Source organism: Suncus etruscus, chromosome 8 (genome assembly GCF_024139225.1).
Source record: "Suncus etruscus isolate mSunEtr1 chromosome 8, mSunEtr1.pri.cur, whole genome shotgun sequence".
Taxonomy (NCBI): Eukaryota; Metazoa; Chordata; class Mammalia; order Eulipotyphla; family Soricidae; genus Suncus; species Suncus etruscus.
Window position 1 is genome coordinate 2,360,736 of NC_064855.1, and position 280,976 is coordinate 2,641,711.

The 280,976-nt window shown below is 52.7% G+C and overlaps 10 protein-coding genes and 1 non-coding gene across 15 annotated transcripts; 4 read left to right on the forward strand and 7 right to left on the reverse strand.

Moving 5' to 3' along the window:
- Window positions 1–2,526: 2,526 nt before the first annotated feature.
- OBSCN (obscurin, cytoskeletal calmodulin and titin-interacting RhoGEF) lies at window positions 2,527–118,631 on the reverse strand. The gene is made up of 115 exons (XM_049779012.1): window positions 117,587–118,631; window positions 116,296–116,565; window positions 115,017–115,277; window positions 113,890–114,198; window positions 113,256–113,522; window positions 112,694–112,966; window positions 112,101–112,376; window positions 110,764–111,039; window positions 93,403–93,678; window positions 91,784–92,059; window positions 88,911–89,186; window positions 86,746–87,021; window positions 86,052–86,327; window positions 79,672–79,947; window positions 74,834–75,109; window positions 72,692–72,967; window positions 67,165–67,440; window positions 64,696–64,736; window positions 63,766–64,033; window positions 63,071–63,346; window positions 61,880–62,158; window positions 61,526–61,792; window positions 61,168–61,437; window positions 60,575–60,841; window positions 60,172–60,438; window positions 59,922–60,034; window positions 59,677–59,830; window positions 59,386–59,547; window positions 59,138–59,242; window positions 58,305–58,571; window positions 57,705–57,974; window positions 57,338–57,604; window positions 56,992–57,258; window positions 56,645–56,911; window positions 55,628–55,900; window positions 54,951–55,217; window positions 54,590–54,856; window positions 52,728–53,000; window positions 52,206–52,472; window positions 51,491–51,757; window positions 51,144–51,407; window positions 49,696–49,959; window positions 48,941–49,204; window positions 48,375–48,638; window positions 47,809–48,072; window positions 47,243–47,506; window positions 44,182–44,445; window positions 43,625–43,888; window positions 43,064–43,327; window positions 42,512–42,775; window positions 41,959–42,222; window positions 41,343–41,612; window positions 40,908–41,174; window positions 40,531–40,803; window positions 39,882–40,154; window positions 39,139–39,335; window positions 38,975–39,050; window positions 33,965–34,237; window positions 33,613–33,888; window positions 32,661–32,948; window positions 32,109–32,372; window positions 31,154–31,518; window positions 29,780–30,656; window positions 28,854–29,132; window positions 25,693–25,771; window positions 25,481–25,605; window positions 25,203–25,400; window positions 24,944–24,976; window positions 24,717–24,815; window positions 24,408–24,626; window positions 24,244–24,316; window positions 23,738–23,805; window positions 22,467–22,586; window positions 22,235–22,374; window positions 21,809–22,009; window positions 21,640–21,722; window positions 21,288–21,461; window positions 20,894–21,050; window positions 20,595–20,708; window positions 20,363–20,527; window positions 20,120–20,278; window positions 19,863–20,040; window positions 19,560–19,673; window positions 18,122–18,289; window positions 17,924–18,026; window positions 17,652–17,781; window positions 17,168–17,261; window positions 15,650–15,692; window positions 13,306–14,348; window positions 11,167–11,355; window positions 10,775–10,868; window positions 10,558–10,682; window positions 10,035–10,147; window positions 9,769–9,937; window positions 9,607–9,688; window positions 9,319–9,519; window positions 9,017–9,077; window positions 8,622–8,699; window positions 8,351–8,523; window positions 8,238–8,264; window positions 7,791–7,943; window positions 7,660–7,705; window positions 7,495–7,572; window positions 5,704–7,396; window positions 5,306–5,386; window positions 4,975–5,085; window positions 4,735–4,902; window positions 4,362–4,484; window positions 4,107–4,277; window positions 3,875–3,956; window positions 3,551–3,790; window positions 3,250–3,473; window positions 3,085–3,160; window positions 2,832–2,981; window positions 2,527–2,744 (listed from the first exon to the last, which is right to left on the reverse strand). Exons 1-115 carry the CDS (start codon window positions 118,629–118,631, stop codon window positions 2,570–2,572), a joined length of 26,727 nt encoding a protein of 8,908 aa, XP_049634969.1. The 3' UTR covers window positions 2,527–2,569.
- A 10,184-nt stretch (window positions 118,632–128,815) lies between these two features.
- IBA57 (iron-sulfur cluster assembly factor IBA57) lies at window positions 128,816–132,202 on the reverse strand. Its single transcript, XM_049778044.1, has 3 exons — window positions 131,865–132,202; window positions 130,103–130,443; window positions 128,816–129,832 (listed from the first exon to the last, which is right to left on the reverse strand). Exons 1-3 carry the CDS (start codon window positions 132,200–132,202, stop codon window positions 129,441–129,443), a joined length of 1,071 nt encoding a protein of 356 aa, XP_049634001.1. The 3' UTR covers window positions 128,816–129,440.
- A 1,483-nt stretch (window positions 132,203–133,685) lies between these two features.
- Window positions 133,686–137,620, reverse strand: GJC2 (gap junction protein gamma 2). Of its 2 annotated transcripts, none has more exons than XM_049778037.1 (2): window positions 137,571–137,620; window positions 133,686–135,119 (listed from the first exon to the last, which is right to left on the reverse strand). In XM_049778037.1, exon 2 carries the CDS (start codon window positions 135,100–135,102, stop codon window positions 133,861–133,863), a length of 1,242 nt encoding a protein of 413 aa, XP_049633994.1. In that variant the 5' UTR covers window positions 135,103–135,119; window positions 137,571–137,620; the 3' UTR covers window positions 133,686–133,860. The 2 variants fall into 2 exon arrangements, with proteins under 2 accessions (XP_049633994.1, XP_049633995.1); XM_049778038.1 differs by lacking the exon at window positions 137,571–137,620 and adding an exon at window positions 136,066–136,122.
- Window positions 137,621–138,161: 541 nt separating this feature from the next.
- GUK1 (guanylate kinase 1) lies at window positions 138,162–145,564 on the reverse strand. 4 transcript variants are annotated; one of them, XM_049778072.1, is made up of 8 exons: window positions 145,476–145,564; window positions 139,942–140,055; window positions 139,792–139,833; window positions 139,410–139,506; window positions 138,897–139,035; window positions 138,648–138,732; window positions 138,440–138,525; window positions 138,162–138,340 (listed from the first exon to the last, which is right to left on the reverse strand). In XM_049778072.1, the coding sequence occupies exons 1-8, from the start codon at window positions 145,534–145,536 to the stop codon at window positions 138,305–138,307; spliced, it is 660 nt and encodes a 219-aa protein (XP_049634029.1). In that variant the 5' UTR covers window positions 145,537–145,564; the 3' UTR covers window positions 138,162–138,304. The 4 variants fall into 4 exon arrangements, 3 of the variants coding, with proteins under 3 accessions (XP_049634029.1, XP_049634030.1, XP_049634031.1); XR_007498241.1 differs by having other exon boundaries at window positions 138,200–138,340; window positions 138,648–138,726; window positions 138,878–139,035; XM_049778073.1 differs by lacking the exon at window positions 138,440–138,525.
- Window positions 145,565–146,013: 449 nt separating this feature from the next.
- MRPL55 (mitochondrial ribosomal protein L55) lies at window positions 146,014–148,318 on the forward strand. The gene is made up of 3 exons (XM_049778081.1): window positions 146,014–146,039; window positions 147,385–147,571; window positions 148,134–148,318. The coding sequence occupies exons 1-3, from the start codon at window positions 146,014–146,016 to the stop codon at window positions 148,284–148,286; spliced, it is 366 nt and encodes a 121-aa protein (XP_049634038.1). The 3' UTR covers window positions 148,287–148,318.
- Window positions 148,319–149,221: 903 nt separating this feature from the next.
- C8H1orf35 (chromosome 8 C1orf35 homolog) lies at window positions 149,222–150,628 on the forward strand. The gene is made up of 6 exons (XM_049778069.1): window positions 149,222–149,516; window positions 149,607–149,686; window positions 149,804–149,876; window positions 149,979–150,055; window positions 150,339–150,467; window positions 150,562–150,628. Exons 1-6 carry the CDS (start codon window positions 149,226–149,228, stop codon window positions 150,626–150,628), a joined length of 717 nt encoding a protein of 238 aa, XP_049634026.1. The 5' UTR covers window positions 149,222–149,225.
- Window positions 150,629–152,869: 2,241 nt separating this feature from the next.
- Window positions 152,870–154,951, reverse strand: ARF1 (ADP ribosylation factor 1). The gene is made up of 4 exons (XM_049778078.1): window positions 154,767–154,951; window positions 154,576–154,686; window positions 154,369–154,493; window positions 152,870–154,160 (listed from the first exon to the last, which is right to left on the reverse strand). Exons 1-4 carry the CDS (start codon window positions 154,912–154,914, stop codon window positions 153,999–154,001), a joined length of 546 nt encoding a protein of 181 aa, XP_049634035.1. The 5' UTR covers window positions 154,915–154,951; the 3' UTR covers window positions 152,870–153,998.
- A 17,074-nt stretch (window positions 154,952–172,025) lies between these two features.
- LOC126017232 (small nucleolar RNA SNORA8) lies at window positions 172,026–172,161 on the forward strand. Its single transcript, XR_007498866.1, has one exon. It is a non-coding gene; the product is annotated as a small nucleolar RNA SNORA8 (small nucleolar RNA).
- A 10,052-nt stretch (window positions 172,162–182,213) lies between these two features.
- On the reverse strand, window positions 182,214–202,366 carry WNT3A (Wnt family member 3A). Its single transcript, XM_049778047.1, has 4 exons — window positions 202,226–202,366; window positions 190,436–190,677; window positions 184,353–184,618; window positions 182,214–182,693 (listed from the first exon to the last, which is right to left on the reverse strand). The coding sequence occupies exons 1-4, from the start codon at window positions 202,294–202,296 to the stop codon at window positions 182,214–182,216; spliced, it is 1,059 nt and encodes a 352-aa protein (XP_049634004.1). The 5' UTR covers window positions 202,297–202,366.
- Window positions 202,367–214,419: 12,053 nt separating this feature from the next.
- WNT9A (Wnt family member 9A) lies at window positions 214,420–233,563 on the forward strand. The gene is made up of 4 exons (XM_049778088.1): window positions 214,420–214,536; window positions 229,414–229,670; window positions 230,509–230,771; window positions 232,546–233,563. The coding sequence occupies exons 1-4, from the start codon at window positions 214,439–214,441 to the stop codon at window positions 233,026–233,028; spliced, it is 1,101 nt and encodes a 366-aa protein (XP_049634045.1). The 5' UTR covers window positions 214,420–214,438; the 3' UTR covers window positions 233,029–233,563.
- Window positions 233,564–262,109: 28,546 nt separating this feature from the next.
- PRSS38 (serine protease 38) lies at window positions 262,110–269,414 on the reverse strand (the record flags this gene model as incomplete). Its single annotated transcript, XM_049779013.1, has 6 exons — window positions 269,264–269,414; window positions 268,046–268,208; window positions 267,250–267,521; window positions 264,711–264,853; window positions 264,212–264,439; window positions 262,110–262,133 (listed from the first exon to the last, which is right to left on the reverse strand). Coding segments are annotated over exons 1-6 (981 nt in total), but the record flags the coding sequence as incomplete, so codon positions are not given.
- Between the last annotated feature and the right edge of the window lie 11,562 nt (window positions 269,415–280,976).

The following is a 280,976-nucleotide window of genomic DNA, read 5'->3' on the forward strand; positions in this document are numbered from 1 at the left end:
ATTTTGAACTGGTGAAGGATGCTATACATTCTGTAACTGAAACTCAATCATGAACCATTTTGTGATCATAGTGCTTAAATAATTATTAAAAACATGAGTTGATGTATCCACTGACTCAAAAATGGCATGTTGCTGTATTTATTAAATGGGTTATTTTATAAGTCCCCCAAACTTTAAAGAAGGCTCATTTTTCTTTGAATAATATATTTAAGCACCATGATTACAAACAAGTTTGTGGTTGGGTTTCAGTCATAAAAAGAACATCACCCTTCACCAGTGCACCATTCCCATCAGCAATGGCCCACATATGCCTCCCTTCCCCACCCCCTGCCTGTTTTCAAGACAAGCATTCTACTTCTCTCACTTATTGTCACAACAGTTGTTAGTGTAGTTATTACTGTAAATGCACTCGCCATCATCTCACAGGCCTCATCTCTATTGTCTCTGGGTATTATTATAATGTCTTTTTCTTTTTTTTTTTGTTTGTTTTGGGGCCACACCTGGTGATGCTCAGGGGTTACTCCTGGCTATGCACTCAGAAATCACTCCTGGATTGGGGGACTATATGGAACACCAGGGTCCGTCCTGGGTCAGCCACATGCAAGGCAAACGCCCTACAGCTGTGCTATTGCTCCGGCCCCAATAATGTCTTTGTTTTTAAAACCCATACATGAGTGAGACTATTCTGTATCTATCTCTCTCCCTCTTTCACTCAGCATACTAGTTTCCATGTCCATCCACGTATAAGAAAATATCATGACTTCATCTCTCCAGATGGCTGCATAATATTCCATTGTGTATATGTACCACAGTTTATTTCGCCATTTATCTGTTGAAGGGCATTCTTGGTTGTTTCCAGATTCTGGCTACTGTAACCAGTGCTGTGATGAATATAGGTGTGAGGAAGGGATATTTGTATTCCATTTTGGTTTTCCTAGGGTATATCCCTAGGAGAGGTATAGCTGGATCATATGGGAGCTCAATTTCCATTTTTTGAGGAATCTCCATATTGTTTTCCATAAAGGCTGGACTAGACGGCATTCCTACCAGCAGTGAATGAGAATTCCTTTCTCCCCACATCCCCACCATCACTTATTCTTATTTTTTCAATATTTATTTATTTATATTTTATTTATTATTTATTTATATTCAATAATTGTTATTGACTATTCTTGTTCTTTGTGATGTTTGCCAGTCTCTGTGGTGTGAGATAGTACCTCAGATGTTTTGATTTGCATCTCCTTGATGATTAGTGATGTGGGAAGCTCCATTTTATAATAGAAAAACATGTTTGTTCAAAATTTAGACACATAGTAAAAAGAAAATAGAAATAGAATTTCTAGAGAGATAGTACTATAGGTAAGGTGCTTGCACAATCCCCAGCATCCCATGAATTCCCCCAATACCCTGAGTAGTGGTCCCTGATTGCAGAGCCAGAAATAACCTAGGTGGGGCCCAAAAACAAGAAAAAAAAAATCCACTGAATTTCACCACTAATATCAGCACTGATAGCATTTAGTATATTATTCCTTCCTAGATTGAGGATACATTTTTATAAAAACAAGACACATGTATATGCTTATAGGTAGGATTTTCTTAGCAGTACACTATAATATGTTGAAATGGTTCAACAATTCTGTTCTATATAAACAAGTGCTAGGTCAGACTTAGTCAAATTCCTCTTTGGAGCCTATATATGGGCCTCTTTGAAGACCCAGACCCTCCTACCTGCAGCCTGGTTTGTTTTTAGCTTTTCTGTAACATTCACAGCACTGAGATTACTGACTTCTGAGTGGATTTTTATACTGATGGATTCTAATATGCTATGTGAATTATATCCACAAGGGGGAAGCATGCTACTGTGAGAAGGCAAATTGAGTCAAAACAACCCGCTTTTGACAGACTCTCCACCTTACAAGGCAATGTTTGTACTGTCCCCTTCTTGAGTACGAGTGGAGTAAATGACAACAGCCCCACCCAGTTTATGGTCATCTGCCCTTTGCTGCACCTCCAGAGGGCAGGGTAGAATAGTCCATCTGTACTCTGCTATCCTGCCCACTGCACCAAGTCTCTGAGATGTGTGAGAAGAAACAGGAGTCCCTGATCCATAGTGGAGGAAGAGGCTTTACTAGATAGGAGGACAGATTTGCACTCTGATACCTGAATGCCTAAATGCCTATAAAAGCAAAGTGATTCCAGGAATGTGGGGTGTCCTTTGCACCCACCTATGAGACAGACACTGCCCATCCAGGGTTTTAGCAGGAAAGAGAAACCAGCCTGGTCCCAAATTTTTCAGTATACTCTAAGGGCTTCCTACACACTATGGGTTCCCCAGAGAACTTTTTTACAAAGAAAATTGATTGCCAGAGAATTGAAGAACTTGGCAGTTTGGTTCTGACAGTGGAACCCACACTAAGTGTATCTGACTGGCAGAAAGAACAGAGAGCGAGCCCCAAAACAGAGCCTTAAAGGTGAGAAACATGCGGACCCCTCCTTCCCAATCCCCAGTAAGCACCTCAGAAACACTTCATTGGAGTCTGCTTTATTGGTGTGTGGGTACTGGGCTGGGCTAGTGTAGGCCCAGGTTATACTTCTTGTACAACAGCGCTCGCCTTTTCTCACGCTCCCTCACGAAGGCTCGAAGTTTTAAAGTGGGGAAAGCCACAGCTGTGGGCTGAGACGTGGCAGGACCCTCCTCAGTTAGCCATGGGCACTGCAAACAGCTAGATGCGCAGGGCCGGCCCCTAGAGGAAGAAAATTGAGGAGAGGTCTCAGCTGTGCTGCGAGCAGGAGAGGGAAGCTGTGTGAGAAGAGGCAGAGAAGAGGCTCACCAGGGCTGTGCGCAGAGTGTGCTACGGAGGAAGGCCACAGCTCCCCCCGACAGTCCAGCATAACAGTGGCTCAGGCGAAGGAGGCCTTTGCGCAGGCCTTTCTGAATGTCCCGCGGACCCTCGCTGCTCACTGGGTACTCGGCACTCAACCTGCGTGATAGGAGTCCAGAGCAAGTCACAGAGCAAGTCCCTGTGAGCTAGGGAATGGGAGCTGGGGTCCCCTGTCCCTCACGACATCATCAAGAGGACTCACATGATGAAGGCTGTCACTCCAATGGCCCAGATATCAGTCTGCGGAACGGCACCCTGGCCCTCCAGGAGCTCCGGAGCTGGGGACAGCATAGTTGAAAGTTGAGTATTTGTGGGGCAAGGGGGAGCTCCCTGCACCCTAGGTCAGGCCTATGCCCGAACTGCATACCCATGGTCTCCACGTAGTCCTTGAAGTTCTCCAAGGGCAGGACCCGTTCCTGGGTGAGGCTCTGGGCACTGCCCAGGTCGACCACCTTGAGCAGGTTGTACTCAGTGATGATCATGTTCTCAGACCTGAGGTCCAGGTGCAGGATATGCTGGGTGTGCAGGTACTGGGCTGCACTCAGCATCTGCCACAGGAAGTCCTTCACCTCAGATTCAGAGTACGAGTCCCTGGGGACAAAGGTAGGTTAGAGCTCCAGATGAGGTGTCGCACTTGGCCCCACAGAGCACGGCCCAGAACCTCCTACCTCTGGGCTAGGCAGGGGAGCAGCTCAGGCCCAGAGCATAGCTCCAAGACGAGCACCAGGTGGCGGGGACTGAGGTAGGCCGCCTGCAGCTGGGCCAGGTGCAGGTGGCGCAGGCTTTTCAGGGCATGGTATTCGCCCAGCACTGCTGCCCGCTCCGTGGGCTGGTAGGGGACAATCTTGGCGGCCAGCGCCCTCCCACTGGCCTTCTCCCGGCACTGCTTCACCACGCTGAAGCGACCCCTGAGGAGAGAGGGAGATGGCTGGGCTCAGGGCTCAGCATGACCAGCTTGAAGCCAGGGCAGAGGATCAGGCGAGGGGCAGCACCTTCGGATCTGCGTCTGGAAGGTGAAGGTCCTTGTGCTGGGGAGCAGCTGGGCTGGCCGTGCAGGTCCAGTCTCCCTGGAAGCTGTGCAGAGGGAAACCAGTGATGGAATATACCCTGTCAGGCAGCCTGACCAGCAGCCTCTGTAGCATCTCCTCATTTCATAGGCCACTGGCCCCACAAACCCTCTGGGATGTGATGCTCGAGGTTAAGAGTTAGGGAGCGATCACTCACCCAGATGGCAGGGGCCCCCCAGCAGGACCTGTTCTGAGGGACTGCTGTAGGGGCCTATGCCCGCCTTGCTGACACAGGCCGTCCGGAAGGTGTACGTGCCACCCTGCGGGAGCTTGCCGGTGAGGTAGCAACAGTCAAAGATGTCTGAGGCCAGAGTGTTCCAGGTACCACCTGTCCCAGGTAAATGATTCAGGCCCTGTGCTGCGCAGGGTCCCTGCAGTCCCTCCCTGGGACAAGAGCACAGGAGCAGCTCACCTTCCACGCTGCACTGGACGGTGTAGGTCACAGGCCCGCAGCTCTCCACAGGTTTCCACACCAGGAGCACCCCGTCGGCGTACACCTCCCCGATGTCAGGGCGCGGGGAGGACAAGGGGCGCTCTGGGGGCCCACAGTACTCCTCATCTGACGCCACATCCCAGGGCCACCCTGCCCAACCTCCCTTGACTATGATCACGGAGCCCTGCTCCAGCTCTGACTACTGGGCAGACCCAGTGTCCCCGTCCCTCCCCAACAGACATCTCGGTGGCTAGACTGTGGCCCCTCTTGGCTCCCATAGTATGGAAATCCCAGTGTCTGCTGGCAAACCAAGGGCAAAGTGGCCTCTGGGCCCCACCCTAAGGCCTCATACCTGCCTTCCGCAGGACAGCAGTGGTGGACACAGAGCCCAGCGCATTGCTCACAGTGCAGGTGTATGTACCAAGGTCCTCAGCGCTCACCACAAGGATGGTGAGAAGCTGGAAGTGCTTGAGCGTGGAAGAAATGAGCAGGCGACTACTGCCTTCCAGAGGCACCCCATCTGCAGTGGGACACAACCTGTCTCCCTTCATGTTCTGTCACAGCTACCCCTGTCCCCAGCCCAGCCTCTCACCTTTACTCCAGGTGGCCTGTGCAGCAGGCTGCGCCAACACCTGGCAGGCAAGTGTCACCGATTGGCCCAGGACCACAGTGTCGTCCACAAGTTCTCTAAGGAACAACGGTGCTGGAAATCCCAGACAGGAAAACTGTGCCTTTCCAGGGGACCCGGCTGCGGAGCACAGCCTGACTCCTGACCCCACCAACCTACAGCTACCACGGCAGTGCCACCTCCAGGAAAGCCACGAGGACCCCCAGGCCTTGGCGTTCTAGGCTCACTCCAGGGGTGACAGCTTGTCACTCCACCAGCCAGGGTGCCCAGGGAACCCTGCAGTCTGTGCACGTACCTTGGTCTCTGCTCTTCGGAGATGACAGCCTCAGGGACCCCAGCCCTGGCTTCTTCCTGGGGGGTCCCTCCTTGTCTGGCCCTGCAGGGAACACAAGGCTGTAGGGTGGCCTGGGAGTGGCAGGAAGAGTCCAGGGACCCAGGGCCATTGCCTAATGTCCATGTATAGGACAACTCAGGCAGTAGAGCTCGCCTTATGTGGACCCCGAGACAAAGAGCAGCTCTCTAGAGTTCAAGTGCCAGCAGGCCTGGCTGTGAGAAGAGTAGGAAGGTGACCTTGGGCCTGTCTGTGTGTACGAGCGCGCACGCATGTGCGCGGCGTGCATGCGTGCGGGGACAGAGGGCTTGACAAGTGTCTGGGCTAGGGTTCAGAGCGTGTGCCATGGGGCGGGGCCTCACCTTGGAGCCTGCCCTTCAAGAGGCGGGAGATATGGGCAACCGAGGCCCTCACCCGGCGCCGCAGGCCGGGCTCCACTGGCTCCTCTGGCAGCCCATGCAGAAGCCCGTGAGATGGGGCCGACCACTTGCGCTTCCTGCTGGTGGCCTCCCCAAGCAGGGCCTGCATGTCCTCTGCCTCCTCTGAGATCTCCAGATCTTCTGGGCCCGGCCAGGACCACGGGGTGCCCAGGCTCTCAGCCTCAGAGTCGGGGGAGGGTGGCTCCTGTTCTGCAGGCTTGGGCACCCTCCTGAAGAACATGAACTCCAGAGGCAGGTACTTGATGTCGTACAAGTCGGACAGATTGAGGTAGGCAGGATCCACCTCTGAGATGTCCAGGGACAAAGTGTCAGCCAGCTCCGAGTCCCCAGACAGGTCCCGGATCTGCACCAGTGACACTGGGGGGCCCTGGCCACAATCTTCCCACGAGCTCAGCTCCGGACAGGCCCTGGGGGAGTCACTACCGCTCTCAGGCAGGGTCTCTGGGAGACTTGGGGCTCCTGCCTCCTCCTGCTCCTCGGAGGATTGGGAGACAGCCCAGGCCATCCTGGCCCACAGGGGACCCTGTCCTAGCATGCCCCCTGCATCCCCCCCAAAAGCAAAGGTGCCATAGCCCGCCACCCCCGCATAACCTCCACGGCTGCTCATGGAGAACTTGCGGGTTGTCACTTCCTGAGGCCGAGGTGGGCAGAGCACAGCCTCCTCCTGGGCCAGGTCCTCGTCTAGGGACGAGCCAGGCTCTGTGCCCAAAGGGGTGCCCTCTTGCCCTATAGCTAACCCTGACTGAGGGCTGGCTGCACTCAGGGAAGAAGCACCCCTGAGATCCCTGGAGAGAAGGTGGCTGGAGGGTGCCAGGTGGGTTTCTGGGCACGACCCTGGAGGGACAGAGCCAGGAAGCAAAGGGGCGACTGCAGGGGGGTCACAGCCCAAGCCTGGCTGGGAGAGACCCCCACAGCTGTCCTGGGGTGACCCTTGTTGCTGAGAGCAGCCCACAGGGCGCCCAGTGAGTGGAGGTAGGGCAGAGGCAGTACCACCAAGTGCAAGCTCCCCTGGCCAACTGTCCCTCTGCTGGCCTGAGAGGGCTGAGGGTGGACAGTGCCCCTCGCTAGCCTCGGTGCAGACACTCTGGCCAATGGTCTCTGAGGAGGGGGCTTGGTCCTCCCCCGCAGCCTCCTCCAGCATGCGGTGCTCCAGCAGGGGCTCCCGCAGGCCAGGGAGGGTGCTTGCAAAGTAACCACCCTTAAGCAGGTGGCTGCGCCGAGCTGGGTGCCGACGGCTGCTGGGGGTCGGGCCCTCCCCAGCCTGCTGGTAGAACAGGCTACGGATTATGCTCTGCCGGGGCACCTTGTCCTGGGGCACAGTCAGCTGGGGGCCTGTGGGTAGGCCTGCCTCAGCCTCTTCTGGCAGGCTGGCTGATGGCCGCAGGAAGCCACGGGGGTGCAGCAGAGGGGAGTGGGTCACAGGGGAAGGGGGCAATGACTTGGCCCGAACAAAGGGCGTGAGCTCAGTATCAGAGGACGACGAGGAGCTGGAGGAGGCACTGGTGTCCCTTCGCAGGTGCCGGGCTACCCCGAGGGATGGGCTGTCTGGTGGGCCCTTGAGCAGCTCAGGGATGGAGCGCATGACCAGGATAGACTTATAGCTCATCAGGGAGCGCTGCGGGGGGAGGACAAGCCATCAGAGTCCTTCCCTTATCCTCTGCTCCTCCAGGTGAAGTGTGTCAGTCACAGCTTTCCCTGAAATGGACAACTCACCTGCCAGCGGCTGCGAGCCAAAAGAAACTTGAGCTGTTTGGTGTTGATGAAGTGAGCTTCCTCGGCAGGCACAGATTTCTGGGGACACAAGTTAGAGCCATATCATTGGAGGAACCCTACGGTCCATGGCCCAACTCCTCCTGGGAACCAGGCTCAGCTACTCACCTGGAACCAGGGATGGGCCAGGCAGGTGGCGGCGCTAGGCCTGGCCCTAGAGGAGGGGTGGAAAGATGTAGTCAGACAAGCAGAGGCTCTCTGGAGCTGCTGACCAGGATGCGGGGCAGAGCCATACTCACTGTGGTGCACGCTGCAAGGTGGCCTGGATGAAGTCCCGGGCTTCCGGGCTGAGGTGGGCGGCCATGGGAGTGGCCCAAGACACCCGGCCCTCCAGCACATTCAGGAGGGTGGCACGGTCACTCTCGCCCGCAAAAGGAGAAGAGCAGGTCAAACTAAAAGCAGAAAGGGAATGGGTCATCACTAGCTCTTGGGTCCCCCTACGCTGGGAGGACTGAATATACTGCTCAGATGGGGGAGGTGAGAGCCAGTTCATCAGACAGCACGACTATCACAGGGACTTCTGGACAAGGCAACCCACACGTAGGGACAGCCCTGGAAGGGGCGGCACCAGCTTCTTATCGGCGTTGGCTGGGAGCCTGCTCCCAGGATAGCTGCCCTTCAGCTCCCAGGCTGGGCTGGGCAGCCAGGGTAACTGGTGCTTGTGATGGAAGGAGGCAGCAGCTCACCTCAGGTAGGAGATGACTCCCATGGGCCTGCAGAGAAAACCGCACACGTGAGTCATCCCCTACAAGCCTGGTCCCAGGCAGGTGAGCTGGTGCCCTGGGCCCTGGCCGCATACCAGATATCAGAGGCCTCGCTCACTGGGGTCTGCTCAATGATCTCGGGGGCCACGAACTCAGGGCAGCCAAACTGGCTATACTGTGGCTCTGTGGGGCAGACACGCTGGGCGAAGCCGAAGTCACAGATTTTAATGTCTTCCCGAGCAGGATGCACCATGAGGATGTTGGGGGGCTGTCAGGCAGAGTCGGGGTGCATATCAGGTCAGGAAGGGCCATTGGGCTTGGGGCAGGGACACAGACTAAAATGGGGGTCTAGAGGCTCCAGAATACCTTAATGTCCAGGTGGAGGACGCCGTGGCTATGCAGGTAATGCAGCCCCTCGGCCAGCTGCTGAATGTAGACCTTTACCTGCAGCAAACGCAGGTGCTCAAGTGAGCACCAACTCCCTGACCACCCCCAATACCAGGAACTTCAAAGCTAGGGATTCGTGTGGGCCCTGGAAGAGGCCCACTTTGGGGGCACGCAGCAGGCTGCACAAAGCAGGAGGCCTGGCCATTGGTCCTGTGTGGTCTGGGAGTGAGCAATGAGGGTTCAGATATGGACAGCTCACTAGAAGTTAGATGTATCTAGAGGGCAGAGCAGAGGGTGGAGCAGGGGATGAACTGGGACGCAGAGTAGGGATGTGCCAGCAGTGGGATTGGGTGGACAGCGGGGCACTAAGTCACCTCCGCTTCTGTCACCACGCTCTTCTTGAATAGACGGTCCAGCAGCTCCTCTGACGAGCACCTGTGTCTGTCAAGGAAAGCCTGGGGTCTGGAACCCACCCTGTCCACACACCAGCCCTTCCCCCCAACAGGCTGGCAGTAGCTATGAAGCAGTGCCAGGGAGGCTAGAGACTGTGTCTGAGACCCTTAGCCAGACCCAGTGCTGCCCACCACTGGAACCAGACACCAAGGCTTAGGTGCTGGGTCAGGAAGAGACACACTGGCAGGTCTGAATGCTGGGACTGGAGTCAGGGGAAGGATACAGCTCCAGGACAAGGATCAGGGTCTTTCGGGTCTCAAACTGATCCAGCAAGCCCGTGATAAGTGGGTGACTGAGTGTGGCCAGGATGTCACGCTCTCTATAAGCCTGTGCCCGTGTCTTGCTGCGCAGAGGGATGAACTTGGCTGCACAAGACATCTGATTCCCTTTGTGCTGCACTCGCTTCACAAAGCCGAACACACCCCTGGGAGGAGGGTAGACAGGTGGTAAGGGGGGCTCTGGGTGAGCACGGGGGTCAAAGGGAGGCAGAAAGGCATCCCAGGCTCCACACCTTCCAATCTCTTCCTTGACCTCATAGAAGGACTGCAGTTTCCTCCGGAAGCTTCGCTGTTCTGAGTACTGCTCAGCCTCCCCTAGGGTAAGGCAGTGGGGATCAGCCCAAGGTGAGGTAGAGATGATGGACACAGGTCCCCCATCTGAGACCCCAACTTACCTCCTAGCACCAGCAGCTCTGCCTTGCACAACACCTGGCCGCCAGTGTTGTGGGCCAGGCAGGTGTAGACCCCAGCATCATGCAAGGCTACATCCCTCAGCTCGAGGGAGTAGGTGGTCCCCTGCTGCTGTGGAATCATCCGGGGGTCCTGTGCCAGCTGGACACCATCCTGGAGGCACATGGCACAGGCAGCCCTTCAACAAAGGCTGGCAACCCTGATTGGGAGTCTGTGCAGTCCTCTCCACCCCACCCTGGCCTGTCCCCACCTTGTACCAAGTCACTGTGGGCTGCGGGTGGCCCTCTATGACTGCCTGGAAGCAGGCAGTGCCGCCCTTCTCTGCTTGCACATCCTCGATGGTGACCTGCATGGACGGAGGCTCTGTGGATGGACAGGGTCTGTGGGTATGCGCAGGCTACACCCTTGATAGCACCTAACCTACAGTCACTACAGTGTGCTGCAGAGACAGCAAGGCCCCGAGATGCACACTGCCTTGCCTGCTAGACAGACATACAAGTACACACACAAGCAGACAGACATACGTGCACACACACACAAACATACTCAGACAGACCCTGATATATACGGACACATAGATACTGAGACATGCATACAGAGACACCGACATCCACAGATGCATAAACAAACGCAGACACACATAAAGGCACACACGCACAGACACTAATATATGCAGACACACAGACACATACACACACACACACACACAAGTACCCCCCCTTTTAGCCCATGCCTGACACTGAGGCAGTTCAGGGTAGGAAGAGGCTACCTACTTGTGGTCCCCACATCACCAGCCTGGAACACAACTGTCCTGTGTGTGGTCTCTGTGATCACATGGCTATGGATATTCCAGAGAGGTTCTGCGGCACCCGCTGCAGGCCAAGCTGCACCCTCCACCCTGGGAGCAGAGAACCAGTCAGCACTTGCTGCACCCCTCATTTCGGAGGCTCCCGCCCTCCCTACCAATGTCCCAGAAGGTAAGGAAGTTACCGGATAGGCACGATCCGTTCCTGAGTTTCCGTGCCCAAGTCGGGCTGTGGGCCCATGGTGGGAACGGGCTGTGGCCCCTTCAGGGAGGGCTCAGCTGGTGAGGCAAGGAGCTTTGTAAGGCAGAGCTTCTGGAGAGCCTCTGAAGTATCCCACAGGCAAGGCCCCAACAGCAGAGGCTCCTCTATGTCTCTCTCCATTCCCCAGCGAGTGCAATCCCCCACCCCAGACCTGCTGTGACTATGGGAGAGCACCAAGTAGGTCCCGAGCCCATCTGCCTCATGAGGAGACTGAGGCTGAGCCAGGGCATCCCAGCTCTGCCAGGCCCCTCCTGGCACAAGCACCCGAGGAACTGGGGTTTAGGCAAGTCTGCAAACTTGCTGGGTAGGTCTTACCAGACATTGCAGCTGCTGCCATGCCCTGGGGCTGACCATCTGCTGTCTGTTGTTCAGGTGGTCCCCCAGAGCTAAGACTGGGACTCCCCACAGAGGATCTGGGAGCCTCAGGACCTCCCACTGCCCTTGGGACAGCTCCAGTCTCTTGGTCCATTGGCTCCACCATTGCCAGGAGGGGCCCAGCAGGATCTGTGGGAGGGGCAGGTCAGTAGAGTGAGCATAACCTGGGCCAGGAGGGGGGTCCCAGGAAGCTGCATGGCTGAGCCAGCTCGGGCCCCACCCACCAGCCCACATGTCTCCCAACCCACCTCCCACCCACTTGCTCAGTCCAGGAAGCCTCAGGAGAAAACTGGGGTTAACCCAGGACAACATGGGCACCTTTGGGGGCTCCCGGCCAAGCCTCCTCCACCCTCTTCATCTACCTTCCAGTGTTGACCTGGACCATTAAAACTTGGGCAGAAACTCAAACTTTATTTTAGAAACTTGGATTTGAAACCAAGAAAAATGCAGGTCTCAACCTTAGAGATAGCCTTTAAGCCCACTCCAGTGCCAGGAAAACAAAGTAAGAATGAGTAATTGGGTCTGATACAGTTCAAAATGTCTATATAGCAAAAGAGACTCACAAATCGGCACCAAGAAAGGACTGCCAGGGGCCAGAGAGACAGCATGGAGGTAGGGTGTTTGCCTTGCATGCAGAAGGACGGTGGTTAGAATCCCATATGGTCCCCTGAGCCTGCCAGGAGCGATTTCTGAGTAACCTCTGAGTGCTGACAGGTGTGACCCCCAAAAAAAAGAGAGGGAGGGAGGGAGGAAAGGAAGGAAAGAAGGGAGGGAGGGAGGAAGGAAGAAAGGAAGGAAGGAAGGAAGGAAGGAAGGAAGGAAGGAAGGAAGGAAGGAAGGAAGGAAGGAAGGGAGGGAGGGAGGGAGGGAGGGAGGGAGGGAGGGAGGGAGGGAGGGAGGGAGGGAGGTCTGCCAGTGAGTCCTGGCTGACACTGCTGGAGGGAGCGTTTGGAAATATCATCTCTCCTCTCTTCACAGGGCTCTGTGCAGTACTGACCTAGTTAGGTGGGAGAGTTTGCATTGCAACAGATTTTTAAGTAGGATTTTAAAAAATCTGTTACTAAGATCAAAAGTAAACTTCTCAGTAAGGCTGGAGCAATAGCACAGCATAGAGGGTCAACCCAGGTTTGATCCCCAGCACCCCATATGGTTGCTCAAACCTACCAGGAGAATTCCTGATTGCAGAGCCAGGAGTAACCCCTGAGCACCACCACCACCAAAAACCAATAGAGGCAAAACAGGGGTGGAAGGGATCTCATCCCAAGGAAAACCATAATTCTTCTGACTTTGGATACAGAGAAACTAAGCCACAAACTCAAGAACAACATAGTCTGCAGAAACTGCCACATATGTAAAAAAAAAAAAAAAACTAAGTCTGTCATGGGTACTCTCACTGACCACGTAAGCAGTGCCCCTGAAGAAGAAAGAGGAGGTTGGGAGGGTGGCGCCTCAGGTCTGAGTCAGCGTACATGGTTCTGGGAGTCCTGAAGACGAAGCCCTTCCAGTTGGCAGCTTTCTCTTAACTGGCCTTACCTGGCTCCAGACGCCACACGTGGCCCGTCTTGTTCCTGGAGCAGCCCAAACTCCTCCCCTCCCCACCTCTGCCCTGGCAAGGACTGGCCACTGGGAAGGCCTGTTTTTCCCCGACAAGCACGTAATGACTAACATCACCTGCCCTGGTCTACCCACACACAGCACCTCTTGACGCTGACTGCAGAGACCCATAGGCCGCTGCTGCTACCTGTCCGGGTGGCAGAAAGAAGAGCAGAGGCAGCAGACGAAGATGACAGAGCTTATTTATTGTCAGGCTAGTGACCAGTAATGTCCGTGCACAGACCCTTATCTGGCCTGCAGACACCCAGGCGGGCACTGAGGCAAAGAATCTGTTCTTGGGGATGGTCAGGGAGGGGGCGCTGTACAATGGGGCTGGAGTGGGGGGAACGGGATATGGTCACAAGCAGAGCAGCACTGTCCTCAGCTGAGGCTAGTCCCACAGCGTAGGAAGTGTCCAGGATAAAGGCTGGTTTCCTACGGGGAAAAGCTCATGGTCAGTGCTGGCTCCTGGGAAAAGGTGGGTTCAGTCCTGGGGTGGGCCTGCTGCCCCCTTTCCGCTGGGCCAGATGTGTAGGGTGACTGTCTCCCCCACAGTCCCAAAGCTTCGAGTCTGCGTAGACACCTCCGTTTTGAAACTGCTCTGGCCACTGTCGGCAGAGCGTTGTACCTGGGTGCAGAAGGAAGACTTCCAGGGCGAGGCGGCCCCAGCCTGGGCCTCCTGGGTGTACAAGGAAGTGCTCACTGGGCCCAAGACCTGGGACTCCCACGGGGATGCCTCCTGAGGTCTGCCGACATAGCTGAAGAAGCTTCGGGGGCTTGTGGGACGTCCCACATTGAGCACGACGGGCTGCCCCACCGTGGGCTCCCCAATCTCCCTCTGGAGTACTGACACTTCGCAGGGTGGCTCATCTGAGGGACTGGGCACAAAGCGGCTGCAACCAAAGGTCTCCCCAGCCTGTGGCACGTAGTCGTCCAGGTCCGCCAACGTCAGCACTCGGCCCTGGTATGTGAGGATCTTCGGGTCATGGCCCTGAAGAGCATCACCTTCTGGGGGCTCTTCGTGTAACTCCACCAGAGGATCCATCTTCTCTTCAGCCATCTGGAAAGGGGGCAGCTTGAGGGGCCCCTCTGGCCTGGAGTTCACGTGGAGGATACCAGGGCCACCCTGGCTTTGGGGCAGCTGGGCCAGCAGTGTGTTGTTGGAGTTGTTGGCATTGAGGTCCCCTTCTGGGTTTTCACCAGGCAGCACAAGGAGCAGCCCAGAGGTACCCCCAGCCTTCTTCACCCGAACCTCCACAGTCTCTTCCACTTCTACCCACTTGGGCTGGGGCCTTGCGCCCCCAAGCCGGGCTGGTGTGCGGGTGTCAGCCTCTGTCACGTACAACGTGGGCACAGGGGACCTCCAGCTGGATTCTGCTTCAGGCTTGGGGGACTGGCCAGCCCCCACGTCAGGCGTGGCTGCTGTGGACACGCTGGTGGAGCGCCGGGAAGGTGACCGGGATGGAGACTTGCTGGGAGAGCGGCGGCGGCCCCGGGGACTCTTCACCACGGTGGTGATGGTCTCCTCTCTGCAGGAAGAGCCCGAGAGATGGGCGCCACCTGGACGTGCGCCTGAGCCAGCAGTGCATGCGGGGTGGGGTTGGAGGGCAGGTTAGTGTGTAAGTAGGCAGCCACTGAGAAGACAGGGGTGCCAGGCTTGTTTAGTGTGCCAGAAGTACACAGGAAAGAGGGCACAGCACAGAGACATCTCCATCTGTCCCAGCACCAGACCTGGATAATCCTGACCCTGAGGTCCAGTATCACGTACCAAGACTGAAACTCTAGGGTCCTGGAGCTGGTCATACTCCAATAAGAGTATGGTTTCAAACTCTAAAAGCTCAGCTTGCAAGAACAACTACCGATTCATTCCCTCCCTTCTCTATACCACAAATTAAGTATTTGACCCTTAAATGCCTAATTACGACCAGAACAAAAGGGAGCACCAGGCCTCCCCACAACTGCCTCCTCTAGTCAACTGCTGCCACTTGTAAAACTGCTTGTAAAATTTCAGCTCCTTCCCTTGTAAAATTGGGAATCATGACTTCACAAACACCACAGGCTTCCTATGTACTGACTTCAGCAAACTTCCTGAAGACCATCACCTGCCCTTCTACACTCCTTCACAATTTCTAGAAGCTCCAAAAACCCCATAGGCCACAGTACTGGATTTTAGGAAAGGAAGACAGTGGAACCTAGCTGGCCTTGCCTCTCAGGGTGGGAGATATGGCCACTTGGCCTGAAGAAAACTAGTGAGCCCTCAGCAGGTTTCCTATTGTTGGGAGCACCGTGGGGCATTCAGCTTTGGGGGGGGGGGGTGTGAATAATTATAGACCTAATGAATCTCCTTGTCCCTCTGGGTTTGAATCCATTCCTGCATGCTCACTGTATCATCTTCCTTCTCCATTTCAAAGGACTCACCTGGGGACCCCTAAGCCAGCCTTCTCCCCTCCTGGTTTTATTTGTCCTGCATATGCCTCTTACTGGAAGTCCTCTAATGCACCAATCTAGCCGGAACCTTCCTTTTACAGGTACACCCAGCTATGAGACCCTCATCTCCAAACAACCTCAGGCATCACCCGCCTCAGAGGTGCAGGGCATAGTTCTCACTCTGTGAGAGCTCTAGCCACTTGGCTGAGCACAGAACAGCCAGCTCTGGGAGATGCCCAGAGCCCAACTCCTGCAGGAGCAAGCGGCCTCTGAGTCTCAGGAGCCCATCCAAACATGTGGTCAGTCGAGCAGTGAGGCTGGGTGAGCGCTGGCAGGCAGCAAGCAGGGGAGCGAGCATGCGGGCGCACAGCAGTCAGAGGGGGAGGTCCACGCCTGCACTTACATGATGACGGTTTTCTTGGGGACTCTAGTCTCCTGCTCAGTGACTACAAAGAAAACAGTTGGACGCGAGGGTTATGACCAGTCACTTGGGCAGCCCCCAGGGATGGCCTTCAGCACCAGTGGCTCTCCCACAGAAACGCCCACAGGAGTGCAAGGCATCTTTCCACAGTAGAGTGGGGTGCATATGAAGCTTGTGCCACTGAGGAGGCACTGGAGGACACAGGGGATGGCAACAGTGAGGTCGCCTTCCCAAGGGCACTCCCTGGCCCTGCAAGCTCAGCTGTATCTAGCTTTCCTCCTGGAGGCCAGCAGATAAGAGTCTGTGGTGCTCACTTTGCAGGTGGGGGTCTAGATCCCTAAAGTAGTCCCCCACCATCTCCAGCTGGCTTATCTCTGGTTTGGGGTGTAGGTGGCCCCAGCCTTGCCTTGGTAAACAATGGGCAGTCACAACTCCAAGACCCCTCTCTAAGCCCCGCAAAATATCTCTGCTAGCTTGGGGACTTTGCTACAGACCCTTCATACAACCATGATGGCTATAAACTGTACCAGTTGCCCTCCACGGATGGATGGGGGTTCAGCTGAATGACAGGGCAGTGGGGTCCTGCCTGAAGAACCTGAAAAAATGTTTGGGCCATACTGGGTACAATGTTTCCACTACTTGCAAGCCAGGGTGAGGTTGGAAAACCCAGAATCCTCTTTTGTTCTCCCTGAACAGGTCTTTCCACCACTGCACCTAGTGGCACCAGGTTGACAGGAAGCCAAGCAAAGCGGGATCCTGGCTGGCGCAGCTGGATAGCAAAGAGAGTAGGCCCACCACATGGACCAAGGCCTTCTCAGGTTAAGGGTGAATGAAGCAGGGCTGAGGATTAGGAAGCAGCGAGGCGGCGCACACTTCCAATTCCTGGGTGACCACTCCTCCAGCCCGAAGCTGAGGACGTCATGATGACAGAATAAATGTCTCTGCAGATGTGCTTGTCACCAATCAGGTAAGAGAGCTGGACGCAGACCCATGGTTCCCCAGTGTGAGACCCACAAGAAAGAGGGACAGGTCGATATAGCTCATCACACAGTGGGGGGTCTACTCGTGTCCCATGTATGTGACTGTCATGGGGCCCAGATAGACATGAAACTTAACACAGGTCACTCTGTGGCTGGCAGGACAGTCTAGCTGCTGGAAGAGCCAGCACCAACACACAGCCTTTCTGTGCAGTGCTCTGGATGAACCCCTCAGTTCATCTGACTCTCTCCTTCCCATCCTGCTGGAGACCTACAGCCAGGGTGTGTACCATCTGCGGATGCTGTCCTGCCTCACGAGTTCATCACAGGTCCCAAGGGGAGGTCTGAATCAGGCCAGGGAGTCCAAGTTTTGACCACTCATACTAAAACCTCTTTGGCAAGCCTTCCTGATCATCTCTGTAGCCCCAGACTGTGGAGACCCTCCCCACCTGGCCGCCCTTCCCTTCAATGGTTTCTACCTGTGAGTTAGAGCTAGCTCTGCAATGGCCGGACGCATACTGACCTTCCACCGCAGCTATCTGCTCCCGGGCCCTCGGTGCTAGGCTCTGCAGAAATAGCTCTGCACCACCTCGCGTTGATCCGAGACGGTTCACCAACTGTGGAGCAAAGGGTGCCCAGCTCAGAACTCATGGCATACCGAAACTGGCTCTTCAAGTCACTTACAGGAAGCCTAAGCTTGGCCACTAGAGAAATGGTTCCCATCCCCACCTCGTCTCAGGGAACCAGCACGGTCTGGAGCCTCCTGAGACATAGGGGCATTCTATATGCATGCTCCAGCATGGCAGTAGCTGAAGGGCCCTGCTCCTGAAATGCAGCTTCCTTATACAGCTGAGTCTGCCAACTTTCCAGATCAGTGACCAGTGACCGGGCTGGAGGTCTGAGTCATAGTGACTGAGCTATGCTGTGTGAGTGTCCCTTCCAAGTCAGCAATGCCCCTTCCAGGTTACTCGCCTCTGGGCCCCAGAGTAAACGGAGCCGGCCCTCACCTCGCACTCATAGTGGCCCAGGTCCTGCGTGCCAGCTGCCCGAATCTCTAGCACCAGTGTGCCACTGCGGGGTTCACTCAGCATCTGGTACTTGCTGCTGGGGGTCAGCAGGGCCCCATCTTTGTACCACCTGAAATCAACCCAGGCGAGTAAGACTGTCCTCTCTCATACTGCTACCAACAGCCAACATCATGAGATCATAGTGTGGAGCCCCTGGGCCTGTGATGTGCCAGAGAATCCCCTTGCTTTCCTCATGGGCCCAAGCCACTCACCTGATCTGAGGGTGTGGGGTACCTTCAAAGGAGCAGGTCACCTGAGCATCCTCCCCTTCCACAAAGGGCATGGCTCGAACCTTGTTCACAAAGCGTGGAGGCACTGCAGGGCACGAACGAGCTGAGCGTCATAGCCACTCTCCCCAGTAGACCCTCACACCTGGCCCGAGCACCGCACCTGACTCCCTCTCAGCACACCTTGCACCACGATCTTTCCCAGGCTGCTGGCATTGCCTGCAGCACTGGCTGCAAAGCACATGTACTGGCCAGAGTCGGAGCCTGTCAGGTTGTCCAGGATGAGAGCGCAGGAGCCATCAGGGTCTTCTATGAGGATATGGTGAGGGTCCACTTCTACTGCCTTCCCATCTGGAAGGGACGGGAGGATCAAAGGGGGACATCCTGGGACCCTGCTCACAGCAAGTTCACAAATAAAGCCTCTGACAGTCACTCTTCTTAGCACTCACTCGCTCCTGATTCATCCAGGAGTGGGCATAAGCACAGGTATGGGAGTGGACGTGGTTACAACACTATGCCTCCACCCCCATGGGAACTTCTGGCTCTCAAGCAGCTGGTCTCATGACATCTGTTCCACTGAGCAGTCTGATGAGCCACTTACACACAGGCTGCCTACAGCACGTGGCTGGCAGGGCAATCAAGTGCCCCTTTTCTACTCTGGAGCCAGAGTACCCTGGAGCAGATTTATCTCTGACCTCTGGGTATGCCCATGTGGTCACACAGTCCAGCAAACAAGGAGCTACCTGAGGTCATCCATTTGCCAACAGTATTGGCATTAAACACTGTGCTTGCACAGGGACCTTCCTCTGGTGGGCACACACTCCTCATACTGTGAGCCAGAGGAGGTGGCCACTGCCTCAGGGTCTCTTACATGGCCAGAAGAGCCTTGTGTTCCAACAGCCCTGGCTGGATATCTCCCAGCTACCAAAGCAACACAGGACCACCCATGACTGTTCTGTGAACTCGTGGTACCTAGTGGTCTTGGCAAGACCCAATGCATAGTCAACAGATGCAAAATGCTGTTGCAGGGAGATGCTGGTAGGTCATAGCCAGAAACCAGCTGCCCACCTGATGACTGGCCTTCCTGCTCGCTTGTTCTAGTTCCTGCAGGGTCTGTACCCTGGTAAATCAAAGAATATGGCTGCCCAGAGACTGCTTCACTAAAATCAGGGTTAGCTCAGAGGTGTAACGGGGACTCAGTCACCTGGGGCCTCAGACCATCCCTGAGATGGGATGCTGAGTTTCAGGGAAAGGTCTTTGAAGAAAGGTCAGCCATACCTATCTGGGTAACCCTAACTAAAGGCCTGAGTGCCTGTCACACACAGTGCAAGCCCTGATTCTATCCCACCATTTCCATTTGCTGCAATAAACTGGAACCCTGCCTGGACCTGCCCTGAAACCAGATAGAAGTGGTCAAGCTCAGTGTCTCGTGCTTGGTGGCAGAAGAGACTCAGGGGAAAGGAGAATGGAGGAGGCCTAGACTATATAATTCCGGAATGGGATGGGACGAGGAAAGGGGTGGCACAAACCCAACACGGCTCCCTGCCCTGTCTGCTGCTCCCTGGAGCTCTGGTCTGCAAAGTCAACACTCCCTGACCCCCACCCCACACCAAGGCCCTACCTTTATACCAACTGACAACAGGCGTGGGTGTGCCTGTCACACGGCAGGCCAATTTGACTGTCTCTCCTAGTTCGGCGGTACAATCAGCCAGCTCCTCCTCGAAATCTGGAGGGCCTAAGGAAACACAGTGGATACCCATCCTTGGCACTCCCCCTCTAGATTCACTGCAGGCTGAACAGGCAGCAAGGCAAAGGGGCTTGGGGTAGAGGGCCTGCTTTGGGGGGGGGGGGGGCGAAAGGCCAGAACCAGCCAGGGCTAGCAGCCCTGCGCCCACACGGCACTCCTCCTCATGCAGGTACTCACGCCAAACAGGTAGGGCGAGACGCTGCTGGATGCCCCGGATCTCCTTGACCCAGGAGTTCTTAGTGGTGGCTGTTCGTGCCTGCAGCAGGAATTTGCGCACAGAGTCCTCACGTTCGTGCCACACCTCGAAGGCACGGTCGTCCCCCTCGACCTGGTCATTCAGGTCGATGCTGCTCAGCTGGAGAGTGGGGAAGGTATCAGCTGGCTGCCAGACAGAGTGAGGCCTCCCTCTGCACTTCATCTGGCACCCCACAAACCTTCATCATGTTCCTAAAGACATAGCTGAAGGTGTCCGTCCGAGAGTCCCGCTTAGGTTTGCAGACCACCAGGTGGTTGCGGAAGAGGAAGAGGTGGCGGTGGTGACCCTTCCAGGGCATCCGAGCACCTGGGGCCCCTTCCCACACTATGAAGTGGCCCTGCATGAACAACATACACTCAGCCGCTGGCCTGGCCACAGTTCCCAGGCTCCAGTACTGGCCTCCCCAGGTTCTGGCCCAGACCTGGCGGATGGGCTCGCCCAGGGCCTCCAGGGTGCCAGGGTAGTTCTCCATGAGAGACACGTGCAGCCGGTCCTCGGCGCGCCGCGGCAGGGCTGACACCACCGCATAGGCCTGCTCCAGCAGGGCACACGTCTGCCTGTTTCGTGCCTTGTTGCGGATCAAATCCTGGGGGAGGTGGGGAGTCAGCCATTTGGCGGATGGCTGACTCCCTCCTTGAGTCCCTGGCACAAACCTTGAGCAGAGCCTGGTATTGCTGGACACGCTCCACGGGCTGCTCCAGGAAGTGCTGCAGTGGCGGTGGAGGTGGCTGTGAGGGTTCGGCCGACAGCATCTCTTCTGCATACTTCTGCAGAAAAAAACGGGACAGGCAGAGCCAGTTTCAGGGTTCCAGAGCAGCTCCGTATACCACACCCATGGCTTTTCCTTTCCCTTGCTCAGAGCAGACAGCACTGGCTGAGCAGAGCTTAGGGGGCCCCACCTGTATGTATCTCCCACTAAGTCAAGCAGACTCTGACAGGGTCAGGGGGGCACCTTGTAGAACTCCTGCACTGCCGTGCTGACCACCACCGACTCGGCCTGCACTCGCCCCACCAGAAACTCCAGGTAATTCTCAAAGGCCTCCTGGTTCTTGATGAAGCACATGGCCACGTCATCATCTGTGTCACAGGCCTGCAGCTCTTGAAGAAACCTGCCGTGGGGATTGTTAGGGGACAATCAAGGCCATCCGCAGGGCCCCCTCTGCCCAGTGCCCAAGAGAGAGAGACTGAAGGTGCAGGGAGGACATCTGCACCATGCATGCCAAGGATAAGTTGTTACAGCCGCACTCCCATGGGAATGTGCATGTCCCTCTGCAGGGCTACTGTCAGCAACAACAAACACAGCCTTGTCCAGTGTCCAGTGCTGTGGCTAGGCCAGTACTCCCAACCTGCTGTGAAAGCGGCTGATGTCTTGCACATTGCGGAAGATTACAGCCTTCTGGCTGGCAACAGAAGCGGGCACATGCGGGCAACGGTCCAGGTGCTGCAGGTAGTGGCTCTCCAGGAACTGTAGCTCATTCACAAACGCCTGCTCTGAGCTCAGCAGCTCCTGGATGGTGGAGCTGTGGAGGGGAGAGTTCATGAGCCCAAGAGGTCAGTTAAACAGTACAAGTGTCCCTGTTCAGGATGAACCAGGCAGAGGGTCTAGGGAAGATCCTGACCAGATCCCATAGATCCAGAATCATGCCTTAGAGCCCTGCCAGATCCCAGACCCCACTGCCCATTCTGCCAGACCCTCACCTCAACCGTGTCTTGTACTCAGCCTCTGACATGGCCTCTCTAGGAGACTCTGGGGTCTCAGGGGGACCCCACTCAGGTGACAGCTGCTGGGACATGGAAGAAGATGGTGAGTGCCTAAACTCCTACCTCAGCCTCTGCGGACAATAGTCCCTTCTTGACAGTCCAGTACCTTGAGCCTCCTGTCCAGGTAGGCAGGGGATACCCAACCCTGGCGAGAGGGGCTGGACTTGCTGGGCTTGGTGCGCACGAGCCAACGCAGTGGGTGGGCCGGGTCCAACACCTCCACATACTGGCCCTCACGCAAAGTGATGGCGTCCTGCTCCGCACCCAGTGGCAGGTAGTCTGCAGTGACCACGTAGATGTCAAAGATCTGGAGACAGAGGAGATGTGAGGGCTGAGTCGGATCCTGCGGTACAGAGATGGATGTCCCATGGCCCACAGCCCTCAGAGACCCCACAGGAAGGGAAGAAACATCTCACACTCCACGACCTTCCCTTGCCCCTGCTGATGCGACTTTTAGTGGAAGTGCTAACGGCCGCCACACAGGAACAGAGAGAGACCTGCTGAAGTCAGTTCCCCCACCTCGGTCCAGTACCTCGCCCCTGGAGTCCCCGTCTTCTGACTCTGAAGATGACTCCTGGACGCTGGAGGAGGGGCGGGAGCGTCCTTGCCGGGGGGACGCAGATGGTGTCCTGGACTCCTCATCACTGTCACCACCTGGAACCTGCAGCTTGGCTGAGGACAAAGGATACAGCTTGGGGCAGGCCTAGGGGTACAGCACAGAGAGGCCCTGCCTGGACGCATCACCCACTGCCTCACAACCTTACCCTGTGTGATCTTGGCTGACACCATTTCTGTGATCTGCGTGGTGAGTCTCTGCAGAAATTCCTCTGTTCCCACCTCTGCTAGAGACAGGTGGCCACGAGCTGCCTCCACCTGAGACAGTCCTGGGGGCCAGATATCACTCAGCAAGGGTATATTTCCAGAACCCTCCAGACTCATCCTTTGGGGGTTCCCGGGGAAGCAGGCACAAACACATTTAGGGCCAGCCCTGCTGAAGCAGAGGACTCCATGTCGAGGAGCAGCTGGGGGCTAGGAAAAAGGGCACAGGCAGTAGTTAGGGTAGCAGAAGGACAGCCAAGTGGTGTGTGGTCCCTGGAGGGAGGCTCAGCTAGGTGACGCAGACATGGTGGTTCCAGACACTAGCGGGGACAAGTATACCCTGGTGAAGGAAGCTTGAGGACTGCAAGCCTGTGGAAGTGAGGATGGAGTGGGCTGGCAGAGGTAGATTTAGAGTGAAGCGAGGACTGCCAAGGTGTCCCATGGTGATGGTCAAGCACCCAGAAGGTGGGAATCAGGCAAGTGGACAATAGGGGCTCTGTCCTACCGCCGAAGACTCCAACATGCAAGGTGCCAGGAAGCTCGGGCAGACTGGAAGAAGCTGGGCACAGTGTGGAGAGAGGCAGCGAGAGACCCCACTTCCCTTGGGACCCTCATGCAGTTCACACACTCACACAGGTCACAGTCACACACTGTGACTCTCATATACACTCACACTCTATGCACACACTCACAAACTTATACTCACACACTCACACAATTCCATTCAGAGTCCTCTCACATTCATACACACACTGGCACATCCAGAGACTCACCTACGCATTACTATATGCACACATATGCTCACACAACTAACACGCGTACCCATGCTCACACTCACAAATTCACACACAGGTCACACTCATACTTAACACACTCTCAGAACCACACGCAGGCACACTTTAACAGTCTCACACATACCAATATGCTCACACACACACACACACACACACACGCACATAAACTCATTCACACACACTAAAACAGACACTCACATCCATCCATACACACACCTAGACAGCCCACACTTAGTCACACACATTCTTTTAAGTACACTTACACTCACTCACACTCACACACACTCTCATAATCACACTAAGCAGCTGTCCGCTGGACTCCCCGGTCCCCAGAGCCAGAATGGTGCAAGAACCCAGTGGACTGGCCATCGCGGGAGGGACCCCAGAAGGAAGCTCACACACCCCGTGCCACCCACCCTCACCTTCTCTTTGACCAGCCAAGTCAGGAAGACCCAGGGGGCCTGACATCTGTGCGGAGACGGCCTGGGTCCTAAGGGAGGAAGGCAGCCCTGAGAAGCGTGTGGATCCAGGCACCCACGCCCTGGGGAGGGGGCTTCTCAGATAAAGGGGGACCCAGGTGCCTGAATCAAGATCCCATACTAGCTTTATCTCCTTGTGGGGATACTGAGGCACAGAACGGGCAGGGTCACCAGAACCTCTGAAGAGTAGAGCTGAGGGCCAGAGTCTTAGCATAGCAGACAGCGCATTTGCCTTGCACAGGGCCGACCTGGGGCTGATCCCCAGAATCCCAGGTGATCCCCTGAGCCTGCCAGGAGTGATTTCTAAGCACAGAGCCAGAAGTAACCCCTAAATGCCACCAGATGTGCCCCAAAACAAAAATTAAAATAAAAAAAATGAGTAGAGCCAGGCTGCTGGACTAAAGTCCAGGGTAAGTACTTCTCCCTCCCTCCCTTCCTCACTCACTTACCCCTGCAGGAAGGAAGAGATCAGAGCAGCCTTCACCTCCGCCTGGTCCTCAGTGGCCTCAGTCTCCTTGGGCACTATCAGGGGACAGGGTAAGCCCCAAGTCAGGAGCTGGCCAGTTCTTCCCAGCACCCACCTCCCATCATTGCTGGGCCCCCATCTACTCACAACCAGAGATGTGCAAACGGGCTGAACACAGGGCCTGACCAGCAGTGTTGGTGGCAATGCAGGTGTAGGTGCCTCGGTGCTGGACACCCACATCCAGCAGAACGAGGCTGTGCTGCTGGGCAGAGCTGGCGACCAGGTACCCGGGCGTATCCCGACCAATCCACAGTACACCTCGTCCTGCTTCCTCTCGCAGCCAGTGGACTACAGGGGCCGGGGACCCTACACACACAAGTGGACAGGAGAGTCCTTCTGGGAGAAGCTCTGGGGTTTGGGGTCTAAGCCTCCCATCGGGATCCAGGGATAACCTACCTTCAACCTTCACTGAGAAAGTGATACTGGAACCCTTCTTCACTTTCTTGGAGGTGAATCTCTCTAGGATCCGCGGTGGCACCAGCTGAGGATGCGCTCCTGGGGACACCATGAAAAGCCCAGGCCTTGAGAGAGGCATTCCCTCCCATTCCTAGGACCTGGTCCCCCATCAGATCACTGAGGTCTAAGCCTACTGCTCTTTTCCATCCCCCTTGTGCCAGCCTCACCTGATGCTAGCTCTTCCTCTGGTTCACCGGGGCCTAGAAGATGAGGGGCAAGAGAGTGAAGTCCAGCACCTATCCCCTAAGACAGGACCCCAGCACCTCCATGCCTCAAAATCCTGCTGCAGCCACCTCAGTATACCACTGATTCCCAGGAGTCTGGGCTCACCAGGGCTCACCAGCAAATCTGGTCTCTAAGAGAGATCAGCTTCCAGGGGCTTCAACCTGTCATGATACTCTACTACAAGGCCGGCCCAGGACCCACCTCGGACCGTGAGGCGAGCAGAGGAGTAGGCAGCTCCCACCATGTTGCTAACATAGGCAGAGTACTGGCCGGCATCCTCGCTGGTGACCGAGAGGACCTCCAGGGTGTGCAGCATCTTCTTGGTAGTCATGCGAATATGCGCTGATGCAGTCAGGGGCTGCCCGTCCTTGAACCAGTACACCTGGGGTGCCGGGGAGCCTGCAGTACAAGGCTGTTGTCAGTACTGGGCCACCACCTCATGGTCAAGGATCCCAGGATTCCGCCTGAGCTGCCCTCACCTTTCACCTTCAGCTGAAACTTGGCTAGGCGTGTGCCTGGGGCCACCTGCAGGTCTTTGAGCTCCTCCACCACCTGCGGCAGTTGCCCTTCCTCAGAAGTGGACTCTGTGCCCTCCTGCTCCCGGCTAGACAAGACACAAAGCGGGGACCATGAGTCATTGTTGTCAGCCTGGGGCCACCACTTCAGGGGGCCACAGCCACCAGGGCCTCACCTGGACTGGTAGCCTTGGGCACTGAAGTAGGACGAGGTCTCTGTAGCATCAGCTGCTGTGTCATAGTCTGTACTGGTAACTAGAAAAAGGGGTCAGATGAGTTCCCTGCTGTCACAGCACATATCCAGAAGCCCTGTACCCCACACACAGGGTTCTTCGCAATGGTAAGCTCATGGTAAACGATGGTGGGACTGGGTGCAGGAATGAATGAGTGCAGGGCTGGTCACTTATACCACAGAGGGACCCAAACTGGCCATGATGAAGTCATAAGTCTAGACTGCCCCTCTGTGGACCTGCCATCTCTGTCCCCTCTGAGATCGTGGACAGGGCCTCCTGAATGCAAAAGTGCCCAGATCCAGAGATGAGCCAAATACCAACCCTTGAAGGAGGGCCAACCTCAGAACTCTGGTCTGACCAGGCTATGAGAAAAGAATCTGGCCCTGTCTGTGGTGCGTGGCACAGCACCCTTGTTGTGGAATACAAAAACCCACCCAACAACTCTGGAAAAAGCAGTTAACCCACCGCTCTGTCCCTGTTCCTGTTTCTACAATCCCTGGGATCTCCATACGCGAGCACTAACGGAACTTTCGTTTTGGGGCTGCACCCCACTGTCCTCAGGGATCATTCTTGATGGTGCTCCAAGGACCATATATGGTACCAAGATTGAACCTGGGTTGGCCATGTGCAAGTCAAGCACTCTCCCTACTGAACTATTTTACTGGCCCCTAGACAAAACTGTTGTTCCAGCAACCCAAATATAGTTTAAGCTACCACAGGGCAAACCTGATGGCTGGTGGCTAATTGCCATGGACAAACCCTGTTCCAGTCCCAATTCCTGACCACCATGAGGCTAAAAGACCACCAAAACCCAGACATCACGGATCCTGCCTGGCACGAACAATGGAGGGATGTCAGGAGGAAGAGAGGGTAGAGGTGAAGACCTGACCCCCTCAGCTGCCCCATTTTCACTTAATGCTTTGGGGGGGCTGGCCCTCTTCAAACTAGGCTGAAGCTGTGATGGGATGAGTTTCCCCAGGTTCTGTGATCCCCTCGTGTGTGACTGTGAGTGGAATGAACTTCTCCAGGTTCCCTGAACCCCTTGTATGTGACAGTAATGGAACCAAGTGCTCTGAAGTCTGTGAGTCCCTCATGTGTGACTGTGTGAGACAAGTTTCTCATGTTCTGAGAACCCCTCACATATGACTCTGAGTGGGATGAACAAAGGGGTTCTATAAACCCTTAATCTGTGACTGAGTAGAATGAGATTCTCTGGGATCTGTGAGCTCCTTGTTTGTGATTGAGAGGCATGAGCTTCTCTTGGTCTGTTAGTCCCTCATGCATGACTGTGATGTGAGGAACAGTACCTAGAAGTACTGTGATCCCTCGTGTGTGACTGAGAGGGACAAACTACTCTGGATTTTATGACACCATTCTCTGTGAATGGGAAGAGCTTCCTCGGTACTGTGAGACCTTCGTATGTGACTGACGGAAAGAGCTACTCTGAGTTCTGTGAACCCCTTGCTTGTAACTGAGCAGGACAGACTTCCCTGGATTCTATGAGCCCCTTGCATGTCACTATGATGGGGTGAACTTCTTAGAGTTCTTTGAACCCCTCAACTGTGACTGAGTAGGACGAGCTGCTCAGAATTCTGTGAGCCCTTCGTGTGTGAAAGTGATGGTACAAGTTTCTCTGGATTCTGTGAACCCCACTTGTGGAACTGGGATGGACAAGTTTCTCTATCTGGGTTCTGTGAGCACCTTGTGTCTGACTGAGTGGGACAAGTTTCTCTGTGTTCTGTAAGTCCCTCATTTATGACTGAGTAAGATGAGCTTCTCCAGGTTGTGAGCCCCTCATGTATGATAGTGATGGAACAAGTTTCTCTGGGCTCTGCGAGCCCCTTATATATGATGATGAGTGGTACTAGCTTCTCTGCATTCTGTGAATCTGTCTGTGATGGAGAGGGACGAATTTCTCCAGTTCCCTGAGCCCCTCACGTGTGACTATGAGTGGGGCGAGCTTCTCTGGGTTCTGTGAGCCTTTCACATATTACTGTGAACAGATGAGAGTCTGAGTTCTGTGAGCCCTTCATGTGTGTGTGACTGTTATGGAAGAATTTCTCTGGATTCCGTGAGCTCTTAGTGTATGACTGTGATGACACAACTTTTCCAGGTTTGTGACTATGAGCTTTTACAGGTTCTGTAAGCGCCTTGTGCGTGACTGTGATGGGATGAGCTCCTCTAAGTTCTGTGAGCCCCTGATGGGAGTATGAGTGGGATGAGCTTTTCCAGATACTATGAGTTCTTTGTCTATGACTAGGAGACGGGCAAGTTTCTCTGGGTTCTATGAGCCCTTTGTGTTTGACGGTGAGTGGGATGAGCTTCTCCAGGTTCTATGAACTCCTCATAGATTGGGTAAGTTTCTCCATTCTCTGTAAGCCCCCACTATTTGAACCCAGGACGGCCTTGGGTCTTAGCCTCAGGTGAGTCCTGTGGTTGTTCCATGTTCCTACTTCAAGTGTCCAAGTCCAAGGCGGCAGAGCCAGGCACCAAGAGCTGAAGGGACAGAATCCCTGGGCAGACACCCCAAGACAGGATATATGTGCTGCCCTAAGAGGGGCAGAAGGGGACACAAAGAGCATGGGAGGCTTCTAAAGATTAATCTATCAGGTTCCAGTGAGCTTAGGGAGTGCATTTCAGCAGGCTTTGGCACCCCACATACACACACATGCTCTGCTCTTCTGTAAGAACTCTAATGCAAACATCCATCCACATTCCTTCTGCTGACAAATGACTGCACTTTACCCTACGGGCAACCAAGGAGAGCCCCGTGACACCACCCATCAAGACACCTTAGAGAGGGGCCAAAGCATCAGTACAGTGGGGATGGCAATTGCCTTGCACACAACCAAACAGAGTCCGTTAATTCCCGGTATCCCAAATGGCCCCCAGATCCCACCAGGAGTAATATCTGAGCATAGAGGCAGGAGAAAGTCCAGGCACAGCTCTTTTTTGTGGCCCACAAACAAAAAAACACACCTTAAAGGGCTCAGAGCTATGGCCAAAACCACTGTCAAGTCCATCATGTGTTCCTCAGCCTCCAGCCTGCAGCTCACATCATCCTCCATCCACACTGGCCCTGAGGCAGATGCTGCCATACTCACGGTCCACGCGAAGCTCAGCCTTGGTGGAAGACACGCCCATGCTGTTCTCAGCCAGACAGCGGTAGACCCCCATGTCCGCAGGGACCACAGCGGTGATGATGAGCTGGTGGCCACCTTGCTGGTCTTCACTGATGATGTAGTGGTCATCCTCCTCCAGCACACGCCCATCCTTGAACCAGCGCACACTGGGCACTGGCTGGCCAGTCACCACACAGTCAAAGCTCACAGGGTATCCATCCAACACCTCCTGATTCTGCAGCTCAGTGAGGAACACTGGGGCTGAAGAATAGTGGGCAGTGTGTTAACCTAGGCACCCTTCTCACCCTACATCTGCTCTGTTCCCTGACCCAGCAGCCAAACAGAAAGCTACTCTCCAGTGTTCCTTCATTCTGGGAGAATCCCAAAGACTACAAGGCCCCAAGTAGATGGGAAATGAGAGGGGGCAGCTGCCGACAAAGCTGTGTGGGCAGGGGCCAAAACAATGGTACAGTGGGCAGGGTTAAATTCCGGATATCCACTATGGTCACCTGAACACTAAAAAGAGTGATCTCTGAGCATAGTCAGGAGTAAGCCCTGAGAACTGTTGGGTGTGACCCAAAGCCCAAAATAAACCCAAACAATCTGTGTGGGGCAGACATTCAGAGTTTAGAGCCAATACTGCAGACAGAAGGACCCTCTGCTGTTCCCAAAAGAGCAAAAATGCAATGAACCTACTTTCCAAAGATCTTTTGAGCTGGAGCAGGAAAAGGGGTGAAAAGTGGGCCCCATGGGCCCTCCCTCAGGCCCACAACAGGGAAGATCCTGTAGGAATTTGTAGTCAAACCCCCAGGGAATAAGGGGGTTCCTTGCTGCTTGGGGCCATACCTGCCAGCACTCCAACTGCAGCCCCCACTCACACAGCCAGAGCCAGCAGCCTGCATACTCACCTGCCTCTATGGTGCCTACACCCAATGCCTGCATAGGAGGCAGCCTGGGGGAAGAGGCCACCTTGCTGATCTGTACCTCCACTGCGCGGGGGCCCTGCTCTAACAGACGGGTCTCCACCTTGATGCCCAAAGTTCCGAACATCTCCTGGAAGCGGGCAGCAGCCTCCTGGGCCTCCGCCAGAGCCTCAAAGCGGATGCAGACTGAGTGTTCTTCTTCACGATATGTGGTCCAGTTTCTGGGTATCTCAGGCTCAGTGGGGCCCTCGTCCGCACTGAGGAAAATCTCCTCATCTGACACTTCCAGAGGCCCTTTGGAGCGGAAGAGACGGTGCAGCCGCCGGGCAGCCCGGTGGAAGGTGTCGTCCCGCTCACCCCCTGAGGAGCTCTCCGCCTCACTCTCTGTCCCACTGACTAGCACACAGGCACTATGGGAGGCCTGGCCAAACCTGCTGTGCACCTGGCAGGTGTAGCGCCCAGCATCTGCGTGGCCCAGGCCTGTAACCAGAAGCGAGCAGGTGCCATCCCCCAGCTGATCGATGTGGTGGTGCCGGCTGTCAGTCAGCTCCACGCCATCCTTCAACCAGCAGACCCGCACGTCCGCCTTGCTGGACACCACACACTCCAGACGCAAGATGTCCCCAACCTGTGCTTCAGTATCCCCAAATGTGCGGCAGAACACAGGCCCCTCCTGCTGCTTCATCTCCTTCCTGACTTTGTATCCCTTAAAGGCAGCCTGGATCTTCACAGCAGCTTTGTCCAGCGAGGGGTCCCCCAGGTCTACCTCAGCATGCAGTTCTCCTGGCGGCGGTGGACGCTGCACAACCAGCTGTTCCTGCACTAGGTTTGGTTTCACAGAGGCAGCTGCTGAGACCCCGACCTGAAGGCAAACAGGCCCAGAATTTGCAAATGGACTATGCAAGACTCCTGGTCAGGAATGAAAGCTGAACCCTGTCTCTCAGACACCACTGCCCATCCAGGCACATCCACAGCAACACAATTCATCCCACCTGAGAAAAAAAACACTATATTCTCGGAGCCCAATACCCAACACCCAGATCGCTGGCCAAGAGCAAGCCTGCCCCACCCACCCAAGGGACTGGATGGACAGATTGCGAGGACTGCCAGAGGAATCATCCTGAGTAGTCAAGCCAGGTCTAATCAGTCAGGTACAGTATATGGTTGTGACATGGACACACAGATGGGAACATGGTGAGTGCAGGTTGGTGGATGGTGGGCGGGTTTGTGGATGGAAAGACAAAGAGAGGTCAGAATGGCAGATGGGTAGAGGGTAGGCAATATGCAGCTGCATACCAGGCAGGTGGTGGCAACTGGAGATACCCCTACCTGCAGCTGCAAGTTAGTTCACAGACGTACCTTGCCAGCCAGAGGAGACAGGCCGGGCCTACCAGCCTTCTGGAGGTAGGTAACCAGGGCAGGAGTGCCTGCACGGGATTCATCGTCAGAGCTGGTGTGTGAGAGGTCGGCCTCACCCGTGCGGGCCAGCTCATCAGCCGTGGAGTAGCCCTCGGAGAAGTCGGGGGCTGCATCCTCAGCCTCTGGACGCAGACTCCTGTCCTCCTCTGGCAGCTCGCTGATGGAGTCCAGTGTGGGCTCTCGGCTCATACGGCGTTTGTGAGCCAGTGCTTCCCACAGCAGGTGCAGGTCTCCCTCCTGGGCTGCCTCGGGAGGCAGGCTGGGCTGAGTGGAGGCCTCTGCTCTGGACTCTGGAGTTAGCAGCACTGAGAAGAACCGGGGCATGGTCAGCACTGGGACAGAGGCATTCTAGGCTAGTCCTGGCTGCTGAACCAGTGTGACCAGGAACACAATCCCCCCCCCACCCCAAACAGGTCTTGCTATCTGCCAGAACTCCCAAAGAGCCCCAAGTACCAGATACAGAAGTATGGGCAGGCCCTTCCCAGGATACAGAACTCAAAATATGGAGAGGGATAGATGGGCAGACAGAGGAAGGAAGGGAGGGAGGGAGGAGCAAATGGAGGGAGAGAGGGAAGGTGGAGGGAGTCCTACTTAGGGATCATGAGGCCCTTAGCCATAGGCCAGGCAGGAGATGCACAATGAGCCAGGCAAAGCAGGGTGGAGAGTACAGGGCTGCAAAGAGCGGGGTGGAGAGGTCTGGGCAAGGATGTCCCTGGGCCCTCACGATCAGCAGTACTTGGACACTGAGACACAAGTGTCATAGTTTTCATGCAACACCGAGCCACGGGCCTTAGGAATGGTCCCATGGTCTCAGCCTCCCTCGCTATGGACTTGACTGGAAGAGTTGGTAAGAAAGGTGAGTACCAGCCACACTGGTGAGCACCAGAGTACGCACCCTTGAAAGCCGTGGGAGCTGGGCCCCGGAAGGGTCTGCAGCGGTACTCGCCCTGGTCCTCTGCCGTGACACCCTGGATCACCAGCATCTGCCGTCGGCCGTGAGAGAGAAGCTGGATGCGTCCACTGGGCTGGACACACTCTGTTCCCTTCATCCAGGTGACCTCTCCTGCCTCGGCCACCTCGCATTCCAGACACAGGTCCTCACCCACGGCCACCTGTCGATTCTCAGGGCTGGGTGGTATACCTGGCTCCATGGGCTCTGCTGCAAAAACCCATCCCATAAGTGAGTGTGCATCCAGGCCTCCCCACTAAGAGGCCCCAGGATGGACAGACTCACGGATCACATTTCCCCAGGTGACAAACGTACAGACTGCCCTTCCCCAGGAAGAACAGAATCATGGACCTCTCTTACCTAAGACAGACAGACTAATCCACCATCCCTCCCTGGTCACTGACCACCATTCCCCAAGACAGAAGAGTCACCAACCACCTCTCCCCAGTATGGACAGATTATTCACTGACCACCCCTCCCCAGGACGGATAGACTCACCAAGCCGCACCGTCTGGGGCAGGTGCACTGGCTCTCCAACACCCGCTGGGCCCACAGCTGCCACACGGAAGCGGTAGGTCTCCTCAGATGCCAGGCCTTCCACCACACACTCAGGCCCAGGCACCAGCTCCTGGCAGACCTGCCATTCACCTGTGCTGGCCACTTTCATCTCCACACGATAGCCATACAGGCCACCACCACCGTCACTTGAGGGCGCCACCCAGGACAGTGTCACAGAATGGCCACTGCGACCAACCACTTCCGCATCCTCCGGGGGGTCAGGGAGGCCTGTGGGGAGGGGCACCTCATCAGGGGAGCCCAACCCAGTGACCAGGGTTGTGTGAGCTCAGGATGCAGTAACCATGGGCAGTTCTCTCTTCTGAGGACTGAGTCATGTGGCCCTTTTTGCCTGAGCAAATAGGCTTGAGCATCCAAGTCATAGAGATACCTATAGACTCCGACATCAGGTAAAGTGTCCTTCTGTCTAAGAGCTAAACTTAAGCCTGCCTTGGGCATGACACTGGGAAGGGAGAGACTGCTAGATACTCAAGTCTCAGGGACACTTTGGTGGGTGCTCAGTTCTTTAAAACAGAGCCTGAGGGGCAGGGGGCAGGGATGGACATAGTCTGGGGATCCAGCAGCTGCACCCTGAGGCCTCAAGCCAGACTCCCAGTCCAAAGCTGTCAAGAAGAAGCTGAATTCTACATGTTCAGCCTCTGCTGGCACGGCCAGGGCCAGGCCTAGTTTCCCCCAATCCTCAGTGCTCACCTGGCCAGCGCCAGCGAACTATGCATTTTGTCCTATCAAAGGGCACAGAAGGCAGCAGGTCAGCCCAGATCACCACATCCCCTTGTGAGGGAACCTACACAGGGCCATGTTGCCCCAATGAGTGTGGCCCTGGGCTGGACTTGTAGGTCACTTCTACCCACCCACCACAGGGGCACCACCTTACCCAGGACACTGAGCCGTGCAGTGGCCACAGCTTCACGGGCAGCAAAGGTGACCTCGCCGGCATGGTGCAGCTGTGCACTGCGAAGCAGCAGGCCATATTGGCAGCCGTCAGCTGTGACTGTCCAGTCAGCATCGTCGGGCTGCACGGCTGCCCCATTGAGGTACCAGGACACATCTCCCACGGGTACGGCCTCGCTGAGTACACAGCGAAAATGTGCCTGCTCCCTGGCACGCACTGACACATCCTGAGGGGGTTCCAGGATCTCCAGGCGCCACCCTGGGCAGGGGAAGGAGTCTCAGAATGCTGCCCACCCCACCACCTCCACGGCCCTGGCCCTGGCTCACACACTCACCTCTGACGGTGAGGAATGCAGACGTGACGACATCCCCTGCCAGAAAGGTCACACGGCAGCTGTCCTGTGGCCGCAGACTTTTCAGCAGCAGCAGGTGCCGCAGGCCATCCTCAAAGTAGACAACCTCAGCCCTGTCCGAGCTGTGCACCGGCTCGTCATCCAGTAGCCATGTGTGTGCGGCCACTTCGGGCTGTGACAGCTGGCACTCAAACAGTGCCTCCCCGCCCTCAGGCACCTCCACGTTCTCCAGACCCCGCACTACCGTGTTCTTGGCTGCAAAAAAGGAGGCGGCATTCAGGGGGCCTCCCCAGGACTGACGAGCCCCAAATAACAGTGCCCCACGACAAACGTGAAGGTCTCCATGGAAAGAGATCCCTATCATAGCACAGCGGCGTTTGCCTTGCAAGCAGCCGATCCAGGACCAAAGGTGATTGGTTTGAATCCTGGTGTCCCATAGGGTCCCCCGTGCCTGCCAGGAGCTATTTCTGAGCAGACAGCCAGGAGTAACCCCTGAGTACCGCCGGGTGTGGCCCAAAAAACAAAAAAAAAAAAAAAAAGAGATCCCTGTGACCCCATCGCCAGAACTTTGAGCCCAGATGGCAGCAGTTTCTGGAACAAATACATGTTCAGCCACAGTCTCAACTCTGCTGCCTCTGCCTTCCTAGGACACTCAAGGTGTGGCTCCAGCTGTGTCTTCTGGGCCCTAGACTGCAGTGACTCCACTAGACTTCGGGGAAGTGATAGACAAGAGGAAACCAGGATGGAAATGGAAAGAACTTCAAATGATTCTGATGGGCCCCAATTCTGGGACGGGGAGAGCAGGCAGTTGCTGAACTAAGTGGACTAGCTCTGGGAATGGAACTGCACAAGGCTAGCCAGGCCTAGTTCTAATGCCCCACAGTGCTCAGTGCTCTGTTCTAACTCATCCAACAAAGACACTTGGGAAGGGGTCCCCAGTCTGCAGGGAAGAACGGGCCAAGGGTTGTCCTGCCCCAGCTGGCCCTGGACTCTGAACCTCACTGTGGTGAGAAGTGACAGTGGCCAGCCAGACAGCTGCAGGGGGTGGGGATGGCCTCTGGAGAAGGTGCCCTACTCCGAAATTCTCAGTCCCAACTCCCAAAGTCAGAGTTAGATGCTTGTTTCCACAAAAATGCCAAGTTTTAAGAGCATTCCCAGTGAGATTCACAGGGCAATAGAAAGGGGCATCCCTAGCAGTACAAGGACATGATGAGGCATGATGAGTCACCTGGGGCACAAGGCATGGTCCAAGCTCCAAACCCTGCAAGAAGGCAGCAATTAACCCCCGAGAGCCTCCTGATTCCTGTTTCTCTGCTCTACCCAGATGTGCCAGGGTAGGGCCCATCTGTCTGTGCCCAAGCCCCGTCATCTGTCTGTGCCTGGCCACCAGGTCCAGCTCACACTTCAGCCTCCTAAATAGAGCTCCTACCTCATTACCTCACAAAATGCTTTCCCACCCTCCTGCCTCTACCCCCACCCCAAGACATTGTGGATATAGGCTCTGTCTGGATCTTTTCCTAATGCCCTGTCCTGAGGAATCAGCTTCTGTCCCTCTCCACAATCCCTTATGCTGGCTGCCTACTGGCCAGAAACACGAGATTGAGGCCCACCCATGGCCTCACCTTGCACATGCAGCAGGGCCACCACGCGGGTGCCCGCGGCCTCACAAGAATAGATGCCGCTGTCACGGGGCAAGGCTGGCCTGAAGGACAGCCTGGCCACTGTCCAGTCCTGCTCTATGATGACGCGATGCCCGTCGGCGCACACCTCCTGCTCGTTCATCTTCCACTTGGCCTGCACAGGCCGTGTGTACTGGCAGAGGAGCTCAGCTGGACCACCCTCCTCCACTGCCAGATCCTGCATGGCACTGACCACCTCCACCACGGGATCTGTCGGCCAACACCCAAGCACCCATCAGCCAGGCAGTCTGGCCAGGCCTCCCTCCCTGTCAATAGCAAGCAAGCATAGCAGCTGGATGCCCTCCCCCGCCAGAAGCCACAGGCGCGCGCACGCGCCCACACACGCGCGCGCACGCGCACACACACACACACACAAACACCTGACTTACTGCCCCTCTTGTACCTCCAGTCCTGAGCCCCCAAGTCCTCTGACAAAGTTAGATCTATCCCCAAAGCCCACTGATCAGAGCCCACAGAGACTTTACTGGCACCTGCCACTCCTTGCTCCACCATCCCTCCTTAAGATACCCACCCTGGGGCTCCATCTCCTCTCCTTGTTCAAAATCCGACAGAAAGTGCTTCCCATCAACGTAGGGACATATTCATTCTGCCAGAGTATCAAGCGACCCCTGAATACCTGATAATGATCCCACTCCCAGGTGTGGCCAAGGATCTCTTTATCCCACTGCCTTTTCCAGGGCCCTCTCCAGAAGGTCATAAAGCTCATCACATATCTGCAGGGTCATCCGTTCCTCCAGCAGAAGAGTGGGAACAGACTGGCACTCTTAATTGGACTGTCCTTGGGTGTATGTGGGCAGTCCCCCAACACTTTACAGAATATGGGGATGGGAGCACATTCAGTTTCATGAGCCACCTGCCTACCATGAATGGAGGGCAATGCTCGTGGATGGCCTACGGTTGGTCCCTGGCCCTGTCTTTTCCCCTCCATCCCTGAATGAGCGAGAAGCATGCAGGGACAGCAGTGGCAGGAGCGCCAGCACAGGGCAGGAGCCTGTGATCAATACCTTTAATCAGCAACTTGGCTGAGGAGACCAGGGAGCCTATGCAGCAGGTGATGGTGCCTGAGTCCGACACCCCCAAGCCCGAGAGTGTGAGAGAGTGCACGGTCCCACCACACACAGAGATGACACTCTGGGAGCCATCCTGCAGCAGTGTCCCATCCAGCCACCAGTGGGCCTCGGGCCCACCTGCACGGGACACCTCACAGGAGAACGTGGCTGCCTCCCCCGCAAAGACGTCCACATTCTGCAAGTCACGTACCAGGCACAGTGCTGCCTCTGTGCAAGAGGGTGAAAGGAGGGCAGATGGGGCACCAGACTGCTGGCATCACCTGGGGGACCTCTACAGCAGGGACTCATATGGATGGATGCACAGAATACCCAACCAAAATGCCCACAATAGGACAATGTAGAGACGCCTCACTCAGCCCCTCAGATGCGCAACCCGCCAGAACCACCTCATCCCTCACCCTGCCAGAACGGCCTCACCCCTCACATGCCCACCCTGCCTGTATCACCTCAGCCCTTCAGGTGTACAAACCACCAGAACCACCTCAGTCCTTCACACACCTAACCTGCCAGAATTGCCTCAGCCCCTCACACCCATTCTCCAAGATCCATTAAGCCCCCTGAACACCTCCACCGCCAGTGTCAGGGTCTTTCTGTGTCCAATGCTACCAAGTGTGGGAACAGACGCTTCTCCAGTCCCCACAGGGTTTTCCTACATGTGCCCCTAGAACCAGAGGATTTAGATCATTAATGCCACACTGCCAAACTCGCTGCCTGCCTGCCTGCTCTGAGTGCAACCCCCACCTCACCCACTGCTCCTGCACCCTCTAGGGGGGAGCCTACAGCCCACACATGAGAGAGGACTCATGTCCACAATGGGCAAAGGCTAGATATCCTACACACCTTCCCATAATTGTCAACTCCAATCAGAGGGTAAGGGCATGTGGGCGCAAAGTCCCTATGTCTGCTCCAGCCAGGAACAGCCAGCATGACCGCTTTGGTAGACATCCCTCCAGTCCCATCCAGTTTCAACTACTCCTCTACCTCCTCCCACCTCTACATATGCTGCCACTGTTCCTGTCACCAGGGCAGGTCCCATCTTCGCCTACAGGGTGCCTGCTAGGACCTATCCCCAACCCCTAAGAGTGGATATGGACATTTATACAAGACAAGTTCAGCTGGAGGGCCGAGGGCAACAGGGTCCTCGAGACTGGTAACTACAAAGATCGTTCCTGGACACACAAGGATTTCTCTTCTTAGCACTTATCCTAAGTGTAGCACTCACCTAGGAGACTTTGTACAGACTACATCCATAACTATGTTCATGAAACTCCATATCCAACTCCCCTTGCATATGGGAGGGGGGGGATCAGCTCTCTGAGGGCACAGCTTATATCTGCCCCTTGCCGAGGTACATGGAACTCAGATAGACTATATGGAAGAGTGTATGGCAGGAATAAAGGATGGGCCAGACAGGTGGTAGATAGATGAATGACAAGAATGGTTGGAGTGGATAAACATAAACAGGTGATAGCTGGATGGATATATGAGATGAGTGTGTTTTGCATGTAAGAATACTGACAGGTAGAGGGTATATGGTGAGGCAAATGGATGAATTTACCGTGGTCGATGGTGGTGGAAACATAAACAGATGCTAGGTGAATAAGCATACAAACAAGGGTGGTAGGTCAGTGGATGGAAACGTGAGTGAACGACACTTCCATGGTTGGTACTAGTTTGGAAACCTGAAGTAGACCACAGGGAAAGGTATGTGGGAACTCATGTCTGGGATGAGAGAAGCGTGTTCGGGAACTCACGTCTGGCATGATTCGTGTCATGTCTGGGATGAGGGGGAGGTGTACAGGGACTCATCTCTGAAGATGAGGCAGAGCCAAGCTGATGGTCCTTAAACTTCTGCCTGCATTTCCAGGGTAGACTCTGGCTCAGTGTCCCAGGTATCATGGTCAGCTGTCCCCATAGCACGTGCCAGAGGTGTGAGCACATGAGTGCAATGGGCTGCTATCAGGTGAGCAGCTACACAGGAAGGAGAATTCTGCCTTCATCTCAGAGGCCCAGGCGTATGACCTCTGATGCCTCTTTCACTCCAGCAGACAGCACTGCCCCCACACAGAGACTCAATATCCCTAAGTCTTTCCATTCACCTTCATCCTCCAGGCCCTCCAGCAATGGATAAGCAGCAACTGGAGAACTACACCCACTGATGGAGGCTTAAGTGGGGGCCGCCTTCCCCAAGCAGACCCTATGCAGGAAGATAAAACACCTACCTGTGACCTTCAGCTTGGCCTCGCAGCTGCAGGAGCCCACATGAAAGCTGACTGTGCCCGCGTCCTCAGGAGTCACCTGCACAAGAGAGGGCAGGTGAGGCTGGTAGCTGGCTCCAGCCCACCAGGTCATTTGGGGAGGAGGGTCCCCAAGGCAGCCAGCACACCTTGTGTAGGGTGAGTGTGTGTAGCACACCCTGGTCCACCCCAATGTCATTCATCTCATTGGCCTGCAGTGGAACCCCTTCCAGCGCCCAGCGGGCCTCCTGGCCTGAGGCATGGGACAGCCTGCAGCAGAAGCGGGCATCCTGGCCTTCAGTTAGTTGCACGTCCTTCAGTGGTTCCACGATGGTCACCTCGGGAGCTAGATAAACAGCAGCAGTATTGATCCCAATGTTTGTACACCTGAGTGTCAGAGAGCCCCCGGCGAGGGGTCTCTGCCCAACTTCTGCCCAGACTCATGAGGGCACGTGCACAGGCTATTCTCAGCACCAGCTCTCCACTGAGCTGAGACCAGGATGCTGACCCAGAGATGGTGGACAAGACCTAGTTTGGATTGCACTGACCCCGAAATAGAGAAAACAGGAGGGCACAAAAGGTAACACAGCAGGTAGGGAGTTTTCCTACATGGAGCCAACCCAGGTTCTATCCCCAGAACCTCATATGGTTCCACGGGCCCAATTGGAGTGATTTCTGAGCAGAGCCAGGAGTAAGCCCTGAGTACTGCCAGGTATGTCCCAAAAGCAAGAAATAAATAAGAAAGATCTAAGCTGAGACTCAGCAAAGCAACACCCACCTGCCCCATAAGTGCAGTGCTCTTGCCACTTTCCCATCCAAGGCCAGATCCTTAATCTTGGTCTATCTCTCCCCCAACAAGCAGCCCAGCCCTCAGGGGTCAGGGCACCACTACCTCGGACAGTGAGCTGGGCCGAGGACACGTGGGAGCCCACATGGAAGGAGACAGTTCCGGCATCCTCAGGCGTCACACCCTTCAACCGCAGTTTGTGGGTGCAGCCCCCTTGCACTGACACCTCCGTCACCTCGTTGTTCTGCAGCCGCATTCCCTGCAGGCGCCACTCTGCATCTCCAGCCCCAGCACTGGACACCTCACAGATAAACTCTGCGTCCTCATCTGCCTGCACCTCCGCGTCCACCAGGCCCCGCACGATGGTGACCTCGGGCTCTGAGGGGAGCACCAGGATAGTCCTTTACCAACCCAGTCACACCCACACACCCTCCTCCAGGGAGTCTGGAAAGCCCACACCTGCAAGCCCCGGAAGGTGCTCAGCCCCCAATACTCTGCAAAAACAGTTTGCGGACCCAATAACAGTGAGCTCCTAAGGGCGGGACTATGCGGGGCATCTCTTCTTGGAAAGCTGAAGAGCAGGGGCCACCCAGTGAAGGGCAGAGCACACTCTCAGATGGCTCCATAGCCAACACCACTGGAAGCCTTAACTTCCTTTCCCAGGTGTCTGGTACAAACAGCAGCTGACAGAGGCTGCAGCAGGGATAAATGTGACCCTGGGGGTGAGGACAGGGCTGTGGTGACAGAGGCTCACCTGTGACCTTGATAGAGGCCAAACTTTTCTGGCCGCCCACCATGCAGGCATACTCGCCGGTGTCCGTGGCCTCCAGCCCATGGACCAGCAACTCACACGTGGTCCCCTGGCGCCGCACCTCATACTTGGAGCCTGCGTGGAGCTCCACACCCTCCTTGAACCACTGCACGGGGGCTCCAGGGTCCACATCACTCAGCTGGCAGTGGAGTCGAGCAGTGCTGCCCACTGCCTGCTCTGCACTCTGCAGCTCTGTCCTGAACTTGGGCTTGGGAACTACAGGGGAGGGAAGAGAGCTTAGGGCAGCTGGGCAAGGGCATTGTGCATGCCACCAGACCAAGAAGAGAATAACAAACGTTCAGGGCTAGCAGGCAGCTCACCCCAGACAGAGAGCATGGCAGTACTCTGCGTGTGGCCCGTGTCACAGGTGTACAGGCCGGCGTCCTCCTGCTGCACATCATGCACCAGGAGCTCCACGGCGGTGCCCTCTTGCAGCATCTGGTACTTGGCACAGGGGAAGAGCTGCAGGGCACCTTTGCGCCACTCCACACTGCTGCCCGCCTGGCTCAGTTTGCAGCGCAGCTGTGCTGTGGATCCCTCTCCCACCTCCTGGGCCTTCAGTTCCTGGACAAACCTCACCGGCACAGCTATTCGGAAAGGGGAAGGCGAGTGAGCACCAGGAGTGGACCAGGGGCATCTTGAGGCTGGTGCAGGGCTGGGAGGGAAGAGTCACGGGGACGGGGAGGCTCCCAGCTGTGGCCTGGGAGGGGCAAGGCAGAGGAAGGCTGCAGTCCCCACGGCCACGGCAGGCTCACCTGTGACAGTGAGGGTGGCGCTGGTGGTCTGGGACCCACAGGTGCAGGCATATTCCCCGGCATCTTCCCGGCGCACCTCTCGCAGTACCAACTCCACCACAGGGCCTTTTTTCCGCAGCTCCCGGCGCCCATCAGCCTGCAACTCCAGGCCACCCTTGCTCCAGACTACAGTGGAACTAGGCATGCACAGCTCACAGCGCAGGCAGGCAGATGCACCCTCCTCAACCTGCAGGCTCTGCAGAGGCTCCCGGAACCCCATCTGGGGCCTCGCTGGGGGGGAGAGAGGAAGGCAGGGTTAGGCCTGAGCCTCTAATTAGTGCTAGAGACCCACAAGTATGCCAACAACTATGTCAGGTCATCAAATCCAAATAAGTCTCGTCCATGGCAAGGCAGTGTCCTCCAGTCTACCTATTCCAGGACATTCCCAAGAAGGTACATAAGGACAGGAACGGTAAAATACATCTACCCTGTCCCTAAGATTATCTGAGGGGAAATAGGGAATAACATACACAAGAAAGGTCTGAACCCTAAGGTGACCTCACAGCTCCAGCAGAGTCAATTGGGCACAACAAATGAAGAGAAAAGCAACAAAATTCACATGACCCTGGGTCTTTACCCCTGACATTCAACGTAGCCGAGGTCCGCTCCTGCCCACACACGCATGAGTACTCCCCAGCATCATCCAGCACCAGGCCTTGGATCTGCAGCTCACACCTGGTCCCATCCTGCCTCAGGCTGAGTCTGTCCCCGGCTCTGAGGGTCTCAGGCCCCTTCTTCCACTCCACGAGGGCCGCCTTGCTCAGCTCACAGCACAGTGTGGCTGTGGCTCCTTCTGTGGCCTCTTCCTGTCTCAATCCCTTTGTGAACTTAGCTGGCAGGGCTGGGGAGGGGTGAATAGTCACTGTGACCAGGACAAGACACACATAGGAGCCATACACAAAGAGCTGTGGCATGAAGGAATGAAGGCACAGACACAATTACAGAAACTATCTGAAGGACACAAAAAAGGATAGTATGTGGCAGGAAGGACAATGCCTGAACAAGGGAATAGGAGCTGGATGGAAGCAGAAACCTAGGAGAACACAGGCACCTAGAGGGGTGACAAGGACAAGTGTGACACAACAAAGACACAACACACCAGTGCTCCACATGGCCCTTACGGTCTTTACCCCTGATGGTCAGTGTGGCCGAGGTCTGCTCCTGCCCACACATGCACGAGTACTCCCCAGCATCGTCTAGCACCAGGTCTCGGATCTGCAGCTCACACCTTGTCTCATCCTGCTTCAGGCTGAGTCTGTCCCCAGCTTTGAGGGTCTCAGGCCCCTTCTTCCACTCCACGAGGGCCGCCTTGCTCAGCTCACAGCACAGTGTGGCTGTGGCTCCTTCTGTGGCCTCTTCCTGTCTCAATTCCTTTGTGAACTTGGCTGGCAGGGCTGGGGAGGGGTGAAGAGTCACTGTGACCAGGACAAGACACACATAGGAGCCATACACAAAGAGCTGTGGCATGAAGGGATGAAGGCACAGATACAATTACAGAAATTATCTGAAGGACACAAAAAGGATAGTATGTGGCAGGAAGGACAATGCCTGAACAGGGGAAAAGGAGCTGGATAGAAGCAGAAACCTAGGAGAACACAGGCACCTAGAGGGGTGACAAGGACAAATGTGACACAACAAAGACACAACACACCAGTGCTCCACATGGCCCTCACGGTCTTTACCCCTGATGGTCAGTGTGGCCGAGGTCCGCTCCTGCCCACATATGCACGAGTACTCCCCAGCATCGTCTAGCACCAGGTCTCGGATCTGCAGCTCACACCTGGTCCCATCCTGCCTCAGGCTGAGTCTGTCCCCGGCTCTGAGGGTCTCAGGCCCCTTCTTCCACTCCACGAGGGCCGCCTTGCTCAGCTCACAGCGCAGTGTGGCTGTGGCCCCTTCTGTGGCCTCTTCCTGTCTCAATCCCTTTGTGAACTTAGCTGGCAGGGCTGGGGAGGGGTGAAGAGTCGCTGTGACCAGGATGAGACACACAGAGGAGCCACACACAACAAAGAGCTGTGGCATGAAGGAATGAAGACACAGACACAATCATGGAAAAATTTTTGAAGGACACACAAAAAGGACTGTGTGTGGCAGGAAGAGCAATGCCTAAACAGAGTAACAGGAGCTGGATGGGAGCAGAAACCTAGGAGAACACAAGTACCCACAGGGGTGACAAGTACAAATGTGACAGGCAGATGCAACAAAGATATGCCAGTGTTTCATAGGGCCCTCACGATCTTTACCCCTGACGGTCAATGTGGCCGAGGTCCGCTCCTGCCCACACATGCACGAGTACTCCCCAGCGTCATCCAGCACCAGGCCTTGGATCTGCAGTTCACACCTGGTCCCATCCTGCCTCAGGCTGAGTCTGTTCCTGGCTTTGAGGGTCTCAGGCCCCTTCTTCCACTCCACGAGGGCCGCCTTGCTCAGCTCACAGCACAGTGTGGCTGTGGCTCCTTCTGTGGCCTCTTCCTGTCTCAATTCCTTTGTGAACTTGGCTGGCAGGGCTGGGGAGGGGTGAAGAGTCACTATGACCAGGACGAGACACACAGAGGAGCCACACACAACAAAGAGCCATGGCATGAAGGAATGAAGGCACAGACACAATTACAGAAAACCATCTGAAGGACACACAAAAAAACTGAATGTGGCAGGAAGGACAATGCCTGAACAAGGGAATAGGAGCTGGATGGAAGCAGAAACCTAGGAGAACACAGGCACCTAGAGGGGTGACAAGGACAAGTGTGACACAACAAAGACACAACACACCAGTGCTCCACGTGGCCCTCACGGTCTTTACCCCTGATGGTCAGTGTGGCCGAGGTCCGCTCCTGCCCACACATGCACGAGTATTCCCCAGCATCGTCTAGCACCAGGTCTCGGATCTGCAGCTCACACCTGGTCCCATCCTGCCTCAGGCTGAGTCTGTCCCCGGTTCTGAGGGTCTCAGGCCCCTTCTTCCACTCCACGAGGGCCGCCTTGCTCAGCTCACAATGCAGTGTGGCTGTGGCCCCTTCTGTGGCCTCTTCCTGTCTCAATCCTTTTGTGAACTTGGTCGGCAGGGCTGGGAAGGATTGAAGAGTTGCTGAGAATATCACAGTGTCCGGAAACCATGACCAGAACATGGGACCCACAGGAACCACACAGTAAAATGTCATGAAATACATAGGTGAAGGGATAGGTGCGGGAACATGGTATGACTGAACTTCAACCACGAACAACTTTGTGCTGGTAGGAATGCCACCTAGTTCAACCTTTATGGAAAGCGATATGGAGATTCCTCCAAAAACTGGAAATAAGCTCCCATACAATCCAGCTATACCACTCCTAGGAATATACCCTAGGAACACAAAAATACAATACAAAAATCCCTTCCTTACACCTATATTCATCGCAGCACTATTTACCAGAGCAAGACTCTGGAAATAACCAAGATGCCCTTCAACAGACGAATGGCTAAAGAAACTGTGGTACATATACACAATGAAATATTATGCAACTGCCAGGAGAGATGAAGTCATGAAATTTTCCTATACATGGATGTACATGGAATCTATTATGCTGAGTGAAAAAAGTCAGAGAGAGAAAAACGCAGAATGGTCTCACTCATCTATGGGTTTTAAGAAAAATGAAAGACATTCTTGCAATAAAATTTTCAGACACAAAAGAGAAAAGAGCTGGAAGTTACAGCTCACCTGAGGAAGCTCACCACAAAGAGTGATGAGTTTAGAGAAATAACTACATTTTGAACTGTCCTAATAATGAGAATATATGAGGGAAATGGAAAACCTGTCTAGAGTATAGGCGGGGGTCAGATGGGGAGGAGGGAGATTTGGGACATTGGTGATGGGAATGTTGCACTGGTGATGGGTGGTGTTCTTTACATGACTGAAACCCAAACACAATCATATGTGTAATCAAGGTGTTTAAATGAAATAAAATATATTAAAAAATTTTAAAAAGGAGGGAAGGAAGAATAAAAGAGAGAGAGAAAAAGAGAAGACAAGACAAATGACAGAAAGGAATGAAGCCCAGACATTAGGAGAAATATGGCCCAGAGGGTAAACAGAAAGAACTGTACGTGGCAGCAATAACAATGCTTGGATGGCGAACAGGAGCTGGAAGGGTGGGGAGAACACAGACAACCACCAACGAAGATAGGGACAAGAGTGTCAAGAACATAACTTGCCGTTGTGGCTTCCTTAGTCCTCAGATCCTGGTGAACTGAGTGAGCTGGGCTGAGTGAGGGGTATAAGATGGATAGCAGACACCAACCTTCAGGACATTTGTTATAAATCTGGACTCAGATGGACAATCTGGGGAAGAACCACTGGCATCGGAGGATCTTCCTCATGCTGTCAGCTGAGATCCATGCATCCAGATGTGCCTGGACTCTGCCATTTTTGATTAGCCCCACTAGATGATCCTCCTGACCCAGAGCTCAAGCTCATCTCTTCTAACTCAGAACTCATCTGTCTAGCATGATGGGTATCTCTCTGGGTCCAGCCACATCCACCATCCTAGCTCAGCTCCTACCTCACATCAGGGAGCACAGTCGGAAAACAGACACATCCTCTGGGATTTCTACAGCTGCATGGAGAGCTTTCTAGAACTTCAGTGCCCATCTGAAAGAAGGACCAATGAGTCAAAGGCACCTCAGGGAAACCCCATTCCTGACATCCTGAGAAGTGCTCACTCTACTCAAGTGAGAGGCAGCTTGCACATAGGTGTGGCAACATGGAACATGGAGCCAGGAGGCATGATGTAGCCTACACTGTAACAACTGAACAACGGGGCCACAAGATGGCACAGGATGTGAGGCACTTCCTTGTCCATGGCTCCTAATGCTGACCCTGGATGGATTACATCACCTGAGCATTGCCCACGGCCACCCTTGAAGAGTCAGGACTAGCCCCTGAGCACTGCCTGCTTTGGCTCAAATGCTCACCCTGTAGATCTAACAATCTGTTCTGGGACCAACAACCATGTTCTCATTTTTTCTATCTCTTTTCCCACAGGCCTGCCAATAGCTCCCTAGGAAGCATATAACATGTGCTGGACTGTGCTGAGCATGGCTAGTACTCCAGCCTAGCAGACCAGGATTCTCTGCACTGAGTCAACAATTACAGTCAACAATTGCAACAATTACAGAGGTATATGAGGTTGCACAGACTGCATGTGAGAAGTTGCATTGGGGCACCAGTGGGTGGAATATTATGGGTTGAACTGTGTCTCCAATCCTCAGTGTTGTGGTCCTGACCCTGAGGATCTCAGATTGAAACTTCTTCAGCACAAGATCCTTCCAATAGTAAAAGGGTAACATGAGGTCACTGGGTAGGCTTAATCACACAGACTGACGCACAGAGGTGAGAAGGCATGGGATGAGCCATCTATGTGCCAAGAAAAGAAGAACCAGAGCTATAGGACATGAATCTCGGACTCAGGACTAGAGACAGAACATGTGAGTCAAGGTCCATTTGTGGGGACCATGGTGTATACACAGCCTTTCCTAAGACAATGCCCTTCAGAGTTCCAGGAACTCTGCATCTACTGCAACTTTTACTACGCAAAAAACAGGTCTGACAGTCTCCTGCTTGCCAACCACCCAGGTGGCAGAGCATCAAGCCCTGTGCTCTGCCTCACTGCATTATTGACCACAGGTTACAGCTGGGATACTTATAACACTCCTTGACCTGGACAACAGCTTCAGTCCCTTGGCCACGGTAGAGCAGAGCTCTGTGTCCGTGACTGACAGGACAGAATCACACAGGCAATGATTACAGACAACACTGACAGGAAGACATGACAGAGGCATAGAACAGCAATACAAAAAAGTCACTTGGATCCCTGGTGGTGTTTACCCCTGACGGTCAATGTAGCCGAGGTCTGCTCCTGCCCACACACGCACGAGTACTCCCCAGCGTCATCCAGCACCAGGTCATGGATCTGCAGCTCACATTTAGCCCCATCTTGCCTCAGATTGAGTCTGTCCCCGGCTCTGAGGGTCTCAGGCCCCTTCTTCCACTCCACGAGGGCCGCCTTGCTTAGCTCACAGTGCAGAGTGACCATGGCCCCTTCTGCGGCCTCTTCTTGTCTCAATCCCTTTGTGAACTTGGCTGGCAGGGCTGGGGAGGGGTGAAGAGTTGCTGTGACCAGGATGAGATACACAGAGGAGCCACACACAACAAAGAGCCATGGCATGAAGGAATGAAGGCACAGATACAATCACGGAAAATTGTCTGAAGGACACACAAAAAGGATGGTATGTGGCAGGAAGGACAATGCCTGAACAGGGGAACGGGAGCTGGATGGGATCAGAAACCTAGGAGAACACAAGCACCCACAGGGGTGACCAGGACAAGTGTGACAGGCAGATACAACAAAAACACAACACACCAGTGCGTCATAGGGCCCTCACGATCTTTACCCCTGACGGTCAGTGTGGCCGACGTCCGTGCCTGCCCACACATGCACGAGTACTCCCCAGCGTCATCCAGCACCAGGTCATGGATCTGCAGCTCACACCTGGTCCCATCCTGCCTCAGACTGAGTCTGTCCCCGGCTCTGAGGGTCTCAGGCCCCTTCTTCCACTCCACGAGGGCCGCCTTGCTTAGCTCACAGTGCAGAGTGACCATGGCCCCTTCTGTGGCCTCTTCTTGTCTCAATCCCTTTGTGAACTTGGCTGGCAGGGCTGGGGAGGGGTGAAGAGTTGCTGTGACCAGGATGAGATACACAGAGGAGCCACACACAACAAAGAGCCATGGCATGAAGGAATGAAGGCACAGATACAATCACGGAAAATTGTCTGAAGGACACACAAAAAGGATGGTATGTGGCAGGAAGGACAATGCCTGAACAGGGGAACGGGAGCTGGATGGGATCAGAAACCTAGGAGAACACAAGCACCCACAGGGGTGACCAGGACAAGTGTGACAGGCAGATACAACAAAAACACAACACACCAGTGCTTCATAGGGCCCTCACGATCTTTACCCCTGACGGTCAGTGTGGCCGACGTCCGCGCCTGCCCACACATGCACGAGTACTCCCCAGCGTCATCCAGCACCAGGTCATGGATCTGCAGCTCACACCTGGTCCCATCCTGCCTCAGGCTGAGTCTGTCCCCGGCTCTGAGGGTCTCAGGCCCCTTCTTCCACTCCACGAGGGCCGCCTTGCTCAGCTCACAGCACAATGTGGCTGTGGCTCCTTCTGTGGCCTCTTCCTGTCTCAATTCCTTTGTGAACTTGGCTGGCAGGGCTGGGGAGGGGTGAAGAGTCACTGTGACCAGGACGAGACACACAGAGGAGCCACACACAACAAAGAGCCATGGCATGAAGGAATGAAGGCACAGATACAATCACGGAAAATTGTCTGAAGGACACACAAAAAGGATGGTATGTGGCAGGAAGGACAATGCCTGAACAGGGGAACGGGAGCTGGATGGGATCAAAAACCAAGGAGAACACAAGCACCCACAGGGGTGACCAGGACAAGTGTGACAGGCAGATACAACAAAAACACAACACACCAGTGCTTCATAGGGCCCTCACGATCTTTACCCCTGACGGTCAGTGTGGCCGACGTCCGCGCCTGCCCACACATGCACGAGTACTCCCCAGCGTCATCCAGCACCAGGTCATGGATCTGCAGCTCACACCTGGTCCCATCCTGCCTCAGGCTGAGTCTGTCCCCGGCTCTGAGGGTCTCAGGCCCCTTCTTCCACTCCACGAGGGCCGCCTTGCTCAGCTCACAGCACAATGTGGCTGTGGCTCCTTCTGTGGCCTCTTCCTGTCTCAATTCCTTTGTGAACTTGGCTGGCAGGGCTGGGGAGGGGTGAAGAGTCACTGTGACCAGGACGAGACACACAGAGGAGCCACACACAACAAAGAGTCATGGCATTAAGGAATGAAGGCACAGACACAATTACAGAAAACCATCTGAAGGACACACAAAAAGGGCTGAAATTAGCAGGAAGGACAATGCCTGAACAAGGGAACAGGAGCTATATGGGAGCAGAAACCTAGAAGAGGGGCCAGAGTGACAGAGTGATAGGGCCTTTTCCTTGCATGCGACCAACCCAGGATGGACCCAGGTTCGATACCCGGCATTCCATGTAGTCCCTTGAGCCTGTAGGAGCAATTTCTGAGTGCAGAACCTGGAGTAACCCATGAGCACCACCAGATGTAGCCCAAAACAACAACAAAAACAACAAACTAGGAGAACACAAGCACCTACAGAGGGTGATAAGAACAAGTGTGACAGGCAGACGCAACGAAGATACACCAGTGTTTCTCATGGGCCGAATGATCTTTACCCCTGACGTTCAGTGTGGCCGAGGTCCGCTCCTGTCCACACACGCACGAGTACTCCCCGGCATCCTCCAGCACTATGCCTTGGATCTGCAGCTCACACTTGGTCCCATCCTGCCTCAGGCTGATTCTGTCCCCGGTTCTGAGCGTCTCAGGCCCTTTCTTCCACTCCACGAGGGCCGCCTTGCTTAGCTCACAGTGCAGTGTGGCTGTGGCCCCTTCTGTGGCTTCTTCATTCTTTATATCTTTTGTGAACTTAGCTTGCAGAGCTGTGGAGGATTGGTTGAAGAGTTCAGAGAAAAATCTCAGATTCTGTAACATATTTGGAGAAGCTGGATATGGCCCCTTGACAATAAGACATTGACAATGAGCAAACACATTCTAAGTCCTATACCCCATCCTCAAAGTGAAGTCAGCACTGTGGGTTGGCCAGAGAGGATCTCAAATCTTTGCAAAATGCAAGAGCAAGAACCTGACCATGGCAGACACACTACAGAAGTTTGATGTTGATGCTTTTGTTAGCAGCAACCAGATAGATGTTATCACAGGATCTCTTCTACTGCACTGACTGAATCAAATATCAAGTTTCTGAAAACTAGCCCCATCTAGTGACGTACTCAGGTATGCTGGTCCCATGCCCAGTGCTGCCCACTGCTGACTGTGATAGTCTAACAGGCATGGCTGGGAAGAGTCCCCTGAACCTTCCAAAGCAATGGATAGTGCTCACTGCCGAGTACTTTACAATTGAGGCTACAACTCCTGCACATGGCCTGTCCCTGGTACATCAGCTTCTGCATGTCGATGGAATCTTCTAGAAGCAGGGCTGAGACCCCCTGTAGGTGCTTGTCAGCCATCGCAAACCTGCAGGGGGATTAAGTTCCCTCTGCAACAGCCCTGAGCCTTCATGCTGAGGACATGTGGGTCCATCTAGCAGCACTCTTTCATGGCAAGTACATCCAGCCATGCGTGATCCTTCCAGCTTCACCTATCCTCAATGCCTTTGTGATGGAACCTGAACCTGAACCACTGTCTCTCAGCATTCCTCAGCAGCCTCCCAGCCTGCACTGTGGCTTTCTCTGGCTCCCGGGGCCCATCCCATCCCATCTCCCATGCTACTTCCAGAAGGTGCTGGGCATTCCTGTCTGGCCACTATCCCTCCTCCCCGGTCTGGACAGAGGCCCCAAGCTCTCCAGGTTCTCAGGTCCTGAGAGCCTCTAGTTCTTCTGCTTCCTTCTCTCAGAATGAGAACTTTGGTGCCTGCCCTTCACCCATCCCTACTGTGAAAGCCTGGACAGAAAGCTCACTGATGACGGCCTTCAGAGTGCCAAGAACTTGGGGCGGGATGCAGGACTATATATACAAAGAGAGGCAGACAGACTCACACGGATACCATGGGGAGGGTCAAGAAAATGCCCAACACATCAGTGCTCCATGTAGCCCTCACGGTCTTTACCCCTGACTGTCAGTGTGGCCGAGGTCCGCTCCTGCCCGCACACGCACGAGTACTCCCCGGCATCCTCCAGCACCAGGCCTTGGATCTGCAGCTCACACACGGTCCCATCCTGCCTCAGGCTGAGTCTGTCCCCAGCTCTGAGGATCTCAGGCCCCTTCTTCCACTCCACAGGGGCTTCCCTGCTCAGCTCACAGCGCAGCATAGCTGTGTCCCCTTCCACAGACTCCTTGCTTCTCAGTCGTCCAACAAACTCAGCAGGTTGAGCTGCAGACAGGTTAGGGGACATGGTCATCTCTGAACTTCCAGAATGGGCCCCAGGAGAGCTGGATGGGGTGGGGAGTGCTTACCTTTTACAGTGAGAGTGGCCAATGTCACTTGGTCCCCGAAGTGGCAGGAGTACTGTCCACTATCCTGGGGCCTCAGATTCCGGACCACCAGCTCCAGCACTGGCCCCTCCTGCCGCAGGCTGTACTTGGCCCCAGGACACAGAATCTCCTCTCCACGTCGCCACTCCACAGGAGCAGCCACAGATGACAGCACACAGCGCAGCGTCACAGCACCTCCTTCCAGCACCTCCACATTCTTCAGCCCCTCCCGGAACTGTACAGGCCGAGCTGTGGACAGGGACACTCAGCATGCAGGGCCCAAAGAACAGTAATCACAGATGTGGGCACATGAATGAAAGCTAAGCAGAACATCACAGATTGTTGTCCTCAGCCACATGCTGTTCCTGCTCTGTCCCTCCCCCCCAGGGTGGGAGTGCGTTTTGTAAGGTGCCCAGGAATCATGAAGGTAACCTGTGATCTGGGGACACACAGAGGGATGTGTGAGGATGCTGGGGGAAGCATCCACACCCCACAGAGACCCCTCTCTTCCCTGATGCCAGGCAAGGAAATGGCCTGACCAGAGAACGACACAGAACCAGCTTGAAAGCGAAAAGGGGGAGCAGGAGGTGCAAAGACAGAGCCAGGAGTAGAGAAGATACTGAGGTCCCAGAAGACAAAGCTGGGAAGTGTGGAGGGAGCCTTCCTGAGGACAGCCTGAGCCAGAGCATAGCCTCACCGTGCACTCTGACGATGGAGCTGCTCCAGGAGCCTCCCACTTCACATTTGTAGCGCCCACCATCCTGCAGGGTGGCAGCACTGATGACCAGCGAGACCTGACTGCCCTCATGACTCAGACGACACCTGGCTGAAGGCCGCAGCGTCTTCCCATCCTTGGTCCAGCACACGGGACTGTCCGGAGCAGTGATTTCACAGCTTAGAGTCAGGTCCTCACCCTCTGTGACTGTAGCATCTTTGAGCTCCCGGGAGAAGATGCTTGGCCTCTCTGGGGACAGAGCAAAACACAAAGTATATGCAGCTCAGATTTCCATACATCCCCTTGGGCTAGGGATGGGGGGGGGGACAGGGAAAAAGGACAGGTGCCGCATAGCTCAGCACAGCAAAGGGGCTGTGCATGCCAACCAGAGCCTCAGCTCCATCTGTTGAGCCAGCACACACCCAGAATCCAGAACAGTGTTTACTGTGGTCAAGCCCCTCTCTATGGTAGCACCCTCAGCCCCAGGGCAGGGCCCACACCCACCAATGACACGCAAGGAGGCTGAGGTTCGCTGGTCACCCGCCTCAAAGTGGACAGTGCCGGAGTCCTTGAGCGTCAGCTGCCTCAGCGTGAGCACGTGGTAGCCCCCTGGCTGCACCTCCAGCTCATTGAGGTCGTTGGTGTGAAGTGGCGTCTTGTCCAAGAACCAGTGCACGGGAGCATAGTTGGCAGGAGAGATGCGGCAGCAGAACACAGCCGAGTTCCCCTCCTGCACCTCAGCATCCTCCAGGTCCTGGGAGATGAGCACCTTCTGGCCTAGAGACGGGCAGGCACCTCAGGCTCTCGTGGGGGCACCCCAAACTGAGTGGGCTCACAAGTGGCCTCTGAACTTAACAACTGGAAACACTGGTGTCAAGAGCACAGAAGCCTCACCATGAAGCAGGGCTCCCAAGCATCATCTCCTCTCTGCTCGTGCAACCCCATCTCTGCCAATGTCTCCTTGTCTCTGTCCATGCAGCCCCATCTATGCTTGTGTCTCCCTGTTTCTGCCCGTTTCCTTGTCATTGCTCATGTGACTGTGTCTCTGCCCCTGTGTCCCTTCAGTACCCAAGAGTCTCCCCATCTCTGCCTATATGTCCCCATCTGTGCCCATGTGTCTCTGTCTCTACCTGAGTCTCCCTGTCTCTGCCCATGTGTTGCCTCATTTCTGCTAGTGTGCTGTCTCTGTCCATGAGCCCCATCAAGTTGCATGACAAAACAGGAACAAGTTGAATACTTTGGAGGTTTGACACTAGATTTCCAGGGGGAAACTGTTTTCTGCCTCACTGTATATGGATTACAGGCTCACCATGAGGCAGCTGGCCTACCTGTTGGACAGAGGAGGATGTGGAGGTACTACAGTTCTTGGACGTTGCAGCCACCCTGCCCAGCAGCACGACTGCGATGGAACTGTGATTGTCTTTCTGATTCAGCAAGTCTGGTGCTAGCCAGCTGCTTCTGCAGCTCTGACATGGCTTCATGGGCATAAAGACTCACCTAGCTCGCTAACAAGGGTGAGAAGCCTGGGTGAGCTGTCTTTGTTGTGACTTACTCTTCTGGAGAAACCCCAGGAAGGACCTGAAGCTGAGTCCCCATGACACCAGCTCTAAGGCCCAGATCTGGGGTCAGCAGGCTGGGATCAGCTCTCTCAGGGTGTCAAAATGCCCCCAATCATGAGCTGGTCTCTAACTCACAATAAAGCCTGTCTCTGCCCGTGTCCCTGTTGGAAGCATGAGAAAAATGATACCTAACTCCACATCCAATCTTACAGGCCAATGAACAGCCCGTAGACGGCCATGTTGGACCATGGTGCTCCCCAACACACAACAGCGGGATGGCCAGTCTCATCATGCTGTCCTCAAACAGGTCACATGCACTCATAGAAGAATGGACCCACCCACCAACAGGGATCAGGAGTGACAGAAACTCATCACTGGTCACCTGGGTATCACAGTCTAACAAACAATCTCAGGCCCAGGCCAGGGACAGGGTCAATGTCAGCACCCAAAAAGAGTGACCAAACACAAACATGAGGACCCTCACCACCCACCATATACAGCTGGGAAGACCTCACAGGTAACCTATGGCCCTTAAAAATGAGAAAACTGGGGCCGGAGAGATAGCATGGAGGTAAGGCGTTTGCCTTTTATGCAGAAGGATGGTGGTTCGAATCCAGCATCCCATATGGTCCCCTGAGCTTGCCAGGAAAGATTTCTGAGTGTAGACCAGGAGTAACCCCTGAGCTGCCGGGTGTGGCCCAAAAACCAAAAAAAGAGAGAGAGAAAACTGAGGCCACTTATGTCAGCACTCACATCCTCACCCCTTTCCACAAGGCCTTGGAGCCTGGGTCCTGCCTTGGGCCTTACCTTGCACTAGAAGCCGGGCCTGAGAGCGAGCCTGGCCAATGTCACAGGTGTAGGTGTCACTGTCCACCTTCTCCAGAGCATGGATGGTGAGCCTCAAGGTGCAACCATCCTGGCTGAGTGTGTGCCTCCCTGAGTTGCGGAGCTCTGTGAGGCCCTTGAGCCAGGTCACTGTGGCTGCAGGCCTCTCTGTGCTGCACTGGAATGTGGCCGTGCCCTTCTCCTCCAGCTGCAGGTCCACTAACTCCTCTGTGAAGCAGTTGGCCTTCTCTGGGGAACAAAGAGAGAGTGCATGTGCAACAGACTCGCACCTTTTGGGGTGCACAGCCTCCCACCTGGGAAGCACGGTGAGGCATCAGGGTACCTTCCACATGGAGACAGGCTGTGGTCCTGGATCCCTCCACCTCACACGTATACTCTCCTGAGTCCTTAAGGGAGGCTGCACGGATGACCAGCACCGCCCGTGTGCCTTCTGTGAGCAGCTCATACTTCTGACTCTTGCGAATGGCCTTCCCATCCCTCAGCCAGCGCACCAGGGCACCCGCCCGGGAGAGCTCACAGCTCAGCGTCACATCCTCACCCGGAGCTGTCTTCTGGTCCTCCAGGGGCTTGGTGATGTCCGTCGGCCTCTCTGAAGGGAGCAGATGCGCTGCCCATGGGCACCACAGTCCCCACCAGACCCTGTGACCCTGACACCCTAAGGCTGCAGTCTCTAAGCTAAGGGGCCTCAGAGCCCTTTGATGCTGCCCCACCCGGGATTGAAAACAGCATGGCTCAAAGTCCTGCAGTTCAGCTGGCTACGGGTGATGCCAAGCACACATGAGTCCACACATCTGCACAGACATTCAGACAGGGAGCAGCAGCTCTGACTTCACTGTGTTCATTATCAGTCAGATCGTGCAGCCAAGACCAGAAAGCAGAAGCTACCCCTGACACACCCCTGGCACATACCTCTGGACCCTCGAGGGGCTACAGCTGCATCTCACGGGCTCAGCAACCCTTTCCCCCAGACCTGTGTACCTTCCTGCTGCCATAACCCACCTTTGATGATGAGGGAGGCCTTGGACGTGAGGGCTTGCAGAGAGAAGGTCACGTCCCCAGCATCACCAGCTTCCACATCTCGAATTGTCAGCACGTACTTGCGGCCCTGACGTGTGGCCCGGAAGCGGCCGGAGTTGCCTACCGTCTTCCCGTTAACCATCCACATGGCCGTGTCTCTGATGTTCTCGTGGGACACGACACACTCGAAGCTGCAGCTCTGGCCCTCTACCACCTCCACTGTCTTCAGCTTCCTGGTGATGCCCACATGCAGCTCTGCAAGCCCCGCAGGACAGTGTCACACCCAGCCAGGCTGGGGGCCACTAGACACCAGACAACAGGCAGTTCCAGGGCCACACATCTTTCTCCCCAGACGCAGCCACTTGGGCTGGCCGGCCTCTCTGAAAATCCCCCCTCCCCCCATCTAGCTGCACCCTAATGTTTGGTCACTAGCATTATAAGTTCCTCCTTCCTATCTGCTACTGAGCAATATGACCAGAATGAGCATCTCCTATGGCTGCACTTCAACTCCAGAGAAGCCTCCCTGCACACTGGGTACTTCTGCTTGTTTGGGGGCCATGTCCAGCCATGCTCAGGGGTTACCTCTGACTCTATACTTAGGAATCACTCCTGGTATTGTTCACGGAACCATATGCGATGCTGGGGTCAAACCCAGATGGGCCATATGCAAGGCAAATGCCTTCCCCGTTGTACTATCACTCCAGCCCAGACTAGGTCATTCTGATTGCCTCAGTTCTGAAAAATATCCAATCTGTAGTTCCCCAGCCACCCTGCCCACCCCAACCCCCCACAGACACACATCTCTCATTCTCCACCTCCGGCAGGCACTCCTGACTACCTGTCACACAACTCTGAGCCTGCAGTGGGAAGGCCAGCCATGTCTCAGAAGCTTCACTGCTCACCACCCTTGTAACTAGCTTTAGGGAACCCAATCAAGCAGCTCTGCCAGCCCAGAAGACACAGCAAGGCCTACGCCTGGGGGGAATCACCCCCACCCACCATGCACACGGACGCTGGCCCGAGTCTCCTCTGTGCCCAGACTGCAGCTATACAGGCCGGCGTCGTCCTTGGTCAGGTCATGCACAACAAGCCCTCGGATGCCCGCAGTCTGTCGGAAGTCATACTTGTCGCTGGAGCCCAGCTCCACGCCATCCTTGCGCCATACCACGTGGCCCTCAGGGTCTGAGATCTCACACTGGAGGGTCAGAGTGCCCTGCTCCTCCACAGACACATCATCCAGAGCCTTCAGGAACACCACTGGCTTCTCTGGAGGATGGGCAATGGCAAGTGAGTCAGTTTGCCAGCCCTTAAACTGCAGACACACCCTGAGCCAGAGGGACGCTCACCTGTGACATGTAGGCGGGCAGAGATCATCACCTTGGGGGAGGAAAGGGACACGGTGCCTGCATCCGCCTTCCGGACGCGTTTCAGCACCAGTGTGTGGCATCGGCCCTCATGTGTGATCTCGTGGAAGCTGTCGTTGTACAGGGGAGTCCCATTGAGCATCCACTCCACCTCCTCATCCCCGTGGGACAGCTCACATGAGAAGCAGGCACGGCCCTCCTCCACGGCCTCAGCATCCTGCAACGGCTGCATCACGGTCACTTCCCGGGCTGCAAGGGGTCCAGGGTTGCTCAGAGACTCCCTGGTGAACCCCAAGTCCCATGGGGCCCAGTGTCCCCTCTTCTCTACCTTCCACAGTGACCTCAGCGCTGCTCTGAGCGCTGCCTGCCTGGCAGCGGTAAACGCCAGTGTCAGCAGGGGTGAGCCTGAGGACTCGCAACTCGGCCATATGACCCTCCAGCAGCATCTTGTACTTGTCTGACGGAGCCAGGGGTGTGTCCTCCTTATACCACTGCACGGCCTTGGGTGGTGGTTTGAAGTCACAGGACAAGACAACCGACTGATTCTCATGCCCTGCCTTGGGCTCCAGAGGCCGTGTAAGCACCATAGGGACATCTGTATACACAGAAAGAGCAGAGTGGAAGCTAGGGCTAGAAAGCCCCATCGCAGAACTTCCGCCCTCTGCATCCTGCTCAATGGTCACACATGGGCTCACCTGAGACTAGGAGTTGGGCGCTGGAGCGAGACTTGCCAATGGTGAAGTGCACCGGCCCACTCATAGTGGAGAAGGTGCGCCGAAGCATTAGCCGGTGCACCGTGCCCTCCTGCTCTATGGCCACGTCTGGCCCTGCCTGCAACACTGTCTTCCCTAAGAGCCACTTGGCTGGCCGCACGGAAGGGATGGAAGTCTCACACTCGAACCAGGCAGGGGCGGGCTCCATCACTGTCATGTCCTGCAGGCCCCGCACGATGGTGATGGACTGCTCTGTAGTGAGAAAACGGTCACCGTGGAGTTGGAATGAAAGTGCAGTGAGAAAGGTGCTTGCCTAGCATGCAGCCAACCTGCATTTGATCCCTAGCATCCCATTGGATTCTCCAAGCCCACCAGGAGTAATTCCTGAGTACTGAACCAGGAGGAATCCCTGAGCATTGCCAGACGGGTATCCCCACCCCTCCAAAAAAAAAAATCAAAAGGAGAAAAGGGGTCACCTCCCACAGGTTCTGCATGTCCTCCTAGGAACAGAGCTTACACACACATAAACACACATGTGCACAAGTTCCCATCCCCACCCTCCCATGCCTACCCAGCCCGCACCTTCCACAAAGAACTGGGCGCTGGTCTTCACGTCCCCCGCATCACAGGTATAGGTGCCCTCATCCTCAGGCTGCACACTACTGATGACCAACTTGCGGTAGAGGCCATCGCTGACCGTCTCGTACCTGGGCCCAGGTCTCAGTTCCACTCCATCTTTGAACCACCGTACCTCAGCACTGGCCCGGGACAACTGGCACTCAAGCACACCCCGGTGCTTCTCCATGGCAATCTTGTCCCGCAGTGGACGCAAGAGGGTCACGGGCAGCTCTGTAGGTGGTGCAGTGAGGTAGGACAGGCAGCATTTCCCACTGCCCTAACTCTGTCCCGTGTAGAACAGTTTCCACCACCTGAGACTAGCCAGGCACAGGGATACATGCAGCCAAGGCCCTGTGCCTGCAGCCGGCCAAGAACTGTGCAGGTGCACAGGGTAGCACGCGCCTGGGTGGGGCCAAGTGAGACGGTCTAGAACCTGCTGCACCAGCCAAAGCAGTAAGGTGCTGCCACTAGTCAGCAGCCCTGCCAGCATGGAGCACCCTCATCCCTCCATCCTCAGCTTATCACCACACGGCCCTCATGGTCACCTGACCAGAACCACACATTCTCCACAGGACCTCACACCTCTCCTCTCTGGCCCTGCTGGCTTCACAGAAGGAAATGACTGGCATCGTTTTAGATAAGGGAAGGGACTCTGAGTCCTCAAACTCCCAAAGCTACCTTCCCAAATCCTGCCCTCCTGCCAAAGATCACCTACTCTCTGTGCCAGGCTTACTGTCATGTCCCCCGGAAAGCTTTATACACATGAGCCTCCTTGAATGCCTCCCACGGCCCCTCACCTTTCACTTTGAGTCGGGCTCGACACTCTGCATTTTCTGCCACAAATTTTATTTCCCCTGCATCTTCTGCCAGGACTTTCCGAAAGATGAGAGTGTAAGTCCTTCCTGTGAACAAAGGTCACTGAGCATAAAGGGAGGGAGACAGGTGAAATGGCAGAAACACACACACACAGACACACACACAGACACACACACACACACACACACACACACACACACACATAGTAAGCCCACTCTAGCAGTCGCACCTTCTTGGCGAATGCGTACGTTGTCACTTGGCCGTAGCTTGATGCCCTCCCGGAACCACTGAGCAGGCACCTCCTCATGGGAGACCTCACAAGAGAAGGAGGCACTATCCTTCTCCATCACCTCCACATCCTCCAGCAGCCGAACCATCTGGACGTTGCGACCTGAAGCAGACAAGAGTCCCTGCCTTACTACTCAGGCTGGTCCAGAGGTCAGGACCAAGGCGTGCATAAGCAGGCCAAAACCTCTGGTTTCCACCCACCTGGCCCAACCCTTCTCTTTTCAGCCCTCACCTTGTACTTTCACGGAGGCAGAACTCTGAGCATCGCGGGCATCACACACATACACACCCTCATCCTCGGGCTCGCAGTGGTGAATGACCAGACTCCTGCAGGTGCCCTGGGACATGATACCTATTGCCTTGCTGGCCTGAAGCTCCACGCCATCCTGTAGAGGGGTGAGGCTAAGTCAGTACCAGGAGTGCCAGAGAATGACCAAGCTCCCACCCACCATGACGGAAGCCCAGAGATGGACACACCTTTAGCCAACGAACATCCACATTGGGGCGCGAGAGCTCACATGTTAGGGTCACCTTCTCCTTCGCTGTGGCCACCACATCCTGCAGCATGCGGCTGAACCTCACAGGCAGCTCTGCAGGGGAAGGACCAGGGAGATGAGAGATAGAACCCACACTGAACAGCATCTATGACAAGTCCAGGAGCATTTCCTGAGGTTGTCTCCTGGACTCCATCAGAAAGAAAGCTGCATGAGGCCATCTACTCACTTACCAGTGACCACCAGCCGTGCAGAAGTATGCACGCCCTCTGCCTTGAAGGCCACCAGGCCCCCATCCTGTGGCTGTAGGCCTGAGAGGATGAGCGTATGGATAGTGCCCTGTGCCACCAGACGGCATGAGGGCCCTTGCTGGAGTCGCAGGCCATCACGTGTCCAGCTGCCCTCCACGTCTGTGTGAGACAGCTCCACCTCCATGGTGGCTGTGCCCTGTTCTCGTACCTCCACAGCCTGCAGGCCCCTCACAAGTCGGACCTGTCGCACTGTGGAACAAATAGGGGAACTCAGCTAAGCTACTGCACAGAGAATCAAACCCCACTCACATTGCCAGAGGTTCAGTGGGGATACCTGGCCCTCCTGCCCTGCTCCTAGATGCCAGTTGTAGATCCTACCACTTACTTTCCACTGAGAGCTTGGCCTGTGTCTTGTCATCTGGTGTCTCACAGCCATAGAAGCCGCGATCAGCAAAGCTCACTCTGTGGAGCACTAGGCAATGGTTCACATCCTCTGCGTGGATCTCCACATTCTCTCCCGGTGCTAGCATGGCTGCATTGCGGGTCCACTTTACATCAGGCCATGGCCGTGTCAGCTCTACCTCCATAGTCACTGAACTCTGCTCCTCCACAGTCTGTGGCACCAGCTTCTTCTTGAACAGCACAGGGGCTTCTGGAGTCCCAGGAAAGGAAGGACAGTGATGCAGCCATGGATGCAGCCATACACTCAAAAGTGAGGGCCACCCACCCAGCCCACAGTCGAGCCCCACTTTGGTTTCTATACTCTGTCCAGCTCAACTCTACTCTGTTGCTTCTCTGCTCTGTCCCAAAATATCACAGTGCCTGTCCCCAAGCTGTAGGCTAGAACCCCAATCTAGTGTGCTTAATATGCATACAGGCTCTCCCCTCGGCCACAGAAAATTCTGTATGCCAAGATCATCCAGAGGAACTAGACCCAAGGTTAGACATGAGTCAGGCCCTCCCTGCCTTCTCACACACCTCGGACCCGCAGCACAGCCATGGATCGAACACCCTCTGCCTCCGCAACGATCTCGCCTGCATCCTCCAGAGTCAAGCTTGAGATGGTCAAACTGTGGCTGCTGCCACTCTGCAACATGACAAACTTGGTGCTGGGCTGCAGCTGGACGCCCTCCCGGAACCAAGTGACCAAAGCATCACCGGGAGACACCACACACTGGAAGGTGGCCTCATGGCCCTCCTCTGCGACCAAGGCACTCAGCCCAGACACAAACTTGACCTCACGGGGTACTGTGGAGAAAAACGTGGCTGCAGCGAGAGAGAGCGGAAGGGTGCCCCCAGCAGATGCACTTACCTCCCCTAACGCCCATCCACTTACCACTGACAGTGAGCCGAGCGCTGGTCTGGTCGTCCCGGCTCACACACTTATACTCGCCTGCATCCTCGGCCCGCAAGCCCGACACAGTGAGCAGGCGCCGGGGCCCTTCAGCCACCATCTGGAATCTCTTTCCAGGCCGAAGCTGGGTGTTCCCGCAGTGCCACACCACTTTGGCCTGCTCGGGACTCAGCTCACAGACCAGAGTCACTGTGCCACCCAGCTCCCCGTTCACAGGCTCCAAAGGCTTCAAGAACTTGGCAGGCACTTCTGTGGAAGTCAAGGGGAAACCAGTCGTGAATGCTAATAGGCTCCAACATCCAGAACTCCACATCCCTTCAGTCCCCACCTGCTCACCTTGAACCTGCACCAGAAAATCCTGCCCAGCAGAGCCCACCCGGCAGCTGTACACGGCACTGTCCAGGCTCTGGGCGTTCCGAACTGTTAAGGTATGGGCATCTCCCTGGCTGGTCATCTCATGACGTTTGCTGCGACGAATCTCCACCCCGTCCTTCAGCCAGGTCACTGTGGCCGCAGAGGGAGCAGCCAGAGTGGCCAACAGGATGATATCTTCGTGCTCCCTCACCACCAGAGGCTCCTTGCGGGCTGGCCTCCCCACAGCAGGGGGCTCAGGCTCTGAAAAGGGCACAGGCATGAGCAGCAGGAGAGCAGAGAACCAAATACCCTGCCTAGGCCCCGCACCCCTGGGAGCATCCTCAGACCAGAACTGTAAGTACCCTCAGCTCAAGTACCTTGCAGGCCTTCCCATCCAGCAAATGGGAATAAATGCAACAGTGTTAAAACCTGAGCAATGCACAGATGCAGGGATAAAGAAAGTTGGTACAGGGTGTTCCCCACGCCTTAGGACCACAGCCCTGAGACATCAGCACAATAAAGGCTGACACCATCCCCCGAGAAGCCAAGAGCAGGCACTGCACACAGAGAGTAAGGGGTGGCCAGAGATAGGATGGAGCAAGGGGGCTGGGAGTGTCTGCCTGGGTACAGATTGTAAAGATGAGGTCTGAGGCAGCAAAGACTCCAAAATTGGACAGTGGGAAAAACACAGAAAAGTAAGTAGAAGGGACAGGCCTCAATGAGATACACAGAAAGAATCCAGTAAAGAAGCACGATCTTTGGAAGTCAATATCAGCTCCACTGTCAGTGAAGCAAGAAGCCTTACTAGGAAGGACCTCATTGATGGAAAAGTGGCAGAGAGCAGGAGGTCCAAGACCAGGCCCAGGCCAGAACAATAGCACAGCAGTACCATTTGCCTTGCACATGGCTGACATAAGACGAACCTCGGTTCGATCCCCAGGGTCCCGTCGCCAGGAGCAATTTCTGAGTGCACAGAAGTAACCCCTGAGCGCCACAGGGTGTGGCTCCCCCCCCCCCCAAAAAAAAAGAACAGGTCCAAAGAGAACTCAGACCAATAACATTGAATATCAAAACACCATATGCAAAAAGGAAGCCAAGGAATAGTCATACATAAAAGGCAGGCACATGCAAGAGAATTTAGGAGTGACTCCTACCACCGAAAGCAGAACCAACCTTTAACATCCAGGTGGAAGGAGACCCTCTGGCCCCCGGCCTCACAACTGTACTCCCCAGAATCCGCCTTCCCGGCCTGCTGCACCACCAGCCGCCGTGTGCTGCCCTGGGCCTCCACACGCACTTTCGAGCTCCCGCTCAGCTTCTTTCCATCCTTGAACCAAGTCACCTCAGTCTGTGCCTGGGCCACCTCGCAGTTCAGGGTGGCGCTGGCCCCCGCCTCCGCCTGCACCACCTGGTCTGCTGGCTGCTCCTTGGCAAAGACCACCTTGGGCTCTAGGGACAGAGAGGGACAATGGGTAAAACAAAATCAAAATCCTAACGATGATCAATAAGCCAGTCTCAAAGTCATGCTCCTTGGGCAGAACATGCAATGTTAAAACTGCTACAGAGGAGAGAACCACACACAGAGATCCTCCCATTGCAGCCAACATGACTGTTCTCAGAACCAGCCCTGTCAAGACTCTGACCTATGTGTCAGAATAGAATCCACCTCATTGTTCAGCTAATTTTTGACAAAGGAGCTGAGAGTATGAAGGGAACTAAAGTCAGCTCTTCAATAAATGGTGTTGGGACAATTGGATATACATTTCCAATGAATTAAAACTGTCACCTTATCTCAATTATAAATTAGTCAGTGAAATACAGTGAAGCCCACTGACACTCCCAAAAATACAGTGAGAATCCAGACTGACCTGTGACATCCAGGCGGAAGGAGACCTTCTGGCCCCCGGCCTCACAGCTGTACTCCCCAGAATCCGCCTTCCCGGCCTGGTGCACCACCAGCTTCCGCGTGCAGCCCTGGGCCTCCACACGCACTTTCGAGCTCCCGCTCAGCTTCTTTCCATCCTTGAACCAAGTCACCTCAGTCTGTGCCTGGGCCACCTCGCAGTTCAGGGTGGCGCTGGCCCCCGCCTCCGCCTGCACCACCTGGTCTGCTGGCTGCTCCTTGGCAAAGACCACCTTGGGCTCTAGGGACAGAGAGGGACAATGGGTAAAACAAAATCAAAATCCTAACGATGATCAATAAGCCAGTCTCAAAGTCATGCTCCTTGGGCAGAACATGCAATGTTAAAACTGCTACAGAGGAGAAAACCACACACAGAGATCCTCCCATTGCAGCCAACATGACTGTTCTCAGAACCAGCCCTGTCAAGACTCTGACCTATGTGTCAGAATAGAATCCACCTCATTGTTCAGCTAATTTTTGACAAAGGAGCTGAGAGTATGAAGGGAACTAAAGTCAGCTCTTCAATAAATGGTGTTGGGACAATTGGATACACATTTCCAATGAATTAAAACTGTCACCTTATCTCAATTATAAATTAGTCAGTGAAATACAGTGAAGCCCACTGACACTCCCAAAAATACAGTGAGAATCCAGACTGACCTGTGACATCCAGGCAGAAGGAGACCTTCTGGCCCCCGGCCTCACAGCTGTACTCCCCAGAATCCGCCTTCCCGGCCTGCTGCACCACCAGCTTCCGCATGCAGCCCTGGGCCTCCACACGCACTTTGGAGCTCCCGCTCAGCTTCTTTCCATCCTTGAACCAAGTCACCTCGGTCTGGGCCTGGGCCACCTCGCAGTTCAGGGTGGCGCTGGCCCCCGCCTCCGCCTTCACCACCTGGCCTGCTGGCTGCTCCTTGGCAAAGACCACCTTGGGCTCTAGGGACAGAGAGGGACAATGAGGTAAAAACAAATTCTGAAACCAAATGACAATCCACTTCCCAGTCTCAAAATTATACTGAGTTGGCTGGAACATTCATACAGCTGCTCTGAGGAGAGCAAGCAAATCTTCCCATTGCAAGAAACATGGCTGTTCTCAGAATTGACCCTGCCACGACTCTGACCAATGTCTCAGAATAGAATCCACCATACTGTTCAGCTAATTTTTGGGGGGTTTTTGGGGGGGGGGCCACACCCAGTGACACTCAAGGCTTACTCCTGGCTATGTGCTCAGAAATCGCTCCTGGCTTGGCAGACCATATGGGACGCTGGGGATCGAACCCAGGTTCATTCTGGATCAACCGCATGCAAGGCAAATGCCCTACCACTGTGCTATCACTCTGTTCAGCTAATTTCTGATGAAAGAGCTGAGAGCATGAAGAGAGTTAAAGTCAGTCTCTTCAACAACTAGGGTTGGGATAATTGGATATCCACTTCTAAGATATTAAAGCCGCATCTATTTCTCATGCCTTACATCAAAGTCATATCAAAATGGATCATAGGCTTGAGATAAAACCTGAATCTATAAAGTATATTGAGGAAAATAAAGGCCAACTATTCTAAAACCTAGTCTTAAGAGACCATAGTAAAAGGCTAAAGAACCACAACTAAACAAATGATACTTCATTGAACCAAAATATTTCTGTATGGAAAAAGAAAATGGGCTAAAATTAAAAACTACCTAAAAGGGAGAAGATATTTGCATACAACAATGGGTTGCTGTCCGGAATATATGCTCACAAAAATCAAAAGAAAAACTGGGGTGGGAGCAGTGGTGCAGCAGTAGGGCAGCTGACCTAAGATGGGCTGGGGTTAGGACCCTGGAATCCTTTATGGTCCCCCAAGCCAGGAGCAATTTCTGAGCCCATAACGAGAAGTAATCCCTGAGCAACTACCAGGTGTGGCCCAAAAACCAAAAAAAGAAGAAAAATCAACTGAAAAAGATCTAAAATCCCCTTCAAAAAGAAAAAAAAAAGGAAGAGGAAATGAATGGACTCTGATCTTCTCTGAATAAAGCCAACAAATTGGGGGCCAGAGAGATAGCACAGAAGTAGGGCATTTGCCTTGCATGCAGCCGACCCAGGATGGCTGGTGGTTCGAATCCCGGCATCCCATATAGTCCCCTGAGCCTGCCAGGAGCAATTTCTGAGCTTAGCACCAGGATGAATCCCCCGCCCCCAAATAAAAACCAACAAATGGTCAACAGACATATAAAGAAATACTCATTAGGATTAGAGTGGTAGTACAGTAGGTAAGGCATTTGCCTTGCATGTAGCCAACCTGGGTTAGATACTTGACATTCTATATGGTTTCTGAGCCCACCAGGAGTGATTCCTGAGTAAAGAACCAAGCATGGGACCAGAGAGATGGCACAGTGGCGTTTGCCTTGCAAGAAGCCATCCAGGACCTAAGATGATTGGTTCGAATCCCGGTGTCCCATATGGTCCCCGGTGCCTGCCAGGAGCGATTTCTGAGCAGATGGCCAGGAGTAACCCCTGAGCACCACTGGGTGTGGCCCAAAAACCAAAAATAAAAAAAAGAACTAAGCATGAACCCTCAGTACTGCCAAATGTGGCCAAAACAAATAAACAAACAAAAATAAATAAATGTCATAATCACTTATTATTACAAAAAGGCACATACATGTGGCTGGAGAGATAGCATGGAGGTAGGGCATTTGCCTTGCATGCAGGAGGACAGTGGTTCGAATCCCGGCATACCATATGGTCCCTCAAGCCTGCCAGGAGTGATTTCTGAGCATAGAACAAAGGGTAACTCCTGAGTGCTGCCGGGTGTGACCCAAAAACCAAAAAAAAAAAAAAAAAAGGCACGTACATCTGAGGAAAACCAAATGATGGCCAAAAGGCATGTGAATAAATGTTCATCATCTTTATTATTAGAGAAATCCAAATCAAGGTGACAATAAGATATCATCTTACTACAGTGAGAAACGCACATATCAAAAACACTGGGAATAATCTACATTTGCAGGGATGGGGTGAAAAGAAACTCATCCACTGCTAGTGGAAATGTTGTCTGGTTCACACTATATAAAACAATATTGAGTCCTCTCAGTAAACTCAAAATTGAGCTGCCTTATGAGCCAGCAACTACAACATGTTAGGATATCTGTACCTGAGACATAAAAATATCAATTCAAAACCACATATGCACAGGAGTGATGCCTGAGCCCAGTGCCCGCAATAAGCTATTAACTACCAGGGGGTGGTCAAGAAAAAAAAAAAAAAGAAAACAGGACATCCACTTAAATAAAACATAAAATGAAGTAGTTTTAAAATAAATAATCATTGAACTGTACAGAACTCCACTGCCTTTCCCAGAAACACAGTGAAAAGCCCAGACTGACCTGTGACATCCAGGCGGAAGGAGATCTTCTGGCCCCCGGCCTCACAGATGTACTCCCCAGAATCCGCCTTCCCAGCCTGCTGCACCACCAGCTTCCGTGTGCAGCCCTGGGCCTCCACACGCACTTTTGAGCTCTTGCTCAGCTTCTTGCCATCCTTGAACCATGTCACCTCAGTCTGGGCCTGGGCCACCTCACAGCTCAGGGTGGTGATGGCTCCCACCTCTGCCTGCACCACCTGGTCGGCTGGCTGCTCCTTGGCAAATACCACCTTGGGCTCTGGAGACAGAGAAGGACATAGGGTCAATTAATAGTTAAGTTGTCGGGGGGAGTGGGACATTCAGGGGAAATCAACTCCTTGGGAACTCAAAGGCCTGAAATGTTCCTAACTGTGTGGGTTTCACTTACCTACCACCTTCAGATCCAGGGACACTCTATCACTGCTTCTACTTTGGCTATGGGACGTTTTGTTCCAAGACTTTCCACACACACTCCCCCAGAGAACACAGCAGGAACTACATCCTTCAACTTTCCTCTGGGAACTGTCTCTACACAGGTCTGAGCAAATGCCCACACCTGCCCTGTGTGTGTCCTGAGCCCCAGCCCCTGCCTGCTCCCATGGTGCCGTCAGCTGGGTATCTGTGCCTGTATCTCCAGGGTGTTTCTACAGTTTTCTTCTGACTATAAAACTACAAGTCTCTGAGGGTTTGCCCCTTGGGGATACCAAAAAAAAGTTTTTAAGTTAAATTATTAAAAATTAAAACTTTTTTTTTCTTTTTAGTTGTTGGGCCACACCAGGCAATGATCATGGTTACTCCTTGCTCTGCACTCAGGAATATCTCATAGCAGTGCTAAGGGAATGATATGGGATGCTGGGTACCAAGTCTGGGTCAGTGCATGCAAAGAAAGCATCCTAACTTCTATACTATCTCTTTGGTTCCAAATGAAAATATTTTATTAGATACATGTGACACGGGTTTGATCCTTGGCTTCTATATGTTACTTGAGCACTATCAGGAGTGATCCCTGAGTCTAAAACCAAGAATATGTCCTAAGCACTGATGGGAATGACCCAGAAACAAAATATTTTTTCCAAATAGATAACAGGTAAATTGTTTTCCTTGCATGCAACTGATCCCTGTTTGATTCCCTGAACCCCATTTGGTCCCCTGAGAAATTTCAGGAGTTATTCCTAAGGACAGATCCAGATGTGAATGCTGAGTACAAACGGGTATGAACCAAAAACAAGACAAAAATATAAAATTAATTAAATTAATAAAATGTGTTAATCAAGTTTAAAAATAAGTTTATTGAATTAATAAAATAAAATGTTTTGGTTAGGTTTGGTTTGGTTTTTGGGTACTTGGGGCTTATTCCTGGTTCTGTGCTCAAGGATAATAACTCCTGGTAGACTTAGAACCATATGAGTTGTTGGGAATAGAATACAGATCAGCAATATGAAAAGCAAGAGTCCTATTTGCTTTCTTTAGCCTCTTTAGTCATAAAAACAAAGATGCTTTTTAAAATACAAAACAAATTTGATATTTCGGATTAAATAAAAATATATAAAATGTAAAGCATAAAAATAACTAAACCTCTTCGAAAATAAATGGGACCAAAGCAATAGCACAGTGAATAGGGCATTTGCCTTACACGCAGCCAACCTGGATTAAATCCCCAGTATCCCATGTGGTTTCTCGAGTTTGTCAGGGGTAATTTCTGAGCACAGAGCTAGGAGTAACCCCTTAGCGATGCCAGGTGTGACCCAAAAACCAAATATATAAACAAATAAATGGGGAGGCCACTTTAGGCCACACCCAGAAATGCACAAGGGTTACTCCTAGCTCTGCATCAGGAAACATTCCTGGCAGTGCTGCAAAGAACCATATGGAATGCTGGGGTCTGAACCAGGGTTGGCCTGTGCAAGACAGGTGCTTCGATTGTATTATCACTGGTGACTCCAAAAATATTAATTTTAAATAGGAAAATTTGAAACAAAAATTTTAATTAAGCAAAATAAAATTTAGAAATTTAAAATTTAAATTATAAATTTATTTATCTTCCTTTTCACCTGCTTGGTCAGTCAGTGGTGGTTCATTCTTGAAGAGGCCTTACACCTCAACATCATGGAGTGTTCTGCCTATGTTTTCCTTCATGTACCTTATAGTCAGGTATGATATCAAGGTCTTTTTTTTTCTGGACCACACCCAGTGGTGCTCAAGGATTATACCTGGCTCTTTGCTCAAAAGTCACTCCTGGCAGGCTCCGGGGACCATATGGGATTTTAGAGATCGAACCCACACCAGCCACATGCGAGGCAAATGCCCTATGCGCTGTGCTATCATTCTGGCCCCTAATGTCAAAATCCATTTTGATTTAACATTTGTACATGGTGTTAAAAACAGATCTGGATTCATTTTTTTTACATATAGCTGACCAGTTTTCCTAGCACCACTTCTTCAAAAGACTTTCCTTGCTCCACTTCATATTTCTTGCTCCTGTATCAAAAATTAATTAATCATATTCTTAATGGTCAGTTTCAGGAGAATCTGTCTTTATTCAATACCATGCTGTTTTAATAAGACTATGGCTTTAGAGTAGTTTGAAGTTAGAAAAAGTGATGCCTCTCATCTTCTTGTTCCCAAGGATTGCTTTAGCTGTTCGTGCAAGTTTATACTGCTCCTAGAAATATACTCCAGGGGCCCAGAAACATAGTGCAGAAAAGCACTATTCACAATAGCCATAATCTAGAAACAACCTAGAACAGATTAGGGCAAAATGAATGATGGTACATCTATACAATGGAATACTACACAGCTGTTTAGAAAAATGAAGTAATGAAATTTGATTATACATGTATGGATATGGAGAGTATTATGCTGAGTAAAATGAGTCAGAGAGAGAGAGATAGACATAGAATGGTTGCACTCATTTGTGGAATATAAAAAAAGATAGTATGGTAATCATATCCAAAGATAATACAGATGAGGGCCAGGAGGACCGGTCCATGGTAGGAAGCTTGCCACAAATAGCAGAGGAGTGCAGTTAGGGCACAGAAGGGACTACTATGATAATAATAATTTAAAATAATCACTCTGTGAAAGAACTGGGTGTGTAAAGGACATGTGCATGATATCCCTCCAGTAACAATACTGCAATCCATAGTACTGAGAAGAAAAAATAAGAAGGAAGAGAAAAAAATAAAAATGTCTCCAAGTCAAGGTAGAGGGCAAGAAGTAAACTGGGACATTGGTGACAGGAAATGTGTACCAAAGAAGGGTGTTGTGCATTTATAACTGATTTATAATCATGATTTATAACATGATATATAATCATGAACAATTTTGTAACTGTGTACCTCACGTTGATTCAACTAAAGAATTTATTTATAGGGACCATAGCAATAGCACAGCAGGTAGAGGCTCTGTCTGCAGCTGCCCTGGTTTGATCTCCAGCATGCAATAACATCCCCCACGTCTGCCAAGAATGATTCCTAAGTGCAGAGACAGGAGTAATCCCTGAGCACTAAAGAATGAGGCCAAAAACTGTATTTATAAATAAAAATGTAAAAGGTTGGGGCTGGAGAAATAGCACAGCAGTGTTTGCCTTGCAAGCAACTGATCCAGGACCTAAGGTGGTTGGTTCGAATCCTGGTGTCCCATATGGTCCCCCATGCCTGCCAGGAGCTATTTCTGAGCAGATAGCCAGGAGTAACCCGAGTGCTGCCAGGTGTGGCCCCAAAAAAAAAAAGATTTAAAAGGTAAAGAAGTTTAAAATATTATAAAGTTGGGCCAGAGCCAGTATAGCAGGTGGGTTGTTTGCTTTGCATGCAGCCAACTCGATTTGACACCCTATAGAGTTGGTCCCAAGCCTGTAGAAGTGACTTCTAAGCACAAAGCCAGAAGTAACCCTTGAGCACCACTGGGTATGACCCAAAAACCATATATATCATTTGTCTTGCATGGCAACAAACCCAGGTTCAACTGCTGCACCCTATATGGTCCCCAATCACTACTAGGATTAATTCTTGAGCAGAGTCAGGAGTAACCACTGAGTACCACTTGATATGGTCCACAAAACAAAAAAAATTAAATTATCCAAAAATATTATTTGTCTAAAACTCAACTATGAATAATTTTGATAGAAACAAAATATTTTTAAAAGGGGGCAAGAGCGATAACACTGCTGTTTGTGTGTTTGCCTTACATGTGGGGGACACAGAGTCAGTTGCTGGCATCCCATATAGTTCCCAGAATCTTCCAATAGTAATTTCTGAGCACAAAAGCAGGAGTAACAACTAAGTGTCCCTGGGTATGACCCAAAAAAAAGCCATAAAAAAGATTTAAGAATAGAATTTAAGGGCAGGAGTGATAGCACAGCAGTAGGGTATTTGCCTTGCATGTGGACGACCCAATTCCCGGCATCTCATATGGTCCCCTGAGCCATAAAAAAGATTTATGAATAGAATTTAAGGGCTGGAGTGATAGCAAAGCGGTAGGGTGTTTGCCTTGCATGTGGATGACCCAATTCCCAGCATCTCATATGGTCCCCCCGAGCATGTCAGGAGCAATTTCTGAGCACAAAGCCAGGAGTAACTCCTGAGCACTGCTGAGTGTGGCCCAAAAAAAAAAAAAAAGAATTTAATGTATTTGCAAATAAAATTACATTAAAAGTTTTAAAATAAAAAGTAAAAATAAAGTAATATATAAGAAACACCTTGGGGCCGGTGAGGTGGCGCTAAAGGTAAGGTGTCTGCCTTGCAAGCGCTAGCCAAGGAAGGACCGCGGTTCGATCCCCGGCGTCCCATATGGTCCCCCCAAGCCAGGGGCAATTTCTGAGCGCTTAGCCAGGAGTAACCCCTGAGCATCAAACGGGTGTGGCCCAAAAAATCAAAAAAAAAAAAAAAGAAACACCATTGCAGATGGGCAGAGATCAGGTAAAGCATTTGCCTTGCATGCACTGACCAAATTCAATCCCCAGCATCCCATATGGTCCCCTGAGCCTACCATGAGTAATTTCTGAATGTAGACCCAGGAGTAACCCCTGACAACACCAGGTACAGCCCAACCAAAAAAGAAAAAAAGATTTTTAAAAAAACCATAGCAACATATAGAAACTAAATATAAAATTTCAAGAAAATTATAATAATTTTAATATTTTAAATTAGACAAATAAAAATAGATAAATAAGATAAATGTTATGTTTAATATGTTATGTTATATATATGTTGATATATGTTATGTTGAATTCAACTTATGCTGAATGTAACGATAAGTTCAGCAGTACATCAATAATGGAAAGAAACAGATTAGCATGGCCCTTATGCAAAGATGGCATTCAAATTGATGAAGTATTTCCACATAAAAATTGTAAATTAATAAAACATAAATTAAAATAGCATTTTAAAATAAAATTAAAGTTTAAAGTAGAATTAAATATAAAATGAAAAGTCTTGAAATCAAAATATTGCTGAACTATATAATCAATCACACTGCACCTCCCAAAAATTACAGTGAGAATCCAGACTGACCTGTGACATCCAGGCGGAAGGAGACCTTCTGGCCCCCGGCCTCACAGCTGTACTCCCCAGAATCCGCCTTCCCAGCCTGCTGCACCACCAGCCGCCGCGTGCAGCCCTGGGCCTCCACACGCACTTTCGAGCTTCCACTCAGCTTCTTCCCGTCCTTGAACCAAGTCACCTCAGTCTGTGCCTGGGCCACCTCACAGTTCAGGATGGTGCTGGCCCCCGCCTCTGCCTTCACCACCTGGCCTGCTGGCTGTTCCTTGGCAAAGACCACCTTGGGCTCTGGGGACAGAGAGGGACAAATTGATAAAGACCAAGTTCTAAAGCCAAAGGACAATCCACTTTCCAATCTCAAAGTCATGCTGCTTTGGCCAGAGCCTGCCTGTTCTAAGATGAAAACCTCTATACAGATCCTCCTATTGCAGGGAACATGACTAGTCTCAGAACCAACCTTGTCACGACTCTGATAATGTGTCTAAATAGAATACCCCAAATTGTTCAGCTAATTTTTGACAAAGGAACTGAGAACATACAGGGAATTAAAGTCGGCCTCTTCAACAAATGGCATTGGGACATTTATAACCACATCCAAGATATTAAAGCTGCATCTATATCTCACACCTTAAACAAAATTCAAATTAAAATGAATCAAGGATGCTGAGATCAGATCAGAAGCTATAAAAGAACATTAAAGCAAATAGAGGAAAACATTCCAAAACTTAGTCTTCAAAGACCATTGGAAAAGGCTAAAGAATCACAACTAAACACGAGACATCATCAAACTAAAACGTTTCTGTAAGGCAAAAATAAAAATTGGGCTAAAACTAAGACAGCTTCCTGAGTGGCAGAAAATATTTGCACTCAACACATCATATCAAGGGTTGAAATCCAGCATGTATACTCACAAAAATCAACCTAAAATTTTCTAAAATTACCAACAAAAAAATGGGAAGAGGAAATAAACAGACTCAGATCTTCTCTGAGGAAGATAAACAGAGGCAGGCATGTGAATAAATGCTCATCAAGACTAGAGCAATAGTACACAGTGGGTATGGCAGTTGCCTTGCATGCGCTGACCCAGGTTCAACCCCCAGCATCCCATAAGGTACCCTGAGCCTACCATGAGTAATTTCTGAGTGTAGAACAAGGAGTAACCCCAGACAACACCAGGTGCGGCCCCAAACCAAAAAAGATTTTGCAGCATGCAAAACCTAAATATAAAACTTGAAGTAAATTTTTCTTTTTGGATCACATCTAGTGGCGCTCAGGGGTTACTCCTGGATCTGCTCTCAGAAATCACTTCTGGCAGGCTCGTAGGATTATATGGAATGCCCGGAATCGAATGGGGGTCCATCCTGTGTTGGCTACATGTAAGGCAAACGCCCTACTGAAGTGCTATCTCTCCAACCCAAAACTTCAAAATAATTATCATATTTTTTAATATTTAAATTAGACAAAATAAAAACAAAAAATAGATAAGATAAATACACTTATGTTGAATGTAGTGATAAGTTCAGCAGTAAATCAATAGTGAACAGAATTAGATTAACATGGCTCCTATGCAACGATGACACTCAAATTAATAAAGTATTCCACATAAAAAAAGAAAAATTGTCTGAAAGTTAAAAAATATATAAATTAAAATAATTTTTAAAATAACAAAATTGGGAGCCGGAGTGGTGGCACAGGGCATAAGACGTCTGCCTGTGTGCACTAGCCCTAAATCCCCTGGCGTCCCATATGGTCCCCCAAGCCAGGGGTGATTTCTGAGTGCAGAGCCAGGTGTAATCCCTGAGCGTCACTGGGTGTGGCCCAAAAACCAAAAAATAGTAATAAAATGAAAAAAATGAATAGATATTAAAATAAATAAAATAACAAAATTGATGGGGACTGGAGAGTAGCACAGAGGAAGGGCGTTTGCCTGGCAAGCAGGATTGATAGTGTTCAAATCCAGGCCTGCCAAGAGTGATTTCTAAGTGCAGAGCCAGGCGTGACCTAAAAACCCAAAATAAAAAACTGAAGATTAAAGTGGAATTAAATATAAAATTTTAAATTTTTGAAAAATTTTAAAATCAAAATATTGCTTACTATATGATCAACTGCACTGACTGCACCTTCCAAAAATTACAGTGAGAAGCACAGACTGACCTGTGACATCCAGGCGGAAGGAGACCTTCTGGCCCCCAGCCTCACAGCTGTACTCCCCAGAATCCGCCTTCCCGGCCTGCTGCAACACCAGCCGCCGCGTGCAGCCCTGGGCCTCCACACGCACTTTGGAGCTCCCGCTCAGCTTCTTCCCATCCTTGAACCACGTCACCTCGGTCTGTGCCTGGGCCACCTCGCAGCTGAGGGTGGTGCTGGCCCCCGCTTCTGCCTGCACCACCTGGCCTGCTGGCTGCTCCTTGGCAAAGACCACCTTGGGTTCTGGAGACAGAGAGAGACAATAGGTTAGAATTTTAGACAAAATTCTAAAACCAAATGACAATCACTTTAGAGTCTCAAGTCATGCTGCCTTGACCAGAGCCTGTTTGTTACAACTGGTTCTGAGGAAAGAACATCACACATAGATCTTATAACTGTTCTCAAAATCAAGCTTATCACAATTATGACAATATCTCAGAATAGAATCCCACAAACTGTTCAGCTAATTTTTTGTTTTGTTTTGTTTTGTTTTGTTTGGGTCACATCTAGCAGTGCTCAGGGGTTACTCCTGGCTGACTGGCTCCATGCTCAGAAATCACTCCTGGCAGGCTCAGGGGACCATATGGGACGCTGGGATTCAAACCAATGACCTTCTGCATGAAAGGCAAAACGCCTTACCTCCATGCTATCTCTCCGGCCCCTGTTCAGCTCATTTTTGACAAAGGGGCTGAGAACATGAAGGGAATTAAAGTCAGCCTCTTCAACAAATGGTGTTGAGACATTGGATAACCACCTCTAAGAAATTAAAGCTGCCTCTGTATCTCACATCATACACAAATTTTGCATCGTGATTTAGGTAAATCAACTACATTGATGATAAATCATAGACATTGAGATCTGAATTGAATCCATAAAGGTACATTAAAGAAAGAAAATCAAATAATAGAAGTACATTATAATAGTAAATTATAAAAAATAAAAGTACATTTTGTATAAAAGTACAGTAAAGAATATAGAGGTGAGGCCGGAGAGATAGCATGGAGTTAAGGCGTTTGCCTTGCATTCAGGTCGGTGGTTCAATTACATCCCATAGGGTCTCCTGAGCCTGTCGGGAGCAATTTCTGAGCACAGAACCAGGAGTAACCCCTGAGCGTTGCAGGTGTGACCCAAAAACCAAACCCCCCCAAAAAAAAACATATATGCATATATAAAGGGGGGAACATAAAAATACTCATGAGAAACCATTGGAAATGGCTAAATAAACATCAGCAAACTAAAGTTTCTGTACAGCAAAAAAATGGTTTAAAATAAAAGAAAGCTATCTGAGTGGGAGAAAATATTTGCACTCAATACATCAGATAAGGGTTGATATCCAGTGTGATATATATTTTATATATATTCACAAAGCACAACCAAAATATCTAAAATAGACATTAAAAAGTAAGAGAGGAAATAAACAGACACCTCTCAGAGGAAGATCAACAGCTGACTAATAGGCACGTGAAGAAATGCTCATCTGGGCGAAATCAATAGTAGAGTGGTTAAGGCATTTGCTTTGCATGTCGTTGACCCAGATTAGATCACCGGCATTCCATATGGTCCCTGAGCCTGCCAGGAGTAATCCCTGAGCACATAGGACATGCCCAAAATAACAAACAAAAACAACAAAAACATGAAAGAAATACTCATCATCACTTATTATTACAGCAAGACACATCTGAGGAAGACAAACAGATGGCCTATAGAGATGTGAAGAAACACTCATCGTCACTATTTACTAGAATAATTGAACTCAAGATGAGTTTAGATATACCAAATGACAAATGCATATGTCAGAAATACTAGGAATAATCCACAATGGCAGGGATGGAGGGAGAGTAATTTTCATTCCCTGCTGGTGGGAATATTGTCTGGTTCAACCTTACAGAAGACAGTATGGACACTTTTCAGTAAACTAAAAAAATATAAATTTACGATATTTTATCAATCCTCACTGCAGAAAAATATACATATAAAAGGACATATGTGGGGCAGCCGGAGAGATAGCACAGCAGTACGGCATTTGCCTTGCACACAGCCAATCTAGGACAATTGGTGGTTTGAATCCAGCATCCCATATGGTCCCCAATGCCTGCTAAGAGCAATTTCTGAGCGCACAGCCAGGTGTAATCCCTCAGCACCACTGGATGTGACCCGAAAATAAAACAAAGGTCATATGCATACCACTGTGCACAACAGAACTCAGTACAATACCTAAGATTTGGAATCAACCCAAGATTTAATAACAGATATGTGTATTATGAAGAGTGATGTTTGTGTGTATATACACATACATATATAAAGTATATAAGGAGTAATAAGTATATAAGGAGTAATAAAATTATGCTGCAACATAGAATAAACTGGAAAATATTTTAAAAGTAGTAAGCCAGAAGATGAAGTATAAATAAAGGATAGCACTTGTTTGTGGTATTTAGAATCACTAGAGGAGGGAATGCCATGGTTAAAAGGGGCGGGGGGACCTCGAGCAACCTTGGTTCCAGAGTATAGGAAAGAAAAAGAAACAAGAGTGAAGAAAAAGAGAGATGAAAATAAGGGGGCTGGCGTAAAGACACAGATACATTAGTGGTGTTCATAAAGGACAGACTAAATACCCAAACCACAAGGTCAGCAACAGTGAAATTATGAGACCCAAACTTTAAAAACCAATTTTACAAAGTACCTATGATGAAGACAAGCTGGGAGAGGGAGGTGTGGGAAGGAGCCTGATAACACTGGTGGAGAGAAATTGACATGATGGGATCAGTGCTGGAAACTTTGGTTTTTTGTTTTTTGTTTTGTTTTGTTTTGGGGCCACACCCAGTGACGCTCAGGGGTTACTCCTGGCTATGCGCTCAGAAATCGCACCTGGCTCGGCCCCTCAAAAAAACTTTTTAAAAAATCAACATTTCGGGCCCGGAGCGATAGCACAGAGGCATTTGCCTTGCAAGCAGCTGATCCAGGACCAAAGTGGCTGGTTCAAATCCCGGTGTCCCATATGGTCCCCCGTGCCTGCCAGGAGCTATTTCTGAGCAGACAGCCAGGAGTAACCCCTGAGCACCGTCGGGTGTGACCCAAAAACTAAAAAAAAAACAAAAAGAGAGAAAAAAACATCAACATTTCGGGGCCGGAGAGATAGCATGGAGGTAAAAGTGTTTGCCTTGCATGCAGAAGGACAGTAGTTCAAATCCCAGCATCCCATATGGTCCCCCAAGCCTGCCAGGAGCAATTTCTGAGCGTAGAGCCAGGAGGAACCCCTGAGCACTGCTGGGTGTGACCCAAAAAGAACAAAAAATAAATAAATAATCAACATTTCATGTCAGTAATCTTCAGGTCGGTATGTGCTCAACTTTAGATGCAAACTGGTTCTCTGTGATCTTATCATTCAAACAAAAAGATTTGTATTTTGTAGCCTCATACATATATCTTCATGATGGAACTTCATGAGCTCTGAGGGCTCACAGACGACTGTTTCCTTACAGTCACACCTTCTGCGCAATCACTGTTTTGACCTTTGGTTCTCAAGGTGCTTATTTTTTGAGAGGTCACATCTGGTGGCGCTCAGATCTTACTCCTGGATCTACATTCAGGGATCTCTCAAGGAGGGATTGTGGTAGTGCTGAGGATTAGGGACCAGGAATTGAACCCAGATCAGCTACAAGCAACAAAAGTACCTGTGTTCTCTCCCTCCAGCCATGAAAACAATATACGACTTATTAAAAAATACAGCTAAATGTATAAACTAAAATAGAATATTTCAGATTTCAGATTGAATTAAAATAATACAAAAAATAAAAAGTAGAAAATAACCAAATTTTAAATAAATTTAAGGTAATTAATAGAAAAATTATAAAAAAGGAGACAGAATAATAGAATGGCAGTAGGACGTTTGCCTGGCATGTGGCCAACCTGAGATGGACCCAGGTTCACTGCCCAGCATCCCCTATGGTCCCCTGAGCCTGCCAAGAGTTATTTCTGAGTGCAAAACCAGGAGTAGCCCCTGAGCACCACCGGGTGTGACCTAAACACCAAAAAAAAAAAAAATTTAAATCATGAAAATGATTTAATTAGTAAAATAAAATGTAGATATTTAAATAAAATTAGTACAAGTGATAACACAGCAATTAGGTATTCTGCATTACGTATAGTGAACCCAGATTTGATCCAGTTGTAAACCAATAAATAAAAAGAAAAACTATAAATTAAAATTTTAATTTAATTTAATGGTTTGCTAGTCATTGTTTTAGAGTAACACCATGCATTGCACAGGGCTTCCTTTTTGATCAGTGCTCAATGATTAGTTCTGGTTTTTTGTTGTTTTTGTTGTTTTGGTGTTCGGGGGGGGGGGGTCACACCGGTAGTGCTCAGGGGCTATTCCTGGCTCTACACTTAGAATAGGCCCCAGCAGGCTCAGGGGACCATATGGGATGCCAGGATTCGAATCACCGTCCTTCTGCATGCAAGGCCAACGCCCTACCGCTGTGCTATCTCTCCACCCAAGTGATTAGTTCTGGAGGGCTGGCCTTGCAAGCAGATTATTTCAACCCCTGGCAACACACATGGTCCACTGTATCTCGCACGCATGCGCACGCACACACACACACACACACACACACACACACGACCCCTAAACCTAATCAAAAATAATCCCTGATCACAGAGTGAGTAGTAATTCCTAGCATGTGTAATAAAAAAAGACATCAAATTGTATAAAAATTAAACAATCTTAAATCAAGTAAGTAAATGAAATACCATGTACTCTACTACTGCTGCTACCAAAAACACAGTGAGAAGTCTAGACTGACCTGTGACATCCAGGCGGAAGGAGACCCTCTGGCCCCCGGCCTCACAGCTGTACTCCCCAGAATCCGCCTTCCCGGCCTGCTGCACCACCAGCTTCCGCGTGCAGCCCTGGGCCTCCACACGCACTTTCGAGCTCCCGCTCAGCTTCTTCCCGTCCTTATACCATGTCACCTCAGTCTGTGCCTGAGCCACCTCGCAGTTCAGGGTGGCACTGGCCCCCGCCTCTGCCTTCACCACCTGGTCTGCTGGCTGCTCCTTGGCAAAGACCACCTTGGGCTCTAGGGACAGAGAGGGACAATGGGTAAAACAAATTCTGAAACCAAATGACAATCCACTTCACATTCTCAATCATACTGCCTTGGCTGGAGCATTCCTGTTACAGCTGCTCTGAGGAGAGCAAGCAAATCTTCCCATTGCAAGGAACATGACTAATTCTCAGAACTGACCCCGTCATGACTCTGACCAATGTCTCAGAATAAAATCCACCATACTGTTCAGCTAGTTTTAACAAAGGAGCTGAGAGCATGAGGGAATTAAAGTCATCCTCTTCAACAAATGGTATTGGGACAATTGGATAGCCTCATCCAAGATATTAAAGCTGCATCTATACCTCAGACTGTACACAAAGTTTACATCCTTTATTTCTGTAAATCAAAGACATTGTTGATAAATCAATGACATTGAGATCTGAATTTAATCTAAATAGGTGCATTAAAGAAAAGTACATTAAATTTTTGGGTTTTTTTTTAAGGTTTAGAGTCAAAGGAGCACAGTAAAAATGGTGTTAGAGTGGGGGACATGGAAAGGAAAAACCTTGGCCTAAATACAAGGAGACCCTACCCTGAAGTTTCCTGGCATAAGACCAACTCTAGGTTCCAGGCAAACTAGTTTGTCCAATCCAGGTCATTTTCTGTACTTCCAATACAGTTTTATTTTTTACACAGTCTCTGTTGTTGGTACATTGTTTCTGTATTGAAGATCCTGGCATCTGTATATCCTACATTGAAGTCAGGATGGTGCGGGGCGTCCTCTAATTTCAACTCACAATTAAAGGGCAATGCAGAAAGCCCTGTCCAGTAAGCAGTACATTAAATTTTTAAAGCATATATTGTATATAGACATTATGAATAAATATAAAAATACATTCTATTCAAAATTAGATTAAAGATATAAAGGAAAAAATTCAAAACCAATGCTTCAGGGCTGGAGCAGTGACACAAGTGGTAAGGCATCTGCCTTGCCCACACTAGCCTAGGATGGACTGCGACTTGATCCTCTGGCATCTCTTATGGTCCCCCAAGCCAGGAGCAATTTCTGAGCGCATAGCAGGTGTAACCCCTGAATGTCACCAGGTGTGGCCCAAAAACAAAACAAAAAAACTATACTTCAAAGACCATTGGAAAAGGCTAAGAATCACAACTAAACTAATGAGACCTCATCAAACAAACTTTCTGTAAAGCGAAAGTAATATGAGCTAAGATTAAAGACCAGTACCTGATTGTAGGAAAATATTTGCACTCAATATATCAGTTAGTAGTTGATAGCCAGAATATATACTCACAAAGATCAACCATAAATAAAATCTAAAATCACATCAAAATATGGGAAAGAAAACAAATAGCCACATCACTGAGGAAGATCAATAGCTGGCTAAGAAATACATGAAAAAGGGGGCCAGAGAAATAGGGCATTTGCCTTGCACGTAGCCCACCCAGGACAGACAGTGGTTCGAATCTCAGCATCCCATATGGTCCCCCGTGCCTGCCAGGAGCAATTTCTGAGTGCAAAGCCAGGAGCAACCCCTGAGCACCACTGGGTGTGACCCAAAAACCAAAAAATAAAAAAAAAGAATAAAAATAGAAACACATGAAAAATGCTCATTAGCAACAGACAGTGGTTAGGGTGTTTGCCTTACATGAGGCTAACTCAGATTAGTACCCGGATTCCAAATAATGCACAAGCTCACCAGGACTGATTCCTGAGCAAATATGCAGAAAAACCCTGAGTACCACAGATGTACTCCAAAACAAACAAAAAAAATATATAGAAGAAATACTCATCATCACTTATTATTACAGTAAGACACATATGAGGAAGAGCAACAAATGGCCTAGAGTTATATGAAAAAATGCTCATTATATTTTTTTATTTGAGTAATTCAAATAAAGATGAAATTAAACAAACCATCTTATGCAAAAAGAAATGCATCTATCAAAAATACTAAGAACAATATACAATGGCAGAAATGGGATGAAAAGAAACTCTCATGCCCTGCTGGTGGGAATATTTTCTAGTTCTATCCTATGGAAAATAGTATGGCGCTTCTCAGTAAACTGAGAAAATTATAAAATTTACCATTTTTGTATCTATGCTCAGGACAGAAAATATTCATTTAAAAGGAAATATGCATCACACTCTGCACTAAAGCTCAATACAGTACTTAAGATTTGTAAGTAGGGCTGGAGAGATAGCATGGAGGTAAAGTATTTGCCTTGCATGCAGAAGGACAGTGGTTCGAATCCCGGCATCCCATATGGTCCCCTAGCCTGCCAAGAGCGATTTCTGAGAGTAGAGCCAGGAGGAACCCCTGAGCGCTGCTGGGTGTGACCAAAAAAAAAAAAAAAAAAAGATTTGGAAGTAACCCAGAGGTTTAATGACCCAGAGGTTTAAGTGTATTAGAGGATGTGTATATATATATATATATATGTATTATAGTAGAATACTACACAACTAAAAGGAATGATAAAATCATGGAACAGCATGAACTGGAAAATATCATTTTAAAAGAAAGCCAGAAGATGAAGTATAAATAAAGGACAGCAATTGTTTGTGGTATTTAGAATCACTGGAGGAAGGGATGCAATGGTTAAAAGCAGGGAGGCCTAGATCAACCTTGATTCCAGAGAAATAGGAAATAGAAATAGAAAAGAGGGGCCAGAGAGATGGCGCTAGAGGTAAGGTGTCTGCCTTGCAAGCGCTAGCATAGGACAGACTGTGGTTCAATCCCCCGGCGTCCCATATGGTTCCCCAAGCCAGGAGCGATTTCTGAGTGCATAGCCACGAGTAACCCCTGAGCGTCAAACAGGTGTGGCCCAAAAACCAAAAAAAAAGAAAGAAAGAAAGAAAGAAAGAAAGAAAGAAAGAAAGAAAGAAAGAAAGAAAGAAAGAAAGAAAGAAAGAAAGAAAGAAAGAAAGAAAGAAAGAAAGAAAGAAAGAAAGAAAGAAAGAAAGAAAGAAAGAAAGAAAGAAAGAAAGAAAGAAAGAAAGAAAGAAAGAAAGAAAGAAAGAAAGAAAGAAAGAAAGAAAGAAATGGGAAAGAGAAGAAACCATAGATTGGAGAAAAAGAAAGATGAAAAATAAGGGGGACTGGCGTAAAGAGGACACACGTACATCAGTGGTGTTCAGAAAGGACAAACTAAATATCCAAACCACAAAATAAGCAACACTGAAATCATGAGACTCAAACTTTAACAATTGAATTTACAAAGTGCCTGTTATGAGGATAGGCCGGGAGGGAATGTATGGAGCCTGCTAACACTGGTGGAGAGAAGTTGATATAATGGGATCAATGGAAACTTTTCTGTCTAAAACTCAACTATGAGTCACTGTATAAATCATGGTGCTTTAATTTTTAAAAATTAATTCAAAAATGTTTTTTTAAAAACAACCATGATCTCCAGTTTCAAAGGTCCATCTGAGACAATTGCAATGGAATGGGTCTTCTGGAAACACAACGAAAGACGCTATCATAGGCTCCATCCTAAGATCAGCACAAAGACCAAGACCACCAAACACAGAAGACGGATTAAAATGACACTGAGGGAACAGAACTTCTAGAACCATAAAGAAAGGCTTCATCATAAGTTCCACCCCTTGACCTGTGCAGATACCGAGATCTCTAGATACAGATATCTGATCTTATCACCCAGAACGAAGCAGAAGTCTTCCAAACACCACGAAAGCATCAAGGGGAGAGTAAATGAACCTGAACGAGTCTATAGTTAATCCCATGACAATATACTTCAAGGGTGGAGAAACCCTGTATGCCTTAGGCCAAGGGAATTCCTTTTCGAATGACCCCAATATTTACTGTGCCTGTGCAGGAGGAAAAAGAAAAAAAAAGCACAAAACAGTTTTTTTAAATCTATCTAGGTTTTGTTGATTTCTTCATTTTGGTATGGTTACTCAAGTTGTTGTCTCCATTTATATTTCTTTATTTGTTTTCTTCTTTTCTTTCTTTATGTGCTCTGCCATGTTTTTTATCTCAAGACCATGGCTTTTATGTGGTGCTTATCTTTATTTTTGGAGTGTTCACTGGATATTTTATTTGACACTTCTTTTTGTACTGTTGAGGTGTTTCACCTTCTTTTTCCCCTTCGTCTCTCAAACTGATGATGCTCAGAGCCTCTAGAAGGACTCCGCCCATTTTTGACGTATTTGATTTTTACCCCAGTTTATCACTTTTCTCTTCTTCAAACAAAACCACATAACTGGAACTATCTAGTCAGCCTCCCAGTTAGAGGAGGAAACAAGGGAGGTACCAAGACCAAAACAGGTGTAGGACCACTAAGTAGTAAGCTAGACTCAGAGGGGACCACGTATTCTAGCAGCCCCAGGGGTGAGGGAGGAAAATATGAGAGGGAGGATAGGAACGGAGGTGTAGGGAGGATAATTCGGTGATGGGAATCCCCCTGATATTATGTTGATATGTACCTAAAATATTATTGTCAACAATATGTAAGCCACTATGATCAAAATAAAAATTATATTTAAAAAAACTCCAGGAAAAATGCACTAAAAAAAATAGAATTTTGGGGCCAGAGAGATAGCATAGTGATAGGGTATTTGCCATGTATGCAACAGATTCGACAGTGGTTCGAATCCTAGCATCCCATTTGGTCCCCCCCTTATCACTCCCCCCACCCGTGCCTGCCAGGAGTGACTTCTGAGCACATACTCAGGGTGTGACTAAAACCAAAAAAAATATATAAAATAAATAAACATTTCATGTCAGTAATCCTCAGGTCAGTGTGCTCATATCTAGATGCGTACTGGTTCTCTGTGATCTTATCATCATACAAACCAAAAAAATTTGTATTTTGTAACTTCATATATGTATCTTATTTCAGGAACAATATTCCACATGATATCATTACTTATTAAACTTCATGAGCCCTGAGGGCTCACAGACAACTGTTTCCTTAAATGGCCAAACCTTCTGAGCAATCACTGTTTTGACCTTTGGTTCTCAGGTTTGTTTTGTTTTTTTTTTTTCAATGGTCACATCTGGTAATGCACAGGGCTTACTCCTGGATCTACATTCAGGGATCACTCAAGGAGGGATTGCAGTAGTGCTGGGAATCAGGGACCAGGAATTGAACCAGATCAGCTGCAAGCAATGAAAGTACCTGCTGTTCTCTCTCCAACCGTGAAAACAATATACTACTTATTAAAAAATACAGCTAAATATAAGAATGAAAATAAAAAATTTCAATTTTCAGATTGAATTAAAATACTAAAAACTAAAATATAAAGTACAAAATAACTAAATTTTAAATAAATTTAAGGTAATTAATGGAAAATCTTAAATATAAAAGTAGGTTAAGTAAAATAAAATTTAGATATTTAACTAAAATTAAGGAACACAGCAATTAGGGCTTTTAACTTGCATATAGTGACCCATATTTGATACAGCTATAAGCCAAAAACAAAAAGGAAAACCCAAAAATATAAAATAAAATTTAAATATGGTTTTGCTGTTCTTTGTTTTGTAGTAACACAATGCACTGCACAGGACTTCCTTATGGATCAGCACTCAGTGACTAGTTCTGGTGGGCTTGCCTTGCAAGTGGCCAAATTGTTTTGATCCCTGGCAAGCCACATGGTTCCCTGTAACACACACACAAACACACACACACACACACACATGTGGTTCAAGCCACATGGTTCCCTGTAACATACACACACACTCAGTTTAAGCCACATGGTTCCCTGTACCCCCACACACACACACACAGCTCCTTGGCAAGCCACATGGTTCCCTGTAACACACACACACACACACACACACACAAACACACACACACACACACTCAGTTTAAGCCACATGGTTCCCTGTACCCCCACACACACACACTCACAGTTCCCTGGCAAGCCACATGGTTCCCTGTAACACACACACACACACACACACACACACACACACACTAAAATAAATCAAAAATAACCCCTGATCTTAGAGTAATTCCTATGCACGTGTGATTAAAAAAAAAAGACATCAAACTGTATAAATATTAAACCATTTTAAATCAAGTAACTTAATGAAATACTATGGACTCTGCTACTGCAGCTATCAAAAACACAGTGAGAAGTCTAGACTGACCTGTGACATCCAGGCGGAAGGAGACCCTCTGGCCCCCGGCCTCACAGCTGTACTCCCCAGAATCCGCCTTCCCGGCCTGCTGCACCACCAGCCGCCGTGTGCTGCCCTGGGCCTCCACACGCACTTTCGAGCTCCCGCTCAGCTTCTTCCCGTCCTTGTACCATGTCACCTCAGTCTGTGCCTGGGCCACCTCGCAGTTCAGGGTGGCGCTGGCCCCCGCCTCCGCCTGCACCACCTGGTCTGCTGGCTGTTCCTTGGCAAAGACCACCTTGGGCTCTAGGGACAGAGAGGGACAATGGGTAAAACAAAATCAAAATCCTAACGATGATCAATAAGCCAGTCTCAAAGTCATGCTCCTTGGGCAGAACATGCAATGTTAAAACTGCTACAGAGGAGAGAACCACACACAGAGATCCTCCCATTGCAGCCAACATGACTGTTCTCAGAACCAGCCCTGTCAAGACTCTGACCTATGTGTCAGAATAGAATCCACCTCATTGTTCAGCTAATTTTTGACAAAGGAGCTGAGAGTATGAAGGGAACTAAAGTCAGCTCTTCAATAAATGGTGTTGGGAAATTGGATACACATTTCCAATGAATTAAAACTGTCACCTTATCTCAATTATAAATTAGTCAGTGAAATACAGTGAAGCCCACTGACACTCCCAAAAATACAGTGAGAATCCAGACTGACCTGTGACATCCAGGCAGAAGGAGACCTTCTGGCCCCCGGCCTCACAGCTGTACTCCCCAGAATCCGCCTTCCCGGCCTGCTGCACCACCAGCTTCCGCGTGCAGCCCTGGGCCTCCACACGCACTTTCGAGCTCCCGCTCAGCTTCTTTCCATCCTTGAACCAAGTCACCTCAGTCTGTGCCTGGGCCACCTCGCAGTTCAGGGTGGCGCTGGCCCCCGCCTCCGCCTGCACCACCTGGCCTGCTGGCTGTTCTTTGGCAAAGACCACCTTGGGCTCTAGAGACAGAGAGGGACAAACTTCTTAAACTTAATGATCAACTTCCCAGGTTCAAAGTCACACTGCCTTGGCCAAGCATGCAATGTTACAACTACTTTTGAAGGGAGAACCTCACACTCATATCATTCCATTGCATGGAAAAGGACTATTATAGAAACCAAATCATCACCACTATGACAATATGACTAGTCTATATCAGAATAGAATCCACCATACTGGGACCCGGGCGGTGGCGCTAAAGGTAAGGTGCCTGCCTTGCCTGCGCTAGCCTTGGACGGACCGCGGTTCGATCCCCCGGTGTCGGTGTCCCATATGGTCCCCCAAGCCAGGAGCAACTTCTGAGCACATAGCCAGGAGTAACCCCTGAGCGTTACCGGGTGTGGCCCAAAAACCAAAAAAAAAAAAAAAAAGAATCCACCATACTATTCAGCTAATTTTTGACAAAGGAGCTGAGAGTATGAAGGAAATTAAAACAGTTTCTTCAACAAATGGTGTTGGTGTAATTAAATAACAACATCCAAGAAATTAATGTTACATCTATATCTAACACATTATAGAGACATCATTTCAAAATGGATCAAACACGTGGAGATCTGAATTGAATCTATAAATGTACATTAAATAAAATTTGAAAAAAAGTTCAAAAATTAAGTCATCAAAGACCACTGGAAAAGGCAAAAGAATGACAACTTAACAAATGAAATTAGCAAACTAAAGAAGTCAGTATGATAAAAGAAACATTGTTTAAAACTAAGACACCTGAGAGCAAGAAAATATTTGCACTCAACATATCAGATAAAGGATTGATATCCAGGAGATATAATCTCAAAGATCAACTAAAAATTTCTAAAGTGCCCATCAAAAAAATGGAGGCAGGAAATGAACAAGCACTTCTCTGTGGAAAAACAACACATACCAACAAGCATGTGAAGAAATGCTCATGAAGGCTAAGTCAAAGTACAATGCTAGGGCCATTTGGCCAACCTGGATTAGATCACAGCATGCCACATGGTCTCTGATCTCATCAGGATTGATTCCTGAGTAAAGAAAGACCTAGCAGAATGCCCTGAGAACTGCTGGGTATGGCCACAATCATACAAATAAACAACCAATAAAAAGACCAACCAGGGGCCGGGAAGGTGGCGCTAGAGGTAAGGTGTCTGCCTTACAAGCGCTAGCCTAGGACGGACCGCGGTTCGATCCCCCGGCGTCCCATATGATCTCCCCAAGCCAGGGGCGATTTCTGAGCTCATAGCCAGGAGTAACCCCTGAGCGTCAAATGGGTGTGGCCCAAAAAAAACCAAAAAAAAAAAAAAAAAGACCAACCAAAAAGTAGTGACCATTATCAGTAACTATTACAGAAAGGCCCATCTAGAAAAACAAACAGATGACCTAGAGTATATGAAGAATTGCTCAATATCACGTATTGTTAAATAAATACAAATCAAGTGACAATAATATATTCTCTTATACCAGTGAGACATGCACATATTAAAAATACTGGGAATAATCTATACTGGCCGGGATGGGGTGAAAAGGAACTCTCATCTCTGTTGGTGAGAATGTCTCATTCAACCGTAAAGAAAACAATATGGGGCTTCTCTGTAAACTCAGAATCGAGCTACATAAGACACAGAAATTATATTTGTGTATATCAATCTGAGGACAGTAATATATTCATTCATTTAAAGGGCATAAAAACAGGAGTATTGCCTGAGCCTAGTGACAGCAGTAAGCAATGAATACTAAATTATGTGGCCAAGAGGGGAAACAAAAGACACCCAATTCAACAAAACAAAGTGAGTAAGTAGTTTTAAAGTAAACAATCACTGAACAAACCTGATCCCACAGCCCATCCTGGAAAACGTAGTAAAAAGCCCAGACTGACCTGTGACATCTAGGCGGAAGGAGACCTTCTGGCCCCCGGCCTCACAGCTGTACTCCCCAGAATCCGCCTTCCCAGTCTGCTGCACCACCAGCTTCCGCGTGCAGCCCTGGGCCTCCACACGCACTTTTGAGCTCCCGCTCAGCTTCTTTCCATCCTTGAACCACGTCACCTCGGTCTGTGCCTGGGCCACCTCGCAGTTCAGGGTGGCGCTGGCCCCCGCCTCCGCCTGCACCACTTGGCCTGCTGGCTGCTCCTTGGCAAAGACCACCTTGGGCTCTAGGGACAGAGAGGGACAATGAGGTAAAAACAAATTCTGAAACCAAATGACAATCTACTTCCCAGTCTCAAAATCATACTGCCTTGGCTGGAGCATTCCTGTTACAGCTGCTCTGAGGAGAGCAAGCAGATCTTCCCATTGCAAGGAACATGGCTGTTCTCAGAACTGACCCTGCCACAACCTGCGTAAATCATGGTGCTTTAATCTAAAAAAATTAATTCAAGAAAAATATTTTTTTATAAATTCAATATTTCATGTCAGTAATCCTCCGGTCGGTGTGTGCTCAAATGTAGATGCCTCCTGGTTCTCTGTGATCTTACCATCATCCAAACAAAAAGATTTGTATTTTGTAGCCTCATCTATGTGTCTTCATGATGGATCTTCATGAGCTCTGAGGGCTCACAAGCAACTGTTTCTTTTTTGTTTGTTTGTTTGTTTGTTTTTTGTTTTTTGGGCCACACCCGTTTGATGCTCAGGGGTTACTCCTGGCTAAGCGCTCAGAAATCGCCCCTAGCTTGGGGGGACCATATGGGATGCCAGGGGATCGAACCGAGGTCCTTCCTTGGCTAGCGCCTGCAAGGCAGACAGACACCTTACCTCTAGCGCCACCTCACTGGCCCCGCAACTGTTTCTTTAGATAGTACACCTTTTGAGCAATCATTGTTTTGACCTTTGGTTTTCAAGGTGCTTATTTTTTGAGAGGACACTTCTGAACTTACTGCTGGATCTACATTAGGGATCACTCCACTATGGAGGGATTGTTGTAGTGCTGAGTTTGGAGACCAGGAATCGAACCCATGTCTGTTGCAAGCAACAAAAGTGCCTGATGTAATCTCTCTCTAGTGCTGAAAGCAATATTACTATTTATTAAAAAATACAGCTAAGGAGCTGGAGAGATAGCATGGAGGTAAGGCATTTGCCTTGCATGCAGAAAGTAGGTGGTTCTAATCCTGGCATCCCATATGGTCCCCTGAACCTGCCAGGAGCAATTTCTGAGTGTAGAGTCAGGAGTAACCCCTGAGCAATGCCAGGTGTGACCCAAAAACAAACAAACAAAATACAGCTAAATTTATAAACTAAAATAGAATATTTAAGAATTCATATTGAGGGGCCGGAGAGATAGCGTGGAGGTAGAGCGTTTGCCTTTCTGAAGGAAATTGGTTTGAATCCCGGCATCCCATATGGTCTCCCGAGCCTGCCAGGAGCGATTTCTGAGCCTGGAGCCAGGAGTAACCCCTGAGTGCTGCTGGGTGTGACCCAAAAACCAAAAACCAAATTAAAAAAAAAAGAATTCATATTGAAAGAATATATACTAAAATCTAAAAATAAAAAACTAAAAGTGGAAAATACCCAATTTTTATTTCAATAGAAAAAAGCGTTAACATAAATAATTGAATTAGTAAAATACAATTTAGAAATTTAAATAAAATTAGGGTGCAAGTGATAGCACATAATTAGGTCTTGAGCCTTGCATTTAACGAAGCCAGGTTAATCCAGGCATAATGAAAAAAATTAAATTAAAAATTAAAATTAGGAGGAGGGGCATTGGTGGTAGAAATGTTGCACTGGTGAAGGGGGGTGTTCTGTTTATGACTGAAACCCAACTACAAACACACTTGTAATCATGGCGCTTAAAAAAAAGATTTATATATAAAAAAAGTAAAGAAGAAAATGGGGAGAAGAAATGAACAGATACTTCCTCAAAGAAGAAATACAAATTGTTTAAAAAAAAAAAGTTAAAATTAGGGCCGGAGAGATAGCATGGAGGTAAGGCGTTTGCCTTGCATGTAGAAGGACGGTGGTTTGAATCCCAGCATCCATATGGTCCCCTAAGCCTGCCAGAAGCAATTTCTGAGCGTAGGGCCAAGAGTAACCCCTGAGTGCTGCCGGGTGTAACCCCCCCAAAAAAAATTAAAATTAAATATAGTTTTGCTGGTTTTGTTTTGGAATAATACCATATGCTATACAGTTTCCTTCTGGCTCAGTGACCAGTCCTGGTGGGCATGCCTTACAACTAGCCAAATTGGTGCAATCCATGGCAACCAACATGATGACATGTCCCTAACACACACATGATCCCCTGCACTTAATCAAAAATAATCCTTGTGGGGCCGACGAGATAGCATGGAGGTAAGGCATTTGCCTTCCATGAAGAAGGACGGTGGTTCAAATCCCGGCATCCCCTATGGTCCCCCGTGCCAGCCAGGGGCGATTTCTGAGCGTAGAGCAGGAGTAACCCGAGCGCTGGCGGGTGTGACCCAAAAAAAAATAATAATAATAATCCTTGAGCCCAGGTAAATAGTAAGTCCTAAGCACTATTAGGAGTGATAGCATGGAGGTAGGGCATTTGCTTTGAATGCAGAAGGATGATGGTTCAAATCCCCAACATCCCATATGGTCCCCTGAGCCTGCCAGAAGCGATTTCTGAGCATAGAGCCAGGAGTAAACCCTGAGCACTCCGAGGTGTGACCCAAGAACAACAACAAAAGACATTAAATTGAATAAAAAGTAAAATGCTATTTTAAATCAAATAGTCAATAAAATACAGGAAAACCCACTGCCGCTCCAAAAAAATGCAGTGAGAATTCAAACTGACCTGTAACATCCAGGCGGAAGGAGACCTTCTGGCCCCCGGCCTCACAGCTGTACTCCCCAGAATCCGCCTTCCCGGCCTGCTGCAACACCAGCCGCCGCGTGCAGCCCTGGGCCTCCACACGCACTTTGGAGCCCCCGCTCAGCTTCTTCCCATCTTTGAACCATGTCACCTCGGTCTGTGCCTGGGCCACCTCGCAGCTAAGGGTGGCACTGGCCCCTGCCTCTGCCTTCACCATCTGGCCTGCTGGCTGTTCCTTGGCAAAGACCACCTTGGGCTCTGGGGACAGAGAGGGACAATGGGGTAAATACAAAATTCAAAATCCAAAAGGCAAAGACAATTGGATAGCCACCTCCAAGTAATTATAAAGCTGCTCCATATCTCATGCCTTACAGAGAAGTCAACTCAAAATGGATCAAGGTCTAGAGATCAGACCCAAATCTATAAAGTATATTGAGGAAAATAAAGTTTAAACATTCCAACACCTAGACTTCAAAGCCTATTGGGAAAGAATAACAATTTAAAAAAATGAGACTACTTCAAACTGAAAAGTTTCTATTTGGCAAAATAACAATGACTAAAACTAAGAGAAAGCTACCTGAGAGGGAGAAAATATTGGCACTCAGCACATCATATGAAGGGTTGATATCCAGAATATATACTCACAAAGATCAATCTAAGAATATCTAAATTCCCTATCAAAATATGGGATAGAGGGGCTGGAGAGATAGCATGGAGGTAAGGGCATTTGCCTTGCATGAAGAAGGATGGTGGTTCGAATCCCAGCATCCCATAAGTTTCCCAGAGCCTGCCAGGAGTGATTTCTGAGCATAGAGCCAGGAGTAACCCTGAGCGCTGCCGGATGTGACCCAAAAACCAAAAAAAAAAAAAATGAGATAGGATCAAGCAGACACTTCTCTGAGCAAGACCAATAGTTGGCCAATAGATATGTGAAGAATTGCTCATCATCACTTATTATTAGAGATATCCAAATTAAGGTGACAAGAATATATAATCTTACACTAGTGATAAGTGCACATATCAGAAATATTAAAAACAAACTACACTGGCAGATGTGGGGTGAACAGGAATTCTCACCCACTGCTGGTGGGAACATTGTCTGGAACAACACACAACAGTATGGAAGCTTCTCAGTAAACTCAGAATTGAGCTGCTATATGACACAGAAACTAGACTTTTGAGTATCTATCCCTAGAACAGAAATATATTCATTCAAAGGACATATGCACAAGGAGTGATGCCTATGCCCAGTGTCAACAGTAAAAATTGAACAATAAAGGTGTGGTCAAGAATAAAAAAGATGGGGCCAGAGATATAGCATGGAAGTAGAGTGTTTGCCTTGCATGCAGAAGGATGGTGGTTCAAATCCTGGCATCCCATACGGTCCCCCGAGCCTGCCAGGAGCGATTTCTGAGCATAGAGTCAGGAGTAACCCCTGAGCGATGCCAGGTGTAACCCAAAAACAAAAAAAAAAAGGAATAAAAAAGATATCCAATTGAGTAAAACATAAAATAAAGTAGTTTTAAAATTAAAAAAAAATCACTAAACTAAACTGAAACCACTGCCCCTCATGTAAAACACAGTGAGAAGTCCAGACTGACCTGTGACATCCAGGCGGAAGGAGACCTTCTGGCCCCCGGCCTCACAGCTGTACTCCCCAGAATCCGCCTTCCCGGCCTGCTGCACCACCAGCTTCCGTGTGCAGCCCTGCGCCTCCACACGCACTTTTGAGCTCCCACTCAGCTTCTTCCCGTCCTTGAACCACATCACCTCAGTCTGGGGCTGGGCCACCTCACAGCTCAGGGTGGTGCTGGCCCCTACCTCCGCCTTCACCACCTGTCCTGCTGACTGTTCCTTGGCAAACACCACCTTGGGCTCTGGAGACAAAGAGATAAAATGAGGTAAGACAAAATTCTGAAACCAAATGACAATCCACTTCCAAGTCTCTAAGTCCTGCTACCTCAGCCAATCTCTGTCTGTTACAGCTGCTTCTGAGGAGAGAACTTCACACAGAGATCCTCCCATTGCAAGGAAAATAACTGTTCTTAGAACCAATCATTGTCACAATTCTGACCCATGTGTCAGAACAGAATCTACCATACTATTTGGCTAAGTTTTGACAAAGGAGCTGAGTACATGAAGGAAATTAAAGTTGGCCTCTTCAACAAATAGTGTTGGATACAATTGGATAACCACTTCCAAAAAATTAACATTACATCTATATCTAACACCTTACACAGAAGTCAATTCAAAATGGATCAAGGATGTTAAGATCTGAATTGAATCTATAATGGTACATTAAAAAAGGTACATTAAAGGGGCCGGAGAGGTGGCGCTAGAGGTAAGGTGTCTGCCTTGCAAGCGCTAGCATTAAACAGACCGCGGTTCGATCCCCGGCGTCCCATATGGTCCCCCCAAGCCAGGAGCAATTTCTTAGCACATAGCCAGGAGTAACCACTGAGCGTTAAATGGGTGTGGCCTAAAAAAAAACAAAAAACAAAAAAAAAAGGTACATTAAGGGTTTTGGGGGTTTATTTTTGTTTTTTTGGGGGGTTGGGCCACACCCAGTAACACTCAGGGGTTACTCCTGACTATGCACTCAGAAATCGCTCCTGGCTTGGTGGACTAAATGGGACATCAGGGGAATCAAACCGCAATCCGTCCAGGTTAGTGTGCGCAAGGCAGACGCCCTACCACTTGTGCCACTGCTCTGGCCCCAGTACATTGTTTTAAAAATACATTATATTAGTACATTATTAATAAATATAAAAGTACATTTTATTTAAATAAAATTAAAGAAATAGATACCTTCATTAAAGTCATTAAATAATACCTTCATTAAAGTCCATCAGAAAAGGTTAAAAATCACAATTAAAATAATTGTACTTCAGGGGCCAGAGAGATAGCATGGAGATAAGGCATTTGTCTTGCATGTAGAACGTCAGTGGTTCGAATCCCGGCATCCCATATGGTCCCCTGAGCCTGCCAGGAGCGATTTCTGAACGTAGAGCCAGAAGTAACCCCTGAGCGCTGCCGGGTGTGACCCAAAAAAAAAAAAAAAAAAACCCTAGGAAAGGGCCCGGAGAGATAGCACAGGGGTGCCTGCCTTGCAAGCAGCCAATCCAGAACCTAAGGTGGTTGGTTCGAATTCCGGTGTCCCATATGGTCCCCCATGCCTGCCAGGAGCTATTCTGAGCAGACAACCAGGAGTAACCCCTGAGCACCGCCGAGTGTGACCCAAAAACCAAAAACAGAACAAACAAACAAAAAAAAAACCCTAGGAAAAATCCACATTGGCAGGGATGGGGTAGAAAGGAACTCTCATCCCCTGATGGTGGGATTGTTGTCTGGTTCAACCCTATAGAAAACAATATGGAGGCTTCTTAGTAAACTGAGGAAATTAAAATATTTACCATTATTTTATCTATCCTCAGGACATAAAAACATTCATTTAGGGGCCAGAAAGATAGCACAGCGGCATTTGCCTTGCAAGCAGCCGATCCAGGACCTACGGTGGTTGGTTCGAACCCGAGTGTGCCACAGGGTGTGGTCCAAAAACAAAACAAAACAAAAAAAAACACATTCATTTAAAAGGACATATGCATGTCACTCTGCACTACAGAACTCAGTACAATGCCTAAGATTTGGAAAAACCCAGAGGTTTAATGACAGATATGTATATCATTAAGTTGTAATGTATGTATGTATTTATACATATATAGTAGAATACTACACAGCTAAAAGGAATGGTAAAATCATGGTGCATCGCGGAATGAACTGGAAAATATCATCTTTTTTTTTTTTTGGTTTTTGGGCCACACCTGTTTGACGCTCAGGGGTTACTCCTGGCTATGAGCTCAGAAATTGCCCCTGGCTTGGGGGACCATATGGGACACCAGGGGATCGAACCGCGGTCCGTCCTACACTAGCGCTTGCAAGGCAGACACCTTACCTCTAGCGCCACCTTCCCAGCCCAGAAAATATCATCTTAAAAGAAGTAAGCCAGGGGCCGGAGAGATAACATAGAGGTATGGCGTTTGCCTTTCATACAGAAGGTCATTGGTTCGAATCCCGGCATCCCATATGGTCCCCCGAGCCTGCCAGGAGCGATTTCTGAGCCTAGAGCCAGGAGTAACCTCTGAACGCTGCCGGGTGTGACCCAAAACCAAAAAAAAAAAAAAAAAAAAAAAAAGAAGAAGTAAGCCAGAAGATGAAGGATAAATAAAGCATAGCATTTATTTGTAGGTTTTAAAACCACTGGAGGAGGGGATGCAATGGTTAAAGGGGGGGGGAGGGAAAGCCTAGATCAACCTTGGTTCCAGAGTATAAGAAAGAGAAGGAAACAGAGTGGAGAAAAAGAGAGATAATAAATAAGGGGTGTTGGCCCAATCACCACCCTACAAAACTCCTTCTGTCCTCTCACCCCCTCAACCCTGATCCATTATCTCTACCTATTTACTCCTTTTTACCCTCAATCCTTAACTCCTCAGGAATCAGGACCTTCCCCCTGCCCCAGTAAGTGTCACCCAGCTCCCCAAGTGAAAGGACATCTTCTCAGCCCCCCAACTATCACTCCAACAAGAAGCTCCTGCTGACTTATTCTATGCAACCCTCTTTCTCCCACCTCCCCTCAATGTGAACTATTGCCTGCTTTTGGATTCAGCTCCAGAGGGACTCCCCAGAATGTGGACACTACTTGAGAACCCTGACTGCTGCAAACCATTTTCAGGTCCCACAGACCACAGTGTGAGATAAAAATGTGCCCTGGACCTTATCCCTCCCCCAGACTTTCTCAAAAGACTCAATAGAAATATCTATATTTTCTCTTTATGCTTACTTCCTAAATAGTTGTAACTATTAGTGTTTATTTCCACATATAGAAGTAGCCTCCTATCCCCCCTTTTTTTCTTTTTCTTCTATGGGAGCCTGTTTGGTTCTGCTTAGCAGGAAATTCTAGAAGAAATTCTTTTTTTTTTTTTTTTTTTTGGTTTTTGGTTTTTGGGTCACACCCGGCGGTGCTCAGGGATTACTCTTGGCTGTCTGCTCAGAAATAGCTCCTGGCAGGCACGGGGGACCCTATGGGACACCGGGATTCGAACTAACCACCTTTGGTCCTGGATCGGCTGCTTGCAAGGCAAATGCCACTGTGCTATCTCTCCGGGCCCTCTAGTAGAAATTCTTGCTTGAGATAAGAACTCAGGTCAAAACCAGATCATAGGTGGTGGCACTAGAAGTAAGGTGCCTGCCTTGCCTGCACTAGCCTAGGACGGACTGCGGTTCGATCCCCGGGTGTCCCATATGGTCCCCCAAGCCAGGAGCGACTTCTGAGCACATAGCCAGGAGTAACCCCTGAGTGTCACCGGGTGTGGCCCAAAAACAAAAAAAAAAAACATATCATAGAGATTGTATGGCTTGTTATTTTTACCCCTAAATGCACCAATAATATACTCTGGCGTCGCTTTTTCTTTTTCTGCAAAGGCACACTAAAATGGGGAAGTCTTTTTTTTTTGTTTGTTTGTTTTTTGTTTTGGGGCCACACCCAGTGGTGCTCAGGGGTTACTCCTGGCTGTCTGCTCAGAAATAGCTCCTGGCAGGCACGGGGGACCATATGGGACACCGGGATTTGAACCAACCACCTTTGGTCCTGGATCAGCTGCTTGCAAGGCAAATGCCGCTGTGCTATCTCTCCGGGCCCAAAATGGGGAAATCTTATATACATAAGAAACAAGTCCTTATCTAAAGGGGTAAGAACTCATAAATTTTATAATGTAGGGGCACCTTCCACTCTGAACAATCATCGCGGGGACCAGACTTAGATCTCATGTAATCAGACATCAACCACCCAACCCCAATTCCCAGATCCCAACCTTAGAACTGGCACAGTTCCCTGCACCAGCACCAGGAATCAAACTCCCCCCAGGAAAGGCCATTATTCTACTCTGGCACCAACTTGCACCAGGGTAGATTCCTAAGACACCCTGATGACAACGAAGCAGCAACAACTTGATCTAACGGCAGGTTGCCCTACCTCACCACCTAATGGTGAGATAAAATCAGAAGACCCTCTATCATAGGATCTGTGCAAAAACCAAGATTACTAATTATTAAAGAAGACTGACTCTGACAACCTTCAATGAGAACTTTTCCTGGAACCATAAAGAAAGACTTTATCCTAGGCTTTGCCCTAGGATTTGTTCAAAAACTAAGATCTTTAATTTCAGAAGAATGATTCTTTTTTTTGTTTGTTTATTTGGTTTTTTGGCCACACCCAGTGACACTCAGGGGTTAATCCTGGCTATGCGCTTGGAAATCACTCCTGGCTTGGGGGACCATATGTGACACCAGGGGATCGAACCACGGTCTGTCCTAAAGTTAGCGCATGCAAGGCAAACGCCCTACCACTTGTCCATAGCTCCAGGCCCTACAGTAAAATGATTCTGACAACCATGACTGAACAGAACTTTTCCTGGGACATAAAGACCTTGGAGGGGCCGGAGAGATAGCATGGAGGTAGGGCATTTGCCTTGCATGCAGAAAGACAGTGGTTGGAATCCCAGCATCCCATATGGTCTCCCGAGCCTGCCAGCAGCGATTTCTGAGCAGAGAGCCGGGAGTAATCCCTGAGCGAAGCCGGGTGTGACCCAAAATAAAAAAAAAAAAAAAAAAGACCTTGGTGTTTGACAACTAACATGCCCAGAGCCTATCGCTGGACCCATGATAGTATGTTTCAAGAGTAGAGAAACCCTGTATTCTCCTAGGCCAACGAAATTTTCTTTCTGATTTCCCCAACATTTACTGCACCTATGGAATAAAAAAAAACTTGCCACATCTGCCCCCTCCAGGTTTTTTTTTTACAGAACCATAGTACATGAATCATCTGGTTCTGTCTTACATTTGTATGTCTCCTTACAAACTGAGAAAAGGAAAATACAAGTGGATGGGACCCAGGGTCCAAATGGTTCCAGGAGCATAGAGTGGATATCAAAAATGATCAGCCCTAAATACCCAAACCAATGTCAATGACCATAGAATCAAGAGACCCAAACTATAACAAGTTAAACACAAAATGGACACTGTTACACTGTTAGTCTAGGCACAATGGTCCTCAAACTACAGCCCACAGGCCATATATTGTATTTATTCCCATTTTATTTCTTCACTTCTAAATAAGATATATGCAGTGTGCATAGAAATTTGTTCATAATTTTTGTTTTTACTATAATCTGGCCCTCCAACAGTCTGAAGGACAGTGAACTGGCCCCTGATTAAAAGTTTGAGGACCCCTGGTCTAGGGGGTTAAGGGTGGAGGTATGGGATGCATGCTTATGGAGGTCAACACTGGTGGTGGAAACAGCCCTAATTCACTGTCACTATGTTACTGAAATACAACTGTAAAAAACTTGTAAATTTTTTTTTTTTTTGGTTTTTGAGCCACACCCAGCGGTGCTCAGGGGTTCCTCCTGGCTGTCTGCTCAGAAATAGCTCCTGGCAGGCACGGGGGACCATATGGGACACCGGGATTCGAACCAACCACCTTTGGTCCTGGATCGGCTGCTTGCAAGGCAAACGCCGCTGTGCTATCTCTCCGGGCCCAATTTTTTTAATTAAATAAAAAAAAATAAGGGGGAATGGTGTTAAGAGGACACAGAGAGGAAAAAAAAATTTTTTTTTTTTTTGGTTTTTGAGTCACACCCTGTGACGCTCAGGGGTTACTCCTGGCTATGCGCTCAGAAGTTGCTCCTGGCTTCTTGGGGGACCATATGGGACGCCGGGGGATCGAACCGCGGTCTGTCCTAGGCTAGCGCAGGCAAGGCAGGCACCTTACCTCCAGCGCCACCGCCCGGCCCCGGAAAAAAATTTTTAATAAAAAAGAGGACACAGAAACATCAGTGGTGTTCAGAAAGGATAGTCTAAATATCCAAACCACAAAGTCAGTAACACTAAAATCAAGAGATCCAAACTTTAACAACGGAATTTACAGTGCCTGTTTTTTGTTTCGTTTTGTTTTGTTTTTCGGGCACACCCGTTTGATGCTCAGGGGTTACTCCTGGCTAAGCGCTCAGAAATTGCATTGGCTTGGGAGGACCATATTGGACGCGAAGGGATCGAACCGTGGTCCTTCCTTGGCTAGCGCTTGCAAGGCAGACACCTTACCTCTAGCGCTACCTCACCGGCCCCCAAAGTTCTTGTTTTGAGGACAGAATGGGAGGGGAGGTGTGGGAAGGAGCCTGGTAACACTGATGGAGAGAAGTTGACATGATGGGATCAGTGCTGGAAATTTTTATGTCTAAAACTCAATTATGAATCACTGTGTAAATCATGGAGCTTTCATCTAAAAAAGTTAATTCAAAAATGTTTTTTAAAAATTCATCATTTCATGTCAGTAATCCTCAGGTCAGTGTGTGCTCAAATCTAGAGGCAAACTGGTTCTCTGTGATCTTATCATCATTCAAACAAAAAGATTTGTATTTTGTAGCCTCATATATGTGTCTTCATGATGGAACTTTATGAGCTCTGAGGGCTCACAGAAGACTGTTTCCTTAGAGAGTCACACCTTCTGCGCAATCACTGTTTTGACCTTTGGTTCTCAAGGTACTTATTTTTTGAGAGGTCACATCTGGTGGCGCTCAGATCTTACTCCTGGATCTACATTCAGGGATCACTCCAGGAAGGATCGTCGTAATTGAGTTCAAGGACCAAGAATTGAAACCATGTCAACTGCAAGCAATGAAAGTACCTGCTATACTCTCTCTAGCCCTGAAAATAATATACTATTTATTTTTAAAAATACAGCTAAATTTATAAACTAAAATTAAATATTTAAGAATTCAGATTGAATTAAAAGAATACTAAGTCTAAAATAAGAAAGTAAACTAAAAGGTAAAAAATAACCAAATTTTAGGGGCCGGTGAGATGGCGCTAGAGGTAAGGTGTCTGCCTTGCGAGCGCTAGCCAAGGAAGGACCACGGTTCGATCCCTTCGCGTCCAATATGGTTCCCCCAGCATCCCATATGGTCCCCCCAAGCCAGGGGCAATTTCTGAGCGCTTAGCCAGGAGTAAACCCTGAGCATCAAACGGGTGTGGCCCGAAAAACCAAAAAAAAAAAAAAAACTAAATTTTAAATTATTTTTAAATAATAGAAAAAATCATAAACATGAAAATGATTTAACTAGTAAAATAAAATTTAAAAATGTAAATAAAATTAGGGTGCAAGTGATAGCACATAATTAGGGCATTGCATTGTATGTACCGACCTGAGTTTGAACCAAGTATAAGAACAAAAGAAATAAAAAATTAAATTTAATTATGGTTTTGCTGTTCTTTGTTTTGGAGTAACACAATGGCTTTGGAGTAACTCAGGGCTTACTTGTGATTCTGTACTCAGTGATTAGTCCTGGTGCTCTTGTCTTGCAAGTGGCCCAATTAGTTCTATCCCTGACAATACACATGGTCATCTGTCCACACAAACGGTCCTCTGAACCCAATCAAAAATAATCCCTGAACCCAAGGTAAGTAGTAAATCTTATAAGCACTACTAGGTGTGACTAAAAAGGAAAAAAAGATATCAAATTGAATAAAAATAAATAAAATGCAATTATAAATTAGTCAGTGAAATACAGTGAACCCCACTGACATTCCTAAAAACTACAGTGAGATATCCAGACTGACCTGTGACATCCAGGCGGAAGGAGACCTTCTGGCCCCCGGCCTCACAGCTGTACTCCCCAGAATCCGCCTTCCCGGCCTGCTGCAACACCAGCTTCCGCGTGCAGCCCTGGGCCTCCACACGCACTTTGGAGCCCCCGCTCAGCTTCTTCCCATCCTTGAACCACGTCACCTCGGTCTGGGCCTGGGCCACCTCGCAGCTGAGGGTGGTGCTGGCCCCCTCTTCCACCTTCACCACCTGGCCTGCTGGCTGCTCCTTGGCAAAGACCACCTTGGGCTCTGGGGACAGAGAGGGACAATGGGGTAAAGAAACTAGTTAAATCAGGAAGAACTGAGGAAAAGCAGCCAGCACATAGTGAAAAAGGCCTGGAATGTTCACCTACAGCTCAGTTTTCTCAAGAGCCTCCTCTCCCCTCTCTGTACCCAAAGACAACCCTCTATACTTTTTCCTCATCTGGGGGCTTGGAAAGTAATGAGGATGAAGAAATTCTGCTGAGAGTAGTGAATGAAAATAATGTCCTAAACATCACTTATATCTCTATTAAGTACAAAAATCATATCGGTTTTTTTAAACATATTTTATTTATTGATTGGTTGGTTTTTGGGCCACACTCAGCAGCACTCAGGGGTTACTCCTGGCTTCTGCACTCAAAAATCTCCCCTGGCAAGCTGGGGGACCATATGGGATGCCGGGAATTGAAATGGGCCCCTCCTGGGTAGGCCACATGCAAGGCAAATGCCCTGCCACTGTGCTATCTCTCCAGGCCCAAAAATCATATAGTTGGTGCTACTGTAAACCATTAGGATTTCATTTTTATGTTATTAGTTAATACTGGCTTATAAATATCAAGGTGTTTATGTAAAATGTGTTAAACATTCTACTTATCCTTTCTAGGTTTTACTCTCAGATTTTCAGAATTTAGCACTCATGTTACTTATGAAATTCCTTTGTTAGTAGTGATGGTTTGGGGAGCATTGGGAGGGAGAGGATTGGGGCTATGCTTGGAGATCATTCTCCTGTCAATGCTTAAGGTACCATATGCAGTGTCATAAATGGAACATGGGTTGGCTATAGGCAAGGTTAGCACCTTTTTTTTTAATAAATTATCTTTATTTAAACACCGTGATTACAAATATAATTGTAGTTGTATGATTACAATCATGTAAAGATCACCCCCCTTCACCAGTGCAGGATTCCCACCACCAATTTCCGAGATCTACCTACTCCCCATCCCACTCACACCTGTACTCGAGACAGGCTTTCTTTTTCCCTCATTCATTCACATTGTTATGATAGTTTTCAGTGTAGTTATTTCTCTAACTGCACTTATCACTCTATGTAGTGAGCTTCATGTCATGAGCTGCATCTACATGGGAAGATGGGGAAAAATAAGGGTTGGGACTGAGGCAGCAAAATATTAGAAATGAGATTTGTAGGGCAATTTCAAGGTCACAATACAAGATGGATGTTATGGATATATAAAATATATGCATACAATACTATCAATAGGAAAACAAGGAGGAAAAAATTCCAGTGACTATCCCAACATAAACCAGTACTAAAACGGCCTGCCCTCCTCCCAAAGCGCATTTCCATTAGTGTAGGGAGAGGTAGAGGGGAAGCCTGAGGACCACTAAAAGTCCACCTGAACCCACTTCTGGCCATCTAAGCTGGCACTCAGGGAAGGCCTGGAGTCAGGGGAAAAAGACAAGGATGGCTGGGGGTCTGCCAAGCCTCCCAGCACTCCCCAGGCCAGGGAGAAGGGCTGTGGTATGGGGCTTCCCCAAACCTCATACCTGACAAGAGCTGGTCTCCAGAATCAAAGAGGAAACCGGAGGCCAGATGTCTGCCTGCCCTCCTCCCCATGCACCTCCCCCCTGGAGTACGGAGGGAGAGGGGGAAGCCTGAGGACCACTAAGAGTCCATCTGAACCCACTTCTGGCCATCTGAGCTGGCACCCAGGGAAGGCCTGGAGTCAGGGGAAAAAGACAAGGATGGCTGGGGGCCTGCCAAACCTCCCAGTACTCCCCAGGCCAGGGACCTTAACCAATATACAATCTCTCTAGCCTCTCCTGTAAATTCTACCTTGAATTTTTGCTAGTTTTTTCTTTTTTTACCTTTTTTCTCTTTTTCTTTCTTTTTTCTCTTTTTTTTCACTTTTTTTCTTTCATTTTGTTTTATTTTGTTTTTAATTTTGAGCCACATATGGTCATTTTCAGGGCTTAATCCCGTTCTGTGCTCAAGGATCACTCCTGGTGGGCTCAGAGGACCAGCTGAGTCAGGGGACCAATCGCTTACCCTCTGTAACTGGCAAACTGTAACTCTCCCTAACCATTGTCTGCCCATGCCCTGCCTAAAATACCATGACTATTTATGAAAACTATCTGTAATAAAGCTGGATAGTTTGGCTTTAAAAAAATTTTAAGAAAAATCTTCACAAATAGGCTATCATCTCTTCTCAGAACAAAATTATAGGCAGTGTACAAAGAGCAAAGAGTACATTTAGAGTAAAGAAAGGTCTAATATAAAAGGGACATTCATGGTACCCCTTCATTTGCAATAGTATGAACCACAATGTTGAAAAAGAAAAAAGGGGGGGAGAGGAAAACAGAGAAAGTGAAGAAAAAGAGAAAGAGAAAGGCTGGAGGGTAGGTGGGAGGGACGAGGGCATCAAGGAGGGTGAGAGGGGAAACTGCTGACATTGGTGGCAGTAAACGTGTAATGGTGAAGGTTGTTATACATGTATGACTGTAACTCAATCATGAACAACTCTGTGGAAAATAAAACTATGAATAACCTTGTAACCATGGTATTTAAATTAAAAATATATATTTAAAATTATAGGCAGTGGACTTGGATTTCTCTATAAAAATATTTCTTTATGGGGCTGGAGTGATAACACAGCAGCCTTGTACATGAACTACCCAGGTTTGATTCCTGGCATCCCATACAGTCCCCTGATCTTGCCAGGAATGATTTCTGAACACAGAGCCAGGAGTAACCCCTGAGCACCATCGGTGTGGCCCAAAAACCAAAAATATTTTTGTTTATTGAGGCCAGAGTAATAATACAGTGGGTAGGGCATTTGCCTTGCACTTGACGGACTCAGGTTCAATTTCCAAACCAACTAGGAGCATAATAGCAGGAGTAAGCCCAGGGTACTACTAGGTGTGGTCCCCGAAATAACTTTTTTTTAGTTCTATTTCATTAAATGTTCTAGGAGTCTTTTTTTTTTTTTTGAGTCTTTATTCTTTAGCTTTGTTAGTTTTTAAAATTTAGCCAAATCGCTACAACTTTCTAATTTTATCATAATTTTCTATGAGATCATTATTGGAGTAGAGAAGCTCCCAACCTGGTTTGCCTGAAAGACCATACAATGCTAAGGATCAAACCCAGGCAGCCAGGCATGTGCTTTAGACCTTTGTACAACCTGCCCATCCCATCTATAGTCTTTTTAAATGACCTTTCACAAAGATAAATGATGAGTGCTCTCTCTCTCTCTGTCTCTCTCTCTCTCTCTCATACAAACAGATAGCTTAGATGATAGCCCCTACTGAATGCTGAGACCCCACATTACAATGGTCTTTTTAGGGGGCCAGAGCAATAACACAGCAGTACGACATTTGCTTTGCACGCAGCCAACACATGACAGACCACGGTTCAAATCCCAGCATCCCTTATCGTCGCTTCCAAGCCTGCCAGGAGCAACTTCTGAGTGCAAAGCCAGGAGTAACCCCTGATAGCCATTGGGTGTGAACCAAAATCAAAAAATAAATAAATACCCGGAGAGATAGCACAGCGGCATTTGCCTTGCAAGCAGCCGATCCAGGACCAAAGGTGGTTGGTTCAAATCCTGGTGTCCCATATGGTGCCCTGTGCCTGCCAGGAGCTATTTCTGAGCAGACAGCCAGGAGTAATCCCAGAGCATCGTCGGGTGTGGCCCAAAAACCAAATATAAATAAATAAATAAATAAATAAATAAATAAATAAATAAATAAATAAAAACAATGATCTTTTTAAGCCCCAGACATGCTGAGGGAGACCCCATTATACTCTAAGGACTGGATGATGAACAAACAGTGCTATCCCAGACAGGGTGCTGCCATGCTAGCAAGGGAATTGCAGTTGAATCTCATCGCTGGCCCTCTGTGCTCCCAAACTCATATATCAAGACAAGAAAAGTTCTAACAGTGTGACTAGCAACATAATCTGATTTCAAAGCACCTTACGATTACAACAGGGCTGCACCATAGAGTATGGAGGAACAGTCCTGAGCAGAGGCAGTTCAGAAAAATCAGAGATCTGGGCCAGAGTGATAGATAGTGGTAGAGCATTTGTTTTGCATGCAGCTGACCCAGGACCTGGGTTTGATTCCTGGTATCCCATATGGTCCCCCAGCCTGCCAGGAGAGATTTCTGAGTGCAGAGCCAATAGTAAACTCTGAGCGCCGCCCGGTTTGGCCCAAAAACAAAAACAAAACAAAACAAAAAAAGAGCCGGAGTGATAGTACAGCGGTAGGGCATTTGCCTTGCAAGTAGACAACTTGGGAAGGACCCTGGTTCAATCCTGGCATCCCATAAGGTTCCCTGAACCTGTCAGGAGCAACTTCTGAGCACAGAGTAACCCCTGAGCGCTCCCAGGTGTGGCCAAGAAAAAGAAAAAGAAGATAAAAAGAAAAATCAGGTGATCCATTATGAGTTGACCACACCTCAGATCAGTTCCAGTAGAATTTCATATAACAAGTTTAGCTAGAGTTGATAGTCCGAAAAAGGGGGCAGGAAAAGATCTGAGGGTTCTTACATTTAATTTACCTGAACACAGGTGCATTCTGGTGGGCTGGAGTCCTGTATTCAGTCTTTCATCTGCCCCCCCTCACCCAGAGGAAGATAATCTTCAAAGATTTTCACCTCAATTTCCTCTTTCCTTCACATTCCTTTTTAAGATGTAAAGACCCACTTACCCTTAATAAGCATTAGAGAGGTATTTGCCTATTGGCGGCTGCCCTTCCTCCCAAGATAATTGTCCCTGAACAATAAATACTGTTTGAGAAAAAAGGCCAGAACTGGGAGCCCCTAGGCCCTATGCTTTTCTCTATTATGTCTCTCTTGTTTTCTTTTTTCTAATAATATCTTTATTTAAGCATCATCGTAACAAACATATTAGTAGTTGGGTTTCAATCATAGAAAGTACACCCCCCTTCACCAGTGCAACCTTCCCACCACCAATATCCCCATCTCTGTTCTCCCCCACCCCCTGCCTTTGAGATAAGCATTCTATTTCTCTATCACTGTTATATAGTTGTTAGTGGAGTTATTTCTCTAACTGCACTCACCACTCTGTTCGAGGTAAAGGGCTCTGAACACTACGGTACTTCAAACTCATTCTCTGGAGAGAAGGATCTGGAACGCCCAAGGTAGGCTCTAGGAGTCTCCTTCCTAAACCATCTGAAGATGGTCTCAATCCAGTTCTCAGAATCTTCTTCCCAACCCAGTGCTGCCCTGAGGAATCCCAACCCACAGATCCACCCCTATCCCCACATACCCTGGGGTCATGAGAAGCCTAATAGATTCTCAAATTAAGAGCCACAGCGCCTCCTTGTGGAAGACTAAAGAAATGCCCCCAAATGTAAAATCTAGGGACAGAACTGGAAGCAACCTGGGCCCCAAAAAAGCACAGAACAAGTCTAAAGAACAGAGACAAGTCTAAGGAACCATTCTGAAGGGACTGAAGAGACACACCAAATGTCAACAAAGCACAGAGCAGAGCAGCACAAAATGAGAAAGGAAATGCAAGAGCATTTGCAAAAGAAAAATGCAAAAAGAGAAAGGAAATAGAGATGGAAGCTGTGAAACACCACATACATGCTGACTCTGACAAACACAAGAAATCAAATGCAAAATTCTCCAGAAATAACAGCACAGAGACTCCAAATCACCAAGGAAAGCCTAAGTGAGTAAATTGAAGCTCCAGCCTTAACTCGGAAGAGAGAGTAGAACTGGACAGACAGAATTGGGAGCTCAGATAGAAGGGTGAAAGCCAAGAGGAGAGGAGAGGCAAAGAGAGACGGAGAGATGGAGAGAGACAGAGAGATACAGAGAGAGAACAGAGAACCTAGTTGAAGAAGTAACAGCTGAAACTTCTATCCTAAAGTATAGAGCAAGCCATGTAAAGGTATAAGCTGACAGAGCACAAACATTTCTAGATATAAAAAGACACCAGGACACATCGTGAGAAGTAACACAAAGTAGGAAAGTTCGCTGGGGGAAAAATTAAGGAGTATACAAAGGCACCCTGATAAGGCTTTCAGCAGACTTGGCAGAAACTAGACAAGCCTGAAGAGAGAAGAATGACAGTCACAAGTTTTTTTGTTTGGTTGGTTTTTTTTGTTGTTGTTGTTGTTTGGAGTTACACCCACCAATGTTCATAAATTACCTTGGTGGTACTCAGCGGACCATGTTGGATGCCAGAGATTGAATACAGCTCAGCTGTGTGTAAAGCAAATGCCCTACCACTATAAATCTCTCTGGATCCACATTTATGGTTCTAAAAAAAATTAAAACTTCTAGCTAACAATGTTCTAGCCTGGGGCCAGAGAGATAGCATGGAGGTAAGGCGTTTGCCTTTCATGCAGAAGGTCATTGGTTCGAATCCAGGCATCCCATATGGTCCCGAGCCTGCCAGGAGCGATTTCTGAGCGCGGAGCCAGGAATAACCCAAGCATTGCCAGGTGTGACCAAAAACAAAAAACAAAAAACAAAAAAACAAAACAATGTTCTAGGAAATTATCATTCAAACATAAGAAATAGGGGCCAGAGTGGTGACGCTAGAGGTAAGGTGTCTGCCTTGCAAGCGCTAGCCTAGGAAGGACCACAGTTCAATCCCCGTCCCATATGGTCCCCCAAGCCAGGAGCGATTTCTGAACACACAGCCAAGAGTAACTCCTGAGCATCACCAGGTGTGGCTCAAAAAACAAAAACAAAAAAATCTGAGAATGGTCGTAACATTTAAGTAGAAACAGTAAGTAAAAAAGAAATAAGTCGGGCCCGGAGAGATAGCACAGCGGTGTTTGCCTTGCAAGCAGCAGATTCAGGACCTAAGGTGTGGTTAGTTCGAATCCCGGTGTCCCATATGGTTCCACGTGCCTGCCAGCAGCTATTTCTGAGCAGACAGCCAAGAGTAACCCCTGAGCACTGCCGGGTGTGGCCCAAAAAAACAAATAATAATAATAATAATAATAATAATAATAAGTCAACAATAAAATATCAAAGGGAAAGAAGGATAGAACAGAGTGTGTTTAGTCTAAAGAGAATTAATGAATCCTAGCACAAACAAGGCAATGCTAGGGACAGCAAGACTGTTATATTCTCATGTAACTACAAAGCTTACAGGGCGGAACGTGATGAAATTGAGAGAATCAGGATCAGAGTGCTAAGTGGGTAGGGCATTTGCCTACACACAGTCAACCTTACCTCAATCACCAGCATCCCATATGTGCACAGCCAGGAATAATCCCTCAGTACTACTAGGTTTGGCCTATAAACAACATCCAAAAATAATTTTTTTTTTTGGTTTTTGGGCCACACCCAGCGGTGCTCAGGGGTTACTCCTGGCTATCTGCTCAGAAATAGCTCCTGGCAGGCACAGGGGACCATATGGGACTCTGAGATTCGAACCAACCACCTTGGGTCCTGGATCGGCTGCTTGCAAGGCAAATGCCGCTGTGCTCTATCTCTGGCCCCCAAAAATAAAAAATTTTAAGAAAATAGATAGGAAAACATTTCCAAAGGGTTTAGCCATAAAACAAAAGTTTTAGGAAAATCACATCCAATGAGCATAGAGGAACAAATGGACAAGGAAATAAAAGAGAAACAAATAAGTGGGGGCCGGAGAGATAGCATGGAAGTAAGGCATTTGCCTTTCGTACAGAAGGTCATCAGTTCGAATCCCGGCATCCCATATGGTCCCCCGTGCCTGCCAGGAGCAATTTCTGAGCATGAAGCCAGGAGTAACCCCTGAGCACTGCGGGTGTGACCCAAAAATCACAAAAAAAAAGAAACAAATAAGTGAAAATCTCCTATCTCATAAAATTGATACTTAACTTAAAGGTAACCAGAGATGAGGATTAAGGTTATCTAATGAACATGTGCTCAATCCAATGAACCATCCATGTTTATGCTTCCAAAAGGGAGGGCCCCAAATAGATACAAAAACTTTGACAGACCTCGAGGAATACACTGGCAATGACCCAATAATAATGGGAGATCTTTACACACGCTGACAGTGATGGGCGAGCCAGCCACCCAACAGAGAAACAATAGCTTCAAATAAAATAAGAGAAAAGACGGATTGAATAAATACAGAAATTTCCAAGTACAGATCAATGAGTTATCCTCAGAACAAATAGAAAATCTCTTAATATTGGGGTTACAGAGGTAAGTACAGTGGGTAGAGGATTTGCACATGACTGACCCAGGTTCGACGACCAGCACCCCATGAATAATTCCTGAGTGTAGACCCAGGAGTAAGCCCAGGGCACTGCCAGATGTGGCCCTCTGCCTCCCTTTTCCCCCTGAAAAAAGATTAAACAAAACAAAACAAAATGAACATAGGGGCAACGAAATGTGGGACTCTAAGACACCCTAGATTTCTCATTCCAGATGAGAAAAAAGAACAGCAGACAAAAAAGGCCTACAGACCAATTAGCTTGCAAACCTTGCTGCAAAAACCCTCAACAAAACCTTGACAAAGCAAATGGAACAGCATATCAGTGCATCATCTGGACCATGTGGGATCCACTCCAGGGTTTTGAGGTTCAGGCAAGTAGTCATGTTCAACAACACATCATCAAGAAAGACAATATCTCTTTATGGACCGATAAATGCTGAGAACCCCTCAGACAAGATTCAATATCTATTTGTAGGGCTGGGAAGGTAACATAGTAGACAGGGCTTTGCATTGCATGCAGCTGACCCAAGATCTGATCCCGGCACCCCATATGGCACCCTGAACTCCACCAAGAGTGATTCCTGAGTGTAGAGCTAGGAAAAAGCTCAGAGCACAGTTTGGTATGGCCCCAAACAAATAGAAAAGAAACAAAAAGAACGAATCCTCACATAGTCAAGTCAATTCCAACAGACATCCTTGCACTCTAAATCTCTGAGCCCAACAAGAAGAAGGAAATAAAATTAAAGGTGGGAGATCGAGATGCATCTCACAATAAAGAGAACATGTCTCACCAGAATACAGTCAACCCCACTGCCCCTTCCCGAAAACACAATGAGAAGCCCAGACTGACCTGTGACATCTAGGCGGAAGGAGACCCTCTGGCCCCCGGCCTCACAGCTGTACTCCCCAGAATCCGCCTTCCCGGCCTGCTGCAACACCAGCCGCCGTGTGCAGCCCTGGGCCTCCACACGCACTTTGGAGCTCCCGCTCAGCTTCTTCCCATCCTTGAACCACGTCACCTCGGTCTGGGCCTGAGCGACCTCACAACTTAAGATGGTACTGGACCCCGCCTCCGCCTGCATCACCTGGCCAGCTGACTGCTCCTTGGCAAACACCACCTTGGATTCTGGGAAGAAAAACACATGACCTTACAGCTGCCACACACTCTAGATCCCACTCAGTCTGAGTCTGCACCATGAAATATCTCCAGGGTCACTGATGCACTGGGTAGCTTACCTAGGCACTGGGTCCCAATGCTTCCAACTGTTCTAGGAAGCCTTATACCTTACAGCCTTACAACTCCGCAATATGTGGATATGCTGGAGGGAGAATTTAGGGCATATCCCGGGGTCTCTGATGTCAGTGAGGAGCAAAGTAGGCTCTAAGAATATTGGATGGTGGTAGAGAAATAGTTCAGTGGCGTATGCTCCCATCATTGACTTTAATTATTAAGCATTGCCAGGTGAGGCCTGGTGAACCCTGGTGAACCCTGGTGAACCACTAGGGTGGTCCAGGTGGTCCCTGGTACTGGAAGGTCCAAGCAGAACCACAGGCTCAGGCACATGCTCTGAACTGCCAACTCTGGTGAGCAAAGAATTGCAATGAGTAGTCCCTTCTCCATGATACTGTGATACTGCCTGAGAAGCTCCTTCACAAAAAGATGTACAAGCACCCAAGGTTTCTCAGGACAGCCAGCACCTCTACAGAGACCTGCCTTTTGGGGCTCAAAACCATCACCTCATCATCATTAAAAAGGACCCACACCAGCAACAAACACAACAGGGCACCCCTCAGGCTAGAGCAGGCAGTAGACATGGCTGATGGATATCAGTATGAAGTTATTCCTCACTTGTGTTTTCTAGCACTCAACCCTCCTAAATATTAGTCTAGTCTTGTTTTATTTTGTTCTGGGGCTACATCTGGCACTGATCAAGGATTACTCCTGGCCACACTTGGGAGATCATATGGGATGCTGGGGATCGAACCCAGCCTAGCTGTATGCAAAGCAAGTGCATTCTATTAGTACAGCCCCTAAACATTTGTCTGATGAATTTTTTCCTCCCAAATTGAGAATGATTTGCATGAGAGTTCAGGCAGCTTAGCCCTGCAAATAGTGAGGAGTCTATTGTGCTCCACACTGACCTCGGACATTAGATGTAGGCAGCCCTGAGAGGTGGCAATGCTCACCCATGACACGCAGCCGGAAGTCCATGGAGTCCTCACCCACACGGCAAGAGTAAGTACCCTCATCCTGTCTGGTAACAGATGTAGCCCGCAGTCGGTGCCATGTGCCTTGGTCCTCTTGTGTGAAATGCTGGGTGGAGCTGCTAAGTTCTTTGCCATCCTTGTACCAGCAGACGTGCACCTGGGCCTCTGTGGTCTGGCACTCAAAGCAGACGGGGTGCCCGGCCACCACATCCATGAAGCCCCCAGTTCTGTCTTTGTGCAGGAAGGATGTAAGTCCTGCAGGGTCAGGGATAGGGAGTGGTGTTAGGCACCACCATCCTGACCACACTCTCCACCCTAGTTATCAGACCACAAGTTCCTCCCACGAGGCAGGGCCAGTTCAAATGGCCAAGCACTAAGAAAAGCTCTTCCCATGAGCCAGTGGGGAAATTACCCTCCACAAAAATGGCACGACTGTGTACCCCCAATGTCCCACAGACTCAGAGAAGATTCTGGCTGCAAATATCCCCGAACATGGCATAATCACAGCACAAAATATGTGGGCACAAACAGAATACTGATCCTCCACCTGCGTATTATCTTAAGGGAGTCACCTTGCACAGACAGCTGGTAGGCAAGACGATGTCCAGGGCTGATACACTCATAGAGGCCGGCATCGTCCTGTACCACATCCCGCACCAGTAAGACTCGACGCCTGTCGGTGGCCTGAGTCTCATATTTGGGACCTGGGGGCAGTGCCCGACCATTCTTGAGCCACGTCACAGTTGCAGCCTGATCTGACAACTCAGCCATAAGCTGTGCCTCCTCATGCAATCGGGCCAGCACCTCTCGTGTGCCTGCCAGGGGCTTCCTGGGCAGTCCCGGGGCTGCTAGGAACAAAGAACAAATGAACAAACTTACAGGGTAGATAAAGAGGGAAGAACAAAGGGAATATGCAGAAAAGCAGGCCAAGAGTGGAGAAAGAATGAGTAGACAGGTGTTTGGGGGTGGATGCAGAGAGTGAGTAAGCACAGGACAGTGCAAGAAGATGAGACAGATTTGAAGAGGGAGAGAGAGGAGAGAGAAAGAGAGAGAGAGGAGGGGAGAGAGAGAAAAGAGAGAGGAGGGGAGAGAAAGAGACAGGCCAACCCTTGAGGGCCCCCAATGTTTCCCTACCTTGAACCTCCACGCGGACGCTGCTCTCAATGCCATTGGCCACAAACTTGAGCTCAGCACCATGCAGGCTGGCAGGCACCGCACGAATAGTCAGGCTATGTCGGGTGCCATCACAGCCAATCACGTACACATCACTGGCTTTCAGCACTTGCCCATCCAGGAACCACTCGCCCACCGAGACCAAAGTGAGGTCCACAGAGAAGGTCACTTCGCCACCTTCTACTGCCTCCACTGCCTTGAGGGGTGTCTTCACAGCCAGCTGGGGGGCTAGAGGGTGGCAACCTCAGTCAAGGCTCCCTGACTTGCCCCCTCTCCTGCTTCCAACCCTGGGCCCAGGTGTCCCCTTCTCTATGGAGCCCACAGGCAGGTTCACAGTGACCACAATATGGGTCAAGGATGAGTCACTGCCTCCGAGTCCTCTCTGGGTCCCACAAACCTGGTAGGTGGACCAGGAGCTGAACAAAGACTAACCCCCACAGGACTGAATGCTGTGCCAGGAGGGTCCCCTGCATGTCCCCAAAAGGGAGGCTCAGACAGCATCAGCTCCTGGGGAACCACCCCCAGTAAAGGGGCCCAGCTGAGGCCGAGCTCCACTCCTCAGGGCTTCCAAAGGAACAGGACCATCCTCACTTACCCAGGTGGATGGTCCCCGGGAACTCAAGGTAAGGGCTCTGGCCAAAGTTGTTCACAGCCGACACCCGGAACTGATAATCTCCTTCCTGGGCCACACCCGTGATGGTCAGTTCAGATGTGGCCACAGAATCAGCCTCATGGCAGCGGCTCCAGGCATAGGCCCCAAGGCGCCTCTTCTCTACCAAGTAGCCATTGATAGTGACCAGGCGGTCTCCGGTGGGTGGCGGGGACCAGCTAAGAGTCACAGAGTTCTCTGTCTTGGCCTTCACCACCGGGGTTTCTGGGGCATACAGAGGTGGCCTCCTGGGAGCTGGGGGTCACAAACTGATGTCAAGCAGGGAGCACTTCTGGGAACACTGGGCCCATTACACTCTCAAAGCCAATAGAAAGAAACACACAAAAGACCCCACACTCTGATTCTAGAACAGTCTAACCTTCTAGGAAGAGGGTCACACACACCCTCTCCCCACGCTCTGCTCCTAGAAGTCTGACATTCTAAGAGGGGAGATTACACAGATCCTCCCACACTCTGCATCTAAAACATTCTATCCAGGGGTCCTCAAACTTTTTAAACAGGGGGCCAGTTCACTGTCCCTCAGACCATTGGAGGGTCTGACTATAGTAAAAATAAAACTTATGAACGAATTCTTATGCACACTGAATATATCTTATTTTGCAATGAAGAAACAAAACAGATACAAATACAATATGTGGCCCGCGGGCCATAGTTTGAGGACCACTGTATGGGGAAAGTCACACACACACACACACACACACACACACACACACACACACACACACACACACACACACACACCTTTCCTACACTACTTCTAGAACAGTGTGCACCTTCTATAAGGGTAGATCGCATACACCCCTTCCCTACCTCCCTATGCTCTACTTCTACAACAATTCTATAGGGGAGGGTCATATAATCCCCTCCGCACATTCTTTCTAGAATCTTTTGCACATTCTATGGGTGGGATGTAAGGACAAGGCTAAGGTTCTCATTTTAGAGACCGTGATGGCCAGAATGAAAGAGAGAGGTCAGAGGATAGCAGAGCTGTGACCCAGTGTCAGCAGCAGGGACTGAGGCCACCACCTTCACAAGCACTCCCCAGGGCTGACCTGACACGCAGAACTGGGTGGATGTCCGGCAGTCCCCAGCCACAAATACCACTTCGCCCATGTCCTCCAGGGTGCACTGGGAGATGGTCAGTGTGTGGCAGCTGCCCTCGTTGCTGATGCTCACGCGGCCTCCAGATACCACCTCCTCCTGGTTGCGCAGCCAGCGAACAGGGCCCTCCGACTTGACCAGCTCCACCCAGAACATGGCCGTGTCGCCCGCACGCACTGCTGTCTTCCTCGGCAGCTTTCGGACCAGGTTGCCTGCATGTGTGCAGTAGCGGCTGGTCAGATCCTGAAGATGGGGCTCCCTAAGAGAGGTCTACTCTGAGGGGTACTTTTGGGGGATGTCACAATCAGGGAGTCACTGGGGGGCACGCTGCCTGAGGGGTCACTGTCTGGGAGGCACTATCTGATAGGTCACCATCAGGGAGGGAGTCACTCATTCGAGGGCACCACTATCAGAGGGGGTCACTGCCAGAGTGTTACTATCTGAAGGGTCACTGTCAGTGATCTCTGTTGGCTGGACGTCATCTGAGGGGATTTCTGTTGGGGGGGTCGCTGTCTGGGGGCTCACCGCAAAGGGTCACTTTCTGAGGGGTCACTATCATATGGTCACAATCTGAGGGAATCACTACCAGGGGTCACTGGAGTCACTGTATAAAGGACTCATTGATAGGGCATCACTGTCTGAGGGGCACTGTCTGAGGGGGGTCACAGTCAGGGAATCAGTCTGAAAAGGTCACTATCTGGAGGATCATTGTCAGGGAGTCACTTTCTGAGGGACCACTGTCTGAGGGGGGTCACTGTCAGGAGGCCACTATCAGGAGGTCACTGTCAGAGGTGAGTCTGAGGAGGTGACTATCTGGAGGGTCACTGTCAGGGAGCACTGTCTGAGGCATCCCTGTCAGGGGATCACTCTGGGCCCTAGAGCCTAGGGGATCAGTCTGAAAAGGTCACTGTCCAGAGGGTCACTGTCGGGTGTTCACTTTCTGAGGGGTCATTGTCAGGGCGTCAGTCTGCAAAGGTCACTGTCTGGAGGGTCGCTGTCAGAGAGTACTGTCAGAGAGTGAGGGGTGACTGTCAGGGCATCGCTATCAGGAGGTCATTTTCTGAGAGGCCAATGTCTAAGGGGTCCCTGTCAGGGGTCAGTCCAAAAGGCCACTATCTGGAGGGTCACTGTCAGGGGTCACTTTCTGAGGGGCCAATGTCCGAGGGGTCCCTGCGAGGGGCCGCTGTCAGACAGGCGCAGCCCGGGAGCCCTCGTTGGCGGGGCTCCCACCTTGCACCGAGAGCTCGGCCACCGTCCTGCTGCCCTCAGCGATCTCGCACACGTAGACAGCGTCATCGTCGGCCGAGACGTCGCGCACCGTCAGGCTGCGCTCCGTGCCCGCCTCCTCGATGCCGTACTTGGCGCTGGCCCACAGCCGTGTCTCTTCCTTGTACCAGGCGGCCTGCGTGGCGGCCTGCGGCACCTCGCAGCGGAAAGTGGCCGACTCCTTCTCCCGCACCTCCAAGTCGCGCAGCCGCTCCCTGAAGGGCACGGCGGGCTCTGTGGAGGGGAGAGACGTGAGACGAGAGCAAGTTCCACAGGCGGTCCACGGTCATGTCCCGTCTGCACTCGCCAGGATGCAGCAGGATTGGGGAGCAGCCCGTGCGCCAGCTCCACAGACAGCCCTCAAATTCCCGCCAAAACACCGAACTGCAAGCCCGGCCACGCCCCCTCTCGTCTTGTGAAGCCCCTTTGCGCACGCGCATCGTACAGCCACGCCCTCTCGCACTCGCACCTGCCTGGCAGGCCCCTTCTGCGCATGCGCACATGACTGCCGTGCCCCTTCTGCGCATGGGCAGCATCCCTCTCGCAGGTGCACAAGCCGGGCTTTGGCCCTTTTCACCCGGCCAAGTCCCTTCTGCGCATGTGCAAGACCGGCCACGCCCCCTCTGGCTTAACCTTTGTGCACACCTTTGTGCACGTGAAGCGTTGGGCCACACCCTCTTGCAGAAGCACATGCCTCTCCGGGGCCCCTTCAGCGCACACTTGCCTGGTCACAGCCCTAACCTGCGCACGTGCACAGGCCCACTAGGGCCCTTCTGCACACTCACATCATCCAGCCACGATGTCTGGACAGGCTCACATGCCGACCCATGCCCCTTCTGCGCATGCGCATGGTCCAGCCTCGCCCTCGCATTCGCACCTTCCCGGGTACACCCCTTCTGCGCACGCGCTTCCGGTCACATCCCGTGCCACACTCGTGCACATGGCCGACCAAGCCCCTTCTGCACACGCGCGCCAGTCACGCCCCCTGCGCATGCGCACATGCCCTAGTAAGCCCCTGCGCAGGCTAGGCTTGCCTCCTGCGCATGCGCACATGCCGTCAATAAGCCCCTTCTGCACACGCGCGCCTGGTCCCGCCTCTCCCACGCACGTGCACATGCCCCACCAAGCCCTTCTGAGCAAGCGCGCCCGTCACGCCCCTTTCCGCGCACGCGCCCATGCCCTAGACAGCCCCTCCTGCGCACGCGCGCCCGTCCCACCCGGCCCCGCGCACGCGCAGTCGGCGCCGCCGGCCCACCTCGCACGATGAGCCGCACGGAGCTGTAGGTGTGTCCCACGAGGTTGGAGGCGTTGCAGGTGTAGAGGCCGCGGTCGTCGGGCTTGCAGAAGAGGATCTTGAGCACGCAGTTGTCCTGCGCGTCCTCGTACACCACGTGGCGCCGGCCCTCGGCCACGGGCTGCCCGTCCTTGTGCCACAGCGTGCGCGGCTTGGGCTCGCCCGTCACGTAGCAGCTGAGGCGCGCGTGCTTGCCCTCGGTCACCGTGCAGGTGCGCGGGCCGCCGCCGGGGGGCGAGTCGCAGCCGGGGCCGGGGCCGGGGCCGGCCGCGTCGCCGTCGGGGCAGCCGTCGGCCGCGCGCATGGCCTCGCGCCGCCGCTGCAGGTGCTCGAGCAGCGCCGCCGTGGCGCTCAGGGCGGCCGGGCCCGGGGCCTCCGCGTCCGCCGCCGCGTCCACCGTGAGCGCCGCGTCCGCGCTCGCCGCGCCCAGCGGGTTCTCGGCGCGCACCGTGTAGGTGCCCTGGTCGGCCGGCCGCGCCGCCCGGATGCGCAGCGCGCTGGCCTCGCCCCGCGCCTCCACGCGCACCCGCGGCTCGTCGGGCGCCAGGCGCCGGCCGTCCTTGGCCCAGCTCACGGCGGGCGGCGGCGAGCCCCGCACGCGGCACTGGAAGGCGGCCTCGGCGCCCTCGCGCACGCGGATGGCCGTGGGCCGCAGCAGGAAGTGCGGCGCCTGCTCGGCGCACGCCGCCGCCGCGTTCACGCGCAGCCCCACGGCCGCGAAGGCCTCGCCCACCGCGTTGCGCGCGCGGCACACGTACTGCCCGCCGTCGCCCAGCGCCAGGTCCACGATGGTCAGCCGGTGCGTGGCGCCGTCCTGCGCCAGGCGGAAGCGCGCGCCCGCCGCCACCGGCCGCTGGTCCTTCTCCCAGCTCACCTGCGGCGCCGGGCTGCCCACGATCTCGCAGCTCAGCGTGGCGTCCTTGCCCACCGACACCACGAACGCCTTGGGCCGCGTCAGGAAGCGGGGCGCCCCGCTCGACGACGACGACGGCGGCGGCTGGGCCATGCGAGCGAGCGGGCGATGGCGATGGCGGAGGCGGGGACCTGGGCAGGGAGGGGAGTTCGGTGTGCCAAGGCCAGTCCTCAGAGCACGTGCCACGTGTCCACAGCACACACACACAGCCAAGGCCAGTCCTCAAGGCACATCCCACATGTCCACAGCACACACACGCACGCACACACACACACAGAGCCCAGGCCAGTCCTCGGGACACGTGCCACGTGTCCACAGCACGCACGCACACACACACGGCCAAGGCCAGTCTTCAGAGGACGTGCCATGTGTCCACAGCACGCACACACGCACACACACACACACGGCCAAGGCCAGCCCTCAGGGCACATGCCACGTGTCCACACCACACACACACAGCCAAGGCCAGTCCTCAAGGCACATCCCACATGTCCACAGCACACACACGCACGCACACACACACACACACAGAGCCAAGGCCAGTCCTCGGGGCACGTGCCACGTGTCCACAGCACCTCTCCCAGGCATCCCGGTGGTGGGTGCTTATTTCACATCCCAGGGCTACTCCCTGCCCTGCTGGGTTTTGATCCCGGGGGCTTTCCCCAGGCTCCCATGTACAGAACCCAAGCCCCAGAATTTTGGAGACATCTCCCTGTTTTAGCATCCCAGACACCATTGGCCTGTTTGGGGACATCCTGTGGCCCGACAGCCCCACCACCCAGGGCTCTTCCAACTAGTGCGAGCACCTCTGCTCCTGGCCTGCCCGCCGAGAAATGAGCCTGCAGGGGGCCTCCATTCCTGGCCTCTGCCTCCCGGTCCTATGATTCTGGACCTAATCCCCTTAATCCTCCTCTAGGAGTGCAAGCAGGACCAGCCTGCTGATTCACTCTGCGTCAGCACCCAACTACATACATACGCTCACACACACAAACCTAGCCTGCTTTCTGTCTCCCTGAGCACCTCTGAGGACCCCAAGGTCCTCTCTGGAAAGCTTCTTTGACATCAAGATACTGAATTGTTTTCTGCACTGTGCACAACAGGGACAGTCCGTGGGTCCCTCCAAAGTGCTCCACATGGGAGATGTGCAGTAATGCTGTCCTCAGCTCATGAGCCAGCAGGGACTTCCTCTGGCCAGGTGAGAGCTGCAGAATTCAGGAGAAGTGGCCCCAGCCCTGTGTTAGCTGTTCCCTGACCTGGGAAAAGTGAGCAGAGACCCCCCACAGGGCAAGGGCCAAGGCACCCCACTCCCTGCTGGAATCTCCCCATTGCATCAGGATCAAGGCAAGAAAGGAACCCACGAGACACGAAGGACGTAACTGCCCCTTTAGGCTCGAGATCACCTCTGGCCCCTGGAACCCTCAGCAGCCCCTTCTGTCCCTGCCAAGGACAGAGTCTTTGGAGGGCGGCCCGGCTAACACCTCATACTCCAGATGTGCCTTCTGAGAAAGCAGCTCCCTGTGGACCCTACAGGGACTGCTCAAACCACTGAAGACCTGGCAAAGACAAGTGCCCCATTCTGGGGTGCTAAGCGCCACTGTCCAGCCTTATGGCTCAACTGACTCCACCCTCAAACTGGTTGGGGGAGTTGTGTCAGCCCCTCCTGAGCCTGACTTTTCAGCCCATCTCTCCACCACTCAGCCGTGCCCCCAATCTTCAGAAGACCTCCAAGGGCAGCTCCTGGAGTCACAGGCTTCCTTCACTCCGGGGGACATTTTTCTCTGGAGTCAGGTGTCAGGGCCCCTCTGGCTGTCCCCTTCACTGAGCCAATGGCCCAAAATAGCCCCAGCTGTCAGCGCGCATCTATCAGGGAAGTTGGGGGCAGGGCCAGCCCGACCCCCAGGCCACCCTCAGAGCAGGGCAGCACAGCCTGTTGGACGCCCCTGCGTCTGTCCCCAGTGCCTCATCTCATGGGTCGTGACCTTCAGCTAAACTGCCCTCTGGGCACACAGGCTGGCCCCTGGCCCTGCCCACTCTGCCTCCTCACCTTCCAACAGGGGCTCCAAGAAGCAGCCAGGCGGGGGTTCAGGTGGTGGCCCAGGGACTGCCGGATCTCACCTCTTTCTGTAGGCCCAGGACCCACAGTGCCCAGCCAGCAGCCCACACTCTGCCGGTCCTCAGACTGGACGGGGACGAAAGGACAGGCAGGCACTGTCAGCTGGAGAGGGCCAGCCCACCCCACCCCGCCCCAGCACTGCCAGGCCCAGCCCAGCCCAGCACCAAAATAGCTTCATGTCACTGCCCAGGATTTGGTTTCACCCCCAGCCCCAAGGAGGCAAAGGGCAGAGGCTGGGGGGGTCAGGGGGAGGTGGGGACTGTTCTCAACAGTGAGGCAAGTAGCACAGGGCCCCGACTGCTCAGGGGTCCCCTCAGACCAACACCCCAAACAAGGCAGGAAAGAGCCCTGGACCCAGGACCACCACCAGGGATCACTCCTAAGACAGGGTCACTTGAGGTTCCTCCACACGCCCACCAGGCAGCTCCCCTTGGCTCTGCCTTTCCCCTTTCTGTCTGGACGCTGCTTGTCTCTGGATGAGAACAGTGAGGCAGCATCTTCCCTGTCCTCCCTGACTGCCTGGCTCTGTTCTTGGCTCCCAGGCAGTGATGGTCCCTGGCAGGCTTTTCAAAAGCCCTACACCCACTTATTGGTTCAGGGACACCCAGTCAGGCTGACACCCGGGACAAGGCCCTGCCCAATCACACCCATAATTAGGGCCCTCACACAGCTCCTGTCTGAGGTCTTTTTTCGGGGTAGTGCCAATGTCTACCATCTCAGATACTGGCAACAGAAAGCAGGTTCGTGCCTCCCAGCTCAGAGGCTCTTTCCTGTCCTCATGGAGTGGGGACAGCAAGATGAATGAGGAGGACACGAATTCCCAGAGGGACCTCATTATCTCCCAAAGATTAACACTGTCACAGTGGGAAGGAAAAGCTCAGACACCCTAAGCAGGCCTCGCTGACTTGGCTGATATGTGCACTGCCTTCGATGCAAACCTGTACGGCGAATTGTGTAGCTTTGTGTGTGAGCCTACTCATGTATGCTTCAGGTCTGGGCATGTGTGTGCTGGATGTGGCTATGCATGTGTCTGCTGTATCCATTCAAGTACTCTGAATGAATAAATGCACGTGTATTTGTTCATGTGCATTTGGGCATTGTATGTCTTTGTGCACTTTGATCTGGTTCTGTGTCAGCTGTGCATTCGTGCACTGTGTCTGTGCACATGTTAACATACACCTGTAAAGTCACTTTTTCCTTTCCTCTTTTCTGAGTCAATTAGCACAAGTATCTTTAATTATGTCAACCCTGACCCTCAGGTGATTTCTGTTCAACGCTGGCTAGTAAAAGTGGCAGGGAAAGCAGCAATTAGAAGCCTGGCTGGCTCAGTAAGATCCAAAGGGCTGCGTGGCACCCTGGCCAAAACACACTTTCTCCTGTGACCCCTTCTGGTTTCCTGTGCACCACTCCTTGCTGCCAACTCGTCCATTCTAGGGGCGGCATGAACAAGGGGAATGCTGCAAAGTGCACGCCGCTGAAAGCCAGCTGCAGGCAGCAGCCACTAACCCCCGGTAAGCCAACCGACCGGCAAGCTCCAGAAGTAACCACACACAAGTGTTCTGCGTGTTTCTTCCTTTGTGTGGTATGTGTGCAGTGTGCTTCATGCATCTGTACTTGTGTGTATATGTGTGTGCTCTATCTGTGACTGCTGTGTGTGCTGCATGCATGCTGCGTGTATTTTCACATTGTGGATGCATATGTGCTGTGATTATCCGAACATTTGAATGCTCTGTGTATCTATAAATGTGTGTATATTGTGCATATCTGCATGTGTGTGCTGTGAAAGTATGTGCTATACCTATGCATGTGTGCTGTGTATATCTGTGAGTACGCGTGTATAAGCTGTGTTGTGTGTATCTGTGCATGAGTGCTGCCTATAACTTCCTTTGCAGCAACGTTTTGAAGACAGCAAAGGTATTGATCCTACAGGGATCCTGGAGACTGCATCTGGCTCATGGCATGTCCCCCTCTGGACAACAGTGGTCTCCAGGCACCAAGATTCTTTCTGCTGCTACGTACATTTAGGCTCTATTCACCACCAACCGTTTTGTAGTGTTTCCTTGCAAAGAAAGCTTCACTCGATACTCTAGCCAGACAGGAACACTCTCCATGGGGAGAGTCTTCTGTCCACCTCCATCGTTTCACTTCGAGGTTGGGCCCCATCCAGCCCAGCTCATGGGGCCAAGCTACCATGATGGGAGGGAGGGCCCCCATCCACAGATCTGACCTGCTCTGTGCTGGGTTGAGGCCCTGGCTCCTCTGATCCCTGCTCCCTGGGTCTGAGTCATCCTGTCTGGGATACTGTCAGGATCATCAGGTCCAATCTGCCTGGGGACAGACCCCGGTCACCAGCTATGGGCATGGCTTCATTTAAAAATGTATGTTGCACACACACACACACACACACACACACACACACACACACACACCTCCAAAACCTTCCTAAGGAGGAGCAAACACTCATCGTCCACCAACCCCTGTTATGTCATTTATCTGTGAAAGACCCCATGTCTGGAGGCCCAGATTAACACCCCTAGATTAATGGGCTCATAGAGAATTGAATGCAACGACAAAGCCAGACCTCTGCTCTCAAATGTAATCTTTCCAAGTCTGATGGGGGCAACAGAAAACAAAACTGTAAGGTTAAAGCGAGATCTCAATGGGCTTAAGCAAACATTTTGCATACAGGAGGCCCAGCACCACATAAAGTCCAGAGCATGATCAAGAGTGACCCCTGAGGTACACTGGATGTGACTTCACAAATGATTAAAAAAAAAAAAAACTGAGGGCCAGAGAGATAGCATAGAGGTAGGAAATCCCGGCATCCCATCTGGTCCCCTGAGCCTGCCAGGAGCAATTTCTGAGCATAGAGCCAGGAGTAACCCCTGAGCACTGCTGGGTATAACTCAAAAACCAAAACAAACAAAAAAAAAAAACTGAAACCACATAGCCAACAGTGTCACGTGCCCTCCTGTAGGGCATAAGAACTCTGAGGTGGTCAGCCCCTGTAAACCATTGTGAAGCAGGTCCCCATCCAAAGTGACATGCAAGAACCAGACAGTGACATGTTGGGTTTTTTTTCCCACACTGTGCTGTATCCCATTACAGCAGCAAGACTTGAGAGTCAGAGAGGTGAAAGAGATCTGCTTACAGCTCCATGGCTCACAGCACTCGATCCACTTGCTCCTAAGCATAAATGCAGGACAGCACGGGCTGGGCAGCAGAATAAGGCTGCACCATCACAGTCACAGTGTCCTGGGCAGAAAAAGATCCCACTGGGAAAGAAAGAATAGAAGCCCAGTGAAGTCTGGGTTTTGCTTGACAGGAAAGGGAGGAAACCCAGTCAAATCTGGGCATTGGTTCTGATAGGAGAGGGAAGAAGACCAAGAAAGTCTAGAATTTGATTCTGACAGAGGATGGAAGTGCAGTGAAGCCTGACGTGTGGTCAGACAGGAGGGAGGAGGCCCAATGGAGTCTGGGGTTCAGTTATGACAAACTAAGCAAGATCCAAAGCTCTTGTGGGGCACAAAGCTGAGGTTCTGTGGATCGCTGGCAGGTTTGTTTTCAGTTTGTAGTTTCTTTTCCCAGGGAAACGGTGGCAAGAACCTGAGAACCTAAGGATATTTGGATGGATAAATGACTGTGTCATGGGGCACTGAAAGAACAAACTAGAATCGTATCAAGCTAACTCCAACCAAGTAAGTGATGAGCAACCACCACCCAAAAGTGCCAAATTCCTCTGCTCCTGCTGAACCTGGTGCCCAGACAGCTGCATGGAGGGAAGAAACAGCTTTTTGGATACTCACCTCTGGAAGGCAACCATTTTGCAGGTGACTAGGGCAGGTGGCAAGGGTCTGGGACAGGATCACTCATGGGCACACTGTCCACTGACCACCAGATGTGCAGGCAGTAGGGAGAGACAGCACATGTCTTGAGTCTTACTCATAGAGTGGGAGAAGGTTGGTATTGGAGCTGGATGATTTCCATGGGCCCCTGCTCTGAGGTCTGTTGGGTGCTGGGAAAGCTGAGATCACAGCCCCAGGGGCATGCCCGGCCCACACGGAGCTGAAAGAACCAGCCCTGCACTGCTCCTCCTTAGCATGCTGTTTTCTCCTACATAGCAAAGCAGCTGTATTGTCAGGACAGGGACCTGATTCTTGTCAATAAAAGCAGGGGTCTGAGGAAGGCAGGGGGCTCATTCTTCGGTCTTCTTCACTGAGATGCGCTCCTTCTTAGGTGCAGAAAGCTCGGGTGATTTGAATTTCTTGCTTAAGCACTGGATTTCCTGAACCCATTCTTGTGAATTATTTCCTGTGGATCTTTACAACTGGAACTGTTACCCCTGTTCGATTAGGGGAATGGGAACTGCTTTTCCTGACTGGGAGCTCGGTGGGAATCAAACCTCAACCAATCTTCTGGAGAACCTGACCCTTCAATGCACCAAGTCCCTGAGGTTCCCTTCCCATTCTTCCAGCCACACTGTGACATCACTGGGTAGGTAGCAAAGGCATGGAACTGGCTCCATTCCAGGCTGGCCCAGGGTTGTTGTTTATTTTTTTCCTTTCAGGGTGGGAGGGGAGGGGTGTCACATCCAGGTATGCTCAGGGGTTACTCCTGGCTCTGCACTCAGAAACTGCTCCTGGCAGGCACAGGAGACCACATGGGATGCTGGGATTCGAACAACCATCCATCCTGAATCGGCTGTGTGCAAGGCAAATGCCCTACCGCTGCGCTACTCTCTAGCCCCATCCAGGCAGGCCCAGGGTTCTTGCACAAGTTCCAGAGAAGCAGCACTGGAACAGAACTACAGCAAGCTGAATAGCATGAGGACACATATCCTGTGGCTACTAAATCAATTGACTATGGATACATAGGGAAAAATTCGAACCCAGGGGCTGGAGCAATAGTAGTGGGGAAGGTGTCTGCTTTGAACACAGCTGACCCGGGTTCAATCCCGATATCCCATATGGTCCCGAGTCTTCCAGGAGTGATTCCTGAGTGCAGTCCCGCGCATTGCTGTGTATAGCCTAAAAATAAGCCAAAACATTCCAGCCCAAGGGCTGACAAAAGCCCTGAAAAGACTCCTTATGTGTCTGTCCATAGAGAGAAACCTCTGAGCGTCCTTGTCCTTACATCAGCTGGTGGTAGCGGCCCTCCTCCGTCATGGTTTAAAATTAGCCACCAGCCCCCAATAGTTGCCTGCCCTCCCTGGGAATTCTAAGATTAGGCTCACACACTCCTCTGAAGAAACTAGGGATCACACTTAATTGGTTGAGGCATTCCTGCCCTCTGCAGTTTCCAAAGAAGTCCCTGACATGGTGTCTGGCTACCGCAGCAGCTTCAGCTCTGGCAGCCTCTGGTATTTCTGTGGCCCCTCTCCCAGCACTGCTGTCTGGGCTCAGTGAGTGAAACACTCCACACAAAGACATTGTGGGGACACACACAGCTGCCTGAGACCACCAACTGCTGCAGGAAGAGACAGTCCTCCCGGCTTTCTGAGTGGAGAACACACTGGGAGCTTGCTTGGGGAAGTGCACCAAGCAGGTCAGTGGTTTCCAGGCCAGACAACAGAATCAAGCATACACCGGACATGTGCTAGGCCTTGGGCTCCAGCCTACATTATCAGCAAGGACCCTGCACACAGCAGAAATGCTGCGACATTGGAGGGACACATGAGTGTCTCCTGAGTTTCATCAGACATGCCACCGTGCTGGAAGCAGCTGTAAAAAATAGGAGTTATCTCTTAAGCTAATATTCATGTACATGGAAATGTAAAAAATACTACGCCTCTAATGTTAAAGGAGTTACGTAAGTTTGATGGCTTTAGATTGCCTTGTGTGCTGTTAAGAAATATTATAATGTGCTACAATCTGGGGACTCGAGGGACAAAATAATCGCACATGGACTCTGTTTTATTTTATCTTAACGTTCTTTGGCTGAAAGTTCAAAGTTAAAATATCAGCAAGGGGACTTCTGAGAATTGTTATGGGTGATTGTCCTTCCACTGTAACTTTACCTTGTCCTCTTTCTTTGCATCTTTTGTTCTCATAATTCAAAATTAAAAAAAATTTTTTAAAAAAATACGAGTTATCTGGTAAAATCACCTCCAGATGAGGACCAGAGCTGCCTGCCACACTTTACAGACAAGGATGATGCCCTCTAATGAGAACCCGTGACAGACAGCAGACAAAAGATCTAATGTGAAAATACAAATTCAGGGCCCGGAGAGATAGCACAGCGGCATTTGCCTTGCAAGCAGCCGATCCAGGACCAAAGGTGGTTGGTTCGAATCCCGGTGTCCCATAGGGTCCCCCATGCCTGCCAGGAGCTATTTCTGAGCAGACAGCCAGGAGTCACCCCTGAGCACCGCCGGGTGTGGCCCAAAAACCAAAAACCAAAAAAAAAAAAAAAAAAAGAAAAGAAAATACAAATTCAGGGAAAATGAGGGGCCAAGACGCAATGCAGAGAGCAGGGTACTTGCCACGCGTGCAGCTCAGCAGGGTTTGGCCCCCAACACCTCCAGCAGTGATTCCTGAGTGCAGAGCAAGAGTAAGCCCTGGACACAGCCAAGTGTGTCCCAACACAAAAGCGAGAGCAAATTAAACAAGCTGATTAGAACAAGGAAAATTGCTGTTGGGATACAACAAAGAGCATCTGGAGAGGCTCTGATGCTTCCCCACATGGCTGCTGGAGCCAGGGAGAGGGACAGAAAAGGTCTGCAGTCCCTATCAGAATGAACCACATCTCTGTCTACTGGGTGTGGACCCCGGAAAGAGACTGTTCACAGGGCAGCTGGACACGGATATTTACAGCAGCTTATTCATGATCAGTCATTGTCCTTGGCAGGCTGTGTGTGAGCTGACTGGTGGGTCCCAACAGAGCAGACTGTGAGGGAGAGAAGACTGATAGGCACAGATCCCAGAACCGACTGTGGTAGAGAAGACTGAGGGGCCCACACCACTAGTGGACTGTGGATGGAGAGCATGCTGTCCTGGAGAGCATAGCATCTAAGCATCAGGGCCAGTTGCTCTTAGGGGCTTCTGAATTGAATCATGGCAAGTTCAGGGGTGAGGATGAGGGACCAACAGGAGCCTTTTATGAAGTGTCCCAAAGTTAATGCCCCTTGCAGAAAGTTACCTTTGGGTAACTTGCAGAGACTTGACTGGCTCGATAACACCTGCCTTGTATGTGAAAAGCCTCGGTTCCATCCTCACTCCATCATGCAAGGATGAATGTGCACCCCTCCCAAAAAAAAGAGGTCTATTCCATAGCAAGATGGCAGGATCTGGGGGTCAGGGAAGGCCCCGGCTGGCTATCCACACAGCCCTCCCTTGCCTGCTGTCTCCAATCTCTCCTAGTGGCACCCTGTGTTCAGGAGTACACCCTCTCTGAGGCCAGGACAAGTGCCATTTCACAGCAACCAACTTTGCCCAGCCTCTCCCCCTCCCTCCTTCATGGACTACACCCTCATCTGAACACAGCAGCACCAGGGTGACCAGGGTCTGGGCCTACTCCCCTGTGCTCCTGCCTGTCCTTTCTCCTCTGGGTGAACCAGAGGCATCCGCGTAGACGTTCCAAACAGAAGCAGTGTGCAGTCTCCAAATGGAAATGGCCCAGACTGACAGCACCAGATGCTCAAACACGCAGACCCAGAGGAGCCGTTACATGGGGCTGGCCGGGGAGAGACACGCTGTCTGCAAGGCACCGCCTGCATGAAGCCCCACCCTGGGCCCTGAGTCAGCAAAGATGCGAGCTGATGCCGCCTCCATGACACTTGGCAGAGCCAAGGGCAACAGCAGCTTCCTAGTGGAAAGGGGAAGGATATTGACTGGGACACCCTGACAAAGTCGGGGCCTGGGGACAGTGGACAGTGTCCAGGTCTGCTGATCACAGACTGTTGAGCAGCTGCTACAGAGGGACGGCTTCATCATGGAACATACCAAGGGCACCTGCTGTGAACTAATTAGAACACAAGTTAGGGTCAGAGCAAGAATACGGGGGGAGGGGTCTGGGGGAACTGGCCTTGCACAGTAGTCAACCTGTGCTTGATCTCTGATACCACATACAGTTCCCCAAGTTATACGAGGAGTGATCCCTGAGCATAGCACTAGGAATTAAGCCTTGAGTACCATTAGTGTCACCTGAAACATCAAACAAATTTAAAATTTAAAAATTTTAATGAGGCTGTTGATGTCACCACTAGCTTCAAAATCTTTGCGAAGGGGTCAGAGAGAGAGTACAGCAGATATCGTGCTTGCCTTATACATTCCTGACCCTGGTTCCATCCCTGACACCCCATATAATCTCCCAAGCTCCACCGAGTGATCCCTGAGTGCAGAGCCAGGTGTAAGCTCTGAGTACAGCTGGTGTGGCCCAAGAAATCAAAACGCAAGAGATAAAGATCCTTGCAAAGAAAATTCCAGTCTTGGCGCTTGATCTCCATGGTCGGCCTTCAAGTGTCTGATATGCAAGCTTCTCCCCTTCCTCCCTTCCTCCCTCCCTCCCTGTCAGTGCTGCCTTGCCTAAGGTCAGGATCACACGTTTGCTGTGCCTTGTCAAGACCATGCGCTTGTCCAGGAGGCTGTGCCCTCCATCTGCTCCAGGCCCCTTGACTAGATGATCCAGGGTGGACCTGGCTGGACAGAGTGTGCCCAGAGCAGGAAGCACCGGCCTCTGCTGGGAAGAGCAAAGGGGGCTGGTGGCACCCTACCCCCACCTGTGCACAGGAGTCCAGCACAGGTAGAGGCTAGGCTGCGACGGTGTGAGCAGCCAACCAGGGGGCCTGACAGCTACTTGGCAGCTGTGGGCCACCAATCTGGCACGGACACAGTCAGGGCCACGCGGCTGCTCTCGGCTGTTTGGATGTGGAGCGGGCCCTTGATCTTCTCTGACCGCAGCAGGGCCAGCCCCACATCTCCCTGGCCTGCCCTGTACTTGCCAGCAGCCTGCCCCGATTCGGTGAGCACTGGGGAGCCTGGCAGGATGCCGGCGGCAGGGAGGGAGCCAGAGAGCTGGACGGGGAAGAGACGCTTGCGGATGACGCCCATGTGGTGTGTTCGAGCAGTCAGCTCCTGGCCAATGTAGCAGCCTTTGGTGAAGCTGACACCATTCATGAAGGCCAGGTTGGACTCTAGGGGCAAGGCCACCCCTGGAGGTAGGTCATGGACACCTTCGGGAACACCTGTGGGGGGAGAGTCAATGGGGCAGATCAGGCAAGAAGCTGTCCTCCACCTGCCCGGGCCCCCACCACTCCTCTGCCCTGACCCGTCCTCCACCCACCTCTATCACTCCCCTTCCTTCTATACTTCTCTTCCAGTAAGGTGGACACTTGGGTCTGGTATGGTATGGTCCTCACTAGAAGGTCACTACAGGTGGCCTCTCAACTGTGACCACACCCTGCTCTATCCACCAAACACCTTCTCCAGGGCCCCAAGGTTCAGCCCAGGTATACCTTGCTGGTACCGGTGCCGGTGGTAATCCTGGGGATCTCCAAGCTGGCTTTCAGGCACCAGGGTTAGATGCCCATTCCGCGTGAGGAGCCGCCAGCCCATGCATATAGTCCGGGGGTCATGGGTGAGAATGGCATCCTCCTTCGCTTTCTCCTGCAGAGGGGTGGCCCCAGCCGCCTCAGGGGCACTTGGCAGCACCCCACACACAAGCAACTCAGGGCATGGCTCCACGGTGACTTTACGCCGGATCCTATACAGTGCTAGGTGCTTCTGCAGGGCACCCAGCGCAGAGCTGTCACACTCCAGGAGGAAGGCAGGAGCTTCATCTGCACACTCGGGGAGCCTGCAGGGACAGCAATGTGTTGTCCTACATGCCCAGGGGGGCCTGAAGCCAGGCCACTGCAACCTCTCACCAGTGCTGGCCTATGCTGTGCCACACAGGCCCCTCCCACCCAGGAGTTGAGGGGCATCACTGTAAGACAGACACAGGCTAATGCAGCCAGCTTGGAGAGGCACACTGGCCCCACAAGTGAGCCAAGACAGTTTCCTCCACACTGGAAGCACTGAGGAACAGTGGGACACAGGGGACACTTCCTGCCTGCCCAAAGGGGGCCTCGTAGCGACCTCATCCACACTTGGGTGGCACGCAGGTCTACAGCAAGGGCATGAGGGCCCAACCACACATGCTCTGAATACAGAGCACACACTCCTGCCATTGTGCCAGCAAACTGAGGCCTGTCACAAGTGTGCATTGGATAGCTCCCCTCACTGAAAGGGCCTCCCAAGGTGCCCACAGTCCTTTCCCTTCGAGGACACACACCATCAGAGGACCACATGGTGCCCTTGGCAGGAAAGACCTGTTGACTTTTTTCTTGGATGCGGTGGATGCCTGGATAAGTCTGAAGCTCAGATAAGCAAATCGCTTTCTCGCAGCACTGCCCCTTCTTCGTTCATAGGGCCATGCTGTTGCAGGGCCAAAACCCATAAGTCTCACACATGGAAGTCATTTCCGAGGCCCCAAAGAGCGTGTTTGGATTACTTCCCAAACACTGCACAGGACATGCTTACATGAAAATCACTTGTGGTCTGCAACATTCCTGGGCACTGCTGTGCTTTCACCTGAGCACAGCAAGAGGGAGAGGGGGCCAGCACCGGGGACATGGAATTCACCTTCACATGCCTTTCCTGCAAAGGAGCATGCCCAGGTGTCACTGCCCTGGCTATCCTCCTCTCCTCCTTGCTACGAAACCCTGCCTTGGACGACGGCTCCATGGTCACTCCCTGTCACTAGAGCTAGGGCATTCGGGGGGGGGGGGGGGGACACCAGTGGGTAGGACGCCAGTGCCACCCTCCTTGGAGAGCTGACCCTCTGAGATCAGACCAGGTAAAAGGCCTGGACCTAAGTGGAGCCTGAGCCAACGCCCAGTCAGATGTCTTGCACCCCGCTCCAGAGCCGAGAAGCGGAGAGAAGCAGCGGAGACCGCGGCCCAGGGACACTCCACACCGGGAGCGAGCTGGCAAAGGTGCAGAGGCTGCAGGTGGCAGCAGCTGGGTCCTAAGGCGGGGAGAGGATACCTGGGGGCAGCTGGGGGAGCCCCCTGGAGGCCTCTTCCAAGCCCTGGAGAGGCAGAGCAGGGCTGCAATGACCCTGCACTCGCAGCGCCCCCATTTGCCCCTCTTGGGGTTCCACGGCGCCTACCCGGCGCCTGCCCAGGGCCTCCAGGGCCTCCACGCCTCCAGGTCTGCACCGGCCCGGGCACGCACCTGTACAGGATGACGTCATAGAGCGTGCGACCCTGGGCGTTGAGGAAGTGGGCGTACCCGGCGCGCGCCGCGGGGCCCGGAAGCGGCAGCTCATTGGTCAGCAGCCCCAGGAGGAGGGGCGCCGCGTCCGGGCCGCGCACGCGCAGGAGGGCGCGCGCCTTCAGCGGGAAGCAGGTCCAGGCCGCGCCGCCGGCGGGGTCGGGCCCGGAGCCGGGGCCGGGGCCGTGACGGCGGGCGCCGGGGGCCGAGAGGCGCCTCAGAGCCGCGCGCAGCGGAAAGCGCCGAGCCTGGCCGCCGCGACCCCAAGCCGCGCTCCGAAGTAGCGCCGCGGCCGCCATTGCGGGCAACTAGTGAGGCGGGCGGCGGCGGGGAGAGAAGGCGCGGGGCGCGGCGGGCGCCGCAGCGGCCCCTGGCGGCGGGAGGAGTCGTGCGCAGGCTGGGGGCGGAGCCTGGGTGGTGGGCGTGGCTTGGTTTCGGGCGAAGCCTGGTGGGCGTGGCTTCGACTTCGGTGAGGTTTTTGGTGGGCGTGGTTTCGGCTTCGGGGGCGGGGCCTAGGCCACTGGAGAGACGCTCGCCCGGTCCCGCCCGCCCGCCTCGGTGCTGCCATCTGCCGGGCAGATGGGGTGAGCGGACTCTCACGGTGGCGGTGCCAGTGAGTCGGTTTAGGGCAAGCTGCCTCCACCTGGTGCTTTTTCTGGCCCTTCGGGTTCCACTCCCACACACCCTGCAGAGATGGCCCCAAACCAGCTCTGCCAAGTTCTTTGGGGGATTCTAGGGCACCAAGGGCTGGCACACTCGCTTTGCATGCGAGGGGCCGAGATTAGAGCTCAGCACTGCCTGCCTGGCCTGGTTGTCACAGCACGGATAGATAGATCATCAGGGCATGGCCCTAAAACAATAGGGAAAATAAAGGAGCTGGAGAGATGGCATAGCAGTAGGCTACCAATTCCCAGCATCCCATATGGTCCTCTGAGCCAGGAGTTAATCCCTGTGCCATTGGGTGTCCCAAAAAAAAAAAACAAATAATACGTTTGGGGCCCAAGAGATAGCATAGGCTTAGGGCATTTGCCATGCACGCAGCCGATTTGAACAGTTGGTTCAAATCCCAGCATCCCATAGGGTCCCTCGTGTCTGCCTGGAGTGATTGCTGAGCACAGAACCGGGAGTAACCCCTGAGTGCCACCAGGTGTGACCCCAAAGCCACAAAAGGAGGAGGAAGAAGAAGAAGAAGAAGAAGAAGAAGAAGAAGAAGAAGAAGAAGAAGAAGAAGAAGAAGAAGAAGAAGAAGAAGAAGGAGGAGGAGGAGGAGGAAGAGAAAAGAAGAAGAGGAGGAGAAGAAGAAGAAGGAGGAGGAAGAGGGGGAGAAGAAGAAGAAGACTAGGAGGAGGAAGAAGAGTTGCCCTCTCTTCTCACTGTGTGCTTAGTTCAAGCGCTTCTTACCCACTGCCTGGCACCCAGCGGCCCCCCCTTCTTTGAAGGCCTCACAGCTGAGTAGACCGTCCCTACAGAGTGGTAGCCATGCCCAGCAGGCCTCCTCATTCACAGGTGCCAGCCACTCACACACTGACACTCATCTGTAAACAAAAGTTGGCTTTATTGGATTCCCTCTGTGTTAGGGTCTGAACCAGGAGAGGTTGGGAGACAGAGAGGCCATGGCAGGAGTCCTGTTGATGCCCACCAAGTCGCTGACTGCCGCTTCACCGGCAAACTGAGCCGTTATCTTGGGAAGCCTGGGCCAGAAAGGCTTGAAGGGCAGGGCCTGGAGGCCCGGGACCCTCCCGCTCGTGGTGGTAGCCATTTCTGCAGTGTCCGGCTCATTTCTGCAGGGTTGGAGCCGGGGAGACTCCTAGGCTTCCGGCCGGAGCTCCCACACCCCTGTGGAGGATAGAGGGGCCATCTACTCGGGCCTTGCTCTGCACCCTCCAACAGATAGCCCAGAGTTTCTCTGCCTCCTGTCACAGGCCTGCCCGCGTTGTGCCCCGGGTGGTGCCAGCCCTCAGATCCACACCGTGGTCTTCCCCTCCCGGCTGCTGGCGCTGCCCTTCTCCGAACTTGCCCTGGCCTTGGTGCCTGGCCGGGCCTGGCCCCCGCCGGTGCCCCCCGATGTGGCGCTGCCCGAGCCCGAGGCGGTGGCAGCGGCCCTCGTGGGGCCCCTGTGGGGGGCAGCCAGGTCCAGGCCGGGGCCTGGCGGGCTGTCGAGGCCCCCGTCGCGCAAGGCCTGCAGGGCCAGGCCGGCCAGGCCGTGGTCGCGGGCCCGGGCGCGCTCGGCCGCGCGCACCACCAGGCTGTAGTCGGGCGGCCCGGCCAGGCCCGCGGGGCCCGCGGACAGCGCACAGGGCGGCGGGCGAGGCCCGGGGCCAGGCGCGGCCGGGGGTGGCCGGCGACCTCGCACGGCGTCCTGCGCGCTGCCCAGGCCCAGGTGCGCCATCTCGCAGAGGTTGAGCAGCAGGCAGAGGCCGCTGACCACGTACATGACCAGCAGGAAGACGGTCTTCTCGGTGGGCCGCGACACGAAGCAGTCCACGACGTGCGGGCAGGGCCGGCGGCTGCAGGCGAAGGAGGGCCGCACCTCCAGGCCGTACAGCAGGTACTGGCCCACCAGGAAGGCCACCTCGAAGGCGGCGCGGGCCACCAGCTGGGCCACGTAGGCGCGCATCAGGCCCTCGCGCTGGATGCGCCTGCGGCCGTCGTGCTGCGCCGTGGCCGCCGCCGCGGGGCCAGCGCCGCCGCCGCCGCCCTTGGCCGCGTCCCCCGCGTGCGCCTCGGCCCCGGCGTGCTCGGCCGCCCGCGCGCGGCCGTCCTGCTCGTCGTCGTCGTCGTCGTCGTCCAGGCCCAGCATGGGCTCCTCGTCGCCCAGCTCGGCGGGCCCCGGCCAGCCCGGGGGCGCCAGGGCCAGCGCGGGCCGGCGGCGCGGGGCGCGGGCGGCCCTGGCCAGGCGGTGCACGGCGTAGCCCAGGTAGAGCACGGCCGGCGTGGAGATGACCACGATCTGGAAGACCCAGAAGCGCACGTGCGACAGCGGCGCGAAGGCGTCGTAGCACACGTTGTCGCAGCCCGGCTGGCGCGTGTTGCAGGTGAACTTGGCCTGCTCGTCGGCGTAGATGGCCTCGCCGCCCACGGCCGTGAGCACGATGCGGAACACCACCAGCACCGTCAGCCACACCTTGCCCACGAACGTCGAGTGGTGGTGGATCTCCTCCAGCAGCCGGGTCAGGAAGCTCCAGCTCATGTTGGGCATAGGGGCGGGGCGGGCACCTGCGGGCCAGGCGCCGGTCAGCCATCCAGCTGGGCCCGCCGTGGCAGCGAGGGAGGCGGGATGCTGTCCCAAGCCCACGGCAGAGCCGGCCCGGTCCCCCCTCGCCCAGCCGTCCTCCCAGCTCCCTTGCTGAGGGCCGTGATAGTGGGGCGGTGGGGAGAGGAGGCCGGGCCTCCCCACGGAGTCTGGGGCAGTGGGCACCCAGCATGGCCAGCACTTGGGGGGACTCACCCCCTCCCTGTGCCCCTGGGACTCCTCCCTTCCCTCCTTTGCGGAAGCGTGGTGAGGCTGGGCCTGCTGAAGACACTCGACTGAGGCGAGGCGCACGGCAGCTCCGCCTCTGGGACGCCCAAGGCAGCTGCTCGCCCTGCCAAGGCTGGCGGCCTGGTGCCCAGAAGGGTGCTGCGGACAGGGCATGTGCCCTGTGTCTGAGCTTCCCAACAAACCACCTGACACTAAAGTAAAGCCGGTGCCTGATCCTGGATGAAGTGGTTTGGGGGCAGCAGACCCCGCAGAGTGGGCGCTGGCGCTTCCCTCCTGGATCAGCCCGGGTGTGAACTGTTGCGGCAGTGGCAGGTTCAGGGGGGGCCTAGGGCCTCTTTATGCAGCTCCTCCGTGGGGAGGGGGGCAGGAAGAGGGGCCAGCTGTTTCTGGGGGAGTGACCCGAGTTCCTCCTGTGTGTGCAGCTCCCCTTAGAGCCACACAGACATCCCTCACCCGAAGGCGCCAAGCACATGTACAAGCACAAGCATCACATGCACAGACCACAGTGCCATCAGTGCTCGGGCACACACGCACACATATAGTCACACATACACACACACAAACGCACACGTGGCACCCAGCCTCTGCCCTGGCACAGCTCTGCCCCATAGACAATCTCCCCAGCACAGGAGATTCACCTTCCCCCGAAGTAGCCAGAGTGGAGGCGGGGACAGCCAGCACCTGCTGTGGCAAGGCCTGCAGGACAGCGGAGGCCGCTTCGCTAGCTGGAGTCCACACGCCCATTTCCCTGCCAAACGGCCACAGCAGTCACCAACTTGGTCAAGGCGAGTCCAGGTCCTGGTCTCGGTGTCATGCTTTGCGCCTGCTTGCGGCTGCAATAGTGACACTTCCTTTGCCTTATTCTGAGGCCATGGAGAGCGATGGCAAGGTCCCCAGGTCCCCGCATATCACACCCCGAGTTCAACAGGGTCAGGCATGCTCAGCCCTGGGCCGCCAAGATGCTGAACTTCTCATCTCAGACCTCCAAGCACAGGAGGCTGAGAGCCTGGTGCTGCCCGACAATTCCTCCTCCTGGCCGTGAGGCTTCCCAGAGCACACAGCTCCCTTGGTGGGGCCTGCTGGCACCCACATCTCCATCCTCCCTTGGTAGGTCCCTGCCTGTTCCACCTGTCTTGGGGTTCCCTATAGGCACCTACCCTCCATGTGTCCCCTGGATTTCTGTCCTATACTTACACCCACTCTCACTTCCCCCTGCTGTGTTCAGCTCAACCCCATCCCAGCCGGAGCATGCTTACCTCTGGACCATCTGACTCATCTATCTACTGCTCACCTGTATGCCATGGATCAACACACACACACACACACACACACACACACATGCCAGATGGTCCTACCTGGCCACAACTAGATCCCTTCCACACAGACGTAACTCACACCTGTCCTCTTACTCCCTCACACAGGCCACCAAGGTCTAGTGCATGCACACACCCACTCACATGGAACCCCAAGATCTGGTGGCCGATAGGACCCAATCTTCTGGGCAGCTCCAGCAGCAAGACTATGTCATCAGGGACCCTCAGCCCTACCCAAAAACAACAGGTGCACTCTGCATCCCTCAGGAGAACACCCAGAAGGCAGACACAACACCCCAACTCCAGCCTCCCCCCCCCTTATTTGTTTGGGGGGCACTCCTGGCCCTGCACTTATCCCTGGGTCCGCCTCAGGTCAGCCACGTGCAAGGCAAAAATGCCCCATGTGCTATCTCTCCAGCCCCATCCAGCCTTCCTTCTGAGCACCCACCCAGCGCTCCTCTCAGCTCGGGACAGGACATCATGCCGATCCCAGGCCTCAGGGGCTCCCCATCCTGTGCTAGCTATTCCCAGGCCCGTGTCTGCTCCATCCTCCAGCAGCCAAACTCACTGAGCTCTGGCCGGACGGAGCCTCTGGAGGAGCAGCCCATCCCTCCCAAAGACCCGGCTGGCAGGGCCAGTAGAGGTGCAGGTAGGCAGGCTGCCTCTGCAGCGGACGTGGCCCAGCACCTTGGCACACCCCAGCAGTCTGGCTGAGGGGGCCCAGCAGCTGGTACGGCCACAGGATTCAGCAACATCTCCCCCATACCTCAGGCTTGTGCCCCTGAAGATTCAGTGGCCAGCCCTGTCCTGGAGCGGTGGACTTCAGAGTCAGAGAGGAAGGTGGGCCGGGGGCCGGGCTGGTGGGAGGCCTACCTCTCACAGGCCAGAAAGCGAGTCTCTGAGCCCTTCACCTACTGGCGACACTGGCCTCCAGGGACAGCCCCGCTGAGTCCAGAGCTACCTCTCGCCACCAAGCACAATGTGGGGGGAGCCTTCAAGGGACCCATTGTTTCCCCCAGGCCCAGGGTCTGAATCTCCAATTGTCCTTGAGGCTGGACAAGGCCCAGTAGGGAAGGGACCTGCTGGGCTACACAGTGGATAGCAGGCACCCAGTTCTGGGGCTCTGGCTGGCGCCCAGCCTGGCCTTCTCCACCCATTTCCGCTGAGGTCTGAGAGGTCCTGACCTGTGCCCCTCTAGGTCTCATGAGGGCAGAGGCAGGGGTTTTGCAGGCACTGGGCAGTGCAGAACTCGCTCCAGCTCAAGAAGATGGACGACCCACTGGGGCCCTCAACCTCTGTAGTGTGGTACTTCACACCCACCTGGGCATCAGGGTAGAAAACCACCGCACACTTGGGCCCTCACCCTCCAGAGTCCTGACAGGGCAGCCCCACCACCCCCCACCCCGGTCCACCCCAAGAGGCAGGATAGGTTCAGCCAGTCCCAGAGAGCGAGTCTGCAGCAGCTAGGAACGAATACAGCATGTTTATTAGACATCTGCTCTGGTTCAAAGGATGGGCCAGGGTAGAAGGTGGCTGGGGACGGTGAGGTCACGGCCCCACATAGATGTCTCCTCGCCTCCCACAGAAGGACACGGCCTGCAGTGCCCTCAGCAGCAGCCAGTGCTTTGCGCCTTCTTGATTTCCTGCCAGGAGAAGAGCGGGTTAAAGGGGTCACACAGCAGCACCCCCTTTCTGTGGCTGCCCCCAAAGGACACAACTGCGGCTCAGCGCCGCAACCCCACCTCCGACAGTGCCTCCTTCAGGGTCTGGTACGCCTGCTCCAGGCTGTCGTTGATGATGACCAGGTCGAACAGGCCGGGCTCCTTGCCTGGGAGTGGAGGGCCGGCAAAGGCTCCGGTGACCAAGGGGACGGTCCACAGAGCCCCGGGTGCCACCCACCCTTCCCCATGAAGTCTGGGGAGTGCCACGCTAGCAGCCTGGCCCACTCACTGCTCTCCATGTCAGCCCGGGCCGCGGCCAGCCGCTTGGCCAGGCTCTCCTCTGTCTCCGTGTTCCGCTGCCGCAGTCGCTGCTCCTGAGACACAGGGAGGGTCAGGTGGTCCCTGTGTCCCCGGCCTGCCCTGTCCCCTCTACAGCTCATGTTGCTGCTGTGACACAGCAGGGGTCAGGAAGCCCCAGGGGCCCGGCCAGCCCTCTGCCCTGCCCCTCCCTCCCGTGACGCCCGCCACGGCAGCTCACCAGCACGTCCAGCGAGGGCGGCTGCACGGAGATGTAGATGGGGCGCAGGTCCGTCTTCTTGATGTTGCGGACACCCTGCAGGTCCACGTCCAGCACGCAGATGCGGTTCATGGCCTGCACGGCCCGCACCGCCGCTTTGCTGAAGGGCGGGGGCAGAGTAACCATGAGGGCCCAGAGTAACCAGCAGCCCCCCCCAACCCCCTGGGACCCAGCTAAGCTGTCACGTCATCTCCACCCGGCCCCAGTCCTGGTTCCTATGGCACCGTCAGGTCTACCAGGGCCCTCAGTCAGCCCTGCCAGAGGCTCGGGGCAGGTCTGGGCAATGCCACGACAGTGCTCGGGGACTTGGCGGCCAGGAGACCCAAACCTCTGCGGAGGGAGGGAGCAGCCCAGTGAAGCCCCGCCTGCCCTACTTGGGGGCCAGAGAGTTTGGCCTCGCTGGTCTGAACCCCCCACACTGCCAGAACACCTAAAACGCCTGGTCCCATCTGGGTCCCCAAGAACTCGGCCCACCTGGTCCCGTACAGGTTCCCCGAGAACTCGGCATGCTCAATGAAGTCGCCGGCGGCAATGTCACGCTGCATCACCTCCCTGGTCACAAAGTAGTAGTCTGGGAAGGACATGGGGCAGCTGGGTCAGTCCACAGCCAGGCCATCGCTCAAGGGGTTCCCCTGGGCCAGTCCCCCAGCTGCTCTGGCCAGCAGGCAGGATGTGCCCATTCCTCATGGAGTTCACTGGCTCCAACGGGATCGGGGGCTCCCAGGACGCAGCAGGCAGGAACTGGGCCCCGCTGGGAGCCCAGATGGCCGCCCCAAAGCCCATGGGATGACCAGGGGGAGCCCCGGCACCTCCCACAGCTGCAGCAGATGTCTGCCAAGGTCTCCAGGCAGCTCACCTTTCCCGTTCTCCTCTCCAGGCCGCGGGTCCCTCGTGGTGTCTGCAAACAGCACCCGTGAGCCCAGTGACCTTCGAGTGCCCGGCGCCCACAAAAGATTCCTGTGGGTGCCCCCCTCCCCGTGCCACCCGCCTGGGCTCCCGCGCTCACGGGATACACTGAAGCCAAAGATGCCGCTGTGCTCCTGCAGCAGTCTCTTCAGTAGGGTGCTCTTGCCAGCGCCCGAAGGGCCGCTCAGGACCACAGGTCTGGGGCCCGACATCCCTGTGGGTGCGGGAAGAAGCCTCCCTCAGGCCTGGGACACACCCTACCTCCGAGGAGACCCACGTTCCCGGCTCCCACTCTTGCCCATGCTGGAAGCTGGGGCCCTTCCTGAGAAGCAGAACTAGGTCCTGTCCCATGAGCTGCCAGGAAAGAAGGGACAGAGCCCAAAGGTGGCTTCTTCCCAAGCCCCCTCAACACCCAGGACCTGCCTCTGCAGTCAGCTCTCAGCAGCCTGCAAGGGCCGGGACTCAACAGGGAAGAGATGGAGAAAGGGAGAAAAGAAGGGGAAGAAAGACGGGAAAGAAGCTGGGAGGATGGAAGAGAATAAGGGTGGGAAGGAGGAAGGTGGTACAGCCACCTGACGCACTGACAGGCTGCATATGCAGGCAGGCAGGGACCCAGGTGGGCAGCTTCCTGGGGTGGGTAGGGGAAGAAGGGTACGTACTGCTATAGAGGGAGACCCTGGGCAGGCACACGGCAGCAGGCTGCTCCCCTAATCCGCGATGTAGGCCAAGCCTAATTAATTAACCTCCTGCTCCAGCTCTCAGAGCCGCTGGGTGGGGCGGTTCCGCTACCAGAGGCAAGGGAGCAGATGTGACGTGCAGGGCGCAACCCTCTCCGGGGTGAATGAGCGCCTCGGCCAACGGCCATTTGCCAGCACTCACCTGGGGGCACTCTGGACACTCCTGTGCCTTAAAAGCCACCCAGCAGAAGAAGCAACACCTTCCTTCCCCACAGGGCTGCCAAGCCCGGGCACTGACTGCCCCTCACTGCTACCCTGCTCTGAGCCACTCTAGGGTGAGTGGAAGGAGGGGGAAAGGAGCCACCAGCTTTCTTTCCGCATTGGGGTTCCCACCCTGTGTGTGGAGCTATCACTTTTTCCCCTTTGGTGTTTGGGCAACACCCGGCATTGCTCAGGGGTTACTCCTGGCTGTCTGCTCAGAAACAGCTCCTGGCAGGCACGGGGGACCATATGGGACACCGGGACTCGAACCAACCACCTTTGGTCCTGGATCGGCTGCTTGCAAGGCAAACGCCGCTGTGCTATCTCTCCGGGCCCCGCACCTTCACTTTTTGGGGGCTTTAGGGATACACCTGGCAAAGGTCAGGGATTACACCCGACTCTGAACTCAGAAATTAATCCTAGTGCAGGCCTAAGAGATAGTACAGCAGTAGGGCTTTTTTGCCTTGTACACAGCCAATCCAGGATAGACGGTGGTTCAAATCCCGGCATCCCATAGAGTCCCCCAAGTCTGCCAGGAGCAATTTCTGAGTGCAGAGCACCGCTGGTGTGCCCCCCCCCAAAAAAAAATTACTCCTACTGATGTTTGGGGTACGATATGGAATGCTGGGGATTAAACATGAAAGCCACGTGCAAGGCAAATGTCCTACCCCCTGTGCTTTCACTCCAGCCCCGCTCCTTCCTTCACTTTTGACCACCTTCCCAGTCCTGGAGGTCAGGATTTTTTCTTGTGGTTTTTGAGCCACAACCAGTGATGTTCGAGGGTTACTCCTGTGTCTGCACTTGGGAATTTCTCCTGTGATGCTCAGCAGACCTTATGGAATGCTGTGGTTCAAACCCAGGCCAGTCACACGGAAGGCAAGCATCCAACCCGCTGTACTACAGCCTCAGAGGTGTTGCTCGGGGATCACTCCCGGCTCTGCGCTCAGGTGCCATGTGAGGTGGCAGGGATTTGAACCCAGGTTGGCTGCAGGGAAGTCAAGTGGCCCATTTGCTGTACTATCTAGCTCTGGCCCCAGCCAGTCTTAGATGATTTTTTTCTTATTACATAAGTGTTCATTGTGGGGGAAAGTAGCTGGGAAATAAGGGGAGTTCTGCAAGCTGGTCTTGAATTTAAAAGAATGTCTCTGTTCAGAGACTTGTGTTGTCTGCTGTTATGAGTGCAGGATGAGGGGCCGGAGAGATAGCATGGAGGTAAGGCGTTTGCCTTTCATGCAGAAGGTCATCGGTTCGAATCCCGGCGTCTCATATGTTCCCCCGTGCCTGCCAGGAGCGATTTCTGAGCATGGAACCAGGAGTAACCCCTGAGCACTGCTGGGTACAACTCAAAAACCACAAAAAAAAAAAAAAAAAAAAAAAAAAAAGATGAGTGCAGGATGAGCTGAGGAAAACGTCATCCAGGTCAAACAACTTACCCTTACGAACTCTCTGGGCCAGTAGTGCCATAAGCAATTTGAGCGCTATCTTTACGTACTTTCTGATTTAATGATGCCATGAGCATTGTAACCGCTACCATTGCTTACTATCTGCTTTAATGATGTCATGTACCTTGTGACCACTGTCTCCACATACTTTCTGGCTGCTGTAATGCCTACGCAATGTAAAGGTGTAGTACCTGCATGCTGTTTCCCGCCGAAGTTTGCCTTTAAAAGTCCTGTCCCTACCTTCAATGAACGACGTCTACTGCTCTGACCATACTTCCCTACAAGTGGTGTATGGCTTGCAGACTTCCCTCCTTTTCCCGAGACTCAAAGGCTCAAAGGCTACAGGCTGGAAGAGAACCGTACCCACCCTTGCATCAGCCTCGCCCGGGGGCACACAGCTCACAACTCATACTTGAGTTCAGGTACCAAAACATCACCAGTGTTCTAGAACGTGTGCCCACGTAGGTTTGAACACAGGGCAGCTCAGAACGAACTCAGGCTCAAGCGTGTCAAGGACTTGGGGTTTCTGGCAGTGCTCGCTTCACTCCCTCTCTCGGAAGAAAGGTGGTCTGAGCTCTGCAACAGCGGATCTTGAAACAAAGGCTGCAGAGCAGGGTCTCCGGCTCTCAACTACAGCCTATGCCTGCCTGCGCAGCCCTTGGTGCCAGTGTGGCACGGGCCCTTGACATTATCCGAGGACTGCCATGGGTGGTCGCTTGGGCAAGGACATGAGCCACAAGGCCTGCAGGTCCTGCTCACAGCAGCAAACCAACAGCCCCCCAGACGAAGGGGAGGGAGATTCCAGCATATGTGGGGCATCTACCGAGAGAGGGCACAACCGCTCTGCAGGAAGTCCAGCCCACCCACCATCTGGGGGAATTCTCCGCCCAGGGAAGGCCCCCAACCCACCCCCAGGGCACCCAACTACATCAGACAGGACTGGCACCCTAGAACACAGGCCGACAGAGGGCAGATGTGTGTTCTGGACTCAACCTCCTCCCACCACCACCCTCCCCTAGGCAGGCACCTCCCAGCATCCTCACTGTAGACAGAGCACCAAGACATCAGAGGTTAGACAGAGCGCCAAGACATCAGAGGTTCAGGGCAGGAGGCAGCCTACCAGTCACCCTCAAGTCTGACTTTAATCAGGCAAGCACAGAGCAGTGGCCAGGGATATCCTCACCACCTCTCACAGCTCACTAGAGGGGCTGGGGCCAGCCCACATGCGCCTGGACTTGCCATCAGCACTTCTGTGCCCAAGAGAATCATCCTTCTTTAGGGAAAGGACCGCTATAACTACCCTAGAACCTCGCACCCTCCAGGAAGCCAGGCCCAAGAAGGTGAGCAAGAAACGACCTACAGGGGCCGGTGCGCGGTGGCGCTAGAGGTAAGGTGTCTGCTTTGCCAGCGCTAATCTAGGACGGACTGCGGTAGGAGCAACTCCTGAGCGCATAGCCAGGAGTAACCCCTGAGCGTCACAGGGTGTGGCCCCAAAAAAAAGAAAGAAAAGAAAAGAAACGACCTACAGAGGACTCAGCCCTGCACAAGGGGCAGAGCTCAAAGTCCCCAGTCCCAGCAAAGCAGCACAGGAGGAGCGAGGCCAGGACATCTCAGCACACGGAAAGAGAAAGGGGAACCTGGAACATGGAGAGGGAGGGGGGGAACCGTACTGAGAAAGGGAGAAGACCCAGCAAATGGAAAGAAAGGGACCTGGAGAGGGCACATGGAGAGAGGGGCGCCTGGGACAGGATGGGAATCTGGCTCACAGTGAGAGAGGGACCAAAATAGGAAGGGGGGCCCAGCTCATAGAGAGGAGGAACCTGAATAGAAGGGGGTTGCTGGACTCATGGAAAAGTGGTGCGGCTGGAGCCCAGACCCCAAGGGACTGCCTGTACTCAACAGAGCCCACACAGGCCAGGAAGACGCAGAGCTGAACCTGCAGCAGTGGCGCTTCTCCCTCCTCCCTCTGCTACCCACAGGAGCACCTTCCTTTCATCCCAACCACAGCAAGACACCCCTTCCTTTCTGCTTTGTCGGAATGAAAGCACGTGCCAAAACTGCAGTGCCAGGGACTAAAGAAATTCTGGGCTGGGCAGAAAGAGAGTGATTGAAGTGAAGAGATTTGGGTGGGGCTGAAAGAGAAACTACCCCGTTCCCCAAAGGACTTCCAAAATCTGCAGTTCAAGCTGCTCATCTCGACAGTTCCTAAGACCAAGGGAGACCCCCCAGCAATCGTTCCAGAAACTGGGGGCACTGGCCAAGCTCCAAGGGGTGTGGGGACAGACAGGTGAGCAGAGTTCTGGGGCTCGCGTGGCAGAAATTCAGCTTGTCCTTGTGGCAAGGACAACCCAGACACCTCCCAGCGGGGAAAGAGATTTCCCTGGCCCTTCAAAGACCGTCCTAGAGAAGTGGGCCCTGAGGAGGCTCACCCGACGCTGCCCACCACGAGGCTTCCTCTCGTGCCCCCGGCCCCAAACTTCCCCCTGGATGACCACCACCTCGCTTTGCATGCTCCCTCTTTCGGCAGGAGCCCCTGGGGCCCTGGGTTCCAGCCCCGCACCATCCGGAAAGAAAAAGTTCGGGCGAGTACAGCGGGGAAGGTTCACACGTGGCTCCCCGGGGTCCCACATGGCTCCCTGCTTGGAGAGGCCCCTGAGCACGAGTAGGTGTGGGAACCCCCCCCCCAAAAGTAAAAGAGAGAAAAGTTTTCCGCTCTCCCTTCCCCAGGGAAAAGCAAGGGTGGTGATGGTGTGTGTGTGTGTGTGTGTCCAGACTGCAGGCCTCCAGGTGTGTGTGTGTGTGTCTGTGTGTGTTTGTGTCCAGAGTCTGCAGGCCTTGGTGTGTGTGTGTTGTGGTGATGGGTGTGTGTGTGTCTCCAAACTCTGCAGGCCTCGGTGTGTGTGTGTGTGTGTGTGTCTGTATGTGGTGATGAGTGTGTCTGTCCAGACTCTGCAGGCCTCGAGGTGTGTCTGGAGGTGTGTGTGTCCCCAAACTCTGCAGGCCTTAGTGTATGTGTGTTGTGGTGTGTGTGTGTCCAGACTATGTAGGCCTCGGGGGTGAGGTGGGGTATGTGTGTGTCCAGACCCCACAAGCCTCAGGCCTCGGGGTGTGTGTGTCTGTCCGTCCGTCCAGACTACGCCAGCAGCGGTCCTGGGCGCGCAGGGCGGTCTCGGCCAGGCCGGGGTGCACCCGGGGGGCGCCCCGGGAACAGCCAGCGCGCTTCGGAGCCCGGGGGAGGCGCCACGCCCACTCACCGTCCGGAAGGCCTCGGCCCAGGGCGGCCGCCGCCAGCCCGACCAGCGGGCGCCGCAGCATCCGGGGCCGCCGCCTCCGTCGCGCCGAGGCCGCGTCATGACTCCGCGCCGGCCCTGGCCACGCCCACCCGCGCGGCCCTCGGCAGGGCCCCGCCCTCCGGGAAGTCCACGCACACGTTCGCGGACGGCCGTCGTCGCCGCGCCGGTCGCGCCTCTGACGTCGAGACGCGCGCCGCCGTCCCGAGTGACGTCATCGCCGCGACGCCGGGACGCGCCGGCCTGGCCCCGGCCCCGAGCGCGGGCGGACGCGGCAGCGGCCCCTGGCGGCGGAGGCGGCGCTGTGCAGGGCGCTGGGTGCCGGCTGGCCCGCAGGCCCGGAAGGGGCGCTCGCTCTCGCTCTCGCTGGGGCGGACGCGTCCGCCTGCTCCCGGAGCGGAACGCGAGGCCTAGGCTCAGGTCTCGCTCCGTCGCCGCAAGGTCGCGCGCTGCGCTGCGCTGCGTCCGGGCCCGCCGCGCGGCTCTCTCCGCGGGCCCCAGGATGGCAGCCCGGGGCGGCCTGCTGCGGTAAGCGGCGCGGAGCCCTCGGGACGGGTCTGCAGGCGGAGGCGTGGGGAAGGAGCCCCGAGCGCCGGCGCTCGCCGCCTCGGCCCTCCTGCTCTGCTCCGTCCCTGCCCTGGGCCCCCAAAGCGAGGGGCGCCGCGGGAGCGGACGTGCTCGTGGGGCTGGAGCCGTGGCGCCGAGCGTCGCGGTGGCACCTGGGGGGTCGGGTCCTGTCCTGTCCGGTCCTGCGCACGCTCCCCAGGCGCGGACCTCGCGGGCTCAGGCGGCGTCCTTTGGCCATGAGGCCACCGTCCCCACGCGCTTCTGGCGGCCGCAGCTGCTGGACTTGCCGGTTCACTGGGCCGTCCCTCCAGAGGGCAAAGGAGGAGGGCGCTCTCGGGGGCAGAAAGCCCTCCTGAGCCTGCGGGGAGCAAACGTGGGGCCGTGTTTGGGCGGCCACCTCTGCACGGACAGGCCCCGCGCCGGCGCCGAGCACCATCTGCAGAGCACAGGGCTCCCCGCCGGGAGTCCGGACGGGACACTGACGGTGTGGCCACAGAGTGGGAGGCTCCGGCAGAATGCAAACGGCCGGAGAACAAGGTCACTCCGGGTCGCATCGTGGTTCCGGGAACGGCTGGCCACCGTCCAGGCACCGTCTCCAAGCCCGCGAGGAAGCCAGGCTGGAGGGGGAGGGCAGCCGGGAGCTCAGACAGCGGGGCCAGTGCGGGCCACTGGGGTCTCAGGTGGTCTCCTTCCAGTCCCGTTCAGAAGCCAGATGGGTTCGGCTTGCCCGAAAGAGTACCACGGCCTAAGACAAAATATTCTATTTCCTGTAGTTCTAGCAACTACAAGTTTGGCCTCCTGGTATCTATCGCAGGTTCTGGTAAGGGCTCTCTTGCTGCCTCGCAGAAAACCCACCTTTACGTGGGAGCAGCATGTAGTTTGGGCTATACCTGCTGGTGCTCAGGAGCCCTCTCTCTGTGTGCTGGGGATCAGCTGAGCGCAAGGCGAGGGCCATGACCCACGTGCTGTCTCTTTGGCCCAAACCACCTTCTCATTTTCTTTATTTGTTTAGGGGCCACACCTGTCAGCGCTCAGGGGTTCCTCTGGCTCTATGCTCAGGAATGACTTGTCGTAGGCGAGTGGGACTATTTGGGATGCCAGGGATTGAGCCGGAGTTGGTCACATGCAAGGCAAATGCCCTGCCTGCTGTCCTCTCAGAGCCACCCATTCTTTTGGCTTAGGGTGACACGGTTATGGACTCTGTACTATCAGGTGCAAGCTGCACCATGTGACCCTGACAAGTAGGCCCCACGCGGGAGCGCTCATTTCAGCACTGGCCACTGACCTTTTTTTCCTTTGTCTGCAGCTTGGTGCGGCAGACTGTGGGAACGGGCTGCCACCTGCACACATCCACCTGCTGGGCCGACAGCAGCAGAGCTTCGCTCACACGGGTGCACCGACAGGCCTATGCGCGCCTCTACCCCGTGCTCCTGGTCAGGGAGGATGGCTCCACCATCCACATCCGCTACCGAGAGCCACGGAGGATGCTGATGGTATGCTTCTCTCCCTCCCTGTCGTTTTGTGGGGCACCATCCCAGGGAACCCTGCCTCATACAAGTAGCACTCCTTCACTTCAGATGAACTCTGAAAGATAGCTAATCTGAGCGTACTGGACACCCCAAATCACAAAGCAGTAGGGAGCTGTGTATTTGGGGAGGAACTCTGATCCCTGGGACAACCTGCCGTAAAAGTTTACTTTGGGGTAGAGTCTTGAACCCCGTCCTCACGCACGTCAGGCATGTTCCACCACTGAGCTGCACCGCAGCCCAAGTCTCTTGTTTTCCCTGGCTGTTGGGTGACAACCTGTGATGCTGAGGGCTCACTCCTGGAAGGGTTTGGGAGACCCCGTGAGTGCCAGTAATCAGGTCTGGGTCAGCCACATGCAAGGCAAGCTCCTTCCCCACCGTAGAATTCGGCTCTTCGGCTCTCTGGAGTTTGGTCCCTTCACTTGAGCCGCTACGGAAGCTGTGAAGTAGGTCCGAGAACAGGAATCAGGGAAAGCTCAGCCACTCACCCACCCCAGCCTGGCGGGTGCGTGCCTCTCGCGTCCCCCAGATGCCTGTGGATCTGGACAGCCTGACGCCAGAGGAGAGGAGAGCGCGGTTCCGGAAACGTGAGGCCCAGTTCCAGAAGAAGAAAGTGGAGGAGCCCCAGCTTGCAGATGACTTCGACCAGGAACGCTACAAGCAATTCTGGACCAAGAAGTAGCTGCCAGGGCTGCCTGCCGGCTGCAAGGGGGTGGAAAGCTCATCTACCTTCGCTCGGCTTTTCCCAAGCTGCCTGCTCTCTTTTTCCGTACGCCTGGTTTTAACACTGATTTGCCAACTTGTGAGTGACGGTAGCTTCAGGCATTAAACGTGCAAACGGTGTCCCCAGTGTCCCGCCCGCCACCATCGTGCGCTTCTGTGCAGGCACGAATGTGCTTGGTAGCATTCGTTACAGCAGAAAGGCAGATGGGGCTAGCGAAGTCTGGATGACCGTGGGTCCTTTTGAGTCGATCGTTGTGTCCCTCTGAGGGGCTCGCTGGCTTCACCGTCGTCGTCCAAGGGTTTCCTGGGCTGCGGTGGGTGGTGGTCGCTCCTCCGATACGGCTTGGGCCGCGTTGTTCCGAGTAGGTAACTTCCCCGCCAGCTTTCCTCTAAGATGCCTGGGTTCCAGAGCAGCAACGGCGCTGGAGTTGGAGCGGGTGGGGGGCGGCGTGGGCGTGGGCGTGGGGGACGGTTCCCTGCAGCCCGGGGACCCCGCCTGTGTGGGCCGGTCGCGGCCGTCCCGTCCTCCTCGGGGGCTGGGGGGAGGGACGTCGCGCCGCCCCGGCGAGAGCGAGTCCCGGACGGCTGAGCGGGGGCCGAAGCCGCGTCCCCTGTGGGTGTGGGCGTGGCCGGGCGCCTGTCCCCGAGCTCGCCGGCCAGGGCTCCGGAGCTGAGGCGGGCGCTCGCTGAGGCGCTCGCTGACTGCGCCCGCCCTGCGTCCCTCCCAGCGCTCAGCTCGCCACGCCTCAGGACGTGGCTGGGCGGGCGGAAGTCGCGTCGCGCAGGCGCAGGGGGCGGGGGCGCGTGACGTCACCGCGCGCGACGGGGCCGGGGCCGGGGCGGCGGGGTCGCGGGGTCCCGGGGCGGCGGCGACGAGACGAGACGAGACGACGAGACGATGTTCGGGTCGAGCCGCGGCGGCGTGCGCGGCGGGCAGGACCAGTTCCGCTGGGAGGACGTGAAGACGGACAAGCAGCGCGAGAACTACCTGGGCAACTCGCTGATGGCGCCGGTGGGCCGCTGGCAGAAGGGCCGCGACCTCACGTGGTACGCCAAGGGCCGCGCGGGCGCCGAGGGCCCGAGCCGCGAGCAGGAGCTGGCGGCCGTGCGGCGGGCCGAGCGCGAGGCGCTGCTGGCCGCGCTGGGCTACAAGGACGTGCGGCGGCAGCCCACGGGCCTCAGCAAGGAGGTGAGGCGGGCGGACGGACAGACGGACGGGCGGGCGGGGTCCCTGCCCGGGCCCACCACCCCACCTTCCCCCCGCTCCGCCTCCCCGCAGGACCTGGCCGAGGCGTGCAAGCGCGAGGGCGGCGACGCCGACAAGGGCGTCGACCGGCTGCTGGGCCTGGGCAGCTCCAGGTACTGACGGACTGCGGCGGGGCCGGGGGGGGGGGGGAGCGGCCGGCCCGGCGCCCATCGGCCCCTTCCCTCTCTCCGTCCCTCCCTCCCTCCGTCCGTCTCCCCCTCTCCCCGCAGCGGCGCCGCGGGACGCCTGGCGCTGTCCCGGGAGGACAAGGAGGCCGCCAAGCTCGGGCTCTCCGTGTTCACGGTAAGCGGGCGTCTCCCCTCCCGTCTGTCCCGCCCCGTCCCGTCGGGCCTCCCCGCCCCGCCCCGCCTCGGCCGACACCCACCGCGGCTCCTCCTCTCGCAGCACCACCGCGTCGAGAGCGGCAGGTCGGGGGCCGCCCCGCCGGGCAAGAAGACGCGCTCCGAGGACGCGGACTCCGGGTAAGGACGCGGCAGGTTCCGGCGGGCGGGCGGGCGCCCCTCGGTTCTCTGGGGAGCTGGCCCCGTCCCCAGCAGACTGCCCAGCTCCGCTTGGGCATCCCCGAGCGCGGACCCAGATCTAGGCCTGCGGAGCAAAGGATGCGGAGGCTCCCGAGGCGGTGGGGGCCTGTTCTGGTCAGGCAGGCCCGTCTGCGGCGGACAGGCGGCCATCGGCTACGCTGAGTGGAACGGAAACCGCTCCTGGGTGAGTCGTGACCCTCTTTTCCGGACCCCCCCCCCCCAGCCCGGAGTGTCAAAAGAAGAGCAGGAAAGAGAAAAAGAAAAAGAAGAAAAAGAAGCACAAAAAAGACAAGAGAGAAAAGTCGCACTGCAAGGAGGCAGCTTCTTCCCCACGGCCCCCGGCCCCCGCTCGGTGGGTGCAGCCAGCCCTATCCTGGGGACCGGGGCTGGCGCTCAGCTGGTCCGTAGGCCCTGGCTCACACCACCGGGGTCCCTCGTCTCCCCAGGCACTGCCGCCAGGACTCAGATCCCTCCTCCCACAGCAGCAAGAGAAGACGACATGACAGTGATTGAGGCTTGAGGCCAGATAGGAACGCACCTTTAACGGCCTATGGAACAGGTTCTGTGGAGGCACCTCTGGAGTCGTGAACAAGGACAGTGGCTGAGGACGGCTCCCGGGAAGGGAAGGCTCGGCCCTGCTTCTCAGTCCCCGCTGCCCGCTTCACCGCCCTACCTACCTCCCAGTTTAGCTGTCACCCAAGTACAGCTGCTTGTTCTTTTTCACAAGGACTCGTTCCTTTTAATAAACTCGCAATAGTTTAGTTTAGGTGGATCAAGTGTCCGCATGTTAAAGGAAACGACGGACTACAAAGACATCTGGAGACCACCCCGAGGTCCCATAGGAAGAGAAACTACTAGCCGGGGTTGGTAAGGAGGGTTTGGGGGTCTGGCAGTCCCAGCAATTTGACAGCTTGAGAATCTGGGGGAGAATTAGGCTGACCAGGTGCACCCCAGACAATGCTATCTTCTACCTGGAGACTACTACAGAAGGAGTTTCCTTTTTTGTGACACTAAGGCTTGAACCCAGGCCCTCACGCCTGTCAACTACTGGACCACTGAGCTACATTCCCGGCCCCAAAATTATTTCAGGGAGGGGGATTGGGCCACACCCTGCGGCGCTCAGGGGTTAGTTACTCCTGGCCCTGCTCAGAAATTGCGGGACCATGTGGGGTGCCAGGAATTGAACTCACTCAGCCACACACAAGGCAAACACCTACCTGCTATTGCAGGTGCTATTGCTCTGGCCCCTTTAACGTTGGGGGGTGGGGAGGGTCCACATCCGGCAGCACGCAGGTTACTCCTGGCTCTACCCTCAGAAATTGCTCCATATGGGATACTGGGATTTGAACCACCATATTTCTGTGCCTAAGGCAAACGCCCCACCACTCTTCCCTACCACTCTGCTATCTCTCTAGCCCAACATATTATCTTGAAAGCTTAAGTACTAATGATGAAGCCCAGAATAGACTTTTTATTTTATTATTTTTTGCGGGGCCACACCCAGTGATGCTGAGGGGCTATTCCTGGCTCTGCGCTCAGAAATTGCTCCTAGCTTGGGGGGCTATATGGGACGTTGGGAGATCGAACCACAGTCCATCCTAGGTCGGCCACGTTGCAAGGTAAACACCCTGTGCTTGCGCCACCTTTTTATTTTTTTTTAAACGTTATTTATTGGGGCCGGAGAGATAGCATGGAGGCAGGATGTTTGCTTTGCGTGCAGAAGGACAGTGGTTCGAATCCCAGCATCCCATGTGGTCCCCCAAGCCTGCCAGGAGCGATTTTTGAGCATAGAGCCAGGATTAACCCTGAGCACTGCCGGGTGTGACCAAAAAAGAAAAAAACTGATTGGTTGGTTTTTGGACTAAACTCTGAGAGCTGCCAGGTGTGGACCCCTCAAAAAAGATTGATTCGATTTTTGGATCACACCCAGCAGCGCTCAACAGTTACTCCTGGCTCTGTACTCAGAAATCACCCCTGGCAGGCTGAAGGACCATATGGGATGCCAGGAATCAAATCAGGTCCCTCCTTGGTCAGCCACATGCAAGGCAAATGTCCTACCACTGTGCTGTCTCTCCAGCCCAGGATGGTCTTTTTTTTTTTTTTTTTAATTAAATACATTCTGGTTTTCTCGCTTTGAAAGTGACTCAATCTTCTCAACTTCAGCACTGATTTGCAACCTATTGGTAGGTGTGTCAAGTTCCCAAGTGGGTTGTATGGCCAGCCTTGATCAGGGCTGGGACCCAAAAGGAAGGAAGCCTGGAACCTGCCCATGGCTACATCCTGCAACGGTCAGGAAAGCAGGCAGAATGTGGGTCAAGCTGGTCCACACGTCACGATGCCTAATACATTGCCCCAGTCTTGTATCTTGAAGGATACGAGTGTGGCTGCCAGGGGACAGAGCCTTCCCCCAGCACCTGGCTGCAATGCAGCATGGACATTGTGGGCAAGGTTCCAGAGACAGTGATGTGAGCCTGGCCAGAGGGTCGAGGGTCATACCCCCTTGGTGACTCTCCCCCTCCTCACGGTCTGGCCCTGCTGAGAAGGTGGGTGCATGGAAGACCAGTGATTTTCAGTGCTGGTCACTGTAAGGCCAGACCAGCATTCAAACTAGTGGGTCTGGCCCAAGTCCTCCCGCTCACTGGGGGTGGCAAGGAGCATGAGCACAGGCAGCCTTCTGGACTATCCCACACTCAGACAGCCTGTTGGTTGGGCGTTAAGGGACGTCACGACGCCCAAGCACCGCAGAGCCTGTGATATAGTTAAGAGATTTTATTCTAATAGCTATAATTACAGTGCTTGTCGAAATGAAAACTGAAACAAGTATACAAAACAGTTGATTACTAATCGTGTATTGAAAGCAGTAAGAGGTTCCACGACACCAAATGAACCATTTCTGAGGTTTTCCCCAAAATAAAGTTTAACAGCTCCAGCTTCTTCAGTGTTTATCAAAATACAAAAGAAAAAAGTAGAGGTCGTTGTTTTCGATGGCAAATCTGACCCTTGCAGGCGGAGGGAGTGAAAGCACATGTAGCGGGTGCTCCGAGGGGGCCGTGGCTCTAGGATGACCAGCCCTGCCTGCCCGCCCACACTCCTGCTGGTGAGACCCAGCCAGCCCGGAGTGAGCCTGGGGATGGCTGGCAGGACTCTTCCTCCTGGCCAGAGCTTCCCAGCCATGCTGACCCAAAGGAAGGCCTGGGTCCCTGCGAGAGGTCCAAGAGCAGCTGGCCACAGCCCCCAGCCCATCTCCCGGATGGCCCTTTAAGCACAAATACAAGCACAAACGCTATGGATACGGGATGACCCGAGACAGCAAATCACAGGGGCCCTATTGTGACCATGCAGAATGGATCGTCTCACGTTCCCGACAGGAAACAGGACCACACTCAGGCCGTAAGTTACTGCAGAATCTACACTAGGCACGTTTCTCCTTTCTGTGTTCAAGTGTTTGCCTTATCTTGTATTTTAATTGTTTTTTAAAAAATGCACTGAGTTTGGGTTAAAAACCAACATCCAAATGGATCGTAACACAGATCTGATGCCTACAGAAGGTGCGCCAAGCCTGTCTGACACGGCAACTCCTGGAGGCTGCTTGTGCCTAAAATCCCTTCCCAGTACTAACAGTGTGTTGATTCTCTTTTTACAATAAAAAAGCTGAGTAATATTGCATAGGAGTACCAGAAACTGCCTCATTGGAAACAAAAACTATTTACATTAAATAAAAACCCGGTTGCAGGCTGCGTCTGCACATTTACAGCATGGTGAAGCACACTGTGACCAACCATGGAGACAGCTTCTGGCACTCACACCACAGGGCGCACGTTTGCCACATGAGAGAAAAGCGAGGGTGGAGAGGGGGTGAAAGGGAAAAGAGAAGAGTGCTGGCTCACTTCTGGTTCCGGAGCTGATTGGACAGCCAGTCCAGTCCCTCATAGAGCCCGTCCCCACTGGTGGCACAGGTGGCCTGAATGTACCAGTTCCTGTGGCGCAGGGAGTGCAGGCCCAGCTTGTCCGTGATCTCGGCCGCGTTCATGGCATTGGGGAGGTCCTGTTGGCAAGGACAGCAGAGCGGCCATGGGTCAGCTGTGTAATAGTGCTCCCTCCCGTTCTCTGAGCTTCCTTTCCCTCTCTCACCTTGGACTCTGAAGTGAAGCGAGTCGGTCTCACACCCACCATTCGTCCTCGCTATCCCTTTGCCCAATATGCAGTCCTAACAGCACACGTTAGGTGGCAAAACGCGGAGGTCACATACGTACCTGCTTATTAGCAAACACCAGCAAGACTGCATCCCTGAGCTCGTCTTCAGCCAACATCCTCATGAGCTCTTCACGGGCCTCGTTCACACGCTCTCTGTCATTACTGTCAACCACAAAGATCAGACCTGCAAAGCAGTGGACATCAGTACACGGGCCGAGGACATCCCGACTTCCCCAGAGGCAGAGGCCGGAGCTGAGCCCGCTCACCTTGTGTGTTCTGGAAGTAGTGGCGCCACAGGGGCCGGATCTTGTCCTGGCCACCCACGTCCCACACAGTGAAGCTGATGTTCTTGTACTCCACAGTTTCCACGTTGAAGCCTAGGTAGGAAGAGCACAAGGGCAGTATAAGGCCCCCCACAGAGCTGTCTCCCAGGCTCCCTACAGGCCCATCCCCTCACCTATAGTAGGAATGGTGGTCACAATTTCACCCAGCTTCAGTTTGTACAGGATGGTAGTCTTCCCTGCAGCATCCAGGCCCACCATGAGAATGCGCATTTCTTTTTTGCCGAAGAGGCCTTTGAAGAGGTTGGCAAAGATATTCCCCATACTTGTAGACTGGTGAAGACAACACTGGCCAGAAGAAAACCTGCAGAGATAAGAGTCCTCCGTTTGGTTCTGTGCTGTCAGGTGAGAGTAACCTAGTGGTAGGCTGGAAATCACTGACCATGGATGGAAGAATGGCGTCGCACTATCTAATGAAATCCTGATTCTCACAAAGTCCAAAACACAACAGAACAAAACACCACCCTGCCCAGATTGGCCAGTAAGCCCTCAAATCAGCCTTAGAAAGGAAAGCTTGAGACGTTAGTCAGGCACAGCTGACCAGAATCTGAGTGGCTCTGCCACTCTTGGGAAATGACAGGTGACAACTTGGCTTAAGTCCCACTCAACCTGCTGCTCTAGGTGCCAAGATCCACCACACGCAGGGAAGCAGATGTGACCATCTGACAACTGTAGCCATGAAATAAATGCTAACACCTCTATCACTGGAACTTTAAAAAACAATTGTTCGGGGCCCAGAGAGAGCACAGCGGTGCTTGCCCTGCAAGCAGCCGATCCAGAACCTAAGGTGGTTGGTTCGAATCCCGGTGTCCCATATGGTCCCCCGTGCCTGCCAGGAGCTATTTCTGAGCAGACAGCCAGGAACCCCTGAGCACCGCCGAGTGTGGCCCAAAAACCAAAAAAACAATTGTTCCCTGCACATGGCCGACCTATGTTCAATCCCCAACACCCCCATACAGTCCTCCAAGCCCCACCAGAAGTGATCCCCCTAAATCTGGGGTTTGGCATTGCTCACTTAGGTGCTGACAGTACCCCAAATAGTCCTCTGAGCCCCACCAGGAGTGATCTGAGTATAGCTAGATATGACCACCACCATCCCTCAAAAAAATAACAATGTTCTTCTGATGGGTGGGGGCTGAGAGGGTAACTGGGGAAACTGGTGGCACAGGTGAGAGGTGGGTACTACAACACTGTATGACTTAAAAGTCAACTATCAACAGCATTTTTTTTTTAGTTTTCAGCCACACTCGATGACGCTCAAGGGTTACTCTGGGCTATGCATTCCTGGCTTGGGGGACCATATGGGATGCCGGGGGATCAAACCAAGGTCTGTCCTAGGCTAGCACGCACAAGGCTTATGCCCAGCACCACTAGCAACAGCATTTTAACTTTTTTTTTTTTTTTTTTTTGGTTTTTCGGCCACACCCGTTTAATGCTCTAGTTAGTCCTGGCTAAGCGCTCAGAAATTGCCCCTGGCTTGGGGGACCATATGTGACGCTGGGGGATGGAACCGCAGTCCTTCCTTGGCTAGAGCTTGCAAGGCAGACACTGTACCTCTAGCTCCACCTTGCCGGCCCCGAATTTTAACTTTTTAACTCTGATGATTTAATTTAAAACAAAGCACAAATGTTCTGGGTTCTTGAGCTCACTTCGAGAGTGTGAGGCCTTGGATCTCAAATACAGAACCTCACATATGCAAGTACTATGTATGCCCACTTGAGCCACTCCCTGGCTATGACAAGAGGGTAGGATGTTTAACTGCAAGTGGCCAACCGGGTTTGATCTCCAGCATCCCATATGGTCCCCCAAGCCTGCCAGAAGCAATTTCTGAGTGCAGACCCAGAAGTAACCCAAGCACCACCGGGTGTGGCCCGCCAAGAACCTTTTGTCACAAACAACTCCATAAATCCTGTTTCCTAACTATTCCAATAATTCCCAAAGAAGTATGGCCAGCTCAATCTCAAGATCAAAAAGGGAGGGCCTGAGAGATAGCATGGAGGTAAGGCATTTGCTTTGCATGCAGAAGGACGGTGGTTCGAATCCCGGCATCCCATATGGACCCCCGAGCCTGCTAGGAGCGATTTATGAGCGTAAAGCCAGGAGTAAACCTGAGCACCACCGGGTGCGGACCCCCCCCCCCCCCCCCCCCAAAAAAAAGGGGATGCACAGGGAGCTAGGACTCTTCGTGGCATCAGCTGGAAAATCACATTCACAAAAATCTTACTTAGCATTGACTCTCCAGTGAGTATCCAGGGCTGAGATCCTCTTGCCAGCAACGAGGGTCACCCATGCCACCCCAAAAGTGGTGAGAACTATACTCAGCAGAGCAAAACTGCTGGGATGTCACCAATGGGAGAGTCCAAGTCCAGTCCCAGACTAGCAGAGAGGACTTGGGAGAGAAGGCCTCCAAGTACTTAAGTAGCCTAGGCCTAGTCTTCATGCACTCTTGTTCAACTGTTTGACTTCCAAGCAAAGATTTGGGAAAATGGACCGCTTCTTCAAATTTGGAGTTTTGCAGATATAAATAAAGCCAGTTTTGTTTAGCTGCTTTTGGGAACACACCTGGCTCTGCACTCACTCAGGGACCACTCCTGGCAGACTCCAAAGACCGTACAGGATACCAGGGGATCAACCCAGGTCAGCGCATAAAAGGCAAGCGCCCTCCCCACTGTACAATCATTCTGGCTCCTTAGGGTTCACTTTAGTGGTTAGGTCAGAGATAGAAATCAGTGAGTTGGAGTGCATACTTTGCATGCAGGCCAGAGTTCAAACCCCAACACTGCCTCTGCCAACCTAAGCACCACAAGGAGTAAACCTCAAGCACCAAGAGTAGCCCCAGCACTGCCAAGTGTGGCCCAAATATAAGTGTCCAGAATAGAAGGGACATCATTTCTCTTAGCTGCTTGAATTCCATACCCAGCCTTAGTGCCCATGTAGCACAAGCCTGACAAAGCTGCTCAGGGTGGAGCAAGTCTCAGACGTGCTGAGTGGAGACTTGAGTTAAGAGTACAAAGTTCCAGGAAAGAGGGAGTGTTAAATGTGAGGCTTGCCAATTCTAGGGAGACAGGAAAAGTACTGACAGGTACAATAAAACCCCCCAAAGACAGACAACCAAAGGTCATTTTGAAGTGGACTTAAAGAAGGTATAAGAGTCACTGGGGTGCCAAAAAGCTGAGGCACAAACTTGTGGTCCCAAATGCCAACTCTCAGTCTACACTAACACTTTTCAAATCGACCGTCTGTACAGGCCTTTAGGTAGGAAGTTAATAGCTAAGGGATGAAAGACACTGTACCTGGCGACAGAGTGATAGCATAGCAGTTGGGCATTTGCCTTGCTTAAGGCAAACCTGGGATAGACTTGGATTCAATCCCCATCATCCATCCCACAGGATCCTCTGAGCCTGCCAGGAGTAATTCCTGAAGGACACCGGGTGTGGCCCAAAAACAAAAAAGGAGGGGGATCAGCAGAACTCATGTTCTATATAAGGGAGGTCAATTCCTGCTCTACAGAAAGAGGAAAAAAGAAACCCAGGACACTAAGGAACAAAACACTTATGTGGGGCTGTGAAAGATTAGATAGTGGGGACAATGTTTTCCTTTGCATGCAACCCAACATCTCTTAAGAGTCCTCTAAGAACCAGCCAGAAGTAATTCTTGAGTATACAGCCAGGAGTAACTTCTGAGTATAGGTGAATGTGGCCCTGGGGGCGGGGTGGGGGGTGGGGGAAACCCACCCAAACAAAAAGGACTTTAATGTGTCTTGTCAGCACTTAGGGCATTTCTGGGTGTTGGAATCCAGTTCCACTTTGACCTCTTGATCATCAGTGCCTGCAGAGCCCAATTTCACCCACTTCAGCCCCTTCCCGGCTGTTATTGGCTATGACTACCAAAATGGCCCCAGACCTCCCCCATAGAATTAAACAAGTTCTGGAGCCTTTAAATAGGGGGAGAAAGACATTTAGTGGCTGAACAAATTTGCATTTAGGAAGCCACCAACCACACAGCACCTTGCCACTCCCACTTCACCTCATCTATTTTCAGGGACCCTGACATCTCCTAGCCTATCCCCATTCCCACAGCATCATTTCCTGCTTAGTAATGAGTCCTAACCCCTATCAAAGCACAAAGGTCCAGCAGTTGCTGCCTGCCTAGTTCAGTGGCTTCAGGCGTTATTTCACCTTTCCTCCACCAGAATCCCTGCCTGCCCTCAAAACCTGTTTTAAAACCTGTTTTAGTGACCCATCTTAATAAAACAATGTATTAAAAAAAAAAAAAAAAACCAGTGAAACTAAAGACTATCAAAAAAGCTGTCCCTACACTCTCCTGCAAACCAGCCAGCCAGGGAGGGTGTCTAGCTCACAGAAAGACCAGAAGATGCAAGTAAAACCACAAATATCCTGCCTCCTTCTGAGGCACAACACTCTGCCAAGACCAGTCACCGAGGAACAACTTTTCTCCTCTCTGGTTAAGACCAGAATTTAACAAAGAGATAACAAGACATAACTCTGGTGAGTTATAAAAACGTATTAATGGGGCCGGAGAGATAGCATGGAGGTAAGGCATTTGTCTTGCATGCAGGTCATTGGTTTGAATCCCGGTGTCCCATATGGTCCCCCGAGCCTGCCAGGAGCGGTTTCTGAGCCTGGAACCAGGAATAACCCCTGAGCGCTGCCGGGTGTGACCCAAAAACCAAAAATAAATAAATAAATAAATAAAATAAAAACGTATTAAGGGGCCAGAGCAATAGCACAGCAGAAAGGGCATTTGCTTTGCACGCAGCAGACCCAGGTTCGATCCCAGACATCCCCGTATGGTCCCCTCCGCCTGCCAGGAGAAATTTGTGAACGAAGAGCCAAGAGTAACCCGAGTGCCCACAAATAAACGTCCAACATGATTACATATATACATAATCATATATTCCATATATAAAGATGGTTCACATCCATCCCATGGTGATATTAGTTTTTCTCAATGTCAATAACTTTCAAGATAATTTCTTAGCAGCTTCAAATATAAACTACATAAGATGTTATGGCCAATTCATATTGAGTGATGACTTCTGTTTATCTCCGTACTCCTTTATATTAAAAAATGGGAGCCTGTGTTCTTACAACTTCTTCATCCATTTCTCCACCTCAACCCAAACCTTCAACTGGAAGGTAGGAGGAGTGATGGTTGACTCTGGTGAGAGAACCAAAAAGAATTAGCAAACGTTCAGGAATGTTTTATTCTGATCTGCATTTGAAGACAAGTTCTAATGACATTTTTTCAGAACAAAACTTTCAGAAGTTAAATTCTGGGCCACATTTGGCAGGTGCCTGAGGACCATGGGGGCCTTCTGTATGCAAACTATGTATACTAACTCTCTGAACCACCTTCCAGAAATTGTTTACCAGAACCAATCAGGGTTGGGGTTGGCAAACACTACAGAAAGGCTGAACTCTAGAACCCCAAAGATCAACAGTCTAACAGAAGAGATGGCTGATTCCCCCCTTTATGCATATCTCCCATAACTACTGCTCTGAAGACCAAAGGAGAGAACTTCTATTCATTACATTTTTAGGGACATGACATGTTTGTTTTGGAGAGTGGGAGAGCCACACCCAGCAATGCTCAGGACTTACTTTTGAAGTTGCTAGGGGGACCTTATACAGTGCCTGAGACAGAACCAGACTGTAAGGAAAAAGCCTTAACTCCATACTGTCTCTCAGGCCCAGAACATTACACTTGACGTCTGAATCTTGAGAGGAACAATTCAATTGAGAACGAACATTCTTTGTCATGACCCAAGGTAAAATCCTTAAATAGTTAGAAAGTAATCTCACTCAAGAATCTAGCTTTTGGTCTATAGTAACATGAACACTCAAACCAGTTTGTAGTGAAAAAGGTTGCTTACACACCAGCCATAAAGTACCTTTGGAATCAACGGTAACTACTAGAATCAACCAAACTACTAGAGTCAAAGACTTTAGTTTAATGCATGATGGGCTCTTATATTTCCTCCTTATCAGCCTATCTCTTATACCAGAGAAGGTCCAGTTTCCTGAACCCTAAATGAACACTCCACTCTGGCAACCCTCTATCTGGACCAAAGCAAACCTAAAGTTATACCAGAATAAAAAATTATATCAAAGACAAAACCCCATAAACCCGTATCAACCTACATTAAAATTCATAAATGCATAGCAAATCAACGAAAGGACAGAAACCAAAGTAATCTGTGACTAAAATGCAGAGTAGGCTTGAGAAACCACAAGCAACTCTTAAACCACCCAGGCATCCTACAGCATCTTCTTACCAACTCGTTAATGCTCTACAGGTTATTAATAAATGGCCCTTTATCTCTCTTTCTTTTTCCTTTGTTTTTTTGGGCAACTCTCGGCAGCGCTCAGGAGTTATTCCTGGCTCTGCACTCAGAACACTCTCCTGGCAGGCTCGGGGGACTAGGTGGGATGTTGGGAACCAAACCCAGGTCCATCCTGGATCATCCACATGCAAGGCATATGGCCTACTATCTCTCTGGCCCCAAACAGCCTTTACTAAATCACTCGGATTATACTGTGATCATACTTCAGTGGCAACCAGAGGACTAGCAAGTTTGAGGTGGGCTTGGAGCTCACCACATGAAGACAACCCTCAGAGCAGTTCAGAACCCTACCTTCTCAGCAAGTCATTCTGATGGTGATGAGCCCAGCCATACCCAATTTCCAATCCACCCCAATTCTCCAAGCTGTGCCCAAGCCCTTCCCTCTACCACCCCTGAAACCAAACTCAGACACTTCTTTCCACAGGAAACAGTCCGCTCTTTCTACTCCACAGATGCCCTCCCTCAACACAACGGCTATATGTACGGTGCAGCAGTGCAATGGGATAGGTGCTGGACGGTGAAATATGAGTGGAGCAGTGACAAGGTGGAACTTTCACATCACCAGACTCACATATGATAGCAATGGCAACCTTATTTGTAGAGACCTCCGAATGCAATGAAAACCAAAGGCTGATCTACACTTACAATGGGCCTGACACATCCACATAACCACATGGCTGCCGAAATCTGGGCCTCAGTCATCCTCAGTGAGGGAAGACAGGCAGTCAGGAGTTATACCCAATAGCCACATTTCACCACAAAATCATCACAAATGAGGGGCTGTAGTGAAAGTACAGCGGATAGGCTGCTTCGCTTGAACAAGCTGGCCTGGTTTTGATCCCTGAGTTCAGAGCCACCAGTTCAGGACCACCAGGTATGGTCCCAAAGGAAAACAAGCCACAATTTTTCAAAAACCAAGTATCATGAACTTCATGAAGTCTTTACCAACAGACCTTATGACAAAATTCTTTGCAAATGAAATGGAATACAGCATTTATGCAATAAAATACACAGCAATCTCTGGGTTTCAAACAATCCTCTGTGTTGGTCCTAGTAGTCCGAAATCAAAAGTGAACTAGAGCTTGGATATAGTTCAAAAGTAAATCACACAAATTGTTATTGCGGGAAGGGAGAGAGAGGGAGAGAGGGGGGAGGGAAGGGGAGGGGAGAGAGATATTAAGATTAATAGACTAGAGTACATGCTCTGCATATAGGAGCATCCAGGTTTGATCCCTGATATTATGAAGGAGCCTTGAGTAGTACCTGAGCACTGGGTGACCACCCCCCACCAAAAAACCAGTAAAGACGTTTTATTCACTCCTACCCCATAAGGGCATCACAAAGTGTTCAGTCACTACCAAGTTTTGTTTTGTTTTGTTGGGTTTTTTTTTTTTTTTTTGTCTTTTTTCGGTAAGGTTCTCTTTCGAATGCCAGGGTGGGGCTCTGAATGAACCAGTGTCAATAAGACTGCTTACCACACCTCTAAAAGGAAAAAGAGACTGCAGTCCTTATTCCTCCTGAAACTAGTCAGGGCAGGCAGGAAGAGAACCTTTGGTTGCTTTATCAGCAACAGGCTAAAGTAAATGATCACAGTGACAGTAACTGATTAAGCCAATCTCCAAAACCAGAGTTTTGTCTGTGGAGAACTTCGTTTGGAAAATAAATAACAAAAAAATACATCTCCACCACTTTCTCTGAGGGACACTTGATAGCTATGTAGCACAAGAAGGAAAAGCACAACAGGATAGCACTTGCAGAAAAAGGGGAGTTCCAGATTTGCTGGTGTTGCCTGAAGAGGCTATTTTGGGGGGAACATCTAATTTCTAGGCTCGCTAGCCACAGCAGCACCACAATGGGTCCCTTCCTACTTCTGGTCAGGCTTCAGACCTTGGGCAGACCTGTTTCCTGAAGCCCTTCCCAGGGAGCCCTGTTGTTCCTCTCTGGTAGGAAACTGCCCAACCAGATCTAGGACACGAGAATGTCTTGCACCAGCCCTCCCCAAACATTCACTTCCAGGGAAGTGTGGTCCCAACAGAGAGGAAATCCCCAGGCTTCTAATCTCAAGTAGATCCTCCTCACCTCTAGCTTCCTCACCATAACCACAATTTTCACTGAAATTTGTGAAATTTCTCCAGGGTAGACTTGCCTATCAGGAACATTATCAGAAACCAAACCATGGAGACAATTCCCTTCTTTCCCTACCATTCTCAAATATTTTGTGGGCCCATGGGGGGGGGGGGGAGGCTCCTAAGAGATCCAGACACCACTGACAACTCTTGACCAACTAGACCAGCAGTTCAATGCCAGGGTTCAAGGATGTGATGCTGTTCAGCCCCAGTGGTACAAGAATTTATGCTAGGGGCCGGGCAGTGGCGCTAGAGGTAAGGTGCCTGCCTTACCTGCGCTAGCCTTGGACGGACCGCGGTTCGATCCCCCGGCATCCCATATGGTCCCCCAAGCCAGGAGCGACTTCTGAGCACATAGCCAGGAGTAACCCCTGAGCGTCACCAGGTGTGGCCCAAAAACCAAAAAAAAAAAAAAAAAAAAAAAAGAATTTATGCTGGCCACCATGGCAGTACTTGGGTGCCTCCAGGGATATATACACTTGGCACCAGAGAATGAAATAGATAGGGCATATGCACCATGCTCTAAACACCATTTTGCCTGTCTCCCATCTTCAAATCTTGTCTTTACTATCAAGCTCTGTCATCACTCCTGGAGAGTAAACCTACCCAGAGCTGACCTGCAGGACTTAATCCCAGCAACCTCATTTTCCCTCTGGCACCTGCTATAACTTCCACCCAAGGACATTCTACACACACCACCATGGACCTGCTAGGTGACTAACAATGCTTCTTCTTTCTTGGGGGGTGGGGGTCATGCCCACCAGTGTTCAGGGGTTACTCCTGTCTCTGGCTCAGGAATCACTCACTCTTGGTGGGCTTGGGCAACCACATGAAGTGCGAGGGATCGAACCCAGGTTGCCGTGTACAAGGCAAGCATCCTACCCACTGTGCTATCACTCTGGCCCCATGAAACTTATTCTTTTCGTTTTGTTTTTGTTTGTTTTGGGTCACATCCTGCCCCAGAGACCATATGGGATGCCGGGATTCGAACCACCTTCTGTTCGAATCATCTGCATGCAAGGCAAACACCTTACCACTGTGCTCTCTCTCCAGCCCTGACGCTGAGTACAAGGTTCCCACAAGAGATTCACCAACCCAGGGGTCTAACAAAGGTCTGAACTGATGCTCTCTAATATCCTAGTTGGTTTTACAGTACACAGGTTAAGGATCCTGAAAGGAAGCCAGCAAATAACACAATCCCAACCGACACCCATACCTAAGTCCAGCTTTTTTTTTTTTTTGATTTTTGGGCCACACCCATTTGACGCTCAGGGGTTACTCCTGGCTATGCGCTCAGAAATCGCTCCTGGCTTGGGGGGACCATATGGGACACCGGGGGATCGAACCGCGGTCCGTCCTACACTAGCGCTTGCAAGGCAGACACCTTAACTCTAGCGCCACCTTCCCGGCCCCCCTAAGTCCAGCTTTTAAAAACAAAAAGTCATTATATCACCCTAGTGACTGTAACACACTGGGAAATGAAAGACAGTGAAATACCGTAAGAGATGTGTTTCAATACTGGGCACATAACCACAAGGGCATGTGCCAGCACCTCAAATACTATGGTGTCAGTGAAACAAGGTGGTTTTTTCCTCCTGGAAACAAGAGAACAACTCTGGGTAAGGTTCTGAAAAGAACCAAATACAATCACCCTTGATTTACAAGTAGATGTTTTCCAGGAAAACACAGATCTACTAAAACCATGCCCCCTCACCCCTGCACGTTACTGCACATAGATGGATCCTTTACCTACATCAATGTCATACATAACACACAAGCAACATTCTTGACACTGCCACTTACTAGGTGCCAATGCTAGCTCTCACACCTTTGAAAGAGTGTAAAATGTTCCCACTAACTAAAAAATGCCTTTTCTAGGACACCAGCCGTCCAAGTATCACTGACATACACAACTGTAGCACTCCTCATTCAACCTGGCAGGTCCCTCACACCCAACACATAGACACGTCTACTGCCCCCCAGTGTGGGAGAAGCTTCCCATTTCTCCAGACCCACAGAGAAATTCCCAATACACTTTCCCCCACCTTCTCTGTGAAAACTGGTTCGCCATGCTCAAAACCCATCCCATTTTACTGTGTCCAGTGGTCAGGATGCAAGTGGTCAGAATCCCTCTCCCCCTTCTTCTCACTGCCAGGGCTTTATTACCATCACCGACTCTTCAACTCTGCCTCTTGGCTTCCTCTGTCCCCACCTGACTCACATTCTGCCTCATCTCTGGGAACCCCCCTCTGGATACTGGAGGACTTCACTATCAGGACTCTTAAAGAGACTGAAAAGTAAAGGGGTTGAGGGTCTGGAATGAAAGTACAACAGAACAGAAAGGACGTTTGCCTTGCATGTGGATGACTCAGGTTCAATCCCTGGCAGCCCACAAGGTCCCAGAGTACACCAGGAGTGTTCCTAAGTGCAGAGTCCCATGGCTCTACCAAGCATTGGTCAAGAATTCTATTTTTTGTTTTTTTTGGGGGGGGGCCCACACCCGTTGATGCTCAGGGGTTATTCCTGGCTATGCGCTCAGAAATCGCTCCTGGCTTGGGGGGGGGGGAACCATATGGGATGCTGTGCGATTAAACCGCACCGTGGTACGCCCTACGCTAGTGCTTGCAAGGCAAACAGATGCCTTTAGCGCCACTGCTCCAGCCAAGATTTCTATTATTATTATTTCTTGTTTGTTTTTGTCCCGCTGTGGGGTTACTCCTGGTTATGGACTTAGAGATCACTCCTGGCTCCGGGGACCATATGGGACGCAGGGGATCGGACCAAGGCCCATCCTGACTCGCCGCGCGCAAGGCAATCGCCCAACCGCTGTGCTTTCGCTCCAGCCCTGTCAAGACCTTTTTTCTTCTCTTTTGGTTTTTGAGTCACATCGGGCAGCGCTCAGGGGTTACTCCTGGCAGGCTCGGTAGGGGTGGGGGGGTGGGGGAAACAGACCATATGGGATGCCCGGATTCAAACCACCATCCCACCATCCTTCTGCACAAAAGGCAAACACCCTATCTCCCCGCTATCTCTCCAGCCCCAAGACTTTTTCTTTTTTTTTTTTTAAGACTTTTTATCACAGGACCAGATTAACAAAATAAAGGTATGGCACTTGCTTTATTGTACATAGTCAATCAGGGTTCCATCCTTAGCATTCCGTATGGTCCACTTGTAAAAAGAAATCAACATAACATGGCTAAACACTCAATCTAACATGCCCCCATACTATACTGCATACTTCTAATTTTGGAAATTATGTGGGGTCCAGAGCTATAGTACAATCGTTAGGGTGTTTGCATTGCATGAGGCAGACAGTTCCAATTCCTTAGCAACATACAGTGGTCCTCTGAGCACTGCCAAGAGTAATCCCTGAGTGCAAAAACAAGAATAACCCAGAGCATCTATGCGTGTAGTCCCCGTCCCCCCAACCCATATCGCTTTGGGGTGTAGTTCCATTGCAGAGCACTTGCTTTCTGTTTATGAAGCCCTGGCCTCTATCCTTGGTACCTCAGATGTCTTTAAGAGAGAGGGGGCTCGAGGGGTGGGGAGATACTACACACTTCATGAAACCGTGTTTAGAGTCTGAGTACTAGACACGAAGAACCAGCTATGGGTAACCCAGAATAACTCTCCCCTCAACTCATTCTCACTTTCACTCTAAAATCAACCTCACTCCTCTACTTACACATTCCCGAATCACCCCTTTCTTGGGAGTAAGAAAAGCTAAACCTGATTCAGCCAATGAGGTCAAAACTGTTTCAAGCAGGCCTCTTCAGATGATGCTACACACATCTCTATTACCACCCCATACCAAAGAATAGCAGCTGGAGCACAAGACATGTTCTTGCCTTGGGGGGTGGGGGGCAACACCCTCTGGTGCTGGGGAATCGTATACCCTGAGGCTGTGCTCAAGGCAAGTACCTAAACCCCTACACTGTTCTGGTCCTTATCTAATTTAAGATACAAACAAGGAAGAGTTCATGTTTCCCAATCATCTTTGATATAACTTTATACAGGTTGGAAGGTTCAGGAACAAGGAAGTATATAAGGCCTTGCATATAAAGCCCTGGATTTAACATCCAGCCTTGTCAAAAAGGGAATGACAAGAGCTGGCCAATTCAGAGACAAGCATAGGCAGTGGTAATGAATGGCTAGAGCTGCTAGGTTCTGAAAACCCAGTCCAGTAAACGATCAAAAACTATTTAAATTCACTAATCAAAGAGACTTGATCAATTCAAAGAATCTGAAGAAAACGGATTCTCTGAAGTCAACAAATAAACTTTTTAAGATGTACAGAAGTAGATATAGATTTTTATAAGCTTGTAAGATAAGGCCTATTAGCATGTTTCTGTGGACATTTGGCTCTATGGAGCACTTCAATAGCTAAAAGTCCATACCAAACTTTACTGAAGGAAAAAAAAACCCTGAAAAACCAAAGTACACTTCTTCTGTAGCTTCAAATCCCCTGGTCTTTGGGCGAGGTGAGTGATCAGGTCTGAATGTCCTTTAGAATTGTGCAACAGGAAAAGCAAGTAACTAGCCCACATGACTCAAAAAAAATTTTTTTAAGGATTCTGTAAAGAACAGAGAGCCGGTTGTTCTGATTCAGCAAGAATCAGAAAGTATGTTACCCATTCTCCAAACCAAGTACCTCTGGATCCCTTTCAAGTAGGAATTCTCATGGCCTATATCTGAAGAAAGCCAGCAGAGGAAGCTGCATGTTTCTAGAGGCTGACATATTAAACCTGGGACGTTCTAAGAACAGTCTGGTTCTTTTCCTTCTAACGCTGGACGCCTCACTCGGCACTTCAAACTCTTATCTTTCGGCCGCTCCGGGCGCTTGCTGAGAAAGCTAAGCCAGGGCACGCCAGACCTACGCAATGCAATTCCGTGTGTTGAGAAATGACCACTTATGCTTACACGCTCACACAACACACCCGCAACACATTCTCTCTGCGGGAAAAGCAAGACCTAGCGTGGTTAAAAAAGAGCAGCAGAAGCCAGGGCTGAGCCCAGCACCGTCGTCCCTCGAGCAGGAGCAGCAGCTGCCGCCACACTGCTCAAGCAAACTGCCCCCAACTCCCTTCCTCTTCGGCAGCCCAGGGCCTTCCAGTTGCGCAATCCATTCACCCACCAGGGCAGCTCCGGAGCGGGGAGAAGGAGGAGGAGGAGGAAATGGGAAGTGCAGCAGCAGCAGCCTCCTCTCCTCTCCTCTCCTCTCTCCTCTCTCTCGGCTCAGAGGTTGCGCCCAGCAAAGTTTTTTAAGTTCTCCTCGTGATCGGGGTCCAGCCAGAGACCTACTGGTAGAAAGATAGGTCCAGAAGCGTCGGGAACCTGGCAAAGGGGCAGACAAGCCTTAAAGGGAAAAAGAGCGAAGAGATCTCTGAGGCTCGGGGGTCGCCTGGCATGGCCTGGCCTCGGGGCGTCCACTCAAAGATCAGACACCAGGGGCTGGAGAAATAGCATGGAGGTAAGGCATTTATTTGCCTTGCATGACATCCCATAGGGTCTCCCGATCCCCTTGGGCCTGCCAGGAGCGATTTCTGAGCACACGTAGAGCCAGGGGGAACCCCTGAGCGCCGCCGAGTGTGACCCCCAAAAAAACAAAAAATACTAGTGTGTGTGTGTGTGTGTGTGTGTTTCTTTATGGGGCTGGAGCCACAGCACAGCAGCCTTGCACACGAACTACCGGGTTTGATCCCCGGCATCCCAGGAATGGTTTTTGGGGGAACCCCTGAGGGCGGCCGGGTGGGACCCCAAAACCAAACCTCGCCCCACGACTCCCCCCCCAAAAAACCAGCAGCAGCTTGCCAGGGGCGCGGTCCTTCGGGTGGGTCCTCGAAGCGGCCCGACCGACCCAACCATGGGCAGGGCGGCCAGAGGAGCCTCGGGGCGCCCCCGGCCCGGCGACCCCTGACCCCTGACCCCGGCCCCGACCGGGCCCCGCGCGCCGGCTGGGAAGCGGGGCTCGGGCTCGGGCTGGAAGCCGGGTGGGGTGACCTTGACGCGGCGCCGGGGTCCCCGGGCGCCCCGCAAGCGGGAGGGGAGGGCGGAGGGGGAGAGGCGGCGCGGCGGGGCGGGAAGCGCGGGGCCCGGGAGGCGCTTTCCGGGCCGGACTTCCGGCGCCCGCGGGCCCGCGGGGGACCCCGAGAGGCGGCCCCGAGCCCGGCGCGCCCGCAGCGCCCCGTGGCCGCCCGCGCCTCCGCCTCGCCCGCGCGCCCGCGGCTCCCCCAGGCCTCGCCTCGGCCTCGCCGCAGCGCTCGCTCCCGCCCGGCCTCGGCGCCCGCCCGGCCCCCCTCGTCCTCATCCCCTTCCCCTCTCTCTCTCTCTCTCTTCTCCCCGTCGCCCTCCGCTTCCCCGCCGCGCCCGCCTCGCCTCGCCTCACCCCGGCGGCGTCGGCGCGGCAGCTCCGAACCAGGCGTTGGTTTCGCTCCCACAAGATGGCGGCGCTGACGGCGGCCACGTCAGGGCCCGGCCGCGGGGGCTGCCGGGAAACGGGGCGGGGCTACCCGCGTTGCGCACGCGCAGCTCGGCGCTGGTTGGTATGGGGCGGGGCTGAGGCGGCTCGGCCCCGCCCGCGCCCTCGGCGCCGCGCACGCGCAGACTCGCCGAGGCGCTGTGGGGCCGCGGAGGGAGGTTTCCCCTCCCCTCCTCTCTCCCCCGCACCGCCAGCGCCGCCTTCGAGGAGGTCCGTCTGCGCATGCGCCTGCGCGGCCCCCGGGAAGTGAGGCGGGGGAGGCTGCGCCTGGGTTTCTGGGCGACTCGGGCGGCATCCTTGTGCATCCCGCGGGCGCCGGGGCTGGCGGCGGGCCCTGCCGCGGGAGCACCCCGCGATCGGGGTGGCACGAGTCTTGGAGACCCCGGTGAAGGCGGGCGTGGAGGATCAGCCGCTCTTGGAGGGCTGGCTCCCCGGGATCACCTCCGGCAGGCGTGACCTGTCCTGGAACCTCTCGGGGCTCCCGCTGGCCGTCCTTTCTGTCAAACTCACTTCCCACCGTGCAGCGTTGCTCCTGTCACCTCCAGCTGCTGCCTTGCTTGGTGTAGGGGCCTCCTAGCAGACACCGAGTGCAGCAGAGGGCCCTGTCTGGGCCTTTTAAAAGGCCCCAACTGCTTCCCCCACTAGATGGGGGCCTTCTTACTGGGCTCCCCGAGGCTGGCCATGGGTGGTCGCAGGCATCTTCCCATCAGACACCGTTGACCTGTCTTACATGATGAGGGGCCCCTGCCAAGTTTCTCTTTCCACGCCTTGCCATCTGCACCTGCTGTGACCGGGGCTCTGCTCCCCTCCTCTGGCTTTTACCGCCCGCCCCCCTACTCTCATTCTATTAACCTGTGGCTTGTAGTCCAAAAGGCACCTCCAGCTACTGACTGTGAGAGTTGTTTTCCACCATAACCCTGCTACAGAGTACACTTAGGGTCTGTGTCTTCAGGGTGAGGTAAGTGGTTCCTGATGCCCACACCTAGAAGGATTTTGGGTTGGTGGATTTTGTTTAGGTTTGTTTTGTGTGTGTGTGTGTGTGTGTGTGTGTGTGTGTGTGTGTGTGTGTGTGTGTGTGTGCTCACGTATCCTGAGGCTCAGGGATGGTATGGTGTTTCAGGAATCAAACCCGTACTGTCTCTCCTGCCCATACTTTCAAAATTATGAACGTACAGGCAGGAAGAAGTGATGAAACACATGTGTAGCATGTGAAATATTGGGAGGGATCCCTATACACCAATCCCACCCCCAGACAGGAACTTGCTTTCCTGCTATCTCCATCTCCCTGATTCTCCACTGGTAAAAAGAGGGTGTCTTGACTGGAGAGATAGTATAGCAGGCAGAGCAGAGCACTTGTCGTCAATGAGATTAACCTGAGTTCCATCCTCAGGCCCTCCGGCACTGCCAGAAATAAGCCCTGAGTACAGCCAGGTGTGGCCCCAAAACAAACAAAAAAGGACTGTCAGAGCAAGCAAATACAGGTGGGCCGGGATATCACTTGGGGCAAGCACCCCTTCCGGGGAAAGAGGAAAGAGACCTTCAAGGAAATGCCCAGGGAAATGGCACGGATGCCACTCAAGAGAATTAAAGAGCCAGGACTTCCCTTTCGAACACTCTGGGATGTGGCACTTTGACCAGAAGAGGGCAGGGTGAACCAACTAGAGGACACCGTTGCAGGGCCTGCCTGCCGCTTAGCTGTCAAGCTCCAGGACCCCAGCTCAGACCCTCACCTTTAGCTAACCAACCAGTAGCGGGACCTGGGTGGGCGGTGGAGTCCTGCTTGAAGCCCCTTTCACCTGAGGTCCCTTTGAGCATCACCAGGCTGAACTTAGTACATAGTGATGCTGAACAGAAAGGTGCCCTGAGGAAAGTGCCTAGGAAGATGTCTGTAAGATGACAAGTGAAGAGCATCAGACGCAGCAGGGCCTGTGTTTACCCCAAGCCTACACAGCAGGTGGAGCTGTGCCAGTCACATCCACCGGGAAACCCAGAGTTGCAGTATCTTTGGGTTTTTTGGTTTCTTTTGTTGGTTGGGGGGAGGCACACCGAGTCGTGCTAGGGCTTACTCCTGAATCTGACTTCATGGATCACTCCTGGAAGGGATCAGGGACCAAAGAGGTGCCAGGGATCTAGTATCCCAGTTTGGCGGTATGCAAGGAAGTCCCTTACCTGCTGTCTTTGCAGTTTTCATTAAGAATCTTAGGGACGGGGGCCGGGCGGTGGCGCTCGAGGTAAGGTGCCTGCCTTACCTGCGCTAGCCTAGGAGACGGACCGCGGTTCGATCCCCCGGCATCCCATATGGTCCCCCAAGCCAGGAACGACTTCTGAGCGCATAGCCAGGAGTAACCCCTGAGCGTCACCGGGTGTGGCCCAAAAACCAAAAAAAAAAAAAAAAAAAAAAAAAAGAATCTTAGGGAATCTGCAGCCAGCAGCACATCCTGCTGGGTGTTCAAAGGACAGTGCAACAGAAATTCAGTGTCTGGCATCGTTGGTTTTCTCAGCTTTGTGCTAGTAAACCTGGTATTTTTACTGAGACACCCTTGGGAAAAAAAAAAAGAATCTTAGGGAAAAGAATCTTAGAAGAGGGGCCGGAGAGATAGCACGGAGGTAAGGCATTTGCCTTGCATGCAGAAGGATGGTGGTCTGAATCCGGCATCCCATCTGGTCCCCGAGCCTGCCAGGAGCGATTTCTGAGTGTAGAGCCAGGAGTAACCCCTGAGTGCTGCCAGTGTGACCAAAAAAAAAAAAAAAAACCAAAGGAAAAAAAGAATAAAAAAAGAATCTTAGAAGAGGCCTGGAGAGAGAGCACAGCAGTAGGGCATTTGCCTTGCATGCAGCTGGTTCAGGACAAACACTGGTTCAAATCCCAGCATCCCATGTGTTCCCCCAGCCTGCCAAGAGCGATTTCTGAGTGCAGAGCCAGGGGGAGCCCCTGAGCAACACTGAGAGTGGCCCAAAAACCAAAAAAAATTCTTAGAAGAAATCACCCTGAGTTAGAATAGACCCAAGAGATATAAAAGGTGATCCGGTGAGATGACCTTGGGATGCCCGAGGCAGAGACTCAGTGATGCAGGCACAGGCCCACTCCTTTGCGTCTGTCCATCTGGATGGGTTCTGCACACAGCAGCCTCCTTGGGCAGTGTGGCCATTTTCTTGAAAGTGGTTATGTGGCCTCTTAGTCATGAGTCCCCACAGCTTAGGACCTGCCCGAGGACCTTTGCACCACCAGCCTTCCCTTGCTGAATCCAGGGTTAGAACTTTCTGCTTCCTCGGCCCTCACCCTGTTCTCCTGCACTGCACACTTGCTGCACTCGCTGCTTGATTTATTCCGCTGGTGCTGTCCCTGGGCCCTTCTGCCTGCAGTGCCATTGCAGGGACACACTAAATGCTTCCAGGTGTGAGGGCAGGGTGACTGAGGACAGGCACAAACGAGTGGGGGGACAATTGTTGGCTGTGTGGCGGTGGACAGAGGTGCCTGGCATCTGATGCCAGCTCCCCAGCCCGTACAAATGTACCTCCCTCACTCCCAGGCAGGCAGACACAGCACTGCCCGGTGGAGATGAGGATGAAGATGGCCAGGTGGGGGCGCTGCTGCCCGAGTCCCAGCCAAGCTGGCTGGGAACTCTTGTCTTTAATTAAAAACCCACCCCTCTGCTTGACCCCACTCTGCCATCACATTCTCCACTTAATTGGGGCCCTTCAGAGCAGCTGAGGTTAATTAAAAAGTCTGATGACAGCATCTCGGTGTCCCTGCATCTGCCACCAGCATACCAGCATGGCTTTTGTGTCCCCCCAGAGCCTGGAGGGAAGCCGACCACCTGACCTGGACCCGTGGGGCTCCCTGCACCATCAGTGTCCCCAGTGTGGCCTCTTCCAGGAAAAACTCTCCGAAGAGATCCTAAAGTTCTGCCAAGGGAGGGCCAGGCTGGTGCCAGAGCCTTCCTGCAGCTCAGGAGCCCTGTGCTGTCTCTCAGACTGGCCTACGCTGATCACCTCTGATTCCCTTGGCCTTCGAGCCTGAGAAGCCCTTTTTAAAACTTGGGATTGCATGCAGTGTGCTGTGGCAGAATCCACGTGTCGGACAGTGTTGTACCACTTGAGCTATCCCTATTCCTTCCTTCATGAAATTTTTTGGGGGAGAAGGGGTGGACTTGGACTACACAGCACCATTCAGGGCTTACTCCTGGCAGTCGTTGGGAAACCTTAAATCAGGTCGGCCATGTGCAAAGCAAACACCCTCCCTCCCCACTGTATATTGCTCCTACCTCCCATTAATGATCATCTGCATATGGTCCTAAACTTGCCTATGCTCAGGAAACGCCTGGAGAGGTGGGGGATATTCAATAAGTGGGATCAGACTCGGCCTGGCACACACCCGACCATTTAAATCAGAGCTCTGACATCAGAGCCCTTTTCTTGGGGAGACCCTAAGCCTCTCCCAACCTCTTAGCACTGTATTATGTGTGAGAGAGAGCCAGGGCCAGCCAGAGGGTGCCCAGCTCCCTGGTGCTTTGCTCCTGTTTGCAAGACCAGAACACAATGCTGGGCGGTAGGGACACCCCTGACAGGCCCTGTAGGGATGGGCACAGCCCTCCCTGTTCCTTTACTGCAGACTGAGGGCGCAGGTCTGTCAAACACATGCAGAACCCCGGGACCTGAAGAAGAGGCTAGACTTGGGCTTACAACATCGCCAGCCTCTCTGTGTGCAACTGATAGGCCATGTGACAGAGTGTGCCCCAGCCCAAGTCACCTCTCGCCTGTAGACTTCACTACCTACATGCACCATCAAGAAATGCCATGACCCTACCTGGCCCTTACCCTTAGAGTAGCGCCTGCCGGAGCCTCTTCTGTAAAGGCCCCATCCCTTCACAGGCCCCATCTGAGACCCATCACAGCTGTCAGGATGGAGGCCATGGCTTCCCCACATCAACAGCCATACCATACCCTGAAAGACACCGATGTACTCAAAGGGCAAGGCCACGGCAGTCCCAGCATTGAGATGCTTGGAAATGAGGGTCCCAAGCATGGGGAAAGGGCTAGGGAGCTTCTCCAACCCCCAAAGTGTCAGTGCACCACCCCCCCACCCCCCCCACCCCCCCACCCCCCCCCCCCCCGGCAACATCTGTGTACCTCAGGCCCTCAGGCCCAATCCCAAGCAGCATTGGCTTCTTCAGTGCTCACCTGTAGCATCCCCTATTCTGGACACAGTTCATTCCAGCAGGGACCCAAGATAATGTTGACTTTGGAAGTTGAGACAAGACCCACCCTCTCCCTTTTTGGAGGTACCTGGCAGCATGGTGGCATCCTGAGCTCTTTTTCAGGGCCCCCTAGGGATGCTAAAGCAGGGGCTTCTTGAGGCTTCTGGTGTGGCTGCAGGGCCATTCCATGTTTTTCCAAAATCAGGACACTCTAAGGGTTCTGGGAGAACTGCCTGGGGGCTGAGGGACTAGGAGAGGGGCTGTTCTGCATGCCAGCAGAGTAGGGGGCAGACCCAAAGAGCTGAGCAGGGCCCATGTGCCTAACTTACTTTGTCTAACCCGGTGGAGGTGCAGTTGCAGAAGACCCTTCGTCATATCCAATACCCCTTGGCAGTCCTGAAACCATAATGCACTCACCCACACTATCTTGAAAGGTAAGATAGGAAAAGGCAGGGAGCAAAAGCTGATCTGGAAAGAGAGGGACAGAGAAGCTGTTCTGGCAGTGAGAGGCTGAAAGAATGGAGGAGATGTGATGACCTGCAGGCAGGATCTGAGAGACTGGGATAAGGCCTCGACTCTCCTCAGACTCAATCCCTGACCAAAAGACTTGGCCAGTCTCGGTCCTCTCATTTTTTTTTTTGTTTTTGTTTTTGTTTTTGTTTTTGTTTCTCTGTACACATCAGAGCTTCAGCTAAAGGAATCTGGCTCCAGGCTGAGGTGGAGGGTACTGGGAAGCCATGGAAAGCGCTTGGGCAGAGAAAGGGCTGATTCAAGAATTGTATGATCTGGAGTACTGCCTGGCCCATATCTTCTATCCCTGGGGTTCTGGTCCAGTTCAGGAAAGTGGGCCCTTTCCAGACCCCAGATGTAAGGTTCTTTCCCCAGCAGACTCTTCACATGGGCTTGGCAGACTGCAATAAACTACTTCTGGTGTGGACCTGTAAACAAGTCCCAGGATCTCCTGTGCACTGTGGATGCTGGAGCTTCTGTACAGCAAGTCCTGCCTGTCTCTACACTTGGTGATGAGCTCAAGTAGAGGGTTCACCAGGAGCCTCCGACTGCTTTCTCCAAACCTAAAAACCACCTTTTTCCTCCAACTCCAGGGCTGTGTCTGTAGCTTTGCACTTGGCCACAGGGTGTGGAGGGCCTGATATCTACCTCCAGGACTTGGAGGTGGGGAAAGGAAGAAGCCTGGGAGGTGACAGGAGCTGATCATGCTCTGGCCCCTGCAGGAATAGAGCATCCAAGCCTTTGTGCAGATTTCTCAGTACCCCCAGAACCCTCCTCCATTCACTGCAATGTCCCAGGTGGCTGTTCCCAACCACACATATATGGGGCCTCTTGTGCCCATAGGAGAGGTGTCTTAGCTATTCTCTTCTACACGTGGGGTGGTGGTGGGGGTGCCCAGAGCTGGGTCTCCATGCCTCAGAAGACAATCTGTCCCTTCCAACAGAGCACCTCCCTCCTTCCCTGCCCTGTTTGGATGGACAGGCCTGGTCCACACCATAAACACCAATTTGCAAGGCTCCGAGAGCCAAATGACTGTTTACCATGAGCTCCTGAGACTCAAATAAAAAAGAGAGAGAGAGAGGGAGAAAGCCATGAAGAGGAGCCAGCCTGGAGCTAAACATCAATTAGCACCTTCTGACTAGCTCCTGTCCCAGCTGCCAGGCTGGGGGTGGCCGCTCCCAGACTCAGGGGCCTCTCCCAGGGCTTCCCTGAGGCTGGGTACCTGCCTGGCCCTGGCATCTGCAGCAACGTGCTCCCAGAAGCATAGGCGGCCTGAGCTGAAAGTGCAGCTAGAGCCAGTGCCCCTGCTCACTTTACAGGGGCACCCTCGCAGGTGACCCAGCAGGCAGTGAAGGAGCCAAGTATATCTGGGTGGGGGTACTTAGCTGACCCCAACCCATTTCTGGACAAGGCAGGAGGAGGAGAATAAGGTAGCATCGTTTTCAGGGGAGATATAAAGTAGTGTTGTTTTGTTTTGTTTTTACGTCACACCTGGCAGCTCTCAGGGGTTAATCCTGACTCTGCACTCAGAAATCACTCCTGGCAGGCTCGGGGGACCATATGGGATGCTGGGGATCGAGCCCAGGTCTGTCACTGTGCTATCTCTCCCGGCCCAATATAGCATCATTTTTAGGGAGAGGAATAAGTAACATCACTTTAGGGCTGCACATGGTGGCCAATGACTACAGTAGGAGGTGTGGAGGTCACATAAGGTATGTGAGGAAGGCCTGATCTGTCCCTCATCTGTCTAGTCAGAGGCTGGAAGGCAGCATGGGGGTGTCTGATGGGGCTCCTTCCCTGCTCTGATGTAGCTCAGCTGCTGGAGAGAAAATGTTCCTTCAGAGTGCCCAGTGCCAGAGGGTCTCACAGGGACAGGATGGCCCAGATGCTGTTGAGGACTGGGGTCCTGGGCCCAGGGCCTCTGTGTGGAGAAGCAAGGGGGTGGGCATATGCCGGGTGGTCAGGCAAGACAGGGTAGGCCAACAGACCTGAGTTAGGTCTGTCCCCTGATGGGGCAGGCTTATCTCCTGATGGACCTTGAGGTAGGCCTGTCCTAGATGAATCCCTAGGCTGGGCTCTGAGTGAACCTTTGCAGGACATCTTGGGAAGATTGAGACCAAATGGCTACTTCTCTACCTACACATCTTGTGTTTGTGAGATTAGAGCTGCTGCTTCTCAGAGTATCTCCAAATCTCACCCTACACAGTAGGAGTGGCTGCAGACCCCCAGAAGCCAGGCCAGGTTCTAGAATCCCAGATCCTGCCTAGGCCCTTCCAGTGCAAGGCTGGGGCCAGGCCTTAGCCCCAGAAAGTAACATAGTGCATGTTCCTAGGTTGGCACCTGCTTACCTGGAGTTCCAGTCAGGGTCCTAGCAAGGGGGGGGGGGGGTGAGTGAGTTGAGACCCAAGACCCAGAAAGTGGGAGCCCAGGGGAGGCAGGCCAAGGGGTGAGCCCCACCCCTCCAGGACTTCAAAGGGCAGCTGCAGAGTGTGAGATTGGTGGAGGGGCTGGCCCAGGGCACCCAGGAGGAGGAGGCCTGCCACCTCTGGGCCTTTAATATGGTTATTCCTCTCCTCTCTCAACTACCTGTGAACAGGCCCCCCAGGCCCATTTCCTCTCCCGGGATGCAGGAGGGGTTGTAAACTCCCTGGGGAGGGCTTCTGAGGCCCTCCAGTGGGGAGTGGGGAATTGGGGGGCAGGGTAAGTCCCAGAGACATGTTGATTTGGGTTGAAGAGGGGGCTCCAGAGGGAACAGCTCAGTTCATGGAGGACAGGGGAAACTACCACCCACCTCCTCCAGCTTTCTCCAGAAAGGAAACTGAGGCCAGAAGAGAGAGGGCCTTGTTCCTAGCCAGGCCACATGTGAGCTGAAGATCTCTGTCTCCTCATTCTCAAAGGTTCTTTTCACCTCTCACCCACAAACCAGGGCCCTTCTGCAGTTTTCCTTTCTGGCCTTTTCTGGCTGGTTGTTCTACTTTGGAACCACAGTGGTGCTAGTCTGAGAGCTGAGATGTCTCCATGGCGGTCCTAAACACCAACCAGGGAGCTTTGGAACCTGGCACCAGAGACCAGAGCTGCCTTGGTTTCCTGGCATTCTTGCTGTGTCTCAAGCTAGGTGCTGGAGGCTGGAGTTTTCAGACCTTCAAGATGAGGTCAGATAGAGAGATAGCAACCCCCTTGGGCGGCCTTATCTTGCCTTGGGCTTCTGAGTATTGGTGCCTCGAAGGCCATCCCAACTCTCAACTTCTTTGGCCTGTCACCCTGTGACCTGTGGTAGTGCCCAGGCTCCCACCCTCTGCCCAGCCCTTCCTCCAGCCCTTTCATCTGTGGGCCTGGGCACCAGGGAAGGCCCTAACAGGTGCCAATTAGTGTGACTCCAACCCAGATCTTGACTCAGAGGTACATTAGGGGCCCTGCCACCCTCCCTCTGGGATGGGTCCCAATTCCAGGGTGGGACCCCTTATGGAGGGGAAGCTGGGGAACTGCCTACACATGGTTCCTTTCTGCTGGGCACCACACCATAGTCTGCCTTAGCCCTACCCTAAGCTCGTTCACAATGCTCAGATCCCTTTTTACGATAAGTCTGTTCATAGTCCTTCCTTACCAGTCTATCTGGCCTGGTGGACTCCTTCAGGATCCCAAATCTGGCATTTTGGTTGTCCTGTAGTTCCGGAAGCCGAGTGACTAGTTTGCAGTGAACCTGGTAGACGGAATCAGCAGACCTGGCTAGAGCTGGGCTGGGACCAGGTTTGCAGCTTCCAAGGCTTGGGGAGACAATGACCTCAGGGGAAAAAAAAATCGTGTTCTTTGGTCCCTGCTGGGCTCAGCCAGTTCTAAATCACAGCTGAATGTAACCAGGAGTGGAAAGAGGAAAGCTGGGGACCCCCAAGACCTTCCTTATAACAGGCTTAGGACCCAGCTACCTCTCTCTCCCTTTCCTCCAGCGATGGACACCTGCCTGCCTCTCCAGTCTCAGGTATCATTTGAATCCCTCCTTTCCCTCCTGGGCAGGGCTCAGCCTGGAGAGGGAGGTTCCACTGCTGTGCATGCTTTGGGGACCACACAAGACCACTTTCCTGAGCCCAGAGGGCACAGCATGTGCCTGGGCTGACTGCCAGTGAGTGAAGCTCATGGGTGCATGTGGTCGGTGGGGAGAGTAGAGGCGGCTGTGCCACTGCTGATTGGCTGCCCACAGGATTTCCAAGGGGCCCTGATCACTGCACTGGGAGCCTCCACTTTTTTTTTTTTTCTCACTCCCTGCCCACAGCCTCAACCTTCTCCTGAGTTCTAAGTCTCAGGGCTCAGTCCCCAGGAGACTCCCTCTTCTCCAGAGCGTCTCCCCTCCGCATCATGCACATCAATGGGCTCCTTTCGTTCAGTCCCACAACCCTCCAACCCACCACCAAAAGCGCAGCACAATCCACAGACACATTTTAGTCGTTTCTTCTTCATTTGTTTTACTTTCCCCATTATCTGAAACTCACAAGATCTGGCTGAAATATTCTTTCATAGAAAGAAAAGGAAAGCAACAACACACGTGTTTGTCTAGTTCCAGTGTATGGTGGATGTAGCAGCATCAGAAATAAAATTAAAACTGAAGATGCAAAATTCAAGGCAGAGGACGTGGCACCACCAGCTGGGCCTATCCCACCACCGACCCCTGCCTGGTGGGGGCAGGCCCAGGGGCTGGGAGCTTTCACAGTGGCAGAGGCTGAGTGAGAAGAACAGCTCAGCATGGCAGCACCTATCAGGATGTCCCTGTGGGTCCAGAGCTCTCTCTCCTTCCGGACGAGGTTTTCCATACAAGTGGGCAGGAGATGTGGTCCAAGCAGCCAGCTCCAGAGGCTTCAGGGGGAGGGCCAGGGGCAGACAGGCTGCTTCTCAGAGCCAGGGAGTAAGCCTCCTTCGTGGGATTGTGAGTTCTCTATCTGCAGCGCAGGTATGGGCTCATGTCCAGGCCTGAACTCCCAGTCTACCTGATCCGAGCCCACGTTTGAGTCCCCGTGGCAGGGCAGATCCACACTTCTGGGCAGACTTATTGGCTGACCTGGGGCCAAGGGAGGCACGCGAGGGCTAGTGTCCAGGAGGCAGGAACAGGGCCCCTTCGCTGTCAGGATGGGAATGACTGTAGGTGACACGGGGGAAAGAGGGAGGCCAGGCAAGGTAGTGGGCACAGTCCAGGAGGGCAGAGAGGGGCTGAGTGTAGAAGGTCCAGTCACTGAGAGGGTCTCAGGCCTGAGTGCACATGTTGGCCAGGGCAGAGCAGAGCCAGGCCTTGAGGACCAGACCTTTCTCCTTCCACATGGAGATGGTCCGGCTGAGGTCCTGGCTGGGGATGGTGGCCCAAGTCAGGCTGAGGGAAGAGGCTCACACTTCTGGGACACCATTATCACTCATTCCCCAGAGGAGGGGGGGCAGAATGATACCACCCACATCTGCCAGTTCTTTCTGCCCTTGACAACTGCCGGCCAGATCTCAGAGGGTCTCAGATGGACTGAAGTGAGGGTTGATGAAGGGGAGGTAAGGGGTGGAGCTCCCAGGTGTGCTGGAGAGGAAGGTGAGGCTTTGGGGGCTGGCCCTCACGAAGCCTGGTGTCAGGAGTCCTATACAGCCTCAGACCCCAGAGCCCCACGTCTGGAACATCTGGAGCCGGAAGCCCCGCCCTTGGAGTACCTGGAGCTCCGCCCAGTTCTTCCAGGGCCACGCCCCCGGAGTTCCAGAGGCCCCCAATGGTCCCCGAAGCCCCGCCCCAAGGGCTCCACCAATAGAGACGCTGGAGCCCCACCCCCGGAGTCCAGAAGTCCCTTCCAGGAATTCCAGAGCCCCGCCCCCAAAGGCTCCACCAATAGCGACTCTGGAGCCCCGCTCCCAAGGGTTCCACCGACAGAAGCTCGAGGCCCCGCCCCGGAGCGCGAAACCCCGCCCCTGGAGCCCCATCCCGGAGTTGGAGGCTCCGCCCCCGGAGTTCCAGAGCCCCGTCCCAAGGGCCCTACGGATATAGAGCCTCTGGAGCCCCGCCCCGAAGTCCGAAGCTCCGCCCCCAGGGACCTGCCCCAGAGCTTGAGGCCCCGCTCCCCGAGACTCCAAGCCCCGCCCCCAAGGGTTCCACCGACAGAAGCTCCGAGGCCTCGCCCCCTGGAGCGCCGCCCCCAGGGCCCCACCAAGAGCCTCTGGAGCCCCATCCCGGAGTTCGAGGCTCCGCCTCCGGAGTTTCAGAGCCCCGCCTCAAGGGTCCTACCTATATAGAGCCTCTGGAGCCCCGCCCCGAAGCCGAATCTCCGCCCACAGGCTCCACCCATAGAGCCTCTGGAGCCCCGCCCCGAAGCGAGGCTCCGACCCGGGCTCCACCAATAGAGCCTCTACGGCCCCGCCCCGGGCCCCGCCCCCAAGGGTTCCACCGACAGAAGTTCCGAGGCCCCGCCCCCGGAGAGCAAAACCCCGCCCCTGGAGCCCCGCCCCCCCAGGGCTCCACCAATAGACCCTCTGGAGCCCATCCCGGGGTTCGAGGCTCCGCCCCCGGAGTTTCAGAGCCCCGCGCCCAAGGGCCCTACCTATATAGAGCCTCTGGAGCCCCGCCCCGAAGCCTAAGCCCCGCCCCAGTCCCCACCCATAGAGCCTCCGAGGCCCCGCCCCGAGCCCCGGAGCCCCGAGCCCCCGCCCCTGGAGCCCCGCCCCCAAGGCTCCACCCACAGAACCTCTGGAGCCCCGCCCCGGGCTCCACCCACAGAACCTCCGCGGCCCCGCCCCCGGGAGCCCCGGAGCCCCGCCCCCGAGCCCGGCCGTGCGGCTCGGACGTCTGTCGTCGGCCCCTCCGTCCGTCCGTCCGTCCGTCCGTCCCGGGTCCCGGGTCCCGGGTCCCGGGTCCCGGGTGCCGGGCGGCGCGGCTACTTGCAGGTGTGCACGTCGTAGAGGCGCGGGCACTCCTGGCAGCTGACGTAGCAGCACCAGTGGAAGACGCAGCGGCACTTGTCGCGGCGCCGCTCGGTGCGCGCGTCGTGGCCGCGGCCGCAGCACAGCAGGTCGCAGCCGTCGATGCCGGCCGAGCTGGCGTTGCAGGCGCGGCCGCGCGTGCCGAAGGAGCCGGTGCGCGCGTCGGGCTCGCAGAAGTCGGGCGACGCGTCGAAGTACACCAGGTCGCGCTCCGTGGGCGCCTTGAAGCGCGCGTGGCGCGGCCGCAGCGTCTCCACCCAGCCGCGCGCCTCGCGGTGCCGCTCCACCGCCATCTCGGACGCGCTGTCGTACTTGTCCTTGAGCGCGTCGCCCACCGCGCGGAAGTCCGGCTGCGCGCGCCAGCACGTCTTCACCTCGCAGCTGCCCGACAGCCCGTGGCACTTGCACTTGAGCCGCGCCTGGCCCGCGATCGCCTGGCGTGGAGGGGGAAGGAGGGGGAAGGGGGAGGAAGAGAGGAGAAGGAGAGGAGGAGGAAAAGGAGGAAGAAAGGAGAGGAGGAAAGGAGGAGGAGGAGGAGGAGGAAGAGGAATGGAGGAGGAATGGGAGGAGAAGAGGAGGAGGAAAGGAGGAGGAAGAGAGGAGGAGGAGGAATGGGAGGAGAAGAGGAGGAGGAAAGGAGGAGGAAGAGAGGAGGAAGAGGAAAGGGAAGAGGAAAGGAGGAGGAAAGGGAAGAGGAGGAAAGGAGGAGGAAAGGGGGGAGGAGGAGGAGGAAAGGGAGGAGGAAGAGAGGAGGAGGAATGGAGGAGGAAGAGAAGGAAGAGAGCAGGAGGAAGAGGAATGGAGGAGGAAGAGAGGAGGAGGAATGGAGGAGGAAGAGAAGGAAGAGAGCAGGAGGAAGAGGAATGGAGGAGGAAGAGAGGAGGAGGAATGGAGGAGGAAGAGAGGAGGAGGAGGAGGAAAGGGAGGAGGAAGAGAGGAGGAGGAGGAGGAAAGGGAAGAGGAGAGGAGGAAAGGAGGAGGAAGAGAGGAGGAGGAGGAGCGGAGAAGGAGGAAGAGGAATGGAGGAGGAGGAAAGGAGGAGGAAGAGGAGGAAAAGAGGAGGAGGAGGAGGAGGAGGGTTAGGCCTCGGTCCCAGAGGGTCCAAGTGACCCTGGAGAGCCCCACCCTCACCCTCTCGTTCTTTCTCTCTGACTCCTTGCTCTTCGGGGGGGCCCCAGCCAGAGGTGCTCAGGGCTGACTCCTCCTGGCTCTAGCTCAGATATCGCCTCTGGCAGCCTTGAGGAACGATGAGGGTGTCAGAGATGGATCCCAGGTTAGCCATGTGCAAGACAGATCCCTACCCGCTGTCCTGTCTGTCTCTCCAGCCCTGTCCAGACTAACTCAGCTGGGAGGCTCTTTCCCTTTCCCTAGAGAGATGTCGCCACCCCTACCCCAGTACTCAAGTCTTCCTTATTACATTACAAGTGCTGCTTTTGAGGCAAGGGTGAAGGAGATGTTCCCAGCAATTCTCACGGGTGAGAATCTAACCTGCAGCTCCTGATTGCAAAGCCTGTGCTCAGCCCTTTGAGCCCTGGGTCTGACAATGGAGCCTGGATGGTGGCTTGTCTCGGACTTTTTCCTTCTAGAAGAATCTGCCACACTAGGGGCCTGAGCGGTGGCACAGAAGTAAGGCATGATGAGCATACAACTCATCTAGGACATACCACAGTTCGATCCCCTGATGTACCATATGGTCCCCCAAGCCAGGAGCGATTTCTGAGCGCAGAGTCAGGAGTAACCCCTGAGTGTCACCTGATGTGGCCCCAAAACAAAAACAAAAACAAAAGAATCTGCCACACTTAGGCAGATTTCCTTTGTGGGGCAGGAGCTGCTGTAAGCTGATCTGTAGCCTATTTGTCCCATCGTTTCACCTATCACAGGGCAGGAAGCCCCCTAGTTTCCTCGTCAATAAGCTCTATAGTAACAAAGCACCCCACACTCTTGGCCAGACTATATGCCTGTCTTAGGGAGCATCTGTTCCTGGGAGCTCGGAGGTGGGTCAGGATATCTCTAGGATCCAGAGAGTACCGTCAGCCCCGGCCAGCTAAGACATGGAGAGACCAGACCACCCCCAGCCCAGAGGCCCTGTGTACCTGCCGACCCGCCTCGTTGTTATGGCGGTTCATCGCAGAGCGGGCATCCGGCCGGTTCTCCCGGGCATCCGCAAACTCCCGAGATACCATCCCACCGAACTCGATGTCCTCACTGCAGCCACCCCACTTCCAGCCTTCACCGGGTGAGCCCTGATGGCGGTTACTGCAGCCACAGATGGCAGCAGCTCCCTCGGCACAGGAGCGTGTCACAGCAAAGGCCACTCCGGCCGAGGCGATGGCGTGCACGAAGGCTGATTCCCGGGTGGCTGTGGAGAAGAAACATGCTGCGTAAGAGGGCCTGCGTGGAAGGGCTGGAGTGGACACACCACTTCCCACACTGACCCAGCCCCCAGGTCGGACATGGGGCAACTAGACTGGCTTCGGGAATCAGGGCTGCAGTGACAGGGGGCCATGTGTGTGAGGTCCTGTCCAGGCCCTCTGAGATCTGTGTCCTCGTGGGGGCCTGCACTTTCCTCTCCTGGCCCCGTAGAAGCAGGGATGAGAGATGTGAATACAGGCATGGGCAAGCTTCCATGCTGGGGTCCCCCACTGAGAAGTGAGCATTTCCAGGCTGCTTCCCACTTTTCCTACACCCTCACTGCCTCTCCTGCTCCCAGTTTACAGCTGAGTTGGGCAAAGGGAGCGGAAATTGGGGTTCACAGACATACTCTGCAGACCACAGTGACTGCGTCCTATGCTCAGAGCACTCAGCACCAGTAGAATTGAGGAAGCACCCACAGAGCTGGCCTCCAGCCCCTTGCTCCACAATGCTAGCTTCTGGCAGCTCTTGCCACACTTCCCCCAGGGTTAGCCACAGGCCCAGCCACCCGCATCTCCCGAGGGCTCTGGGGGGCTCTGGGGAGATCGTGCTGGAAGATCCTGGTCAGGATCAGCCACAGAGGGAGGGTCCCCATTTCTTTTCTTTCTGTCTTCTCTACCAGGGGTCCCCTCAGCAGTTGGTGTCCATGACCTCAGGGTTTGCAGGAAGAGCCTGGCCCTGTTGCCATCTCTCCACCAGCCTTTTCTCTGGAGATAAGGGCTCAGCCCTGCCCTGAGAGAAGGCTGGAGATCTCTGCTTATCGAGCTTAGGCAAACAGCCCAGGCCTGCCAGCCACACTTGAGGGGCAGGGGTGCGGTAGGGGTGCGGCTCCCCCTTAAACATGGAGGAGGAAGATCTCATTTTTGCCCAGCTTGGTCACCAGCTAGCTGTACGGCCCTCACAGATCCCTGCCCTGTGAGCCCCACTTTTCTCTTTTGCCACTACAGGAGGTAGTCTTCTCACAGAAAAAAATGCAAGGTTAGGCAGAGGACATCTTGCCAAATTTTTGGAAATCTGCAGCGATTTCTCCAAGAGGGAGGGAGCCTTAGGGAATAGACCTTGTTTACAAAAATATAAGATCATTTTGTTCAGGCAAAAACAACAAGTGCATGCTTTCAAATGAAAACACTGAAATGTTGATCCTTCACGAAGGACAAAGCCAGAACTGCCAGAGAACACTGGCTGGCTGCATTGTGAGCTGAGGACAGGGACAAGTAGACACAGAACTATTTCCCCCCCTGCCCCAGGCTGCTCCCAGGCTACTCCAACCTGCTAGCATTCCTGCTAGCTAGAAAGCTACCTCCAGCAGCCAGGGTTCCCACACTAACCCAGAGCTTGAACCATTTTCTCCCAGTCCTGAGGGCCAGAAGGACAAGGAGAATAACCTTAAAGAGCCTAGGTGGGACACTGGAAGAGAAAGGCAAGTTGATGGAAAAAGAGGTGAAAAATCAGGGGCTGGAGCGATGACGGAGCAGTAGGACATTTGCCTTGCACGTCCTAACCTAGGATGGACCGCGGTTTGATCGCCCGGCGTCCCATATGGTCCTCCAAGCCAGGAGCAATTTCTTTTTTTTAATTTATTTATTTATTTATTTATTTATTTGTTTGTTTGTTTGTTTGTTTATGGTTTTTGGGTCACACCCGGCAGTGCTCAGGGGTGACTCCTGGCTCTATGCTCAGAAATCACCCCTGGCAGGCACGGGGGACCCTATGGGATGCCGGGATTTGAACCACCATTCTTCTGCATGAAAGGCAAAAGCCTTACCTCCATGCTATCTCTCTGGCCTCAAGGAGCAATTTCTGAGCACGTAGCCTGAGTGTCACTGGGTGTGGCCCAAAAAGGGGAAAAAAAAGGTGAAAAATCTTTCACCCTACCCCACAACTGTCAATGCTCAGGGGTTACACTCCTATATCTGAGCTCAGGGGAACCATTTGGGGTGCCAAGGATCAAACCTGGGTCAGCCCGTGCAAGGCAAGCAAGCACTCTACCTCTGTACTATCGTCCCAGCCTGGAAAAACATTTCAAGAGGACTACTCCATGAGGGAACACTGCAGTTCCCCGGGATGGAGGCTGAGGCCTCCACCTATCAAGGATGTACTCCAGCTCTGTGAGCCTTTGCTCCAGTCCCAAATCTTTGTCAGTGTCTGGGTAAATCTGATAGCGGTAATGAAGATGACGCTTCTGTTTGGGCCAAATCTGGAGACTGCTCCTAAACTACTCCGTCAGTTGACAATCATTTCTGAAGCAAAGCTGAAAGGCCATCGTGAGACCTGCAGCCCTGAGCCCCACTACCACTATTTGAGCTCATGAAAGAAGAGTATCCATGCATGTGCCCTCTCCATTCGCATCATCACACTCTCAGTTCCTGCTGCCTCCCACCTTCCGGGGGTGCAGCCCACTGGCAGGTGAGGACCTGAAAGTAGAGGGACACACGGGGCCAGGACAGGAATGGCCACACTCTCACACAAGGGTGCAACAAGATGCAGCCGGAGGCTGGGACCAGCAAACCCTGTCTTCTTCATCTCCCTGCCTGCTCCAGCCTCCCTCGACAAGCACCTTCCAGTGACTTGGCACTTCTCCCCACACAGATGCCCGACACGGGAGAGGGCCAGCTCCCAGGACTCAGGCCAGACGGCTCGAGACTCTCAGACGGCATGGGCCAGCACCCCACCCCGGAGCCCCCCACACAGCCACCTTCCCGACCCCGCGGCACTTGGTAATCCGGCGCCCGCTCTCCTGCACAAAGGCCGGGCACCTGAGCTGGGAACGCAGCCTGCGCCCCGCTGCAGCCGGGGCCCCTGACACCGCGCGGCCGGCGGCACGGCCGGCGTCCTGGTTACCTGCTGGGCCAATGAATCTGGTTTTGTGAGCCACTGTCACGCCGCGTTAGGCCCACAATGGCCCGCGATATTTTATATGAATTTCCCCCTCGTCGGCGATTAGGCCATAGCAAGCCAGTCATAGCAACCGGGAGGTATGCACGGCCGAGGGGCCGTCTGCAAGAGGGGAGCACGGGGGAGCGGGCTATTCACTGCAACACAGCCCTCCGAGGGCGTGTGAATTGCCAGCAGCATTTTCACTTTTCTCTTGTGCTTAATCTTGTCGTCCTTGCAGGGACATTGTGTTCTGAGCCGCCCTCCATGGGGTGTCTCCGGGGCTCTCCTGGCCCCTTTACACCCCTCCCACTGGGGAGAGTTAATGATATACAGGGGAGGCCGCCTAAGACCAAGCCAGGCCCCCCCCAGCCCCCGTGAACCGAAACACTTTCCGATGGGGGGGGTCAGGGGTCGCAACCTGGATTCTGGTACGTGGGTCCCCTCCAGACCCTTCCTGAGCTGCGTGACCCAGCCTTGTGCCTGCAGGCTGTACCCTGGTTCCCAGGCCGGGACACCCATGGAGCCCAGGGACCACCCTCCTCTGGAGCCTGGCAGGCCCTCTCTGCTCCTGCCTGAAGAGTGGGGAGAAGGCTGGTAGACCTGGTCTGCCCTCGAGGGCTGGATGGGCAGCGCCTGCCCTTCTGAGTATATACCCTGCCCCAAGGGGCTCTCAGGGCTCTGGACAGTAACTAGGACTTGAACATGCAGGTCTGGGCGGCCATTCAGGCTCCCCAACAGGCCTGCTGTCTGGGTGAATCCAGTCCAGCCTCCCTAGGGAGCCCAAAGCTGCTGATCGGCCTCTGCTGAGGTCCCCCAGGTCCTGGGCTACTCAGGGAGACACAGGTGTAGGTGGGAGGGCCAGAGGTTCTCAGCACTGAGTCTCTCGTGCTGGAAATGGACCTGGCTCGCGGCCAAGCACCAGAAGAGACATGCGGCCGGCATTGCCCACTCACCCTGGTATGCTTGGCAAAGGTGCTGAGGATGGCCGGACCCAAAGTTCCCTTCCGCTGCCCTCACTGGCTAAGCGACATACTTGCTGCCTGCCTCAGGCCTGGTGCTTCCCCAGGGTCACAGCTGCCTGGTACTGGGTGTCTTGCTGTCCCCATGTGGGCATGGAGCCCTATGGTCCACCTCGTATCCTCCCACCACTTCACTTGCTGGGGCTGAGAGATGGGTGTGGGCTAGCCTCCGGAAGCAGGCCCTCCAGGTGTCCAGGCAGCCTGCCCTGGGGGCACAGAGAAGGCCTGTATGCCTGCCTCCAAGCACTCAAAATTCTTCACATGCTTTTGGCCCAGCACAGGCCTTGTGCCCTGCTGCCTGCCCGCAGAGGAGGAGAGCACAGGCTTCTCTAACCTACTCTTCTCAGCCCCACTTACCACCAGCCCTCACACCCCAGACACAGACGGCGGTGGGGAGCTCGAGGCAGGAGGTGTGAACGCACCTTCTGTCCTGCACATGGACACATGCTCAAACATGTGCTCACACAGCTCACACTCACGCCTGCTCAAGCAAACCACACACGACACCGCGTGCTCACATATGCTCAACACATATCCTCATACATAATACAAGGCACGCATTATATAACTTCCATGGATAACTCACATGGTCACACACTGAGCACACACATGATCACATAGACACACATGCCCTGACACAAGGTAACAAGGTAACAAGCTCATATGCACACATCATCATGTATACACACACGCACACAACCCTATGCTTCTGCTCACACTTGTCTGCAAGCATACATCTACATGCATTCCAGGGGCGTTGGTCTTGCATGAGGCTGACCCGGATGGCCCCGAGTTCAATTCCTAGCATCCCATATAGTCCCCTAAGCCTGCCAGGGGTGATTTCTGAGCACAGGGCCAGGAGTAACCCTGTGTGCCGCTGGGTGTGGCCCAAAAACTAAAAACAAAACAAAACAAAAAAACCCATGCATTTCATATACCTAGACATCTTCACACACTCTCCCAGACATACACCGCACACACACGACGCATGCTCATACCGTATGCACTGACACACAGCCCCACACAGGCTGGGACCCTCTCTCCGGCTCACGAGGCAGTGTTAAGCTCTGTTCAACGAGGCCGCCTCAGCAGGGGTGGCCCGGCGCCCCGTGGACTCGGCCACAAAGCCTGGGTGACCTCTCACACGATTAGGGTCGCCCTGACCCTAATCCAATCAGATTGATTACCGTGAGCCGCTCAGTGCACCAGGCAGGGGCTCCACAATGAACTCCTGAGCCAGCCTCTCTCTGGGGCACCTGGCGGGCTCCTTCCTCCCAGGCCATTCAACGCTCGGCCACAATGAATCCAGCCATTTCTCAGCCCTGTGACGACAAGCGGGGGGGAGAGGGCTCCCCCTCTTCCCATTTAAACCCAGCGTGGGGGGCTAAGATGATTTTCAACCAGCAGAAAGGGGAGGAGGTGGGTGTATTATAAGAGGAGGGGAGAGGGGCCCTGAGGGAGCAAACGGCAGAATGAAGCATGGCAGGCAGGAGGCCCCAAGCCCCGATGGAGTCTCGACTTCCAGGAAGTTTAGGGCACCAGGAAAGCAGAGGTGGGGGCTTCAGGGGGACAGAGCGCAGAAGCCGGGGCTTGAGACGCCCTGGAATTCTCAGCTCTGTGCTAGGCCCTTGTCCCTCCTTCCCACTCTGTTTGGACCTGAAATTGGGGAGAGTGCAGACACATCAAGCCTAGCGGTACTGGAGGTATACCAAGCAAGAGTCCTGGAGCTCCTCCCTCTGCTCCATTCCCGGGGATCCCGGTGGGTCAGGACCTTCCTGGGGAAACTCTAGCAGCAGGGCAGGTGCAACTCTTCCCCCTGGAGGTGCTGCCCCGCCCTCAAGTCACCATCCCCTGGCTGGCCTGGGTACCTTTGTCCAGCACTGGCCCAAAGATGGCCAGGCTGCCATTGACGGTGGTGCAGTTCCAGCGGCGGCCCCGGAACTGGTGCTGGCACTCCTGGATGCTGATCTTCACGCCCTCAGCCACGCTGGGCATGATCTCCACATAGTTGCGGCAGAAGCGCAGCTGCTTGGGCACCAGGCCGGGGATACTGGCACAGAGAATGGGCTGCGTGGCCAGGGACGAGTATTGGGGTCCGATGGCCAGGGACCTGAAGGAAGAAAGAAGAGCCCCGATCAGAGGAGACAGTGCTGGCAGCTGCCCAGACACCAGTGAGCACTCGGCCCAGGATGGGTGCTTGTGCCTTTCCAGCTGGAACAAGCAGATCTGGGGGAAGGTATCTGGTTTCTCCCGTGGGCATGAGGCTGAGTGGGAGGCCAAGGCCACCTCCACCGCAAGGGTCTCTGGGGCAGCACAGTGAAGATGACCTGAGGGCACACACGGGGCCTAGCGAGAGGTGAGGTGAGGCCTGGCTAAGCCACCTAGAGTGAGGTCATAGCCCAGTGCCGGGACACACAGACACGCAGCACAAGGTCCATGGCGGATCCAAAGCCAAGGCTGGACACAGCCAGGGGATGTGTAAGAGCCATTGGCACCTACCTCCGTAGCCTTGTCACCTGCCCAGCTACACCCTATTGTGCCTCTGGACCTAGACATGACACTTGTGTGTGGGGACAGACACAAGCAAGCCTCAGGTTGTGGGGAGCACAGGGGTCGTGTCCCCTGCATGCACTGTGTGGCCACCATGTGTTGCCACAGGGGAATATCAACATGTCTCAGAGGCCGCCAGAGGCACCTACAATACTACAGGTAGGTGTGCTGGCAATGCACAATTTTCCACCTTAAAGATGATGGAACCAACCCTTCCTGGCTCTGCCTTGCAGGACCCACTGAGGCTCTGTGGCAGAAGGCTGCTAACACACCACTCTGCTGTGGGGGCCATGCACAGCTCACCTGGCAGATACTGCCAGTCATCCATGAGCTGCATTCTTCCAGAATCTTTAAACATTGCCATTTGTTTGGGGCACAGGGATGGAATCAGGGTCTCTCACTAGCAAGGTACAGGCACTTGCTGACTCTGCTCTCACCCAAACATTCCCTGACTGGAGTGTGGGGGAAGTTGTGACACTGCCAGCCCCCATCTCTGAGCATTTCTGAGGGGTTTATTCTGCAGCTCAGGGGTTCCCTCCCTGGTCTTCTGGTTCCAGCTGCCCAGCTCTGGCCTAGGAGGGCGAAGGCGAGCCAACCAGATGCAAAATTCATTGGAGCTATGCCGCTCTCTCCTTACTGAGCAGACTTGCAATCAGTGGGAAGAAAGGGGCCGCCTGGCTCAGCAGAAGGAAGGGGTCGGGGCTCTGTGCCAGCCCAAGGGGTTGGCCCTGCCAGGTGCTAGACCTCCCTTTCACTGTCCTGCCCCCCCCCCCCCCCCCCCCCCCGTCGGCACAGCTCCCGGGAGACTCGGGGCTCCCAAGTCACAGCTTCTCCCAGCCTCTCTCTTGGGGTGCTGAGTCAGCGCCCCATCCCAGCCCTCATCCTGGCAGGTCCTGGCTTGCCACCTCTCCAGGGAGCCAGGCCAGGGTGCAGGCAGCCAGCTGCCAGCCCAGCAGCCACTCCAGCTGTTCCAGCCTTCACCAACCCCGGCTGGATTTCCCCCTTGCCCTGGACCCACGAGTCTTCGAAAGGCTTCCAGAAAGGCTTCTCCGGAGGCAAACTGGGTGCTGGTCATACAGGAGAATAGAGAAATGGCTCATTAGTGGAACAAGTGAGGCTCGAGAGTAGGACAATGGATGGGAGGAATCAGGGGGGCTCACTAGGCTACCAATTTTTGGTTGGATCCAGAAATATAAAGTGGGTCACAATAAAACTGTGGAGTAAAATCTAAGAGGCTGAACACCTGCTTTGTATCGGGAGGTCCAGGTTAGATTCCTGGTACCACACGTAACACCAGGAGTAGCCTTCTAAGCATTCAAACCCCTAAGCCAGGAGTAGCCCCTGGCACCCTGGGTGTGTCCCATAAAAAAAACAACAACAGATAATGTAGAGATGGGGACTGGCATGCATATCTGGAATGAGGAGCTCCCGGTTGGATCCCTAATACTGCTAAGGAGTTAGCACTCCAGGACAGCCCAAAGCATGGTGGCAGGGACCACAAACAAGTAGATACATTCAGAGATTTGCCCTCTGCATGCAGAAAGACTGCAATATGCACCCACCCCTGACCCTACTCTGCAGCAAGCATCTTTCTTCACTGAGTGCAAATAGCGGTGGCAGTTAGGGCCTCGGCACTGACTCTCATCCACTGTCCTGGTCACGTTTCTCCACCACCATGTTGCTGTAGCAGCGACCTCCTGCACAGGTGTTGGCAAGTCTGGATGCAGGGAATGGGGAGAATAAAGCCCAGCAGTGGAGTGATCGTGTTTTCCAAAGGCCAGCTTCCCAGCAGAGACACCAACCAAGCCCAATGTCCCCACTCTGCTCTGCAGCTCTATGAGTCCAGATCACCTCAAGCAGAAGGAGGTCAGGTATAGCCCAGGGCTGCCAACCAAAGCTTGATTCTTTCCAGCTTCTGTTTCTGCATCACTTCCTGCAGCACTGTCGGACCATGATGGGCCAGGGTCAGCCTTGAGGTTCCCGCATGCACAGCTTGTTTCTCAAGCTGACTCCTATTATCGATGTCCTGGGGCCGATTTTAATTTTATTTTGCTTGGCCATCAACGCCATCTCCTCTGAGTGCATATATCTGGGGAACCATCCAATCTGTGTGGATATTTTTCTTCTGACTTGCCCTGTTTCACATTAATTCCCAAGTTCTTTCCATTCTCCTGCAAATGGCAAAACTGCCTCTTTTCCTTCTATCTGAAGAGTTCACAGGTGCTGCCTCAATGTATGCTGTCACATACATTGTCACACATTGACTATGGCCTCAGAGTTTGGCAGGGACCCCAAACATGACAGCAGGTATCTATGATCTATGATGCTATTCACTGATAAGGTGGCTGTGGGGAGCCAACGGTCACCTTGAAAAGGACCTCAGTCTATCCAAGATGCTCTCCCTGCCTCTCAGAAGAAAAACAGGCTGCACAGTGCCCCTAGATGCTGGTTGGTTCCTCTGCCTGTAATGACACAAGTCACAGAGCACAGAGGAGGCCAGCTCTATAACATGCCTGATTCTCATGACATCCTCAAGACTTTAGCTCCTAGCAGGGTCACATGTACACAGGGTGGGCCAGGCCTGGGGTCTGCAGCTCCGGGACAATTTTTTCCATCAGCTGGACACACACAGTCGCCACTGCAGCCACAGGAGCACCTGTCAGAGCACCTGCATTCTCTCAAGGACCAGGGGATCCCATTGGCCCCAGGACAACCAGGCATCCTGTAGCTTGTAACCAACTCTGCCTACTACTGGGGAGGGCAGGTCCCCAGAGGGGCTCCTGGGCCAGCAGGCCTGTGGGAAATGTGATGGAGACCAGGAGGCAGCCGCCCTGGACCTGCCGGGACACACGCTGGGCCTGGGCTGGGCCGGTCCCCACAGGCCCGCGGGGGAGCATGACGCATGCAGCCTGCTGTTTGGAAGCACGGATTCTGGTCGCTGCAGTGCTTCTGTGCTTCCGGCCCCGTCCCAGGACTTCAAAGGCCGCTGCTGGCGAGGAGCCTCCATGGCTTCTTCAAGTCCAAACCCTTCTGTCTGGCAATCCAGGGTTTTCCTCTCATTCTGCTTCCAGAAACTCGCAGCACTGTCCTCTGAGACATGGGTCTGCTCTTGTCACAGTCAAGATAGGTGGTGCAGCACTGTTGTAGGACTGCCAGAGGCACGGTCTTCTAGGCCCTACTGTGGACTTTGGGCTATGCACAGCCTCCCACAGCATAGGACAGTCCTGGCACTAGGTTACCTCCCTCTCTGGACACGGATGCTCCAGGGCCCAGGTCACAGGGAGCAGCCATTGGGCACTCAGTTCCTGCACCTGCATGAAGAGCAGGTTCTCTGCATCCACCCCGTCCCTCAATTGCTACCCGTGTCGAAGCCCTGGTCTGGCCAGGGATGGAGTGGCCCAGCTTAGGCTGGCTTGTCTGGGTCCCAGTAAGATGGCACGTCTCCCCCTGCCTTGGTTGTCACCTCAAAAGATGGTGTTCTGGCTAACAGCTGTCTCAGAGGCTCAACCTAGCCTGAAGTCATTCAGAGCTTGGAAGGTTCTGGTGAAGCTGTTCCTTATCCAGCTGTCAGGAGTGGCTGTCACTGTCCAATGGCCCTGAGACCCAGGACCCCTCAGGCTGTCAGGACTCTGTCCCATTGGTGGAACAGGGGGATCCCATTATCACACTGTGCTATCACCTTGCACCTGGCCATTGTGCTTCATTTCAGGAGGGATTCATTCCACCTCCCTGTGTCAGCTGTATCGTGAAAGCTGGTGACCCAGGAAGTACTTATTTCCCACCTAAAGCCAGCACCCAGCCAAGTAGGTTTCATACTCCAATTCTTAAAAACCAGAAGCACCTGAGACATGGTGTTTCTCCAGCTACTGTGAGCCACTTCTAACATAAGACATGTGCACACGGCCTGCATGAGGCATCACCGCCACCCAGGCCCCAGGGATGCTGAAAAGTACAGCGGACAACACTAAATCTTGAAAGCATAGGGCTGGAGGGGAGGAAAAGGAGCATAAACAGCAACATGGGGCTGCAGCATAAACAGCAACATGGGGCTGCAGCAATAGTACAGCAAGCAGGGTGCTTTCCTGATAGACACCCAAACTGGGTTGAATTCCCAGCAGCACGCCAGATGGTTCCGTAAGCACAGAGTCAGGAGTAAGCCCTGAGCACTGCCGCACATGGCCCCCAAACCAAAACTCAAACCTAACAGAACACAGCAATAAGAGATGCAGCTCAAGACGTGGGTCCCACGTGCTTCCTCCCCCCAGAGCAGCAGTGGAAGAGGACACAGCCACTCTGCCCATTAGAGTGGCAGAAAACATGAGTAAAATGAGAGATCCACAAGGAGCGACACACTCAGGTTCAGTTGCTTAGAGGTCAAAGTTCTAATTGCATGAACGCCCTTGTCACTTTTGAGCAGAAATTCATTTTGCAAGGGGGTGGGTGCCATGGTCTTCCTTCCAGAACATACCTGGGCAGTGTTGGAGAGTGGCCCTCAAACTCCACAAGCTCCATACCACACTCAGTGTTCGCAGGCTGCAGTCCCCTTTGAGGCTAGCCCACAGGATAAACCCCCAGACAATTATTGATCTCTTCAGCAGGTGGATGTCACTATCACGCCAACCAGAGGACAGAAAGGCTGGGACAGGGCTCTGGGTGCCGGTGCTCTTGCCCTCTGTGCCGGGTATGACCCAGGCACAGTAGGTCCCTACTGTCTTCCCCTCGGGTTGCTGTGGTGGGTCTGGTTCTTTCCAAGTAAATCGAGGTGCAAGGACCCTCTGCTTGGCCCAGAGCCTTGCTCGCTCAACATCTGTAGAGCAGTTCCCTAGAAAAGGGGGTTCTGAGGGCAGTTCTGAGGAGGTTCTGGCTCTGGGGAGCCAAGGAGCTTGCAGCCAGCTGGTCCAACCACATCTGCTTAGGAGATGGATTCAGTCAGGCTGCCAGGGAGAGGTGGGAGGTAGGAGTGGAGAGGATGTGCTCTGGGCCCGTGCCTAGCCAGCTGCCCTGTCACCATCTCAGTCTCCCAAATCCTGGCTGAAAGGTGAGGCCAGGGCCAGCCCCTCCTCTCTGGGTCACAGACTCTTCCCAGCCAGGGAGAGCCTGAGGCAACGAGCTGCGACATTCCTGAAACTCACCCTAAGGGTCTCTTCCCTGTCACTGCAGGAGGCTAACTCCTATCCCACTCTCCTAGTTTGGGGTCTGTTGGCGACTGGGTTCTCCACATATACTAGATGCTGTGTGCTGGGGTCCAGAGCCAAGAGGCTAGAGACGAATTTTCTCCTCCCTTCTTTTCATCCTGCCCTCTCTAGGTTCCTCCATATCAATACCACCAGCTAGCTGCCCACTGCAAGGACTGTGCACTGGTCCCAGGATCCCAACTCCCAGGTGTCCAGGCCACCCTCCCTGGCCCTGGCTGCACTCCACACCCCCTGCCCCCCACCCCCCCACCAGCGCCTCCTCCTGCCCCACCAGCCAGGCTGGGATTACTGACACATACTTGAGCAAGTCCCAGCAGGCGGCAGAGGCTTCTGTGCCTACAGCCACGCAATGGCCTGCTTCTCCGGGAGGCAGTGGCACGTTTCGTGGGGAAGGAATGTGGAAGCACCAAAGTGTGAGACAGTTCCAGGGTGTCACTGGGGAGGCCAGGAGAGAGGTGTGCTGCCCAGGGCATCGTGGGGGCACCCGCCTCCTCGCTGGGACTGCACTGGCACCAGCTGTGTCGCCTTTTCTCTCACTCCGGTCACTTGCCTTTTCACAGACAAGGCTCCATCCACGCACCCACTCATACACTATTCCTCACACCTCACGCGTAGCTGTGGGATGGAGGTCCGAGAATCAAGGATGGCCCTAGTCCCTGCCCCTCACCCCGTATTCATCTCTGGCAAAACCCCACGAATCCCCATTTCATGTTGTAGACACACAGAGAAAGTTTGAGTTCAGAGAGACAGCACAATGGGGAGGGCGCTTGCCTTGCAAGGGGATCTTCAATCCTCAGCATCCCCTATGGTTGCCCAAACACTGCCAGTAATGATTCCTGAGTACAGAGACCAGTAACCCCAGACAGGTAAACCCAGGCTAACAAGGGTGTGGTCTCCACCAAAATCCCCCCCAAATTATATTTAAAACAGAGTGCCCTAAGAAGCAGAGAACCCCCTTGACAAACTTGCTGGACACCCCTATGCCCAGCTCTGAAGTGAAGACCAGGTTAGCTAACCAAGGGACATAGGGCAGCATATTAGGTGCAGGGATGCTGAGAGTCAAGGTGTCCCTGATAGGTATCCTCGATAGGTGAGCCTTAGCCCTGCCACATGAGCAGTTCTCCCTAGGCCAGCTCCTCCAGCCATCCTGAAGTTTGGGGTACAGGCTCCAGGGGGACCACAAGAGGAAGAGGCAAACTGTGTAAATCAGAGGCTATCAGTCCTCTGGTATCCCTAAGCCCTGGCCTCACTTCCCCAGGACTGGACTGGTTCTGCCCCTTTGCCATCTTCAAGGTATGGATACCAATTTCACTCTTAGGTTCAGAGAGCTTCCCATCCCAAGGCCCCCCCCCCCCCCTGTAGCCTGCCTGCCTCATGCCTCTGCCCCGAGCTTTCTCCAGGAGCAGAGATGATCCTCTCTCCTTTCACTGGCTTAACACTTCCCAACCACAGCTCTACTCAAGCCTGCAACCACTCTCTCAAGGGGCAGGCACTGGGGGTTCTGGAGCTGGAAGCCGCAAGGGTGGGGCAATGGGTCCTATGCAGCAGGCTTGCAAGCAAACACAAGGTGCTCCTGATTGGCGATGGAACAGCGTGGGACCTGGGTTTTCTAGCATTTCCAGTTCCTTGTTATAAAATCCCTAACTATATGGACATTGTTGGCTAGTTCTGGCATCCCAGGACCTTCTTAGCTCTGTTCCTATTGTCTTCAAGGACAAGCATTCATGAATGCAAGGCCCAGGGAGTAAGATATTTGCCTTGCACTTAGGTTCGATCCCCAGAATCACATATCATCCCCAGAGTCTCGTCAGGAGTGCTCCCTGAACTCTGAATCAGGAATAAGTCCAGAGCACCACCAGGTGTGGCCCCAAAACCAAACCAAAGAGAGTGTTCATAGATGAACTCCCACCACCACACATGAGTGGGTTTATCCTATGCTTTCAGAGATAGACCTGTGTCCTAGCCTGGCCACAGAGGACTGAGGCAGAGCTCTGCTGGCATTGCTAGAGATGTGCTCACACACTGTGGGGGAAAAAAAAAAATGACAGCCCTGGGAAACTGCAATGCTCATTCCCAGCTGGAAGGTTTTGTTTGTTTGTTTGTTTTAGCAGATTTATAGAAATAAAAGACAAAGCTGTTGTAATTTTTTTTGTAATACCCTCCCCCTGACAGTCACCGCAATTTGTAATGACCTACATTTGCACACATTAGTGTGTGCTGCATGTTCTCTGTTCAACTACAACTTCCAGGACAGCGAGGGCTTCGTCCACACAGATGCCCAGCGCCTATGCAGACCTGGCTGTAAGCCTGTGCTCAGTGCAGGCTTGTGGATAGAACACTGAATGAACATGGAGGACCTGTAGGGGACAGTTTCTTCCTGGATGACATCTGGGGGACAGAATGGCCTGCTTCTCAAAGGAAGAAGTATCATACAAAAAAAATACTTTTTTTTTTTTTTTGGTTTTTGGATCATGCCCGACAGTGATCAGGGGTTCCTCCTGGCTCTACGCCCAGAAATCGCTCCTGCCAGGCTTGGGGGACCACATGGGATGCTGGGATTCGAACCACCATCCTTCTGCATGCAAGGCAAATGCCCTACCTCCATGCTATTTCTTTTTTGTTTTGTTTTGGGGCCACACCTGACAGTGTTCAGGGCTTGCTCCTGGCTCTGCATTCAGGGATCACTTCTGGTAGTGCTCAGGGAACAGAGTGGGGTACCTGAAATTGAACTCAGGTCAGCTGTGTTAAAAGCAAGCACTCAATCTGCTGTCTTATCTCTTTGGTCCTGGAAAAAAAAATTTTTTTATAAAGGAAAAATGAACAGGTACCTAGAGGAATACAGAGATGCAGAGATAGAGACATACAGACAGGGAGGCAGTAACATGATGGGAGAGAGATAGAGACAAAGTCAGGAGACAAGGGAGAGGCAGAAACAGAGATAGAGATAGACACAGAGAGGCAGAGATGAGAAGAAAGAGAGACCATAAAGACAAACAGAGCCAGACAGATGGGAAGAGAGATAGAGACAGGAGAGAGACAGACAGAGAAGGGGAGGGATCATAGGCAGGAGAGGAGGGCTGTCCGGAAGGGTTCTGTCTCCTCAGCTGGATAGCAACACCTTCCTGCCTGTGGGGAACCAGGTCATCTTCAGTGTGGTCTTCTGTGCATGTCATCCCAAGGGGGGGTCTGCACCCTACTCTTTGCCTAGCAGAGACCACCACGTCAGGGAACCTTTGGGGCTAGCAGAGGGTGGAAAAAGCTGGGCTGATGGAAGCAGAGGGGTCCTTAGCTGCTACCTGCTCACAGGTGTGTGGGACTTGAAGCGGGCATCAGAAGGAGGGTCACTCACATAGAGGGGCACAGGGTGCAAGGCTGGACAGGTCTCAGCACCGAGAGAGAGCTGGGTGGCTAGCATGACATCAAGGGAGGGAAGGTGGCAAGGAGGGCTTGACTAAGAGGGAGCAAAACAGGGGGAGGGAGGAGAGGCTGGGAAAGCAGAGTGCAGACTGACAGGGGAGCGGAGGGAATGGCTCAATGAGATGTGTGTGTGTGTGTGTGTGTGTGTGTGTGTAAGTAGATAGGGTGTGTAGATGAATGTGTGTAGATGCAAAGATCATCTGTGTGTGTAGTGTGCACCAATTTGTATGTGCATAAGGTTTTGTATAGATGCAGCAGTGTGAATATTTGTGTAGTGTGCTTGTGTATATGTAGAGATGTGTGTAGATGCGGTGTGTGTGTGTGTGAGTGTGTGTGTGTGTGTTTTGTTGTGGCAGGGTGAGGGGTGAAGCCAGATTCCATCTAGTTACTAGATCAGGGCAGAGAAGTGGAGGGAAGGTGTGTCCTTCCACCTTGGAGCTCATGTCTGCCGGTGTCCCCGGAGACTCCCGGTGCATCTTGGAGGCTGAGACCCGTCCTGTATCCATCTAATTCTAACTCAGTAAGAATCGCAGCAGGACCAAGACCCACTGGGGCCCCGGTACCGCGAGGTCACTCCCAGGTCCACGCGTCTGTCTCACAGGAGCCCAGATCTCTGCCTCGGGAGGTCCCCCGAGTAGTCTGCAGGGCTGCGCAGACACCTGCCCTAGGGCATCGCAGCTGAGAGACGGTTCTAGGACCTTCCGTCCGCAGCAAGCTGCAGCACCTTCTCCAGTCAGCACCTTGCAGTCACCTGACTGCGAACCTCCAGCCTCTTCTGGCTGTTTCCGTGTTGGTTTCTCCAGGTGAGGAAAAATCCAGGCACTTTCGCTTTCTCCTGTGAGGTGCTGGGGGCAGGGAGGAGTTGGGAGAGAGTGGCTTTCTTTGGGGGAAGGGGGAACCTCCCAACCAAGGGCTGAGAGGGAAGGTGGCAGGCCCTGCTGGGGAGGGTGGGGGCCGCAGGAGATAGATGCCTGCAAAGCGGCAGGTAAGAAGGAGACAAAGCCCCCCTCCTGGGCTTCGGGCGTGGGGAGAAGCAGCGAGAACAGGGGTTCCTAGGGACACCATAACGCGGTGTCCCCCCAGAGACCCATCCAGGATAGGGGACAGGGGTGAAGGTGCCAGCAGAAGCCAGGGTTGAGCACCGGGAGTGAGTCTGGGGCCCTTCAAAGGTGCCCAGGGAGACATCAGGATGTGGGGGGACCGAGAAGCACCGACAGGCAGCAGGAGAGAAAGCGCTCATAGCTCTCTTGGGGAGCCACAGGGCGGGAGGTAGCTGGGGGGGGGGGGGGCTGGAATGCTGCGGCGGCACCGCGGCTCTAATTAGAAACCTGGGAGGGACCTGGCCAGGGCCGCTCGCGGGAGCCAGACGCGCTCCCAGCCACTGCCTGGTCGGGTCGGCCGGCGGCTCCGGAGCCCCGAGACGCGCGCGCGGCGCAGGACATCCCCGCGCGGGCATCCCCAGCCCTGGATGCGGCCCTGCAGGGCCTGGACCCGGGGCGCCCCTCTTCTGAACCATCTCAAAGAGAAAAAAATTATTATCGGATTAGATGTACTTAGGCTCGCCCCGTCTCCCTCTCCCCGTCGGCGTAATTATTATAATTCCAGGCAAGCCTCAGAGGCGGCTGCTGTGCGTGCATAGGTGTGTGTGTGTGTGTGTTTGTGCGCGCGCGGGTTCTGCTCCGTGCGGCTCCATCCTTCGCCCTCACGACTCCCGGGGCCCTACCCAGACCCTCGGGCCGTCCCGTCCCATCCCAGCGCCCCGCACTTTGCAGCCGGTGGGGCCTCGGGTGAACGAGACGGATCCTGGCCCGTGCGTCCTAGAGGCGCGCAAAAAGCTGGGCACCACTGAAGCGCTCTGCTCCAGGGTCTCAGGGGAGCCAGGGGATCTCTGCGCGCTCGAAGATGTTGGGGTCCTGCTGGGGAGTCACCCAGCTCCCCTGTAAGCCCCTGAGCCCACCTTTGTGAGGGCTAGCGGGGCAGATCCTCTCCTCGGGGGGCGTCGGGCGCACGGGAGAGGCGGCGCGTGGCCCGTGCGCCCCAGCCGGGCGCTCCCAACCCGGTCCCAGGCGTCTTTTTTTTATTTTTCTCTTTACGCAACCGAGCTGTCGGGTCTGGTCTCGCCCGCTGGGTCTTCGACTTGCGTGCGCCACTGAGGGGCATCCATCCTCCTGCCAGCCCTGCGCGCGCCACTCCCGTTGCCAGCCTGAAGCCGGCGGCCGGTCGGTGCCATCCGTGCGCGCTCCTCTCCAAGGGGTCCCCCCGGCTGCCCGACGTCCGGGGAGGCCGCGGCGGAGACCTTCGCACTCCCCTTTCCCATACCCGGGACCCCGTGTCCCTGGGGAAGTGCCAGCCCCCGCGCGCCCCAGTTGGAGAGGGTCCCCCCAAAGAGCCAACGCGCGCCGTCTCGCCTCGCCTCGCCTCGTCCTGCCTTGCCCGGAGACCCGATGGGACCCTCCCGAGCGGACCGAGCAGCCTCGAGGACGCACGCACACTCACCACCAGATCGGGTAGCTGCCCAGCGCCTGCTCCAGCGCGCAGAGGAGGAAGAAGTACCCGAGCGGGGCCATCGCCGGCCGGGCAGGGGGACCGCAGGCAGGCTGGCCCTGGCGCGCCCTGGCAAGGGGGCTCCGGGTCGGGTCGGGCGGGGCCCTGGAGCTGGGCCTCCTGCGGCCGCGGGGTGCGCGGGGTGCGCGGAGTGCGCGGAGCGCGGGAGCCGAGGGCGGCGCTGCGCCAGGTGGGCCGGCGGGCGGGCGGGCGGCGGGGCCGGGGCCCGGGGCGGCGCGGGACGGGACGGCGGAGGCGGGGCAGCGCCGCGGGGGGCACCCGGCGGGGCCGGGGCCGGGGCGGAGCCGGCGGGAGGACGGGCGGGGCCCTGGGAGCCGGCGGGACCGAGGCCCTCCCCGAGGCTCTCCTCTCCTCTCCGGTGGCCCCGAGGTGCGCGGGGCGCGGAGCCCCAGTGCTGCGCGCCACGGATGTCTGCTACGCTGCTGACCCCCACTTGGACCGGTGTGGCCCGGGCTGGTCCCCCCTAGTCCGGACCTGAAGTCTGGAGCCCTTGCAGCAGGCTGCGCGCTTTGGGGGGCTGGGACGCGCCAAGAAGTCCCAGCTGCGACTTGGTTGGTGACGCGCTCTGTCTGCTCCTCGCCTTCAGGCTGGGGTGCCTGCAGTTGCTTCTTCTCCCAGATCCTTGCCTCGAGGACCGTTCAGTGCGGTCCAGTCCCTGGGGGGTGCCCCACGAGGCTCAGCCTGGCTGCCCGGACCTCTGTGCCCAAAGAGAGAGAGAGTGAGAGATGCTGCCCCGCGGTAGCTCCAGTACCTGGGCATCCAGGTGCCTGCAGCCTCGGGCCGGCCTGAAGGCATGGGCAGCGGGTACTGACTGCCTGGCGGCATTTCCAACCCGATAGGGAGAAGAGCATCCCTGGAAGGCACGGCGGTGAGGGGGTTCACTGGTTCTGGCATCTGGGACTGAACCATTTGTCCTGGCCTGTGAGCCTGCCGACCCAGCCACCAGGGCTCCTTCATTCGTTTGTTTGCTTTTTTGCCCACACCCTTGCTGCTCTAGGGCTTTACTCCTGGCATTGTGCTCAGGGTCACTCCCGGGTGCTGGAGGACCATAACTGTAGCTGGGGGGCTTGGGGTGTCGAACCCGAATCAACAGCATGTAAGGCGAGTGCCCTACCCGCAAGGTCCTCTTCTGAACCCCAGTTGGAATGCTGGCCTGCAGCTCAGGACTGGCACTGCAGAGGGGGAGAAACGGGGATGTCTTCTACATCTCTTGTGTGTGTGTGTGAGGGTGTGTGGTGGTGACCAGAAAGAGGCCTGGGGCTAAGAATGAAGAATGCTGGTTCTTTGTGGTTATGAGTAAGCACAATGGGGATCCATGCTGCTGTTTTTGGAAACGAGGGGAGCAGAACTGAGAAATAAGTTGAGTTGATTGAGGGGAATTAGAAGGTCCAACATTGGGGGCCCAAGCAATAGTACAGCAGGCAGAATGCTTGTGTCGAATATGACTGACCACGGTTCAATTCCCAGCAACCCATAGAGAGCCAGGAGTAGTTCCTGAATGCAGAGCCAGGAGTGAGCTCTGAGCACCACCAGGTCTCTCTCTCTGTCTCTCTCTCCCACCCCCACCCCCACCCCCACAGCTCCAACATTGGGACCTGAGCAATAGCAAAGCGAATAAGTGACTTACTTTCCCTTTGCCAACCTAGGTTTAATCCCCAGCACCACACACAGAGTTCCTAAGCCCTACCAGATTGGGGAGATATTTCTGGTGTCTCCTTCGCAGAGGTCTAAGGAAAGCCACGGGTGTGATTGTGTCCTTACCACTCCTATTCTTACCTCGCCTGCAGCCTGCAGTGTGGGGCTAGTGCTGGCTGGGAAGCCAGAGGAAGGACCCTGGCAACGCACGTGAGCCCTACTCATCTCCCAGCTGCAGAGACCCCCACCCCAGATGTGCATGGGAGCCATTCTCCTCCAGGGGACACACCCTGTCTTTCTCACCACTGTGAGATCCTGTGAAGTCTATGCATGTCTGGCCCAGCTCCCCCCCCTAACTGCAGCCCCCCACCCGAAGAGGGAAGGAGGGAAGAGCCCTGGAATGAGGGGGAGGGAGGAGAGCTGGCTCTGTCAGTCCTTCTCTGGACTTCCCCTCTCTCTCTGTGAAAATCCCACCCAATTATCGCATTACTGGGGAACCTGGGCTGTGGGATTGGGGTGGGGGCCAAGCCCAAGGCAGGCAGGCTCCCGCCCCATCTCCCCAGCTGTGGGGCCCAGGGATTAGAGCCATTCTGGGGAGCCCCCCAGAGACTGCTGGGTCCACACACACAAAGGGTGGCTTTGCCTGCCTTGGTGGGCTCTGTGGCCGGCCCTTCCCTCCTGGAAGCTGGCAGGGCCCTCTGTCTACTGTGCTACCTGCCCTTGCTCAGCGCTGGGGAAAGTGGCCAGACAGTTGCTCCAGGACTGCTCTCAACCTACTCTCTGCCCTGGGGACAGCTACCTTCCTGCAAAGTGGACTCCCCTAGCTCCCTTTCTGGAGAGTTCCTGAGGGTGTGAGTCACAAAGTACCTCTAGGCAGCTAACCCTGGTAGGGGACATGGGCCTCTTCCTTTGCCTTCTGTGTCTTGAAAAAAAATCCAAGTACCCGACAGCTCACCTGGAGCAGAGAGAGAACAACAGCCTCCCACAATGGTGGGAATATGGATGAGGGTCACACCTGAGCACTCTAGAATCCATGAGGGCCCTTTCCTGTCTTTCTGGGTACCATGGAAACCCTCCTCTATTTGTTCCTGAGCCCAGGAGCATAAGGAAGGTGGGGGTAATGATGTTGGAGCCGAGATAATGTAGGAGATGCAGGAAGGGCTGTTGTGCAGCCTGGAGGGGACACAGTGATCCCTTCCTGGCTGTCTTGGCTGGCAGCTGTTCTCTGGGCTAGTGCTGGCACGGCTGGCTTTGGGGCTCCCTTTGTCCGGTAGGCAGCGCCCTCTGCTGACACTCAGTTACTGCCAGCATCCCCCAGGACAGGACGCAGGTGTGGTAAGTGAGGGGAGGACAGTGGTGGTCTTATCCCCAGATACCTTCCTCCTGGCAGGAACACTGGCATGGATACCCAGGACTGCTGATTGCCAGGTTGGGAGTGGAGTCGGAGGCCTCAGTGGGCATAAGAGTAAGCTTAGGGGCCGGAGAGATAGCATAGAGGTAGGGCGTTTGTCTTGCATGCAGAAGGATGCTGCTTCGAATCCCGGCATCCCATATGGTCCCCCGAACCTGCCAGGAGTGATTTCTGAGCGTAGAGCCAGGAGTAATTCCCGAGTGCTGCCAGGTGTGACCCAAAAACAAACAAACAAACAAACAAAAAGCTCAGCCTTGGGGTCTTATGTAATCACAGCCCTCACTTGTGGATATCTGGGAATTAGGGGTCTTTTCTGTGATCACCCCTGCACATAGGTGTCCTGAGTGCTCACACAGAAAAGGGGATACAATCTTTGAAAGAGTCTGTTTCGGGAGCACGGTGAGGGGGCTGCACCTGGTATGGGGGCCAGAAGTGTGTGGGAGAAAAGGTGTCCTGGAGTGGTTTGCTTCCTTGAATGATGGTCCCCTGGTCTGGGCTGGCATGTAAGCTGGACAGTAGCTCCAGGAGGTGGCCCTTTCTGCCCAGGGACAGGGTCTTCATCATAGACTCTCTTCCTAAGACTGCTTGACTGTTGCTGCTTTTTCAGGGAGAGGCTGAGGGAGGCAGCCAGGCTGGAATCCCATTACAAGGCATGCAGGGTAGGGGCTGAGGACCATAGGATGGGGGTCTTCCTCCTGACTCTCCCCCCTTTTGCTCCTTTCTGGAAGCTCCCTTGATCTGTATAGGACACCTTTTATACCTTATATACAAACCAACTTTTCTTTCCTTTTTTTTAATTTGGTTTTTGGACCACACCCAGTGACGCTCAGAGGTTACTCCTGACTCTGAGCTCAGAAGTCGCTCCTGGCAGGCTCGAGAGACCATATGAGATGCTGGGCATTAAACCCAGGTCTGTCTCAGATGAGTGGCATGCAAGGCAAACACCCTACTGCTGTGCTATTGCTTTGGCCCCTTCTGTTCTTATTATTTTAAGGGTTTGGGTCATACCCAGTGATGCTCAGGGGTTACCCCTGACTCTGTACTCAGAAATTACTCCTGGAGGTGTTTTGTGGATGCTCTGGGGGAGCATATGGAATGCTAGGAATTGAACCCCAGTTGGCTGCATGCAAGGCAAGAACCCTCCCTGATGCACTATTGCTCCCACCCCTTAAACTGATTATTTCATGGTACCTTAGGCTGAGGAAATTTTAGACAGTCATTGAGGCTGAAAAATGCCAAAATTAGTAACTCCTGGAAGAGAATTTCCCCATAAGTTAAAGAAAAGAAATCTTTCTTCACATCATGGTAGTTGGTCTCCTTGGGACTGCCCTTCCCCACTGGTCTGCATGGGCCTCTCTATGTTAGCAGTGCTGTCCCTTGCAGAACGGTGTCACACTATCCCTTAAATCATAGCTGTATAGCCTGCAAGTAATGACAGTGTTGCTTGCTTTCCTTGAACTCTAAAAACATTCCACAGTGTCTTGAAGGTTTTCTGTTGTGCTCAGTTTCTGAGGAGCTGGTTGGATGCTTGTGGGGTTCTACCAGAACCTGCTTTTGCTGTCAGGTTGTATTGGTGGCCCGTCATGGCTGGCTTGGGTGCTCATGGCCTTGGTTCCTGAATGAATGTTTCCCTGGCTCATGAATCTGGGCTGAGCTTGCAGGGCAGACAGAGGTTTATTCTGACTTATCAGCATGGCCGACTTCTCCAATCCTGGCCTTATGAAAGAGGAAGCAAAAGAGGAAGTCGTTGTATCCTCCATATAGGCCCATTGTAGATCTCTAAAAAAATGCAGACTCTCGTATAAGTGAGAGGCCAAATGCTTAGACAAAGGTGAGCAGTGAGCCCCCAAAGGGCCCCCAGTATGCTGCCTGCTGTTTGACAGAGGGGTAGAGGCAGGAGGAGCGCAGATGTGGGTAAAGAGGATTAGCACTTTGAGCTGTCCTGAGGTTTGGGGTTGGTGAAGATGCAAACCTCAACTTCTCATTCTAACCTCACACATTACAAGGACAATCAACTGATTATGAGTCATGGGCTTAAAGGGAAAACGGAAACTCTTATTTTATTTATTTGTTTTTTGTTTGTTTGGGGCCACGTCTGGCAGTGCTAAGAGATCACTTAGGGCTCGGGGAACCATATATTATGCTGTACCTGTTGTGCTATTACTCTGGCCCAAAACTTTTGTCTTGGAGAGTAATTTTCAGAATCCTGAACTAGGGAGTGAACTTACTATGTTTTTTTGTTTGGAGATCCTACCCAATGGTATTCTGGGGCGATTACTGGCTCTGCACTCAGGAGTCACTCTTAGTGGTGCTCAGGGGACCCTATGAAGGGTCAAAGATTAAATCCACCTGCTGCTTGCAAGGCCAGCACTTGAGCCCTTTATTATCTCTGGCCCTGTAGAGTTAATGTTTTTTGTTTTGTTTTGTTTTGGTTTTGGTTTTTGGGCCACACCCAGCGGTGCTCAGGGGTTACTCCTGGCTGTCTGCTCAGAAATAGCTTCTGGCAGGCACGGGGGACCCTATGGGACACCGGGATTCGAACCAACCACCTTTGGTCCTGGATCGGCTGCTTGCAAGGCAAACGCCGCTGTGCTATCTCTCCGGGCCCAGAGTTAATGTTTTAATTTTGTGTGGTTTATGATATTTTGGGGGTCACACCCAGAGGCGCTCAGGGGTTACTCCTGACTCTGTGCTCAGAAATCGCTTCTGGCAGGCATGGGGGACCATATGGGATGCTGAGATTTAAACCACCCTCTGTCCTTGTGTGAGCTGCATGCAAGGCAAATGTCCTACCACTGTGCTATCTCTCTGGCTCAGTTTATGATTTTTTTTTTGTGGTTTTTGGGTCATACCCGGCAGTGCTCAGGGGTTACTCCTGGCTCCATGCTCAGAAATTGCTCCTGGCAGGCACGGGGGACCATATGGGATGCTGGGATTCGAATCGATGACCTCTTGCATGAAAGGCAAACGCCTTATCTCCATGCTATCTCTCCAGCCCCAAAGAATAGCTTTTCTTTTTGTTTTGTTTTGTTTTGTTTTTTGTGGTTTTGGGGTCACACCCGGCAGTGCTCAGGGGTTATTCCTGGTTCCAGGCTCAGAAATTGCTCCTGGCAGGCACGGGGGACCATATGGGACTCCGGGATTCGAACCAATGACCTCCTGCATGAAAGGCAAACATCTTACCTCCATGCTATCTCTCCGGCCCCTCAGTTTATGATTTTTAAAATTTTTTTTTATTATGTGTTTAAATCTTTCCCTAAAGTACTGTATTAGCCCTACATAGGACTACCCCCAGTTCTGTGTCTGGCACCATATATAGTCCCCTGAGCATCCTGAGCACAGAGAGGCAGTAATAGTCCCTGAGCAGCACTGTGTATGGTCCCAAAATCAAACTAAACCACATCAAATAAAATAAATCAAAACCCCCAAATTATCTCTATAAACCCTCCTGTGAAGATCAAGAAGCAGATTCAAAATGGTGCAACCAGGTCTTTGCCAGAAGCTTTACTCCATCGTTGAGAGTGACTTTCAGAACCCAGCACTGAAAATAAAAAGCACACAATGAACAGAAGATGAGTAGAAATTCTGCCAACAAATTAAAGCATTTGGAATCTTAGCCATTGGAGGACTCCAGGCATCCTGCTCAGTGGGAATGGAACAGAAAGAACACATGAGTGGGCTGGGGTCATATGGACATGAAATAGCATAAACAGCTTTCGTGACTGAAGATGTCCAATAACTGAGTGCTGGGTACACAAGAAGCCTATATGAGACAAAAACTACATCACACACACACACACACACACACACACACACACACACACACACACACACACTTTCTGTCTTACGGTTTTGCAGGATGCTGCCACTTGGTGGTGCCAGGTGAAGGTTGCAGACTACTGTTTCTCCTGGCTCTGCACTCTGGAATTACTCCTGCCAGGGATCAAACTTGGGTTAGCCACATGTAAGTCAAATTCCCTCCCCAATTACTATTGCTAAGCTACTCTTTTACTGTTTCTTACAACTGAGCATATATCTGAAGTTTTCTGAACAGGATTTAAATTTATGGAAGGATCTTGATTGATTGATTGATTGATTGATTGATTTTGGTTTTGGTGCCACACCCGGTGACGCTCAGGGGTTACTCTTGACTATGTGCTCAGAAACTGCTCTTGGCTTGGGGGACCATATGGGACATCAGGGATCAAACTAAAGTCTGTTTTAGATCAGCCATGTGAAAGGAAAATGCCCTACCACTGCGCTATTGCTCTGGCAATAAAGATCCCTAAGGAGGGATCTTTAAAATGCATATTATGCTAGATCAGAGAGATAACAGTGGATAAGATTCTTGCCCTGAATACATCCAATCCAGTGGTCCCCCATCCACAGTGGTCCCCCATCTCCATCTCAGGGATCTCTGAGTACATAGCCTTGAGTGCTAACAGTAAGTTCCCCCTAAAAAACTAAAATAAAATAAAATGCTTATTACAAGACCAAAGAGATAGAATAGAATTATTGTACTTACACTATAAGTGGCCAACACCGATCTGATCCCTGGGACAACTGTGTTACCTGAGCACCATAGAAAGTGATTCCTGGGGGCTGGAGAGATAGCATGGAGGTAAGGTGTTTGCCTTTCATGCAAAAGGATGGTGGTTCGAATCCCGGCATCCCATATGGTCCCCGAGCCTGCCAGGAGCTATTTCTGAGCATAGAGCCAGGAGTAATCCCTGAGCACAGACTTAGAGTACTCACTGAACATTGTTGGGGGTGGTGCCAAACTCCCCTGTAAAAAGCTTATCATGAAGTAGGGATGTGGTGCAAAGGGCTGAAGCACATCTTTGTAGGCAGATGGTCCCTGGCATCATATGACTCCCAGACCACCATAGGAAGCAACCCCTGAACACTGTGCCAGAAGGCTCCTCTGAGCACCTCCAGGTGTTCCTTCACACACACACACACACACACACACACACACACACACACACACACACACACACACACACAGAGAGAGAGAGAGAGAGAGAGAGAGAGAGAGAGAGATATGCAGAGAGAAGCTTATTATACAGCCAAGCTTGATATATGTTCTACAGAGCACAAGGTGGAGTGAACAGATGATATTCCACCAGGAAGAAAAAAACACATCTTTTTGGCACCTGTCCAAGAAGGGGGCCTGTCCTGGGCACTGTCCAGTGTGTGTGTTTGTGTGTGTGTGTGTGTTCATGTGTGTGCTGGCTAGACCTCTGAGCTGAACATGATATGAAAACTGGGTGAGATGTTGACCATTCTGTTGGATTGGGGGTCTTGGGTCACTCTACTAGCTCCACCCTGCTCTGACCAGCAGGAGGCAGTGCATACCCACTTTGTGAAACGAACCTTCTCTTCTCACACACAAACACGCACACACCATGCACTCATCTACACATGCATGCGTGCACCCCCCAAAGACTGGGTTCATTTTTCCTTGGATTTTTTTTCTCTCACAAAATCTTTTATTTTATGTTTTGCTTTGTTCTTTTGGGGCCACACCCGGTGAAGCTCAGAAATCACTCCTGGCTCGGGGGGGCTGTATGGGACGCCAGGGATCGAACCCAGGTCCTTCCTGGGTCAGCTGTGTGCAAGGCAAATGCCCTACCGCTGTGCTATTCTCCCGCCCCTCTCACACAGAATCTTAAATGACTCTCCCCCAGGGAGACCCCTGACCAGCCCCAGAACTCTTCATGACAAACAAACTCCCTTACTTATACAGCCACCCAGCAGTGAATCCTCCCAGTTCTGTCCCTCCTAGAGGTCTCCAGAGCCCCCTTCATTGTGTTGTTGGGGAAACTGAGGTGGGTGGTGTCTGCTGAGAAGGCGTCCTGCCCTGTCCCCTTCATCTCAGTCTGTTCTTTCTATCTCTGTGAGTGGCTCTGAGCAGAGGACCAGAGAAGGTGCTGATTGAATAGTAGATATCTGAGCTTGAAGAAGTTGGGCGACCCTGCTCCCACCAGAGGTCCAGATGGGCACCCTGACACTGTAAGAGTCACCCCTGTGAACTCAGAATGCCACCCCATGTGCCACAGATTTCCTGAGCCTCCACGGCCATGGGAGGTCCAGGAGGTCAGAGTTTCAAGAAGCCCTGGAATCAGAGAGCTGACCTCATCCTTCTTGCTTCAGGTATTGACTCAGGGCACAGGCACCCGTGGAGAGAGCACTAGATCTCCTATCTGGGCCTTTCTAGAACAGGGTGGGGAAGTCCAGTACGTGCCCTCTTTGGCTTCAGCGGGGACAGCATGTCTTGAATGCTGCGGTCCTCTCCTGGAAAACTAGCCTTTGCCATACAGGCCTGGGAGGTACAGGGTTGAGGTACACTTCAGCTGGAGGAACCCTTAGCCTTGGCTTTGCTACAGACAGACCGCTTTGTAATGTGCGACCTCCAGGGAGAAGATGCCTCCCCGGTGCCCGAAGCTCGAAATACTACATGTGGGAGGCCTGCCCTGGGCAGTAAGGGCCATGTGTTCTTGGGGGGTGGGGGGCTTACTCGTCTAGGCCTCCTGGGCTTCTATATCCCCTGTCCTCTTTCTCCCCCCCAGAGCCAGTCTGTGAGACACTGGAGAGTGTGTCCTGATGGCTGGCGGGGGGGGGGGGGGGATGGAAATTGCAGACACAGAGGGTAAAGAGATCCCTAACGTGGAGGTCTGGGTACTGTAGCACTTGGTCTGCTCCTCAGGGAAGCCTAGCCGACCTAGAGGTTCTGGAGAGTTTGGCGAGTTCTGCTGCCAAGGTGGAAGTGTGTGGGTGTCTAACCCTCCCAGCCCGTCAGGCACACCCCTGACATCACGACTCTCGACTCTCGTGCACTGAGCTCTCCTCCCTGTGCCTCACAAAGCCGGGGCTTGTAGGTGGTCCTAGGATCCTACTCCAGATGCTATGGGTGGTCGTTAGCTGGGCTGCACAGGGGGCAAGGGCTCAGGTCTGGACTGGGCCCCCAAGCTGCTCTACACCGACTTCCTGGGGAAGCAGAGCACGGAGGCCACATTCATCCTTTCCAGCCTCCTCTGCCGAGCCAGCGATGGCCCCACAGGTCCCTGGGGGAACCCCGGTTGGCCACCTCCTTCCAGGACTCGCTGGGCGGCCGGCGGGAGCTCTGTAATGCTGCAGAGCCTTCCAGAACACATTTACAATCTCACACTTCATTTTTCTTGGACGTGATCTCTTGCTTTTAAACGTGTCATCACCTGGCTCCCTGTGCCCCTACGCATGCTTCCTGGGTGTGGGGGGTAGGTCTTTGGGGAGGCCTGGTGGCTGGCAGGGTGCCTGCTGGGGCTCAGGCCTGCCAACCCTGCTGGCCAGAAAAACAGGCCAGGGAAAGTCCCCCACTTCCCTAGAAGTGGCCTCAGTGGCAGTGCCGGGAGACGGGTCCTAGACGCAAGAAGCAGAACGTGGGCCAAGGCTTCCAGACATGCCAGCGTAGGAGAAGCCATAGCTGCCTGGCATCACCTGGTCCCAGAGGAGGAAGATGAGGACGCACCACACGCCCTGAGCTTGGGGGCAGGTGGCTGGCTTTGAAGGGGCCGGAGGGAGGATCTCCCTGTCCAGGAGAGCTAGGCAGGAAGTTGGGGTGAGAGGTAACAGGAGTGAGGGGACTGCTTCTGGCCAGGAGACACTAGCCCCAAAGTGCCAGCCCCTCTGAGCACACATAAATGGTGCCTGGGAAGGGGAGTCCTCTGTCATGTGTCAAACTGACGTGTGTGTGTGTGTGTGTGTGTGTGTGTGTGTGTGTGTGTGCGCGCGCGTGCGTGCACCAAGGGCAGTGGCCCTAACCCATTCTGAGAGGGGCTCCCTTTGCTTATTGGCGCTTGATTTTGGAATCTCTGATACCCCCTTTTCCAGATGTGGTTCTGCTGGGTGTCCAGGGTCCTTGGAACTCCAGCCAGTCCAGTCCTGGTGGACCAGCGGTCCAAGAGGGAGCACCCCGGGGATTAGCGCTGCCTAAACGGCCCTAACTCATCCACTCAGCTCTTCTGGAAGGCAGAGAGACACAGGCCCCCCCAAACCCCACAGGGCCTCAAAAAATCTGGGCAGGGGGCCGGGCCGGAGAGATAGCATGGAGGTAGGGCGTTTGCTTTGCATGCAGAAGGATGCAGATACGTGTAGCCTGCCGGGGGCGATTTCTGAGCGTAGAGCCAGGAGTAACCCCTGAACGCTGCCGGGTGTGACCCCAAAACCAAAACCAAAAGACAGAAAAATTCTGGGCTGCTCCTGGTGGCTCTGTCGCATTTCCAAGTGGGCCGCGAGGAAGAGTCATCTGCTTGCATGTTGGCTTTGCGAGCAGAGCAACAGCCGGGGCACCCCGGACGAGCGAAGCCCCAGCCTTGGGGACCGCGTCCACTGCACCCGCAGCCTGCGAACTCATTCGGTGCCCAGCTCCAAGCTGCTGCTGTTGCTGCTCTCAGCGCCCGGGAACGCCTGTCTTGGAGGACACGCCCCGGGTGGGCGTGGCTTTGAGGAGGGGCGTGGCTCCAACCGAATGGGCGTGTGGGGGCGGGGCCTCCTGTGGTGGGCAGGGCTGCGTCAGCGGGGCCGGGACTGCGCTCGCGGGGGCGAGTCTGAGCTGGCCGGGCGAGCCCTGAGGGCGGGGCTTCCTGCGTGGGGCGTGGCTTCACGAGCGGGGGCGGGAGTGGGCGGGGCTGCTCTCTAACGAGGGCTGGTCCGGACTGGCCAGGGCGCGCCCTGGGGGAGGGGCCTCCGGTGGTGAGCGGGGCTGCGCTCGCGGGGCCGTGTCGGAGCTGACCGGGCGCGCCCTGGAGGCGGGACTTCAGTGTGTGTGGGCGTGGCTTCTCACAAGGGGGGCGGTGCTTCGCTCGGGAGGGAGGCTCTGGACTGGCCGGGCGCACCCTGGAGGCGGGGCTTTAGTCGCTGGGCGGGCCTAACGGGGGCGGAGTCTCCGACGGCGGTGGGCGTGGCCCTGGCTTTCCAGCTGGAATAGACAGGCGGAGGGCGTGGTTTGCCCAGGTCCCGCCCCTCGCGGCGCTCCGGAGCTATAAAAGGGCGCGTTCCGCGGCGCGCCCCGCACAGAGCCGGGAGCGCGATGGTGAGCCGCCGCCGCGGGCGGCAAGATGCTGGATGGGCCCCTGCTGGCGCGCTGGCTGGCCGCGGCCTTCGCGCTGACGCTGCCGCTGCTCGCCGCGCTGCGCCCCTCGGCCGCCTACTTCGGGTAGGTGTCCTGGGAGGGACTGGCGGGGCCGGGCCGGGGCGGGGCGCCGGGGAGCGGAGCCGGCGGTGGGTGCGCGCGGGGCCCCGCGGCGCCGCCTTCTCTTCTCCCGGGACCCGCCGGCGGCCGGGGCTTCGCGGGGCGCCCGGCTGGGGGGCCGAGCCGAGCCGGGCCGAGCCGTCCCCCGCACCCGCCCACGCGCACCCTCCGCGCCCTTCCCTCCCAAGAAGTCCGCCTAACACGACCCAGAAGGGGGAGAAGAGGAAAAAGAGAGACGCACAGAATCCAGATGTTCCTCGCCCTGAGCCCCAGAGGGGGCAAAGAAAGCAGAGAACTCCGCGCTGCAGCGTCTGATTTTCCTTGCGCTGCGCGTCCTCCCAGGCCAGGCCTCGGCGAGGCCCCTGCAGCCCACTCGGTGCGCGCTCAGACCCGGCGAGGAGGGTGGGCTGGGGCTCCCGCTTCGGCCCCCCATGCTGCTGTTGCGACCTCTGCAACGCAACGCACCGGGCACTCGCTGCAAGGCCGGGGGCACCTTGGCGCGCCTGTGCCTCCTTTAGCCCACCCGTAGCCGTGTCCAGGCTCTCCTGCCCACCCAGCCCTCAGGCTTGCAGCCACCCTCTTGCATGCATGCAGCCAGGCAGGCCGGCCGGCCGCTGCCCCGGCACCCTGCGACCCGCGGGCCCAGGCGGTCGGTCACCTGTTCCTCCGTCCGAGCGAGCGAGCGAGCGAGCGAGCGACCGCGCGCCCTGCCTGGCCCAGGCGGGCGTGGGAGCGAGGCGACCCGGCCAGGCGGCCGGCAGAGGGCCCCGTTGGTCCAGAAATGTGGGCACCCGCCGGGCGGGCAGCGAGGCCGACTGGGCGAGGAGCCCTGCAGGTGTATCCTGTTCTCAAAGAAAATAAAATATTTTCATGGGAAACTTTCCCTTTGTGTTTTTCTTTCTCCTCCTGGTCCTTCTCTCCTGGGTCTTCTCCCAGGGTCAGCCCCGTGTCTCCTCCGCTCCCAGCCCCCGGCCCCCTCAGCCCCTCCTGGCCCGGACCCTGGAACCCAGGCCCCGGGGAGTGGGCCTGGCTGGCACACGCCCTTGCCCGCCATCTGCGCGGCCCTTGGCCTCACCCTGGCGGGCAGGACGGGAGGGAGGGTCAGGGGATGGTCGTCTGGCCACAGGTCCACGGTGAGTCACGCTAAGCCTTGTCAGCCAGCTGCGCTCGCTCCCTCGCTCGCTCCCTCGCCGGGCTCTGCTCGCAGGCGGGCAGACACACCCTGTGTGTCCCAGCCTGCTGCTGCCTCTTGCTGGGGCAGAGGGACCCAGCAGGACAGACAGACCGGGTGGGCCGGGGGCCTGGCCTCCCCAGCTGCCCTTATGCGCTCAGCCCCGCAGGGAGGGAGGTCTGGACTGCGCCTGTCTCCCTGCCGCTGTGTGGGGCATCGAGCGTGGGTGCTCACCGCCCCTCTGCCAGCCCTGCCAGCCCAGGGCCCCGTGACTGAGATTTCCTGTGAGTCTTGCCCCTGGGGGAGCAGCGGGCACTGCTGCTGCTGCTGCTGCTGCTGGCACAGGGGCCAGAGCCAGGTCTCCAGGAGGCAGCCGGCTTGCGCCTCTCTGGCCAGAATGACAGGCAGGCCCTTGGCCCGGCCAAGTTGCGAGGGTAGTGGCCAGGTGGGCCCTCCTCGCGGGAGCACTGTGCCACGCTCCCCCCCACCCCCCGGAATGTAGAGGGACAGACAAGAGGGAGGCTCTGGGATCCAGAGAGCCCTCTTCCCCCTTCCCCCTCCGCGAGGCTCCCGGGCAGGAACACAGCTCCAGTTACAGCCCAGAAACCCAAAGAGGCTGGCCCGGCTAGGGGAGGGTCACGTGGGCTGCGGGGAGCCCTCCCTGCCCCCCTCCCGGAGGCCTCAGTCCTGGCCCCATCGGTCGGTCGCACTGCCCTGCTCCTGCTGCCCTCTGCTCTGGCCCTGGAGGCCAGGCGGGACCCTCAGTTCAACCTGGGGAAGGGCCTGTGTCTGCTCTCACTCCCTGGCTTGCATCAGCAGGTGGCGCCTCCATCTGGGCTGGGCCCGAGATCCTGGTGGCAGAAGGCAGGCGTGGGCCTCGGTTTCCCAGGAAGGGCTGGTTGGGTCTGCCGGTGGTGATTTAGGGCCAGCCACAAGTAGCCTGAGTGCTTGACAGCTTCCAGCTGCAGGGGTGGGCAGGGCTGCGGACTTGCCTCGCCACATCTTGCCCCTGCCTGAGCGGAGCCTGCCCAGACCGGTGCCCCCGAGGACCCAGGTCTTTGGGATTTGTTGTCTTGGGGAGGCTCCCTAGCTTGCAGACTGGGGAGCTCCTGACTGGAGACCTAGAGGGAAGTGGAACCATTTATACAGAGGGAGCTTGAGCCGGAGGCTCGCTTGGTGTTGCTCTGGTGCCCCCCATTCTGCCTGCTGGCTTGGGGGGACGAGCACTTGGTTGTGAAATCCGCAGGCATTTCCAGCCAGCCTGGAGGAAGCCTCACCAGGCTTGGCTGAACCAGGCCAGGGCCGTCCTGTGTGAGGGTGTCTGGAACCGGCCAGAAGGCAGGCTGGGCGGGCACTTGAGACCCTGGGAACTGGGGACTAGCAGGACAGGACAACTCAGGTTTCTTTCATTAGTGAAGGACACAACTTGCACTTGGTAACAAGGCTCCTTTGAGAGGGCACAGGAAGGTGGTTTTCAGTGTGCCCGCAGTGATCTGCTTCCAGAACGTTCTCATCATCAGAAATCTCATTTTCACCTGTTTATCGCTCCTGGCAATTACTGATCCACATTCTGTCTGCGTTCAATTCCCCGGGTACACAAACCCATCGTATCTCTGGCACGATTCAGGCTTGTCCATAGCATGTCTGGCTATGACCTATAAGCCTCGGTGGGCCACTCAGGCCTGCAAGTGCCCCCTCAGCCTCCTTCCAGCTTCCAACTGTTATGCTGTTGTGAGCACTGGTAGCGGGTCTTGCATGGGTGTGGTGGTGGTGGTGGTGGTGGCGGCGGCCCGCATTGTGATGTGGTGTGACTCCTACCCCTTTGCTTAGGAGGTAGTCCTGCCATAGTGCTCAGGGATCATGGAGTATGCAGAGCTTATGCTCCAGTCCTCTGAGCCAGTGTGTGTGTGTGTGTGTGTGTGTGTGTGTGTGTGTGTGTGTGTGTGTGTGTGTGTGTGTGTACTTTTTAAGCTTTTCTGGTACATGTGTGTACTTTTTAAGCTTTTCTGGTACATCCAGGAATACAATTTGTGTAACCCTGTGAGCGTTCCGATGGTCGTTATTGAGGGTCCAGTGACCTGTTTCCACCTTGGCTGAATCTTGTCACGTTCCTACCAGTTTATCACTTCCTTGTTAAACTCGCTCTTTTCTCTGCACTTTTATTCTGCCGCACGACAGTTGGGAGTGAGTGAGGAAACACCCTGGGCTCTCAGTGTCTCTCCTACTCCTGGTTCAGGCACCTTTCTGTGGGCGCATTAGCCCTTTGGATGCATTCTCTGAAGGAATACCCGGTCAGTTCTCATGCTCATTTTCTGGAGGCTTGTGTGTCACACGATTGAGTTTCAAGTGCTCTTTCTATATGCTGGCTCTGTCCTCGGGCCATGGCAAGTTGCCTCTTGTTCCGACACTGTACTGCCTGGGCTCCGTGCTACTGCTTCCGGTGAGGGGCACCTGGATGCGCTGGCATTCACCCTGCTAGAGCCTGGTCTGGGTCTGGCAGTTGGCTGAGGGGTCCCTACCTGGGTGCTCACGGGGGAGTGGGTCTTGTGTCTTTGAGGGTGGGTGTCCCTTTCTGTGAGACCTTGATCTCTGGTACTGTTCCCCGAAAGAACAGGTGTGTGGGTGTGAGAACAGGGTAGGAGCGGCCACTTGAGAGTGGGCCGTGAACCCTACAGAAGGCTGCTGGGGAGACGAAATGGCCGTTGTGGCCCCACAGTGTCTGTGCCGTGAGGAATCTAGGTGCTGGGTTAGGAGCTCAGGGTCAGGTCGGGACAGCAGGCTATCGCTGAAGTGTCCAGAGCAGCCCAGGGCCACAGGCACGCCATGGAGTCCCTGTCAGTGGCTGAGGGGAGGGCGTGAGGTCAGGGAGGCAGGAAAAGAAGCATGGAGGGCTTGTTGGGTCTGAGCATCCCCTGCACCTCTAGTCTGGAGTCTCTCCCTCTTTAGGCGATTCTGCTCAGGGTGGGGGGCTCAGAACCCCATTCCCACCTCTCCTGGGCCTCCTCCTGAAGACCTATCCCCAGTGTGAGAGGCGGGCGAGTGCCTGCTCATGCGCTGTCGGGGCTGGTGCTGGCTGAGGTGAGGACGGAGCCCCACCTGGTTCCCCTCAGCTGTGCGCACACATGTCTGGCTGCAGCCGGCTGTCTGGACGCAGGACAGCTGCCTGCTTCTGCTGCTGTCCTTGCTGCCATTGTGGCCCTGGGCACCAGTGGGCCCCAATTGGGTTCCCAGGGTGGCCTGAGGGCGCCGTCTGTGCCCACCCGGGGGGCCTGGGCATGCAGAGGACAATAGAAGGAGTGTGTGGGTCCCTTTCTTCTGGAGAAGAATGTGCACATGGCTCCTGCGGCTGGGCCTGCACCGCCGATGAGCTGATAAGAGCCTGCTCGGGCGGCGGCTGGGAGAAAGATGACACCTGTTAGCATGGCCCACTGGCCCCGATCCACGAAGGGGTGCCCTCTCCTCTGCGCATTGTGCTGCTCTGGGGTGCCCTGCGGTGCCCAACCTGGCCAGCTCTGTGGGACAGCTCAGAGGAGACTCTATCTTTTACTCTGAGGGGTTGCAGGGAGCCAGGGGCCAACTCCAAAAGGGCAGTTGTTCACTTTCAGGGGACAGTTTACTTCAGGCCTCTGGGGACTCTCAGTGCCCCCGTGAAGCCAGGTGGCAACTTCCAGCATGAGGTTGGCCTTGGGTTTCTGCCTGGCAGGGTGAAGCCCATGCCGGGGAAACTGAGGACCGTGTGAGGGGTGCACCCGGCAGCGGGGCCGGTATCTGTGGCACGGGCGGGCAATGGACAGCAGGTGGTTGTGCCGGAGACACCGACCTGGGTGGCGCAGGGACTGCCCAGCTCTGCCCTGTGTGTGCTCAGCCCGCCTTCCCTGCGGTTCCCCTGGCCTGACGCCGCCGGCCACAGGAGGAAGCCCAGCCGCCCCGCTGGAGGCCGTGGCCGAGGGGATGGAAAGAGGCAGGCCTCCAGCCGCGTTTGTTTTTCTTCACAGACCCGAGGGAGCTGCGCCAGGGGAAGTGGCCTGGAAGTCTGGCCATGAGCACTGGCTGCTGGGCGCCCAGACCAGAGCACGTCAGAGCTGCATCCGGGCCGGAGGCCTTGTCCCAACTCCTGGCCAAGGCAGCCTTGGGGCCGCCCCAGGCCACCCCAGGGTGGCCTCCATCTGCTGTTCTGAGCCCTGCCAGTGTACAGGAAGGTGGAGAGGACACTGGAGTGGATGGTTGCCGGGGCTCTCACCTCTGTGTGTCCTTTAAACCAGGGAGCGGGGACAGCGGGTGGAGAGTAGGGCGCTTGCCTTGCACACAGTGGAACCCACTTTGATTCCCAAGCGCTGCCAAGTGGTCCCCAAACCCAACAGAGAGAAACCAGCTTGTTTCTCTGTGTGGTGGTGCCAGTGTGCATCTAGAGCATTTGGCTCTCAGTTACGTTGTCCTGGAAGCCTCAGGTCAGAAGCTGCTGTATTCGTTAGGCTTGAGGATGCTGGTGTCACATACTTGGCCCAGCGTGTCTGAGGCTGACCAGAGGGTCACTGGCCTGGCCATAGGACTTGCTAGAATAGCCTTGATGGAGTGATATGGCTGGCAGTTAGCTTATAGTCCTGTGTCCTGAAGATCTTGGCCACCCTGCCAGGTGGGGAGTTGGGCCTGATACTGTCACAGCCCATGGTACCACTCTCGGACATGTGGGTGGGTGACACCTGAGAGGCCAAGCTCCCGCTTTGCCACCTCCTGCAGGCCACGAGGAGGACAGAGGGTTAATCTCAGAACCAGTCCCTCAGCCCTGGAATTTGTTTTGAGTTTGATTCACACAGAAATTAAATGCTGTCTGGTGGGGCTGAGGTTTCCTTGGCAGGGCCTTGTGGCTTCTGGAACTCTGGCCTCGTGTCCCTCCCAACACGGGGTCTTGATTCCCAGGCCTGAGAGCAGATTTGTAGGCAGGGTGGCCCCAGCGGTGGCCAGGCCACTTGGCGGAGGAAGGGCCGTTGAAAGCCGTCAATACCCACAGTCAGCACGGAGGAGTGAGGGGCTGGCATTGAATGATTAGGGGTTGAATCAGCTAGGCCAGGGTTGTGGTGAGGAAGACAGTGTCCCTGGTCACTCCTGCCCCTGAGGTCATCTGGCAGCACCCTTCCTGCCGTTTGACAGTCTGGGGACAGGTGTGAGGGAGAGTGACTGGCTAGGAGTTGGGGGACCTGCCTATCTATGGGAGAAGACAGGCACTCCTGGATATGCCAGTCCTGAGCTCTTTCTTGCCTGTGTAGAACTGGGGAGGAGGCAGTTTGCTGAGGTCCAGCTCCGGGCTGGACTCTGAGCCGCCAGGGACCCTCTCCAGAGCAGTCATGTGCTGAGTCTTGCTTTGACTCATCTGCGAAGGCCCTTTTCAGACCAGGCGGTCTGCTGAGGTTTCAGAGGTACAGCCGGGTTCCTTTATCCTTTGCTTCCGATGGTTCTGACAAATGGCTTCTCGGAGGAGATGGCCGGTCTGCTCTCTCTGCCGGGGCCACGCAGAAATGATGGCAGCCAGACACAGCACCCAGGCCGCAGAGCAGCCTGGTGAGAGTGTGCTAGTGAGAGTGAGATAAGCTTGGGGTGTCTGTAAGGAAGAGAAACCTCAAAAAACTGACCCAGCAAGTTTGGAAAAACCAAATAGGACAGGGAAAAATTTTTAAGTAATGATTTGAAAGCAGATTAGAAACAGCTGAAGAGAATTAGCAAGCTGGAGGGTAGATCAGAGGAAATTACCCAGAGTGTAACCGAGAGACGGAAGCAGAGAGAAGGCAAGAGGCTCGGGGAGAGGGCCGTGGTCTGAAGACGGGCCTGGCTATCAGGAAGCCTGGGGTCCTGCCAGGAAGGAAGAATAGACATGCGTGTGGGAGCCGCACAGACACTGCAGAAAATGTCTGTGATGGAGCTGTATAAGCTAAGTGCTGACTTCCTCCTGGGATCCCATAGACAGGGCAGGTCTGTGAGTGAGAGCCCCAATCACAGTGACTCCTGTTCATTGGTAATGACCAATCTGCCACCCATCTAGAAAGGACCACTCGATGTCAGCCTCCGACAGACAGAGCCACGTGGGTTGTGCGCCATAATCTGTGACCAGGAAGGGCATTCATGTCACTCAGTCCAGGTCATGAAGTCAGGAGCATGGGGCTGGAGAGATAGCACAGCAATAAGACATTTGCTTTACACATGGCCAACACAATATGGCTCCAGTTCAAATCCTGGCATCCCATATGGTCCCCCAAACCTTCCAGGAACGACTTTTAAGTGCAGAGCCAGGAGTAACCCCTGAGCACTGCCGGATGTAACCCAAAAACCAAAGACCAAAAAAAAAAAAAAACAAAAAAACAGGGAAATGAAATCCCCGAAATTGGTTGGGGGACCTAGATTTTGAATTTGGACTCGGAAGGAGACTGAAGCAAACAAGTCAGGTAGATGGGGGAGGGTTAGGGAGAAAGATACACTAGGTCCCCACTGTGCAGTAGAAGTGTCCCAGGCCTAAGGCTGAAGCAGTTCAGGGTCCACATGAGAAACACAGAGAAAAGATGGATGAGTAAGAGGATGGGAAGAACTCGACTCCTGATGGGAGGGAGGGCTGAAGGAAGTGGAAGAAGAGACTGCATTCTCACGCGGGTTCTGCAGGTAACTGGGGCTGTGGTTTACAAAGTCTGAAGTGATGACGGTGTCAGCCTTGTACGCATATTTTATAAGTAATGAGAAATTGGAAAAGCACCTAGATGTGTCTCTCGAAGATGTAAGAGGAGGGGGCCGGGAAGGTGGCGCTAGAGGTAAGGTGTCTGCCTTGCAAGCGCTAGAGTAGGACAGACTGCGGTTCAATCCCCCGGCATCCCATATGGTCCCCCAAGCCAGGGGAGATTTCTGAGCACATAGCTAGGAGTAACCCCTGAGCGTCAAATGGGTGTGGCCCAAAAACCAAAAAAAAAAAAAAAAAAAAAAAGAAGTAAGAGGAGGAGAGTCAGTGAAGCCGGTGAAGGTAGGACGACAGCGGAAGTGGTGTGGACCTTGAAACGAAAGCTCTGGGCTTCAGAGATGACGGAGTGCTCCTGGTGCTCAGGCGGGCCGGGGACAGCTGCCAGGATCATCACTAATTCTGCCCAGTTAGGGGTCTTGCGAGCAGTTTCACTGAGTAAAATGGACAACTGAGGCTGGAGCCATAGGACAGTGAGGAGGGCACTTGTCTTGCACATAGCCAACCCAGGTTTGATCCCTGTACCCCGTATGGTTCCCTCAGCCTACCAGGAGTGATCCTGGAGCACAGGGCTAATGGGGAGCCCTGAGTACTGCCAGGTGTGACTCAAAAACAAACAAAAGGGGCCAGAGAGACAGCACAGCGGCGTTTGCCTTGCAACAGCCAACCCAGGACCTAAGGTGGTTGGTTCAAATCCCCGCGTCCCATATGGTCCCCCGTGCTTGCCAGGAGCTATTTCTGAGCAGATAGCCTGAGCACCTCTGGGTGTGGCCCAACAACCAAAAAGAAAAATAGAAAAAAGAGAGGCTGGAGAGATAACACAGTGGCTTTTGCCTTGCAAGCAGCCGATCCAGGATCGAAGGTGGTTGGTTCGAATCCCGGCGTTCCATATGGTCCCCCGTGCCTGCCAGGGGCGATTTCTGAGCAGATAGCCAGGAGTAACCCCTAAGCACCGCTGGGTGTGGCCCAAAAACAAAAAATCAAACAAACAAAAATAAGTCAAAAATTGAAAACTCTGAGGAAAGTATCAGGAAAGACTTAACATAGAGGCCTAATGCTCTGGCAGCAGAGAGATGGGCACTGGGTTTAATGCTATGAAGAAAACCCAGAAGTTCTACAACCCAGTAGTTCAATTCTGGAAACAAAAGATGGCCTGTACACAGAGCAGTGTGATTGGTCAGTGGACAGCTCATGTGTCTGTCCGCATGGTGAGGTGCCATTCAGCCAGAGAATGACACACATGCCACCACAGGGGTGAAGCCTCAGAGCATGACACCTCCTCGTGAGGGGTCCAGAACAGGACACATATCCACAGGGACAGGAAGGGGTTGGGGATGGGAAGAGGGGTAAATGCCCAGAGGGTTTCTTTGGGGGTACGCATCGACGTGTGTGGTGCTTGTGACTTGAGGAACTGCCTGGTGGGAAGTGAGATGGTGCTGACTGTCAGCACCCATCAGTGAGAGGGGTCATCTCTTCTTGAACCTCTTGTTCTGGCTCCTTGGGCACGTGTCCTCCTGGTATCTGCTTCCAGGCACACTGCCCCCAGCTCAGGTGCCAGGGAAGAGGCATTTGGGTGAGCAAAGGGGACATGAGTGAAGAGAGGCTCCGCTCTTGGCAGAGGTGCCCATGGCGCCTGCAGCTGTCGGCCGTGAAGCCAGGCCTTGGAGAGCAGTTGTGGCAGCGTGCCCAGAGTGTTGGAGCATGCCCTGGTAGAAGCATAGAACATGCTGACCCACATGGAGCTCTGTGCTTCAGGGGCCACCAGCAGGCAGGCAGAGGCGAATCTCTAGGAAGGCCTACTGATTGTCAGCCCTGAACCCAGGTAAGGAAGCCTGCAGAGACTTCAGGGCAGGGAATGAAAGGCTTTTGCAGTAATGGAGAGAGGGGCCACACTCACTGTTGTGAGCCCATTGTGTATTGTGTATGTATCTGTGTGCATGTGAGCATGTCTGGAAGTGCATAGACATATACGTGGATATATATTTATGCACGCATACTCTCAGGAGCTGTTTGATACATGCATAGATGAGGGTGTGCTTGTACGCATACTTTCAGGTAATGCTTGATGAGTAGGTATGAGTGGTCTGTGCAAATGTAAGATCTACATTGTCCGGAAAATGCTTCTGGAAGCTACTCCAGTGCCATTCCTGGCTATCACTGGCTCGGTGTGGACCACATAGGAAGCTACACCCATGCTGAGCTGCCCCATGGGGTTCATAGCAAGGCCACAAAATGGAAATCCTTGGAAAGTGACTTGGGAGTGAAATAAAAAGTAACATGCAGGAGATGGCTGGAGAGAGACATTCAGTCAAACTGGGCACTTTCACCAGTGGAAGACACTTGTGGAAGGGAGAGAGAGGAAGGTGTACCCTGTAAAGAAGAAGGTCTGTCTGTCCCAGGCAGCCTTCATCCTTGTGCAGGGAGGGGATTTAGCCCCTGGGCTGCCTTTTCCTTGAACAGGTGTGCTAGACCCAGGGTTAGCACTAGGTGTTAACCCTACTTCTCTGCAGATGGTTCTGGCCCACAGCTGGCAATGCTCAGGATTTACTCCTGATTCTGCACTCAGGAGCGATGGGGCTCAGGGAATCCAACTGGGTTCTGTTCTGCCACATGCAAAGCAAGTACCTTAACCCTCATTCTATCTTCTGGCCCCTACTTATCTTCTTGATGCCTATTATCAACAGGAAACTCTTTGCGAGTCCCCTGTGGTCCAGGCATCAGGAAACAGGTCCAGTGGGCAGCTGGAAGGCCTGTGTGTCCTGCTCCACCTGCCCATCCTGGGCCAGACGCCCACTGTGAGGGGTTGGCAGCTGCTTTGAGCACAGTAGCAGGTGTTCTGGTGTGGGGTGGGCAGTTAGGCTGGCGGTATGTGTGCAAGGGGCTGTGCTATGCTGTGCCAGGCTGATCTGCCAGGCACAGCCCACCCCCCCCATAGGGCCCTGGGCAGACAGACTGGCTGCTCCCACTAGCAGGACTAAAGCTTAGGGGCCCATGCCCATGTCACCTGTGGCTAACCGTTAAATGTGGTATTTTGCACACCAACACATGCAGAGAGGAGGAGTGTGTTTTCCTGCCCAGGCTGCCTCTGCCCCTGCTGCCCCCCGCCCCGTGTAGCCTCACTTTGGCAGCAGGTCAAATGCCAGGGCTTCTGTGGACAGCTAGGGTTTGGGGGAGGGTATGTGCTTCCATGAATTTCCATGCATATGGCCTCTTTTTAGGAAGAGAACTGGTGGATTAATTTTTATAAACTTGTCAGCCCTGGAAGGCTCTGGAGGAAACTGTACCAGGGGCATCATGAAGACTTTGAACCCTTGTTGCATTAAATAATTAACGATGGTGGTGGATGGAGGTGGATAGAGGTGGATTTTTCTCTGCCATCCCAGGCCACATGGCTCCGCAACCCTCATTCGGCCGGCGGGTCCCAGGTTTAGGTGAACAGCAGAATCAGACTTATCCAGAGACAGGCATCAGGAAGTATCAGCTTTTTTCATGCCCTATTCACCACATGTGTGTGGCCTATATCATAACCTTTCAATTACAGCCATTCTTCACTAGCCCTGCATCTTAACTCCTTTCAGCCATCTTCCCCTTTTCCTTCCATGCTGGCCAAAGACCAAAAGGGCAGAGATATACTACAAACCCTCAACGTGCATGGATGGGATGGGTAAATAGCAGCACCCACAGCGGCTGTTTAACTTTCTGAGTGAGGTCGTACATCTTGGGCATGAACAGCCAGTTCCAGTTCCTTTCCTGATGGGCACCATCAGCGCCTGCAGTTCTGAATTTCCGTGTGGCCCGCAAGAGCATGCACACACATACTTACACACAGATGTACACAGCATACATGCATGCAATAAGACACATGTTTATATGAACACCCACACGCAATATATACATACAACACATAGCCCCACACAACAATGCAGTACAATGCAACATATGTACACACTGCACATGTGATGTCATAGTGCAACATACTTGAAACAAACCATGCACGCACACACATGCACATGCAGCACAATATACATATGCATAGACCATGCAGCAATGCATTTACATGCATGCAACACAAATATAACATACAGGTACACACGTATGTAGAATACACGACACATGTGCGCACAGAAGCCCTCGGTCTGGGATGTGTGTCTTATTTTCTATAATCCATCAATTATGGGTTGGTATGCTGACTTGCTGCTGCTTTCCTGCTGTGCAGAGTAGCTTGTCCCGTAGTCACATTTACTGGTTGTCTAGGCCTTCTGGATTCTTGAGAAGAATGCTCTGGGAACCTTTTTCCTGGTCCTTCTATGCATTCCTCCTCGTGTGTGGTTTCTACTCCGGGACCCTGGGAGCCCAGGCCCCTCTGACACCCATGTTTCAGCTGCCTGGACCCTCCACCCTGATAGTCCAGGTTCTCTGCTGGGAGCTGGGAGGGATGCGTGGGTGGCTTCACCCTCAGTCTGGGTTTCAGTACCAGGTCTGCTCTGGAATTCACCAGTGTCTGGGTGCAGCACCTCCACCTCCGGCTGGCTCCCCATGGCTCACTGCTGGGGTGGGGGCTGGTTGTCCTTCCACGAAACCCCCAGATGCCCAGGGTGACCCCCTGGGCAGGAGTGGGAGAGCAGAGAAGCAAAAGAAGGGTGTGGAGCCCCCCCAGCCCCCAGCTTGGGAAATCAAATCTCTCCCCTCCCAGGTCTCTGGGCCCTGGTGGCTGCACACATTGTCGTGGTGCTGTTAGCTGGGTCATCTGGGATCATGAGGTTCCAGTGTCTCCGAGCAGGGCAGCCTTCTGGGAACAGCTGTCAACATTCCTGTCTTGGGGACAAGTTCTTTGCCATCTGAGCTGCCTTTGTGTGTGGACACGCTTCTCTGTCCCCCAGTGCCTGGCCTTTGGGCTCTGCCACACTCTCGGCCCTGACTGGACAGCTGTCTCTGGGTTTGTAGCTGTCTGAGTCAAGTTAGAGGAATTGGAGTGCATGAGGCTGTCCCACGTCAGCCCTGGCTGTGTCCTTGTGTCCTCAGGCATGACACTTAATCCTTGGCAGGACACTGGATATGACTTCTCGGGACGCAGGCTGAACACTGCTCCCCTTCCACCCAGTGATACTTCCTCTGGACAGGCCTTTCACACGTAGGTGCTTCCTCTCAGAGACCTTCCACTCAGAGGTGCTTTCTCTCAGAGGCCTTCCAGTCACGGGTGCTTTCTCTCAGAGACCTTCCTCATAGGTGCTACCTCTCCATAGGCCTTCCACTTGTAGATCTTTCATTTCCTCTCAAGCATTCCATTCATGGACACTTTCTCTTGAAAGGCCTTCCCCTTATGGGTGCTTCCTCTCAGAGGCCTTCCACTCATGAGTACTTCCTCTCCAGAAGCCATCCACTCCTAGGTGCTTCCTCTTAGAGGTCTTCTCCTCATAGTGCTTCCTCTCAAGGTGTTCCATACAGGGATGTTTCCTCTTGAGAGGCCTTCCACTCATGGGTGCTTCGTTTCAGAGGTCTTTCACACATGCCTCCTTCCTCTTGAGAGATTATCCACTTCATGGGTATATCCTCTCATGGGCCTTCCACTCATGGGTGCCTCCTTCTGAGAGACCTTCAACTCGTAGTTTCTTCTGTGAGACCTTCAACTTGTAGTTTCTTCCTCTCAGAGATCTTCCTCATAGGTGCTTCCTTTCCATAGGCTTTCCACTCATAGGTGCTTTCTCTCAGAGTTCTTCCACCAAGTACTTCCTCTCAAGCATTCCATTCATGGGTGTTTCTTCTTGAGAGGCCTTCCACTCATGGGTGCTTCCTTTTCGGGGCCTTCCATTCGTAAGTGATTCCTTTCCAGAAGCCTTCCATTCATAGGTGCTTTCTTTCAGAGGCCTTCCACTCCACTCATGGGTGCTTCTATGCTTCTAGAAACATTGGGGCTTCTTCAAGTTTTTCTGTGTTGCCCTAGGACTGAGGTTTGCCAACCATAATCTCTCACAGGTCAAACAAGAGCCCTCTGGGACCCTCTGCATGATATGCCCCCTTCTGCTCTCTGCACCCTGGTGTCCTACAACCTCCATACTAGCCTGGTTTCCCCTTTTGGTTTCCTGGTCTCCTGCATAGGGATGCTGGCCACATAGAGGCTGAGGCAGTCCCTCCTGCCTCCCAGAGGCCTTGGCCTGGGCAGTGTGGAGCAGCCGAAGTGCCCCAGTGTGCCTGGCTATCTCCTGAGGGGTCTGTAGCTGCAGTGCCGGCGCTGGGTGACAGAGGGTGACAGAGAGCTTCTCTGTGACAGCCACTTCTCTCCTTAACCCTGAGGACACTTCCGGGGCTCTGAATGGGTTGGGAGCTGTGGGTGTGCACGGGAAGGACGCTTTCTGGTAGTATTCCATTGAGGGTTTGGAGGGCATTTTGCCCTCCCATGGGCTGAGTCTGGGGGTGGCCAGTCTATGATCATGGAGCATAAACACGAAGCTGCCTGTGGGGTTTCACACAGGTCCTGGGCCTGAGCACAACCCCTCCATCTGGAACTGAGCAGGAGCCTGGGTGGTAGTGGACAGTCCAGGAGCTAGTCATAACTTCTTAGGGCTTCCTGAGATCCTGCGAGGCCCTGAATGGACTGAGGGCCTAGGCATCCGGACCCTCCTGGGAGGGCCATCGGACCATGGGGGCACCCCTGGGAGTCAGCAAAAAGGGATTCTGGAGCAGGCCTGGAATGCAAAGTGTCTCGGACAAGGGGAAAGTCTGGGCCATCTTCACCTGTTGTTTTAATGTGAAACATAAAATCTGAGTATGTGGGAGCAAGGGGTGAGAATGTGCAAGAAGTTAGGGAGGCCCAGCGCTCCTCATGAGCCCAGATAAGGCCCTGGCTGCTCTTCACTAGTGGCTGGTGTGAGGAGGGTCTCCAGGCCTCGCCTCTCTTCTGCTCCACGGTGCTCCCGGCCGGCTCCACCTGCAGGGCTCACTCTGGCCTCTCTGTGTCCAGGCTGACGGGCAGTGAGCCCCTGACCATCCTCCCGCTGAGCCTGGAGACCGAGGCGGCCGCCCAGGCGCACTACAAAGCGTGTGACCGGCTCAAGCTGGAGCGGAAGCAGCGTCGCATGTGCCGTCGCGACCCGGGCGTGGCGGAGACGCTGCTGGAGGCCGTGAGCATGAGCGCCCTGGAGTGCCAGTACCAGTTCCGCTTCGAGCGCTGGAATTGCAGCCTGGAGGGCCGCTACCGGGCCAGCTTGCTCAAGCGAGGTGGGCCTCTCACTCAGTGGGTGGGTGCTGCTGGCGGGTCGGACCCAAGCACCCTACATACCCCCCAACAGCCCCTGCTCAGTCTCCCCGGGCCATCACCTCCAGCTTCAAAGTAGTTCCTCTTCGCCTTACCCCTGCATGCAAGTCCAGAGCCCCCTCAAGTCTGCTCTAAATCTCGCTAAGCTGGGGCCGGAGAGATAACATAGAGGTACGGCGTTGGCCTTGCATGCATGCAGAAGGACGGTGGTTCAAATCTCAGCATCCCATATGGTCCCCGAGCCTGCCAGGAGTGATTTCTGAGCATAGAGCCAGGAGTAAAGTAATCCTTGAGTGCTGCCGGGTGTGACCCAAAAACCAAAAAAACCCAAAAAGAAAAACAACAAAACTCTCTAAGCCAGGGGTCCTCAAACTTTCTAAACAGGGGGCCAGTTCACTGTCCCTCAGACCATTGGAGGGTCTGACTGTAGTAAAAACAAAACTTACGAACGAATTCTTATGCACATTGCATATATCTTATTCTGCAATGAAGAAACAAAACAGATACAAATACAATAGGTGGCCCGCGGGCCATAGTTTGAGGACCACTGCAAGCTGTCCCTTTGCTAACCAGGGTGGGCAGAGGTTGGGACCGGCATACCCTGGATCATGTACTTGCTAGGAGGCTGACATTACTGTGCCCTGGTGCCCATATTCCTGAAGCTGCCCACCCTGCCCCTTCCTGCTGCTACGCACAGAACAGACCTTCCCAGGACCTCACTCAGATTGAGGCCTTCCCTGGAAGTGCGCCCCAGGGAGGGGGCAACCCCCCCACTCACTCTCTTTGCCCCCTCCCCCCCAGGCTTCAAGGAGACAGCTTTCCTGTATGCCATCTCCTCGGCTGGCCTGACGCACGCTCTGGCCAAGGCCTGCAGCGCCGGCCGCATGGAGCGGTGCACCTGTGATGAGGCACCCGACCTGGAGAACCGGGAGGCCTGGCAGTGGGGCGGCTGTGGCGACAACCTCAAGTACAGCAGCAAGTTTGTCAAGGAGTTCCTGGGACGGCGCTCCAGCAAGGATCTGCGTGCCCGGGTGGATTTCCACAACCACCTCGTGGGTGTGAAGGCAAGCGGGGCAGAAGGGAGGTGCGAGGGCCCCAGAGGGCCTGCAGGGCCAGTGGCTACTGGGGTCCTCTTTGCTAGGAGCTCAGAGCTGGCCCATCCCCACAGCGTCTGGCTGGGCTGGCTTGTCCCTGTGCATGTAAGAGGCGGAGGGTGCAGTTGACTCCATCAGGGGCCGCATCTGCTTTTAGGAACTCTAATTAGGCCAAGTGCCCATGAGTGGACAGAGATAGAAGAAGTCCAGGAGGAGGAAATTCTGGGCTCTCAGCACCTCTGGCCCCTTGTCCCGAGGCATCAATCCCTTCGGCCCTTTTTGGAGGAGTGCCCTTGCCTCTCAGCTCCATCACTGGCCACCTCACTCCCTGAATGGTTCTGCTGACTGTGGGCACTGGGATCCAGAGCAAAGATGCCTCTCTCTTACAGCGAGATCTGTTTGCCAGGCGGTGGGATGTGGAGTCCCAGCTGCTTGTGCCCTGAGTCCTACATTTAAAGTAAGGAAAGAACCAGTTGCTCCCTTTTCTGGGGGGGAAGGGGTCACACCAGGCTGCGCTCAGAAGTCACTCCCGGTAGTCTCAGGGGACAGACCATATGGGATGCTGGGGATTGAACCCAGGTCCATCCTGGGTCATCCGCGTGCCTGGCAAATGCCCTACCTCTGTGCTATTGCTCCAGCCCCACAGTTTCCCCTTTTCTGGCCAAAGCTGTCGTCCGCCCTCCAGGGTGGGGTGCTGGGCAGGGTGAGCCCACGCAGGCCTCCTCCCCCTTTACCCCCCTTTTGTAAACTGTTGACGAAGAGCCAGACTAGGACAGGCCCCCATGAGCTCCTCAGGCCTAGGCAAGTGGTGTTTTAATTAAATCTGACTGACTTTCTCAGCAGAGGCCCAGTCAGTGGGGCTCGCTGCTGCCTGGCCGCCTGGCAGCTGTGGCTCTTAATCCCCCACTCTGGCTGTCTCGGGCCGCCCTGCAGCTCAGGCCTGGCTTGGTGCCCGTTCAGGAGGGGCCTTTCCATCCCTGGCATTTTTTTCTTCCTCATTGGTCCAGGGACTTCTCTCTGGGTGGGGGACAGGAATATCAGATGGGTGGCTTGTTTTTGTTTTTGATTTTTTGGGGGCCATACCCAGCGGTGCTCAGGGGTTATTCCTGGCTCTGCTCTCAGAAATCGCTTCTGGCAGGTTCGGGGGACCCTGTGGATGCCGGGGATTGAACCCAGGTCCGTCCCGGGTCGGTAGCGTGCAAGGCAAACGCCCTACTATGGTGCTATCCCTCCGGAACCTAGGTGGGTGGCTTGTTTTTTGTTTGTTTGTTTGTTTGTTTTTTGTTTTTGGGCCACACCCAGTGACGCTCAGGGGTTCCTCCTGGCTATGCGCTCAGAAGTCGCTCCTGGCTTGGGGGACCATATGGGACGCCGGGGGATCGAACCTCGGTCCGTCCAAGGCTAGTGCAGGCAAGGCAGGCACCTTACCTCTAGTGCCACCGCCCGGCCCTAGGTGGGTGGCTTTGAAGCAGCTAGGTCCCAGCAGGATCTCAGCAGCATGGCCGCTGGCCAATCTCCAGTGAGTGTTGGTACCAGGCCGACTGTTCCAAATTCCCTCCCAGTGGGATTGTCTCCTCGCTCCTGACCCCTGCTGGTGAAGCCCTGGATCTGACACTCCGACTGGGGGGTCCTCCGTTGGGGCTAGTGTCTTGACTCCCATGAGGAGGGGCTGCAGGTACAGCACCCGAGGTGGGCGGTGTCTTCCCCCTGCAGGGTCCTCATGCCTGTCCCTGCTTCCCACCAGGTCATCAAGGCCGGGGTGGAGACCACATGCAAATGCCACGGAGTGTCAGGCTCCTGCACTGTGCGGACATGCTGGCGGCAGCTGGCCCCCTTCCACGAGGTGGGCAAGCGGCTGAAGCACAAATACGAGACGGCGCTCAAGGTTGGCAGCACCACCAACGAGGCCACCGGCGAGGCAGGCGCCATTTCCCCGCCCCAGGCCCGGGCGGCGGGGGCAGGCGCCACCGACCCCTTGCCCCGCACACCAGAACTCGTGCATCTGGATGACTCGCCCAGCTTCTGCCTGGCTGGCCGCTTCTCCCCAGGCACGGCTGGCCGCAGATGCCACCGTGAGAAGAACTGTGAGAGCATCTGCTGTGGGCGCGGACACAACACGCAGAGTCGGGTGGTGACACGGCCCTGTCAGTGCCAGGTGCGCTGGTGCTGCTATGTGGAGTGTCGCCAGTGCACCCAGCGGGAGGAGGTTTACACCTGCAAGGGCTGAGGCCCCCTCCTGTGCCGCTCTGGGGCCCCCAATACACAGGGCACACAGGTCAAGAGCTGGGCAGAAGCCCCTGTGGCCTGCTGTGCTGCCCATCCCTTCCTTCTCCTACCCCACCCAAAGCCCAGAGAAGGAGGCAGCCGTGGTCTGCCCTCCGTGCCCACTTGTGACACCATGCTTTCCAAACAGGGTCCTGGTCTGTGTTGCCAGTTTTGGGGACTCGAGTCCCACCCTACCTCTGGCCTTCCTCTGAGGAATGGCCGGGGCACTTTCTCGACCACCAGGCCTTCTGTGCCTGCCCATGAGCTGAGCTCTGCTGTGGAGACAAACCACTAGGAGAGCCGCGGCCTGGCCGCCGGACATGGAGCACTTCCCTTCGGAGTGAGATCAGCAACTTAAGTTATTTTATTTAACTAATATATTCTCCTTCTTTTCCTGTCCCCACTACATCCATGCCGCATGCTGGAAGGCCAGTCTGGAAGGGTTCCCCACTGCCCCCCACATGCTTCTTCCTAGCCTCTGGGCCTGATCTGCTTTTTTGTTGTTGTTGTTGGTAACCACTAACCCCGGAGGTGTTGCTGTTGTTTCTGAAGCAGTAGAGGCGTTGCCTGGTGCCTCTCTGGGCCTCTGGAGCGTCTCTGTGGCCCAGGCCTTGTCCCAATGAGGCTGCTGTGTGTGCCCCGTTGGGGACACGATAACACCGAGCCACATGAGGGCTTCCGGTGGGGGTGGCAGGAACTAGCCTGTGTCACAACACCCACTTCAGCCCCCTTGGTGGACATGGGCAAAGGGGCAGCGGTTGCTCCTGGGGCCTCTGCTATGAGGAGCCGCAGCTTGCTTTGTCACATGGGTAGGCAGTGTGGGACAGAGGCACTGGAGAGCCAGGGCCACCAGAGGGCTGCTCTCAGCCAGGCTGACCTGCTTTGGGGTGTGTGTGTGTGTGTGTGTGTCTGTATGTGTGACCTGATATGCATGCATGAGAGTGGGTGTGAGCATGCGTGTGAACACGTGTGCCTGTGTGGGAGCATTGATGTGCGTGCAGTGTGTGGTCAGTGGTCAGCTGGGGTGACCTCACCCGAACCCCACAGCTGGGCTGTAGCATGATGCGGGAACTACTGAGCGGGGGTTCATTGGGCACTGGGGGCTCCCGGAGCCCCAGGACTGTGCTTCCAGAAGAGCCCCTGTTTATGTGGGGTGGTGGCTTGGTGCAGTTCTGCCTGTAAATAGTAAAGTCTATTCTCCTGTGGCTCACAGCACGGTCCCTGCCCGGGCCGGGTGACGTGGCTGTGCCGTGGTCTCCTGCCGGCCTGCTAGAGAGGTGGGGTAGACTGGGGCAGGCCACCTCCCTCCCCCAGGCACCCCCCCTACTGGGGCTGTTTCCCTGACAAGACCGTCATTCGGTCACTCTTGGGCCTGAAGACGGTGGCGGGGCAGAAAGGCTATTTGTAAAATCACATTAAGCTCGATGTCGTGAATATTCACAAATGTATTTGTTTTTTAAAAACAAGGCAGACTGCACATGTCTGCCGGTAGGTCTGTCCTCGTAGAAATCTATGTCAGAATGTCTGGTTACACAGGGAAGTCTGGGAAAGCAAGGCCCCTTCTGTGCCCCCACCCCCTGCCTGGGGCCAAGGATCTCAGAAAAGGCTTCTGTGGGCTCAGAGCCCCAGTTTTCCTGTTGGTGTGGGCCACAGTGGGCCACACTGGGAGTCAGGCAAGGCTGGACACCTGCTCCATGCCAGGCGTGCAGACATGGTGCTGATGTGACTGGGCCGGGCTGGGCGGGAGGGGAGGGTGATCACCCAAGACTCAACCTGTGTCCAGATCGATCCCTGCAAACCTGTTGGTTTCTCTACCTCATCTGTACAGTGAGTAGGTAACTCAAGTGACTTGGAGAATGTATTTATTTAATGGCTTTGTGTAACAGAACCAGAAGCAAATGGAAACACAGAATAAATGTATTTTAAATTATAGTCCGCTTTAGTCTGTTGCCTTGATGGGCCCTGGTAAGTAGGAAGGGAGGGAAGAAGGCCAGGAGGAAGGTTCGAGAGAGGAGGGTCAGATTGGACGGTCTGAGGGAAGAGGGTCCGAGTGGGTGGTCGGGGCTGGAGCGATAGCATAGTGGGTAGGGCGTTTGCCTTGCACATGGTTTGATCCCCAGCACCTCATATGGTCCCCACCCCACCCGCAAGCCTGCCAGGAGTGATTTCTGAGTGCAGAGCAAGAAGTAACCCCTGAGGCAGCACCAGGTGTGGCCCCAAACCAAATAAACACAAAACAAAGAACAAGAGTGGATGGTCTGAGGGATGAGGGCTAGGCTGGACAGTCTGAGAGAGGAGGGTCAGAGTGGAATGTCGGAGGGAGGAGGGCCAGGTTGGAATGTCTAAGGAAGGAACGATGAAGGTAGAGAAGACTCCAAGGTAAGGGCCTACGCTGTGGTGGGGGAAGGAACGGTATCCTCATTAAAGGTAGGAGCTGGCCCCCTGTCTCCATCGGAGAGGCCTAGGCCTTCCCTGCCTAGATTGGACTCCTGTGCCCATTCCTCCAGACAGTGCATTGCATCTCAGCCCAGGGCTCTGGAAACCAGCTGGCTCTCCAGAGTGCTTGGCATTGCCACCTTGCCAGCCAAAGTTTCTCTCCCATCTCTAAGGTGTGCTGGACCTTCTGAGCTTCCTTGGCTTATAACCACTCTGCCTTCCTCTTCACAGGCCATGTCCTCTTCCTCATCCCTCCTGTGCCTTAGGAGGACACCTGCTATTGTGGACATAGGCCCCTGGACAGTCCAGGATTCTTGCATCTTGCTAATGAGGTATATCTGCAAAGACCCTGTTTCCAAAGAAGGTTACTCCCCAAGCTTCAGGGCAAGTGATTTTTGGTGCCACAGTCCTCGACTTGTTCCTGAGACCTGGGGTGATGGCTGGATTGGCCAGGAGTGCTGCTGCCCACCAGGATAGGTGGGAAGTGGGGTAGGACAGCTTGCCTCCTGTTCTTTTCGGGCAGTTCTTCCCCATCACCTCAAACCCTGAGCCTCATGGGGTCAGAGGTGGAGGCTCTATGCTCTTCTGGGAACCTGGGAACTTCATTGCACATTGTGGGGTCCAAGTCTCCCTTTTCAGGCTGTGCATAGACAGGTGGGAACTTGGAACTTCCTGGATGGGAGCTGGTACTCTGGACAGAACCATTCTTTAGTGGCGACAATGGCTGAAATTGTAGCTGAAACTAACCTGCAGTGGGGTGTGGGCAGTTAGGGACTGGACTGTTGAGGGGAGAAGGTTGAGGTTGGGGAGAATATGTGTTCTCCCACCAGGCTGATGGCCCCCTGCCAGAATCCCGTCCAGGCATCTGTGTGTCTCCCTGGATTCAGGTCCCATATGTAGTGGATGAACACGTAGACACTTAATGTCATATATATGATAATATATATAACATATATAAGTATATATATTGTTTTTGGGTCACACCAGGCAGCGCTCAGGGGTGACTCCTGGCTCTGTGCTCAGAAATCCCTCCTGGCAGGCTCAAGGGATCATATGGGATGCCAATCCATATTTAATTCTATAATTCTGTGCATCCAGTCAACCGTGTGCTTTAAAGTGTGTAAGCATGTCGGGTTCTGGACCTGCATAAACATGACTGTAGACATGCCTCTGCCTGTGTGAGCATGGACTAGGCATGTGTATTTCTGTGACTGTGGTTTGGATCTCTGTGTGTATATGTGTAGGCTGTTGGAGCTTATCTGTGAGCATGTAGGTCCATGTAGGTATGCATACATGACCGCTTGTGGGTGCGTGTGGGTTGGATCTGTGTGCACATGTCGATAATGTCTGTGAGCATAGGCTGGGGACACACATGTATGAGCGTGACTGGATTTGTGTGTGTGTGTGTAACGGGCTGGATCTGTGTGCATGTGTGTATCTGTGAGCATGGCTGAGTTAGACAAGAGGCTCAGGAAGTTCTCAGAGGCTACTGAGCCCCCCATGGGCGCCACCTGGGTGGGTGGAGAGGACCCTGAGCTCAGAGCTCGGCAGGGAGGCTGCTTGGAGTGCTTCCCTGTGGATCAGCCTCAGGTGCCATGTACAGGTGGGGAGGTGGCCAGCCTGCACAGGTGGCCCAGGAGAAGTCCAGGGGAGCCCATTCTGGCCTGATGGGGCAGGGGTGCTATGGGGGACAGGAGATGGCTGGGGGATTAGGTAAGGAGGCACAGTTAGGTAATGTCTCAGACTGGCCTGCTTCCCGCCTGCCTGCCTGCTGGGCTGACTTCAGAGACCGAGGCTGAAGGTGGAGAGAGAGAGAAAGGAGGGGAGAGGGAAGAGGAGAGAGGAAGGCCCTGGATCGTTTGGATGGGCCCGTGCAGGCCATGTCCTCTTGCTTGAGGTCATAGGGACAGAGGGGGCTGCTCATACCCTGGGAAGTTCCCGACTGTGCTTCGTACAGGTACTCAGAGCATTCTTGAGGAACAGAGGAGGGCTTCCAAAGGGCCAGGCCTGATGGAGGGCAGTGGGCAGTGAAGCCCCTTTGGCCCGTGACTGGGGCTCCTCACCCTCCTGAGTCATTTCATCCGTGTGGGCTGTGGTGAGGGCCTGGGGTGGTGAGCCTAGCATGTGTGGCCTTGGGTACCCATGCTAACCTCTCCTGATCTTCTCCCCATGGCTGCCTCATCTTCGCCCATCTGGAAGGTGGAATTCCCCTGGCCAGCCCTTGCTCACTACTTCTTGGGAAGGCAGCTCCTCCTCCTCACTGTCTTTGGCCTTTCTCCTACCATCCAGCACATAGGCAGGACAGGGCAGGGCAGGACCCAGCCCCCTCCACTTCATGCTGTCCGCCCAGAAGTTCTGCCTGGGCAAAGGGCCTTTGCTATCCCTGGAGGAGGGATAGTTCCTCGATCTTGCACCGGGCCCTGGACCTTGTCTCCCCTGCATATGTCGTGGGCAGGGCAGAGGGTCCTGCCTCACAGCCCAGGACCCTGGGTGGGGCCAGGCCTGGAGGGGAGGCTCCTTCCCCTGCTGAAGCCCCTGTGGATGCAGGGAGGAGGGTTGAGCAAGCTGCCATGGACACGAGACCAAACAAATAGTCCCCCTCAACAGGCCTGTAGGCCCTGTGGCAATGACCTCATCTGCCCACCAACCCTGTGCTGTGGGGGGTCCTGAGCTGGCAGGGGGAGCGTCAGCACCCCGTGTTTGTGTTGGGCCTATGTCCATGGAAACGACTGGGGGTTGCACAGAGCAGAGGTTCCTGCTGTGATTATTAGTGGGGCAGGCAGAGGCCCACCGCCCAGAGCAGGGAAAGAGAGGAGAGAGAGAGAGAGATGGAAGGGGATGGAGGGGCCTCGGCACACATGGAAGGACCCTGCGGAGAAGGGGTCAGGGTGGAGGGCAACACCTGGAAGAGTATGGGCAAAGCTGGGCAGGCTGGGGGGGGGGTGAATTCCAGTGGGGCCAGACAGGCCCATGACCCAGAGAGCAGCACAGTCCCTGATGAGGAGTTGAGTGCCTAGGTCCTTGCATCCTGCATGGGCTTTGTACCTGGGGTGCATAAGTGCCTGTGACTCCAGCTGTGAGCAGCTCCTATGCTCTTGTCTCCCACCAGCATGACTGCTGAACACTTCTGCATCCTTTCACCCCCAGCAGCTGATCTCCAGGGTGTCTTAATACTACGGAGGGTGGCAGTGTATGGACCTGTTACCGCCACCTACCTGTGCTGTGGGGAACCTGATCTCACTGGGCTGGGTGGGCCTCGCTCCTGTCCCCTTGGGGCTTGCATCTGATGTGTGCACCAAGCTTTCCTTCCAGGTACGGGCATACCTCTAGTCTAGAAAGAAAAAAATTTTCAGTCATGGATACACAGAGGCTGTTTGCTTGTCTGTGACGTCTCTTGGTGAGACATGAATGTTGCATGCATGCAAATGCATGTGAGCATATGTGAGCTGTGTCCAGCTTTTTCCTCTTCTCCAGAGACTACTCTGTGTTCTCATCATTCTTTACATGTTTCCCTCCCTTTGCCCTAGGGCTGGCAGCCAGGACCTTTTCACAATCCTGTTGTCACCACTGGGTTTCACAGGTTCTAGACGTAAGTGAAGATACTGACAGAATAATTTTTTTGTTTTGTTTTGTTTTTGGGCCACACCCGGCGGTGCTCAGGGGTTACTCCTGGCTGTCTGCTCAGAAATAGCTCCTGGCAGGCACAGGGGACCATATGGGACACCGGGATTCGAACCAACCACCTTAGGTCCTGGATCGGCTGCTTGCAAGGCAAACGCCGCTGTGCTATCTCTCCGGGCCCTGACAGAATAATTTACTACTTGAAGGAGTTATCCAGAAAAGCTATAGATCTGAAAAAAGCTTTCTGGAAGACAGAGAGAGAATTCAGGGTGTGAATGAGAGTTATATTTAATTCATTTGGGGGCCACTGGGACTAGAACCCAGCAGCGCTCTGGGGTCCTCTGGTGCCTCTGAGTGTTGGTTCTTATTTTATTCAGGATAATTCTCTGCATGTGCTTGCTTCCAGACCCACATTCCTCAACCCTCCCTCGCTGTCATTGGGGTTTCCATTACACCTAGGCCTCTGACAGGCTCCACCCAGCTCATGAGCATACTCCCTGACCCATGGAGAATTTCAATTAAATCAACTGCCATCATCAAACAGATTTGTGAAGATGTCTCATAAAAGAGCAAACCAGAGAAAAGAAGCAATAAGCAAAAAGTAAAAGAGTGGATGATAGGGGCCTGGGAGATGCTCAGAGAGCTAGAGCACATGCTTGGCATGAGGGAGCCCAAGTTCAATACCTGGCAACACATCACACCCCCAAGCACCACCAGGTGTGACCCCCTCCAGAAAGAACATTGAGCACTAGAACCCAAGAAATCAAAGAAAACAGACCAACCCAAGAAAACAGATCAACTTCTTCCTGGATCTCTTCCAGCCATCCTGGTCTCCAGAGAGATTTTTGTTTGTTTGTTTGTTTGTTTTGGGCCACACTCGATGGCGGCACTCAAGGGTTACTTCTGGCACTATGCTCAGAAATCCCTCCTGGCAGACTCAGGGGACCATATGAGATGCCGGGAATTGAACTGAGGTCTGTCCTGGGTTGGCCACGTGCAAGGTAAATGACCTACTGCTGTGCTATCACTCTGGCCCCTTTGGAGAGTTTTGGCCTATGAGATGTGAACAGTTCGTATAGAGAGGGTCTCTCGCCTTTCAAAAGATTATGCCAAAACATTGCTCATATGTCTACCACACTCCCGTTTTCCTCCTGGAAATAGATCATGAAGTAGAAGTGCAGCAGCTATCCCAGGGTTATGAAGATGGAAACATCGGAGGAACAAACAGCAAGGAAAGTCTTGGGTTCCAGGTCCTTGATCCAGTGGAGCAATGCTTCTGGCTCTGAGCACAGCAACATGCCTCGAAGGAAAAGGACAAATACCCACAGAGGGCACAAGGTAGCAATGCCCATCCTTGGCGTAAGCTCAGGTGGAGAGCAGTGCCTGGGTGTGAGAGTAGTCCAGGGTGCACGCAGTCCCAGGAGAGTGTCAGTAAGAGGCAGCCACCGAGGGTGCAGGTAGGGGGCCTTCCCACCGAACAAAAGCTCCAGGGTGTGATTGGATGGGGTGCACCAGCAGAGGAAACTCAGGAGTCTTTCTTCCCTGCCAGATGGGTCCCCTCCTCAGAGGCAGTTCTGGCCTCCTGAACTTGGAGACAATAAGACAGTGCATGGCCTCTGCTTTGGAGAAAAGGCGCTGGTCCAGTGGAAGATTCTGGGTGTAACCAGGAAAGGCAGGGAAAGGGATGTGGGAGTAAGCCTATGGGGATGGTTGGGGTGATTCCTTTGAGGTTGGGCCGGCGCCTTTCTCCTTGAACTTCATGTGATGTTCTGGGTCCCTTCCCACCTCCTCTCGCCACAGGCCCTGGCATAGTTCAGCCCTGCCAGGGTTGATCTGATGGGACAGGGGTACGAGTGCCCCTTCCAGCTGAGGGAGTGCGAAGGGAGAGGCAGAGCTGGGCACAGTGGTTATTGGCTGCAGGATGGCATCATGGCAGGCCCTGGCCACGGTGGTGGGCAGGGGACGAAGGGTCACAGGTCACACGGGCCATGGGTCCGTGTGAAAGGCGGTGCTGATGTAAGGAGGTATGACTGTGATATGAACATGTGTGAGTGTGTGTTATATGTGAGTGTTCATGTATGGGAATGAGCAGCTTTATCCCATGGAGCTTCCTGACACATTAATGGGGATCGGGCATCTGCACCCCGACAGGAGAGGCAGAGTACCTCCAGGGCAGTGGTTCTCAAGCTTTTTAAACAGGGGCCCAGTTCACTGTCCCTCAGACCTTTGGAGGGCTGGATTATAGTAAAAACAAAAACTATGAACAAATTCCTATGCATACTGTATATATCTTATTTCGAAGTGAAGAAACAAAATGGGAACACATTTAATATGTGACCTACAGGCCTTAGTTTGAGGACCACTGCTCCAGGGTGTGCATTTAATAGGAGAGACCTGCGGGTCTGACCTTCTGCAAGCCCAGCCCAGCGTCTCAGTGCCCTGCAATCACGAGTGAGTGTCACCCTGGCCATTCCCATTCTCTCTTCTCTTCTTCTCCCACTCTGCCCCCTAACACCGGCCCCCAACACACACACACACTGCCTGGTCTGAGGGCAGGACCCCAGGGGTGAGTGGAAGGAAGCCACTCCTCAACAGGAGGTGTCCAGAGAGGGCAAGAGCATTGGGAGATGACCACAGCAGGTGGGGAGAGGGATGCCTACCATCTTCATTGGCAAGGAGGGCCTCGCTCGGTCAGTGACATTCTTGTTGGGAGGGGACACATTTCCGCGCCAAATAGCTCACCAGGGAAACAGATGACGAACGTAGGAAACAGAGGACGACACGGGGCTGTAAAGGGTTTATTACAAGGCGTCTGGGCGAACGCAGGGCTGTGCGGGTGGGTGGGGGCTGGCTCCTCCAGACCTCCCCAGCCAGCCGCCTCCGGCTCTAATTTCTGCCAAGTATGTGCCTGGTGATGCGGGGGCTGGGCTGGATTCCTGCAGCCCCACAGGGCTGGGAGCGGCTGAGCTCAGCCCTGCAGAGCGGCTCACACCGGTACTCAGAGACAGGTGGCCCCCGGGAAGCAAACTTGGGAAGGTCCCAGCGTCCTTCAGGGGGGCAGGGGTTCCCTGTTCCTGCATCCGAGGCCCTACACACAGTCGTATCTGCTCTGCCTACCGCACACCTGCTGGCAGAGACAACCCCGCAGCCTCTCCTTTCTCCTGCTGGTCGCCCACTGGACAGCCCTCCCAGAGCAGCAGCCAGCAAGGACTCCCCCTGCAGCCCTGGGGCCCAGCTCCAGGCAGAAGGTTCTTGAACAGCTGGGCTTGGAACAGAGGAGGGACACGCTCCAGTGGAGCCCGGGAATGCAGGGCCTGCAGGCTGGCCAGCTGCATGCTGAGTCCTGCCCTGCCCAGGCCCCCGAGGTGGGGAGCCGCCTGGCTGCCACCCCGGGCGGGTCATGGCCGCAGAGAGCAGGCTCAAAGCTCAACAGGGTGTCTGGGCTTGCAACCGGACAGGGTGGGGTGGGGTCAGGGGGACAGACCCAGGGCAGGGCCCGTCCTCCAGACCAGACCTAGCGGATCAGGGTAAGGCCCTGGCTTCTAGCAGCTGTCAGGACTCGATTCTCTCAGCTCTGGATGTGCTTTTGCTCGCTCCAACCCTAGGGTGCACTGACCTCCTTCAATGGCTCCCCCAGGCCCCACACTCTGAGTGTCCGACCTGTACCTTACCACCCCCTTTTTCTCATCCCAGCCCCCCTTAGCCATGTAGGGCATTGGCAGCTCTTCTCCTTAGGGGGTGCATGGAGCAAAGCAGGGGCTTCCCCCTGCCTGACTTTCTGCTGCCCTTGGGTGTCTTGGCCTAGCAGTTAGCCATCTGGCGAGGAAGGCAACCCCCATCAGACCTCGTCCTATGAATGCTCCTCGTTACATTTCCCTGGTATCTTCATCCATAAGGCTGATACCATTTCTTCCTCTGAATGCAGAATTCTGGGTGCAGCCAGGGGTATACACTGGACCCCACTGAGCAGCATCTCTTCCTTCCCTGGTGTATGGCAATTCTTTCCTTCAAATTCTCTGAGCTCAGCCAGGACTATCTTGGGTTTTTCACCAGCCTGGTTAGATCCCAATCAACACACAAGAGTGCTGCTTACTGCAGGCAGCCCTTCTTGTTTGCCTATCCTGCCAAAGACTGATTTATACTTTGTGTGTGTGTGTGTGTGTTGGGCTAACTCCTGGCTCTGTGCTTAGGGATCACTCCTGGCAGGGATAAGGGTCCAGATGTAATGCTGGGGATCCAATGGGTGTCAGTTACGTAATGTCATATCTCTCTGGTCCTGGATTCCCTCTCTCCCTGCCACCTCAGAGCTGGAAATAGGTGGATTGGAAAGTAGAAGAGAAAGGAAGAAGAAAAAAATCTAGCTAGGGAGGAAGTTAGAATAGGACTAAGTTCCAAGATACACTTTTTGTTTATTTTAGGCCACTCCCATGGGTGCTCAAGGGCTACCAATGTCTCTGCTTGGGGGCCATATGTGGTGGTCCTCAGGGCGTATGTGAGGCTGAGACCTCACCTGACCTCCCACATGCCACATGCAAAGCACACGCTTATCCCTTGAGCAATCTCCCTTGCTCAGGAATGCTTTAGAGGGGCCGGAGAGATAGCATGGAGGTAAAGGTGTTTGCCTTTCATGCAGAAGGTCATCGGTTTGAATCCCGGCGTCCCATATGGTCCCCCGTACCTGCCAGGAGCAATTTCTGAGCATGGAGCCAGGAGTAACCCCTGAGCACTGCCGGGTGTGACCCAAAACAAAACAAAAAAAAGAATGCTTTAGAGAAGTTTTGTTCTGTTTTTTTTTTTTTTTTTTTTTGGGGGGGGCATACCCAGACATACTTAGGGCTTACTCCTGGTTCTGTGCTCAGGAATCACTCCTAGTGGGCTCTGGGGGCCATATGGGGTGCTGGGACTTGGGTTGGCTGTGTGCAAGCCAACTTAGGTTGGTTGTATGTATGGCAAATACCATCCTGCTGTATTATTGCTCTGGCCCCAAGAAGTTTCTCTCTGAGACAGCATGATAGAAAACAAAGGACTTTTTTTTTGTTTTTTGTTTTTTGGGTTACACCCAGTGGCCTGCAGCGGCACTCAGGGGTTACTCCTGACTCTACATGCAGAAATCGCTCCTGGCAGGTTCAGGGGACCATATGGGATGCCGAGATTTGAACCATCGTCCTTCTGCATACAAGGCAAAATGCCCTCCCTCCATGATATCTCTCTGGCCTCAAGAAATGACTTTCTGACACCCAGGTGGGCTGGCGCCAGAGAGTTGGGGGACAAGGTTCCCAAATCAGGTACACACACACACACACACACACACAGTTGGGGGACAGGGTTCCCAAATCAGGCACACACACACACACACACACACACACACACACACACACACACACACACACACACACACACACACACACACACACACCGTGCTGCAGTCTGAGAGCAGCAAAGAAGCTCCAGAGAAGGTTTGGGAGGAGCCCTGTCCCCTAACCTCCCACAGAGCTAGCCTGCTGGGGTGCTGGGAGGAGCTGAGTGACACCACCCCCTCTGTCCGCATTCCCGCTTGCTTACTGGGCAATAGTAGAACCCTGGTTGTGAGTATAGAGTTGTTCAGCTGGGCTTGGGGCAGCAGGGCAGGAGGGGTCATAAGCCTATAGAGAGGGGTCGGAACTGCTGGAACTTGGAGAAGGGAACATAGAGCCTATTGGTTCTGAAGGCCTCTTCCCAAGGCCTGCCCTTTCCAGTTTACTTCTCTTGGGTTCTGGGGGGAGGCCACACGCAGCGGTGCTCAGGAGCTACTCCTACCTCTGCACTCAGGAGTCACTGCGGGGACCATATAAGTTACTGGGGACTTAAGACAAGTGCCCTTGTCCTATGACTTCATTCCAAGAGGCCCAGATCTCATTGCACCCAAGGCCACCTGCCTGACTCAGTTTTCTCCAGTATACCATAGGAAGTGGGGCCAGTGCAATGACCTGACTCTCTTATAGCAGTGTGCCTGGGGAGTGAGACCTGCCTAGCATGAAAACACCAACCCCCTATTTGGGCTTCAAGAGAACTATGTTGTCCCTCCAGGCTGAGATGCCTCCTGCCTACTTGTCCCCTGGGGATGCTCAGTATCAGGGCAGAGCAATGAGATGAGTGAACAGACAGTGTTCGAGGGGATGGACACGTAGATAAAAGCAGCCATGCCCAGGATAAATGTTGCTTGCTGCCTTCTGGGCAGAAGACCGGAGCTGACAGTGTTGATGCCGGGGCCAGGTGCTAGCTCTGCATCCTGGCATGCTAGTTGGTCCCTGCCTGCTCACTGCTGGTCAACTGGGCTCTCTCCAGGGCATGGCTCAGGTCTGAGCCTGTGGGACAGACGCAGTGGTCACTCAGTGAAGGAATGCCTGAACAGGTGGGGAGAGGAGGGCGCCAGCTGAGGCTGCCCAGCCCTCTGTGGGCTTCCCACAGACAAATGGGCTTTGTCCTCTCCCTGGGCTTGCTGATGGATCTCATGGAGGCAGGGGCTGGAAGCCCAGTACTTCTGCCCAGCGAGACTCCCAGAGGGGCCCAGCGTGGGGCGGCCAGCTGCATGAGCCCTGCGGAAGATCTTGCCTATCGGATCTGGCCTGAGGATGGAATGTGAGAAAGAGGCCCAGGGATTTGGCTGCATCGTGGCCTCCTGGCTAATACCTGCAGAGCCGAGGCTGTCCAGGAGCCAGTGGCAGGCACTCCCTCGTTATGAGTGTTGGGGCCACCTCCCTCTGCAGGGGGCCTTCTGTGGGTAGTTTTTGGGGCTCATGAGAGCAGAGATCCTGGAGTCAAGGACCCTGCCTGGAACTCCAGTACCTGCTGTAGGTGGGGAGAATTTGGGCACTGGAACTGTGGGGCTGTCTGTTGTGTGCTGAGGTTGGAGAAAAAGGGAGGTCCATCCCTGTGCCCTAGAAAGGGGCACCGGCAGGGTTCCCCCAGGTGCCACTGGGGATGTCCTGCTGTCAAGGGCTGGTCACAGCCTTTGCCGCTGCTCAGTCCTGAGGGGTGACATATAGTTGCCCTTCCACAGTCCCCCTGAGATGGTCACTAGCTGACACTCTGCTCCCTTGTGACCAGATCCTGGTGGCTTCTCAGCTTCCCTGTACCCAAGAGTGACCACAGACCACACCAGGTACTGGGCCCTTTGGGTCCAGCAAACAGAACTGAGCCAGTCTAATTGTGTCCCCCAGCTGTTCTTCATAACCCGGCCCAAGCAGCAGAGCCCAAGCCCCGGAGTCCATGACACTGTCCCGAGGGTGGGGGCAGAGAATTCAGCTCAGGCTCTCGGGCTGCACAGCTGCCGACACGTGTATTATTTCACCTGCTGGATCCAGATTCCAGGGTAGGCCACAGAAGGTCATAAAAACTTTGCGGGCATCTATATATTATTTTATGCTGATGCTTAATACGGTGACTTTGACACATGTGCAGGAGCTTCATTGTAAACCGGAGTCCACATGTGCTGCTGACTCTGGGGGCAGGTCTCCGTGGGCACTTGGCATCTCCCCAGGTCGTTGGTTGCCCCTACTGGCTTCCCACCAGGTTTCCAAGTGCAGGCAGATAGGAGACCAACTGGGCTGTGATGTAACCCTTCCCCCAATTTCCTGTTTCCCCAACCTCTTCTTTTGAGATGTTATTCCCACCTTGATGATCAGACCCACCCACACCTGGGATGGGGACAGGCTGTTTTAAATAAAGAATAAAAGAGTCTGGCTGGCGGGGGGCGAGAAAAAGAAACAGCAAAAAGAGGCACAGGAGAGGCAGCAAAAAAGCACTGCAGAAAAGCAGGAGACAGACAGAGAGACAGAGACTGACTAGAGAGAGAGAGACAGACAGACAGAGACAGAGACTGACTGACTCATGGCAGACAGGACCATGGAATAAAAGCAAGCTGAATCTGATGAAACTTTGCTTGTGAATTTTTTCTTCGCCATTACCTGGCTTTATCAGACCTGTTGGCCTGAGGGGTTAGAAACATGGTGCCTGGGCAGACTCACCCAACACGTGGTCTTTTATTTTATATTTTTATTCTACACTGGACCCCCTCTGGCAACTTGAGGTCTGCCTGCTCTTCGGGATATGCATATGTGAGAGAGTATCTGAGCAGAATTGGGCTCCTCTGTCTACTCCACATCTGTCCGATGGACAGAAGCAGCCTTCCACAAAGCCCATCCGAGTAACCCAGTGTGCAGTCACAAGCTTTCCTGGGACAGCCAGATGAAAAGACACATTCTATCCTGAACCAGGCACCATTGATTGGTCCTCTGTGCATGGGATGTGTTGGAGCCTGCAGGTGGCATCCAGAAGAAGCAGGCAAGGAGGAATGACCAGCAACTGCTGCCTATGGTGGACCAGTACCCCAGAGCCTTTCTTACCTGCTCCTAAGGTCCACACTGAAGACTTGTCCCTGGGTCTATTGCTTCAGGGAAACTTCTGGGTCCCTTGGAGCTGGGATAACAGCTTGCATCAAGGCTGAGTCCTATGCTGAGCACCTGTGAGGCATTCAACATCTTCCTACAGCAGTTTTCACAGCCTATTTCTTTCAGGTACCTGCTCACCTTGAAACTTTCTTGCTGGGCCAGCTCATACTTCTCTGAGTGTGTGATAGTCAGATTGCATGTCATACCTTTGAGATCGGGAGTGTGTAAGGTCCAAGGGATATGCTGAAGGTAGGCCATTATAGGATAAAAATATAAAGCTCACATGTTGGGTAAGGGCTCCCCAGGCACTGCCTCTAACCCCTTAGTCTGGTGAAGCAGGGTAATGGCAGAGAAATAATATACAGCAATCAGAAAATATATCTATTCAAGTCAGCTAGCTTTATTTCTCATGGCTTTTCTCTGCCATGAGTCTCTTTGCCATCATCTTTCTTTGCTGAGCTCTCCCTCACCTGTGTTCATTGATCATGTCTCGTTCTTGCTGAGCTCTGTCTTTCCCATGTGTCTTCCCTCTCTCCCCCAAAGCCAGAACTTTTTTCCCTAACTTCATTTTATTTTTTAAAATATAGTTTTTATTTAAGTAACATGATCATAGTTGAGTTACAGTCACAAACAGAACACCCCCCTTCACCAGTGTAACATTCCCCCCTCCTTCCCATCCCCTGCCTGTATTCGAGACAAGCAGTCTACTACAGTTATTTGTTTTTAAGTTCAGTAAATATTTTTTTCCTTAAAGGATAAGAGTAAAAAAGTATAGTAAAGGTGTGATAGTGGCAATCGCTGTTGTTTGCATAGGCCCAGAAAAATATGGGGAAAAAATCCTTGGCCTGACTACAAGAAGGCCTCACCCCACAAGTTTACTGGCATAAGACCGACTCTGGGTTCCAGGCATACCAGTCTGTCCAACACGAATCATTCTCCGTGGTCCCGGTGAAACTTTTTCACACTTTAGCTATTGTTGGTATCAGATTCTTAAATTAAAGATTCTGGATTCTATGCATTTCTTTCATCGATGTCAGGCTGATGTGGAGCATCCTCTAGTTTCAGCATACCATTAGAGCAATCTGCCCTGCATGCAGACTGTTGCTGAGTCGTCTGGGTGTTGGAGCAATTTTTGGAGTAAGTCAATGCCAGAGCAGTGGTAGGTCTTCCCTGGTAGAGGTTTGGATCCTGGTAATGTTACAGGCAATTGTGGTTGTTTCCATAGATGGCATCCATTGCAGAACTTTCTTTTTTATTATCCAGAACCCCATCCATCAGGGTTGGGGAAGGCCCTATAATCCAAGTGTGGTTTTACATACTAATAGAAGAGGTTAGGGAAACAGGAAGTTGGTAGATGGGCCTTTGTTAGGCTTTTACCTAGGTTCTCTTTACAGGTAAGGTGGAATCAGGCTCTTTCAGGAGCAGAAAGCTTCCAACCCCTACCCCTACCCCTGGAGTGAAAAGGAACTTGGACTGTTTCTGGGACCCCCTCAGGTGTCAGTCATTCCCTTAAACTCCTTCCCATGGATCTCAAGAGTTATGAGTGAGTGCTCGTCCTCTGTAAGAGCAGTGACACCAGTGGATTAGTGCTACAGAAAACTCCAGTTCTGGGGCTAGTGGATTGGCCAAGTATAACAAAAGGAAAGAGGAAGGGTTGGGCAGCACACCATCCCTCCTCAAAAGTCCAAACAGTTGGTACCAAAACAACAATTGCTATTTCCCCAGTATAATGACTATATTTCCCCAGGGTCGATGACTCCAACATGGACAGTGATTCCCTTAAGAATCAGACTGCTAAAAAAAAAAAAAAAAAAAGAATCAGACTGCTGGGGCCAGAGAGGTAGCAGGGAGGTAAGGCGTTTGCCTCTCATGCAGAAGGATGGTGGTTCGAATCCCACCATCCCATATGGTCCCCCGAGCCTGCCAGGAGCGATTTCTGAGCGTAGAACCAGGAGTAGCCCCTGAGTGCTGCCGGGTTCGACCCAAAAACCAAAAACCAAAAAACAAACAAACAAACAAAAACAATAACAAACAAACAAAAAAAGACAAATCAAGAATCAGACTGCTGGGGCCAGAGAGACAGCATGGAGGTAAGGTGTTTGCCTTTTATGCAGGGGGTCGGTGGTTCGAATCCCGGCATCCCATAGGGTCCCCTGAGCCTGCCAGGAGTGATTTCTGAGCATAGAGGCAGGAGTAGCCCCTGAGCACTGCTTGGTGGGACCAAAAAACTAAAAAAAAAAAAAAAAAAAAAAAAGGAATCAGACTGCTTTTCCCTTGGAGTAGGCCTACAGTGCCAGGCAGAATTGGCCATTTTATACCAGATATTAATTTGTAGGGGCATTGGGCCAGTGCTGTCTTAATGGTATCAGGACAGGGAATACCCAAAGCAGTATTTCTGATGGTGGTGGGTTGCAGTGAATCATTGATCTTAGTTCTGTAAACAGATTGGCGAGGGAGGCTGCAGTCTGGAGTGTCCCCTGATTCTGCAGGGCCTGGGTTTGGCCCCTCCTCCATTTTCCTGAGACAGAATTATTGGGACAATTTCTTGCCCAATGGTCTCCCTCGCCACATTGTGGACAAGGTCTGGGTGGTGTTCTTCAGGGGGCAGGGCGAGGATGGGTCCTGCATTCTCTGGGGAAATGGCTCAATTTACCACAATTAAAACATTTACCCTGAGCTTGCCACTGCCCCGCATAGGTCTCAATAACATTCACATGTGCCTGATGTTTAATAGAACCAATGATCCTGCATGCCTTTAAGTATCCCATATGTCCTCTTTTTCTCAGATGGGGCCTGACAATTCTCATTAGCATTCTCAAAAGCCCCCAATTGTTTCAACAGGTGTAGTTGATTCTCTTTACATTTAACTTGTCTCTGAATTGCATCAGTCAATTCAACAGCTAATATGGCTCAGAGGCTCCCTGAAACGTTTTTGTATAATTTCCTTTAAATTTAGCAACTGCATCAATTGTCTCTCAAGCCCATAATGCTTCCTCATGGACATAAAACTAAAACAGCATGAGGCAGAGAAGCTTGCTTTTTTGTGTCCTCTTACTTTCCCTTGCCTATTAGCATCTCATAAGTCAATCTATCATCTGAAAATTTTCTCCCAGAATGACCTAAGGTATGTAGTTTTGTCTTGGCCTCGATACTGAACCACATTTTCTGTTGAGAAGGGTTCAGTCAAGTTTTATCAATCATATGAAACTCCTGGGGAGTCCAAAGTGTAACTTTCACTCCATCCTGTAAGCCTTACAGTGTAAGGTATGAAGATGTATGTTTTGTCTTGAATCCTCTTTTTTTTTTTGGTTTTTGGTTTTTTTGGGCCACACCCGGCGGTGCTCAGGGGTTACTCCTGGCTGTCTGCTCAGAAATAGCTCCTGGCAGGCACGGGGGACCATATGGGACACCGGGATTTGAACCAACCACCTTTGGTCCTGGATCGGCTGCTTGCAAGGCAAATGCCACTGTGCTATCTCTCCGGGCCCATCTTGAATCCTCTTAAAGGTTTCATTATTCAATTTTTTTCTCTCCTATCTTGCATCTAGTCTTCTTTTCTCTAGCAGTACAGTCCAAAGGTTGGATGATGGAATTAATAAATAATATCCCAAGTTACCCAACATTAGGGGGGATCTGAACCCTCCTTTTACATACCCTGTAAACATTGTCCTTAACCCCTTTCCAAATTTTGGTCTCCAATGTGTCCTCTTTGGAGAAACAAAGATTAATTTTAAAGACAATTTTAAGGAAGGACTGGAACTGCTTCCAGGAAATAAGATCTCCTGTTCTGCATGAAAAAATGCAGAATAAAATCATTCAATCAATAAACAAATGGCACAACATGTGAAGTCTAGTGTGAGAGATGCTGGTAAAAGCATCAGAGCAATGTGGAGCAGCCCAGGAACAGGAGGGCCATATATGCTGACACCCTGGTGATCACCATACCAATGATCCAGAAAGGAATCATGTTGTTCTCCCTGGTCTGCTGGCAGATGAGCTCGCTCCACTTCCTGGTTTTGTTATCTCTCCAGTATCCTGGAAAACCTGTTACCTTACTCATCCTTTTCCTTCTGTGATGAGGTTCCTGTTCTCAGGTCCCTGCTCAGGCGCCAGTTGTAGATGATGCCGGGGATATTGGATCCCAGGCAAGTAGAGCGTTTACAAATTCAAATATTCCATGAGCACCCTCAGTGAGATAACTCAATCTATTTTGTTCTTATAACTACTTATAGATACAAAAAATGTGTCTCAGCCAATCAGGTTAGGGGGAAATAGGGTGTGAACTCTGTGTGTTTAGGGCACTAGGGAAAAACAGGATGCCTGCTCTGTGTGTTTAGCTACAGAGATGGCTACCCTTTCTTAGTTTCTCCTTTCTTATGTACTGGGCTCAGAGTGCCATGTCATCCTGGGCCAAATTTGAGATGCATCTATGCACAGAGAGGTGGGGGCAGTGCACTAGGCCTATCTACAACTATGGTCCCGCACACACGTACATGCATAAATACATACTGCAGTCCTGTAGAGACAGACATACAGATACAGGGACAGGCACACATACTATTCTCTATGAGAACACAGAAGGGAGTGTTTGCCCTGCTCTACTGCATTCTATTAACAAGGAAAAAGAGAGAAAGAAAAAAGGCAAGTGAAGTGCTTCCATAAAGACCACCAACATTGTATGGGGTAGAACTGGCAGGCTGTGACCAACTGGTACCCCAATAGCAAACCCACCACCCTTGCACAGGGAAGCCCAGGGGTGAGCAGTGCTGTCCACAGTTCCACTGGCCTCAGTGTAGGTCCTAGGCTTCTGCTGCCCTTCAGGTCTTTTTTGGTGTGTTTTGTGTGTGTGTGTGTCTGGACCACATTCAGTTATACTCAGTCATTACTCCTGGCTCTGCACTCAGGAGCCACTTCTGGCTGTGCTCTGGGGACTATATGGGATGCCAGACCTTGAACCAGATTGGCTGTGTGCAAGGCAAACACCCTCCCCCCATGCACTATCTCTCTAGTCCCTACCCTGTGGGTCCTTGGAGGCAGCCATCATTGACCCACATCCCCTTGTCAGGATGGCTTGCAGTTTATTTTTATTTTATTTTATTTTATTTTTTGGTTTTTGGGCCACACCCGGCGGTGCTCAGGGGTGACTCCTGGCTGTCTGCTCAGAAATAGCTCCTGGCAGGCACGGGGACCACGGGGGACCATATGGGACACCGGGATTTGAACCAACCACCTTTGGTCCTGGATCGGCTACTTGCAAGGCAAACGCCGCTGTGCTATCTCTCCAGGCCCGATGGCTTGCAGTTTAAAGTCTGACACCCCAGCCCCAAGTCTACAGTGAGGCCTAGAGGCAAGTGTCAGCCAGTGGGCTGTGGCCCTGGCCAGGGTTTGCAGATGAGTGGGATGGGTTAGAGAAGCCAGCTGAGCTCCTCTGGACCTCCAGATCCCTGTTTCTGCGGATCTTCCCTGCCAGTCCTCGGTCCCAGGATTTGGCATCTGCACAGAGCGAGCTACCTGCACAAGGCTGATACAGTCAGGGCTGCCACCACATGATTATGAATGAACATGCCATTGTCACATGATTGCACATATACATGGACCTCTATTACATGACCCACAGATGTTCTGTCATCTCATGAGACTGCGTGTGCATCTGATGCCATCACACAACCTACAGACCTGCAGGCCAGACTTCATTAGATTTCGTGTGCACAAGGCCACTGGCACATGACATGCATAGGCACACTGGTTACAGTCATGTCTTCTCACATGACAGCACGTGTCACTCAGGCCTGCAATTATGAGACCAGCTTGCACAAGGAGCAGAGTCACATGACCCACAAATTTCATCATGCTGTGTCTGAGTGCCTCCCTGCTGCTGCCTCATCCCTGTGAGGTCAAAATGCCCCAGGTTGTGGTTGGGCAGAGTCTGAGGTCTATGGCTCAGGCTACACTCTGGATCCTCTGCTGAGCTCTTTCAGGTAAGGAAGGAGATGCTGTCGTGCATATGGGATCCCAGCTTTGCCCCAACCAGTAGAATGGGTACAATCCCACATGGCTTTCCCAGGGATCTCTCCATTGGTGAGCCGAGGCTGTGGGGTAAAGGCAATGCATTCTAATGAAAGTCACTGGTCTTGGATGTGATATGGTGTGGCAACACCTGGCATTTGGGAGTTAAGGTCACTGTGCTGATGAGCTATGAATGAGATCTGTTCAGGCCACCATCAGGAGAGGTTCAGGGCACAGTGATGTCTTTACATCCTTGTGTCCTACCCGCAACCAGGCTAGTGGCTTAGATCCTGGAAAATGGAAAACGGGGCTGTCTTACCTGCTCTGTCTGCCTTGGTCAGTCCCCCACCCACCCACCAACCACACTTTCATCCTAGCAGGCCTTTATCTTTTCTAGACCAGAGTCCCCGTCCTCTGCCCACTGCAAATCACTTGTCAAGTTTAGGGTAGGGCTGCGGATGTTAGCTAATGCTTCTGATCTCCATGGTCTTACAAAGACACTCTGAGGGTCTGTGGCCTCCAGCCCATTTGGGGAGCATGACTCCTACCTCCCAAGTACCCAGGAACTAGCTGTTCTGAAGGGCATGAGGAACAGGGAGCAGGCCTCCTTCCTGGAGCTCAGAAAACAGTCTCAGTGTTGTGTGTTTATGGAATGTTTAGATACTTGAGCAATAGTACAGCCTACTACGGCAAGTACAACAGAAAGCAGGGCTCTTGCCTTGGACGTGGCCAACCTGGGTTCTATCCCAGGCATCCCATATAGTCCCCCAAACACAACCCTCTGTGCAGAGCCTGGAATAACCTGTAAGCATCACTGGGTGTGGTCAAAACTAAAAAGATTGATATATTTTGTGTGTAGTTTGATAAACTTCTCATGGAGACCCAACAGACATACCTGAAAGGTGGAGGTGGGACACCATCATTAACACCTTGTTATCCCTTGTGCTATCTTTGTGCAAACTTCCCATAGAGTCCAGGCAGGAAAAAAACTGCTTTATTTTGCCTCTTGGTGAGGACTTAAATCCTTGATTTTGATAGGTCTGTGTGTGTATGTGTTTGTGTGACCTGGCTTCACCAGTTGAGGTCAGAGAAGCTAGGAGAAACCTAACCAGGATCCAGCCCTACTCTACTGCTACCGAGGCTCTCAAGGCATAAGAGTCTCTGGACTTTCCTGCCCTGGACCTCCAGCTCCTGCTGTGGTCAACCTTTATGTCCTGTCTCTGCTGTGCCCCTTCATTACCAGCGACACCTTCCCCCATTGCAGACGCTATTTAAAGGGTGCAGAGTGATGCACCCTGAGCTTGAGCTGGCATAAAGAGCTTAGCTGTGGCGGTGTGTCCTGGCCTCTCTCTGATGGCTTTGTCTTGCCTCTGGGCTATATGTGAGCCCAGGAGGGTTCAGGTGGGACATACTCAACTCTAGCAGGCAGCACTCTTGGAGATCGCAGACCCTGCAACTGCCTTCTCCCCCAGAGGGTCCCCAGGACCTATCGAGGCCAAGATCATGGCAGTGGTGTGACCTGGGCTGGCTGTGGCAGAGGCTGCTGAACTTGCTCCTTTCATGTTTGCTGCATTCTGCCCTGGGCTTCCCAGGATGGGTGTGTGGGCAATGGGCTTGTGAGGGGAGCTGGACACCCCGTGGAGGCCTCGGGTTGGCTAGCTGCCCCTTGGAAGCTGGCCTCTGAGACCATGCCCAGGGCCAACCCCTGCCTGCGTTCCAGTCCCTGATTTTGTGGTGTCAGTGTTGGCACATTTTCTAGATACATTCTGCAGATGTAGAATTTACTCTCTGGCGGTAGCTGCTGCTAGAAATATTGTGTATTTTCTAGTTGTTTGTAGCAGTTTCAAATCCAAATGAGGGGCCAGAGCCATTGTACAGTGGGGAAGGTGTTTGCTTTGCACAAGGCCAAACTGGGTTCAATAAGTAAGACACCTTGTATGGTACATCAAACTGCCAGGAGTAAGAACCTGTAGATGGGAGTGCCTCCTCACTGCCCCTCCCCAATCCAAATGACTAAATTTTGGTCTTAAAATCAATCACCTTCTTATAAATACCAGCAAGAGCATTTTTGTTGTTGTTGTTGTTGGTTAGGGGAGTTTTGACCACACTCAGCGATGCACAGTGGTTACTCCTGGCTCTTTACCCAGGTGCTCCGGGGACCATATGGGAAGCCGGAGATCAGTCATATGTCGGTCCTGTGCACAGTAAATATTGTCTATATTGTTCCTCTGGCCCTGTAACCTTCACTTTTAAGTGAACAAATAATATTTGGCCACTTCCAAGGCAATAAGGCACTAAAAGAACTTTGGAATGTTTTAGTTCTAATCATCTCTTTCCAACTTATGTCATCGAGTATTTTAGGTCTCCTTTAGTTCAACCACATTAGAGTTGGTCTTTCATGTCAGTGTTTGGATTCATCTATGTATGTATCCTGTGTTTTGTTTGTTCACTTTCTTAAACATTGTGTCCTGTTTGGCGCAGTTTTTTCTTTTCCAAGCACAGACTTTGGAATTCCTTGAGAGCAGACTTCGGGTGTTAAATTCCCTCTATTTCTGTGCATCTTGAAATGATTTTATTTTTCCTTTGTCCTTGAGGAATAGATTTGCTCAGTACACAATTCTAGGTTGACATTTATTTTCTCTCAACACTTGATAGCTATTATTAAGAACTCATGATCTATTACTGCATAACAAATTACGTCAAAACTTAGTGGCTTAACACAACAATAACTTTCCACGGTTCCTATGGACCAGGAATTTGGGAGAGTCTTGGCTGTCCCGTTCTGCCTCGGGGTATATTGTAAGGTTTCTATTAGATCTGTATGGCCTTGATGTTCGTTTCCACAGGAATCCCTGACAAAACGGTTGGCTAGCTGTTCTCTCCATCAGGATGGCCTTACAGATCTGCTGGAGTTACTAACTTCCTCCAGAACTTGCAGCCCAAAACATGCGGTGGGAGGTGCAGGTATTATTCAATTCCTAGAATCTCAGCCATACTGCAGCTTTTCTCAGCCCTTCCTGGTCACAGAAGGAGGGCACCATCTTTACAGGGGCTTAAGCCAGAGGTGAGGTCTGGCAAGGCTGTTTGTTATCTGCATAACTTCAGTTCCTCAGCTGTCTACATGCTGTGTAGTTGATTTCTCCTTTCTGGGTTATCCCAATAGATCTTTGTGGTTGATGCTTCTCAGTGCACTATAGTGTATCTATAATGTGTTATTTATCCATAGACTTATGTTTTCATCAGCTCTGGAAAATTCTCATCCTAATTCTCTTAGTGCAGGTGTGGGGAACCTTTTTTATCTGCCAAAGGCGTATTGGATATTTATAACGTCATGTATAGGAATGACCATGCAGGCAGGCAGCAGGCATTGAAGTATGTCTGTGTGTGTTCTGTCATGTAGCAGGTCCAGGCCACATGCCTTCAGACTGGACATTTCCCTATTCATGCATTTTTTGGGGGATGGCCACACCTGGCTGTGCTTAAGTCTTCCTCCTGACTCTGTGCTCAGGAAACACTCCTGAGAGTGCTCAGAGGACAGTATGTGGTGCTGGAATTGATCTAGGGTTAGTTGCATGCATGACGAGCACCCTGCCCTCTATACTATCTTTATTGTCCTTCCCTCTATCCCGGCATCTTTATGGGGCCATTACAAAATAATTCTTACCATTTTTTTTCTTTTTTTCTTTTTGGTTTTTCGGTCACACACGGTGGCGCTCAGGGGTTAATCCTGGCTCTATGCTCAGAAATCGCTCCTGGCAGGCTCAGGGGACCATATGGGATGCCAGGATTAGAACTATTGTCCTGCATGCAAGGCAAATGCCTTACCTCCATGCTATCTCTCTGGCCCCATTTTTTCTTTATTTCTTTTTATTATTTTTTTTGTTTTTTTGTTTTGTTTTGTTTTGTTTTTGGGCCACACCCAGTAATGCTTATGAGTTACTCCTGGCTATGTGCTCACGAGTTATCTGGGTTATCTCAATATCAGAAATATCAGAAATCGTTCCTGGCTTGGGGACCATATGGAATGACAGGGGATTGAACCGTTTATCCTAGGCTAGCGCGTGCAAGGCAGACACCTTAACACTTGCACCACCACTCCAGCCCCAATTCTTGTTTTTGCTTGTTTTTCTGTTTTTGGGTCACACCCGGCAGTGCTCAGGAGTTACTTCTGGCTCTGCACTCAGAAGTCGCTCCTGGGTCTAGCAGGAGGAGGCTTGGCAGGCCCACGCCATGCCGGAGGCCTGCTTGGCCAGGCCTAGGGGGGGGTGCGGGATTTGGGTAACCCCAGCACCCCTCTGCCGCCTTGCTCCAGATCTCCAGGGCTTCCCCGGGCCACACCCCTGGGCAAGCCGGTGAGTTGGGTCCCTTGGTGGAGTTTGAAGGTACCCTAGGCCTTCCCCCACTATCCATGCGGCTCCTTAGGGAGGGTCTGGGTGGGGCTCTGAACTTCTGTTCTCCCAGCTTCTTGAAGGATCTCTCCTTCCTGGGAGCCGGGAGTCTAGCAGGAGGAGGCTTGGCTGGCACTGGTAATCTCTGTCCAGTCTATATTTTCAAAATCGCGCGGGGGCTATTGCCCCCGCGCTTACAAGAAACATTAATAGTACTCTCACAAGAAACATTAATAGTACTCACTATCATTGAATTATGTTTTTATGTATGCAGAATGTCCATTTTGTACTCTGCCCTTTTGCATACCCCTTCATAAGTTCATATTTCTCTTTAACTTCTTTAACTCCTATCATCATTACTCCTTTTTTACCCTTTCTAACTTAAGTACTGTTGAGTCCTAATTCACAGACCAAAGTGGTGCCCTAGAGTTAACACCCACCCAACTATTTTAAAAGGCATAAAAAGGACACATATCTTTTCAACATTTTATGGGTGTTTTCTTTGACGGCTATAACTTTTGCTAAATACTTTCTTATACAGTGATGATCCCCCCCCCATGTTTTTTATCTTCTCTTTATGAACTGCTCAATATGGAATTTGGTGTGAAAGAATCCCTCAGTTTAATACTTATGTTTGAACCAAGTCATGGGTCTTGTTGGAAATGTTCTTATTCCCCCATATATCTGATAGCACCACGTGGCTTTATATCTTGTTTGCGTAGGCACACTAACATAGGAAAATACTATACATACCAATAAGTTCTTATCTAATAGAAATGGGAACTCACAAATCTTGTAGTGCAATGAGACCTTACACCCTGAACATTGACATAAAGACCTGGCACAGGCCTCAGAAGAATGGGCATTCTCCATTTACCCCTTGATCTACAGAAGACATTTACAAAACATCCAAGGTTGTATATAACATCACCTGGAGGCATTCCTGTACCAGGGACGACCCTACAGCTGCTCTGACATCGATCTACTCAAAAGAGACATCCCTTAACACTGAGAAGACAACAAGAACAATGACCTGTTTACTGGACAGGGCTTGCTGTATTGCCCCTTTATGGTGAGGTTTGTCTATAACATCACCTGGAAGCAATCCTCTACCACGGAAGACCCTACCACTGCTCAGACATCGTCCTGCTCAAAAGAGACTTCCCTTAACACTGAGAAGACTTAACAACAACAACCTGCTTACAGGACAGGGCTTCCTGCATTCCCCTTTCATGGTGAGGTGAAACGAAAAGGCACTCCACATCATGACTTCAATGTAGGACATGCAGATTCCAGAATCTTTAATACAGAAACATGAGACCAACAACAGAGACTGTGTGATAAGTGTGTTGGCGCTACGGACAATGTCTTGGAGCGAACGATAACTTTCCTGAGGCCTAGAGCTGGTCTTATGCCAGGAAACTTCAGGGGTAGGATCTCTTTGTATTTAGGCCAAGGCTATTCCTTTCCATGCTTCTCATATTTTGGAGGGCCTATGCAAACAACAATTGCCACTCTAACACCGTTTTTACTGTGCTCCTTTGACTCTAATCCTTAAAACACACCCACTTAAAATTTGAGGTTAACTTAAGCTAATATGCATGTACATGGAAATGTAAAAAATACTATGCCTCTAATGTTTAAGGAGTTACGTAAGTTTGATGGCTTTAGATTGCCTTGTGTGCTGTTAAGAAATATTATAATGTGCTACAATCTGGGGACTTGAGGGAAAAAGTAATTGCACATGGATTCTGTTTTATTTATCTTAACTTTCTTTGGTGAAAATTCAAAGTTAAGATATCAGCAAGGGGACTTCTTCTGATAATTATGTTATGGGTGATTGTCCTTCCACTGTAACTTTACCTTATCCTCTTTCTTTGCATCTTTTGTTCTCATAATTCATAATAAAAAATTATAAAAAAAAAAAAAAAGAAGTCGCTCCTGGCAGGTTCCAGGGACCATATGGGATGCCAGGATTCCAACCGGGGTCTAACTGGGGTCTATCCTGTGTTGACAGCCTTACCACTGTGCTATTGCTCTGGCTCCTCCAGCCCCAATTCTTATCATTTTTTAAAAATTCAAATAAGGAAGCGAGGCAATAGCACAGTAGGAAGGATGCTTGCTTTGCACACAATGGACCTGGGTTTAAACCCTACGTGGCCCCTCAAGTCCTGCCAGGGGTGATCCTTGAGCACAGAGCTAGGAGTCAGTTCTGAGCACAGCTGGATATGACTCAAAAATTAACAAAAGAATCCAAATAAATAAATAAATAAATACATGAACACAAGTCCTCCCCTTCTCATTGATGCTCAGGGGCTACTCCTGGCTCTATGTCACTTTGATTTCTCTCTCATGTTTTCATCTTCTTTGCTATGCCATTAGATAATTTAGTAGGACATGACGTTTACTTTATTATTTTAACTTCAGCCACCTAGTGTCACAGCAACAAACTTCTCTGTGTGTATGTGTAATTTCAGTGATTAGGTTTTCAGAGATTTTTGTTTTGGGGCCATACCTGGATGCTCTAGGGGTCACTCCAAGCTTTGTGCTCTGGCAGGCTTAGGAAACCATAGATTATTGTGTTTTCAGTGTCTTGTCACTTAAGTTTTCAGTTTTGGACTACCTGGGTTTTTCGTGCCTAGGGATTTTATATGCAAATCATGCACTCCAGTCTTTGAGCATCTCCCCAAGCATTTGTCTTTTCTTGCTCAATAAAGAAGCTGTGTAGGGCCCGGAGAGATAGCACAGCGGCGTTTACCTTGCAAGCAGCCAATCCAGGACCAAAGGTGGTTGGTTCGAATCCCAGTGTCCCATATGGTCCCCCGTGCCTGCCAGGAGCTATTTTTGAGCAGACAGCCAGGAGTAACCCCGAGCACCGCCGGGTGTGGTCCAAAAACCAAAAATAAATAAATAAATAAATAAATAAATAAATAAATAAATAGCTGTGTATATGAATTAACATGAGGTTGAATATTGGTAGAGACTTTGGATTGATCCTCATATTGCCTTCTAATTAGTTGTCTCTCAATTGGTTCTTTTGGTTTTCTTGTTAAACAGATGTTGCCCCATTGCCTCCTCATCTGGCTTTTTCCCCTCCTGTGGAGGGTGGATTTTGTTTTTCCCAATAAAGGCTTCTTTGGAGGCCTGGAGGGGGGCCTTGGCTCATGGTTCCACATGGGAGAGCAACTGGTTTGTGGGTGAACAACTTGTGGTGTGAGTTTCTGGCCTACTATTTCTTCCCAACTGTGCGTGGATTATTTCCTGAATCAGAATTCTCCATAAAGCCTTTATTTATTTGTTTGTTTGTTTGTTTGTTTATTTGTGTATTTATTTATTTAGTTTTTGGGTCACACCCAGCAGTGCTCCTGGCCCTCTGCTCAGAAATCGCTCCTGGCAGGCACGGCGGACCATCTGGGATGCTGGGATTCGAACCACCGTCTTTCTGCATGCAAGGCAAATGCCTTACCTCCATGCTGTGTCTCCACCCTTCCCTCCATAAAACCTTTAGATGAGGAGTCCCTATAACTACTATCAACTGGCTATATTGGGAGCATTATACATATAAAAATGTAAGAATGTTATCATTGTCCATTGACTCAGATCTTTCCTTTTGCAGTGCTGAGATTGAACCCAGGGTAGCCGCATACACATGTTGAATTAACGGGGTTCCATCCTATGTAGGATATGCTTGTTACTCATTGGTCGGAAGCTTTGGATAGAAGCATTTTTTGGATTGTTTTCACTCTACCTGTTCTCCACCTAGGGTATAGTCTTGGGCTTCTCAATAAAGCCTCCGGGTCTCAGGGAAAATCTGCTTGTGGGTTCATCTCTGCTTCTTAGGAGCAAAAGGCTTGTGTGTGGAAGTTCCTAAATATGTTTTATCCCCTTAACCATGTGTGAATTATTTCCTGCGGTGGCATTTGCTTCCAGACCTGTGCCTCTCCAATGGCCTGGATTTGGGGCATGACGCTTTAGCTTCATATGCCCATTTCTGATACTAATTCCTCTCTTTAAAAAAAAAAAATTAAAAACGGGGCCAGAGGGCCAGAGAGATAGCACAGTGGTAGGGCGTTTGCCTTGCATACACAAGGACAGTGGTTTGGATCCCGGTATCCCATATGGTCCCCTGAGCCTGCCAGGGGCAATTTCTGAGCACAGAGCCAGGAGTAACCTCTGAGTACTGCCAGCTGTGACCCAACCCCACCGCCCAAAAAAGGGTCCAGAGTGATAGTACAGTGAGTAGGGTATATGATCTGTTGAGCACTGCCAGGAATAATTTCTGAGTGCAGAGCCAGGAATAACCCCTGAGTAACACCAAATATGCCCCAATGTCCGCAACCAAAAATAAAAGTATGAAAGCCTTTTTATCAGTATTTTTTACCTTAGAAAAGCAATTAGTATGGTAAATTAGATATGTGTATTTCCTAATGTTAAAATCATCCTTACATTATTGGAATGAATTTTGCTTGATCATATTACATGCTTATAAAAAAATGAGCCACACCTGGTAATGCTCAGGGGTTATTCCTGGCTCCGTGCCTAGTGAGCTTAGGGAACCCTATCAGATGCTGGGTATTAAATCTGGGTTGACTACATGCAAGGCCAGATCCCTCCCCATGGCACTATTACTCTGGTCCCTCTAAGCTGCTTTTTTTTTTTTTTGGTTTTTGGGCCACACCGGTGACGCTCAGGGGTTACTCCTGGCTATGTGCTCAGAAGTCGCTCCTGGCTTGGGGGACCATATGGGACACTGGGGGATCGAACCGCGGTCCGTCCTAGGCTAGCGCAGGCAAGGCAGGCACCTTACGTCTAGCGCCACCGCCCGGCCCCTAAGCTGCTTTTTATTTTATTATTTATTTATTTATTTATTTATTTATATATTTATTTATTTATTTTGGTTTTTGGACCACATGCTAGGGGTTACTCCTGGCTATGCACTCAGAAATAGCTCCTGGCTTGGGGGACCATATAGGATGCTGGGGATCCACCCAGGTCCATCCTGGGTCAGCCATGTGCAAGGCAAATGCCCTACTGCTGCACCATCACTCTGGCCCTAAATAAAGATATTATTAAAAACAAAGTGTCCAGGGCTAGAGCGATAGCATGAAGGTAGGGCATTTACCTTGCATGCAGAAGGACGATGGTTCGAATCCTGGCATCCCATATGGTCCCGAGCCTGCCGGGTGTGATTTCTGAGTGCTGCCGGGTATGACCCAAAAACCAAAAAAAGAAACACAAAAAACAAAGTGTCCAAAATCACAAAAGTTTTCAAAAATAAAAGCAAAATAAAAAGTATAAATTTTTATCTTAAATCTACAGAGCTATGTACTACTAATACTTAAATTTCTTACATTATCTGCATTAAATATATATCATCCCCTTGCCATTTAGTATGCATTTTTAGTCTTGTTCACTCGAGTGGATTTGCAATTTCCTGCTTAAAACCAGGTTTTGGGGGGCCAGAGAGATAGCATGGCGGTAGGGTGTTTGCCTTGCATGCAGAAGGATGGTGGTTTGAATCCCATCATCCCATATGGTCCCCTGAGTCTGTCAGGAGTGATTTCTGAGCACATAGCCAGGAGTAACTCCTGAGCACTGCTGGGTGTTATCCAAAAACCAAAAAGAAAAACAAACCAGGCTTTGTGTTTTGGGTCACACCTAGTGGTTCTCAGGTCTGATTCCTAGCTCTGTGCTTGAGGATCACTCCTGGCAGGCTTGGAAATCATATGGGATGACAGGGACTGAACTAAGATTGGCTTCCTGCAAGCCAAGAAACCTCTTTGCTGTGTTCTTGCTCTGGCCCTGCCAGGTCTGAGTGTTAGGACTTGCTCTGCTCTCAACCTGAGCAGTCCTGTGACCACCACATCATATACAGAGATGCTGTATTTGGTCTTGACTTCCCTGCCCAGGCACATGAGTGCAGCAGAATGCTGTTCCGTTTGAAAAGATGGATGCAGGACTACTGGCAGCTCACTGTGTATGTTTAATGTCTTACCCAATATCACGTGCTTGTAGCACTTTGCCAAGATGTGTCGTTCTCCCTGGACACCCTTGGCCTTCTGTGGAGACCAGTTTTGCTTTTCCTGGAGGTGGCCACGGCCAGCAGTTTCCTGGACCCTGTGTCTGGGCCAGACCAGCAGCCCTCACCCTGATCATATGCCAGGGACCTGAGGCCCTGTGCAGGAACAGAGGTATGCAGCCGTGAGCAGGCAGGAGAGGAGGGCCTGAGCCTAAATCAGATTGAGGAGATGGCCAGCGTGGTTACAAGGACGCTGACAGTGGTGCCCCGAGTGGGGGACAAAGCTGGCAGAGGCAGAGGCTGTGGAGGTGGGGGTGTCTTTTCTACTTGGTCTCTGATCCACTTGGAGAAGTAGGAGATTCGGGCATAAACCGCAGGGTACACCGGGGCCAGGCAGCCATGGCCCCAGCTCACAGATCCAACCTGCATCCATATGTTGTTGAATTCACAGACCAGTGGACCCCCAGAGTCACCCTGGAAAAGAGGAGTTTTTGTAAAAATGGCACCTCCCACAGATGGGTGGCCAGTGTGGTCTCCTGTAAGCACAGGGAGTTGGTAGCACAACTCCTGACTGATAGGGAGTCCTTAACTGCTATAGCTAGTTCTGGGATCCTTGTAGGATTGAGACCTGATGTCCCAGCTTTCCATAACCATGCTGTGAGCTCTTGCAAGGGTATGGCCTTTGAGACCACCTAACCACCCAAAAAAGGGGAAGTATCCCTTGTTCTGAGAGTCCCAGGCACACCTCACACACGGTCTTCAGATCTTCCAGGTCTCCAGCACACAGCATGTCTGGCAGAACATAGGACATGTAGCTGTAGAGCAGCTGGCACAGAAGTTTCGGGATCAGAGGTAGGCGAGCCTCCTGCAGCATGGAGGAGGTGTCACCTGTTGGAGAGGAGCACAGGCCCAATGACAAGTCGTTCTGCGACTTTTCCCAGGAGACCATGAGCCCTGGGCCCAGGGAGTTCACATTGGAGGCATCTCTTGAAAAAATGATTTTAGCGTCTACAGTTTTTGTTGAGGCAGATAACATTCCTGCAGATCTCCAGCAACCTCCCCAGGGTCCCTCTTACTTCTCCAACTCTAACTCTTTTAAACCAGTTTTTAAAATTCCGGACATGTTTGACTTTTAGGCATTTACTTACCTCACCTCTGCCCCACCAAAGTGCCCCAAAACTCCTGATCAGTGAGTGCTACTATGGCTACCACCGTCCTCTCCACCTCTCCTCCCTCATTTGGCGTCCTCATTACTGTAATCTAGACCAAGATTTACCCACACCTTTTTGGGGGGACTGAAGGGCTACACCTGGTAGTGCTCAGGGGTTACTCCTGGCTCCGCACTCAGGACCCTATGTGGTGCTGGGGATTGAACCCGGGTCAGCCACAGACAAGGTAAGCAGTTGAACTGTTGCTCTGGTCCCAGTTTACTCACATTCAATACATCCGATTTGACCCCAGTGGGACTCAGGCTATTAATGTCATGTGATCTTTTCTAAAAGAGAGAGGAGAGAAAGATCTCTTTCTGCCGTTTCATTCGCACACTGCTGCTGGTCGATAAGTGTTCAATAGAATATCTTCAGGAAACGGACCTGGCAACCCATGCGATGCCTTTGGTACTGGAGACACTGCACTGCCCCACCAGCATGCTGTGAGCCCTGTGACTTCAGACAGTCTTCGGCTAGAGGAGTCTCAGGGGGCTGTTTGGGGAAAGGTACATGCAGCCCACAGTACCTGGGAAATTCTGGTGCTTGGGAGGTGGTGAATTTGAGCTGGGAAGAAATGATGAACGGTAAACATCAGCAGAGCCAGATGCTTGAGAATAGCAATGCAGCCGAAAATGTTTGGTACTGGGACCAGGGTCATAGTGCTAGGGCACTTGCCTTGCACATAGCCATCCTGGGAAGGACCTGGGTTGAATCCCCAGCATCCCATAGGGTCCCCTGAGCCTGCCAGGAGCGATTTCTGAGCACAGATCCAGGAGTAAGCCCTGAGCAAAAAAATAAAAACAAAAAACCAGAAAAACCAAAAACCCTAAAACAACAAACAAACAAACAAAAAATGGAACCAGGAGATAGTACAGTGGGTAAAATGCTTGCCTTGTGCATAGCCAATGCAGACTCAGTCCCTAGTACCCTGAGCCCTGCCAGGAGTAATTCCTGAGTGTAGAACCAGGAGTAACCCCTTAGGACAGCCAGGTGTGGCCCACAAACCAAAAATGTCCATCAGAAGCCAGATGCTAAAGTTTTGTGGCGTCGTGGGAAGGGACCTCGCTCCTGCCGTGAGCAGCAATAATCCTACAAGTCTGTGGCCCCTGGTGGTTTTATTACCCAAGACAGGAAGTTCCACTCTATGGGAGGGCAAACATCTGGGATCTACAGTAAGTCCTTTGCCAGAGGGTGTTCAGAGGGAGAAAACCTGAGGTACACAGGAGATGCCATGGTTGCCAGCGGTGACTGAGCCTCAAGTATGTGCCATGCATGTGGCTGATTCTACTAGGCAGAGCATGACCAAGTGGAAGGTGTCTGTTCTCTGAGCTAACAGTGGCTCCTGTAAATGCCACTATCTTTCGGTTTGGGGCCAGACCTGGTGGTGCTCAGGACTTATCACTCCTGGTGTGACATCAGGGGCAGCCACCTGCAAGACAAGTAACCTCTCCAATGTCCTATTTACTGCTCTTGTCCCATAAGACACCTTCCCTGTTGGAGTGATAGTACAGAAAGGAGGGCACTTGCCGTGTTCACACAACTGATCTGGGTTTAAGCCCTGGTACCCCAAGCCAGCCAGGAGTGATTTTGAGTAACGCTGGGTTGACCCCCAAAATAAACAAACAAGGGCCAGAAAAATAGCATAGAGTTAGGGCATTTGCCTGGTATGCAGGATGGTGGTTTGAATCCCGGCATCCCATGTGGTCCCCCAAGACTGCCAGGAGTTGTTTCTGAGTGTAGAGCCAAGAGTAACCCCTGAGCACTGCTGGGTGTGACCCAAAAACCAATAATAATAATAATAATAATAATAATAATAATAATAATAAACAAACAAAAACACGGGTCCAGGGCACAGAGTGGTAACATAGCAGATAAGGTGCTTGCCTTGCATGTATCTCATATGGTCCCCCAGGAATGAGTCCTAAATAACTCCCGAGCACCGAAGGGTATGGGTCCTCCTAAAACAACCACCTGCTGTTCTGTCTCTTCAGCCCAGTACCAGTTTGCTGCCCTGCTGCAGAGCCTGGATCTTGCAGTGGTCCCAGAAAGGCTCTTGCTCTCCTGTGAAGGTCTCACCTTGTTGAGACACAATTCCCCATCCGGTAGCCCAGCAAGTGAGATTGCTAAGTTGCACATCTGGGGGGGCCAGGCAGACAGGAAGCACGAAGTCAGAGAACACGATGCTGGTTTTCAGCTGTACTAGGGCAATGTCACCCCCGATAGGGTGGAACAGCTTGTAGGTGGGATGCAGGATCACCGTGTGTATCTCAAACCACTGGGTGTATTTCCCACGGACCTGAAGGTTCACCAGTCCCACGTACACATCATAGGCTTTGATGTTCCAGTTCCTATGGGAACAGCAGATAAAGGCACAGTGGGTTCGGTGCCTGGCAGCCAGGGTAAGGAACCAATCTCAGCCTGCAGAGAGGCCTGGACAGGGGAACTGGTGGGGAAACGGGTTGGCAGAGCTGCCCAAAGTCTCTGTCTGAAATGGGTCCTACTGGCCACCAACCACCCAGGGTGGTGTGGCTCCTGTCACCTCCCCATCTGTGATCTGGTTCCAGCCCAGGGAGTTTGGGATGGGGCTAGAATAATAGCACAGTGGTAGGGGCCTTTGCCTTGCACGTGGCCAACCCAAGAAGGACCTGGGGTTTGATCCCCGGCATCCCATATAATCCCCCGAGCCTGACAGGAGTGACTTCTGAGAGCAGAGCCAGGAGTAAACTTGGGTGTGGGCTCAAAACAAAACAAAACAAAACAAAACAACAAAAATAACTAGGGAGACTGGGATAGTTGTAGCACTGGGCTCTGGGCCCTGCTCCCCAGTCTCATACACCCAGGCCCTCGAAGCTGAGCCTACGAGGCCACTCACTTTTCGAAACAGTGGGCTGCTGTCAGCACCCAGTGAGAGCTGATGATGGAGGCACCGCAGATATGGGAGCCTATGTAGTGCAGACTGGCCTGCCAAGGCCACTTGCCCTCTGGGGCATCGGTGCCCCCCAGCACCTTTCCCTGCAAACGTGGGCGGCCGCAGTCTGCAGAAAGAAGAGAGGAGGGAGCAAGGAGCTGTGAGGCCAGGGCCAGGGGAGGTCTGTGGGCAGACCCTGGTCATACCAGGCCTGACCCACCCACACCCACCTCCTTTCCTTCCGCTCTCTTTGTTTTCCTTCCCTTCCTCCCTCCCCTCCCTCCCACCCCTCCCTCCCTCTCTCCCCTCCTTCTCTCCCCTCCCTCCCTCCCCCTCCACCCTCCCTCCCTTCCTTCTCTCCCTTCCCTCCTTTCCTCCCTCCTTCCATTCCTCCTTCCCTCCCTCCTCCTCTTTCTCCCTTCCTCCCTTCCTTCCCTCCTTCCCTCCTTCCCTCCCTTCCATCCTTCCCTCCCTCCTTCCTTCCCTCCTTCCCTTTCCCATTTCCTTTTCTTTCCCCTTTCCTTTCCCTTCCCTTCCCTTCTTCCCTTCCCTTCCCTTCTTTCCTTCCCTTCCCTTTCTCTTCCCTTCCCTTTCCCTTCCCTTTCTCTTCCCTTCCCTTTCCCTTCCCTTTCCCTTCCCTTTCCCTTTCCCTTCTCTTCCCTTCCCTTTTTCTTTTCTTTTCCTTCCTTTTCCTTCCCCTTCCCTTCCCCTTCCCCTTCCCCTTGCTCTTCTTCCATTTCCCTTCCCTTCCCCTTGCTCTTCTTCCATTTCCCTTCCTTTCCCCTTCCCCTTCCCCTTGCTCTTCTTCCATTTTCCTTCCCTTCTTCCCTTCCCTTTCCCTTCCCTTCGAAGCCTTTTCCTTTTCTTTTCCTTTTCCTTTCCTTCCCCTTCCTCTTCCCCTTGCTCTTCTTCCATTTCCCTTCCCTTCCCTTTCCCTTTTCCTTTCCTTCCTTTTCCTTCCCCTTCCCTTCCCCTTCCTCTTCTTCCATTTCCCTTCCCTTTCCCTTCCCTTCTTCCCTTCCCTTCCCTTCTCTTCCCTTCCCTTTCCCTTCCCTTTTCCTTTCCTTTTCCTTTCCTTTTCTTTTCCTTTTCCTTTCCTTCCTTTTCCTTCCCCTTCCCTTCCCCTTCCCCTTCCTCTTCTTCCATTTCCTTTCCCTTCCCCTTCCCTCTTCCTTTGCCTACTTGGGGGTCTCGGCAGGGCCCCCGCCTGACTGGGGCCGGGTCCCAGGGCCGTGGTGGCAGCAGAGCCGGGGGACAGGAGCAGGAGCAGGAGCAGGAGCAGGAGCTGCGGGGCCCGAGGGGCGCGAGGGTCTGGGGACCGCGCCGAGGCCATGGGTGCCGTCGCCGGCGCCAGCCAAGCACACGCGCGCGCGCGCGGGGCAGGTGCGGCCGGGCGGTGGGGACACGCGGGGCAGGCGCGGGGCAGCGGGCAACGGTCGGGGCAGGGGCAGGGGGCGCTGGAGGGGTGACGGGGACGGCAGGGCAGCAGGGAGAGGGGAGACAGTCGGGACCCGCATGTGGCCTGCAGACACGGGGGAACGAACGGACAGATGGGCCAGTCGATGGACAGACGGACGGACGGACAGTGGGCGGATCAAGCACAACTTCCAGAAATGGAGGCTGGCCACATGTGGCAGCTTTTTTCATGCTTAGTCTTTTGTCTTTTTAGTTTCCTCTTCCCTTCCTTTCCCTTCCCCTTTGTTTCCCCTTCCTTTCCTTCCCTTTCCTCTTTCATTTCCCTTCCCTTCTTTTCCCATCTGTTTTCCTTTCCCTTCCCTTTCCTTCCCCTCCGTTCTTTTCCTCCCCCTTCCTTTCCTTTCTTTTCCCTTCCCCTTCCTCTTCCATTTTCCTTTCCCTTCCCCTTTCATTTCCCTTCCCTTCTTTTCCCTTCTATTTTCCTTTTCTTTCCCTTCCCGTTCCCCTTCCCTTCCCTTTTCCCTTCTCTTTCCTTCCCGTTACTTTCATTTCCTTCCCCCTCCTCTTCCATTTCCCTTCCCTTTCCTTCCCTTCCGTTTTCTTTTCTCTTCCCCTTTCATTTCCCTTTCCTTCTCTTCCAGTCCCTTCCCTTTCTCTTTCCTTTCCCCCCCCCTTCCCTTCCCTTCATTCCTTTCCATTCCCTACCCCCCCCCACCCTACCCCCCACACACATCAGGCCACACCTAGAGGTGCTCAGGAATCCCACCTGGTGGGGCTCCAGGATGCTGGGGATCAAATCTGGGTCGGCCACATGCCCGCTGTGCTTCCTCCTGCCCTCATGCCCTTTCTTGATCATACTTACTAATACGCCTGTTTAAACAAAGCAAATTAATAAATAGGATGAGGGGAAAATAAAGTGGCTTGGGAGAATGCCATGCTTATGACTGTATTTACACAAGTGTTCTAAGAGAATTTTATTTACAGACATCAAATTGCATCAAACTTTGACTTTAAAATGTCACTCTTGGGGCCGGGAAGGTGGCGCTAGAGGTAAGATGTCTGCCTTGCAAGCGCTAGCCAAGGAAGGACCGCGGTTCGATCCCCCGGCGTCCCATATGGTCCCCCCAAGCCAGGGGCGATTTCTGAGTGCATAGCCAGGAGTAACCCCTGAGCGTCAAACGGGTGTGGCCCAAAAACCAAAAAAAAAAAAAAATTCACTCTTGTTTTTCCCTCAAGCCTAAAAGGGGACAGTTTGCCGACTACTGTTCTAAGTGCTTTGCATATTTAAAAGTTCTTGTTTTGTAGTAATGTAGTGTAGTGTAGCAAAAATTAAACTGGAGGCATTGATATAGAGGAGACTGAGCAGTAGGTGGGAAATCCTTATGCCTTCAACCTCTTGACAATAAACAATGGTTTCATCAACTTTTTAACTTCCCTCACTGTTACTGAGACCTTAATCTATCTCCAATGTGTTTATAGTAGATCAATAGAGAAATATGATGGCTGAGCTCTAAACCCTTCTCACTAATTCAGATGTGTCATCTTGCTGTCTACTGAGTGACCCTTATTACTGGAATGAAATTTCAGCCTTTAAGTGTGGGGAGGCATTTTGAACTGTGCCTTCTATGTTTTAAATATAACTGTTAGACTCTGGTGTCCACTAAAGTCTTCTACTTCAGCTGGTAAAGACTGAGAGTCAGTCTGTTCTGGTAGCTCCACCCCCATGCTCCTCAAACAGGACTTGTGCTGGAAGAGGAGAGGCCTCCAGCATGTCCACTGTGGACAGCTGTCCTGGTGGTATGGTGCAAGTAAAGTATACTGTACTGTACTCATCCAGAGATGATGTTACCAGGACCTGTTTGCTAATAAAGGAAAACTTATTTTGATTTTTGGACCCTACCTGGGGTGTGTTCAGAGCTTACTCCTGACTCTGTTCAGGTCTCACTTCTGAGGGGGTGTGTAGGATTGTATCAGATCCAAGTGGGCACATGCAAGGCAATTTATTGTTTTGACCTGGTATGGGGTTACCCCCCAAAATTTGTTCTAGGGTCCTAAAGCAACAGTGCTTGTGAGGTCATGTGGGGCCAGGAATTAAACCCATGATCTTGCATGCTCTACCTATCTCTTGAACTACATCTCTGATCAAAATTGAGGATTAAGGGGCCAAAGAGAGTACAGGTGTTAGGCACTTAGCTTGCATGCAAACAACCCTGGTTTGACCTGTGGACTATATGGTCCCTGAAGCACCTACACACACAAAACACACACACACACACACACACACACACACACACACATCCTGTAAACTACTTGGGGTATGATCTTTGCACCCAGAGTTGCTGCCAAACATGTTGCACTGCCAGGATACCCTGCCAGACACGAACATTTTTCAGTCCCACATGTCAGTCCACTGGACTGTGGCAGATAGTCCATGATGAGCTTGGTTTCTGTGGCCTGTGTTGGGACCCCGAAGGCGGTGGCTTCTCTCAGATCTGCTGTGTGTGCTGTGTCTGGTGGAGTGTTGCTGTTTCCTGGCGTGCTGTTTGTTCAAGACCATTCCTAACTGCTCAGAAACTACTTCCTGGGTCTGTGGTAGGGGTCACTCAGGTGGTGTAGGACCATGTGGTGCCAGGGAGTAAACCTAGCTGCAGAGCATGGTGCTAGCCCACGGAGTCCCTCTCTGGCTCAAAGCATACACATTTTGTGTTACGTAGCACTGGGCATCCAACCTAAGGCCTTAAGTAGACAAGGCAAGTGATGTTTGGTTTTTTTTTTTTTCTTTTTTTTTTTTTGGTTTTTGGGCCACACCTGGCAGCAGTCAGGGATTACTCCTGGCTCTGTGCTCAGAAATCACTCCTGGCAGGCTCAGGAGACCATATGGGATGCCGGGAATCAAACCAGGTGGAAGGCAAACGCCCTACTGCTATCACTCCAGTCCTGATTTTTCAGTCTTTAGCTTTTCTTTGGAATGGTGTGTTAAAGGTGTTTCTGAGGGGCCCGGAGAGATAGCACAGCGGTGTTTGCCTTGCAAGCAGCCGATCCAGGACCAAAGGTGGTTGGTTCGAATCCCGGTGTCCCATATGGTCCCCTGTGCCTGCCAGGAGCTATTTCTGAGCAGACAGCCAGGAGTAACCCCTGAGCACCGCCGGGTGTGACCCAAAAACCAAAAAAAAAAAAAAAAAAAAAAAAAAAAGGTGTTTCTGACAGGTGGTAGTGTATTTCTTTTTTTTTGGGGGGGGTCACACCCTACAGTTACTGGTACTCCTGGCTCTACACTCAGAAATCCCTCCTGGCATATGGGATGCTGGGATTCGAACAACCATCCTTCTGCATGCAAGGCAAACACCCTACCTCCATGCTATCTCTCCGGCCCTGAAGTGGGAGTGTATTTTTAACTGTGTGTGTGTATGTGATTCTGGGGTATCTGTGTAGACACGTGCGTAAGCTGGTGTGTGAAGTTTTTTAGGGTATGTGAGTGGGGACTGGTGTGTTTATGTTTCCAGAGTTTGTGTCTCAGTGTGTGTTAGCTGGTGTGTAGATTTTTTCCAGGAGCTGATATATATATAATATGTGTGTGTGTGTATATGTTTTGAGGTGTGTATGAGTGTGTGTTTTAAGGTGGCACACAGGGCAAAATATCTCAGAAAACTCCTTAGTGTTTGTTCTCTGAGATCTAAAGTTTCTAACTACTTGCTTTCTTTTTGTTCCCTTTCAGAATCTTCTAGTAGATGATCAATGGGAGGATTAAAAGAGAATGAGTTAACCATTCTTGTCTAAATTTGAGGGAACTAAATGTCCTTTTAAGATTTTCCACTTTTTCCTTCCCACTGTTTGTTAACTCTAAATTACTGCTTTCAACTTGATTGATACGGTATTTATTTTTCACATCAGAGGCTTTCTTAGATGTCTGATATCCTTTTTCCTTTATTTGAAGTTATGACCGTTGGAATACAAAGCAACTGGAAACTCTAGGGTGTGGAAATGGCTTGTTTACTTTGAGTTTCCCAGTGAAAAATTGGCCAAGTCCCAGGAAACTGCTTATGTCAAGATCATCTGGACACCCATCTCGGGCCACTCGGTTACTCTGGGCCAGGGGTCTCAAACTCAATTTTCCTGGGGCCACAGGAGGCAAAGTTGGGGAGAGGCAGGGCCACATAAAGGATTTCACCAAAATAAAAGTTCTCAAACATCATTATTAACAGTTTTAGTTATTTCTTCTGAACATGAATAGAACATTGAGTGAAGATCATGAACAGTTCTTCTGAACATGGCATCTTTTGCCTATTCCTTGCTGCCAGAGACTTGACAGCGCTTCTTCTCACAAATCTGAACCACATTTGGCTTTAGAGAGGAAGCAGTTGAGACCCTCAACTTGAAGATAGCTTGAAGATGATCATCATTAAGTCTACACCTGTACTTTGACTTATTGAAGTTCAATGTGAAGAATAACTTTTCACACAAATATGTGCTCCCAAAAAGGCACATGGTGCACTTGAACATTCAGGAAAGCTCAGGGAAGCTGGGGGGCAATTCTCTCAAAAATTGCCCATACATGTCTGCTTTTCCACTAATCCCCCTGAATTTGGCTTTGAGATCAGAATTGCATTGCAGGTCAATGAGCACCATTTGAAGCATAGGAGGGGCATCTTGCACATCAAAGGAAAAGGGGTCCACAAAAACTTGGAAAGTGGCTCTGTGCTTTTTTAAGTCTGCAAATCTGTGATCAAATTCCTTCTCTAGCTTAAAAATAGCATCAACATATTTCTCACCACTGAATGGTATGCCTGCATCCACAAGTTCCTTGCATGCTGGGAAATGGCAAAGGTTTGTCTGAGAGAGCTGGAATTTTCATAACACAAGTTTTGTGGAGAATGCTCTCACATTGTCATAGGCAGCACTGATAAGCTGCCCTGGGCCTTGTAACATCTTGTTTAGTATATTCAGCTTATATGTGATGTCAACAAAAAAAGCTAAGTCCATGAGCCATTTGTGATCACTCAACTCAGAAACAGCATTCCCATCCTTCTCTATGAAGGCTTTCACTTCTCTCAACTCAAAACATCTTTTCAGGACATTTCCCCTGCTGAGCCAACGTACCTTGGTGAAGTAGAGCACATCTCCATATTCTGACTCCATTTCCTCTAAAAAAAGCACGGAACCTCCTGTGCTTTCAGCCCCTGGGTCTGATTTGGTTGATGCATTTCACAACAACAGACATCACATTGTCACACGGAAGGCATTTACTGCAAAGGGCCTGCTGATGGATAATGCAGTGAAGAGCAATGGTCTTCTCTACACCCTCCTCTTCAAGTTTTTTTTGAACAAGTGCCACCAGTCCATTTTTCCTCCATGTCATCGATGGCGCTCCATCAGTTTTTTTTTTTTTTTTGGTTTTTGGTTTTTGGGCCACACCTGGCAGTGCTCAAGGGTTACTCCTGGCTGTCTACTCAGAAATAGCGCCTGGCAGGCATGGGGGACCATATGGGACACCGGGATTCGAACCAACCACCTTTGGTCCTGAATCTGCTGCTTGCAAGGCAAACGCCGCTGTGCTATCTCTCCGGGCCCAAGGCGCTCCATCAGTTATTATTCCAACAAACCTCTTCCATGGCAAACCTGCATTCTCACTGGCATCACACAGATGCCGAAATATCTCATTAGCAGTGGTCTGACCATGCATTGGAACTATTGTGAGCAGCTCTTCTGTCAATTCAAAATTGCAATCAACACCACGGACATAAATTGTGAGCTGCGCAGTGTCTGTTATATCTGTGCCCTTGTCAAGAGCAACTGAGTATGCATCAAAACATTTGGCTTTCTCACACAGTTGATGATAAATGTCACTTGACATGTCAGAAATGCGCTCTGCCACAGTGTTGGCAGAAAGGCTGATTTTGCTAACCTGACCTTTCTTTTCCGGACAGATAATACTTGCAGTCTGTAACATGCATTTTTTTTTTTTTTAACAAACTCTCCTTCTGTGGATGGTTTCCCTGCCTTAGGAATCATCTTACTAACCATGTAACTAGCTTCGACTGATGCAACATTCTCTTTGGTTGCTTTCTTGAAGAAATCTTGTTCCTTCATTAGACATGCCTTAAGACTGGCAACCCGCTTGGCGCTCTCATTTCCTTGATATTTTGCACATTCCTCAGCATGTTTAGTTGAATAATGGCATTTCAAGTTGTATTCCTTGTGCACTGCAACTTTCTCTGAGCAAATAAGACATGGGGATGCCCCTGTGCTCAACAAAGAAATACTGCGTCTCCACTTTTCCTGAAATCGTCTGTGCTCATCATCAATCTTTCTCTTCACTGTGTTGCGTTAAATAATTAACGATGGGGCTGGATGGCGATGGATGGAGGCCTTTGTGCTTAGGCCCCAGCCACGTGGCTTCATCCCCATCCAGCTGGCGGATTTCAGGCCCAGGTAAAATCACTCACAGGCAGGCTTCAGGAAGAATCATCTTTATTTATGCCCTTGCCACCACAGGTGTGTGGCCTATGTCAACCTTTCAAGCACAGCTATATTTTGCTAGCCCTGCATCTTATCTCCTGTTAGCCATCTTCCCTTTGGGCTCCATGCGGCCCAAAGATCCAAAAGCCAGGAAGCCAAGCCGGGCCAAGAGAGAAACGGCAAAAGGGGCCCAAAGAGCCAAAAGGGCCGAATTCCCTTGGTCCCAGCCTTATCTACCTTTTTCCAAACCCCTCCCAGGAATGGGAGGGGCTTGCAGGTAAAGTTACACCTACTATCCGGTTCAGACCCCTCCCAGAAATGGGTGGGTCTTAGGGTACACCACATTTATATAGTATATATATAGTATGAGTGAGTGTTATGGCCATATTTTTTGTGAAGTCTGTGTATGTATGTCTTGTTTAGTGTCTGTTTGTTCTGCATATTTTGTATATAGTTTCCTTTTTCCTAACTTTATCTTCCCCAAATTAGTCTTCCTTATCCTTCCTTCTCTCTTCCTAGTCCTTAACATTTTAATTTTCAGGATTTCACATGTGCAACCCATCTCCTTCACCCACAACTACAAGCTTCCTGATCTCGGCGGGAAGAAGAAATCCATGACTGTTGGAGTTTTACACCATATATGCTGCAAACTTGTTGGAAATGAAGCCACCTGGGATTTGTGTCACAATGTAACACCAGAGAAAAGATCCATGGACAAGACCCACAGTCTCTGGATCCCAGTTAAACTGTGCTATCTGAATTTCTGGTTTTCCATCCACAGACAAAATGCTATTGTTGACCGTTTCTACAATGGCTACCCCAAGATTGCACCGATCCCAAAGGAAATACAGAAGCCCAACCAACTTATGATGTAATGATGTAACGCTTGGGGATGCCCCAACACATGGATGACTGTACTGGCCTTCCTTCTTCATTCAGCTTGATGTTATCTCCTGTACAAGGCTTCAACCGGCTTTTCCAGACCCATCAAGTGTCTTCTGCCGGTCTTTTTGGAGTTCCAGACCCCTCATATTTACAGATTGGTATTGAAGTCTGTAGAAATTACATCTGTTGTTTTTCCTATAACTGTAATCCTTTGAAGTTATGTTTGGTACTACGCTTCTTTTGACTATCATAATTAATGTTTTTCTATTTTAGTTTTTAATATTAGGAATCGATGTTGTATTACATTAAGGTTTTGCTTTCTTGACTTTAGGTTTGTGAGTTATATATTATTGTCTATAATTTCCCAAATGATATTTTTGTCTGTTCTCAGGGTTTTTTGCGTGGGCGCATCATAGGCAAAATACTAGGTTTATAGAAGGTTCCATCCATTTTGGATGGGCCCTCAAGTTGTTTATTTACACAGGGAGGGTCTCTGCCTTAAACATTTTGTTTTGGTTTGTGACTTAAGCTCCCATCTATAAATAGTCGACATCAATTTCAGACATCTTATGGACTTCAGACCGGATTAAGAACTTGGACTAAGTTCAGATACCTATTGATCATCATTGCAGTGGCTCCCCACTGTGCAGAGGGTGTATGTGCCACTTCTTCCGAAATAAAGGCCTAGTTCAATGCCCTCAAAGATGGGCTTTCTGGTCTACCTGAACTTGAATGAAAATGGAGCTGGAGAGATAGCATGGAGGCGAGGCGTTGGCCTTTCATGCAGAAGGTCATTGGTTCAAATGCCGGTATCTGCCAGGAGCGATTTCTGAACGTGGAGTCAGGAGTAACTCCTGAGCACTGCCAGGTGTGACCCAAAAACGACCACCACCACCACCTACAACAACAACAAATAAAGAAAAGGTGCTTCTTCTTGCCTGCTACACAACCTTTCTGGTGTCTCTTCGAAAGATCTATGTACGTCTTAGATTTATCTTCTCAGGAGCTTGTAGTTGATTCCTTGATACATGTTTCTGGTTTTAGACACCCTGTGCTTAGGTTAGAAGTTTTTCTTTACATTTTCCTGTGATGCGCTTATGCAAACAGCCGCTCTTTTATTATTGACTAATTTTTCTTTTAATAATTGTAGACAATATTGTTTGTTTACTAAAAACAAAAGGGGGAATTGTTGTGTATGTAAATATTTTGGGGGATTACTATGTTGCTCACCCTAATCTGATTAGGTGATTGTGCCCTACCCTAGGGTGTGACCTGGCATTCTGCCCCCACCCTAGGGTAGGACCTGATTCTGCTTCCACCATTGGTTGGTATCTGATCCCACCATTGGGTGGGACCTGACTCTGGACTATAAGAGCAAGGGTCTGTGGAAGGCGAGAGGCTTTTGCTGGCTGGAACTGAATCTGAGTCTTTGGACTTCAGTTTTGTCCATCCGAATAAAGCAAATATTTCCACGAGCCTGATTGTCTGCGAGCTGTTTACCCGCCGTTTCACCTCAGAACCGTGGGCTAGACAGGGTGGCAGACACGTGCTCCGAGCTGGAAGAAAAGGGCCTCATTCTCCATCCCTCCATCAGTCAACCTCTTCAGGGGCTGTCCTGCTACACACTGCAGGCTTTAATGAAGTCATGATGAAGTTATGACAAAATCTAATTCTGTAATAAACTTCTCTCCCTTCTCTCCCTTAGGCCTCCTATAATGCAAGGGACAGCAGGCAGGAGCAGCAGAAATGATGTCTGCGCTAGGCATGAAGTATTCACCATTATTCACTTACCGAATATTCGCAATAAAAAATCACATTAGTAAGAAAAAAATCGCAAAAAATCGCATTAAACATTCACATACCCCGAACGGAACTGCTCGGGGTTTGCGAATGTTTAATGCAATTATTTTTCTTACTAATATGATTTTTATTGCAATTATTTGGTAAGCAAATAATCGCGAATACTATAATATTTGAAGGCTGGCCGCAGGTCACGAAATGTTGTACGGAGGGCCGCAAACGGCCTGTGGGCCTCAAGTTTGAGACCCCTGCTCTGGGCCATCCAAATCTTTGCTGAATGTTAGAGATTTTAGTATGGGATTCTGGAAGCTAACATAGAATGTGGCTGTGCTTCATTAATTGTGCGTAGCATCTCCTAAGCTTCCATTTTGAGCACCCAGATCCCTGATTTGTGCCATAATTCTCCAAGTGATTTCCCTGTTTTACTCTGAAACAACAACAACATACTCCAGGCTTGTAGCCTGAAACCCATCTGATATCTCAAACCTGCTTAGATGCAGAGTCAGAAAAAAGCCGGAGAACTGCCATGTAGTGCCTCAAACCCCAAAATAAACAACCACAAAAACCCTCCCAATTTTCTGCAGTAGTCAATAGGTTGTTGCATAGGTGTGTATGTATGGAGTAGACTTAAGCATAGAAATGCTTTGTCGATAATTTTGCTTTTTTGGGAGGCCACACCCAGCAGTGTTCAGAGTTTTCACCTGGCTCTGTACTCAGGGATCATTCCTGGGGGGCTCAGGGGACTATATAAGGGGCTGAGGACTAAACCAGAATCAGCCGCATGCAAGACCAGCGCCCTTTCTTATAATAATAGATTACATTGGCCCCCACTTGCTGCAAGCAGCTTCTGTTATACAGTGCCAGTGTGATTTCGGTGAATCCACTTCAGGGAGAGTGGGTTGCTCGAACCAGGCATACGGAGAAATATGAAATATGAAGTAAATGAAACCACACAGAGACTGTGAGGTCAACAAGTTTCTGGCAGGAATGCGACTAGTTTAATTTTTGAGCAGGGGAATTTATTTTTTATTTATTTATTTATTTTTTTTTTGGTTTTTGGGCCACACCCGGTAACGCTCAGGGGTTACTCCTGGCTATGCGCTCAGAAGTTGCTCCTGGCTTGGGGGACCATATGGGACACCGGGGGATCGAACCGCGGTCCGTCCAAGGCTACCGCAGGCAAGGCAGGCGCACCTTACCTTTAGCGCCACCGCCCGGCCCCGAGCAGGGGAATTTATAGGGGTAAAATTAGCCACAGGTGAAGAATAATTGTAATCCCAAAGCCTAGTACAACAATGACAATACCTAAACTATGGGTGTGACTGTAAAAATTCTAAGTTACAAGAGAGAAGGTCACAGCTCAAGGTAACTCTTAGCAAGCTTGCTTTAAGTGCAAAATCAGGATTAGGAGAAAATAGGAAATATCTAGAAACTTGGTCTTTCTAGGCTGGACTCTATTTTTTAGAGGTTAAATGAAGGGAGGTACCTTCAAATCCCCAAGAATGAGCTTCCTTATTTCTAAAGGAGAGTCAATAATCAAAATCTGCATTCGGGTTACGCCCTTGATTACCAGAAACTGCAGTTGCAAAGAGTAAAAATTGTCTTTGCTGGGCCCGGAGAGATAACACAGCAGTGTTTTCCTTGCAAGCAGCCGATCCAGGACCTAAGGTGGTTGGTTCAAATCCCGGTGTCCCATATGGTCCCCCCGTGCCTGCCAGGAGCTATGTCTGAGCAGACAGCCAGGAGTAACCCCTGAGCATCGCCGGGTGTGGCCCAAAAAAAAAAAAATGTCTTTGCTTTAAGGGCTGACTGTTGCAAGTCAGCCCTTGATGGGGTTGACTGATGGAGGGATGGAGGATGAGGTCTTTCCCCTCCAGCTCAGAGCACGCGTCTGCCACCCTGTTCAGCCGGCGGTTCTGAGGTGAAGCGGCAGGTAAACAGCTCCCAGACAGTCAGGCTTGTGGAAATATTAGCTTTATTCGGAGGACAAGACTGAAGTCCAAAGACTCAGCATAAGTTCCAGCCAAAAGCCTCTTGCCTTCCACAGACTCTTGTTTTTATCCCCCAGAATCAGGTACCACCCAATGGTGGGATCAGATACCACCCAATGGTGGAAGCAGAATCAGGTACCACCCTAGGGTGGGGGCAGAATGCCAGGTCACACCCTAGGGTAGGGCACAATCACCGATCAGGGTAGGGTCAGTAACATAATAATCCCCTAAAATATTTACATACGCAACAGCTGACTATATCCAGAAAAAGGGGTTCTCAAATAAACTTTGGTGCTGGAATTTCTGAGCCAAATTATTTGATAGAGGCTATTATTTTGCCTGATATA

Bases quoted from the DNA above. Each gene is read 5' to 3' on its own strand.
- GJC2 (XM_049778037.1), bottom strand. From the start codon at position 135,102: ATGCCCAACATGAGCTGGAGCTTCCTGACCCGGCTGCTGGAGGAGATC.
- IBA57 (XM_049778044.1), bottom strand. From the start codon at position 132,202: ATGGCGGCCGCGGCGCTACTTCGGAGCGCGGCTTGGGGTCGCGGCGGC. The intron at 130,444-131,864 runs GTGCGTGCCCGG...CTGTCCCTGCAG, and splicing joins TATGACGTCATCCTGTACAG to GCTCCCCGAGTGTGCAGATG. The intron at 129,833-130,102 runs GTATACCTGGGC...CTCCCCCCACAG, and splicing joins CCGGCACCGGTACCAGCAAG to GTGTTCCCGAAGGTGTCCAT.
- GUK1 (XM_049778072.1), bottom strand. From the start codon at position 145,536: ATGCTGCGGCGCCCGCTGGTCGGGCTGGCGGCGGCCGCCCTGGGCCGA. The intron at 140,056-145,475 runs GTGAGTGGGCGT...CCGCACCCACAG, and splicing joins GGGCCGAGGCCTTCCGGACG to GGATGTCGGGCCCCAGACCT. The intron at 138,341-138,439 runs GTGGGGTTGCGG...TTCTCCTGGCAG, and splicing joins TGAAGGAGGCACTGTCGGAG to GAAATCAAGAAGGCGCAAAG.
- C8H1orf35 (XM_049778069.1), top strand. From the start codon at position 149,226: ATGTTCGGGTCGAGCCGCGGCGGCGTGCGCGGCGGGCAGGACCAGTTC. The intron at 149,517-149,606 runs GTGAGGCGGGCG...GCCTCCCCGCAG, and splicing joins CCACGGGCCTCAGCAAGGAG to GACCTGGCCGAGGCGTGCAA. The intron at 150,468-150,561 runs GTGGGTGCAGCC...TCGTCTCCCCAG, and splicing joins CGGCCCCCGGCCCCCGCTCG to GCACTGCCGCCAGGACTCAG.
- WNT3A (XM_049778047.1), bottom strand. From the start codon at position 202,296: ATGGCCCCGCTCGGGTACTTCTTCCTCCTCTGCGCGCTGGAGCAGGCG. The intron at 184,619-190,435 runs GTACCCAGGCCA...TCTTCTCCACAG, and splicing joins TGGGCCAGTGCTGGACAAAG to CCACCCGGGAATCAGCCTTC. The intron at 182,694-184,352 runs GTACACAGGGCC...CCTCCACGCCAG, and splicing joins ACAACGAGGCGGGTCGGCAG to GCGATCGCGGGCCAGGCGCG.
- ARF1 (XM_049778078.1), bottom strand. From the start codon at position 154,914: ATGGGGAATATCTTTGCCAACCTCTTCAAAGGCCTCTTCGGCAAAAAA. The intron at 154,687-154,766 runs GTGAGGGGATGG...CTTCCTACCTAG, and splicing joins GACCACCATTCCTACTATAG to GCTTCAACGTGGAAACTGTG. The intron at 154,161-154,368 runs GTACGTATGTGA...CCTTGCCAACAG, and splicing joins TGGTGTTTGCTAATAAGCAG to GACCTCCCCAATGCCATGAA.
- MRPL55 (XM_049778081.1), top strand. From the start codon at position 146,014: ATGGCAGCCCGGGGCGGCCTGCTGCG. The intron at 146,040-147,384 runs GTAAGCGGCGCG...CTTTGTCTGCAG, and splicing joins GCCCGGGGCGGCCTGCTGCG to CTTGGTGCGGCAGACTGTGG. The intron at 147,572-148,133 runs GTATGCTTCTCT...CGCGTCCCCCAG, and splicing joins AGCCACGGAGGATGCTGATG to ATGCCTGTGGATCTGGACAG.
- OBSCN (XM_049779012.1), bottom strand. From the start codon at position 118,631: ATGGCCCAGCCGCCGCCGTCGTCGTCGTCGAGCGGGGCGCCCCGCTTC. The intron at 67,441-72,691 runs GTCAGTCTGGAT...CTCTGTCTCCAG, and splicing joins CTTCCGCCTGGATGTCACAG to AGCCCAAGGTGGTATTTGCC. The intron at 7,706-7,790 runs GTGAGTATGGCT...CCCCTCCTCTAG, and splicing joins ACCTTGCAGCGTGCACCACA to GGCCAGGCCTAGCGCCGCCA.
- WNT9A (XM_049778088.1), top strand. From the start codon at position 214,439: ATGCTGGATGGGCCCCTGCTGGCGCGCTGGCTGGCCGCGGCCTTCGCG. The intron at 229,671-230,508 runs GTGGGCCTCTCA...CCTCCCCCCCAG, and splicing joins GGCCAGCTTGCTCAAGCGAG to GCTTCAAGGAGACAGCTTTC. The intron at 230,772-232,545 runs GCAAGCGGGGCA...GCTTCCCACCAG, and splicing joins ACCACCTCGTGGGTGTGAAG to GTCATCAAGGCCGGGGTGGA.